A 288,358-nucleotide genomic window follows, 5' to 3' on the forward strand; every position below is an offset into this window, starting at 1 on the left:
GTAATTTGTCTGTATTTTCAGGCCAGGTCATAAAGCCTGGAAGAGCATTATTAGAATATAACTGATATTTTTAACATGTGAACATACACAGAAGAAATGTGGTTCTGTTCCACTATCCTGGGGGCTAGTTGGAACAGAAATGTTCCTCTGGATTCAGTGATTCAGTGTTGTCACACTTGTTCTGTTGGTAATTTAGAATTTTTGCTGACATTCAGTCACTTTCCATCAGAAACACTTTGAATTAGGAACCTGTAAGGTCATACTTGTCCCATTTGTCTCTCAAGACGTGTGTTTCTTCACATACTTTAGATATGCTGAGCAAGCAGTGCTGACAATGCATTTTTGTTTTTGCATGAGTAAAAGAAATCAGATTTAGAAATTGTAAAAATCATCAAGCAGTGTCCTGTTCTTTGCAATTTTTGTATTTTGCAAGTCCTACATGTAAATGTAAGCATCCCACAAATGAGTCATCTGTATACCATTCATCACCTTAAAGCACTGATGTTTTACCTGAATATTTTGGGGAAAATTCAGACCATTGCAGCAGGTCAAATGATGATTCATTTATTTGCAGTACAGTACAACATCAGATACAGTGTTCTTCAGAGATGTGCCCTCAGGTCACATAACTTGAAACTGAGTCAGACTCAGGTCACAAATGTGATGATTTTAGACTGCAGTGAAAATAGTGCTCTTCAAAAATTACAATCAGTGATGGAGAAGCTTCTTACTTTATTTGACAGTTGAGGTTGCACATGACAAATTGAACAGTCCATTACGAGTTTTTCAGTACCGTAAAATCAAAGTTGACTTGACTTGGATTTGCGGATACTTAGTTGAGCGCAGAGCGCATCTGTAGCTCCTTCAGAGTGGCTCGCAACTCAGGGTCTCTGGTCAGACACATATACACCAAGATCTTGACCTCTGGGAAACGAGAAAAAATGGGATGAAAGGTTTTAGTGGAAAGTGATCCAGTGAAAAAAGATGAAAGATCTGGTGTTGTCCGTGTGTTTCTCACCATTGGACAGTGCTCTGTCGAACTGAACGTGGTTGGTCATGAAGCTCATGGTGGTAAAGGTCCTATGTCCACACAGCAATGTATAAAATAGCGCTCCAAGCTGCCAGACAGTGGTGGGACAGGCCCTGTATTTCTCACAGTCAAACCACTCGGGAGGGAAGTATGCACGGGTACCTAGTACACACATCAGCAGAGCAATGGAGGGAAAAGACAGGAAGGGATGATGAGAATCTTTGTTTAAACATGAAAATCATTATTTCAGAGATTGGCAAATGACTGAAGAGCACAAGCCAGATATCATACCACAAAAAGTAGTGAAAGGCGTCTCAGTGGAGAAGCTGCCACAGCCGAAGTCGATGATACGCACTTTGGGTTCTCCACCGTTCAACTGCACCAGGACGTTCTGTAACTTTATGTCCCGGTGAAAGACACCCTTTGAGTGCATGTCGATGGCTGCGTCCACCAGCTGTCTCAGGATCATCTGAGAGAGACAGAATGAGAAGAGAAGGTCAGGAAAAATGTATCTCTTGAACAACACAATGAAAAATATGGCAGCAATGTAAGTTCTGTATTAGTTGTCTTTACGAACTTTGATCTTCTTGTAAAGACCCAGTTAAACAAACATTTAATAAATAAATGGATAAAATTCTCATTAAGAAAATCATTTCATTTGAATGGAATCACTGAAATCAGTGGATTGCTGCTCTTGTAGTGTTTAAACCAAATCAAACGAGCTGATGGCAGGTGTGCAGAAAAAAATGTTTAGTGGACACTCATGACGTTTTATCAAGTCTGGAGTTTGGCAGCACACACACACACACACACACACCCATACAGAAATATTCTCCGCCCAGCGTCCATACCTTTGCCTCATGTTCATCCAGGTAACCTCCGCGAGATTTTAGGTAGCTAAGGAGGTCCATGCAGTTCTCCGGTCTTTCCATGATCAGTATTATCTCGTGGCCCAGATCATACCAGTCCAGAAGAGACACAGCAGTGGATTGTCCAATGGATCCTGGTAGACCTGTGGCTTTCAGCATGAGCGCCACCTCCAGAACGATGTTGAACACCTTCCCATTGCATTTCTAAAGAAAAAAAAATGCTTACATGCCAATGACTTGTAATAAATTCCAACACCGAATGTTTCAGACACAGAGATAAAACATGTGCAGCTCATTCACAGTATAGCAAAGACACATTTAACGTTCACATTTTGTTTTAAATACGTCAGCTGGTGTTCATCATCTGATCAAATTACTTACAACTTTTTCTAATCTCACAGCCCTGATGGGAATGTGCTTGATGGCAACCTGCAAGACAGAAATTCAAATGGTTTAGTTTGTGTGTAAACCCACCATGACATCACACATTGGTTTGCAGAGCGCAATCTTGGTTAGCCAAAGAGAAGTGACCAATTACACATGTAGGTGTACAGGTCCTCCCCGCCACACACACACACACACACACACACACACACACACACACACACTCTGCTATATTATCATCTGGCATAAAAAAGTGATGCACAGAGAAACAAAGCTCAGTGTGGGAACACCTGCTCCTCAGAGTCAAATGTAAATTAAGTTTAGTCACGTCATTAAAAGTTACTGCGACTGAACAAATTTAAAAACTGTTTAAGCAGGAGGAGGAGGATGAGCTAAAACTCAAGCTAGCTTGGGCTGAAAGCAGGCAAGCTAACCACAGAGTGTGACCCTTTTTGCAGAGGTACCACAGAGATACAACTCAGTGTAAAAGTAAGTGTGATTATGCGAGACGAGTGTGTTCCTCACTCAGAGTCTGTCTGGCACACGGCAGAAGAAGCACAGAGAAGCTGACTAGTGCGGCTCCCCGAAGCTCATTGAGTCAATGGAGAGCCAGAATCAAAGAAAGAAAGCATCTCCTGCATTTCATGTCATTTTGTATTTTCCCCAGAAATGAATTAGTTTTAATTAGCAGTTAGTGGATGTCTGGCTAGTGAAAGCAGATTTAACCAAAACCCAGACATTAAGGGACAAAACTACACTTTATCGTCTATTTCAGGTAAATGGGACTACAGCTTACATACTGAGCATGTTGTATTGATAAGACCTGGACCTTGCAATTGAGACCATGAAGCCATGAAGTAATACAGTAATTCATCAAGTAAGCAGCATGGTCCTTTTCTCTTAAGATTACATACAGATGGACTTTTGTCATCAAGTGGAGTGTGCCCATTTTTTAGACTGGGAAACTCAGCTCAGCACGTACAGTACACTGTCTATAGCTGATACATCCTGAGGATCAGTGAATGTTGCAGTGTGTGTGAGCGTGTGTTTGTAAGACTTACTGGTTGATGGTCTGCTTTACGGAAGCCAGCGCGCACTGAGCCGAAGCCTCCCTTGCCGATCGGATCCAACTCGCAGTACTTGTTCACGAAATCAGCTGAAAACACACAGACAGACATTTTCTTCTGAATTCTTTACTTATTTTCTTTACTTACTTTTCACATGAATACTTTCACTCCTATTGTTGTTCTGTCATTTTGTTCCCCACTGTCTGCTTACCTCTGCTTGCGTTTAGTGAGGAGGCCAACTCAAAGATTCTCTCCTCCTCGGATGAGGCGTTGCTGGTGTTGTAGGTGATGTCTCCTTCTGCTGATGAAGAGGAGGATTCAGTATCACTGAGCAGAGGGAACCAGGACACCCCGCTGTCACTACGACTGGTTTTCTTCTCAGGTGCCTCATCATCGTCGCTGGCCTTTCTCTTGTTTGTTTCTGTTTTGGGCTCCACCACAGCTATTACACTGGGGTCAGAGTTGGAGCTGTTTCTGATGCTACACCTTCTCTTCTTTTCAGGTGGCCTTACTGACACATCACTGTGTTCAGAAGGGTTGGTGAGGTTACTGCACCTCATCCTTTTGTCGGGCATCCTGCCATCATCACTAGCCCTCCTCTTTCTCACGCTGACATCCTCGTGAACATTGCTACAGTTGTCACCTGTCCTGGGTGACCCCGCAACAACACTCATCTCACGATCTGCCTGCATGTTGTTCTCTAAAATGAGAAATAATCTGTTTTGACTGCAGTACGTTTTAAAAATAAAGCAGCGACTTAAACATGAACTGCGATGGTCATGTACTCAGACTGACTCAACATAAGGATCATAGAATAAACTTCATTTGTGATGGATGTGACAGATTACGTCAGTATTGGCCAGAAAGGAAATAAGCATATTATGGATTTAATTCAAACCCCATTCACCTACTTGGACAGATAGATGAATTTAAAGATCTCATGTCTGAAAAGGTTTGTACTTTGAACAAAACCAAAAGAAACTCTCTGCTACAAAAACAGACCTTATATTGAAACTTATCTGAGAAGTAAGCCTACAAGGTTTTGCCTAAAATGACGCTGGTGTCACACTGGACTACAAAGACCAACTAAAGATTAAAGATTAAAGTGACATATTTTGTCATTGGAGGGAACTCACTCCAACGAAATTTGTTCTCTGCATTTATCCCACCCAAGTGACATGCACACACACACAGCAAACCCGGGGCAGTGGGCGACCACGTGCAGCGCCCGGGGAGCAGTGGGGATTAGGTACCTTGCTCAAGGGTACCTCAGCCATGGACACCGGGACGGGGAATCGAACCAGCGATCCACTGGTTACGGGTCCGACACCCTAACCGCTGATCCACGATTGCCCGAAGACTACAGACTATGAGCTGTAACTGGAAACACTTTGCACCTACCTGAATCTGTTCTGGAGGTCAGATTCATCAAAATGTTGGGTGAACTCAGGAGAAATCGTCGAATTAATGGAAGTTTCAGACGAGTTGTACTGTAAACACGTGCAGATAACCTGGAGAGTGTGTACTGATACCGAGTGAATCTCAGATCTGTTGGAGAGCACACTGTTCTGTTCAGAATGTGATGACACATCAAAGTCAGATGAAAGGTAAAGAACCAAGAGTGTGCAAACTAGCATTCTGAAGTTCCATCACACAAGATTTTTTTTTTTAAACTATTTAACTATTTGACTTTATATATATATATAATATTATATTCATAGATATTTTTCAGAGGTCAGGTGATTAATTCAGTCCCACACAGACTGTGCCATCTTTCTCCCCCCACCACAGTAATGATTAACCTCAGTTACCTGCTGTTATCCACCACACTCACTGGTCCTCTCATGATGACAGACATTTCATATTTAAAGTGTACAGTGGTGTTAGTCACGACAAAGCAGTAAATCAGATAAATGAAATATTATTTTCTGATTATTTCATGTATTTGTGTTCTACAGCACAAATAAACCACATTGCTGTGTTTTAAGTGAATTCACACACCAATCAGACACACAGACCTGCAGCTCTTTATACAGCCATGAGACAGATAGGGCCTATAGCCTACAGTCTGACCTCACACCCTGCACACTGTTACTGGCTGGGGGCTACTGGCTGATGTCTATGCCTAATCATATTTTGACATAATTCTAATACTGTTGGAAATATATCCAGACATATGATGCTGGCATTGTGGATTTGCATATTATAGTAGCAGTACTGGACTAGCCATCGGAGCACAGGGAGAGTTCTCAGTGGCTGAATGCAACATGTTTTCAATAGAAATCAAGCTATAGTTTACAGACACGCACACACACACACACACACAAACACATCTGATGTTTTCATCTCTTCAGACGAACAGAAGACTGCTGATTTATGCTAAGTCGAAGTCCGCGTCTAAGTTACCACTGCACTACACTGTCCTATTTAGTTAAGATCCATTTGCCAAGACAAACAAATAAAATAAAACTAAAACTAAAAACTGCGGACATGAATGTGCTATAGACTCCCATTATTCCATGTTGAACAATAACCAGGATACAAATGCAAGAGAAAATTCACATAGGAATTCAGAGTTGGTAAGCAGGCATCCAGAAAGCCAACTCAATCACAATTTCCCAGAGTGGAAGGGGAAGTCTTCAGATTGATTGTTTCTTTCCTGGTCAACAATCCAGAGCCTGAAGATATATAATATCTATAATCATATAAGGGGCGGCACGGTGGTGCAGTGGTTAGCACTGTCGCCTCATAGCAAGAGGGTTCCAGGTTCGAATCCCGGTCTGGGCCCTTCTATGTGGAGTTTGCATGTTCTCCCTGTGCCTGCGTGGGTTTTCTCCGGGTACTCCGGCTTCCTCCCACAATACCAAAAACATGCACATTAGGTTAACTGGCTACTCTAACTTGCCCCTAGGTGTGAGTGTGAGAGTGTGTGGTTGTCTGTCTTTGTGTGTGTTGGCCCTGCGATTGACTGGCGACCAGTCCAGGGTGAACCCCGCCTCTCGCCCGTAGTCAGCTGGGATAGGCTCCAGCTCCCCCGCGACCCTGATGGATAAGCGGTATAGAAAATGGATGGATTGATAATCATATAAGGGAGAAGACTCAAATCCACACACAAACATAAAACACAAGAGTGAGGACGATTCAGGCCTCGTTTGGACCTGCCTGTCCTGCTCAAGAGAGCAGCGGTGGTCAAGTGAGCTATACAGCAAATGAAGAAAGGGAGGAACATGAACGACAGAGAAATAAAGTTATCCTCTGATTGTTTCACAACAGTTACATTTTAAAGAAGAAGCAAACACACTTTACTTGATTTGTATGCACACACAGACGTGCAGCTCTGTATACATGAAAGGGAGGGTTACAAACAACACAGCACAGCAGTTGTGTGAAAGATGGTGAGCAGACTAGGACAGTCATACTAGATCAAGATGTTAAGGACAGTCAAGAACTAAGAACTCTAAGTTGAAGAAGACGTCAGAAGATCTGTCATGCCTGGTGGTTTTCTGTCATGCCTGGTGTTTTTGTTATGCTTTGTCTTTTGATTTCTGTCCATGTGTCATGTTCCATGTTGTCTTGTGCTTCCATGTATTATGTTAAAGGTTTTTGTCATGTCCTGTTTTATTTTGAAAAGCGTCACTTCCCCTGTGTGTCCTGTTTTCTTGTAGCTTTGCTTTAGTTTTCTTGATTGCTTTCTCCCTCCTGATGTGTGTCACCTGTGTCTCGTTACCATGTCTATTTAGTCCTTGTCTTCCCAGTCACCTTTGTCCAAGCGTTGAATGTCTTTTGTATCATGCCAGGAGCTTTTTTGCCTTGTTCTTCCATGCCATGCCAGGAGTTTTTGTCCCACAGTTAGTTTCCGAGTCATAGTAAGTGTGAGCTTGTTTAAGTTAGGTTTTGTTTTCTAAATAAAGACTATTGTTTTTTGGACCTCCACTACGCCTGCCTGCTCCTTTAGACTCTGCATCGGGGTTCAGTATTTTTCTGCGTCAGCAACGCCGACACTTCTTGACAAGATCATGTCAGGCTACAAGAGAATTAGCCTCTTTGTCTGGATGAAGTGAAGTGCACTGGTTTGTTTAACCTGTATTTTGATTGTGATGCTGCTTGCAAACTGCCTGAGCTACAAGTGAACTGAATTTAGTCAGCAGTAGTCAAAAGAATAAATGCATTCATGTTATAATCTACATGCAATATGTCATAGTTGTGCACACAGAACTGTACTAACATTGGTCTGGTTTAATACTGAAGGGTTTGCAAATAGATAAACTTGTGGTGAGTGGGGTGTGAGGATTAATATCTGTGCTTCTGTGATGTGAGGAAAGAGAAAAGAATTACAAGACAAGAGTTTTCATCTCTCGGCCCCATTCCGGGCAAGGCGCAGTTTCAAGCTGTCAAGAAATGAACCTGGAATATTCCTTTTGAACGGCTCTCTTCTCATGTATCTGCGATGTGGCCTAACTTAAACACACTGCACAGCTTCCCTGGAGAGATGAGGGGATGGAAGGAGGAAACAGAAGAGGGGCTGATGGGAGCAGAGGACAGGCAGTGACGCAGTCTGTGTATGAGACAGCTTCTCCTCACTCTTCCTCTCCATGAACCTGATGAAGATGACGGATTAACAGCCACGCCCCCTGGTTTGAGTCACTGAGAGCTGCTGCATCCATCCATCCATTATCTATCAGTGCTTATCCTTTGCAGCATATCCCAGCTGACACTGGGCGAGAGGCGGGGTACCGACTCCACGCAGAAAGCTTCCAACCCGAGACCTCCTTGCTGTGAGGTGATAGCATGGTGCTGCCTGAGCTGATGCAGACGTTAAGAAAAACAGATCATAAGCAGCTCATTGCAACTGCAATTATAACAGGCCTTGGTTCATTTTCAGTTAATCAGTCCAGGGGGCTGATTTGAATTTGTATTGAGCCTTTATTTGATCTGTTTTGCTGTGAACTGTTATGAATTAGTGTGTATGGTGTGTGTTGTCCCATATGCCGGTGACAAAGATCTTTATATTGTATGTAAATCTTATGGAGAAAGAAGTAATCTGAATCTGAAAGCCACCTGACGTTTCTTAGAACTTTCACATCCTTAGACATCTTTTAAACATAAATTAAAGTCGAATCAAACACTTTGCAAACCCTTTTCAGCCTTTACACACAAAGATATTAAATGTTCAAAACAATAAACCAATATTTTTTTTCCAGACTTTTATTTATTTATTTTCTTGTACGTGCACATTCATTCTGAATTTGACGTGTACAACATCTTTATAAAGTTGGGACACGTTACCCTTTTCAACAACACTCTGTAAATGGAACTGAAGACACTAATTGCTGAGGTTTGGAAAGTCAAATTACTTCCCAGTTTTCCCTGATATATTGTCCATTGTGATATTTTGCTCTTCATAATGTGCCACACATTTTCAGTGGGAGACAGGTTCACAATGAAGGCAGGCCTGTCTTAAAGCTATGCAGTAGAATGTGTCTCTGCACTGTCCTGCTGGAATAAGCAGGGACATCTCTGAGGAAGAAATTATCTGGGTGGTAGCATATGTTTCTCTGAAACTTGTATGTTCCTTTCAGCATTAAAGCGATGTTATATGGAAATGATTATTTTGTGAAATTTTGCACAGCCAAAGTTTTGTTGTAAATACAGATTCCTGGTTTCCGTAATAAAACTGTCAGATTAGGCTTGTTTTCAAATGACACAGATGAAACATCTAGCAAATGCTGTAACACAAGGCCTGACTTAGCAAGCCGATTAATATTACTTATGAATCAATCAATCAGTCATCAGCAATCAATCCATCGCAGCATCTGCTTTGCTGCCTTTTATTTTGCAGAACTCTCAGCAATAACTAAAAGTCAATCTGAGATTTACTCTTATTTTTCCACTGTCGCTCTGTCTTTCTCTCTTCTTAGCTTTTCAGTGTCCTCCTGGACTTCTTCACCTCTGTCACAATGGCCTGAATGCATTCTTTGTGATGTTTCTTTTTCTCTGCTGTTTCCCTCAGGTCTGTCTTGCAGAAGAGATCTTGATCTCAGTGAGAGTACCTGATGCAAAGTAAGCGTCCTGCTCTGTGCTTACCTGCTTGTTGGGACATTTGCCTGACTTGGATTTTCTTTGCTTGCCTGCCTTTTCCACTTATTTTGTTTGCCTCTTTTTTGCTCTCAGACACTGTAAATATGTTTTAACTCAACCTGCCTGCTTGGGAGTTGTGCTCTTGTGCTCTTGAGTGTGTACCACTGCGATGTACAGATTCATAAAGAGAAGAGACATCAATAGGTGCTGAAAAAATCCTGGCCAAGAGGATCAAGAGTGTTAAGGTGAACGCTGAAATGAGCACTGATCAAATAAGTTTGCAGTTTTATGGTAAAGAAAGAATTTAGGTCTACAATCAGCTGCCGCTAGGATAAGATGAATGTTCTGTAAATGTGAACAGATAGACATTTGCCATTGGAAGCATGCCTTTGTTGTTGTCTGTTTGTGTGTGTGTGTGTGTGTGTGTACTGTAGACAGTATGTGATATTTGAGAGATTACAAACAAACCCACCAAATCAAATGGGAGCCATAATCCCAGATAATCCTATAGAAACCTCTGCCTCTCCAACAGTCAGTCAGTCATCTGGCTAGCTAGCTTCACCAGCCTGCAGCTCAGACAGCCATGCAGCAAGTCAACTCTCCAGCCACACTGTCCTCATGTCCAACACCAAGCTACTGTTATTGTCACAACAGCCAAAAGAAAACAAGGCAGGTAAACTAAAGGGGCAAAAAGGTAATGCATGGCGCTTATGGAACTTCAGTTGTAGCAGTGTTTCTAACTTGTGTCTTGTGCTATGCGGTATGCATTTTAACACTGAGTTTTATGTATTTTAAAGGTACCCTTAGCAACAGGCTTTCTAAATTAGCTTAGCTATGTATTCTGTGGTGTGTGGCATTTGTTCATGCTGTGTGCAAATTAACAATAAACGCAGAGTGTTTAGTTTAATACCTCTTGGAACGCGACATCAGACTGATGATATTCCAACAATTTTAAGGGAAATTCTTTCTGTAAATCACCACTAACTTTTGATTTTTGTTTGTTGTGGTTTGGGTTTGAGCATGTCTGTAATCCCGTGGGGCTGGCATGGTGGGATCCAAGTTCAGGTTCAGGTCTGGCCCCTTCTGTGTGGAGTTTGCATGTTCTCCCTGTGCCTGTGAGAGTTTACTCCAGATACTCCGGCTTTCTCCCACAGTCTCAATAACATGCACATTGGGTTAACTGGCTACTCTACTTTGCCCCTAGAGTGAGTTTGTGTGATTGTTTTTAGGTGAAGCATGAGAAGATCCAGATCCAGATCCATTTTCTGCTCTAAACATAATCACAAAAGCGTTTCTTATACTTCCAACAGAGTGTACTATCCTGACAACAACACCTCCTTTTGCACTGCTTTTACATTACCACAGCTGCTACTTAGGGTTCAGTTGTCTATTGTATTTGCACTTCAGGTTAGTGGTGTGTTACCTCTGTTATTTGCATATATTGTACATTCACCAATTAGCCACAACATTAACACCACTGACAGGTGAGGCTAATAATATTAATTATCTATTTACAATGCAATGTAATGAATTAATTAATAATTAATTTTGTGATAGCTTGTGCTGAGGTGATTTTTTTTAATTTCCATATTAAATGCTTTGGACGAGACCCTCCAAAGGCTAAGTGATTATAGATGATGGATGGATGATTTGGTCGGTATTGGTCTTTTAACCTTTTAATCTTGGGCCCATGGATGTACTTATTTTCATTTGTAGCATTTACTCATTTGATTGAAAGCAATGTGCTTTACAAATCCAGCAATAAACCAAGTTTTATGTTTACGGCAGCACGTGAAGGCAACAGCAGCCCTGACGCCTGCAAGATTCAGGGAAAAAGGGCTCTTTTTTTTTTGCTTCCGGTTCCTGATTGGTTGAGCCGACTGAGGAGGGGGCGTGCCTTGTGCCTGAGTCCTGGCACCAGTCTGCTCTGCAAGCAGTGAAAGGTGGAGAGATTTTCACCATCACAGACTGACTGTCACACTCACGTAAACACGTACACACTCAGCGGAAGAAACGGGACACATCGAAACGGTGAGTAGAATAACCTATTTCACAGTTTATATCTGACTTATGATGTGTCATCGTGTGGTTGTCGTTGTTTACTGTGTCCTCGCGCTGCGCCCTACTCTCGCGCCTTACTAAATGAATGATGAAATTCATGTCATATTTATAGCGTTATTTAGGTCTCACGCTGCAGTGGCATGGATATGGGCCTATATTTAGCTATCATATGGCGGACTTGCAATTTGACATTGATGTGCACGGTGTTTCCCATCACAATGGCAGAGGAGAGTGGGCGTGTGAGGGGATCTCTGTCTCCTGTAGAGGTCCGTGGATTCGTGTCTCTTTGTTATGGTGGTGCCGCAGTCGGGATGGTACACCCCTCCTGCTGAAAAACCACTAGGCTCTAGTACTCCGAAAATCATTTTCCAGCACGGGCTCACAGTGCTCATCACTCATCAGTGATGGGGGTATAGTGGACTCATTGCATCCCATAGCGTTTCAGACTATACCCTTTTAACCTTAACATTCCCATGTGGGATTACAGCAACCTAGAAACTATGAATTTTAGAGTTATTTTCCCACTTATCTGAAATATCTACAAGAGGAGCATCTTTTTTGTCCAAGGCAGGCGGGTGCAGCTCCAGAGCGGTCAAGGCCTTGTTATATAAAGGTTTTTTTTTTTACTGAGGTTACTGAGCCTATACAGTTTAGGAAGACTCTGTCATGTTCTATAGGGAGTAAGCTTGTTGTTATACAATAATACCCCCCCCCACCCAACCCAACCCAACCCCCCACACACAGCTATGTTACACACACGCTGCATCCTATGTGTCTATGTGGATTAGTACACATTGTTCCATCTATGCTCATGTTTTTCTGTTTCTTGCTGTTTCTGGTTTCAGTCTGTTTCACCTGTCAAACTGCTGTGTTTGAACACAGCAAACGCATTGTAAACTCATGAACGAATGGGACGGAGTGGGAACATCTTCTTTCTCGCCTCACATTTCCCTTTAAGCAGAAGTGCTTCTAAAGTTTTAAGTCAGCATCACTGTGTGTGTTCTGTATCTGCTTGTTGCAGCACATGATATTTAAACCCAACAGACAGGGCTGCACCTCTACATTATTATTCTGGCTTCTCGTGCATCCTCTTAGACAGAAATGGAGCCTGACGCGTTTGGTGTCTTCGGAAAGTTTGTGGTCAAGACAAGAATTAGAAGGAATTTTGTGTTTGTCAGGGCACGATGCTTGGTGTCGATTGGCCTGCTGGTGCCTCCTGCGGGGTTGAAGAGTTCACGTCGTTTTTCTGGCTCTCTTTGTTTGTGCAGGCTTTCTGCCTACCTGTCGCCTTGTTGCAGTCTGTCCTCGTGTCTGTCACTCATCTGTCACACTGTGTTTGATCAAAAGATCCTCTCGAGTTTTAATTATTTATTTTTTGACATAACTTGCAGGCATAGAGTAGGCGTAATCTCTAACAGACATTTGGAAATCAAAATGGCACATCTGGTCATGTATGAAAAACAATATTCTATGCATTTTTATGTTAAAATGCAATAATGCAATTCATTCTTTATCTAACATTTATATCCTCTTATTTTTGGGGAGATGGTAAGAGGTAGTAGAACTGGTTGGCAACTGATGGGTGTGATGCTGGTTCAAATCCCTTGCTACTCTGAAACTCATTTCCAAGTGTCTTCAAGACTGTACTCACTGCTATTGTCCACAAGTTATGTGTACAGGGAGAATCGTCTCTTTGCACCACAGAAGAGCTGTGACGAATTAGTATTTTCATTGTTGATTCATTCGCTGATTATCTTCTCAGTTATCATAAATGATAAACATCTGAAAATGGAGAAATTGCTTAAAATTTAATACTTTAAGAGCCATGAACATTCAACCTACTGCAAGCGGCAAATCCTCGCGTCTGAGAAGCGAACCAGAGAACGTTTGGTACGTTTTCTTCTAAAATGTGATGCATATAATGCTGATGCTTATGAAGTTGTTGCATAAATAAGATTTCCTTTGAGTGGAGAAAACACGTCCCTGCAAGATTCAAAGTCTTTCAACTTTGGTGAAAATTTTGTGCTTATCCTGAGGTTTTATGAATCCACTTTATGGGGATAACACCGAAAAAATATCCAACAAAAGGAAAAAAACATCAAACTTGTACCTGTAGCAGAAGCACCTGGTTGAGTACGAGGTGAATGAAACACGTCACAGTTTCGAAACCAGAAGTATTTTTTCAATATTTTGTCATATCATCAAGAATATCATTATTGCAGAAATACCCTGAAATATTGTTGAATATTGAATTATTATTTTAGGGCCATATTGTCCACCCCTACTCCACACACACATACACACACACACACACACACACTTGATTAATGTACGATTTCAAAATAAAAGTCAGCTCTTTAAGATGACCATGTACAGCTGAGGCAAAGTTTAAAGTGATGTGGTGAATATATGAATATGAAGTGACCAGTGCACTGGATAGTGGGAGCAGCTTCACTGGAACATCCGTAACATAACATGGCATTTTCCATTCCTCGCAGAGGCTGTCATGACTGATTAACTAATGGCTTTGGGAAACTGAATGCACTTTCGGCAGTTCTGTTTGCAGAGACGTACAAATTCTGACAGAGAGAGTAAGAATATAAGCACTCATATAACACTCATATCTTGAGTGTGTTACTACGTATGATGAAATCAGCAAAAAAGACAGGCTGATGATGCCTAAGACCAGGTGTGTTGCACCTACAGGGGCTAGTGGTGTTCTTCACAGAAGCATGGCTGAAGAAGCCTCTTTGAATGTGGGATTCATCCCTCAAGCTCGTTTCGCAGGGAGGAAATCCCGCAGCATGTACTCGGTTTGCGCCAGGGCCAAGGCTGTACCCTCTGTGACCAGTAGTGGTCACAGATGTTTGCTAAAGCCTCCAGCCCGTAGTTCTTCAATGTGCTGTCAGCAGCTGGAAAGCAAAACACGCTGAGCATGGCGTCAAGGTCAGCAATAATGCTCCCGAGAGATTTACGTTGATGATGTGCACTACTCCGTGCGCAAAACTGAAAAGGTCTGCGATGCCACTGAACTTGCTGTCTTGTAAAGCCTCACTGAATTTGCAGTGCTCACATGGCGCTCTTAGAACCCCCCCCCCCCTTGCACTTTCAAAATCACTGTTCCACCTGTGCCTATGACTGTAAGCAGGAAGCTATGTGGATTATAAGAGATGTTCTAATGCATGGTCGTTGTGATGATGATGCCATAATTTCTGCTTTAGGGATTGGTGGGATTACAAGCAATCCCTCCCAGATTACCAGCCAGGCAAACAAGAAGTCAGGCAAACGGTCATCAGACCAGGTATACCAACATCTTCAGTCAATTTTCCAGCCTTTCAGAGAGACGTAGGTTTGAGTCAGTCTTGACAGTCAAGCAGTCACCCAGCTGGCCAAGTAATTGCAATGTCAGGTATAATCAGCTGCTTTTACAGGAAATGGGCAGGCTCTCCCCTCATTCACTAAGTCAACAAGTCGGCCAGGCAGACACAGTACAGTCGATATACACTGCAGTAGTGGTTTAGCTTGCTATGTTCCCCCAGTTGGCTAAAATGTCAATGAATTCAGCTTTTAAGCTTCAGTCAGAAAATTGCTGTTAACAAGGAAAGCATCAATGCCAGATAACGAATTCGCAGTGGGACAACTTTTCATTGACACAATATTGTTCTTTTTCCCTCTGAGTCTGTGAACATTGTGAAGTTGGCCTCTCGCTGGGCTGATCTGTTGCATCGGTTACTCTTGAGAATCTCCCGAAAGACCTGCAGCAGACTTAATGTACAGTAGGAATTTTTATTCATTATTGATGACTGTAGAGAATTATGTAAGCTGTCTGTTTGAAGCCAATTTTTATTGCCACAGTGGGATTCGCAGGCCTGAAATCCCTGCAAACATTTATTATGACTGAACAAAACATGAAAGCAACGTTCTACCGCTCTGTGGAGGCATCATCGTGCAGACCGTCGGGCTACCAGCTAAAGTCTGTCTATTGTAGTGTGTTGTTTTCATTGCTTCTAAAATCTGTATGCAGTGTTTCCGTTGATTCAAGAGAGCTAACTGGTGAGGAGGTGGGCATGTTATTTATACTACTCGAGCTTGAACCGTTTTCGGTTGAGGTTACCACGGTGATCTTGCCTGGTTAACAGTGAATCACCTTTGTGTCAATGAAAGGCCCGTGTTAAACTCACTCAATAACACACTAATGTTGCTTTGTGAGCCAAACCCTGGCATTAACGGGAACCTGCTCACCGACTGAAGCCAAAAGACAAAGCAGTGTTTCAATGAGGGGTCCAGGCTTTAACGGCACTGCTTTAAAAAGGCACATTACTCAGGAATACACCTTCGACTTGAGCTTTTGTTGTTAGATGCGTCAGATCCTTACTGTAAGTAAACAGAAATGGATATGCACCACCATGACTGTCTGAGAGGAGGTTAGGAATTGGTTTTGAATATGTTTTTTTTTGTTTTTGAAATATGTGCTTCATTTCATTTGTACACTTTTTTTGTATTATATGAAGATAATCACAAAGTATGGACAAGGAGAGCTTGCATACTGTCTCACAGAAGCTGATCCACAAACTACTGTAACTGAATGAAATGCCTTCAGAATGCCTTTTGTCTGTATTGTTGGACTCATTAGATCAGAGGATTGCAACATTTTTGGACCCCTTAAAACAAGGACATACTTCCTTGAGACACCTTGTTGCATATGTCCCAAGGGTAGAGCTGGAATGATTAGCTATCAATCAGTTAGCTAATTGAAAGAAAATTGTGTCAGTTATTTTGATAATCAAAAAAAAAAGTCAAACATTTAGTGTTTCCTGCTTCTTAAATGTAAAGATTTGCTGCTTTTTGACATCTCTGATAGCAAAGGAAGGGGGTAATGGACTGTTGGTTGGGCAAATCAAACAATTAGAAGACATCTCTTAGGGCTCTGAGAAATTGGGATGAGCTTTTTTTGGCATTTGGTAGACTGAATTGTTAGTTGATTAATCATGAAAATAATCTGCAGAATAATTGAGAATGAACAGAATTGTTAGTTGCAGCCTTCCTTAACAGATAATTAAATAAAGTGTGAGTTGACCCCGTTGTCATCTGTTTAACCAATGAGTGATTTTGAATATGGATCACAGTGAATAAATTAGAGACTTGAAGAGCTTAAGTGACTGAGTAATTCAGAAAAAGATTAGAAGAAAATCAGTCATTATGCAGAGTGGACCGTTTCACAATCATACAAATAATATTTATGTAGTGGATAATTGATAATAATTGATGAATCAATTTGTTCATTAGTTTAGTGTTTCTCATTTTAATGACCTTATTCAGTATAATCTACAATAATCATTTATCATTTATTTTATTTTGTACTGATAATCTGAAACATCAAAGTAACATGTAACCTAAGTGAAGTAAAAGTATAAATTATAGATAGTATAATATAAGTACTTGAGTAAATGTACTTAGGTATTTTCCACAACTGTCAGATATCCACCATCGTTTTTCTTCAAATGTCACATTTCCAACTTTTCAGCTCAAAGCTCAGCTGTCTAAAAAATGTCTTCACTGATAATGTTAAAGTCTGAACTGGACATGGCCGCTCCACTTTCCTCTTCTGCTTTGCTGGTGACGTTTAACCCCCAAAAGCCTTCTGGGAAATCATGTTTGTCCAAGGCCACTAAAAGTATGAAAATAGTACATTAAAGAATAATAGTGTTGAGTATAGCTCTACTGAGAGAGGATTTGTTTAGGCCAATACCAACATAGAAATTCAGAAAACCTGATAAAGTAGAAATCAACACAGTACAATCTGCCCTTATAAATGCCTGTTTGTTTTGTTTTTCTTTTCATCCTGGCCAAAATACACAACAAGCAAGACATTTTATGGTATAAAGGTAAGCATACAATGTAACTTCACATTTCTTGTTACTTACAGGGCAGGATTTATCTTGAGTAAGTTAATATCAGCAGATAAATGTCGACTGACCAATGTATCACTTTATCTTGCTAATTTAAATCTGATTTTGCATGAGGTTTTCTCACCTGTGGAGCTGAAGGTTCTGGTTTCATTTTTTCTACACTTTAGCGTTATATACTTTTTACATAATGCATTATTGGAGGGACAAACAAACAGTGAATGCCCAACACAGTGCAGTACCATAATGACATCAGAAGTGACCCCCTGACTGACCTGAGTGTATGTTGGAGATGCAGCGAGCAGATCAAACAGAGGGTTCAGAGGAAACAACAAAGGTCATTCTCTCCTGCTGAGGGAAGAGGCAGAGATTCAGATCCGACCTGACATCATACGGTACAGTAGAGCCAGGCAGGACGCGACGAGCGTGCGCTTCTCTCATTTTCATCATCCTCTTCCAGCAAACTTCCATCGCCGTGTGTTCGTGATTTGAAACAAGCAAAGGTCTCTTCTGTCCTGCTGGTCACAGAGGCTGACATTCACATTAGACCTGACATCAGGAAGTACCATAGAGTGAGGGACAAAATGTACAAAGTACCCCCCCCCCCTTCCACTGACTGCTTCCAATGCACTGGGACCCTGACCCTAATGTGAATGCTCTTTCTAACATTTACATTTTGATATTTCTAAAGAAAATAACTCATTATGAAATTAGTCGTGTAGTGCTATCCAAATTGATTGTCTCATAAAAAAAGGGAATGTAAATGTATGTACCCATTAGTACACAACGTTAATCACATCCTCATCACAGACCTCATTCTTCATGATAAAGACTGCATGTGCCACTGAAACGATCACTCTGCTTTCCTGCCATATCTTATGTTTACGCTCTGATGATGGCTTCTTGTATATTTTGAGGAGAGTGTTAAAATAAACGAATTCAATAGCTGTGTGCTTTTTCGTGCAAAACATGCAGAGGAATTTGCGTTATTTGTTCATTCCAGAGTTGTGCCCTCAGTCCCCTTCTCTGTCCGACTCTGAGTGAGTGTGGCTGTACCCAGTGTGCAGCCTGAAGGTGTGAATCACCCACTGCTTGCTCTGGACCACATAATAATGTAAGGCGACTCAGATAGGCATGTCAACATTGTCACCTCCTCTTTTTTTAGTGAGTAACTGAAATTGTAAAAGCCTCTGAGTTGTCATTATGTTTAGGTTTACAGTACAAATTTACATACATACATTACAGCACAACTGAGGCGCCAACAGCAACAATTATTGTATTGCAGAGATATCTACTGAAGTTAGCATGCTAACGAGCTAGCCCTGGCGTGTGCTCAGTACCTAAATATATCACGTAAATTTAATAAATTAAAAGTCAAATATTTTCCTCTGAAGTGCATATATAGTATAAAGTAACAAAACATGGAAATCCTGAACATGTTCATGCACGTGAACACATCTGATTAGTCTGAATTATTGTTCAGTCTATACACTATGTAGACAAAAATATTGGGACAGACCTCTTTATTTTTGAATTCAGATGTGGTATTGGACTGTTTTTCAGGGGTTGGACTCGGCCCCTGACTTCCAGTGAAGGGAAACCTTAATGCTTCAGCATACCAAGACATTTTGGACAATGCTATGCTTCCAACTTTGTGGCAGCAGTTCGGGGAAGGACCTTTTCTATTCCAGCATGACTGTGCCCCAGTGCACAAAGCAAAGTCCATAAAGACATGGTTGGATGAGGTTGGTGTGGAAGAACTTGACTGGCCCACACAGAGCCCTGACCACAGTCGCATCCAACACCTTTGGGTTGAACTGGAACAAAGACTGCAAGCCAGGCCTTTTGGTCCACCATCAGTGTCTGACCTCACAAATGCTCTCCTGCATGAATGGGAAATGACATTGACAGTCCATTATCAAAAAAGTTGCTGATTAAATTTCTGTCAGACTATTTGATTAATTGACTGCCTGTAATCCTTTTTAACTCTAGAACACATTGAACACTAAAGCAGTCATCCTCAGGTGGCAGTACAATGAAGTTAGCTTAAAATAAACACTGGATAAGGTATCAACTGTAGTCTTCCTGTTACTCAGTGTCTCAATGGGATCACATCAAGTGAAACTACACTGTTGACAGAACTATTCATGATCATCTACCTTTACCCAGAACAGACTTGAGATGCTTTTCCAAAAATACATTTTTTGTGAAAAACTGCATGGACGAAATACATACTTACAAGTAAACTGATTTGTGAACAGGGTCTGCAGTGTAGTGTAGTGTGACACATCGGACACATCTTCTTCTTTTTCAGCTCATCAGTCATCTGATTTAAGTATTTGCTACCTAAGAACTTATTTGGATGATGTTTCCATCTTCTGTCAAGCACATTATTATTATTGAGAAAGTTTTTTTCAATTCTTCTATTTCTGTTAACCTTTTTTAATGTGATAGTACATTACTAAAATAAATACATTAATGGAGACATGCTAGCGAGGTGGAGAGGTTTTACATTTGTGACGTTTTAGATTGAATACTGGATCATTCTGAACAAAGACAGAGTCAGATCACTGATACATCCCTGATAAGTCTAGACAATGGTCACATGACTACATATAGAATCAGACATCAGAGGAACAACTAAAATGAATGCATCATCAGTGTGCGAAATAAAAATGTATTGTCTTGCACCCACACTTTAACAAAAACACAAGATGACACTTGGATTGTTGGAGCTATCATTCACTGTACTGTAGTGTTCTCAGTTCAGCTCCCTGGTTTTGTCTCCATCACTGGCTCTTAAGAGTATTCTCCATCTCATCTCATCTGCGCACTTGAATTTCATGATCACTTCTCGCTTTGGAAACACAACACACACAAACGGAGCAGAGCCACATGTGACAGATTTGCTGTTAGTCATCAGGACGGTTGAATAAGCTGACTGTCTGCACCTTTCTTTCATATACTGATGCTGTGTGTATGTGTGTGCATGGATGTGTGTGTTTGTATGTGTACATGCATGTCTGATCTGTGTGTGTGTGTGTGTGTGTGTGCGTGTGTGTATATAGATTGACCCAGTGTGTTGTCAGCAGTAATCTAAACTGCTGCTCATCAGAGGCACACTGTGCAAGTCTGTGTGTGTGTGTGTGTGTGTGTTTGTGTGTGTGTGTGTGTGTGTCGGAGCTTGTGCCCGTCAAGAAGGAGACAGCGAGGAGCTGCTGAGTCACCATGGCGACTGGCTGGGCAGCCATGACAGGATTTTATTAACACATTAGACTCCATGAGTCTGAAAAATGAGAAACATGTCTGAGTTACAGCCTCAGTGATGCATTCACTTGTATTTTCCTTCTCGTCTTTCATGTTTAATCACTGGGAAATATTCTTTCTTATGTGATCGTCTATTTGTTGCAGCTGGTTTTATTAACAACACAAAAAAAGCCCAGAGGGAACTCCTCCACTTGCCTGTAGCCATGATTTAAACTGCTTTTACTGACATAACCATAAGTTTGACACTTGTCATTTCTGAACTTGCTAATGGACTCCCAGACACATTTCAGCTGTCTGGATTGTTAGCACCTAACTGAATTAGGCTACTCATTCATCCTCTGAGTCTGCCGGGCCCTGTCATCTTAGACGTCGACTAACACATTGAAAGGACCAGTCCGTCATTTTAGGATGTACTCTTGTTTGCAATCCACACAGATGAAATTGATATCGATCTTCACATCAAGTGAAGTACAGGTAAGACAGCAAACACACAGGGTCTAAAATCTTGGACTGGTCCCTTAAAGCTGCATGAGACAAGTTTGCATGCAGGCTAATTATAAGGTCTTCATAACTTCACGTAATCACGTAAGTTGAAGCTGTTAAGCTACGTTTGATCTAAATGTACATTTTAACATGTTAGAAATTGTTTCTTTACACGCCCAGCAGATGCAGAGTGACATTCCCATTCATTTGGAGGCATGTTTCTGGCCACGTGACAAAAATAAGGGCCGGATTGTGCTTATTCGAAACTTCAAGTTCTCCATCAGGCTGGTTAGAAATTTCATTATATGTTGCGGTGACATTTCTGAGATTTCTGTTTTTGAATGGCTGGGGAGCCTTTATTTCATTTTCAGTGACCAACAAGCCCATGAATGCAGGAAGAAGTGGTTCCCCAGGGCCACAGACCCCCCATTCACTGTTGTTACATCATTAGCAGATATTGCGCTCTGACTCACCACTGAGCTGGACTGTCCTGCGGCTCCGCTGTAAAGCTAACTTGTATGATTCTGTGGCGCAGAAACGGCTGTGTTCTGCTGAGTGGTGGGATGGCTTGTGCCGTGTTTGTTTTTTTTTTGTGTGTTACTCTCTTGAGAAATTCAATCATTTATTTTCGGACAGATCAGACGCTGTTTAATGATGAGCTGAGGTCTATTATCTTGCTCAATGGCACCTTGACAGTAATTAATAATGGTGTGTACCACCCTCTGGCCACAAGCCCCTTCCCCCAGGCTGTGAGCATCCACTTAATTATTCATAATCCAGGGGTGAGCAGACAGTTACCACCTCATCAAATTTTGCTTCATCCTGGAAGCGTTCACATGAACAGATTGATTCTTACGTGACATGTGAAAGTGATTTCAGAGAATTTGTGACATTCTTACCAATCTGCTAGTACTTAGAATTTTTCTTTTCAGTACAATCTAAACTCACAGGTTGTCCAGACCTGCCATACCAGGCAGGAACGAATAGTACTGCTTATCTGGCGTAAGCATCGTAATGCCTTCAATGTTCAGTATGTAGTCTCGACCACTAGGGCTCTCCTTGGGGCAGCAGCAGCATCAAAGTAGTCTGATGATGTAGTGAAGTGTTGAAGATGCTGGAAATTGTTAAACAAATATGATTTATCTGATGTGACTTAGACAGAAATGTTAATAGACAAGGATTTCTTGACGTTACATTTCATCACCCTCTCCTGGAAGGTGTAGTGACAGATGACCAAATGAAACACACTTAGCTTGAATAAATTTACAGATTTTTCTAGGTTGCATCGTAGGAAATATTTGTGATAATATAAGTCAACCCAATTCAACAAAATATGTAACAAAAGTTTAGTTGTTTGTAGAGATGTTGATGAAATGTTAAATATTACATCTTTAAGCATTAAGCATTGTTTTTTTTAGTGTGAGCATTGGTGGTTCAGTGGTAGAATTCTCGCCTGCCACGCGGGAGGCCCGGGTTCGATTCCCGGCCAATGCATGTATTTATTGCCCTGTACAAGAATGGCCAAAGTCGCCTTCACTTTCTGAGGAGACCGATATCCTTTGGAGTCTGCAGGTCCCTCCTAAGGACTTTTTATGACAAGTTTATGAAAAGTTCTTTCATGAGGCCAATTGCTCTCCACCTGTAACTTCTTCTTGAAACTGACCTAATCCTGTATATTTTAACAACCCACCTGCTGAAAAGCCAGTTATACTTGTCGCCATCCTGTGGATCAACGTTTGAGCAATGTTTGCCACATGAAATGCGCTTTTGTGCTCATGACAATGCAAAGACTCTTTTTCCTGTTGCTGTTTTCCTGACTGTGCTGTTGGGGATAACCAGTGCGACTGATCGATGCATTCGAGGATATTTAAGCCTGTTACAAGTTCAGCTGTTAACACAGAACTGCAACAAGCAACAACTTGTGACAACACAGAAGAGCTGATAGCCGGTTATTTCCTGGTGTTTTATTCAATATGTTATTATTGATGTTATTGATGTGTCAGCTGCCCATCCGTCTGTCTGTCTCTCTTGTCTGCTCATCAGTGTTGTTCTGGAATATTTGAATTGAAGGAATGTGATTCCTGCCTGCTAATTGTTTTCAGTTGTTGCTGATAATGTTTGCTCCGCTTTAACAGCTGCACTGTTGGCCGCTAACAGACAAACAACTTTGCATTTGCATTTGTGTGAAAACCAGCTCTTTGTCAGTGTGCTGAGTGAGGGCACCAGCTCAGTTTTTCAGCATAATCACACTTTGTTCAATATGTGATGTTTGTATCAGTCACCACAGTTGTGTTGTGTGATGAAAAGCTATTTTTAGCCAACACTCTGAAACCACCTGACGGATCCAGTTCAGGACAAAATTTCCTCCAGTCTATGCTGACATTTACCGACAGAACCAACATAGCAGCCAGTGCTCAGGATATTACATTTTTAGAATTAAGTTTAATTTTCTGCTTCATGTGTTTCCTGTGAAATTAAGAATTACTATTTCTGTTAGAGTTTGCCTGGCGTATTGCTGTCTGCACTGGTTGTACTGGAACTCATTACATGTTATCTGTAGTGTTCTTTTTCCCTGTAATTACTGTTCTACACAAAGTTCAGTTTTCTTCTTTTTTTTCCAATTCACTCAGATTTGTCCAAAAATCCTGCCATTGATTTATGTTGTACAGTGAGGAGATGGGAGGGTGATGGATATTCATTTTGGTGATGATGTGATTTTCAAACACACACACTCTCTCTCTCTTTCACACACACACACACATGCCTGCGTGAGAGATGTTAGTGTTCCACAGGATGAGATGATTATGTAGCAGACGGTTGGGTTCAGAGAGGGAGAGGTGGTGGATGCTGGAGCAGGGGATTGTGGGTACAGAGATAGTTTTTAATCCCTCAGAGTGCAACAGCTGTCTCACCCAACAAACCCATCATCATCATCAAAATCATCATCTCTCTCTCTCTGTCTTTCTTTCGCACACTCACAGAAACACACAGCTTTTTACTTACCACCAGTTACATCATAATGCTTCTGTATAACACTGACATTGTACACTTATCAAGTACACACCTTCATGGAAATGCTATTCCCTGATGACAGTGGCCTCTTTCAGCAGGATAATGCTCCCTGCCACACCACCAAAACGGTTCAAGAATGGTTTGAGGAACACAACAAGGAGTTCAAGGTGGTGTTTTGGCCTCCAGATTGTCCTGATCTCAATCCAATTGAGCATCTGTGAAATGTTTTGGAAAAACAAGTCCAATCTACTGAGGGCCCACCTCACAACTTCCAGCACTTAAAGGATCTGCTACAGATGGCTTGGTGTCAGATACCACAGTATACCTTCAGAAGTCTGGTGGAGTCCAAGCCTCAAGGAGTCTAGGCTGTTTTGGTGGCAAGAGAGATCTTTGTAAATACAGAGAGAAAATCAAGTGATTGTGCTGGACGGACCTTGTGGCAGTCGTACTAGAATTTACATCATTAGTGACTGTAATGACAGCAGAAACATATGGCAGAGAGGATGAGCGGAGGAAGAGAATGAGGCTGAAAAAAACTAAATAACTAAATAATTTCAATTAGTTTTGATGGTAAATAAAGATTTATTTTGGCCTGTGATTTTATCCAGCGAAGGCTTTGCTAACTTGAATAGACTTGCAGAGTTCTTTATTTGTTTCCTGTAGACCGGAGGTAATCAAGCTGTCTGCAAGGACTGAAACAATCCTATAAAATATCTCATTCATTCAAATTCAAGGTCATACAAAGTTTTCAACACTAGTAAAAACAGCTCATTTTTATATTACACTCAACTTTGCTAGGGTGAGTAAAAATATGCATTAATAATTAAAACAAAAACGTCCGCTATGGTGAGTAATGAGGGACAGAGAGGGTGAGAGAAAACAAAGAACACCAGCTCCAGGCCACCGAATATTCTGGCTTATGAAACCTCTCCAATGGAGCGATAAATATGGCACAATAATACGCTAAGAGGGTAATAGAGGTTGTGAAGCCTCTACTTGGGATCGGTTCATTTTTGTATTGAAGTGACAGAATTATTGAGTGCATCATGAGTGTGTGTGTGTGTGTGTGTATATGTATTCCAATAGTTGTCAGAACAAAAATCTGTTTACACAGTCACACTGTGAGGACCTGCCTTACTTCTGGAGACAAAATGCAAATCCCCGTAACATAAATCATTAAATATCAGGGTGTAGATTTGTTTTAAGGTTAGGCTGAGGTTAGGGTTAGGTTAAGGGTTAGGATTAGGCAAGTAATGTTTATTGTTATGGTTAGGTGGTGGTTAGGGCTCCAGGAAATGCATGGAAGTCTATGTAATGTAATGGAAACACAACTGTGTGTGTGTGTGCTTTTGTGTGGGTCTGAGATGTCTTAGAGAGAAGGTGCTGTGTGGTAAAATTATGTGTGGTAAAGCAGAATTTGTTGGGAAAAGTGTGTATTAAAGAGAAACATGAGACAGCAACAGGAAAAGATATTCATTCATATAGCTGCTGGGAGAAGCCCAAAGTGAAAGAGTGTGTGTGTGTGTGTGTGTGTGTGTGTGTGTTCCTGAGGTATCCACTGTACTGTGTCCTTCCTCTGAAACAATGGCCTACAGTTCCACTCAATCCCTGCTTACACTTTACTGTATGTCCTCCTACTGGCTACTGGCCACAATATGTGTGTGTGTGTGTGTGTTTGTGTTTGTGTGTGTGTGTGTGTGTGTGTAGTACAGTTGTAAGACAATGACAGCTTGTTTGCTGGAAGGCTGGATGGAGGGATAGACAGAAACAGAGGACAGAAAGAAAGAAGAATTTGTTCGGTGGTCATGCTGTCACCATTTATGCTTTATGTTTGTGCCATTTAGCAGGTGCAGTAAAGAGTGCATCCAACCCAAAGCTCAATCTCAAGACTATTTTCAGTGTTTACTGTAGTTTTCCCGCCAAAGAACCACTTTTGTCAACTTAAAGTATTGCTATATGACACCTCTAATGGTTCTATATTACTCCATTTCAAGAAGGTGTTATGTAGCAGCAGAAGAGGCTTCCCTGTGATTATGAGCCAAAGAACCACTTCTGGTGCTGGTTAGCACCGTTTTTGTTTTATACTGCACAGTGAACCTGCTCTGAAGCAGGGTTCTGTGGCCCGCGTGCCACATCCGGCCCGGCGTATAATTATATCCGACCCGCGAGCTCATTTCATATAGATCCATTATTATTGTTACTAATGTCCCGTCAATATGAAGCGCTGATAACACACAAACTACACATCCCATAATGCAGCGCAACTGCCGCCTTGTCTTACTATTGGCTACCTGGGAACATTCCCGCGTCAATCAAGTCGAGGTCTGTTGCCGTATACAACCGAGGATGTTGATTTTGTTAGCCTAGCTTGCTCTTTTATTATTATTTTCAGCACAATGACAACGTCTCTACTTGCGCAATTAGCGCACTGCTCCCGCCTGTCGGAAAACGGTCACGACACGCCCATCTGTGCCGGCTCGGGCTCGAAACGGTGATGTAACGGAGTGGGGAAACCGCAATGCATTGTGGGCTTTGCGGGCTACTGAGATGTGTGTTTACGCCGGCTGCATGCGTGACGCCGCTCTTGTGTTCTGTTGTTTTGTTTCAACAAGTTAAAACATGGTGCTAACGTGCTGTGTCGTTAACTGCCACAATCGTTCACATGATCGCTTCGGTAAAACAAACGATCGGGTGAGTTTTTTTCTCATTTCCTACGTGCACGCAAACCCAAGGACCTCGGCTCTGTGAGCTAACGAGGAGACACCGAATGGCCTGGCTAGCAGCCGTGAGACGACCAAACATCACTTTCAGCACAATCACCCGGCACATGTTGGTGTGTTCACAGCATTTTCAGACTGGTGTTGGTGGTGTTTTTCTGAAAATAAAATGAATGGCTGCTAATCTTCCTCTGCTTATTTCTGTTTATCCTTAACATGTCATTGATACGTCAGGCACAGGAAAATCTCCTCACCTGCTACTTGCTCATATGGTGACAAACACCAGGCCTGCGCTTTACAAAGAAAGTTAATAAAACTATGACTGATGGTCATAAGAAATAATGTAGTTCACTGGCAATATATGAAACTATATTCCAACTACTTTAAAAAAGTATATATACAACAGTAAACATTACACTGTTTACTGTTGTATGTATACTTTTTTATATTGCCTTGTATATATATTTTATATATGCCACTTTTTATTTTGCTATGTTGTATGTATGTAGCTTGTTGTGTGTATTGCTGCTGCTGCACTGCAATTTCCCAGCCTGGGATCAATAAAGTATATCTATCTATCTATCTATATTCCAACTGTTTTAATTGAGCCATAAGTCCTCTGTGAGATCATGTGCCATTTACTCAAGTAATAATGTCTGAACACTTCTTGTTTTCAAGTCTTTTCAATTTTTTACAAACATCTTTGTGAGAAAAGCCCTTTTCTTCAAGGTTTTTGCAGCATGTTCGTATTTCTAACTTGTTTTGACAGGAAATTTTATTATACACATATATATATTTATTAATTTATTTTGGAATGATATTCATGATATTCTAGAAAGATGGTGGTTTACCATGGTAACAGCCCAAGAAATAGAGCCTCAGAATAGTAATTCTCATTTCATAGTCACATGTCCCATGCACCCTTTGGTCGTGACCTCTCTCGCTACAGGATGTCCATACAAGCGTTTGATCCTCCTTCAATCTGCATCAACAGTATCTGTATGGAAAGGTGTGAAGTGGTCAGTCGCATTCAAGTGTGAGTTTTATTTTTTGCACACAGGTAACATGACTGTCAGACAGTCTGTAAAATGGAGTGGATAAAAGAGGAAACAAAAATCAAAAAACAAAGAATAATAAAGCAATCTTTTTCTTTCCAGCAACAGGACTATGGACCTGAGCCTGCGAGATGCTCTGGGTGGGGGTGGAGGTGGGGTCCCGGGTGGGGCCCCTGCTGAGGCCCTGCTGAAGAGAGACTTTGTCGCCTCGCTGGAGAAAGAGAGCTATGATGACAAGGTGGGAGAGACGGTCTCCAAGAGCGACTACCGACCCCTGCTGGATGGAAAGGACACCAAAAGCGGTAAGTCGCCGTGAGTGTTTATGCAAAGACGTGATTAGGCAGTGATGTTTTTCCCTAATGTGATGTTGATCCCTGTAGGGAAGTTCTCTTTTCTAGAGGCACTGACAAAAATCAGTCATTTGGATAATTTGCATGATCGCTGGGCTTGAATTAAAGTCATTTAGGTGAATTAAAGTGGCTGAAACTAACAATTTCACTGCAGTGTTTGCGTGTGTGTGGGAGGACCATACCAATGGCTGTACAAGTTTAAGGAAGATAGATACTCTTTGCCTTCCACCGCTGCTAAAGTTCCCAAAGTATTCGGCCATATTTTAGCTTTTGTAAGATTTAGCTAAATTGCTAGTCAGATCTTCGCCTGCAAAAATGTGTCTGTCTTTATACGTGAAGTCTGAAGTCAGGAAAATGAATTTCATAGACTATTCAATACAACTGTTAGATTTCTAACAGATGTTCAGGACAATCATGTCTGACGATTATATGTATTCCTGTTGGGTTTTTAAACATCACGGTGTGTGAATGCAATGCTGTGCAGCTGAGTGGGGAACCTCTGATTTCAGATCTTCACTTTGCTTTGTGAATGCACCACCAGGAAAGAGTCATAGGTGCCAACATTAAAAAAAAAAATAAAAAATTAAATGACTTTCACACCAACCATGTTTCGTTATGATACATTAGCTATGTTAGAAAGTTTGGACATGTAGGCTGAAGGGACACAGGATTTGTGGACCGGTACAAAACTATTGGTTCTTTAATGGAATACCATATTTACGCATTCCTGTTTGTGTTCATGTGTCAACTATGTTCCACCACCTTCAGTTCTCTGTGGGAGTACACAGAATGCGTTACTATATTACACAGTAAATTAAAACTAAGTTAGAGTATGACAAAGTGACTAGGTATAAACAAAGATCCAAATACAATGCTGATGGCATACATTGATGTGGGAAATTACATCTGAGTGTAAAGCCGCTACATGTGTTCTGTAGTGCTTTAAGTCCCAAAAGGGATATTATAATATATATTGCTCAAGGGGGAATGTTGGGTTCTCTGTATTACAATTTAATTAAAGAGTTTGGTCTTGACCTGCTCTAATTGGAAAGTGTCATGAGATAACTTTTGTTGTGAATTGATGCTATATAAATAAATTGAATTGAAGTGAAATTATACACTTTTAATGATTCAGTATTTCTGGTAGCATTTGCCACCTGCTTACATGCTTTATTGGTTTTACTGTGTAACGTAACACACCTCCAGCGGCTTATCAAAGAATTAATCAATAATATATGTCACATTTCAGGTAGTTTAGTAGTGTTGCATTTCTATAAATGTGGCAGACTTGTGAGAGACATTTTTTTGGATTTTTAAATGTAACTTCTACTCCCTGGAATAGATCAAGCTTAAAACAACCATGGAGACTTCTTAACATAATGCAACCTGATAGCATCTTTCATTACACTCTTCCTGCCTAGTAAAAATGAATCCACATCTTTTAACATCACCCCTCACATTTTTACCACAGGCTTTCCTTTAAACATTTGCTGCCTCCAAAGCCAAGCTGTGATAACCCTGATGACGTCACAATATCAACGTCAGGGTTTTTTCTCAGACTCAAGAAAGTCCAGTAAGTTCTTCCTTGAAACAAAGCAGATGTTTTCAAAAGTTGTTTGGAAAAATGCCTTAAAACTTCATCATTTTAATTATTTCATAGACCTTTAAACCTCTTCTACAATGACACTACAGGGACACAGGATAAGCTCTGTGTAAACATGGTTATACTAATACAACCTAACACAAATGAAGCGAACAATAGATGGATGACAGACAGAGGGAATAGGTACAGCAGGGAGATGAAGTAATAGAGATAAGAGCAAACTGGAGGGTTTGAGGAAGAGGAGAGCGAGGGATGGAGGATAAAGAAGTTGTCCAGGCTGGAGAGTTAAATAGAGCAGACACAAAAGCCCTGTAGACACACAGAGAGATGGGTTATTATATAGAGAGAGTTGTTCAATCTTCAAGAGGAGGGGGGTGTGATTTGCGTGAACAAGGGAATGCAGTAGTTTCTACTCTGTTGAGAGAATGTCCATGTGTAATTGTTTTATTCCTGTGTGGGCCTGTGCCATCAAGTAAAATCCCCTTTACATCAGTGTGTTCATGGTAATTTAGGTATCGGTGGTAGTTTAAAGCTTCTGCATGTAACATGTGAAAACATCACACATTGTCTTCAAAGTAACTTCGAAAATTACAGCATCAACTTCAGGTCTGTATTGGTGATGTACTCTGTTTTAAACAAGATAAAATTGTACCAAGCACAATTAGAGATGTAATTATGCTTTTATCTAATAATGTCATGCTGTTGCTGAAGTTCTGATTTGTGACTGTATGTGTAGCTGCTTTGGCTAACATTAGCTTCTCAGACAACACGGTGAGCTATTTCACATCCTTGCAGATCCCAGTTCAGAGATTCTAAGGGAATTCTCATCCCATAAAGTTCCTATGGAAACAATGTTAACTTCTCCTGTAAATAGCATGAATGCTAGATACGACAGGCTGTATTTCTTATCTGCTCCGCTCTGGCTCAGCCTTTAGCCAGAAAGCTAATTTTATGCTAGCGAGATTCAAAGTCAGTAGCAATACGTGTATGACTGGCAAACAGTAAATATAATGTAGCAGTGGGTTTAACAACAAGACTTTCCAGCTCCCCGGCCGTGTTACTGTCTCCAAATCAATCTCAGGATTTTCATCAACAAATGATAACCAGTTTGTTAACAATAACTACAATGCTGTGATAATTTATTGATGCTTTAATAAGGCTTTTCCTCAGGTTGTTACAGAGACATAATGTGTTAATAATTAATGTAGTGGAGAGCACAGCATACTGTTTTGCATTGATGTCGGGCCTTTGGCCAAATTCAAATTGTTGCACTTAAGAGATTATATGATTTCAATATTCGTTTCAACAGCAGTCCAATAATGCTGATACACCATAAACCCCTGAGAGTCTACTCTGTTTCAAGGCCTTCAGGGATCCTCTTAGGAGTGTGTGTGAGTGTGTGTGTGTGCATTCAGTGCAATTGCTTTGACTCTTTAGCCCAGCCTGTCTAGACTTAAATTAGCCGTAGGACTGTCTTTCTTTGTCTTCATCACAGACTTGTTCTCTCACCATTCTCATTCATTTGTTCTGTGTTCTTCCCTGTCGCCATCTTTTCTTTTTTGCTTTCTCTCTCTCTCTTTCCTTTCTGTTCCAGCTCTCGGTCTTTCTGTCTTCCTGTCATTGTTACACTGTGTCAGACTGGAGACGTTGCTGTATTAGCATCATTACCATCACTGTACTGGATCCTGTCTGGATCCTACATGTCCCACAACGCAACTCTATAACATTATAGATGTTTAGACATCATGATACTGTCAGGATTTTTCTTTTTCTTTCTTTCTTTCTTTATTTTTCTATATAATATACAACTCTTTTAGAGTCTGAGTCGTGAGCTGGCTTGGCTTTACTCATTTTGGAACGAATTTCGTTCTGTAGAGGGCTTCATCTTGTATCTCCATCATCTACCTGTTTCATTGTGTGTCTTAACTGATGATTTATGATTGAACTCATAAGCAATGAAAGTCACTGTTGCTCTGTTCAGTGCCTATACAGCCTTACTTTGTCTGGAATGACTGGTCGTTTATGGTGACTAATATTAGCTGTAAATGTAAATATTGCTGGTTGACTCACTCTACTCCTCCTGAGGTACTGTTACATTAGTTTGACTTTGATTGCATGGAGCTTTGTGATCTAACTGCATATGTGTGAATAGGACTGTACTATATAGTAAAACAAATCATATTGCAATTATTTTTGACAAATCTTACAGCTGCGATGTGGTTCATGAGGGCAAATGATCATTTTCGCATCACAGTCGCATAAAGGTTCTGAATGGATAACACATAGTGACATAGATGCAGAGATAGATCAGATTGTGTTTATTAGTTTAATGTTTTTGATGCTAAACACAGGTGGCACATCTATCATAGTCTGCATGTATGTTTTCTGTAATCCTTTATGATAAACCGTCAGCCTGTCACATCGTCTCACATAGTATTTGACATGCCCATGCACAGCTGGTGTGATAATAATGACTAAAATCAGACACCCGTCCTCTGGCTGTGTGTGACTGTGTGTGTGTGTTACACTTGCTGACACTGACTATATAGGCCTGTGGGCTGCGTTATGTATGGTCCATATGGGTGTTCCTGTATAATACTGTGGAAGAAAGAGACGAGATGAAATGTGTTGACACCAGATGTTTTACCTCAGGGTTTCTCAAATGTTTTCATATCATAGAACCACAGTCAAATACACGTTTCACCAAAGTCTCATTGTGTAAAAAGATTTTAACCCAGGGATCAATATGAGATCCCTCAAGGATCAGTTCTGGGCCAGCTATTTTATTCTGTGTATGCTGCTTTATTTTATTTTTGATTTATTTGAACTAAATTTAATAACAACTGTGACAAATGTATAGATTTTTTTTTACTGTGTAACAGAAATCTCAAAGGTCCAGGTAGTAAGTTTTTAGGCCCTTTGGCCTCATCCCACGGTCTTTAGTGAATGCAGTCATGTATCGTCATGTGGGTTAAGTATAGAAGTATATGGAACTAAGTATATTGTAGGGGGATATGGTAACCCCTGTCTCTGTATAAAGATGGCTTCTTAGATCCTTGACCTTGCTCCTGCAGTCTCTGGATTCCTGGTTCATGAAGCTGATGCCTCCCGGTTGGATGCTGTCTAGTGTGGTGTCCACAGACAGTTGTTTCTGGTGCTTGTTCAGTGAATGGTTTGTGCGGAGTCCCCGTGTGTCCCATTGGGAAACTTCTGGTGGTTCCTACTGAGTTATCCGTGTCTATCCTGGTCTTAAAGTCTTAAAATAATGTTACTTAAGTGACTGCGTGTTGGGGCTGAAGACTGCCTGTTAAAATTGTGACAGTGGGTCATAAATATTTAGAGTCATCTATTTCAACTGCTTGTGATGTTGTGGAGCTAAATTTTGGGTCTCTTTTTATAAACAAGAGCAGAGCTTTATCCCACTCAGAATTCAAATTGGAAAACTCAAAGATGTGTCAAGCTGAAGTGAGTAAGATTAAGGATTCGGTATGAACTTTGATATGTGTGTGTGTATATTCTGATATATTCTGAACACAGGTGAGAAAATGTGCTTAATATAGTATATAGTATGTAGAATAAGTATAGTATAAGTATTTCTGACATAGCGGCTTCCCAGACTGACAGATTGTCATGTCTGGTTGGGTGGTGAGGGTACATGTCAGTACCAGTCAATAAGATTTGTAGTCTCGACCAGTCCCCATCTCTCTGTCTCCCTACTACATCTCTGTTTTTACTTCATATCTGCACCTGATTCTCTTTTATTGTGTTCATCCTCTGTCTCTTCCTTTTGTATTTGCTGTCTTATGCTCATCCCTTCTCTCTCCCTTTGTCTGTTTATTTATTTATTTATTTTATTTCATTTTGTCTCTTAAATTTCTGTGGTGGGAAGCACTGTGCTTTTCCTTTCATTCTGGTGTTAATCACGTGGGAGCCGTGGAGTCATTTGAGGCCTCAGCTTTGATGAAGGGCTGTAATAAACTTGACTTCTGCTGTGTGAACTGAAAGCTCATCTGTCCTCAATGTCAGTAAGGGCAAACCTTTAGTTCTGCTTCATTTCTCTTCCTCGGGCTCATTTTTCACAGCACCTACAGGATTGCGCTTCAAAAAACATGACGCTGTTTTAAACTAGTTAAATGTTGAATATACAGCATTCATTGCCACAATATATTGTCTCTTTCTTCAGCTGTTTGACTCTTCCACTATAATGTAACAACATCAAATGAGAGGGGAATAAGTTAAAGGGACAGTTCACCCCCAAATTAAGCTACATATTTTTCCTATTTTTCCTAACCTGCGGTTCTTATTCATCTAGATTTTTTTTGGTGTGAGTTGTAGAGTCTTAGAGATGTCAGCTGTAGAGATGTCTGCTTTCTCTGGAATATAAATAAACTAGATGGCACTTCACTTGTAGTGCTCAGCGAAAAAAAAAAAAAAAAACACCTTTCAGAAACTTAACAGTAATGTCTCTCTCTCCAGAAATCATGACCCACTTTACTCAAGATAATCCACAAACCTTGTTTTGTTGTGTGCAGTTTCATGGCGGAACTATTTTCTTTCTACCAAACCACACTGTATCACAGCACAGAAGGAAAGGTGCATCTACTCATGGACGAGAGGGTTGTGTTCTTGAGAGGGCCAGATGTAAACATTCATACCCAAACTACTGTTCACCTATAATAAGACTAAGTGTCTTACCACTCGATTTAAAACTTGGGTAGGACAGAGCTCCTGCTCATGAGACCAAAGAACAGAGAGGCAGTGCGATGTAACTCTTTACTTTTCTTTACCTTTACATCGCAAATAGTTGTTTACTGCTGTAGCAGTGTTCAAAGTCCCGATCTTTAAGTGCAATTCTGATATAAGATGAGAGTGGGGCCTTACATGTGACCCAGAAAACAGACAGATGCAGTCAGATTTGTGCCCGCAGAGACAAAAAGTGGCTAAGTATAAATGAAAGTTTATTTAATGGTATCTGGATTTTGCCCGGATATGATACACTTGACAAGTGTACCGTGAATGCGCCCTCAGTTACAGTAACATGACCACAACGCCACTGTCACTGGTGCAAACTTACTTACTTACTACTTACAAGTTTGTATGTAGTTAACGTTTAAAGGAGTACATTTAGCACAGCTATCAATATGTCCTTTTTATTAAAATTTTATTTTATTACTCTCTCTCAATTACGTTCATGTTTATTTGAAATGAGATATTTAGTCATTAGCACAGGCTTCCCACAGAATAACTGCAGGGTTGATAGAGTGGTCGCTGTTAGAATGACTCATTACTTGACTGAATACTGCGTTTTCAAACCAGGTTGTGACTGCAAGCTTAGAAAGTATCTGCCAGTACATTTCAACTTTGTTTGTTACATGCTTGCTTGTTACGTTTTCAACTTGTTTCCAGTGCATATCATTTTTCGGTTATTGTTAAAAATGTTTTCCATTTAAATTCTAGGTTTAAATTAAGCAAGAGTAAAATTTAGTCGACTGTGGGCCTGTGTAGCAGCGTAATAAAGGTAAAGTTACACTAGCGTCTGTTAGTGTTCCTACCAAGCTGGGAAGGAGCTGTGTTTGCTGAGGCATGATAACACATCCCTGCAGTGTGTGTATTTTCATTGTATGTGTGTGTGGTCGAGGCACTGTGTGTGTGTGTGTGTATGTGTTACAGTATAAGAGAAGACACTGCAGTCACATGTGATTGCAGCACCGTGGAGGATCAACACTAGCAGCTTTACACACATGCAGTTCTGGTGGGGTCATCACCACGCACACACCTTTGCTGTCACTGCCAATAATTATAACGTGTGGGTCAGGATGCTGAGTTCAGCAGATACTGCGTGCTGAAATGACTATGATGTAAGTGAAGTTCTTACAGCCCTTCTGGAGTGCTGACTGACTGAAGGACAGAAAGACAGACAGATTGACAGACAGACAGATAGACAGAGGATCTGTGCTGTGCAGAGTTCAAGCTTCACTGACTTTACCTTTTGACTTAGGGCAACAGTTATTACCATAAGTCATAAGTTACTAATATTTATATATATGAATAATTATTATTTCTCAGATATACAAGCAGCCATACAGATTGTTGCTGAGCCAGATTATCTAAATCATTTTATTTGGAGGCAAAATGAAAAGTGTACACATCTGAAATGTATAGGAAAAAGTATTTAGTGATGTGCACAAGCAGTATAACAGGAAGCTGTCTGTAAACTGTGATGGTTGTTTCCGACAAGCCAAATAATATTGTCATTCAGTCAATTTCTGTCTCTAGTGAATTAAACCTGTCTAAGTGACTGATATCTTGCGTTTCTTGCCTTCTTTTTAGTTATCGTGCCAACTTCTCAGATCACAGCAATGAGTCAAATTCTCTCACTCAAATCATGATAGAATAAAAATTTAAGAGGCAAGTTACTGTCTATGAACAGCACAAAAAGTCTGTATAAAATTTAGGCCAACAAAATCGGTACAGTACAGCCATCCTGAAAATAAGAGCCTGTGAACATAGGGTGGGATATGTCTCCTTCAAGCAATAGCCGTTTATCGGTTTGTTTGGCATGAAGTGTGAGATTAGTGAAAAATTTCCAACCACCGGGCACAAGTCACACCAAAACGAGACACAGAACACAAACATAAACCACAACATAACAACAAATAAGATATTGTAGTCGTTCATGACACAGCTTAAAAGTGAGTTTTAATTGCCTATTTTGGCCTACTTGGTACTTTGGAAGTGCTTTGTTGAAGGTCAGTACATTATAATGCACTTGAGGCCATGTGGTTAGGTGAAAACACGGTACTGATTTGGTGCCTTGGAAGAGAAGCAGTGCCCTCAGAGGTAAACCAGTTCTACAGTCTGTCAGTCACAGGTCTTGCATCACGTATTTAATGGTCATGGGATTGCACCATTATTTCGGAGCATCTGGGGTACGTTGTTCTGATGTTAATGGTTATCATTACCACGGCAACATCTACACCCAAAGGACAGATTAATTTACCTGAACATGTCCCAGTTTCTTTCCTCTGTCTCACTCTGTTTTTGTTTGTTTCTTTTTTCCTCCTTCATTTGCTCATGCTCTGATGTTCGTTTCTCTCTTACATCCTCACACTCTGTTTGATTATTAGTTTGCTCTGCGTCGTTTATTTTATTTCTAGTAAATCGCACTTACTTTCTATGTATCCCCCCCGTCCATCATCTAAACAATAATAAATTAAAGGTCTCTTCTGTCATCCTGTGCTCCCAGTCCCTTGTCTCTTTCTACCTCACATCATCCCTTACCCCCTTCTGTCTTACACCAGTGATTTATTTTTGTTGTCATAGTATTCGCATGATAGGCAGTAGGACATTGTATTGCAACAGTGGCTGGGGAGACATCAGAACTTACTGATGTCTCTTCTGTCTTGTGTGACTTTTTGTAGCCAGGTTTGTTTCAGAAATGTTAGTATGAACATTTAGCTTTGATTAAGCTCATTAAAGGATAAAGGCCTGGTCCCACCAGAAAGTAACAGTGTATCACCCATTATCTGTTTCCTTGCAAAATAGCCGGTGCTCAAAACGTGGCGACGTAATGACAGGCAAGTTGGTGAACTGCTGTAGCTTGCAAGCTAATGGCAAACACACTAGCTAAGCGAAAATGTTTGGGTTAGTCAGTCAAATCAGCTGTTAACTTGCAGCAGTTAATTTTGTTGTGCAAAGTAGCCAAGCATGACCAAACTTGAATACAGTCAGTATTCTATAAGACTAATACCAACACTGGAATGAGTCTTGCTAAAAAAAATTTGAAAAGCAAATCAGGGTTCTTTCTTTAAAAGAGGCTTAAGGTTGTGTTGTCAAAACATCTATTAACATCAACCTAACAACAAGTAGCCTGTTGTCTGTGGATCAAAGCCTTATATACACTATATGAACAAAAGTATTGGGATACCTGAGCACTACATTAACAGGGACTTTAATGGCATTGCATTCTTAAGCCTTCTGGGAAGACTTTCCACAGGTTTTGGAGTGTCTCTGTTGGAATTTTTGCCCAATCATGCTGTACAGCATTTGTGAGATCAGGCACTGATGTTGGACGAAAAGCCCTGGCTTGCAGTCTTTGTTCCAGTTCTTCCCAAAGGTGTTGGATGGGGTTGAGGTCAGGGCTCTGTGTGGACCATTAAAGTTCTTCGGCACAAAACTCATACAACCACGTCTTTATGGACTCTGCTTTGTGCACTTGGGTACAGTCACACTGGAATAGAAAAGAGTCTTCCCCAAACTGTTGCCACAAAGTTGGAAGTACAGTATTGTCCAAAATGTCTTGGTGTGCTGAAGCATTAAGATTTCCCTTCAGTGGAAGTCAGGGGCCAAGCACAACCTCTGAAGATCAGCCCCATCCCAATACTTTTGTCTATATGGTGTATCGTATTGCTCCAAAAATGATTAAAAAACAACATCAGTGAGCCACAAACACATGCACCTTTCCTTCACTTCCATCAACACACACATTAGTTTACTTTGACTCAATGAACTGCTGAAAATAGTTCTCATCAAATGCACTATTTTTTCCTGTCTGAGTAGAGTAACATCTGCTAAAACGACAGTGACCAGATTATTAGGACAATTACTTACCCTTTTGTTTGATTTACATCTTCAGTAGGAGCCACTGAGTATGAGACTGTGTACCACAAACAGTACATAAGTCAGAAAGTGTTGACACAGAACTTTTGGTTAGCACCAAGAGTACAATTGAATGTTTGTAGACAATTTTGAGCCCACGAATAACTCAGTGCTTCTGTTACCTGTCATTCTTCTCTACCTGGTTTTCTCAGCTTTCTCAATCTATTATCTATCTATTGATTTCCTTGTGTGTCTGTTACTTTTTACTCTCCTCTCCTCTCCTCTACTCCTGCACTCTCTGTCTCTTTCCGGGGATAGTGACAGCTGTGACTGAGGATGGGTTGCTGTAGTTTGACACTAACCTCCCCCGTCCTTGGCTTGGAGAGAAGAGAAAGACTTTACCATTAGCAACTTAAGCATGCCAGTTTTAGCTGCACGAAATGTGGACTAGGGGACAGCGACAGGTCAAGGACAATTGTTAAATGTATTTTGGGGAAATTGAGGGAGAAGAGGTAAAATATGTGTGTATCTATCTAATATAGATATAGATATAATATACATATTTGGTGTTCAGTTTTGTCTAGAATTCACTGAGATAGGTACCTGTCAACACAGTCTTCTATAAAGGGATTAGAAAATGATCACAAAACTTAAGCATTACATTTAAATAGACCTGTTTCGTGACGCTGTTGCCCAACTGACCCATGAGATGACCCACAGAGGCAGCAGGTTTATCCACAGGCTGACTCCCATCATGTGGAAGCTGTACTCTCAGTGTGTGTTGAAGTACGACTGGGTTCGGTCTTGCCACCCCTTCAGTCTATACTCCATCATCTCTGAGAGCACTTCAGAGGCCCTGCACAGCAGACAGTCCTGCACTCCAACCTCTAAGATGAAATGAATGAGGTGAAGGCTATACAAGCACTCTTAAAGGTGCACTGAAACAGTTTATTACTTCCCTAAATTTGGAGCACTTGTGGAAGACAGATTTGGAAAAAAAAAGTGATAAGTTGATATCCTGACATAGTATAATTATATAATAATTATAACAATAGTTATTATTATATAACATAATTAAAAAAAAAACAAAAACACTTGAGCCCACATTTGCCACAATGCTAGACAGGATGTTTTTCATTACATGTGCCCAGTCTGTTAAATTTCCACTTTTAAATTCCAAACCACCAGTGTGTAATGCAGGTTTTCTATATTATATCTGTAGAGTCAAAGCCCAGACTAGGATAACCCATGATGACACAACTGTTTTCACAGGTTCCTTAAACTTCTCAACTTACTAGATTGAAATATTTTTTTTATTATAAATTCCCCTTATAGTTTCACTTTTAAAGTGTCAGTAAATTTCTGAAACAGCATTCTCCTCTATATACTTCAGGATGATCTGACAAATTGAGCTAAAACAGTCAAAAGTCAGCTTTGCACCTTACCAAACACTGCAGTATAATAAGTGCCGAGCAGTGATGTGAAAGTACAGCCAGTCCTGGTCTTGTTCAATGATGGGCCCATCAAACTGTATTTCTTCAGTCTACACAATGAAAGCTATTTTTGTGGTGGTTCCCCACTTGTGTATTTTTTTTTACTTATTTCTCCTGGCAGTGTGTTTCAAAGAGCTTCCAGTCCAGTGATGCAGAAATGCCATAAAAATCATGTTGAAAAAAAGAAGGTGTTTGACCTTGAGGCTTTACATTGGCTGCTGTCCTCAGAGGACTGTCTGGACTCTGACTGTTCCTCCATACTGTATGTCTGTGAAAGAGAAAGAGAACAAGAGCAAAAAGTGAGGGGGAAAACGTTTATATTTAAAGCACGTCAAACATCCGGAGTCTGGCTTATTCATTCATTCATTTACTTTGAGACTATGCCTCCATTACCATACGTATAGTCAGCTTCCATGAAACATTAGTGCTAGTATTTTGCTAGTGTCTCTGAAGTTTAAGTCTACATTCAGGGCTAAATGATTTGAGGAAACTATCACATGGTGAATATCAGCTTGTGATTATTTTCTGGAATCTCAAGACCTTTGTTGGTCGTCGAGAAGTTTGTACTAAGCATAATAAAACTTATTTCTACATAAAAAATAAAAAAAGCAAACAGGTTGAATGTTTGAATGAATGCATCAGCCAACTTATTGAATTAACATTAAAACCAGACTATGTAGGTTTTGGAAGAGGACCACAAGGTTTTGCTTTATAAATTAAATGTCAAACTCAATCAATAGATCAATCAATCGCTCCCTTGCTAAATCCAGCACATTGTTTTATTGTGTTTTTTACATTTATAGCTTTGGTGCTCTGAGCAGCTAATGGTGACTAATGTTAGCTAGTGTTAGCAAACAAAAAGGCAGACATCATTGTGTGACTGAAGTTATTGTTTCTGTGCGCTTCAGTCTTCTCTACTTGTGCATCTGGCCACATTGTCGCATTAATTAGCTACAGCAAATGACATTAGTTACAGATATCTTTGTAGCAGGCAAAGTCATCGATTTGCTGTTAAACCATAAAAAAGCAAACCTTAATTAATAAAAAGTAAGATCACAGCTCTTGGGATTTGAGAATCACACAATGAAGAATTGTGATTTTAAATTGACACTTCAAAACAATCAGGTTTTCAGTTTCAGCTTCAACCTCTAGCCACCCACCCAGGTACAGGAAGAGCATGCAAACTCCGCACAGAAGGGCCCACACTGGGATTCGAAACTGGAGCCCTCTTGCTGTGATGCAACAGTGCTAACCACTGCACCGCCGTGCCGCCCACACTTTGTTAATTATTCATAATATCCACCTTTACTCTGAAATTGGACCTGTGCTGAAAATATGAGTCCTCATTTCCCTCGAATTGGGTTGATAGAAAGCAGGTTTCCAGCCTGAGTGCAAACCACTTTATCTCTTTATGACTGTGACATCTTTTCAGGTAAACAACGAACAGCCTTGTTGCATGTGTCTCAATAGGAGGTACATGATTTGTTTGTGCAAAAGCGGTCCAATTTTTTCCTGTACGTATTTCAGGACCATGGACAGACACACACCTTATACTTGCTGTGTAGCAGCACCAGCAGGCTAATGCATGACCAAGAAAAAAGATCACACTGTGCTTGAACCAACTGTACTTCATCGAAGTGGATTATACATATAAATGTAGTATTCATTTGTAAGCATTACAACAGGAAAGGTCTAATCATTATCAGTAAATATTCCGAGCTGATGGGAAGGGAAGGGTAGTTCTTGAAATTAGGTGTATTCACTCAAATACTGTACTTGAGGGCAGTTTGTTTATTTTAAGAAAAAACAGACTGTATATTAATGCATTGACAATGGTAATAAACCTTTATCAGCTACAAAGAAATAGCATTTACACAAACCATTTTTCTCCCTAAGGACTATTTAAGTTTTATTTTTGAAGCACACTTTTTTTGAAGCAGCTCTACTTTTAATTATGCGAGCTTTTGAAATCAGAACTTTTACTTGTAAAGGTGTATTTGACATGCTGTGGCAGTGCCAATCTTCCCTTTAATCGAGTCGGTGGATATTAGATTGTCCTTTTTATTCTTTTTAATTATACAGCAGCACTTAAGAAGTGAAAGGACTCCACTCCTACCACTAATAGTATTATTGAACTTGCATTTTATTTATAATCGGATTTCTAGTGTGTGTGTGTGTGTGTGCGCATGTGTGTGTGTTATGTGTGCCTCAGCTGCTGGTGCACATGGATTGATCCTTTAAGACACATCCACAAACAGCAAGCGTTGCCTTGGGAACCACAGATGCTGTCATCCTGTCCTTGCATAACCATGGTGATAGTCCCTTCAGCGACGTGTTGTGTCCGCTTGCCTCACTGTCAAAAGATATGTGCAACACACACGCAGACAGAGACGCACACTCGCAGGTTGGATAGTGTGGTTTTGGGAAGCAGGACCTGTTTGGTGGTTAAACAGCTGACAGAGCAGAGTGACAGATTCAGGTGCGGTTTGTAGTCTGGTTCACTATGTGGAGAGTTTTAAAAGGAAGCCAGCAGGATACTGCATGTGTTTGTCAGAAACATGTAGCACATTCAGACTAGGTCCGGATATCAGCCTTTAATTTGTATCGGAGATGTTTTGGAGTAAGCAGTCCTTGCAATGAAAAGCTTGCAGCACAACATACAACCTGGAAGAAAGGTTAGTATACTGCAGAACACTGTCTATGGTTGATTTGATCTGAAGTTCCAAAAATATGAAGACGAATCTATTGTTGTGCCATGCAGGAGAATTAATTGATACTGGGTAGCAAGTCAGTGATGTTTCTATTTGTTGATTGGTGATGATGTAATAATGATCTTTATCTCCTTTAGGTCCAGGGATGATGTCGTCAATGATGTCATCAGCGGGACGCCAAGACCCACCAGGACAGCCTGCCTTCAGCTCTGACTACCTGTCTGGTGAGGGTGGAGGGGGTGCAAGTCAGTCTGTCACATAGTTTCCCACTTATCGAACACGTTTGCACATAAGCATGAGGAGGCCCAGGAAGGCTGCGGTGCCCCCTGTTGTTCAAAATAAGACTTACCACTCATGACACTTTTGGGCTTTCTGTGTTTTTAATGTATATTCTCAAGTAAAAACTTAAAATGTTTTTTTTGTTCAAGAACGCACAGCCTTGTGAGACTATTGAAGTGGTCTCCTTTTACATTTGAGCACCACACAACGTAAGGACATCACATTCTTCGTGTGGTCATTGTGAATACCATAACAAGCCATCATTTCTTACATAACCCACATATATATGTCACCTTAAAATCTGTTTCCATCCACTTTTACTCCATTTTCTCTTTTTTGCTGTACAAATATTTTTACATAAGACTTGTTTTCTTTTGACTTGTCATAGTAGGAAAACACAGGTGTTATGGCCTCGTTATGTTCAAGATAGAAGACATCGAGCCACTACACACAATTGCATGACCCTGAAATGAATCATCTAAATGGTATTCAGTCTTAATTCATTTTCTTATTTATACCTGTGCTTTTCCTGCTGTGACATCTCAAAATATTCACAAAGGTGTTATACTGTATTATGTTTTTGGTATTACCATTTAACTTAACATAGTGTATGTTTAAAATGCAACGAAAACATGCGATCGGTTTATTAAGATCCATCTGAATAGTTCCAAGGCTAACATTTGCTTTGCTCATTTCCTTTCCACCGGTTCATTTCATTCTGCTCGTGATCATTCACCTCTTTTTCCTCCTCCTCACACTTACTTGGACTCTCTGTTGCTCTCTCTGGCTCTCTGCCTCCACTTTCCACTCTTATTCTCCAATTTTGCTCCCTTGGTCATCTTTCATTGTCTGTTTGTCTGTCTCTCAGGTCCTATGATGGGTGGGATGACAGATCAGTGGCGCCTGATTAAGACAAAGGACAGCTCATTTCTAGGTCCACTTCATGTTTTCACCTCCCATGTCCTTTTAACCTCTGGCGATACACTGTGTAGAAAGTTATATTATTATTATATTATATGGTTTTTAGCTGTAGGTATTTTGTTGTCACCTTCATGTGCTTGTAAAACAGCTCATGACCTAGTGACATAAACGTCATGCTGGTATTTTGTGCAAAAATCAACCTGGGAGGTAAACAATGAAAGCATAAACTTTGATGCATGCTGCTACTTTGTAGATGTTCAGCATGGTTATATATATGTGTATATAAACATATATGTGTATATAAGCATCTTGCACTGATGTTGTCCAACCAACTTTGGAATACATTTGTTTTATGTCTACTTTGAGTTTTTATTTTGCTCCATGTCTTCTCTGCGAACATAAACAGGGAGAGACCTATTCTGGAACCTACCACCAGATGGCGATGAAGATGTTTTATCTTCACTTATCTCTCACGTCGTGCATTTTTATATGCAGTCAGTGCTTTGACAGGCTCTTTGATTAGTGCCACGGAGATGCTGCAGTTTTATGTGAATTTAGCTTTAGTGTGCGACTTTCTGATGGTTATGTCATGCTGCCGTCATATTAGTTTTTGCTCTCGTGTGAACCATCTTGCGTACACCTAGCTTCTGACATATTTTGAAAAAGCAGCAGTTTCCACATGTGATATTTTTTTATACATGCTGACATTGACAATATAATTGACAGGAAAAGGATGATCCGAACTTGCATTCCATGCAGTATAGCGTAATTTTTCAGCGAACATTATCTGTGTGAGGGTCGCTTCAGAGGCTTCTGTGCTTTTATGGCGCTTGTTGATGGTTCCATTCTCACTGCCTGTTAAACTAACTTAGTGTGCAGTCTCGGTTGGCAGTATCATTGCTACTATCTGCTGTTTCTCACAGGAATTCAATGTGTCATGTTAACTAGCAAGAGCTGACTGGCTAACGCAAGCATGTGGTCAAACGTTCTAAGTACCACATACAAAGGTACCATTAAAAGTATTCTGCCCAGTTTCCAGCAAAATGCTTTATTTAAGAATGCAGAAAAAGGCTATCATTGTGGCGTCATGTTGTCTGACACTGCTTGTGCATTCTCAGTTCTTTACAAAAGGATACTGTATGGCAAAAGAAATGTATAATCCTTATACAACAATTAGTTAAAGCAGTTATGTGTAGAACTTTATCAAATGTATATAGCTTTGGTTATGGTTGGTACTACATTTAGACAATTACGGTAAGAACTGTCCCACAGTTTATTGGCTGCGAACCCAGGGGGACACTCATTGGAAATCTTCTAATTCTACATAGAGGACATATGATATTATTAGGTAATGTTTACATTTATCAATAACTACTAGTTAATTATTAATCATTTGTGATGTATCTCTATGTTCTGTTTCTCCATCAGGCTTCGCTCAGTCTGGAATGGGAGGGACCATGGGGTCCGGCCTGCCACCGTTCCAGACCAGTATGAGCACCACTCTCGGCCAGACTGGGGTGGGGTCAGCTATGGATACTCAGAAGACTTCAGGCTTGTTTGGTATGGAAAGCAAAACTACCAGCAATACCAGTGGAAGCAGCCCATTTAAGAACAACAGTGATCAGATTTCTTCTGGTGGTCCGGGAACCCACTCTGTGGATCATTCTACAGGTATTAGAAACAGGGGTGGTTGCATGTGTTACTATATGCTTGGGTCAGCAAGGGATGGTGGAGTCAGGACAATGAGGAGAGGGTGACGTTATATGTAGTGTGGTTTTGTGATTCCTAATCTTTTCTAGAGAAAATCTCAGTTGAACAAATTTTCCTGAAACTTGGAACACTAAAATACTGAGAGGGGCTGGTTGGATTTGTCACATAGTTATGAAGACAGCTGTAGCCAGAGAACTGGTCCAAACTGAACAACCCAAATCACACTTATATCTGACATTTAAGTTAATAAAACCTCATATTTTAGGCTAATCTTGTTTATTGCCTTCTAGAAAGTTGGCATTGGTTTCTGTAGCAGGGTAGCAGGGGCGGGTGGTGACAGAGGTGCAACAGGCTGATCCCACAGCACATGCTTTCAGCAGCAGAGGGCAGCCTTTTCTAGTTGTTTTCACTGTCATTAGAACTGCTCGCTGGTTGCCCCATGGCATTGTACTCTGTGCACTCTGATATTCTCTTTATTTATAAACTGGATCAACAGACAAATGGGACTTATGCACTAATCCTTTTAAATAACACACATAGTATTGCCTGTAGTTTTATGTCCTCATTAGCTACTGCAGTCTCATGAGGAAGAAGCATTCTAAATGTAACTTCCTGCTCCCTATGAAATGTCTAGTTGCTATTCATTATTAATTGTTAATGTTTATAAGAATCAATAGCTCCTTGGGTCAATAACAGCTGAACATGGGCTAAATCTGTGGTTGCTGAGCAACAAGAACACAGAAGACAGAGCAGCACATCGTGCCTTTTGTAGTCTTCTTTTGTAATTATGCCCAAAAGCTACAATTCACATTCTGTAATAAAGGAATGTATGAAGTGCTGCAAAAAATATTGAATCTTGTGATTAGAATTTTGCATTTACACATCCTGACTTAAAAGCTGTACATGAACGAAGTGGACAACAAATACAGATGTAAAAAAACAGGAGCTCAGAGCCCTCAACTGAACTCTTAAAATGACTCAGCATGTGAGTTTGAATGGCGCAGGACTTATTAAACATTTAGCAGCTTTTATTCAAGGTTCTGTTTTTTATTTCGCTTCCCTTCTGTTTTGTTGCTGAGCTAAAGATAGCCCCACTAGCTTAAAGCCAGCTTGAGGTATGAGCTGGTTATTATGCAACACTTACTATTCTAGTTCAGTCACTATTGAAGCAGATATGATGCTTCGGTGACATGAATAACATTACACCACAAGAACATTTCAACAGAAACCATGGGTGAACTGAGGAAAGATAGTCAGTCACCCAAAATGATTTGCTACTCAGTAGCAGCCATCTATGGCTGCTGTAATGGCTGCCACAAATTTCTCCTGGTCTTCACAATGAAAGCTGTTGTGTGTTTGGCAATAAAAATAACCTCCCTACTACTCATGAATTTTTTAAGGAAGAGATTGTAGTGATGGAACCTCATGCTGCTATTTTAAAATTCTGTTTTTAGCTAACCGTTCTGCCACACAAAATACCTGCAGACATTCGGTACATGTGCCAATCCTGTTACATAATTTGGGTGACATGAAGAATAAAATGTAAGATTTGGATAAGCAAACTTTCCTTCCTTCTTGCAAGCATGTACAGTACCAGATTTCTGTTAAAGCTGCCACACACACACACATCTTTTACACATATTAATGGCAAAGTAACACCATTGATATTAAAATCCTTTTTTATTATGACTTTCTCTTCATTGTTCTTGTTGGGGTAATTTTCTAAGTGTAGTTGTCATTGGCAGGCAGAAAAAAAAAACATTTGGCCAGTATTATATATTATTTACATATTTCTGCTGTCTCACATCACTGGGTATCTAATGAAGAGAAACAATCATGAAGCCTTTCCTAAAAGACATCTTGCTTCACAAAGAGAGTTTGTCTGGCATCCAGTTGGATCAGTTGATGCCCCGTTGGGCCTCATGATATCACAGAGTCCATAACAATTCCTGCTGTTACTGTAACTGTAAATCATTAAGATAAGCCATATTGTCGCCTCCATAAATCACCAGTTTTGTGACCCTGGTGCGTTTTGAATTGAGTGTAAGACTTATACAGTGTAGTAAATATAGTTTGTTTTTCTGGAGTTCTTGCAGGAAACTGACAATACATTACACAGTACAAAGCCTTCAGCTCTAACTGTGTTGCCTCTTCTCAAAGTCCTCTTCAGTCCCATTCTTCTGTCTGTGCAGGTGCCACTGGGTTTCTGTGAGATGAAACATCCTGGCACTAAATTCCAGGTTAACTCTCACTCACTGCACTTTTGCATAGGCAGTGTTTTTGAAGCAGCCAGTCATTGCTCCAACACTAATGTTTCTCTTGGCAGTTTACCAAACAGATTAAGATGCACTCCCATTAAATTCCTTATCACATTAAATATAGATGATAATGTCCTGCCCTCTTCGCTTCTTCAAGCTGTTTATAGCTGGGGAAGCATCGGCGGCCAAAGTGAAAATAGCAACTGTACTCGATTTAGAAATACAAGGAAAGGTGCAGGATTGAGAGGGGCAATGTACCTTTTGATGGGCTCAAATTAATATCCAGCGATGTAAGACAGAGGTGGAAAAAAGGAGATAAAAATTGAGATAGAGTAATAATTTAGACAGGAAGGGGACATGATGAGACAACTGAGAGGGGTGTATCGGTCAGAGTTTTATTTTGACGGTCTATCCCTTTATCTGTCTGTTTCTGATTATCTTCCTGTCTCTCGTTCTCTCTGAGCTTGTCAGAAACAATTAAGATATGTGGCGTCAGAGGAAAAAGCCTTGCCCACCTATGATGACTTAACCCCCAAACAGGAGTGGAAACAGACAAATGAAGGGATCATTTTGATGCAAGCTGAATTTCTTTAGTTCTTTGTCAAAGCTTGCATGTGCACAATTTGTCATTATTTTGTGATTCTGCAACACATTCCGCATCCACATTGTGTAAGGTGGCGTTTTGGATCATTTTAGACGGTCCGCATGTGACAATCATCCATTTGTCATGATTTTTCAGACATACATGCATTTACATTTAATCATGCATGTTAGACCCTGTGTAAAATGTGCTTGATTTTTTTGCCTTGTTTACTTGCTTCAGGATTTAGTTGCTCCCAGTGTGTTTGTTTTACTTTGTTGTGTGTGCCTGCTCCTTACACAAGACCAGCTCTGTCCCCCTGGGTAATGATGATGATGATCATGATTAAAAGTGAGGATCTTAAAACAGTGTTAGGCCTCTTCTAAAGATTTAAAATACACACATAAAATAGACGTCCAGTCCCGTTCAGCCAATGTTCTCATAACAATTTGGCAAATTTGCATAAAAACACTGTTTTATATTAAATGTCAGTTAAATTTAAACAGTTTCAACTTGGCAGAGTTGAGATACAGTCATGTCAGAAGTGTGACACTAAGCAGAAAAATGAGAGTTTATTGGCCGATGGCCTGTACTGAACCGCTATGTTGCTTTAATATAGCACCTAAATATCTGTCTTAATACGAATTGATTATGCGCTTTCAATCCAATGTAAACTTTGCAGAACCATAGAAAATCTGTATCAGGTGAGTACAGTACAGGTTGAATCTATTTATAAAAGCGGGCACTATCACATACTTGTATTTTACCAGAAACACAAAAGGTTGTGTCAAATGAGCCTAAAAGCAGTCAGACTATGGTTACTATGGAAAAAAAACTTTAACTTTATGACTTTTCTTGCATATTTTCCACACGAGCAGCATATGCAGCAATGCAAAGGTCAGGGAAAGAGCCATTGTTTATTTGTTAAATGTGCCATCCAAGTCTAGTACTAACACATGGTGCATCATCATGTAATATACATTAAATGTAAATATTGCTAAATGTGGGACTTCAGTACTCAAGTCTCATTATGTCAGTACAATGAAAGTAACAGAAATGCCACTCCTCCTCTTAAGTTCCACACTGGCACTAGCAGTATTGTCTTTCTCCATCTTATTTAACAATGCATGCACACCGTAACATTCCATTTAGTCTTTTGGTGGTATTTGAGGCAATAGGCAAATAGGCAAATAGAAAAACAACTGAAATGGATTTTAACATCCCTGGGTCACGACCTTCACAACAGCAGCTTTTCTTCATCCTTGAAGACAATTGATATACTGTAATATTTTCTGTCAAGGCTTTCCGTAGTCGGGTAATGAGCATACGTTATGTATGTTATATGTACAGAGATTATGTTTGCAATTATGTGCACATCATTTGAGACATACAAACTTATAGAAGCCATTTATCTCTGCAAGAACAAAACAACTTTTAGTTAGGGGGTTTAGCCTTTTTTTTAATTGGGACCAAATTAGTTTCTCGTAGTATTCCACCAATTTAGCATTGTGCTCCTGTAACTTTGCCAAACTTAGAATGGATACATTTTTTTTCCTTGTCAAAACCTGGCCTCTACACTACCCACAATGCAAGTTGACCCTTTACAGCTCAGATGGAGATTTCACCTGTGTTCACCCGTGAACAGACATAATAAACAAACATTTGTTATCAAAAGATATAGGTTTTATGATCTATACAATTAATAAGAATTACATGAGAATATAGCATATAGTATACAAAAGCCAATAATATCCCCAAATTATAAGCAATGAACCTAAACAAGTTCATTTAAACCATCAATCAAACCAAACGTTTTCTAATTATGTAAAAAAGATAGATAAAATGAAGAAACAAAAATAGGTCTGTTTAATATTTGTGAAGGAAAGCTCAGCCGTCCAACTACTTCATATTTATATGTGTAAAGAGTCCGTGCATTAAAAACAATTGTGACCATGAGTTTGTCTTACTTGTGACCATGAGTTTGTTTTGCTAACTTAAGAACAACTAATTCTGTGCTAGCCTATCCCTTCAAATCCTGAGCATCACAAACCCATGATCCTACAAATATTGGTAATTCTACAAACCTAGAAACATTCAGAAGATCACTTCAACTGGTGTGGACCTTACACTTTTGAAGAGACCAGTGATTACATTCACATACAGCCATGCAACAATAAACAATTTAGACATGAAGTAGTTAAAACCACCTATGGTAACCACAATCTAATGGCTTTTTGGCAGGTGATTCTCTGACACAGTATGTGATTGGTTCCTCCTCTTATAAAACCCTCCCCCCCCTCAGCAGCTCCCATCCTATCTCCCAGTGGTTCAGTGGATGACAGCAGTCCCACTTCCTCCAACTCAGAACCCCTCAGCCCTGAGAGAGTGGGGCTGGGAGGCGAAGCTGGCAAGCAACAGCAGAGACGGAAGAAGAAGAAGAGGAAGAGCCATGACGAGGTCTACGACTTCTTGAATAGCCAAGAGAATAACATCGGCCAATCAGACAAGTATGGACTGCTGGATAAGAGCAGACGAGAGGTGGAGGAGGACGAGGACGAAGATGAGAACTGGGAGTGGGAGATCAGAGAGAGTGGAGGAGGGGGTAGAGTGAAAGGCAAGAAGACTAAGACCCGTGCAAGACTTCCTGAGGAGTGGGGAGCACCCCAACAGCCTATCTCACCTACGGCGGGAACAGTCGCACCTGCCGGGGAAGATACTGCCAAATCTGGTCCTTCCGACTCCAGAGGTCCAAACTTAAGCCCTGGCCCTGTTTTGCCCTCTGTCCCTGCACAAATATCCACAAATTTCACAAATCGTTCCCTTGTAACAGATTCATCTTCACGCTCCTACGAGCCAATGTGTGTAGATTATTTCCCTACGCCTGATAAAGTTTGTCAGAAAGAAAATGAAGAGAAAGTTTCAACCAGCAAACCTGAACTTAGCAGTTGTGCACCAACCAGCAAGAGTAATGTAGCTGGAGGTGTGAGCAATAGTCTATCATTGATGACAGGAGACAATCTGAGCCCAGTGTCCCAGACCTTCTCTTTCCTGGATTCAGTCCTGCAGACCCCTCCAGGCTCCACTCCGGATTCACAGACCACCACCCCTATCACCAATACCCCCTCCCTTGTTACTGCTGCCCTGACAAAGTCCAGCCCAACAGAAACCACTTTTCCTGTTTCACAAGTTAGTTCTGTTTTGAATCCCACCAAGAACACTCCAGACCTTTTTCCTGCTTTGTCCACCAACCCATCTCCCTTAACAATCACTCACCCTCCAACAGTTGGATCAGCCCTCAGCATCGATGCCAAGCCTTTAGTCCCCTCAACTACACTTCTGTCCTCCACAAATACACCTAGTACAATCGCAGCCACTCCTGCTGTTAGTACAGTAGCAGCAGCCTCCACAGGAACCGCTGTTGTGCCCACTACCACCTCAACTATGGTCCTCAGCTCCTCAGCTTCTTCCTGTAAGAATGAAGCCACTCCTGTATCACCACGAGACACTCCTTCCCAAAATATAGCCACACCCATTAGCCTAGCACCAGCCACTCCCCCCACCTCCATCACTCCCACAGTCCAACCCTCTCTTCCTGCACACTCTGAGCACCAGGAGTCCTCGTCGTCAAAGCTCCCCCCACTGGAAGGTTGGTGAACTACAGGGAAGATTATGAATAACATGGAGCTAATTTGAACAAAATTATTATAGGTTAAGAATGCAGGAAGTAGCCACTATTTGTCTTCCTGTATGCATGGCTCTTTGTCTGTTGATTGAGTACCAGGCCTGCTTGGTGCTTGATCCTTTCCTCCATGTCTTTGTAATAACCAGGGCCCGACAGATTAATATAGAACAGATTATGTTTGAATCAATTTTTAAGATATTTTACAATAGATCTGCGCTCAAATCTGCTCGTTATTACAATAAAAAACCTTAAGAAATATGGTTTTGTCTTAGAAATTTACCAGAGAAAAATTTGTATGCAGATATGTCACTCTTCCCACGTGTTGGCATGAGTATGTGGGACAAATGTACTATGCTGGTCGGGCCCTATATTAACTTAACTAAAATTGCAAGGGTAGAGTAATAAGTTGTCTGATTGACTTCCCCCTGCCTGCCTCTGTGTATCTGTCACCATGATCATAACATTTTTATTACTTGACTTGCTGCTGATTTTTCCACTATCTTTGCTTGCTCTACTGTCTACTGTTTCATCCGATTGTCAGCTGCCTGTGTAACCTCCCACTATCTTCTCTCTGTCTATAGGAACGCAAACATATCCTGGGTCCTTGCATCGCAAAGCTAGTTTGCTAATGACTTTTAGCTTTATTAAGTTAGTAACGTTAAATCATGGAGCCACAGCGTAGTAGTGGACTTAACAGTAGACATGACTGTGACTAAGCAAAGATGCTGAGAATTAGCTTGCCAATAATGTAAAAAATGGTTGCACAACCTGCAATTATCCAGTTTTTCTTGATGCCTCTTGGGTTTATTGTCTCTGTATTTTGTGTCCATTGTAACTTTATTTATGTCTCAAAGATTTTGAAAACGATTTATAAGACACTGTAGGACATTCAGATTTAGGCAGCAAATGCTACCCATTGAAGACAAAATTGAAGGCAAAACTTCACAAAAAATTATTAGATTGCACATTTTGTTCAGAGATCGTACAGGTCATGTGATGACAACTGAACTATCTCCATGAGCACACTATATACAGTGGCCTGAAAAGAGGACTATGAGTTAAGATGTTTTTCATCTGCTGCACTCAGCAGTCACTTTATTAGGCACACTTGTACTGTCTTTTTTAGCTTAATACATCAGCTATGCCATCAAGTGTCTTTCATGTATCTGAGTATAATGCGATACAGGTGCACTGGATAATAGCCCATGAGTGAATGTTCAAAATTAAGAATGAAGCCTAGCATCTACATTGAGATTAACTGATTGTGACCTCATGCAATGCAAAGATCCAGTGCAGTTTACAGTTTTATAAAATCCATTTTTGTTCCTGTTCAAATCCTAGTCAAGGTTAAAACTGCTTGTCTGGTATGTTATCAGAAATGGTACATGAAATCGCCTTAAATATAAATATGAGGGTCTTCCCCAGGTACCATGTGCATGTCTGTCAAAGCTATGTCTATAGCATAACTTTGACGGACTCAACTGACCACTCCCATGAGTGTAACAACGGCATAGTACCAACGCCAGCTGCACTTTTGGCCTGGCTGACCTCTTGCACACTGGGGAAAACCCTATGACCCCAGTTTAATGTCTCTTCCTCCTGATAATGCTGGACTTCAATCCTGAGTACTTTGTCTCTGGCTACATCCCCACAGGCTGCTGAATGAAGCTTTATTTTCTTATTTTCTAGTGATTCTCTCCATGCTTCTCCTCAGCCCTTTCTCTCTACTAAAATCTGGCCCAGTGCTTGACATTATTTGTGAAATGTGTGTTAACTGCTCTTCATCAGTTAATTGAATTGAAGTTAATTGACTCTGTAGCTCAAGCTTCCAAATTCTGATACCGTATACATACTTTTCTTCCGACATAGTACCTTTCTTTAATACTGTTTTTGTCCTCGCTGGCCTTGTTGCTGTAATAGTGACAAATCTCTAAAATGTGCTGTGACCTCTAGAAATTCTAACTGGAGTTCTGAGGCACATTCATGATTTACATTTTGTAACAGAAGCCGTAACGCTGAGACATTGCTAGGGTTGATGTTGGAAAACTGTGTTTAATGCCATGAAGCTGATTCTGAACTGACGGAACATCTTTCTTCTCTCTCCCACCCCTTTTTTCTGTTTCATAATGCTACAATCATTGGACCATGAACAACAGGTAAGACAAGTTTCTCTTTTTCAAGTTTGCGTGTTTCATTCTCATTAGGAACTTCACTGCACTGGACACCCATGACCGTGCAGTGTTATTACCGTGATTGTGTGGTGAATAGTTATTTCATTTCTATACATTTCTGTTGTGCGTTTGGCAAATATGAGTGGTTTGTATAAAAAGCAATAAACAGGAGAAACATAAACAGAATAAACGTAACTCAACCAGGCACAAACAGAGCACCTGTAATGCACCTGTCTGACATACCTGATGCTGTTTTTCTCCAAGTTTTCCTCCTGAACTGTGTAATTATTGTCATATCATAGTAAGCATGTCACTTCAAGATTTGGCCCATCTGTTGTCCAGTGAGACTGGTAGTCAGTAAATGCACTCTAATATACAATATTGATGACTCAGCCCATTTCACCCTTACATAAGGCAAAAAACACCCTCACCTTTTGCCGTGTGTGTGTGTATGTGAGGCCTGTAAGTTGAGAAAAAATGGGCTGTCCTCTTGGTGTGTGTGTCTGTATATAGCCTTGGCCAGATGGTACTCAACCACATGTAGGCAAAGTAGAACAGTTAGCGCCTTTTGTCAGTGAATGAAATTCACAGTCTAAATACAAACACACATGATGAAACAGTCTGTTTTGTCCTCGAGAGTCATCCAGTGAGATTGAATTAAAGTGAATACCATAACTTGAGATAATCACTGGAGACCCGCGTGTGCTGTGCTTGGCAGTCTAACATTGCCTACTGATAAACATGTTGCAGTGTGTTGTAAAGCACTGAGGGGTTGTTGAGCTTCAGCCCTGCATGTTGGCTCCATCAGGTGTCTGCTGGGAGGAGTGCAGTTTGGATCAGACTGATGCAGCTGGAGCTCAGTTCCAGCCTCAGCTGTAAAGAAGAGTGTGTGGCTGAGCCCACATGGGCATTAATGGCATAGTTAGCTCAGTTAGTTTTCTTACTGAGCCATGATGGAGGAGAATGTGATTGCTGTTGTGTCTAAACAACTGTTGTTATACGCTATTGGCCATTAAAATTATAAACTGCCACACAAGAGAAATGTTCAATGACTGGCAGTGGGTCAGTGGACTGAACAAAACAACCACAAACACACAAGCAGGCTACAAACCAGCTAACTGATTTCTGTGTGCGTCACATCCTGCACTGCCCACATTCAGCACAACAGTTGCCTTGGCAGAGAGATGTTCCCAAATCTGAAACCAGTAGATGGCATGGCACACATAAATATCGTATATAGTGTTATATATATTATCAAACATTATATATATTATGATGTAATATTATAGATATTTGTATTTCTTTTTGAATTTGGCTGACTAATGCATTTGATTTGTTGACTAAAACAAACCTAAATGACAACAACTGTGATCATCAGGTGAGGTCATTGGTATAATAAACTACATTTTCTAGTTCCAGCTGCTCAAATACAAGGATTTATTTTTCTGAATATATTTGGCTTTGGGACTAAACAGCAACATGAAGATTTCAATTGTTACAGGCATTTTTTTTTATAATTTTCTAGCATGTCCTAATTGGTAATCAAACAAAAAGTTATCATTAATCAGTAAAAATGAGCAGTAGTTTAAATCCTACTGCTCAGTATTGTACAAAGCATACTATATTGCAGTATACTTTACAGCTAACTCAGTCAGGACAATATATTGGCTGATATTAGCTTATTGCAAATATATTTGTATCAGTATATGTTGACCAACAAGTGAAAGGATACATTAGTACAGACATACCTAACTAGCTTTAAGATAATTCAGAAATAGTTCCACATATTTTTTTGCTTAATGTTACATGTTTTTTAAAAAAAGAAGAGGAAGCACCATCAGCAGATATATTACTACCTGACCAATATCAGCATCAGCTTAAGAAATCCAATATCTGTTGAGCTATAGACTATATGGTAGATAATAGTAAATATATAGTAGATAATGATAACTCGGTCAATGCTCTTACTCGAGATAAGATTAGACTTGTGAATCTGAATCATTTCCTTCTAAGCAGGAATTGGTTTCAGGTATTTTCATTCAAAGTACCTTATCATCATGTTGTAATGCTGAAAACCTTTGATACAGTATGGTGTGCTCCTGTGCTGTGAGGTCTTTGGGAATATGAGATATGAGTGACAACAGGAGAACAGCACTGGGTTCTCTAGTTATAATGTCAGAAAATCACACAGTCACAGTTTTTGTTGGTGGTCTGCTTGAATTGAAAGTTTTAACTGATGCAGTCTGAATAAGTAGTGTTTATTTTTGGGTGATTTTTTCTACTTCAGTCATGACAGCATGGACGTGGACTTGGACAGGGACATCCAGCAGTGCTGTGGCATGCTGGATGTTTTACAGGCGCTCTCTTATGAGTGAACACTGCAAAAAGGATCTCGTTTAAGACAACTTAATGATGTGTTTACAGGCTGACTGTATGCGTCCTCTTTGCTATCTTTATTTTGGCAGAGGAAAGCTTTTCTTTCTTCCTTCCTGCCAAATCTGATTAATTGACACCAAATATAAATTGCAATGCAGAAGCTGCCAGAGAAGTTTTCTCTTTTTGTTTGAGGTAATTATGCAGGGTTTATTTATTTATTTTTTATCATTATTTTGGCAAAATTAAATCAACTCTCTTTCTCTGATCACCTATTAACTCAGATTTCTGTAATTAAATATTTTTGGGTCTTTTAAACCAATTCCACACCACCAAGACCAGATTAAACTGACAAAAGTAAAAAGTGAGCCAGTTTTTGGAAGTGATTTTTCTTCTTCTTGTCCTTCTTTCCATTCTCTGCTTCAGCTCCTCTGTCGGGTTTACTTCATTTAATCGCCCTTTGCCCCTCCACATCCTCTCTGTTTTTTCCCCTTTCCTCCCTTCCTGCATCATTATTACCTTCATCTGTTGCCCTTCATCATCTCATCCGTTTCCATTCCCAGATTCTTTTCTCCCTGCCCTCTGTCTTCCTCAGCCCCCCGTCTCGCTGCTTCTACCTCTTTTTCTTTGCTCTTTCTTTTTCCCCCCACCCATTTTCCTTTCCCTCCAACCTCCATCTCTTTGCCCTTTCTGTCTCCTCCATCCACGTCATGTCTTCCCCCTCTGCCCAGACTCCCTGTGTCGCTGCGGCAGCACCGTAATAATCACTGCAATGGCGATTGGGGGGGGGGAGTTGGGAAGGGGAGGTGTTGTCAGGGAGACATGGGAGGCGGTTGCCGTGGAAACAAAGAGACTCTGCAAGTGAGGGATGGAGGGATAGTGAAGGGGTGGACTGGGTGTGACAGTCAGTGAGGTCGAAGAGTAAAAATAGAAACGCTCTGACAAGATTCTCCTCCCTCCTTCTTTTCCTCCTCCTCCTCCTCCACCTATCCCCCCTCATCCTTCTCTCTCTCTCTGCCCAGCACCATGGGCAACCAGCTGTAGCGTCCTCTCTCTGTTTTTTCCATCTCCAGATGATGTTCAACAGTCTGTGACCTTCAAAAAGGAGGGCTTACAGTGACTTCTGTGATTTTTTTTTTTGCCTGTGCAGAAAGCTGCAAGAAAATCAGATTTAATTTGAGTCCTCATCAGCTTCTTCTAAATATGTGACTTGTTATTTTGTTCTCTTGCTTTTGAACTTCATTTGTCTTCCTAGAATCCCACAGTCTCTCTGTGGTCTAGCTTGTTATTTGCCAAGTTGCCAAAGTTTTAGTTTTTGAGATTTTTACAGTTTTATTTTGGGAGCCATATTTACCATCAAATTTCTAATCATTAAAAGTTTTTGAGATTTTTACAGTTTTATTTTGGGAAGTTACAGTTGGCCTTCCATGGTCAAAATACAGATATCATTTGCATATTAATGGAAGGAAGTAATGCCAGCTTGAACAAGGGAATCAACTATATGCTGTGTGGCAGCAACAAAATAGCTTGAATATAAACAAGTAAGTTTGTAAGTAAAATACAAAGAGATCAAAACAAGTCAAATTGTATTACCGCAGAAACATGAACTCATTAAAGCAAGTGACAGAACTCAGAGTCAGAGGAGGAGAACAGCGTCCAGAGTGTGTCGGGAGAGAACCAGAAAGAAACATGTTAAATAAACAGTAAGAAATAGTAAGCCTGGTGTTACTCTTGAATTTTCTTATTATCAACAGATCACAATTCCATTATTTCCTAAAAATAGTGGGCATATGTAGTTTTTCAGGAGGAAACAATGTGTTGCTATTTTCATCTGTGGATTGATCAAGGTTTGGTGCTCTAGTGAGTATTTCCAGCCAGCCTTATCTCACTTGTGCTGTAATGATAAGTTAAGTTAGGCAGAATCATAAAATTGAGTCATAATGAGAAAGAGAGCCAGTGACCAGGAAGAACTGGGGATATCATATATCTGCGCTGGAGACAGAAAATCAGTTACAGAAAAATGGCCACGAGCAGTAATGAGAGTGACACAGTTGTATAGGCTGTTCCAAGTCAGGGGGGTTCAAACAGCGAGACGTGCCTAGAAAGACAGGTGGAGAAACATGAGACAAAGACAATGCATGAAGTGAAACAGTCAAGCACATCCCAGCGTTCTAAAAACAGGAAGGGAATTATTGTACTTTGGTCAATGATTTGCACACTCAGCAGCCGCCATAGTGATGCACGGCTCGCGGTACCTTAAACTAACAAATGATGGATTTTATGTAAAGTTTATACATAAGATATGCAGTATGTTTGATGTTTTTGCCTTTGGCTTTTCGAGTACTGTTTTTTTTCTATGTCTTTCCATCACAAGTTAAGTAAACTGGTCTACACTGGACATGGTTTTGTGGGACATCATGATGAAGAATGGAAACCTCTCCTAGCTGAGCTAAAATGAAATGACATCTCTCAATGCAGCTGCAGTAAAAAAAATGACATCAGCCACATAGGTAGAGGTCACTGCCACAGGCTTTCAGACATGCAGTTCAACAGAGTCCTAATGAATATACATAACATCTGATTTGATACATTCTCACCTGAAAGTAAAAACAGTCTGTGAAGGTGAAAAATGAATACGGGGGGGCGGGGTAAGTCCTTTGCCTTTCGACTTTCAGACTTGCTCTTGTCTGGTCTCAAAATGCCAGAACTTCTGCTGTCAAACTTACAAGTTTTTCTGCTTTAACCAGAAGACCCGCTTCAGTGTTAGCACATCACCTCTGAGGCTGACCCAGAGTTTAACAGAAGCATTGCCTGCATCTCTTGCATAACGGCCACCCTTTCCGACTGTGTGGAAACTGAACAATGCTCTAATGTCTTCCTATTCCTCTCTCTGGCTGCCTCTTTCTCTGTGGTTACAGTCGACAAATTGTTTGTGGAGGATTATGTAATAATGCTCTATTCATTTTCAGCCATGCTTGACGAGTTGCTCCTGTTATTTTGGCACAAGCTTCGGATGTGTCGGGGATGAAGTGGGGTTGGTGGCTGAAAGTCAGCTGCTATGTGCAGTGAAAAAAAACTCATCAGACATTTGGTTGAAATACTGTCAGCTGATTCCCAAACATATTTACTACTGTCTACATGTGAACTAGCTGTCAACACTTTCTACTTTTGTTTGGCTCCTTTTGTCTTCTGCGAGGACCAAACATTTTTGTTGTAAACAGCATTAAGATTGAGATTAACATGCAGGCGTGTAATGAAGGCTGAATACACGTAAACACTGTTTAATCACCTGTTGTATGGTTTACGTATCACCTTGGTCATGCAGCGTTACAGCTCAGGTTTGTGATGCAAGTACTGCATATTGTGAGAGCAGTAGCCCTTTTTGAACGTGACCTTGGTCTCTGGGAAAGGTTGCTCAGTGTTTTAAACTGCTAGAAGAATTATCAGTTCCAGCTGAGATTCAAGACCGAATACTGAATTCCAGATGGTTTCACTCCTTGACGTCAGTTTATGCTTTCTGCTTCACGCATGGAGCTGATGATAGCTGAGTGCTGCACATCGTGTCATTATGTCTGTCTGGAAAGCAGCATCAGTTTCATCATGTTGTAGTTTCTTGTTACAGTTTAGGTAGATGTAATGTAATATCGACAGTTAGCCCCTGCACACAATTTCTCAGTAAGTCCAGAAAGTCAGTGCTTGGCAGAAACGTGGAGATGAAAGAGGCAGAGTGCGGATGAGATCCTGTGCCGTCAGAACAGTTTTAATCCTCCTTGCAAGGATGTTGTATAAATGCTGAGTTGGGTGTTGTGGGATATTGCACCACTCTTGAAGCTGAAAAGGCTCCAGTACCATGCACACAGTTAGTTGAAGGCATCGATGAATACTGGAAAGGGGACAGGTTGGCTTCACTCACAACACATTACTTTATTTCATAACTAATGGCTCCAGCTTACACTGGGTCATTCCTCTGCCCCAGCTCTTGGCACAAATGGTTTACAAAGGCAAGCTGTGCCATAATAGTTAGTTTTGAAAAGCTCATGATCTAAAGCTACACGTTTAATTCTGTGTTGAATTTTAAAATCGGTACTTCATTGGAATAAACATCTCAACATCAGGCCTTTTTAATACCAGTAAATACACAGGTATAACTGATAACACACAGGCGACCCAGGTAAGCGCTCCACAAACTATGCTTCTCAGGAAACACCACAATACCAGAACCCTAGAAATTGCGCTCAATACTGCAGTGCAGCCATAATTAATGTTACAAGTGACACCTGTGCATTTCCTGCATGTAAAAATGTCTACTTTGAAGAAGGTACTTTCTCTTCCTTCAAGCTTCAAATTGTGCCAGGGGTTCTGTGCAGTCTGTCTTCTTTTGGTATATTTGTAAAAAATTTTAAAGCATCTCTAATCATGTCAGATGACCAAAAAGCAGTTAAAAGAGAGTGACACTTGGACTTAATTTTATAAGGAGGTCAGAATCATGACTATAAATGTTGAAATGTCTAAAACAGGTCTAAAACACCTAGACCTTTCTCTGTTTAATTATTTGTGCGTTTACATTATTCCAAACATCTCAAACAAGTTCAAACCTAGAGATATTAGTCATTGTCAAGGTAATGGTGCTTTTCATTTGGTCGCCTGTCACTACAGGGAAGAAAGGTAGTCTTTCTCCCAAAGTCACATCAAATCAATTTTCATCAGCAATTATGGTTGTTTAACAATGGAGATTATAATTCCCACTACTTGCGTCTTTTGTTTTGTTTTCATTTAGAGACTTCCTGTTGGCAGAATCTACATACATGATGATTGAGAGGTGATTATGAGAGAGATCTCACTAAGTGGCAGAAAATCTCTAAAACAAGCTAATAAAGCCTTGAAAGTCATCAAGTTGTTCTGGGTTTCATAATAAGAAACAAGTGCCTACCCTGTATCACCATCTCTTCGCAGCTTTCTTGGCCTCCTGATGAGTTGACTGTGAAGCTAGTGTTCACTGGGATGTTATACACCGTTTGGTCAGTGCTGAGAAAAGAAGTCTTTGACTTTTTGGCCATCTTATGCTTATCATATAATGTAAAGTTAGCTTGCACTAGCTAATTTGTGCTGTGTTAAGTTAGCCAGTAGGCTCGCACTTCATAGCTGCTTTCACTGTTCAGTCTGAAGAAATTTCTTCAGTCCACAGTACCAAACCAACGAGCTTGAAAAAAATGATAATCTGATCCAGGCTATAGCTGAAGGCCTTTCACGTTGAGACCTCAGCTTTAACATGTAACATAGCCTGTTTTTCTAACTGATGTTGGCTGTCTGCTTTGTGTTGCATTGAAAACCCACATATCAAACTTCTAATTGTAAGAACTGACATACTGTTACTGCTACTAATTAGACTAACATGATTCACCTTTGGGAGTTAGTAACTGTTCTGTTGTGACTTTTGTGCCTTTGGTCAAGATTTGGTTTTGAAAAGTATCATATTATATTTAACACTGAATGGATGAATTCTATTTTTCAATTATTTCTGATTAATGCCTTTACTGAAAACCCCTGTGGCTTTAAAGCAGGCTAAGCTTCATCCTGTCTTAATTTTTTCCCCAAAAAGACTTGCGGGTACAGGATACTTACCATTGTTCAAGAACTGTCAGCAATAAAGAACTAGCCTCTAGCCTTTTATGTAGTATGTTGTCCAGAAGAGTTGTCTGCCTATGAAAACAAAAGAAACTTTGAAAATATTACACTTCAAAGTCAGTCAAGCCAAGAATACAGCCCAAAATAATATATTTGCCCCTACTCCTGAACTGGATGTGCTTGCAGTGAAATCTAATGAATATGATCAAGTGAATCAATGTGATCAGCTAAATCAAGTTGATTATTGAGTTAATTATGGTAAACATGTGAAAACAGGAACTTTGCAAGTGAATACGAACTACAGAAAATAATTTTAGTGAACGCACAAATTAATCAACACAGGTGCATGTTTTTCCATGACATCAGTGTGGTAAATTATAGATTCAAAAAATATGTTTTTTCTTTTTTTCTTTCTTACGTGTGCAGTAATAGCTGATATTAGAAGGAGACAAAGACCAATCAGAGTCTAGTCTGGATGATTACAGTCTTCAAAGATGTGTCACTAATCTCTCCTTATGTCTCTCGCTTTGTATTAACATGTGAACAGTGGCTGTCATATGGCAACTGTGACATTCACTGAGCTGTTTGTGTGCATGTATGTTTGCCACCCTACATGTGTTTGTGCTATCTTGTGTCTTCATGTGTGTATGCCCGTGCACACTTGTCGCTAGGGGCTAGATGCTGAAATTTTGCTCCAGCGAATGAGGGAATATTCCGGGCTATCATGTGACTTTGTGATGTCAGAGAGAGGGGGAGAGTGAGAGAGAGAAAGAAGAGAGACAGAGAGAAAGCAAGGTGCAATTTAGCCCCACAGCTGATCTGTGCAGTGCTCAGAGAGAAACCGAGACAACCAGACACACACAGCCACTCTCACTCTCACACGCACCCCTTTCGCCTCGCCTGTAAACACACAGATCTATTTTGCATACACACATGCACTTCACGTGCATCAGCTCAGTTAACACACACAACTCTGGGGCATTACTTTAAAAAAAAAAAAAAAGAAGAAAGGATGCATTGCTTTCTCTACTTTTCAAGCTCATAACTCTTTGGATACTAAGGAAATTTTTGCCCCCTGGACAAGAGTAAAACGGCACTTCCTGGAGACAGAAAAGAGCAGGAGACAGGAGGAAAAACTGAAGACAGATATAAGGAAGAACAAAAACTACAAAAAAGGACAAAGAAATAAATAAGACAGAAAAGAAGAGACTGACAAGAGACCAAGCAAGAAAACAACAGACCCGGAGAATGTCCTTCCTTTCTGGCTCACCCTGGCAGCAGCCAAACATTATCAGTGGGAGCAGCGGGTACGGACAACCTTCCAGTGGACATCAACAACAGCAGCAGCAGCACAAACCTTCCAGTACCCTCTCTGATACCAGCATCCCTGCGGTGTTGGCCTCCTCTTCGCTATCACCCCCCAACCCAGCCTCTGAACAACACAGTGACTGGCACTGCCAAGGCCAGATGGCACTAGGAGGGCAGGTTGCTGCTGCCACACAGGGGGGGTCCAAAATAACTTTGATGGAAGACGAAATGAAATTTGAGCGATGCAGGACCGAGGGGACATTGTCAGGGATAGAGACCAAGGTACCAGGAGCTCCGAGCTTTAACATGCCAGTACTGGAGATAGAGGACGAGGGCTCTAGAGGAGTGAGGCCAAAGGAGGATGGACACAGGGTGGGAGGGGCAGGTGGGCCATTAGGCAGTGCAGGACAAAGTCCTAGCAGCCCCGTGTCTTCCCGCTCTTCCCCTTCCTCTTCATTACCTTCCCCATCCATCTCACCTGGGCGATCCTTTACGAATTCTGTGACAGACCATAAGTCCACTTCAAACCCTAACTTTGGACAAAATAATCTGCAACAAAACTGTAGAGGAAGCAAAGATGGATTTTATATCCAGGGATCTCAAGTGCCTGCACAAGTTGAGCAGCCTGGTGAGAGGAACACATTGAGCCCTTGCTTCATTGGAAGTACAAGATCAAATCCAGGACATAAAGAGGATGAGAAGAAATCTGTTCCATCTTCTTCCTCTGGAAACTTACTTGGAAATCTAAAAGAAAATTCAGTTGCACATCTAACTGGAAATCAAGCTGTCAAGCCATCTTTAGGAAAGCAAAGTGTTACACAGCCCACTGATACTGCTCCTCCTGCTGCTGATCTACCAAGCAGTAAAGCTGGTGCGACTGAAGGGCCTAGAGCAGGCCTACCTCCTAGTGTTGGGGTGCATGAAGTAGGGAAGGGAAAAGTGGAAAGAGAAAACTTTAGCCATTCTGAAAAGGGAAGGACAGGGTCATGTACTCCTAGTGGAGGTGGAACAGGTGGAGCAATGCATGGCTTGTCACAGGATTCAAGTCGTGTTGAAGATGAGAACGTGGGATCACATGCTCCATTAAACAGAGCGATAAAAACAGGCCAAAGCAGTGAAATGCCACAGCGGACTGCAGTGCGACGCGCATTGTCTGATTGTTCACATTTGTCTGTTCCCACGATAATGGCCGGAACATACCCCACTTCTATGGGAGGCTCGCCAACGATGATACCAAACATGCCAAACTTTGCCCTGGCAGGAACAGTATGCCCGCCCAGGGCACCTTACCCGCACGTGGCTGTCCGACGCTCACTCACAGTCACAGACAGCACAGAAGCCGCAGCTGCAATGATGACAGTGATGTCATCCCCGTTAATGACATCACCTGTAATGCCATCCTCTCCACCTCCAAAAAGGCATCATGGGAGTTGTGAAAGCAATTTTTTACTCACTGTACCACCCCCTACAGGAACAGCTATTAACAGCATGCAAGATGATAAACTAAACACGGGTAAGAGTTTCTTCTTCTGTTGTGATGTCTATGAAAAAACATAAACAACAGATTATCACATTTACAGGGTAAAGTTTTCTTAGCTTGGTTCCAGACCCCCGAATCAATGTTAAGATATCTAATTTGTTCAGCAGTTTATAAAGGTTTGGTTTTGTGTCCATAGTCGTTTATTTTAGCCTTTTGAAGAAACTGTTAACCATCAGTCGCTCGTTGTTCTACCTAGCTACATTCATGAAAAATTGTGACATGCGTGGACAAGATTTATGCAGCTGTGCAAAGTGCTACCATGCAACATAGGTATGCCCTTCCCACCCTCCACAAGCTTTCCCTTGGATTTACCGAATAGAAGGCTACCATGCATGTATCAGTCATGCGAAACAGAACATTTGCAGTGGAAATGGCTTGCTAGAGTGGTGCCAAAAAGGGTGAATACTTTTACTTCAGCTTTTTGATTTCATTGTTTGTGTTCTCTTTAAGTCAAATCTTTATAGCCAGTGTAGCATCCATGTGTATTTCTGAGGACATTTATATTTTCCACAGCACTGGCACACCGTGAATGTAGGCCACAGTGTTACCCCTTAACTTGTAACTGTAACTTTAAATTCCAGCCACTTGCTTGTAACCTGATCTAATGAAAGAATTTAGTACCAGCATTGATTTGTATTATCTTAATTCATACAGAGCTGTGATTATACAGAAATGTAACATCTCCAACAGACTGGAGCAAGAGGACTGCTTTTGTGTTACTCTGCCTTCATCTTCGTACGTGGTTGTGCAGTATTTGAATATCATCGTCACAGAGCTAGACCATGAGTATCTGCAGTTCTTTCTTCTGCGGTTTCACTTCACGTCAGCACACGCTGCAGTTCGTGGCGTTACAGCTCAGTGGCATTTGGCTAGATATAGGATGTTTGCCTTCTTTTCCAACATCAGCTGTGTCTGAAAAGGGGAGTATTTTAGAACATCAGTCAGAGGCTGCCACAGTGCTGGTTGCCAATTTGATAGGAAGCACATGCGCTAAGCTTCTGACATTCTGTGACTGGGCATGAGTATGCATTTGGTGTATCCTGATGCTGCTTCCATTGCTGCTCACCATCATTATCCTCCTGTGCATATTAGTTCAGATTCTTTGTGTTTTTCTTTGGCAGAGTTGTGTTTATTCTCCCTGCTCTCAGTTACACTTTAAATTTCACTTACAGGGAGGTCATATGGAACAGAGCCTTTCTAACAACATCCTGTTAACGATATATACATCTTGTATTTGGTTGGTTGACATGTCATGTTTATTTAAGACGGGGGTAATCACGTTAATGAGCTGAGTTGAAAGGAAGGTATGGGTTTTGCATGTGTCAGTACATTGAGTTGGTCAGAGTAATTAAGCTATATGAGGTCCATCCTTGAGGTCACAGCCACCATCTGCAGGACACAGCTGATAGCAGCTCATGCTGGGTATAAATAGACACAAGCTTTGATGCAATACTTGAGTTCAGGATACAGTTTTATACTTTTTGTGCAAATTGTAGAACACACACTGAATGTACAAATTATTTGGATTGTCTTCCTGGTTTTAAGTATTAACAAGTTAGTAGCATTAAGTATGAATTATTTCATTATTAACACATTAGTAAATATGGATGAGGTTTCTCCTAATGAGCCTCCCTTATCAACTGCTGCCATGATAACCAAGGACAATAGGTTTTGTCCCTTCTGTTGACCGTTGGACTAAGCACACTTTGCTGTATCGGAGATGAGAGTTCAGATGGGACTGTCACACTTTTGTTGGGATGTCGTGAGTGCTGTCTGCTTGCCTTATTTGGAGAAAGTATATGAAATTAGTTTAGGAAACAAGTCTTCATTTCCATTATCTCAAAGGTTAATGCACTTTTAAAAGTAAATCAATAACGGGAAATGGGCTTTGCCAGATTACACATCATCGCCGTGTTTTATTTCACTTTATTAATGTCACATAGATATTATCGCATCTTCCTATTATGTGACGTTCTTTGAAATTACTGTTCGATGAATTCTAGGACTAATTCAGAGGACATTCTGACAGGTGAGAGATGTAACAGATACAGAAAGAGGGAAAAGTGTGTGAAGGGAGCTGGCAGAGGGTTATGGAAGGACGAGCCCAGGGCTGAGAACTTAGAATGAACACTGATTTGGATTATTGACATCTTTCATTTGGAACAAGGAACAAGGTTAATGAAAGAGGAAACATCCATAAATTTGTCCTTCCCCATGTACATTGCAACATTTTCTATCCGTTTCTATTTAGTATATAGTGTATGTTTCTCAGCATATGTTATCTATCTATCTAGCCATGTTTTTCAGACTGCAGCCGACAGAGAAAAGCTGGGACATTGATTAGACATTGACTCTGACTGTACTCATTCAAATATAGAGCAGCTATTTCTAGCATCGTGTATGTGTGCTTGTGTGCGTGTGTGTGTGTGTGTGTGAGGAGAGCTTCCACTGACGTGAATCTTACAGATTTTAAAGGCACACGCCCCCACAGACACACAGACAGCAAGACTGAAACTTAAAGTGTTTTTTTCTTTCTTTTTTTTTTTTTTTAATTTAACACAGAAAAAGATCACAGCTGCACAACAATACACACACATGCACAAAGAAGTACGTGACCGTAAGGGGAGGGGGAGTGTGAGTCTTGAAGCTTGAGCTGAAAGGAAAGTCAAACAGCGATAATACACAAGCAGTTCATTAAACAGATGGGCTCAGTTACCTGTAGTCATCTTTTAAAACGCTTCTTTATGTTGGAGCCACTTAGACCTCTGCCCTTCCTGTAATGCTGTCTCTATGATCTCTATGATCTTGCTATATGGAGGGGAATCTGGAATCTGTCGAACGCAAAACAACAGAACTGAATTGATAACATTAACTGGGGTTTGTAGGCGATTACAGGAGGGGGAAGGGAAACAGGTGCACCAGGTGTATGTGGGCAGCCAGGACGTTTAACCAGGTGTGTGTGAGGCTCACGGGGTCATGCTTTCAAACGTCTGTCTGCACTCCAGGGATTCGAGACACAAATCATGGTGTACCGCTGTATAAGAAATATTTTCAAAAAGCAACAGTAGTAAATTGCGAACATATAATGTTGCGATGCACCGATAAAAACGTTACATCAAAAGGCTTTGCAAACATTAAACGTGGTTTGTCTCTCACATACTGCAGCAATGTCATTGAATTCAGTTTATGCAAAGTCATGTGTCTGTCTATGTAGTTTGATAGCTATCATGCTAACAAGTAGGAGCTATAGCGGTCAATACTCAAACTGGGCTTATGTGTGCCTGTTAGACAGCAAAGGAGAAACTCTGTGTGTGTGTGTGTGTGTGTGTGTGTGTGTGTGTGTGTGTGTGTGTGTGTGTGTGTGTGTGTTGAAAAGGCTGCCTGCAGTAAAATATCTTTGCACCAGCTCCATGTCTGTGTATGTTAGTCATGCCCTGATTACTTGGCAGTCAACTCTCTCTGTCACAAACACACACACACACACACACACACACACACACACACACACACACACACACACACACACACAGCTGGTTGCCAGCAGCTGTGTATTGTAGCGTGGTATTAGATGGATCCTCTGTGTTCTCAGCCAGCAGTTTCATGTTGGATGAGTCATATAGCTGGGGTTGCAGAGTGGTTACAGTGATATAAACTACTGTAGCATGAGCAGTAAAGCCACAGGTTTGTGTGGAAGCTATGCTCATAGAGTCGTATAATGTTTAAGACCCTACTTTATGTGTGGATGCTTTATGGGTGTGGTGTCTTTCATTATACAGACAGCAAATGTTTTTGTAGAAATACAACCAAAAGTTGGTGCAGACCACATGTTGCTTTTAGCTCCTCACTCTTGTTTGCCCTTCTGAAATGTGTTTTGTTGTTGTTGTTGTTGTTGAACGTTATTGTCCAGTCATTTCTCAGTGCTTTGACTGAGTTTGATTTCCTGAAACACAGAAATATAAAATCTTTCCTAGTCTAATCAGATTCATGCAGACTATGTAAACCCATTTTGTTTGGGGTGAAGTAATGGCTTAAATCTTGCTAATAATACCTCAAAGTTTAAGGAGGAAGTCTGTACGTTTACATTTTACTGTCGATCTCCAAATAAATGACGTAATCTAATCTAACCTAATTTAACGGTAACAATCTTAAAGTCCATTTTCAAGCTTTATCATCAGATTTGCTGATGAAGACAATGAGACAACTTAATAAAAAAAACGAAACCAAAGCTGTCAGCCTTGAGTGATAGGATTCTGTGATAAATCAGTAGGGAGCTCTTTTAATGTCTGGATTTTTCATTGTCTGTGGCAGTCAGGAAAAATAAAGCTGAACTTACCACACCAACAAAAGTAGACTAAAACACCGAAATTACAAAAAGATAGATCAGGATGACAAATTTACAGCTAGAGGACAGAAAAAGGAGAAAAGTTTTCTTTAGCAGTATAGACTATAGAACTTTTTTTTAGTTCTTAAATGGATTATATTGACTCGTGTTTTCTGCGTCACACATCGGAGTCAGACAGGAACAAAGCTCTGCAAGGAATCTCACAATCATGGACATTAAAATTCATGAAACAAGTAGATGTCACCGAGAGGCTTTGTAAAGCAGCTGCAGCAAGTGATGAGCTTGTATCGGCTTAACATGGCGAGGCAGGAACTGACTTCATTACAGCCTGATAAAGCACAGCAAAACAATAGCGTTGTAATAATAGTGAAAACGGGAATGCAGGAATCTGTCACCTGCATGACCACATATGAGTGACACGTGAGAATCTTCCATGTCCGACTCCAAGCTGAGCTAGTTTACAGCTGTCTTGTCTGATGGCAGCTGTACTTCTCGAGGATTGTGCTTCATGTTGTCGGTTTGATTGCTAGAGAAAATAAATTTGCATGATTTCCGAGGTTTTCAGAGTTAACAAAGAGGGGGGAGATACGATGACATAGTCAGGGCACAGCACAGTCAGACCTGTCCAGTATCACCGTTATGTAAGAGATTTCTTAGTGGCCCCTGCACGCCCCTCCATCTGCTCACCTTTCCCTGACTGACGTCCCACTTGCTTTCACTTTATTCTCTCCTTCTTTCTTAAACTGTGCTCATCCTGTGAATCAGCTTTTTGGCAACATTGGCAATGCAACCCAGTTTGACCCTGTGCTTCCTCTGTGGAGGCTGGATGTCCCTTAATATTATTCTCATAATCCTGGCGCACAGATTAGATAACACTAATATCATGCATACCTTTCAAATTTTGATTTGAAAAGAAAAAAAATACAGATAATGTTTTTTGCAATCATACTCTTACTCGCACGCAGAAGTTAAATACAAGCTGTATTCTCAAAATTACATACATCACATTCTAACAAGACTATCTAACTATAACTATCACTAACTATAAATATGTTTATAAGGGAAACAAAATCACTGTTCAGAGATAATGTTTATTTGACTGAATGGAACACTACATTTATGTGCCACACGGGAGGCGACTGGGGTGGGCTGCACAAAGCCTGATAGCCCAGACCCCAGTTTGTGATTAAGTTTGACAAGAGAAGAGCTTTGGTCAAGTGATTGGTCAAATCTGGAAAACAAATGAAATATGTTGTCAGTGAATATTTTATTGATATGTTCTGTATCAACATTTTAGTGACTTGCCACTTATGTTAATCAGTAACGTCCTCAATATGTTATTAGAAAGCTTAATTGGTCTGCAATAAATACTATTTATTAATATGTTTACTGTTACAAAGTAGTTGTAAATAAATATATGTATATAAATGTAATTTTTAGGAGGCACAGCTGTAAATAGTGTATGACTAAAAATAACTACAATGGGAGCTTACAATATATATCCACACATGTAAAAATAGTCTCTAAGTGAAGACAGCATGTTTCTCTCTGGACATTATTCCCTGGAGTCATACATGTCGATACAGTGATAACTTCCATTTCAGCAAAAATGCTTTTAATGCTTTTTATTAAAGTCCTTCAAAGTATTACACTACATATATTATACAAATGTGGATGTAAACTGCAACTTGACTGCTTGTTAGGGTACACCATCTTTGCTGTGCTGCAGCTAGAAAAGGAGAACAAATTCCCATGAAAACATCAGCAAGAAAGGGAAATACTAGATTTTTCTAACTTTTCAATTATTGTAGTAGACTGAAAATGATATCAGGAGATGGTATCCACTGGTACCCCAGGGGATGAGGTGGTGTGGATTTGTAGCGAGAACCAGTTGGTTAGAGCTAAATATCTACGTCTTCAGGACATGATACCTAACGTGAAGACAAAGACTATGTGAAGCAAGATTTCACATCAGTCTGATTAACAGACTGAACATTTATTACGTTTACTACATCATATATGCATAGTCACAATCATACATGCAATAATGTGCGAAAAGATATTCTGCAACACATCTAAGGACAAAGGGCGTCGTGTGGTGAACCAAGTCTGGACCACATTATGGAGAATATGCAAGGCGAATGTATTTGTCTGACACAAGACGTAAAAGGTATTAAGTTAACCCAACTATATGTCAGCTTGTAGTTCAGCATCTGAAATGTTCACCTTCTCTATCAGGGCTGGATTTGACCTTTCTGACATGTATTTTCAAAGACACAGCATCATCAGTGGACACTTGCATAATTTAGTGCAAAAGAATCACTGGGCCTGACCCGTTTACCAGCCAGACCCAGAATCATCTGCTGCTGCGACCTACATTAAATAACCTACATGCACATTCATGCTTAGAAGTAATTGAAGTCCAGTTGCAATTAGGAAATTATTTAATTTGATAATTTTTGCTGGTTAAAACATTCGTACACATTAGAATGTCACAGTGTCCTCAGAGGTGTCTAACAGTGTGCAATTTTTCCAGTTATTGACCTGATTGCAGTGCTGAACTTTTAACATTTAACAGCATGTACAGTTGGACGTTGAGGCATTTGAACAGTTTGTTCAAATGCCTGAAATGTTATGTTTACCTTACAAGAATGTCTTGCGGCCATGCAAATAAGGACATTTTCTCTCCAAAGAAAGTGGAGGTAGGGTTTTTACAAATAAATTATTACTGATGTGTCCTCAGTGCTGGTTTATTTGAGCCATGACCACATCTCTCCTGAATCTTGTGCATATGGTGCTTGTTCCTAAAACCTTAAATAAAATGCCATTCAGCTGAAGAAAGTTAAATAGGACATTGCTGATAATGACATTGTTTCTCTTGCAGTGAAATCTGACAACAAGGAAAAGCAGGAGAAGACAGACATCATGTCCAGCAAGACAGACAAGATAGAAACCTTTGACAAGAAAGGGAAGGAAGAACAGCAGAAGCAGGACAATGGCCCAGACAAGAACCAGAAGTCTGAGAAGATTGTCAAAGATGAAGAAAAGATGAAGAAGATGAACGCAGAGAAAAACAACAAGGCCAGTGAGAAAGCAGAGAAGATGGACAAGCCAGAGAAGACCAACAAAGATGAGAAGAAGGAAGAGGAGAAGAAACCAGCTGAGAAGAAGGAGGAGAAGGGAGGGAAAGGGATAGCCAAGTCTCCAACAGGCAACGGCAGCAAGACTTTGCCAAGTCCTGACAGCAAGAGCAAGGTGGGTCACACACACACACACACACACACACACACACACTATTGCGCTATCATGCTATCCTTACTCCTGCATACACACACGAAGTGGCAGAGTGTCCAATGGTTCCAGAAACAGCCCCGTCACCCAGAGGTCACAGGACATTGCCACAGCTGGTGTGTCCAGCAACAGCCTGCTAAAGCGTCCTGAAGGAGGACACGTAAATCTTTGCATGTTCACACACACAAACACACATACTGGTGCTAAGGTTGATTGCAGAAAAAACAGAGACATACTCCTTGTCAGTCATTGGTTCTGCTACCTCCCAGAATGGGGGTGGGGGGGGGGGGAGGGCTGTCTCTCTGCCTGACTGTCTGTCTGTGTCTGGTGTGTGTCTGCCGTTACTGTCAAATCAGTGGATTTGCTCGCAGGGGCTAATTCAATCTGTGTAAATCTTTTGTGTCAGGTTCAATTTCGATTAACTTTGACATTAAAGTTTGCATTTTTGCCAATAGTAAACTGTCCTGAGGTAATGGAAAGCCAGAGAGACCAAAATCAAGGAAATTATCATAACTTATTGAGTGTGTGGCACCATCCACCATCCAGCAGTGAAAACTGTCCATTACAGTTTCCTAAAGCACATGGTGAGGTCATCAGGTCACCAACTTTGCTAAATGACAGTTAGATTTGGTAGATTTACAGTTAGCAAGTAAGCTATTTGGAAGAGATACTTTCAGTCTTCAATAATTCTTTGTTGAATGAAATGATGTGCAATCCTCAGGACAAAATGCCAGATGGAGTAAACAGACAGTATTAAGAAAACAGACAGAAGTTCAGGGAGCCATTGTGAATGACTGGTGCTAGCATTTTCCAACTGGCTAGCAACAGCAGAGTGGGTGAAGCTTCAAAAACCTTAGGTTTTAAAAATGTCTTCAGAATTACTTGAACTTGAACTTGAGCTTTGTGTAATATTCCCTCAGTCTCTCTGGCTGAGCTGCCAAATCAGTGGAGCAAAAGTTCTATTACTGGGCATCTGTCACCAACCATACATCACCCCTAACGTGGTCATGGGGAGTTGTTGTCTTGGTGTCGTGTGTGTGTGTCGTCCTTCAGTCATGTCACCTTGGTGACCTAGCTTGGTAGCTAGCTTACTAGCTTATGGACTACAGCGAGAGCAGGTTTTTCACTGGGGAGGGGGTAAAACCTCAGCCGGCCATGCACACAAAGTCTTTCCGCAGCATCAGCATCAGCCAGTGAACTGCAGATAAGTGAAGGAGTGAAAGAGAAAATCAAGGAATTAAAGGTGGGAGAGAAGAAGAAATTAGATGTGAAAGCTTTCTGAGAAAACAGGTGAAGAAGAAAGGAGTGAAGAACAGGAGGAAAGAAGAACAGAGCTGCCAAAAGCAGATTTCAGAGGATAAGATATGCACTTAATCCTTTTGTATTTTAAAATAAGGGTGGAGCTGATAGTGAGAAGTGTTAAGAAACAGGGAGCAAAGGAGAACAGAGTAACCAGGAGAGGATTTAATAAAATATTAATAATATATACCCATGTTGTTTGTCCTACTATGCTGTTCTGTTTTTTTAGCAGTCAATTTAGTAGTCTTGCTGCATGCAACCTTTTCTCAAAGCCAAACAAAGCCTGTTGCGATAAACAGCCACATAGTGAGAACATTGATGTTCTCTATTGTGCGTGTGTTAAGCGAGTGTGAGAGGGCAAGCAGCAGAAAAGTGACTGTAAATGTTGTTGATCTGGCAGTAAATGAACGCTATAGTGTGTCAGTTATTTAATACACTCAAGACTGAGAGTTTTGTCTGCTGTTTCCTAATTGTTGGAAATGCTGAGGAGATTAACCCCACCAATATTTTGAGTGTGTGTGTGTGTATATGTATATACAGTATATATCTATATGTATATATAGATATATACACACAGACACACACACATATATATAGATCTGGTAGATCTGGCTCTGCCCCTGCTAGCTAGTGTGTTAGCAGTTAGCTTGCCCATTAGAGTAGTTCACCAGCTAGGCTCGAGTGCCAGCTCAACAATTACAGTGAAGTTTCTTAGGCTCCGACAACACTCGGATGAGATAGGGATGCAAAAGTACGAAAGTAAAATTTAATTAGCGTCAAATAGCATCTAAACTATGTCACCAAGTTTCCAGCATCACTTGTTTAGTGAAGGTGCACAGATGTGCGTTATGCTTTCTGGACCTGTAGTATGTGTGTAGAAGCTAAATGGGATGCCATGACCGAGTCTCTGTGGATGTGTATTGTGCTTGCTGATTCTCAGTTTTTATCTATTAATGTATCCAGTCCCTGAAACCCAGCTTCCATATCATGTGCTTCTTTTTGACTGCTTCTCATTTCATCATATTTGAGGTTAATTTTGTTTTACTATTCACAAGCTCTCTGAAAAGCTGTAAATTGCGAATTTAATTTTATAATTTCTAATGATTGTCATATCGTTGCTGCCTGTGCTGCCATATCATGCTATCATTGCAATCAGTGATTTCTTTCTATTTCTCTGTATGTCGTCCTTTTCTTTGCGTTTTCCTTTACTTGTTTTCCGTTCTGTTTTTTTGTTTGTTTTTTACTGTTATTATGCCTTTTTTAATTCCATTGTCACCAGCCTGACGTGGGTTCAACAAAACCAAACTCAGCTAAATCCCGCCCGTCTACCCTCTCCACCAATGTTGAGGCCACCTCAGCCAAACGCCCATCCCCCACCACAGCCTCAGCCAATAAAAAAAGCCCTGTTCCCAAGGTGACCACACCTACTGCTGCCAAGCGGCCACCAACGGCAACTGGCTCCCCCAATGTTGCCAAGGTGAGTATGAACACATGGGGAGAAACTATTTCTTCTGAGCAAACTGGGTGAATGTGCAGTATCTGTTTTAGTGAAGATGAAGTACAGCTGAGTTCAAGAACCCTGACCCACACTCCACCTGTCTAACTCAGGACACTTTGGGAGTGTGACTTTTGGTGGACCTTTGATAGATATGTATCCTATCATACATTTCTGGTTTCAAAGCAATGCTGTAGGATAAAAGTTATTCCATCAACTGTTATTTTGTAACCAAAAAATGTTTTGGTATTTTGATTTCAAGTATGTTGTCATCTTTTTAAAATAATGCCCACATGGAAATTTGTTCAGGTGTTTTCAAAGATGTGAGGAGCATACAACTTGGCTAGCGCAACATCCCCAGTGAAGAAAATCTTGTTTGAACAGAACCTTGATAATTTGTTGGTGTCACTGATGTCTGCATTTTATGCATAAGATTTAATAACCTTTCTGAGAAACAGAACAGAAACAGATCACAGAGTCTAAATCTAAAAATACTTCGTGCTAGATTAATTGCCTGATGTTAGTAGTTATTTTTTTTATTTAACCATTAAAGTTATCCAATAATAAAAGTATCTCTTGATTGCATCTTACATTCTACCTGGCACAGCACCTTACTGTGGCCCACAAAAAGAATATGGGTTTTCTGTGCTGCTGTACTGCGTGCATAAACTACATGTCCCAGAATGCATTTTGATTTTGTTATCTGAAGAGTACACTGAAGACATCTATCATCTATTATCTACATGTCTGTATACCCAGACAGAAGATCGGTATCATACATCTGTTTCCAGGCTCTCGAGCTGAGTGGTCGTTGCTAGTAACATTAAAAGTAGCAGCCAAGCAAAATGTCCAATAATAACAAAGTTGACACAGAGGGAAGACAGTTTAATGAGAAATAGGAAAGTGAGTATGTGTTGTGCTTAATGGAGGCAAGCATGTATGTGTTCTACCAAAGCAGCAGCAGTGCCACAGGAATACAAGTTACAGCCTGACTTTGACACCAAACAAGAAAGGCATTAGGAAGTGGAAGAATCAAAAGGCTCAACAGATTATGTTCACAAAAGTTACAGCAGAAAATGATGCAGCAGTGAAAGCCAGATTTGTTGTGGCTGAACAATCATCAAAATGTTTTTCAGAAGGTGTAGCTTTGCAGCATTGTCTGCTGAAGGTGTGTGGCTGGTTATACACTTGTATGTTTGCTTGCCATTTTATTTTGGTAGACCTCTGCTTTCAGAGCTACTTATTAATTATTAAGTTCTGACTAAACCCACAAATAATCAAATCCATCCATCCATTTTCTATACTGCTTATCCGTCAGGGTTGCAGGGGGCTGGAGCCTATCCCAACTGACTATGGGTGAGACAGGGTTCATCCTGGACTGGTCAGCAGGACAGCCACACACGCACACACTCCCACCTGCGGGCAATGTAGAATAGCCAGTTAACCTAATGCATATGTTTTTGGGATTGTGGGAGGAAGCCGGAGTACCCGGAGAAAACCCATGCAGGCACAGGGAGAACATGCAAACTCCACACAGAAGGGCCCAGACCGAGTTTTGAACCTGGAGGAGACAGTGCTAACTACTGTACCACGTGCCGCCCCAAATAATCAAATGTAGAGGCAGTTTTGACAACAAGTATACCCCTGGTCTGTGCAGTTGAAATCTCTGAAAAAGCTAATTAAGCAACTGTATGAGCTGAGATTACTCTAGTTAAGGGGCAGTTGCAAAAAGCTGCAGCCTTACCAGTTTGCATGGGAAGTCATAGAAATATTTACATCCTCTAATCTAATCCTGATTCAATTAAATTTTATCAGACCAGTCTATCCACCTTGTACTCAGGAATAATTATTGCTTTAATGGTGTTCTTGTGTGACATATTAGCTTATTAAATGCTATATAAGCTACCTGTCATCATTATGACAGAGCTTATGGTTTAAACTCTATCTCTCAATAATTTTATCTGAAACTTGCCTTACTAAATGGACTAGAATTGTCATGTGAGGCAACAAGTTTGCTGTCAGTTTGCTGCTGTATAACTACAACTATAACTAGCTGCCCAGACTGTATTTCTTGGCCTGGCCCTCTCAAACCTCAGAAAAACAGGACAAAGCAGAAAAATAGGACAATATTATACATTACTGATCTGTCGGATCTTCTGACCGTCAGACCTTAACATCTGTTCATATGTTATTTTAAGAATCCCACATCCCACTTACCAAAAGTTTTGAGTTGATACTTCAACGAATGAAATAAATAATATCTATATTGTAGAACAGAACTGTCATAGACTGTGTGCAGTCTATGAGAACTGAATGTATTCAAACTATCTGATAAAAGTATGAATTAAACTCACAACACAACAATTCTGTAACAAAACAAAACCTCATGATGCAAAATCAGACTGGCAAAATCAAAATCTTTCCAATTAGACAAAAATAAAAAGAAAGGTTTGTATCAAACATCATGTTGTTGAACCAACATCTAAACCAATCAGCCAATCAACTCTTTGATCAGGGGAGAGCCAGACATTTCCCATGATTCCCTGAAGTCTTGCAGTCAATGGAGCAGCTGTCTTGATCATGTCAGGTTGTCGTTGCCTTCCTGAAAAGCTAGCAGAGCAAATTGGGATAAAGTTGGACCAAAATCTAACTGTCATGCATTGTGCGTTTTTGTCTCTAGTGTTTAATTTCGTGAAGGCCTGGCTGATCTTGAGCAGGTCTGTTGTTTTTAGTTAGTACCGTATTTTCCGCACTATAAGGCGCACCGGATTATAAGGCACACCTTCAATGAATGGCCTATTTTAAAACTGTTTTCATATATAAGGCGCACCGCATTATAAGGCGCATAGGATAGAAGCTACAGCAGTGGCTCGGGTTGTGTTTTGCGTCCACTAGATGGAGCTGCGCTAAAGGGAATGTCAACAAAACAGTCAGATAAGTCAGTCAAACTTTATTAATAGAATACAAACCAGCGTTCTGACAACTCCGTTCACTCCCAAAATGAATAAACAGCTGTGTTATTATTTTTCCCGAGGTAATGTCAGCGACGTAGTATTTTCGCGACACAATTTATCTTTTAACAACAGCAATTTATAACAGGTAGTGCAACATTTTTATCACGTAGTGGAGGGGAACTTTTCCACGATTCAGTAAACACGTAAAAGAGTCTGATACCGTTACGGTAACTCAAACGTAAGTGCAATAACAATAGAGTAACTCTCGAAATAGTGCAAAGCAATAACCATTTAACAATAACTCAACGTTGCTCAAACGTTAATGTCCATATTCACAATATGACCAACCTTGTTCAGTTGTGAACACACAAAAGAAACACGTAAAGCTCACTTTATCAGTTCATTCCTCATTCACGAATCCCTCGAATTCTTCTTCTTCAGTGTCCGAATTGAACAGTTGGGCGAATACGACATCCAACATGCTCCATCTCGTCAACGTCATCATTATCCGAGTCAGTGTCGCTGCTGTTGTCTGGCAGTTCAGTGACAATCCCTGCCTTCCTGAAAGCTCGGACCACAGTTGAGACTGATATGTCAGCCCAGGCATTTACGATCCACTGGCAGATAGTGGCGTATGTCGTTCGGCGCTGTCTCCCTGTCTTAGTGAACGTGTGTTCGCCTTCCGTCATCCACTGCTCCCATGCAGTTCGCAGTCTAGCTTTGAATGCCCTGTTGACACCAATATCTAGCATATCGGGGTCTTCACACACACAAACGGTGTTGTACTGGAATTCCTCTTCACCGTACCGGCGCTTAAATCTGTTACTTCGGCCACGCCCCCTGACTACAGTAGCCACGATTGACCAATATTGATCCATAGATAAGGCGCATCGGATTATAAGGCGCACTGTCGGCTTTTGAGAAAATTGAAGGCTTTTAGGTGCGCCTTATAGTGTGGAAAATACGGTAATAGTGTTGTTACATGACAGAAATATTGCAAGTAAATGCACAAAGTATTCTTCTCAAAAACTACTTAGGGTGTTATCTACTTTTTAAGGCTCGGTGTTTAATGCATCATATAGCAGGCAACTAAAGAGGAGATCAGTATTGAAATTATCTACTTTCAACAAAGCACTTTTCTCCAATAAATGAAAAATAGTAGTAATCTTTTTTTCTAAAGAAATGCACAGATGCAGCAGCATGTTTTTGTAGAATAGAGTCTGTGCATGGCATAATACAAGTAAGGCAATTGTGTAGCATGTAATTAGTATAAACTAATCAAACAGCCAGACAAGGGCCGGCAAACAAGCAAACAAACAGCCAGGCAAGGGCCTAAAGGTGGTGTCAAAACTCTTGAACTCTCTAGCATACTGTGCACAGCGTACTTTCCGAACCTTTTGTTTCGTTTTAGCTGGAGCTGATTTTCCAAGTTAACAGAGTCTGTCTAGCTTTGTTTGGATATGAAAAGGAGACCAGCACAGCTGATGGTGATTCATGCTGGATGATTGAATCTTTCACTAGCGGCCTCATGGTGGTACAATACTCCCTGAGGAATGCAACTTCAACAGGACTCAACCTGTAACATACATGTATATGACATACAATAACTAAAACTATCATGGCTGTTGTAGGAATAGATTGCATACATGAGAGTCATTTAATTTTACTCACATTTTCACCATGAAGTCCTCACCCAACCTTCTGATGGCATCTTCCCCCTTGTCATCAGTGATGCATATTATCCTTCCAGTGACAATGTATGTTGAATAGAACACAACATAATAGAATGCTTTTATTGTCATTGCACAGCTGTACAATGAAAATTAAATGCAGCTCCTTGTAGTAAGGGGAATAAGGTGCATATAAGGGTGCAAGATAAAAGACATGATAAAAACAACACACAACAAACAACTGAACTAACATAAATAAGCAGCAAGGATGGAATAAATTGTAGCAAGTGTAAAAATGTATAAAATGAAATGCATTGCACAGTCCCAAATATTGATGATGAGTTCAATTCTTTTATGAATTCCAACATGCTGTAATGGGTCAAATTATTTGGAGTTCACACTTCACTAGCCAAGTGAGATTGTTCATTTTTGTGCTAGATGTCCTGGCATTTTGCAAATGTTGCATGCTAGAGTTTCTTGTAGGTGTCATTCCTGCCCTCTGCCAGGGCAACATCTGTTGTTGCCACAAGATTTAGCAGGTGACATGCACATTGTTGTTGGGGGTGGGGGTTAATCTTTTGCAAGCTGGTGCCACGGATCTTCTTTCCAGCGACTCTTCTTCGATCCAATGACATGTGACACCAAGGTAAATGTTCTCATGAGCAGACCAACAGTCTGTGCTAGTAGCAACAAATTTGACTTCATGCAGTTCTGCAATGAAACTTTTCTTCATGTGATTAGCAGCTTCACTATCCTAGTACAGACAGTCGGTCTGGAGATGATTTTGGCTTAAAGTTGCAATGTGGTAACAAAGTCATTGAAAAATGGCTGCTCTGCTACTGCAAATGGCTATGAACTATCACCAACTTTCATCGTGAAAGTGATGACAAGCTTGTCAACAGTTGCTTGTGAGTCTTGCTTGCTTACTGCAACTGGCATCATGTCTGGTAACCTGGCCTGTTTACATGTTGAGAGCTTGTTAGGTGTGGATTGACTCTTCTGTAAACATAAGTAGTATATCATCACGTCACTGCTATTGTACAACAATGGAAAACTAAATAAAGGCATTCAGCCAGAGATGTAATTGCATGGAATGATGTGAAATTGTGGTGAATTTGGTGGAAAGACTACTGAATTAACATTGGTAAAATTTTAAGAAGTATAATTTAATTAACAATAGCCAAACATGCATGCGCACGTTAGCTCTGTTCTACAAAGGCTAATTGATTATAGAGTACATTGCTTTAGGTTTGCCGAGCTAATTGCCCAAATCATATATGGTTAAAGCAATAAATTATAAGTAACTGTAAATCTTACCTGAGTGTGTTTTTTGAGATTAGAGGCTGAATTTCTGTAGGCATATCGACGCAGGTGGCAAGCAAAGTTTGCATTGCATTTACACACTGTCTGCCTTTCTCCCTGTGTACAAAAAAGACCTCCCAGGTGCAGCCGTGGGCTCTCGTTCTACATGTTTTCTTCATTATTTTTGGGGTTTTCAGTGTCACTGGGCTCTGTCTGCATTTAATTTCTGTTTCTCTTCAGAAATTATTCCTAACTCAGTAGGCTAATGACCTCCCCACATGCCTGCCTGACTTTTTTTTTTGTTTGTCGTTTGCTTGTTTCTTTACGAACTATTTCTTGGTTTTCATTGGCCTGTTTGCAATCTGTTGATAGCCTGTTGGCTATAAAACCACGGGTGAATGGTTCAGTATATTCAGATTGTACTGTATTGTAGCCTATTTCTTCTTCAGCATTTGCAATTTAATGTCGTGTTTGATGCCAGGCTGACTTGTTTGCCTTCTCAGTAGCGAGTTATGATTTTAAAAGTAGCAAAGTAGGTTACATAGTATTAAACATACTTGAGTGAGGGTAGAATTACAGTCTTGAATATATGCTCATAAAAGTACAACTGTCCCAAAAAACATCTTAATTACAACAGCGTGAGTGGTGGTAATTTATTACTTCCATCCCTGCAGTTCCGCTAAGGTTTAATCACCAGAGCCTGATTGAGCTGGTGATGTTAGTGTCCTCCTGTTGAACCTGTACTAGCTCCTGAGGACTTGTGCTGGTATGTGGGAAACTATTCCCCACAGATTTACACTTTTGTCTTTTAAGAAGTTTATATTTTTACATAAACGTCTGCCTCCTGTGGTTTTAGAATTATTTATACGTGAATGGTTCTTATCTCTGACATTGTGACCATGAGACAGTCCCACGTCTTTCCTGCGATGACTGTCTTAATTTATTTTTTGATTTTTAGATCTGACCATAAGACCTCAGTGTTCTTTCCCTCCCCCGCTCCTGTTTGTCATAAGTCTGTCTTCCCCTTCTTTTCTGTCTTTGATTTTATTCTATGCTTATGTCATGAATGCATGATTGGCTTCTCATAACACTTTAAGCACACTGCAGCAACACTTCACACAATGTACCATTATGTGCATATAAACTCTCATTCTTACAAACTGTCAAACCACACACACCCACAGCTTCTCTCTCCTCTGCTGTGATTTCCAGACTCCAGAAAATGCTACAGCTGAGAAACGCCCACCTGTGCCAAAGGCCACGCCCACACCCCGTACAGCTGCCAGTAAGAATGGCTCCTCTGCTGCTGCTGCAAGTAAACCTGCTGGTACGTGCACACTCACATACACTGTCATCAGGGTTAGGGTTAGTGATAGGTGTCAGAGACAGTACCTCCATTCTGTTTTGACTAGTTCATAGTGTTGCCATTGCAACATGACCTCTACAACAGGACCTGAACTCGCTACAGCAGCTGGAAAAATGACTCACTGGCTCCACTCCAGGCAACAGGCTAACTGAATTGTTACCATATGTTACACTTAATCGGATTCAAGAGCTGGCTTCTGAAGACACCAGACTGGTATTTTTATCTGCACATCATAAACAGTATCTCACCTCTCTAAGCGAGGGAACTGTGACTCAGTCTGGGCCATGTTAGTCAAACAGGCTTTCTGCTCTTTGAGCACTTCAGCTCAGCACCCTCAGAGAATATGATTCATTCATCCGGTTCACAGTGATGGGTGTTATGTCCTGCAAGGTGCATATTTCATTTTAGTTGCATGAGTGAGCTCCATTACTTTTGTGACTGTTGCACCAATGGCAGTAGTTTAGTTAGATTCCATAATGCTTGCGCCACACTATGGCAGCATTATATACAACACAGCTTCATCAGAATGATAGACACGCAGTCACACCTCCACAAACAGTGAAATGACTCACTATACTGATACTAATATCCCTTAAATCTCCTGTACAGTTGGTGAATTACGAACGCTTGCAGCCAAGAGGATTCTGGTAGACAGCAAATTTGCAACATGGCAAGACTTTGGATTGTCAGCCATTGATGATCAATCACCATCTTCTTTCCCCTCGTTATGGAAAAAGAGAAATAGCTGACCGGCTTACCAGTGAACACATACACTAATTGGTCAAGTGGGGGGCACAAAAACTCTGCACAAGCTGACAGCTGTATTGTTGCTTCATAAAGTTGTTATAGCTTATGTTAATTGTCTGTCACTGTTTCTGCTCTACATCAACTCCTGAGAAATCATATTTGACTCTTTAGTTGGTAAATGTTTGTTTCGTCACCAGCTAGTTGCTAATGTTGTCTGACGATTTAGCGGAGCAGGTAGTATAGAGTCAGGGATTACTGTAAAAGTAACCACTGCTGCTTCAAACCAGGTTGATGAGAGTATGTATCTAATAAATTGAGTGCATTTACAACCCTAACTGCTCTACCTCCTGAGCCATGGCCACCACTAGTGTTTTTATGTATGTTTTCTATTGTCTCCTTCTTTCAGCGAACAAGAATGACAAGACTGAGAACAAGACAGGAGAGCCCAAGAAAGCCAAACCTACAGGTGATAAACTACAAAAAGATGGACAGTTAAGAAAAGAAAGTTCAGTTTTTAATAAAAACAAAGAACCCCAGATTAATTTTGTCAACTTCAATGAAGACTGTATCCTTAACAAAAAATGAGGAAAAACAGCATTACTTTGGACAATTGCACTTTCAACGGAAAGTAAGCAGAAAAAAAAATATGTCTGCTGTCCGGTGTCTCAAAAATGAAGACAATATAATCTCCCTGTTCTGCATTAAGTTCAGTTTTATATTTTAACACAGTGTCAAACAAGACAACAGGTCTTACCTCAATGTGTATAATACTGCTCCAGTAAGATTAAAACAGGCCTAATACAGTGTAAAACATATCTTTTGGGAGCAACCACTGAACTATTTAAACCTCAGACATCTGACCACAGTGACAATGCAGAAATCCATGAGATCATCTGACAGTAAGATTAAGTGTTCAGGAAATTAATCCAGTGTTGTGACGTCCCATAAACCGTACGCCAGACAACAACAGATCTGGTATAACTTTGCCCCAATTCCAAAATTAGTCATGGTCTATCAGTTTGTAGTTATGGTTTAATCCATACAGTGCCTACCTGCCTGGCTTTAGTGGACTATAAATGTGGTATTATTCTCAAGGCCCTGTGATACAAGATAACCATGTCGTGTCCGATGTATTACGTTAAAGCGTGATAGGTTGATCAATACCAGTAACTCAGAGATGAATACTACGGCCACAAGCTCCTTTTCTTTTCCCTTTGCTGGACATAGCTAGTCTACTTATGACCAATGAGAGCCATTGTGTCATTGTGTCTATATGTCATTAGTTTATTGTTGTTGTTGTTTTTTTTTTTTTACTTTTCATCTTTCAGATGTCTGTTACAGTGCTATATTTTTCTTTGTCTGTAGCCCGTCGCCCGGCCTCCACCACTACTCCTGCTACTCCAGCTGCCTCCACTAATGGTGAAGCCACCTCTACTCATCGCCGCCGGGTCATCACCAAACCCCCCGTGCCCAAGCAGACCCCTGTGGAGAAAAAGCCACCGGTACCCCGTGCTCCGCGAACCCCTCGACCCATCAATGCTCCGACACCTGACCTTAAAAACGTTCGCTCTAAGATTGGATCCATTGATAATATCAAGTACCAGCCTGGTGGAGGAAAGGTAGGACACACCAGACAGTAGAGAAAGGTGAATGAATGAATAATGATGATGTACCAGTCAAGATCCCTGAAATGCTGCAAATTTTCTAGTATCAGCAAATGGTTTGACAGTGGTTGGCAGTGTTAGTAATTCAAATATCTGCTATATGTGGTACATCATAACATGTTTTATTTTTCACTGGCTGACTATCAGATTCATTTGTTATTTAACAAGTAAGTTAACACTGTGTGAGTCTCAAGTGAGGCCACTGGTTGTTCATTTTTGTGCTACTGCACTGCAGTGTTAATCAGATCACCATTATTTGCAATTATCTGGCAAAATAATCATAAAATCAGGTTGATGACATCAGCTGTATCGCATGATTAGCTGTAATGACATAGAAATGAGTTATCACAGAAAGGGGGAGCGAAGTCACAAACCTGAGCAGGCTTTCTCTTGTTGGAACATACAGAGCACTTACTCAAAAATATAAGAAGAACACACAAAAGAAAAAGAAAAGCATGCTCATATTATGACATACAAAGTTGAACAAAGTAAAGGCCCAAGACTCATCTCATTTTGATGGGTTACAAAGAAAGAAAAAGACACAAAATAATAAACTATTTTGTACTAGTAGAGCATATTTTCACAGACTTTGTTACAATGGTATTGTTGGTAATATATTGTAATCAAAACAAATGCCTCCATTTGTACAAAATGAGTGAGCATGAATGCTACATGCCAAACTGGAAAAACTGCTGCAAATAAGTTTTCCTGGAACAACCTTTCAAGTTCATAAATTGCACATTTGCTGTAAACAAGCTGGCAATAACTCTCATCACTACTCACAGTACTACCGTAACACTTGAATTAATTTGTTGTTATTTTAAATGGTAAATGCGAGTAAGGAGATCAACATCTGATTGGAAAGAGTCACTATTATAGCAGAGATCCGAACATAGTTTTATTGAGTGCAGATGATCAATTTCTAATGTTACGTTTGAAATTTCAGACAGGTGCCATCACCATAACTTAACTGCACTGAAAGCAGCCCAGAGCTTGCTCATCTTAACAAGCTACTTTGGCAATGCCCATGATTCTCTCTTCTTGTACATAAAATCGGACTAGACAATATTGGCGCTTTGTTAAGCTCCCTTTTTACGTTTTGACACTAGCGATGGACATAGATGGGCAGACAGTCAATCACTCCTTGGGAGGGAAAGTTCATCTGGCACTCCAGAGCCCTCTGGTCCCTCTGGGAGGCCGATAAACCTCAAGTTCGTCACTGACTGTTTCTTTCAAGATCAAAATGTTAGACCTTTAGCCCTTTCATCTCTTTCATTTTCAATTTGTCAAAGTGCTCCAGCTGTCGAATGCATTGAAGTGTCTGTGTACTCTGTCAGCTTGTTCAGCTTTCATCGGGGCATGGTCCTGGCGAAATCTGTTTATTTCCTCTCCCATTTCATGGCACAGGCCTTGAAAGCTTTATGTATCTAAGTGTATATTTGTTGGATCGCCTCCATGCAGAGGGTGGAAATTTCTGCCTGAAATTCAAATCTTAATTTGCATGTTAAATGCTCCATATCTCACTTTCAAAAAGCTGCGTTTCAACCACAGTGCGAGGCCCACATTTCAAATCTGGAGAATTTTCAAAAAAGCCAAAATGAAGAGAAAAGGATACATTTTCAGATATAGCAACCCAAGTTTAGATGTTATCTTGATCTGTCACCAGACAGTCCTGCTAGTCGTCAGTCTGTCAAGATCTGCAAGCAGCAGATGCTTTCTTGAACGAACAGGCAGATTCTGCATTTCTGAGACAGTTACAATGGGTTGTCTGAATTGGATGCCAAAATAGTCAAATGGCTTTTTCGCAAACATTTATGTAAGAACTTCAACTCCAAATGAATCTAATAGCATGGAAATTAAAATAAATTGAAATTTTACTGTTTTATCTTTAGGTCTGACAATATATTGTGTCCTGGCAGATCCTCTAGGATAAGTGGCTTTCATTTCTGCCGGAAATCATTGTTGACCTTGATGCAGTGCTGAGTGACGTGCAACTAGATTACATGAAAGCATTGTGAATGTGGTCCCCAGATGTCCGTAAATCTATAACAACAACATCTTTTTGTCTGGGGCTGATAACTAAAACCAATAGAAGGTTACGTTAAGGTTAGTTCAGTACTGAGCACACTGGATTCAACCACATTTGCAACACTCTCGTGCTCACCTCTGTGCTAGGTAAGGCAGCGCAATGTGTCACAGCTGTGGTAACACATGTCATAAGGGTGAGACTGGGATACATGGAAAGGAGAGGACATACCATTAAAAAAATGGTCAAGTGGGAGAGGTAGTGGAGTTCAAGTGGGAGAGGTAATGTGACACCACCTTACCAATGTTAAAGTGGTTAACTCGCACCCCATTTGATGAATGCAATGTAATCCCATATCACAAATGACTCATATATGCCTCACCTCTGCACACAGAGACAGACATTTTGTTTTTTAGAGGTCATTACCATTGTGTATGCTAATTGAGGTGACTGTCTGTCTTTCTATTTGACTTTCAGTTTCCAGTTATGGCTCCCTTCTACCATCTACTCTTTCTTCCACTTCTATCCATCTCCCTCCTTTTGTAGATTCGGTGCCATGTGAACTTTGTTTCTCACACTCTCAGGTACATCTGTCTTACAGCAACCCAGTTCCCTGGCACCTGCTGTAACACACGCAGTGACACCTGCAAAACTCTGACAATGATCTTTCTATCTTTATTCTACTGTCTTAAAGGTGCATAGCATGTCAAGGACTGACATGGCTCAGGCACCTGGTTGTGTTTGTGTCCCCCTAAAATTTGTGGCATTTTAGGAAAGGTTTGAATCATACACAAGACAAGATAAGACAAGACAACTTTATTTGTATAGCCCATTTTTACAAGCAGTTTGTCTCAAAGGGCTTTATGTAACATCATAGCAACATCCTCTGCCCTTCAACCCTCACATCGACTAAGGAAAAGCTCCCAGAAAAACCTTTCACAAGGAAAAATGGGAGAAACCTCAGGTTGAGCAACAGAGGAGGGATCACTCATCCAGGACGGGCAGACGTGCAATGGATGTTGTGCAGGCAGGAAAGCAGTTAACAACATGAGATATGGAATAGATGGGGAATATTCATTCAGGGGATAGCTGATGTGTGCAGCTCCTGGTGGGCAGGCCAGGCCGTGAACAGCGAAAGCAGGAGCAGCAAGTTGGTTGATAAGCAGGGACGGCAGAGAGGGTAGAAGCACAGGGAAGGAGGTGATGCAAGGTTGGTGATGGAGGTTGGTGGTGGATGGAGCTCTGGAGAAATCTGTAAAGACACAGAGAGAGTGCAAGACACCAAGGCCAGACTATACAGTATAACAGATAAAGATGGAACAGCAAATGTGTAGAAGGAGAGGAGACGAGATGGCTCCTTGTATCCTGATGAGACCCCCAGCAGTCTGTGCCTATGGCTGCATAGCTATAAAATGTTTCAGTTACCTGAGCCAGCCCTAACTAAAAGCTCTATCGTAGAGGAATGTTTTTAGCCTGGACCTAAAAGTGGAGAGAGTGTCTACCTCTCTGACCCATGGAGAGCGCTGGTTCCACAGTAGTGGAGCACGGTAGTTGAAAGCTCTACCTCCCAGTCTGTTTTTAGAGATACTGGGAACCACTAGCATACCTGCATTCTGGGAGCGAAGTGTTCTACTGAGGCAATAAGGAACAATGCGGTCCTTGAGATAGGACGGAGCTTTGTTATTCAGAGCCTTGTAAGTCCATAAAAGGATTTTGAAGTCTATCCTATATCCTACAGGAAGCCAATGGAATGAGGCTAAAACAGGTGCGATATGCGCTCTCTGATTAACTCCTGTCAGTACCCTCGCTGCAGTATTCTGGACCAGCTGGAGACTCTTAAGAGAGTTATTAGAACATCCTGCCAAAAGAGAAGTAGTAGTACAGTAGTCCAGCCTAGAAGTGATGAATGCATGGACCAACTTCCCAGCATCACTCTGAGAAAAAATGTTCCTTATTTTAACTATGCTACGAAGGTGAAAAAAGGCAGTCCTGGTGATATGTTATATGGGAATTGAAGGACAGGTCCTGGTCGAAAATAACTCCAAGGTTCCTCACAGCCATAATAGAGTTAAATGTGATGCCATCCAGTGTGGCGGCCCAGCTAGGTCCAAGTAATAACAAGTTGGAGGACATCCAGGACTTAATGTCTTTCAGACAGTTTTCCAAATTGGTAAGGTGGCTTCTGTCACCTGGTTTTATAGGTAAGTATAGCTGAGTATCATCAGCATAACAGTGAAAATTGATGGAGTGCTTCCGGACAATATTCCCTAATGGAAGCATATAGAGAGTGAAAAGTATCGTCCCTAATACTGAACCCTGCCAATCCTCTGATGTTCACCATCTTATCAGTGAAAAAAGTTAAGAAATCATCACTGCTGAGAGTTGGGGGGATGCATGGCTCAACAGCCCTATGGTTTTTAGTTAGCCTGGCTACAGTATTAAAGAGGAATCTAGGATTGTTCTTGTTCCTTTCTATTAATGAGGAGTAATATGCCCTTCTGGTGCTACGAAGTTCTTTTTTATACATTAATAAACTATTTTGGGGGAAAACTGTAAGGTGGTCAGCCTCAGTGCCATAGGTTAGCACCAGGTCTAGGATATGACACACTGTCTGCTTTCTGTCTGCCCTGTCATTTGAATGTATTGTGTCAGTCCATTTCATCCCAATTATACCTGCTGTATTTTAACCTTAAATTATCTCCCATAAAGACCACAAATTTATTCATTTAAAAGTGGTAGATTTATTTGATGAATCTTGGAGTGCGTCAAGATAGCTTTTTGCCAGTAAATTGTCTAGGGGTTCTAGCTTCATATTTAGTGTACAAGTGATCTTCTAATCTAAAAGTCATACCAAGACGAATACAAAAAAACAACACAAAAGATTTTTAATAACATGCAATGTCTGTGCACTTCAGATGTGCTGATATATTTGAGCTAGATGTTTTCCTGTGTTTCCAGTCTTAATGATAACTTTATGGTGCAGTATTCTCTCTTGCCGTACCTTGTATTTTCATGTTTGCCTGTGGATATATTCAAAGTTAATTTGTATTCTTTGGATCTGTCATTTTTGCCCATAAGTCTAGAACTGTCTGATTTCAATTTTTATTCTTGTTTAAAATGTTGATGCTTACATTTGCTAGTGGTGCAGATTTGAGATAAGAACACATTTCTGTGCTCTAAAATAGGTGCATTTTCATGTCCGTCAATATATTTCTGTGATATTCCATTAGTATTTTTCTGCCTACAGAGCAGGCTAACATATAGCTGAAGCTGTCAGAGTAAACAGGGTTTGCAAACCATTTAAGATGTGTCATACCCAGTACAGATGCCATCTCTCCCTTGGCCTATTTATTCAGGGAAACAGCATGTTTGCTCCTTTTTTAGCAACACCCTGTTTCATATTCACAGCTATTCTTCACTTCTTCAACCTGTATCACTTAGACATGATCACATGGGCAATTAGAGTTAGATTAGTGTAGAGGAGATGGAGCCGTAGTTTTTTCACCAAATGCTTCTGTAAAACCTAACCTCGTATTCCCTATACACAAGAAAGAGCAGCTGATGGGGAAGTGTCTCTGGTTGTGAGGCTGCTTTTTACTTTTTCAGACAGATGCACTATTTTTTGCAGTAGCTGGTCTGTGGCCTCCGTGTTGTCTCTCTTCCCTTTCAAAGACATGGCCCTACTACCTTTGTCAGTCGTCTGAGTGAAGCCACTTTACACACACAAACACATCACAATAAGTGGCACTGACTCACTCAGTCTCCAGTGATACGAATATTGCTTTGCCTTATATGTATTTTAATATTTTTCATTCAGCAGGAGCTTATTGGTCTAACAACCTTTCCATCCCTAGTATTCAGGAATTGGGCAGCCATGCATACTCCAGCAATGTGACATCTGATATGTTGTTTTCTGGTTGATGTTATTGTAATTGTTCTTACACTCTTCTTTTTGATGATATTTGATTGGCTGTTGCCACTAACGCAGGAAAAACTGTATTTTATTAGTACTAATCTATTGTAATTCATTGTCATGTTTTGAAAAGTGCTTCATCTGCTCCAGCTTACTGCCATATGAGTGGCTGCCATTTTCCATCTGATATAATACATCTGATGGACCATTCTATAAACATATGTACACGCATCTATTTATTATCCTCCCATCTGATTGGCCCAAAATTTGTTCTTTAATCATTTAACTGATGTTACAGTCATTAGCTATTTAAAATTATTCATATACCACACGTTTGTCCAGTGAAGTTTGTTCAGTTTGCCTCTTTTTGACCCATATTGTTATTTTCCATTAAACCCTGTACTTCCATTTTGATTGGCTGCAGTGACTTCTACATTCATCTAACTGGTCCAGCCGCTAACTCACACATTCAGCCCCCCTTTCACCATTTTATCAGTTACCAAGTCCTCACCCCTCCACCTCCACCTGTTCCTCCACTCTGTCGTGTTGTGGCGTGTGGTTGGTTGGAGGCTGTATTGACCAGGGGGTGCTTGTCTCCCCAGGTCTCCTCCACCCAGAACAACAAGGCATCAGACCCCTCCACCCCTGCCGCCAAGGCCAGAGTGAGTCCCTACCATCTACATCCTCACACACACAAGTACATCCTTCCACCTTCTCTCACCACATACAGCGCCCATTCTACATCCATCCACCGAGGACCCACACCCTTGCTGTTTAACAGTACATGAAGTAAATCTCAGTTTCAACCCTTTCTACTTCATTTCGTTATGGCTATAATTACCAAACATCAGTTTTCTCGAACGCAGACCAAAAGAAACATTTTGAATATCACTGCTTTTATATGGCCAAATAAAATAACAACATTTTTGTGGGTAACATTTGTTGAACTATGACATGGACATATGAACACTATGGTCAAAAGTAGTAAATACAAGATATCTTCATTTTGAATTATTATTTCCCAAGATTCCTTAGAGTCGTCATCATTAGATAGCCTGACTGTTCGGCAAGTCAGATCACGTTCATTCACCTGCTTTCAGTTATCTGTGACTGTGCTAATAAGGTAGTTCTCCCACTGGACTATTGTAGTACTGCAACAAAAAAGCATTTTAGCCATCATAGTCAACTATCATAAAAGTGATGCCTGTAAAACTGACAACAGGACATCTCAAACTGTGAACATCTTAAATTAATACTCTCTGTATTCTAAATTTCCAAAACGACACTAATTTTCAGTAGACGACACAAGGAGGAATCAAACTAAAAAGACAGAAACATTTTTTGGCATATGTAGGCAGTAAGTAATTTTTGTAGAAATGAATGGACGCCGTCTTGTGTAAAGTGAGCATTCATGAAGAAAACGCAAATGTGTCTGCTAGCAAGGAAGTGTGTGTTCACTCTGATTTTTAACCCATTAAACCCATTAAAAGCTACTGTAGGCCTACAAGGTGCATCAGTCAGTGTCTGTCTTGAACATTGAAACATATCACCTTAAATACAGCAACTCCTACATGCCAAATATTAAGAATCAGCTGACAAGAAAGCAGCTCTCTGGTGCATGGTTCTGTGGGTCCCTAACACTGCTCAGCTTTTACTACACCATGTGGTACCCAGAGAAAACACCCACTGAACTCAGTTTAACCCACTTTCATCTTGCCAAGCCATCCTCTCATACACAATGAAATGTCTTTGCAGGTAGGAAGCCAATGGGGATCATTAATCACTACTGGCTACCTTTGCCATTAGGTCACCCAAACTAGGACCAAAAAAACGGGTTTTGCCACAATGGGATGTAGTGTCATGTGGCTTTGTGGCTTGGTGGTCTTGTGCTTCCATGAAGCCAAGCACATTCTTTTAACTGCTTCTGAACAACAGCAGTGTTTAAAAAAGTTGGCATGTTGTAAGACTTAAAAGCAAGCACAAGAAACAAATACATAAATGCCATTGCTGCAGGTGTTAACAAACAATCAAACAACTAAAGAGCAACTTTTCTTGTTCACTGGGGTGACAGTGCTGAAGTATGCAGTCAGTGTGCAGTGTCCTTGGCTGGAAACTTTTTTGTCTCCATGAAATATGGTCAGCTGTTGCTGATGTTCCTTTTCTGTAATGTGGGGAAGCATTAAGTTTTAATTATCAAATATATTCAGCATCCTGCAGTGTCCCTTTAGCTTGCAAGCATTAGAGGCATTTCTGACAGAAAGTAAGGTGACATGATTAATCACCAGCTTGCAGCTAGTACAGGAATCAGAATGTTTACAATGAGACAATATAGGCTACTGCTCTGTCTGTGTGTGTGTGTGTGTGTGTGTGTGTGTGTGTGTGTGTGTGTGTGTGTTTGTGTGCTCACGTGTCAAGCGTATTTGTTCTAAATGCACAGTGACTCATCCTTTGCTGGTACCACCTGCGTCATCATGCCATTTTCCCATTTTCATGCTGGAGAAAGAGACTGAGACAGAAACAGAGCGGATAAAGGAAGGAGTCTTTCGTCTGCTGCAGGGCTTTTTGCAATAAAACCACAGAGGCAAAGAAACTGATATCACAACACAATGGGAAGGAGTTACGTCATCTATGAGGAAGGGAGGTCGTTTCATTCCTCAGTGATGGAACAACAGCATAACTGACCAGTACATCACACATGTGAGCTTGCTAGATTAAAGCAGTACATCAAGTTCTTTTTCTAAGGAACATTAAGCGAGAATTTTATGTATATATGCTGAGTGGCTAAGCAAGTAACTGATTAAAATGAGCATACAGAGAATAAGAAAATGAAGGTGTTTTTTCATTTTCTTATAGGAAGTAAAACTGACTGATGGGACTCAGTAGTGCTGTCAGTCTAGAGTAGCTCGTTATCATTCAATATCGATATCTTGTTGTTGGCAAGGACAAAGAAGTTGACAGCTTCTGTCTTCTGTTAGTCTGCCTAATGCTCAGATTCCCCATTACAAGTGACCAACTTGCACCTACTAACATTATGACTTCAGAAACACTTTCTTCTTGTGACATGAGGTGGACCAGGATCTGGATACAGACATCAAACTTTGTGGTTCAAGCTTCAGGTCTCCTATGTAAACCATTGGTTTTATACGGAGATGGTCAACATGTGAGCTCCCCAGAAGCGAAGCCACAATATCTCTATCACACCATGGTGTCAAGCTTCAGTATAAGTCTTAAACCCCACCCCCTCGCTACTTGAAGTTGGGTCAGGCTCAGAATGACCTCATCAGCACAATATGGCAGAACGTTTACTGGGATATTTTGGCTTCACTTTGTACAGTGAGAGGAAGTGGACATGCACTGTCCATCTTTGTATATGTCAATGGTGTAAACCAGCAGACACACCGCTACATGTCTAGTGCAATGGCGCTAATGAGCTGCAAGTCATTTTAATCCTCCTGCTCACTTAATTAGTCATCTGTGTATTAATGTGGTATTAATTGGGGCCCATTTAAACATTAGATCATTTAATTTATTTATTCCTTTTTACTCATTTATTTATGTTGTGTTGTATTAATGTGATATGACCCTTGCTGGTTTTTTTTGTTTGTTTGATTTTTTGTTTTTGTTTTTACCTCAAAATGACAAAGAGATGGCATTCAACACATGAATGATTTTGGCCAAGCATCAAACTCTCCAAGTCTTTATTGTTTAAAGAATATCCAGACATCTTGACCAACCCAACTATGCAGCATGTAGATTTTGTGCTTTGGTCATTTTGCTCACGACTATGGGACTAACTGCAGGGCAGAACAACAGGCTGATAAAAACACAAACCCTAAAAGGAAAGTGTTCTGTCTTCTATGGTCCTGTATCAGTCTGTTGCAATCGCTTCTTTGCTTAGAACAGCATGCCTTAACACAAACTCACTGACTGTCCTGTGTAATATTGTGTTGCATGTGCTTTGTCTCCTCTTACAGTGTTTGTCCTGTGCTTGATTAGTTTTGGTTAATGTTATTTATGGAAGTGCCCTATTGTTATTCTCTCAGCATCCTCATCTTTTGGTACTTTACTAACTTTTGCTTTAAAAATCTGTCTGATTAGCTGCACCTTCATTTTGAGCCACGATATTGTTGCGTAATTTCCCAAAACCATTTTTACAGTGCCATGTTCTGACTGAATTATCCTATAATGCAGCAGACAATAACTGAACTCATGAACAAGAGGAATCATTTGATCTGAATGACAAATTATCTTCCATACTTACAGAGCAAGGCTACTCTGTTTCCTGTTAACTTAAGCTGCCAGCTGATATGCTCTTCTCTGCTGCTCTTGTCTGTCTGCCTGTCATACCTTTCCTTTTTTTTCCATCTTTCTTTTCCCTCTCTATCTATTCACTCCCTTGCTTGTCTGTGTGTCTGCCTGCCTGTCTTTAGGTTCAGATAGTGCACAAAAAGCTGGACTTCAGCCATGTCACGTCTCGCTGTGGCTCCAAGGACAATATCAAACATGTCCCTGGAGGTGGCAATGTAAGTACTGCTGGGGCTGGAGGCAGGCTCTGGTTAGGGTGGATGCATATCATTGTTATGCTAATTTAGCCTCATTCTGGCTGTCTTGCTCAAAATCGTGATCAATTGGGAATCTCTTTTTTTTATCCCAGCCAAAAAGAGGTCTGATTTGTCACAAAGGGATAAGAGAAGAATTTAGATACACATTCTATCTTTTATGCCAGACTGGGCTGTATGTAAACAGAATTCTTAAGCCTTTATCACGTTGATACAGTATGATCTTTACTTGACTGTTCCAACATGCTAAATCAAACATCCACACTACACACAAAAGCCCCTTTTAGGCAATTTCATGAAGATACTTATTGGAAAGAAATCCAATCAATCTGACTTTCCATACTTAAATAAATATAAATCTTTTGATTAAAGCTCTGCACACATCAAATTTGAGTGTTTTCTGTGGTGAGAATCCATCATGGCTAGAAGCAATAGGAGATCACTTACAACAATACAGAAAGCTTTTAAGATTTAATTATCAAACATTCACATGAAAGGATCATCATTTTTAAGCTAATTATGTATGAATGCACTGTGATTAGCACATTTGTCTTCCCTCTGTTTTCATTTTGAATTGACCGAACTTAAAGCGAACTGACCACAGGTTCTTCTGTCCACCCTTCCAGATGTTGTCCCCATCTGCTCCAAACACCTGCTGCACTATCCTATTCTGTCTCTGGGCTGCTCTCACAATCACCACTTTGCCGTCTCAGACTAATTAAACAAAATGAAAAAGGTATCATGGGAATACCTACTGTCCAAGTAGTGGCATCAGCTAAAGCTATAGCGTAAACACACTGTCAGCAACTGTTTGAGGGCCCTTAAATATGCCCTCCTCTTCATCGGTTTAAACAGTGTTAAGCTTACAGAACTCTTAATCACTGTCAGAAATGTATAACACTAAAATGGAATTAGGAAGTTGGAATATTAGTTGGAGAAATCAATAATTTCCATATCTCAAAAAATACATACAGATATTGCTTGATCCTATCAAAGACGTTCCTCTGCAAATGTAACTTCATCATGTATTTATATTTTAATTTAAAGTCACATGATTGGCCCCACTAATACCTAAACTGTTTTAATGTGCTATTATTGTTTTTTTTAGATTTATTTCAATCCTCACTTTGTCTTGTTTGTTTTTGCCTGCCTTAGTTGCATTAGGTGTACTTTTTATTTATTGCTGTTTTACATGTAAATGTAAAAAAGGGGAAAAAAAAGAAGGAAACATGCAAAATTATGTTCCAAAACATATCAAGTAAGCAAACAGCAAATACAAACCAACAGAACCCCCTGTGGATTACAGTACAGGGGTACTGTGCAAATCTGTACTGTAGTTGACCTGACACATTATGAAGTTGGACTAATATAAAAAGTGATCTGTAGTCACTGGTGTGTTTCCTTGGTCTAGATACATAATGAATAACATAACATGAATATTTAAATTAGCTGTGTTTATATTCTAAACACAAAATCAGGTCATTAATATATTGGGCACTATTTCCACATTGCGTTTTTTCTAGCAGAAAAGCATTGACGGGTAGTTGAAGTGGATGTGGTCATATAGAAAAATGATACCTGTTGCTTTTACTTAGCATTGGCTAGCTGGACATGGGCCCTTAACCTCTCTCATAATGAACTCTTGTGTCAATCACACAATCAGCACTAATCATGGTTTGTTTGCTCCTAACAGTTTAACAGAGCTGGGGGTCACAGTCCACTGGCTGCTAGTCCTTCTATCTGTCATCAAATATGTTAGTGCAGTTGATCTTACCACACACTGTCAGGCGGGTCACCTGGTCTTAAAATCCATCAGTGCCAGCTGCCATCAGATTAATCAGGATTACGCCTTGCAGTCCTGAGCACACACGCTCATGATGTGATAACGATCTAATACCTGCCTTCTTCCATCCTCCAATTATAGCCTGTCCTCTTTATCTGCATAAATATAGCATCACTTACCAGCCTAACAAAACAAGGGCTCACCCTCAGTGATAATAAAACAGGGCAGAGTAGCCAGTGAAACAGGAGAAGGGAATCCAGCATTTGCTGTCATGTGTTCATTTCCCGAATGTCATCTTCTATGTAAATGCATCAGGTGATGCATGATAATAGATGGCAGTTTCCTGAAGTGGTTAGAGTCGACGCTGGAGTAAAAATACCTTGTACAGGATGCAGCGTCTTTATGAGTTAGTATAAACAAGCTACGTTATGATCTCTCCTCTTTCCCAGGTGCAGATTCTCAATAAGAAGGTTGATGTAAGCAAAGTGACATCCAAATGTGGCTCCAAGGACAACATCAAACACAAGCCAGGTCGGCCCTAAAACTTCTATTTCTCCCTATATTCTCCCTTTTTATTTTGTTTGATTCAATGCTGGTCGCGTCCTGATCGTCTCTTTTACCTCAGGTGGAGGTGATGTGAAGATTGAGTCCCATAAGCTAAACATTAAAGCTAAGTCTAAGGTTGGATCTATGGACAACGTGGGACCAGGCAATGGACAGACCAATGGACACAAGGTCAAACTTTAGCACTGTCATTAATATCAACAGTTAATAGATAGATAGATAGATAGATAGAGAGAGAGAGAGAGATTTTATTGATCCCAGCCTGGGAAATTAGAGTTTAACTTCTCTGGTTCTGCTGAGTCATTGTGCTTTTGCTGACTGACACCACTAGATGGTGTGGTAGCATGAGGTAGTACCCTGTGAAAGAAAACACAGTGTCCTTTGTGTGTGTGTGCGTGTGCGTGTGTGTGTCTGCACTTGTGTCTCTGTTTGGCTACAGGAGGAGAAAACAGAGGAGAAGACATCTTCACCTCCAACAACAGGACCAGCAGCCGCTAAGGCGACAGCACCAGGAGGTGTTGCCAAGGAAAATGGGGTGAAGGAGCCCACACCTTCTCCTTTTGGAGGAGACGGACTGAGGGAGCCCCTTAGCATAGACAAACGCATTGCTGAGACAAGTGGGTAAATGCAGACACAGAGTAATCACTTTCAAAAGCACTGAGGTGCTCGTCTGTGATTATAGTCAACTGACCACGAGCTAAGCCCCACCCCCTTTACTTATGAGTGTAGTTCAGAATGATAACCACTGTTCGTTCGCAATCGGTTTTTAGCAATGGGTCCTTGATTGACAAAAGAAAGCTTCTCATTTATATTAGCTGCATCTAGTTAGATCTAAGACTTCATGACCTGGTTGAAAACTCTGCCTCCAAGTTGACTTTTTAATGTTTCCAGGTAATGTTTAATGTATCATGCTAATGAACTAAGGCTACAGCTACGTATCCAAGACTCAGCATCTTCACAAGCTGATAAGCCATTTAAAGGACATGCAAATTAATGAGCACCATTGTTCTGTGTACTGTCCATTGTACTGTGTTATAGATTATAGATAAGATAAGATGAACTTTATTGATCCCACAGTGGGGAAATTCTCTTGTCATGGCAGCTCACAAGAACAGAATAGAGTGCAAAAAGTGTGCAAAAGAGTTTCAAAAATAGAAAGAGTTGTAAATTAACAGTTTTAAAATAAACACTGTACAGTATACCGCTATTCTGGCTATATGCGAATCAGATCATATGAAATGTGATTGAAATGTTAATTGTTGCCTCAGGCAACACAAAGATTACACGTAGATATGTTTCATTGCTTTTGATGAAGAATAATCTTTGGAGTTTGGTTTCAATTAAACATATCTCCATGTAATACAAGCTTTGGCTGGAGTTGCTGTAATGCACTTAAGACTCGGAGAGAGCCACTATGTTTCTATGTAACCTGCATACTCATATAATGATATAGGAGGTTAATTTGTAAAGAACACTTCAGCTTGTGTTAGAGCAGATAAAGCCACTGTTTCATCCATTCCTTATTCTTTTGCATGTGTGTTTTTGGTTTTGAAAATGTGAGAAAAAAATACAACAACCTCCAGACTCAAAAATCTTGCCACATTAACACCATTTCAGCATATAGAACATGCCTGGTTACAGTTGCTACCGTTACTGTTCATAGGTTTTGTAAATGGTCGATTACAGATACAATTTACAATAAATGAGCAGAGACTGTATGCATGCATGTGTGTGCCTGCTCTCTGCTACGTGTCTGATGGAGTGGAGAGGTAAAAACAGCAGACACTTTGTTACAAAATGAAATTATGAAGGGACCTACAGAGTAAAGATTGGCCAGTCTTAATGGATAAATTCATCTCTGGCACTGCAGCTGGCCTCCACACTCTGAGTTCAGAGGGACAACGGACTTCTGCCACCTGATGTGGTTGCCAGACTTGGTCTAATTGATGGATGGCTGTAGTGTTAATAAAATAAAAACAGGCATATTTTATAATTTGACCCATAATTAATATGAACCAGCCCCAGATAGCCCTAGACTCTATTAGCGAGAGACCATCTGGTAAATTAAAGCTAAATTGTCCACCCTTGTCCCAGCATCATCTTTCTGTCATTTTTTCAACTTCTTTTTTGTTTTGTCTGTTGGTTACCTCCTGTTTTCTTAATCCAGTTTATTCCCCTTCACAGACTGAGTCCCAGTGACCGGTAGATTTTGGTGGGACATTCATGGCGTTCGCCAACTCACCAATCAACCAACCAACCAACCTACCACGGCGCAGTCACTTCCCTCTGGCCCCGTCCTTCATCTTGCCCACCGCAGCACCGAACTGACCGATCGCCTCTCAGTGTTTCTCTGGGGTCCGCCTGCCAGCTTCCTGCTATCAACCCTGACCTTTGACCTCTCAATGCCCTCGAGTTGACCTACCGCAGAGAGGAGCACTTGTTGTTTGTCTGTGTTTCTCCATGTGGGGTTCCATCCGCTTCTCAACTGATAAATTTCCCTTTTAAGCACCGATTTAGAGGACTTCAACCTCAAACCCCAAATGCAACAACCCCACTGCGATAAATCCACTATAGTAGTCAGTGCTGTTTGGAAATATACTGAGCATAGATTCCTTCTTGGAAAATTTACACTGTCCTTGGATAGCACACACCCCTGCCTGAGATCTCTACCACCTTGGGCTAATCTGTGGTTCCTCTTGCAGACCTTCACAATTTAAATCCACTTTGATCCTCCACCTTCTTTAGCACACCCGTGCTGGGACTGCTATTTTCTCCACCTCCATCCCCAGTTCGTGTTCACCTAGCTCCAGATCACAGCCTGCTACTGGCCAGCAGTCAAATCTGCTTTAAGTCAACGCATTCCAGATTTCCAACCTCTCAGCATTTATTTCAAAATCTACAGTCTCTACAGCACTGCACATTGTCTCATTATCGATAATTCTACAGCTCACTCATCAAACAGTATCTCCCATTACGTCTCTTAGTATCAATGCACCAGTTTGTCTCCCCTAACTATATTACCATAAGGCTTCTTTATCTCTGGACTATTAATGTTGTGATACTTGCAATTAGCAGTGACCGGTGCAGAGGACATGGGATTATGTACAGTAAAGGGGAAACTGTTGGAGAAGATAGGAAATAGATCTGAAGATATCGAATAAGTTCGAAATAAGTGCAGGAAGTCAGTGCAGAAGCTTTTATGATGTCAGACAATTCCTGTGCTGTGTTTAAAGAAAAGATGCAGTCGTTGAAACTAGGAAATTTAGAAGCCACAATAAAGCAGGCAACTCTTACTACACTTAGAAACACTTAATGATGTTAGTGCATGATAATCAAGAGAGGTGGGTAAGCTGACGATGGAGCTCTGTCGCCTTTCTGAGTAGATTTAACTCAAAAAGGATTTAGAACTGAACACAGATTTTTAATCTTGAAGCCAGATATTTTTTTAAGTTAAGATCACAGTATTTAAGTCTGAAGTAGTCAAAACAAATTCAAGGTGAAGGAGTTATTTTAAATAGGAGTATTTAACCCTCAATTGTAATACCTTAAACTGCTTGCTGTTGCACTTCTTAGTCAAGCATTATAAAAGCATTAATGCACAGTATATTGTATGTAGCACAAACATTGTATGTTTTTTTTTTTTTTGCCGTGGACAGTACCAACCACAGTGTCACAAACTGCTGTGCAAAGTCTCAATTAAAATGGCAAGATGTCATGGCAAACGATTTATTACAATGAAATCGTAATGATCAGTTGTTTCAGTCATGCAGGCAAAGCAAAACTGTGCCAGTCTTTTGCATCAAGTTCAACTTAGTGAATTATGACACACTAATTTGCATAGTCAACTAATCTTACTTACCCACCTCTGTTGGCGTATAAGCTGCTGCACAGAAGAGGAGTGGTTTGCAGACAGTTAGGAGTTCATTGTACAAATACATGTCTGAATAAACTGTGTGAGCATATTCTCCAGTGAATAACTGTACTAACAAGCTCGCTAACTATTAATGAGCAGGCTTGCTAGATTTCTTCAATACCTGTTTTCAGTAAGTGAAAGAAAATGATGTACAGTCCTGAGAACAAATTGCTAGGGGTAGTGAACAGCACAGTTCAGAGAGAAAGTATAAAAACCTGAGAGAGCTGGTTAGGGTCTTAGCAGCTTGCCACAGTAATTTGCTAACTAGCCTTGCAAGTAGTAAGTCACCAAGCTTTAGTATAACCACATATTCCTAAGGAAGGTGCGCAAACAAATTTTACCAAGCCACTTTCTGGTGTGACTAGGCCTTAATTCACTACACTATTCTTTATTCTTTATTCGTTTAGTCTTCATGCAGATTCCCGTTAGCTTCCCTAGTAGTCTTCCTGGGATACAATAGCTTGAATATTATGTCATATTTGTTTTACACAGGTCAGGTCTGCAGAATTTATGACACACCTCTTGAGACATCGAGCATGGTAGCGCTTCTTAATGTTACTTAACATTTCATTCTGCTCATGAAACTGATCCTCTTTCATTTAGATTAGTTCTGGTCACATGATTTTTAGCACAAGTGCACAGACTACCGTGGACGTTTCAGCGCTGCAGTGTCGTTCAGTTTGGGTTGATGATAGTAAAAGAAAAAAGGAAAAAAAAAACCAAAAAGCACCTTAAACAACTGACTTTCAGTGTAAGACATATATAAGCCCTTAAGCATTTATTCTGAATAAGCTCACACTCATATGTCAGTCCCCTTGTATGGCATAACAATGGCACTAAACCCTTTACTCTTACTCTTACTCTTAATCTTTTCAATGAGACTGTCTCTGTCACGGCACAATGTAACCCTCTTCCCCTGCACCATAACTCTTTGGTTCCCACACTCCATTGTATCCCACAGTGCCACTTACACACCAAAAGACTTTCCTGTGAGGGACCCCAGCTGTCACCCTGAGCTGTGTCTAGCATTTACAGTTCATATGTGGCTATTAGAGACAGACAGACAGACAAGCACAAGTGGCGCTTCCTGGGCATGTGGTTCACCCCAGTGTAGAGGGGGTGGGGCTAGAAGAAGTCATCCCAATAGCCAGTGCGTCTTAGAATCCTCTCTGTGAAACCTGCTAACTTTCTTCACACACAAACACACTTTCACATGAGCACAGATTTACATCTACAGGAAAGCACACACACACACACTTGTTGGTGTGCATGCACACATATTCACACTCAGAAATCCCCATATATACACACATACAGTATGATACAAACACAAATCAGCACCCTAATATAAAAACGGTATGCTATTCATAGAAGCATTTCTTTGTTCTAGAATGAAACCAACTCTTTATTGTATTTTGGTGGTCTATGCTGATATTGTTAAAACAATGATGAGCTGTGTTGGTGTGTTGTTCCTATCATACCCATTGTCACACATTTTCATCATAGACTCGCTTTATCCTGCCTATTTTTCGTCCTTTTCCTCTACCTAACTGTCTGACAGCAGTACAGTGATCTTAGTTAGGAACGCCTCTTGTTACCTACATGTACGCGTGACATACAAACAGAGAGGGATGGACACGGACAGAGAACAACTACTGAAGTTAATAGGTAGTTAAGCGAGGAACTGGTTCACTTGCAGGAAGACCTGTCAGTTGAAGGGAATAGTGTTACATTCGTGGCAAGACTGAAATTGGCCATTTCTTTGCAATGTTGTAGTGATGTACGGATTTATTTATTAGAGACTGTTCAGCAGGTTAAACTCTAGGCTACTATCAAGCCACTTGAAGTGATAACTAGGTGAGCATTTCTAGTAGTAAATATGTTACTACACTGGACAGCAGTTTACCAGCTCCAAAATGCCATGAATGCAGCAGTATTTAGTAAAGCAGAAGCAAGAACAGCCTGCATATACTGTGGTTTGGACCATCTAGTGAACAAATCTGTACTTGTAAAATACAGACTCAATTTCAAGCAATGAAAACATTGAAATGGTTGTAGTAAACTCACAATTGTTGATGAGAAATAGGCATAAAGTTGTAAAGGACATTATTTTTGCTCAGTTTTGACAATTGTTAGATGTCTTAAATGATCTAGTGTGGAGGGAAAAAAAGCAACATTTTTTTCAACTTTTTGTATTATTTTAAGAAATCACCTAAATTCAGGTTTGACATTTTAGATTTCATTAAAACAACACTGTGATGTGACTTTGATTTATAGACCAAAAGCATTGTTATGTGTCACAACAGTAAGATGAGTAGAAACAGCCATCTTGATGGAGAAGGCCTTGTATACTCACTGTTATACTATGCATTGTGCATTAAAGGCTGGGTCGGTCTCCGCTGAAACTATGAAGGATTAGTGACGTGTTTGTGGTGTGTTGCCGTAGTTGTCAGATGTGTGAAGTGTTACTACTGCATCCATCCTGTAGAGAGCGCTGCTTAGCCTCTGGAACACTGATAGTCTGGCTCCATGACTTAACAAAGGCTGAGTGAGAAACCTTACATCACCAGAAGCTTCGGTAAAATTACATACTGTTTTCATTTAAATAAGCCTTGACGGCCAAACTATATTGTTGTGTCTAGAATACTTAATACTATCTAAATCATATTAGTTATGTACAGTTCCCCTTAAAGCTCAAAGGCATTGTGCACTTTGAACACAGTATTGTTCATTTATTGATGCACTGAAGTGAAAAAAAAGTTGCTTTACTGTATATTGGTAAAACTTTGTCAACTGTGTACTGTACATGTGTGCTTTTGGGAGCAAAACAGTCTTGGTAGTTAGGTACTTAAGATAATCAATGAGCAAGTGATCAAATAGTCGACAATAACTAAAACTAAAAGTAACATACAAGCATATTTAATATTGTACTGTTCCTTCCAAATCATTCCCATGAGTTGCCTAAATGCAAACATGATACATGACTGATGTGTGGGTCAGATATGAAAATGATAATGTGAATCTTTCTTCGGGAATAGAAGAACAAAGGGATGAAAGCACTTTGATAGGTGTTGACCATGGTTTGTGTGTTGGAGCAAGTTGTAGTCTTAATGTGTGTTGGAAGCTCAGTGTAAGCGTATGTTGGCTTATGGTGGGATGACCTGATGTTGCGTAAAGTGGACAACACACTGGTGCCCTTTATCTTGGTTAGCTTAGAGGATTTTATTGGAACTTTGGTCATCGCTGTTGTACTTTTGGCTATGATGGTTTAACTTTCAACTCTCCGGTTTGCTCTCATGTTGTTCCTGTCAACATTCACTGATTAGTACTGTCTGTCCAAGCTACAAAGTCACATTTTCTAAATGGGCAAAGTTTTTAGTCAGTTAAAGGACCATGCTGTTCTCTGAGGAGACTTATTTGATATGTTTTGGGAGGACTGGCATCAAAATTACGTTGTACAGAATGTTTTGTCATGAATGAATTTCACCCTTTAGCATACAATATGTTAAGAGATTGTAAGGGATTTTCATTGTCCTAAAACAGTGACAGCAAGTAACTTGTAGCCAATGCTGCACTGGTAATTATTCTTAATTAGAAGCATCCAAGCCTGTGAGGTTTATTCTGTGACCTGTAAGACAGACTTTAGGCAGACATAAGATCTGGGCCCTTATGTGGAGTTTGCATGTTCTCCCTGTGCCTGTGTGGGTTCTCTCCAGGTACTCCGACTTCCTCCCACAATCCCAAAAACATGCACATTAATTGCCTACTCTACAGTGTCTCTAAGCGTGAGTGTGTTCATGTGTGGTTATCTGTTTTTGTGCATCAGCCCTGTGATTGACTGGCTTCCAGTCCAGGGTAAACCCCACCTCTCGCCCATAGTCAGCTGGGATAGGCTCCAACCCCCCCCACCCCCCTGAAGCAGTTGCACATGGAGCTATCCAATAGAGATGATGGTTCCGATCTTCCCTTGAGATATCAGGTTAGAGGACCAATGGGTCACCTTAAGATTTAACACAGAGTTTTTTCACTGAATAGTAACCAAAATGGTTATTTGTAGAATATATTGATGTTGCATCTTTGCAGCTTGGACAAAAGGTAATAACCAGATGTACTCTGACATCCTTTCAGAACTGTGTGATTCCCTAGTTATTGTGCTTGAATACCACCCTTCCACTTTTTTCTCACACTGTCCCTTGTATATAGTTTACACCATGTTTTTATCACTCCTGAAGTAACTCAAATAAGTAAATAAAAAAAAAATCTTAACAGGATGTTGTGGATGTTGACAGATGAGCTTTCAAATTCATAAACCTGTTACTGTTAAGGTTAACATTATTATGAGACTGAAAGCATAAGAAAGGAAAAGTGTACTTTTTCCTGTTTCAGAGTCTGCCTTTTTTCCTCCAAGAAAAGGGCTGCTGAAGTTTCAAGAATGTTTTTAAAATGTATTAAAGATGCTAGATTACGAATACATGTATGAGGTTTGTCTCTGTTCTGTTTTGGAAAATAGATCACATATGGAAACACTATTTACCAGATTCAAATTGACAGGAAGGAAGGGAGACCGTGTGTGTCGCATTTGGTATGGTCTGGTATGTGGACTTAACACTAAATATTACAGAAAGAAAACCTGGAATCACAGAAAACAATATAACACACTTCAGAATTGCTTGTCAAACTGTAATAAAGCAGAAAGAAACAATCTGATTGGTTTCCACTTTAGTTTGAAAGGCACTCCTGTACATATAACACCTGACACACACTGGTCAACCCTTTCTCCCGCCTTCCACCCCCTCTGTTAGACTAACCAGACTTAGTCTTTTGGCATGTGGTAGAAAGTGATATTCTGTATTAGACAGCTCCTTTATAGACACATTGACATACCTACCAACACAGGGCTGAATTAAGGGAAGACTAAGGGAAGAAGATTATCTTTTCGAAGTCAACAAGCAAGTCTGAGAATAATGGGGAAAAAACATAAGATAAATCGATGAATGCTGAGCTCAAACAGTACGTTTGAACTTGAATTGTCCTTTTAAGAGAGAGACAGCTGTTTCTCTGAGCTGTAACTGGAAAAAGGGTAAATCCAGAGTAAAGGAGAGTGTTGGTAGTTATGCACCTGGAGCCCTTAGCTGTGTCCCCCACCTACAGAGGTTTATCAGCATCACAGTACTGAAAAGTAATTTTCTCTCCTTGTGTCTTTTACAAGATGCTAGTCCAGGAAAACCAATAATCCAAATGTTTATTTGTGAAGGACAGCATAAAATTGGGGATCTGTGCTGCTTTGTAAGAAAAAATATTGATTTCATTGCTTTGGTATGCTTTATTTAGAGTGTTCCAGATTTTTTAGTCACATGTGCAATTCTGCCATTACAAACTGAAAGGAAATTAGGCAAAAGAATTTACTTTTCAGCACTGTGGAGTGGATCCACTGTAGTGTGTGCTGTATTATTCTGTAGGGCACAACACTATAGGAAGAGCATGCAGAAGACTACAAACAAACTGCTGGTTGTTAGAGGCATCTGTCCTATTAGATAGAGCTCATCTCCCCCTTCAGTTCTGAATATTTGGTATGAAAGAGATGTTCATTGTGATTAATTGTTAACCAGTGATGTGAATATTAATCATGAAATAAAAAGATGAGCAAAATACCACTTACAGTGTCACAGTTATGCGTTTTCTTCTACATTAATTCACATTTTACATATTCACCAGTGTGGTGTAGTGTACTTACTTGTTGACACTTTTAACCAGTAGTAGGTCACACTCAGCCATTGACTCATACACTCTTTTGTGTAAACAATTTTGAAGATCATTTGGCATGAAATATATGGAATAATGTTTTGATAAGCAATAGTGATGGACTGATGAAGTGTTTTAATAGTGTGGTATTTATGCCCAATAGGTTGCATACCATCATTTTTCTAAAATGAATTTGCTAAATGTATTTTGCGACTGCTGTGATGATGATGATGGTGATGCAGGCATTTGTATGGAACTGCAGATCTTAAACTGCTCTTGGATGTTAGTGCCTGAGCCTGACTTTGGACGCGTTGCGGAAATGGAATAATGACAATCATATGCATGTATACCTTGGTTACTAATTATGTCTCGCTCACCAAACCATCTAGGTGTGTGTTTAATGGACAAGTCATCAATTAAAATAGCTGTGAAAGTAGCATTACACCACTATATGTTTAAAAAGGGTTTGTAGAGTTTCAGAAGGGGGTTATACCCTTGCTGCTACCCTTGTCCTCGTCTTCTGCCATCGGGTTGTATCCTTGAGCACAAAGATAACCTGCGAAATTCCTGCCAGCTGCTTTCACAGCAGTGATGAATTAGTGGACAGCTTATGACGCACAGCGGAAGAGTGTATCATTGAAGTGTTTTTACATGGAGAGGCGCAGCAACAGGTGTACCACTATCTGATAAAGAGAACAGGAACTATGTGAAGAAGTACTTTTACCTCCAAACTGTATCACAGTTTACATTTATTTACAGTGAACATTTTGTGTTCTGACTTTAAGTTGCAGTTCACTGTCTCTGACCTGCTGTTACACCAAACATTTGAAGAAAGGTGAAAACCTTTGGAGATAGGCAAAAGTCATGATGAAGACAAATGTATTTGGACACACCCCTTTATTACTGAATTCAGGTGTGGTATGAGGCTGTTTCTCAGGAGTTGGGTTAAGCTCTTAAAATCCAGTGAAGAAATCTTAGTGTTTCCACAAGGTCATTAAAGACGTGGTTGCTTGAGTTTGGTGTGGAAGAACTTGACTGGCCCACACCGTGGAGATGAGCTGGAACAGAGATTTTGAGCCAGGCCTTTTTGTCCAACATTAGTGCCTGACCTCGCAAATGCTCTACTGCATGAATGCAAAAATTCCCATAGAAATACTCTCTAATCTTGTGGAAAGCCTTCTTAGAAAAGTGGAAAGTGGTGGTTCCTTGGTGTAATGGTCCAATGCTTTTGTCTACTAGATAGATAGATAGATAGATGTTCTGAAGGACACTAAGCAGGCCTTGATACTTATCAGCAAACCTTGTTTAGCCTAGGTAACAACAAGATGTCTTTAGTTTGTCCTCCACATAGTGGACCTACATAATGTTGACAATGTGTTTGCCTCCATACCAGATTTCTGAACTCCTTTACTTAGCTCTAATCTATTCCAAGCGTTAGTGTAGCAGTCAGCCCACCATCAAAGGTCCCATTCCCAGCTGTCCACAGTTCTTGTGTCTCTGACTTCTGAAATCACATGCACACGCAAGGGAAGGTGTGAGGCACCTTGTCTCTCTTAAGTTGGAAATCTGATCCAGCTACAGTTTCAGATGAGGTTGCTATTGTTAGAATGCTTGTTATTTACTGAAGGTCACTTGAGGAGGTGTTGAGTATTGGACCCTGCCTCCATGTGTCCTCCTCTTGTCTTGCCCTTTCTTCTGGTCTCCATTCAGATAGTTAAGTTAGTAGATGGCACATTTGTGGTCAGAACTGGAAGACACTCATAACGTAGAAGGTTTTTCTGTTGATAAGGACTGAACAGTTACTCATAACAGCGCAAAAAGGTAGGGTTTGAATTACGCTATAATATAAGGCAAAATAATGTATTGTTCAGGTTATGAAATGTTATATGTGACATATGCACAATTGGCAATTTGTATACCTTGAGTTTTTTTTATGTGTAATTGGAGGAATATTGTGTATAATGTTATGCAAGCTGCGTTAGTTCTGAAAAATGAAGTGATGATAGTTAAAAAGTATAGAGAGAGATTTACAGTGAACTTTTTGGCTCTGTCATGGCCACTGTTTTTTGAGAGAAAATTTGAAAAAGCTTCCCTTTTGATTATTATTCTTGTTATACATATTAGATATTGTAGTATATCTTACTTATTATCTTACTCTTACTTATAACTTATTACTTATGACATAAAATATTCTGAAAGGCTCATTGTCATACATTAAAATATTTGCAGGTATATGCAAATTTCACTTAATATGTAATAGTGTGGCATATATTTTTAACAATTCACAATTTTCTATTCTTTTCCAAAAAAAAAAAAAAAAAATCACAGGCTTTGAACAACAACACAGATTGTTTGAGACATCTTCCACAAGAGTATCTTGAAATGACAGGTGAGTCTTTGAGAGAACTGCTGATTCTAATTGCAAAAATCATGTGTTATTAATGGCACTGCAACATGTTCATAATAGTTCAATAATTGATTATCTATGACAGATTTATGTATATAAAGAGGCCAGTGGGAATTATGTTATGGATGTATACAAGAATTACTGTCAATTTCAGTCAGATCACATAGATTTTAAGATTCTGTGTAATACTCCTTTTTTTTTATAACATAATTTAAATCTCTGTGTAACCCTTCCCAAGACCAGGTTGTTTTGTGTACATAAAACTATTTTGGTGGAAAGGCCCAGCTACTACCCAGCATTCAGTACAATCATGCTTTGGAAAGACTACTCCAATATGACTTTAAACACTAATTATTGTTACATAGGCAAAGTTAATGCCCTTGGTTGATCCTCCAGTTACATCACCAAGGTGCAAGCTTATAAACTCATAAGCATCTGGTCTGCGTTATAATAGAGTAATTCAAGGCCTGGGCCTTTCTGTCAGTCAGTCCCAAAAACAAGCTTGTTAGGTTAACTGGCTACTCTAAAGACAGAGAGAGATAAATAGATAGAGAGAGATAGTATGGATGTTAACAATTTGCGCAGAAAAGAGCGGTTCAGTGACCTCCTCGTTACTGGTTAGTGATTTATTGATTCTGCTGGCATTATGGATGCTTCTCCACAAGCAGACCACAGCACAAGAAGAAGAAGAAGAAGAAGAATCAGCTTTATTGGCAGTATATATATTTTTACATACACACACTGAATTCGTCTTCTGCATTTGACCCATCCTTAGTTGAACACACACATGCAACACCCGGCAAATTACATGCAGTGAAACACACACAGGAGCAGTGGGCTGCATCAAGCACCAAGGGAGCATATTGGGGGGGGTTAAGTGCCTTGCTCAAGGGCACATCAGCTGGCTAATGGGAGGTGGGGGAGCATTTATCGCATTAATCACTCCACCACACCCAAATTTTTCCTGCCCGTCCGGTGGGGGAATCGAAACGGTGATCCTCGGATCACAAGCCGCTTCTCCAACCTCTAGGCCACGGCTGCCCCCAAAAAATGAGGAACGCTTCACGAATTTGCGTGTCAGCACAATAGATTATATTTGCCATCACAAACTAGTAGAAAACCTTTAGTATTTTGTTGTATATGTAGGGCAGTCTCCTGTTTCGGTTAATAAATGGTGCTGTTATATTTCTCCCCTCAGGGGGTTTAGAGGATGGGGCCATTTGTCCTTACAGGCCACCGTATTTTAAGGCACGAGCGCCAATTTGCTTTGATGGTTTTTTTGATATGTGAATATTAGGACTATTAACAGTTGTAAAGTTATTCTGTATAAACTCTATGTGTGTTGAAATGAACATGAAGGGCCTGAAGAAGTTTGGGAATGTATAACTTCAGTTAACTATATGTTTTTATGCTTATGTCGGCCGTGGCTAGTTTTGAGTCGCACATGTGCTAGCTTCCCAGTTTCGGTCATTTGTGAATTGGTGGAAATACAGCGCTTCATTGTAGATGTCATAGAGTTGCTTTATACAACATACTGAGGTGTAAAAAATGTTTTTTTTTGATATGTGAAAGGAGCAAAGCCGCCAGCTGAGATTGTGAAAATGAACGGTGCACTCAACGCCATGATCAATTGCCACCGTGTGTCCGGCTTGTCCTTCTGCGTTACACTCGCACAACAACCCAAACAAAAACACAACGCAGAGTCTCCGGGTGCAGAGAGACACCAGAGGCAGTGCATGGGCTAGGTTACATATACACTGAAAGATCTGAACCTCCTCAGATAAAACAGATGTTCAACCTCTGTTGCAGCAACCGTGTCCTGACATGCTTGTTGCCTTGCTTACAGGACTTGTTGAAGCTGTGTGCAGTGATATGCATAGCTTCAGTGTTTTACCTGCAAGTTATAATGGTGACATAAATTCTACAATTTTAAATGCAAATTAGCTTTAATAATATAATGCTAATGGCTATAACCTAGTTAATGTGTCCTAGATTTTGTTCTTTTATACAACAATTGTGATATATAGATAAATTATAATACAAAAAAACAAAACAGAACAAAAAACAAGCCAAGGCATGGTTTCAGACGCAGATTAATTTTATTCTACTGAACAACTGACATGCTTAGGGAGACACTAATCAGACATAGGTGCCTCAGAAGGAAGAATTTCATTCCAGCTTCACTCCTCATCGTGTCCTTTCTGAAATAAAAAAGTAAGTCAACAATGAAACACAATTCATTGTTATTTAAAAGTTCATCGTGACATGTAATCAACAGCATTAGATTTATAGATTCACTGCTCTATCTATTCATTTGGTAGTGTTGTGCAACCCATACACTGTTAGTATTTTAGTATTTTATCTGTATGTCCAGTCTTCTGACAGGACAGAAAGAATATACTCTAATTTATATTCATTCAATACTGATTCAATATATTGTAATATATTATCCAATTTGCAGCAGCAGCATTACTGCTGTTTTTACTGTAAGAATATTTGCAGTGTGCCCAACACAAACAAAGGAAACAGAACAAATTGCTGACCTTCGACCCCACATCACGGCTCTTGGCACGTAGCTTGTTGACCTGAGACTCAGCGATGTCAGCTCTCTCTTCAGCCTCATCAAGTTCATGCTGAAGCTTACGGAACTTGGCAAGGTTAGTGTTGGCCTGTTCCTCCTGTAGAACATAAAACAATATCCTTGTCAATGCCTGACCTCATTTTTCATATTTCAAAAATGATGATTCACTAATCAGATATTTTGACGGGGCATTGCAAATCAAATGCTATTATAAATATAAATATTGGGAGTACTCACTGCCTCCTCTGCAGCTTTCTTGTAAGACTTGACCTTTAGTTGCATCTTGTCTGCCAGATCTTGCAGACGGGCGAGATTTTTACGATCTTCTTCTGTCTGAAAGCACATGCAAAAAAAAGGAAAGAAGTCCAATTTTGAATGGGAAATCATATTCTTAGCATTCCACAATTTCCTAAATGACATCAAACTTGCCTGATAGGTCAACTCTTTAATTCGTCTTTCATATTTTCGTATCCCCTTGACAGATTCGCTGGACCTTCTTTGTTCAGCCTCTACTTCACTTTCCAGTTCCCTGATCTGTTGAGAGAATGATGTGAACCTTTTTTACAATAAATATTTTTGTATTGGCTTGTGAAGAATCTTTATACTTCTAACATCTTCTGCAGTGATTTCATTTGATTTTTCATTTGATATTTCAGAAATTATAGACACTCACCCTGGCCTCGAGCTTCTGCACCTGCTTCTTGCCTCCCTTCATGGCGATCTGTTCAGCTTCATCCAGACGGTGCTGAAGGTCTTTGATGGTTTGCTCCATGTTCTTCTTCATACGCTCCAGGTGAGCGCTGGTGTCCTGTTCTTTCTTCAGCTCCTCTGCCATCATGGCAGCATCAGTAATGGCCTTCTTGGCCTTTTCCTCTGCATTTCTGCACTCCTGCACTGCTTCCTCCACTTCAGTCTGTAGCTGGGATGCATCACCTTCCAGCTTCTTCTTCTGATTTATCAGGCTGGTGTTCTAGTTTTACATAAATAGAGCAGAATTTGTAATGTGAGAACAGTGAATGTAAAACAAACTTGTTAGAATGTAATAATATGTACTATATCTTACCTGTGAGTGCAGTAACTGCACCCTCTCACTAACATCCAACAACTCTTGCTCAGCAAGTTTGCGACTTCTCTCAGTTTGGTCTAAAGCAGACCTGAGCTCCTCCACTTCAGCCTGAAGCAGGTTGTTGCGCCTCTCAACAATGGCAATGTTCTCTTTCAAATCATCATTGGCTCGCATAGAGTCATCAAGCTGGAGCTGGGCATCCTGGAAGAGTGTTACATTTAATGTAAATCAAGTCAAATTTAATAATAACATAATGTGTGCAATGTTCTTTTGAAAGAAAATGCATACTTTAAAATGAGCATGAACAGCCTTAAGTTGTTTCTGGGCCTCAGCTGCCTGCCTGTTGGCCTGGCTTAGTTGGATCTCCATCTCATTAAGGTCTCCCTCCATCTTCTTCTTCAAACGGAGGGCCTCATTCCTGCTGCGAGTCTCAGCCTCAAGAGAGCTCTGAAGGGTATCTACAGTTCGCTGTTGGTTTCTTTTTGCTTGCTCCATCTCTTCATCTTTCTCAGCCAGCTTGCGCTCAATATCAGCTTTAACCTGGTTGAACTCAAGCTGGACTCTGAGAATCTTCCCTTCCTCATGCTCCAGTGAGGCCTACCATGAAATATAGATTTAAAATCAATATATGACTATTACCAATTGCCAAAAAATGTTCAATGTCATTCAGCATCAAAACAGTCAACAAACCTCTGCTTCCTCCAGGGCTGTTTGTATCTCAGACTTCTCTTGCTCCAACTGTTTTCGAATCTTCTCAAGTTCATGGATACTCTTTCCACCCTCACCAATTTGCTCAGTGAGGTCAGATATTTCCTCTGAGAAACAAGGTGTAAAATGATCACTTGCTTAGTCATAGAACAGATACTGCCATGGTGTAGACTGGTGTTATTTTTACCCTGCAGATTCTTATTCTCTCTCTTCATGGTCTCCAGATGTTCCAGAGATTCTTCATAGGAATTCTTCAGTTTGAAGAGCTCAGTGCTCAGAGATCTGGCTTCCTTCTGGGAGCTCTCAAGTTCTGTTTGGGACTCTTCATACTTCTGTTTCCATTCTGCCAAAATCTGAGAAACAGTTCACATTTTCAATAAAGAATCTGAAATATGCCCGATTACAGTCATTGCATTTCACTTCTTCATCTAAAAAGCTTAAGTATTTAAAAGTATTATAAGCTCAACCTTGTCAAAGTTCCTTTGCTTCTTGTCCAGAGCAGCAGCAGCAGCATTAGACCTCTCCACATCCACCATGAGATCTTCAATCTCATTCTGCAGTCTGTGTTTGGTCTTCTCCAGCGAGGAACATTTAGCATTCACTGCTTCAACAGCCTCCTCAGCTTCCTGCAGACGCTGAGCCAGCTTCTTTCTGGATTACAATTAAATCCAGTATAATTTCATTGTTTTCTAATTATACATCACATTGAGTTTATTGGGGGTTCATTGCTTTTAGACTGTGCAGAATTTGTTTGATTGAAAGTATATTTTACTCACTTGGCCTCCTCCAGTTCCTCAGTTCTCTGGATGGCATCAGTTTCGTACTTAGTTCTCCACTGAGCCACCTCAGAGTTGGCCTTGGACATGCCACGCTGCAGTTCAGCCTTGGCCTCCTGCTCCTCCTCATACTGCTCTCTGAGCAGGTCACAGTCATGACGAGCAGACTGCACTGCATGGGCTAATGCATTCTTGGCCTGAAATGAAAACACATCTCAATGCACCTCATGTATCAACATTTAATCTGTGCTGAATGAGTCTCAGTGCGTCTGTTTACTACCTTAACTTCCTCCTCCAGTTGTCTTTTTAGGTCTTCAATTTGTTGAGTGTAGGACTGTTTTCCTCTGGTGAGTTGAGACACCAGGGAGTCCTTTTCCTCAAGTTGCCTTGCAAGTTCACCTAATTTTGACAAAAGAATAACATCAGTGCTTTATTATGTCCCACAGCAAACACAGTGTTCAAGTGCATACCATTCTCAGTTTGAAGCTTTGCTTTCTGCATGGTGAAGTCATTGATGGTGCGTTGTCCCTCTTCTGACTTGGTTTTATATTCATTCATCTGGTCTTCCAGAGATCTGCACATTTTCTCCAAATTATTCTGAAAACAAAAAAGCATTACCAATGACACATGAACTACTTGGAAAAGACTGAAATGTCTTAGATTTACAAACAAAAAAATACAGGATTTCCTTAAATAGTGACCACTTGGAATTAGGATCTACCTCACAGTCAATGTCAAAGATTTTTCTTCTTTCTTTCCTCCCAAATTTTCCACTGCATGCCCATATTTCAAAACCCTAACTTTGAAATCGAATTTCCATTTGAGTGGCATGCTGCTCAAGTTTGATCTATGTTGTACTGTGCTAAATTAAGTTTCTTTCCCCGAATCAGCCCTCCATGGTTACTTCATATGTAACTTGTTCACTCTCTAGGCATTTGTACTTTACTACAAACTACAATTTGCTGATACATTAACACACATAGTCATGTAGTGACTGAATTAAGATGATGATGATAATGATTTAGATTAGATTAGAGAAGAGTAGTCTAATAGTGTGACTGTATTGCTGAATTTATTAAAGCATAACTTACATCCCGTAAGTTATGCTTAACTGACATGCATAGCTATCAAGAGTTTATCCACCCTTGTATTTTTCAGTCTGTATTTGGGGGCTGGCCATAATTTGTTCCTGTTGACCTCACTACCGGTCAGTATCAGCAGCCAGGTTTATTAGAGAAAATACATAAAGACCTAAATACATACTTTCTAAAAGTATTTTACCTTTGCCTTCACAATTTGTTCCATGTTGGAGACCACATCATCCAGCTCCAGTCTGAGCTCACTCTTCTCCTTCTCCAGTTTCTGCTTGACTCTCTGTAGGTTGTCAATCTGCTCTCCCAGGTCAGCAACACTGTCAGCTTGTTTCTTCCTGAGTGTGGCAGCAGTGGCCTCATGCTGCAGAGTGGCCTCTTCGAGGTCCCTGCGAAGCTTTTGGAATTCAGCCTCCCTCTTCTTGTTCATCTCAATCTGGGCAGCTGTTGCTCCACCAGCCTCCTCCAGCCTCTCACTGATCTCCTCCAGCTCTCTGGCCAAGTCTGCTCTCTGCTTCTCCACCTTGGCTCGAGCAGCTCGCTCGGCTTCAAGCTCTTCCTCCAGCTCCTCAATGCGGGCCTAGACCAAAATAGTTAACTTTCAATTTTAATGGCTGTCAATTGTAGTCTTCGCAAATGTCACCTCCCTGCACAAGCATATGTAATTTCTTTATACTAATATTACCTGCAACTCCTTCAGTTTTTTCTGGAGCTGGGCGCTCATCGCTTGTTCATCTTCTATTTTGCCATTGAGTTGGTTGATTTCAAAGTCTTTCCTGTGGATAAAAGAGATGTAAAACTGTACCAACTGATACAAAGTTTAAAATAAATCAATGCTTTTACAAGTGCAAATTTAATCTTACTTTTTCAGCCTCTCTTCGAGTTGCTGCTTGTCATTTTCCAGGTCCATGATGCTCTCTTGGGACAACTTCAGGTCTCCCTCAAGCTTCCGCTTTGCTCTCTCAAGGTCCATACGCACTTTCTTCTCTTGCTCAAGGGATCCCTCAAGCTGTGGACCATAATGTTAGAAATTTTTCTTTCTCACTTTTTATTTTCTACATACAAATCCAAGTGATATTGTAAATTCTTACATCATCCACTTGCTGCTCCAGCTTAGTCTTGGCTTTGGTCAGAGTGTTGACTTTGTCTTCTTCACTCTGAAGATCATCCAGTGTTTGCTGATGAGCTTCCTGTAAGGCTTTCTTTTCCTTGGTCAACTTGGCAATGATTTCATCAAGAGCAGCCATCTCCTCAGTCAGGTTCTTCACCTGTGAACCATGAAAATATGAATTATTGGATGTATCATTAAGTTACTGGTCTTTGTTCATCCAGATACTTCAGTTAGATGTCATACCTTGTTCTCAGTGGCATGCTTCTCTTTCTCCACTTTAGCCAGAGTTAACTCTAAGTCGTCGATGTCTTTCTTCAGCTCAGAACATTCATCCTCCAGCTTTCTCTTTTTAGCTGTTAGTTCAGCATTCATCTCCTCCTCATCCTCCAGTCTTTCTGTCAGCTCTTTGATTTTTGCCTCCAACTGAATCTTGCTCTTGATCAGCCCTTCACATCTCTCTTCAGCATCACCAAGATTATCTTGTTCCTGTAGTTATTGAAAAGGCACAGTATTACACAGTGGTAGACAATGTTTGATTTTAATATTATTTATAATGCTGACTGGTTTGAAACATACAGCCTGGACTTGGAGCTGTAGGTCATTCTTCTCTTGAAGAAGAGTGACCATTTTCTCCTCTAGTTCCTTTCTACGAGCTTCAGATTTTGCGTAAGCCTCTTTCAGCTTCAGGAATTCTTCCTTCATGTTGGCCATTTCCTTCTCAGTTTCTGCTGACTTTAGCAGAGGTTTGATTTTGAAGAACATCTTCATCCAGGGCCAATTCTTGACCCCCATGAAGGCACGGATGTTCCACTGGATTACAAGTAGTGCATCCCTGCAAACAACAAATTAATGTTATCTATAAAGCCTTCTCTGGCAGGGGAACTACAACATTGGCCATGACTGGAAAAATGTTCCTCCTACAGTTCCTACCTTCATAATGATATCTGTTTAATGATTATTGCAATGTCACTGTTTGCTGTGAGGCAAAGCACATATGCAATTTATGTACTACTTTTGTCAAAGCATTTTGTTTCATCCATTTTACTTTTTTCCATATCAAGGTCCTTTGATAAAAGGACATTGTACACTGTGCCATTTGTAAAGCCCCTCTAGACAAATCAGATTTCTGGATTGTGATTTTTAGCTATGATATATGATTTAAACTGACTTGACTAGTGCAATTTGGTCATACTGGGAACAGGTACCTGCGTTCAACTATCTTCTGGAATTCAATTCTTGCCAGAAGGCCTCGTGACCTGGCTTGGATGCCAGTGATAATTAATGCTAGTCGGTCATCTCGCATTTCCTCTAGCTGACCCAGAAGTCCAGCTTTGAAGAATACCTTTATAGAGGAAGATTGGATAGTCAGCAATACCATATCCGTCATGTAAAATGAATTTTCTCTTCATCAGCACTGGAAATACAAACCTTGGTGTGACCCAGTTTGTACTGGTTATGATCAATATCCAGAGAACCCAACAGTTTCTCGGCAGCCTTCTTGTTGTCAATGAACTGTCCCTCAGGAATGGCATTAGGGTTCAAAATACGATACCTTTCGTGCAAATGTAAAATAGAAAATGTTATACATTATACGCATACATAAATTATGTGACCGAACATTTAACAGTTAATACCTCTGTTTGAAATCTCCATAGAGGATCCTGTTGGGGAAGCCCTTTCTGCAGATCCTAATACCTTCCAGCACACCGTTACAGCGTAGCTGGTGCATCACCAGAGGATTCTCCATGGCCCCAGGAGTCTTGGTCTCATTGGGGATGATGCAGCGTACAAAGTGAGGGTGAGTGGACCTCAAGTTGGTCATCAGCTTGTTCAGGTTCTCCTGTGAGTTCACCACAGAGGACAAAAGTGAATGGCCATTACCACTGCCATGTGCCATTGTGAATATAAACAACTTAGTGCTATATGGTGAGAGACTCTGAGAACACTGTCTGCAAAGAACCTCTAAATTTATTGATGTAATACAAACTGTATAAGATTTTGATCTTACCCTGTGTAAGGCTGATACAGTTTGAAAAGATGAACCTTTCTTCTTGCTACCACCTTTGCCCTTTCCACCAGACTCTTGAGCTTCAAAAGAAAGAAATATCGTGAAGATCTGTATTTAGGCTATTTTTAAAAGTTTCACAGTAAAATGAATAAAAACAGGAATGCACAGTATGTGCTTTTTACACACAGGTCAGTTATCAAGATTATAATTTATCTGTCCAGTAAATATTGTACAAATGAAGGGTTTGCATATTAAATTATACATTGTATTTAAAATGTTATTCTACATTTCTAGCTTTGTACAAGTCTTCCACATAAAACACTGGTAATCCTTTTTGAACTAAGATTCTAGATTTTTTTTAAATACAAACCTGAATCAGCTCCAGCATAATTTGCAAAGAGCAAAGCCAACAGCTTGAGATTAGACTTCTGGTACAGTGTAACAACAGTCTCATTCAGAGGATCCTTGTTCTTCACTAGCCAGTTGTTGATATTATAATCAACAGTTCCAGCATAATGAACCAGGGAGAAATGGGCCTCTGGTTTCCCTTTGACAATCCTGGGCTTCTGAAAGTTGGCAGATTTCCCCAGATGGTTGTCATAGAGCTTAGCTTTAAAGGTGGAATCAGAGGCTTTGGGAAACATACACTCCTCTTCAAGGATGGACATGATGCCCATGGGCTGAGGAAAACATAATGAAGAAAATAAAATTATATTTTCTCATTTTTGGTAAAATTTAGGTTTCAGAAAAAAGACATACTTGAGAAACTCTGGGTCCTGTAACATCACACATTTAACTAATTTGCTTAAATACAATCAAAAACTCACCTTTTCAATCAGGTCAATACAGGCCTGCAAGTCCATACCAAAGTCAATGAATTCCCATTCAATACCCTCTTTCTTATACTCTTCCTGTTCCAGCACAAACATGTGGTGGTTGAAAAACTGTTGCAGTTTTTCATTGGTGAAGTTGATGCACAGCTGCTCAAAGGTATTGAACTGTAATGTAAAGTGACAAAAGTAAAAGTTATTATCAACCTCATATCTTTCTTATTGACACTATGCTGAGTTGAAGTCATGAATTTGCTTGGAAAATATTGATTATATAAACATATATATGAGAAGCTCACATCAAAGATCTCAAATCCAGCGATGTCCAATACACCTATGAAGTACTGACGTGGCTGCTTGGTGTCCAGTGACTGATTGATCCTCACAACCATCCACAGAAACATCTTCTCATACACTGACTTAGACAGTGCACCAATAGCATAGTACACCTTGGGAAGAAAATAATTAGCCGTATATTGAAAATTGAATTCTTCACTGAATGAAACTATTCTTGAAAAACTCTTTACCTGAGCAACATTCTGTCCCTTGGTGACCCACTCATTTCCTACTTTGACTCTGGGGTGACAGAGACCTTTGATGAGGTCAGCAGAGTTCAGGCCCATCAGATACGCTACTTTGTCAGCATCTGAGAAAGTGAAGATATAGATAGATAGATATAAGTCTCACACACACACACACATATATGTGTGTATATATATATATATATATATATATATATATATATATATATATACACACATATACACACATATACCAAGTATAACAAGTAACTCACAAGTGACTCACTTAAAGTATGAATTGGTGAAGAACATGGCAGCTATAGCTGTCCATAACTTTCTGAAATTATAGTAGATCTTTTTGGGAGATGGACAGTTATTTTGAGTTATTTTGAGCACTTTTTGTGATTAATTCAACATTGAATATTGTGAGTAGGTGCTTTTCTTTCACACAGTCACAAAAGGATTAGGTTTTACATTCCAACTTTGAAGCTGCTTGGATTAGCAGTGAAATGTCTTCAAGCTAATCTTCACAATTCCAGACGCCTTGCTTCAACCCTTTGATTGAATATGACCTGAATGACTGAGAATCTTCACAGACATGTTGCTTTACATTCCAACTTTGTTTTGTGCAGCTTTCGTGCAATTTCAGTTCAAGTGAATGTATTGTCTCAACTGTGTTTGTCATGTGGAACAAAAGGAGTCAGGATGACACAGACTCAGCTTCCTTCATGGTGTCATTCTCTAGATTCTACCCTTATGATAGTTATAATGTTCAGTTTTTGATGAAGTTGATGGACTGTATTGCATTATACTGGAATGTGTTTATATTATGTTGTCTATACCATTTTGTGTATGTGCTGCATGACTAAAAATAATAATATGCATGTACATATAAGAGCGTCTTACCTTCGGTACCGTCAGCTTCTGCCTGCTCCTCTCGCTGCTTCTGCTTAAACTTCATGTTGCCATAGTGCATGATGGCACCAGTCAGCTTGTAAATGCTGTTCTTCTCTTCTTGAGTGAAGCCCAGAACATCGAAGGCATCCTAAATGAAATCAAAGGATTTAATTCTGCTATTTACTTATTCTGTTAGAAACTGATATTTGATTCAGCTCACATCAGTGGCCATCAGCTCTTCAGAATCATTGATAGAGGCCACTGTTGTCTCTCCTTGAGAGATGAAGGCGTAGTCATAGGGGTTGTTGGTGATGAGCAACATTTCTAAGGAGATAGTTACAAAATCGAAAATATAGTTATTTTATGATGCAGTGCATGTAACAGTACAGTAATAATGATACTATATACCACATGTGTGTTGGACACTTACCCAGGAGTTCAGGCTTTGCCTGAGATAAGATCTGGTAGAAAATGTGGTAGTCCCTCTCAGCCTTGAGCTGATACGTCACACGAGACTTTTCCAAAAGGTCTGTAAATGGTATATGTTACATATAAAATATAATTAGCTGCAGGTACAGGTTTAGCTATTGCTGACACACTATCATTTAGGGTCATAACAGGATTATGCATGATTAACATATTTTCTAAAACAAAATGGTCAGAGCAGCCACAGTTTAATCAAACATTATTTTTTCCTTAATCTTTTTTATTTCTTGGGTTGCTCCAGCACCACCAAGAGTTAGATACCATAGAAAATGGAAGTATGAATGGATTTAGTTTTACTTACACGTCTCAATGTCAGCAGAGGCCAGCTTTCCTCTGTTGTCAAAATGAATTCTGATGAATTTACCCTGAATGGATAAGTATTGGTTATTTACACGTATGAAAATACTGCATGTAAAACAGTTTCCTTATATTTTTCTATACATAAACATCACAAAAATGGAACAGTAGAGGTAAAGATAAAGAAAGAAGTGATCATATTATACTTACATCCAAGATTTAATAAACAAGTGAATAATATATGCAAAAACATTCAATCAAATCTCAACTGCTTTAGACACATCAGAAAGTATCTTCCATTTAGTACAACTCAGTTCTACATGAGTGCCATTCTCTCTCCTCTGATGCTGCACTACTTCCCTGTCACAAATCTCATAATCAGATATAAATATATCACAATATAACAATAATATCTCCTTTTGGTCACACTACTTTATAAAAAAAACTTTCTGTGGACAGGAATTGTAAATTAGCACCTGACTAGGTAGAGTACAACTGGTGCTTGAGCACATAGTGCATGTTGTGTTTCAGCACCAATTTACTATGTCCACAGCATATAAATAACTAAAATGGGAAGAAAAATAAAAATGTCACCTTTAGTCACTTCATAATCAAGTAGGCTCACTGCAGTCAAACAGATACTCACAAATCTGGAAGAGTTGTCATTCCTGATGGTCTTCGCATTCCCAAAGGCCTCCAGAGCAGGGTTAGCCTGAATGATTTGATCCTCCAGGGTACCCTGATTTTGATTTTTTTTTTTAAAAAAAGAAGACATTAACAAATACTTCAAGAAAACAATAAACAACAAAATAAATTATGCAGACCTTCTTCTCAACAGATGGATCTTTCTTCCCACTTGGGACAGCAGCAATGCTTGCAAAGTACTGAATGACACGCTTGGTGTTGACAGTCTTTCCAGCACCAGATTCTCCACTGAGTGAAATAGACAGAAAGTTTTAGTCCAAGATGTATGACCCATAACTGTTGAAGAGGTTTTTGTCAGCTGAGTTACTTACGTGATAAGGATTGACTGGTTTTCTCTGTCTGTCAACAAGAAGTTTTCAAATTGTCAACAAAAAATGAATTTTGTCAGAAATGAATATTTCAACAAGATGAAGGCTAAATAGTTTATTTACCTGCCAACATGTACTGGTAGGCATTGTCAGAGATGGAGAAGATGTGAGGAGGAGCTTCACTCCTCTTCTTTCCTCTGTAAGCAACAACCACTTCCTGGTTGTAGACTGGCAGCCACTTGTAGGGGTTGACAGTCACACAGAACAGCCCAGAGTAGGTCTGCCATAGTAAGAGAAGGGTTCCATATAATAAGAGGATAATATCATGTGTTACTTAAACCTAAGTATGTTACTTTTTAACCAATGCTTTATCAGTGGTTAAGGTAAGATTTTAAGGTTTTTTTTATTATTTTGTCTTACATAAATCATCCATGCTGCGTAACGCTCTTTGAGGTTAAACAGCACAGCAGGCTCATGGAGGAAGGTGAACATCGCCATGTCTTCAATTTTATCAAACTTTGGCGGGTTTTGAGGGTGTACATCACACTCCTTCACTGTGACAGTCTGCAGAAAACAACAGCACATTTCCAAATAAGTGTCAAGACTTGTATTAGCATACATTTGAACGGAACTGAATTGATATGATGGACATACCTTTCCAAACTCAGTTTCAGCTGTGACTTTGTCACCATCACGACTGGTAATGGAAGCTTTGACATACTCAACCTCCGGGTCCGGAACAAAGCATTCCTTTTTCATGTCGAAGGGACGGGTTTGGGCTTCTAGTCGCTCTTTGTCTGACTTTCTCAGATAGGGAGCAGCAGGCCCAAACTCTGCCATAGCGGCGTCACCCATTTTTTAACCTTTGAAGATTGAAACAGTTTTTAATCACCTGTAATTGAGCCCTTGCACACATGCATATGATTCACCAAATTAAAAGCATACCAGCCAAAGGTTTAGAAGCAGACAAAGTTAAATGATTTATTAGTCATACTGAACCTAGAATATAGTACAAACACACAAGTTTTCTATATTGCAAGATGGACCCCAAAATGGGAGAATCTGAAAAGACATTCATTGGCTGCTATGAGTCTGTATATGCCTTAAATAAAGCTGTGAATTTTACCTGAGATGTTTCACTCCACAGAAATCTTGGGCTATTTATGTGTAGTGGGCAAAAGCAAACCAAATGTCACATTACATGTTATTTACTGAAGACAACTGTTTGACAGCTAGAATACAGACATTAAAAATACAGTCTAAAGTATTTTTAACATGTTAAATAAATATTCTTCAGCATCGTCACTCATATACGACATAACACTTTCTCACTTGAGTGGATGTTTTTCTTACCTTTGACCGTCAACCTTTGTCAAGTGAAATGATGGATCCAGTGGCTGACACCAGGCTGCCTCTCCATTAATAAGGGTTGTTCGTCACCCAAATATGGGAATGAATATCAGAGATATGGCATGCAGGTTTCCTATCACAAAAAGCATTCTCCATATTGGGTAGAGCCTAGTGCTGCTATTTGTTGCTCTCACCTTGTGAACAACAGAGTAATACGCCAGATGGGACATGACAAAGAAAGGGGAAGGCAGGAGGTGGGGGAGCAGGGACAGGCTACTGTCTATCATGTAATTCCCTTTTGTTCCACTTATATGAAGTCGTTTTGAAATAATTGTGAACAATCAGAGTGGCAGTGGCAGTGTAAGTTAAGCTGAAGCTGGAAATGTAATTATTTAAAGTTTGTTGAATACACTATAAAAATAAATGACTGACAAAACTTGTTGGGGCATGATTGTAGTAAAGAGAGTAGAAAAATCCTTTCCCGATGCAACACTTGGTTTGACAATTAAATCAGTCCTATTACTGGTCTGTAATAACAGATGACAGGACCTTACATGCTGTATGCTGCATGTTAGGTCTTGTATTCTTTCATCTTTTGGGACTGAAAATTTCACGAGGAAATGCATTAATCCAAATACTATTTGTTGCTTAGAAGATAGATCCACTGTGCTTTGTAATGATGTATTATCAGTGGAGGACATGTTTTAGCAGCCCCTATACTCAAACTAAATAAAGTAGGCTCGTAGGCAAGCAGAGTTTGCACATATCTTGTGATCTAAAGTTCAACAATAGTCTTGTCAAGTGATAGGGTGTGAAATAACATTTCAAGAGGGAGAATAAAGAGCCGCAGCTGTTGTCTACAGAGATGCAAGACAAGACCAAGGTCACAGCTGTGAGATCCCTTTATTATCACTCACCACTGTTCACAGATATATGCCCTTAGTGTAACCCTACTCACTTGCCATTGTTTCCTTTCTTTACCAACAGCAGACACTTTCAGAGACAATGCAGTACAACTCATGTTCATATTCCATTAAATTTACTTGAGCTCGTTTTTGGGACACTCTTCCGTGGCTTTGAAATGAACAAAAACTTTCTCCGTCGGGGTAATAAACAGTTTGGAATTTTTTCTTTGATTTGGGTGTCAAAAGCGTCTGTGTTTCATACACAGTAAAGATTGGTAGAAACAATTGAGATAGTTAAGGACCATTAATCTCTAGGAACTTTGAAAGACAGTGTGCTCTCTTAGGATGCCAGTACAGATGCCACTGGCAAGACCCTCCAATACTTTCAGCTCATGCACTAACCTAACCTATGTAACAAGGGATAGAGTACACATACTCTCTCCTATTGGTCTTTTATAGGGTATATCCAGCATTGCACTCAATGATTTATATTATATATAATTAGAAAATAGTGCATAAACAATAAAAGAATTTCCCAAATACCTTTGAAAAAGCTGGGGTGAAACTTGACTTACAAGTTCTGAGCAGTGGCAAAAAACAGGAATTTCAGCACATTTAATTTGTATAATCTGGCTGCCCATCTTGAGCCAGGGCCTCCCCCGAGGTTTCTGCCTTCTAAAAGGCAGTTTTTTCCTCGCCACTGTCGCCAAGCGCTTGCTCATAGGGGGATATTGGGTTCTTTGTATTACAAAATTTAAGAGAGATTTAAGAGAATGATCTAGACCTGCTCTGATTGAACATGTCATGAAATAACTTTGGTTGTGAATTGGTGCTATATGAGTAAAATAAATTCAATTGAAAACGGAATTGTATAAGTTATTAGCTTTTATCTCTTTATTGCAAAGGTGTTGTCGCACCTGTACATTTATTTGCCCATGTTTTAATATGATTCTTTTCTTACGTTGAGTTGGCCTTCACTCACTCAGCCACCTATGCATGTGTGTTTTTGTCTTGGGTTGGTGGTGTCCTTGTATGGATACATACAGTAATAGATACAGCAATCTATAACTATATTGCCAACAGTTTAACAGTTTAGCATTTTGTTTCAATGCTATCACTGTGATGGCTTATTAGTGACCATTAGGATGAAAAAATAACAGGACACCACAAAGTCCAGAACAGGAAATGTTACAGATACACAATTTGTGTGTGTGTGTGTGTGTGTGTGTGTGTGTGTGTACTCATATTCCTGTAGTTGTGGGGACAAAAATCATTTACACAGTCACATTGTGAGGACCTGCCTTACTTATGGGGACAAAATGCACATCCCCACAATGTAAAATTAAATATTAGGGTGAAGTCTTGCTTTAAGGTTAGGTTGAGGTTAGGATTTGGTTAAGGTAAGGGTTAGAATTATGTCTGTGGAGATTCTCAGTCATCCAGGTCATATTCACTCAAAGAGTTAAAGCAAGGCAAATACATATACCTCAGGTATAGAGGTATATATATTTGTTCCCCACCAAACAGTTTTCAGAACTGATGATGCTGCTTGGATTAGCAGTGAAACGTCTTCAAGTCAATCTTCACAAGTCCAGACGCCTTGCTTTAACTCTTTGAAGGGTTAGGACTAGGCACTCTATTGTTATGGTTAGATGGGGGTTAAGTCTCCAGGAAATTGATGTCAGTCTGTGTAATGTCCCCAGAAGTGTGTGCGTGTGTGTGAAAAAGAGTGATTTCATCATTGCATGAAGGTTTTCTTGTGAATCAGAGTCACTAAAATGTGCATTTTTGTTTGTCAGGAGTTAAGTAATTCAAGGATTTTGTTTTAATGAGGTCATCATTGTAAGAGACAATATTTTTTGCTGTAAATTAAGGAATTAGCAACATTAAATAGCTGTCCAGATAAGGTTGACAAGCTGCAGATGATGTTTTTAATTATGATAAGAGCAATTTTTTTTCACAATGAATTAATTTTCATAGTTTTAGAGTGTTTAAACATTCTCATAAAATACATAATTTTATTGCTTTTGTTTTTCACCGCCTACAAAAACCTACACACACAACATATGATTGTTATAGCCTATACTTGGCCCCTATCCAAAATTTGCCTGATACGAGTGCCCTTGGCCTGCTTCTGTTGACATGGCATTGTTTTCTTCTCTTTATCCTTGAGCACAAAGATAACTTGTGAAATTCCTGCTGGCTGCCTTTGGGGGCTTGGTGGTTCAGAGGACAGCTTGGGGACAGCTTGTGACGACAGTCAGGACAGGTTTTTATTTTTTCTTTGACCAGCAGCAACAGGTGATAAGCCAACGAGAAACCAATTAAGTACTGTATGTACCATATGTACTGTAATTTTAGATAATACATCATTTATATACAAAAATATGATAAATGGATCTGTATTCAGATTTTAAAACAAATTTTACTTTTTTAAAAAAAAACTGGTGCATCATGTAAATCAACCTTAAACTACCATGAATGACGACAAGCTTTCTGAAACATATAATTTTCTTTGCCTGTCACACAATTTGGACCCAGCTATAGTAAAAGTGTGTGGCAAATGCAATCTTACAAAGTATGCTAGCCAGTATTTCAACTGGAACCTCAGCAGTCTTCCTTTCTATCAAATCACATCTTAGCATGTCTTCTACCTGGTTGGCTCCATACTAGATTTACATCTCCTTTACTTATCCTTCAGTCTATTCCAGGCTCTAGCAGAGCACTCAGCCATCCATTAAAGGTCTCATTCCCAGCTGTCTACAGTCCTTGTGTCTCTGACTTTTACAATCACATGAACACACAAGGGATGGTGTGAGGCACCTTGCCTCACTTAAGTTTGAAACTAGAGCCAGCAAAGCTATTATCAGTATTTGTTTTTTGTTGTTGGCAAAGGTCACTTCTTAGGGGGTGTTGATTTCTGGTGGAGACGAGGAGTTGAATGTTCCCTTGCATTGTCTTCTCCCAGCTTCTCTCCATTCAGACTGTGGACCTCAGTGTGGACTCTCCTCCTGAGTACTACTTGTCTTCTGATGAGGCTATGACCAGGACATGGTGAAATAATGGAAAGGTACTGCACCTCGTTTAAAATTTAGATTACCTATTATTTTGGATGCACAACTTCACTTTGACATCTATTGGAAAATCTAATTTTTAAGCTAATTGTGCAAACAAAGGCTTAATTAAGCCATAATATATCTGCTTTATCAACATTCTGTTTTGGTTAATTAATTGTTTCTTGAATCGTAGCTCGGTCTTGGAGGACCTTGCCCCTGAATACACCCAGTACACCTTTTCTGCTGTCAGTCAGACGTCTTTGCCAAGTCTGCCTCTTTTCTGTGCTCCTGGTGGCCCTCCCTCATTTGGCTTTGAAAAGAAGGTGCTTGTTGCCAGAGAAAGACTGACCTCCTCTGCTGATATGAAGGTTAGTACTTTCAACTTTACTGGTTCAGATCTTTATACATTTTGTTCTGTAGTCTTATTGAAAGTTACATTTATGTAAACAGCAATAGTTGGGTCATCACTTGATGTTGTACAAATACCTGTGTCCAAAATTGATAATGAAAAGAATTTTCAAATGGATAGATAATTTTCCATTGCTTCCTTGCATAACTGTAATGCAACAATAAAACATTTCATATGACACCAGCAATTCCAACAGTGTTATCCTCACAGTTTGAAAGAGATAATTGATTAGATTCTTATTTGTGTTATATATCCTTTGTAATTATTCAGTTCTATCGCTGTGGTGTTTCTGTACAAACTTCTCATAATTATTCTTCTCATACGCAAACAGTTTGCACTACTGTTCCGTAGGAATCCATATTGCTCATGCTACCTACTGAGATCCTAATTGAATAATGCCAGATGTTGATGTCTGATGCAAACTCAAAATTCACAGCAGTGAAGAATTCACTCAGAAAAGCTTTTATGAACAGGTATTATGTAGTTAACTGGGTACAAGTATATTCTATCAAAATACTTAACCATTTTGTTAGCTTGTGGACATGTGCTTAATACTTATTGCTGAATTGTTTTCAAAGTTGTTCTAGCACGAAGACTCTGCTGTACTAGTCTGCCTTTAGTCATCTTTTTCAGTGAGGGATTGAAGCAGTCTGCTCTCCTTATCACACGGTCTTTTTGTGACACTTCTTATTTCTCTTGTGATGTCTTACAGTCCGATGCAAATCCAGAAACCTTGGACTGCATTTAATGGAATGCATTTCAAGGTTTCCAGAAATGCATGTAATTGAATTGCCACCGAAATGTATGAAGTTCACCACAATTAATCTTGTGCTTTGTGTTTGTTTTGAATTGCCATGTTGCAAGAAAAAATATGTCATAATACTTGATTTGCAAATAATACTAAAGCCTTAATTATTTTACTAATTACTTACCAGCTGTGTGCATGTATATTCTTAACCACACTGAAATAGAATGTATGTGCGCATTCAGCTGAACATGATACTAAGTGACCTTTGCAACACATGAATAAAATTGGAAAAATCCTGCATATTCACTTGATTAATGATAACAGGTGTAGTAGATAAAAAATACAGTGGTTTATGGTCAGCAGTCCCAAAGCTTTATGAAAGCTTATGTAGAAAGGATCTCTGAAAGACTCATGTAATGAAAGCAGCCTAAGCGAACATGACATTGCACTGTCTTCAGGTAGACGAGTGCATGTTTTCAGGATCAGGATGATTTTTCCTCCACTTTATTAGTTTAATTGAACTGAATTTTCCTGAAGGCACAGGTCAATTTCATATTTCAATAAAATCTTTACAGATTTCACAATTTTTGTTTTGGTGTTTGGTTTGGTTTCTGGTGTCCCGTAAAATCACAGCAGGTGACTTTTTTCTATGTTTTATACATAATATTGAGTCAGCCTATAGGAATATGGCATATTCACATTTTGCATATTGCAAAAATGTTTCACGCTGCTGAAGGAAATATGCTTCTTTAAAAGACCAATTTTTATACTTTTTTTTCTTTGTGTGCTTTTCATTCATTTATTCTTTGTTTCACTGAAGAAGTAAGTCAGACTTAGTTTTTCTCTTGGTTTTTATGAAATCCCAGAGCCTTTGTCAAGGAAAAGTCAACAGACAGGTTTCAGATGCTCATAGATTTATTCTACTGAACAAAAAAACTTGTTTAGGGAGACACCATTACACGGGCAACAGGTGCCTCAGAATCAGATTATTTTGAGGGGACATCACTCTTCATCAAGTCCTTTCTGGAGAAAAGAAAGAGAAAATACAAGACACAGTAAATAATGTGTTATAAAGTTGTCAGAAGTATTCGTGATACTTCAATATATCCACATGTGATCATATCAAAAGTGATCTCCAGTCAGATTTTCAACCCGAGCCTACACAGATAACATTATTACAATATGTAGGAAAGAAAAAATTGCATACCTACCTTTTTTTAGGGGGTTATATTGTATTGCATTATTTCAACCCTTGTGTCATAACAAATTGAAGCAGTATTCCCATATAATGCTCCCTTGAGGCTCCCTCAGAGGAGTATTCTAAATGTAGTAGTAATAGCCAATGCAATGCTAGAACATCACAGCCAAATCAGTGTCTGTCAAGTCTTGCACCTCTTTGTACAAGTATATGAACAAAATGATTGTCACTGCAAGGTAGCATTTTCTTCTTTGTGTGGAAGGAACAAAGTATCAGCTGATTTCCCATTTTTGGAAGTGTGTGTATACTGACCTTTGACCCCACATCACGGCTCTTGGCACGTAGCTTGTTGACCTGAGACTCAGCGATGTCAGCTCTCTCTTCAGCCTCATCAAGCTCATGTTGAAGCTTACGGAACTTTGTAAGATTGCTGTTGGCCTGTTCTTCCTGTTGAACAGACACCAAACGCATTACATGTTGTAAGTGCTCAGATAATTCTCTGCCAATTTGGCATTTAAATTTCATAGTACTTACAGCCTCCTCAGCAGCCTTCTTATACGATTTGACCTTAAGCTGCAGTTTGTCCACTAAATCTTGAAGGCGGGCCAAGTTTTTACGGTCTTCTTCTGTCTAAATCATGCAAAAACAAAATAAAAATGCATATATATTTTGCTTCTAAATGTAATTCACTGACCTTCGACTCTTGTCAAAGGTAATCTGGCTAAATCTTTTAGCTTGATTTCATCAAGCTTGAGCTGAGCATCCTTAAAGAGCGTCACATTTATTGTAAAGCTGGCTGATCTGGTTAGAATTGTTACCTGATAAGTAAGCTCCTTGATACGTCTTTCATACTTTCTTACTCCTTTTACAGCATCACTGGACTTTCTTTGTTCACTTTCCACCTCATTTTCAAGTTCCTTGACCTGCAGGATGAAGGATACAGGCACAACAAAAGTCAGCAGATACGTCTGTACTTATTATCGACCAGCTATTTATTTTACATACCGTATTTATATCATTGACAAGATTCAACCCATTTTACACCATCAGAATAACTAATTAAAATGAAACTCAGCAGAAAAATAACACTTGAAAAATATGTCAGCATCATAAGAACTGCATAAAATGATTCCATCCATGAAACCATCTTTGGGTAAATATGTTTGTACTATTTTTTAGTTTGGCCAATGTACCATCTCCTAACATCAAGAGGCAACATTTATGATTCCATACTGCAGTCCACTAGCAGGGGGCGACTGAAATGTGAAACTTTTGGGAAACTTGTTATGCATTGTTATTTTACAGTTACTGGTTTATACTCACCCTGGCCTCGAGCTTCTGCACCTGCTTCTTGCCTCCCTTCATGGCGATCTGTTCAGCTTCATCCAGACGGTGCTGAAGGTCTTTGATGGTTTGCTCCATGTTCTTCTTCATACGCTCCAGGTGAGCGCTGGTGTCCTGTTCTTTCTTCAGCTCCTCTGCCATCATGGCAGCATCAGTAATGGCCTTCTTGGCCTTTTCCTCTGCATTTCTGCACTCCTGCACTGCTTCCTCCACTTCAATTTGAAGCTGGGATGCATCAGCTTCCAGCTTCTTCTTCTGATTTATTAGGCTGGTGTTCTAGTTTTACATAAATAGAGCAGAATTTGTAATGTGAGAACAGTGAATGTAAAACAAACTTGTTAGAATGTAATAATATGTACTATATCTTACCTGTGAGTGCAGTAACTGCACCCTCTCACTAACATCCAACAACTCTTGCTCAGCAAGTTTGCGACTTCTCTCAGTTTGGTCTAAAGCAGACCTGAGCTCCTCCACTTCAGCCTGAAGCAGGTTGTTGCGCCTCTCAACAATGGCAATGTTTTCTTTCAAATCATCATTGGCTCGCATAGAGTCATCAAGCTGGAGCTGGGCATCCTGGAAGAGTGTTACATTTAATGCAAATCAAGTCAAATTTAATAATAACATAATGTGTGCAATGTTCTTTTGAAAGAAAATGCATACTTTAAAATGAGCATGAACAGCCTTAAGTTGTTTCTGGGCCTCAGCTGCCTGCCTGTTGGCCTGGCTTAGTTGGATCTCCATCTCATTAAGGTCTCCCTCCATCTTCTTCTTCAAACGGAGGGCCTCATTCCTGCTGCGAGTCTCAGCCTCAAGAGAGCTCTGAAGGGTATCTACAGTTCGCTGTTGGTTTCTTTTTGCTTGCTCCATCTCTTCATCTTTCTCAGCCAGCTTGCGCTCAATATCAGCTTTAATCTGGTTGAACTCAAGCTGGACTCTGAGAATCTTCCCTTCCTCATGCTCCAGTGAGGCCTATCATAAAATAAAGATTGAAAATCAAATACATGACGAACTATTACCAGTTACCAAAAAATGTTCAATGTCATTCAGCATCAAAACATTCAACAAACCTCTGCTTCCTCCAGGGCTGTTTGTATCTCAGACTTCTCTTGCTCCAACTGTTTTCGAATCTTCTCAAGTTCATGGATACTCTTTCCACCCTCACCAATTTGCTCAGTGAGGTCAGATATTTCCTCTGAGAAACAAGGTGTAAAATGGTCACTTGCTTAGTCATAGAACAGATACTGCCATGGTGTAGACTGGTGTTATTCTTACCCTGCAGATTCTTATTCTCTCTCTTCATGGTCTCCAGATGTTCCAGAGATTCTTCATAGGAATTCTTCAGTTTGAAGAGCTCAGTGCTCAGAGATCTGGCTTCCTTCTGGGAGCTCTCAAGTTCTGTTTGGGACTCTTCATACTTCTGTTTCCATTCTGCCAAAATCTGAGAAACAGTTCACATTTTCGATAAAGAATCTGAAATATGCCCGATTACAGTCATTGCATTTCAGTTCTTCATCTAAAAAGCTTAAGTATTTAAAAGTATTATAAGCTCAACCTTGTCAAAGTTCCTTTGCTTCTTGTCCAGAGCAGCAGCAGCAGCATTAGACCTCTCCACGTCCACCATGAGATCTTCAATCTCATTCTGCAGTCTGTGTTTGGTCTTCTCCAGCGAGGAACATTTAGCATTCACTGCTTCAACAGCCTCCTCAGCATCCTGCAGACGCTGAGCCAGCTTCTTTCTGGATTACAATATAATCCAGTATAATTTCATTGTTTTCTAATTATACATCACATTGAGTTTATTGGGGGTTCATTGCTTTTAGACTGTGCAGAATTTGTTTGATTGAAAGTATATTTTACTCACTTGGCCTCCTCCAGTTCCTCGGTTCTCTGGATGGCATCAGTTTCGTACTTAGTTCTCCACTGAGCCACCTCAGAGTTGGCCTTGGACATGCCACGCTGCAGTTCAGCCTTGGCCTCCTGCTCCTCCTCATACTGCTCTCTGAGCAGGTCACAGTCATGACGAGCAGACTGCACTGCATGGGCTAATGCATTCTTGGCCTGAAATGAAAACACATCTCAATGCACCTCATGTATCAACATTTAATCTGTGCTGAATGAGTCTCAGTGCGTCTGTTTACTACCTTAACTTCCTCCTCCAGTTGTCTTTTTAGGTCTTCAATTTGTTGAGTGTAGGACTGTTTTCCTCTGGTGAGTTGAGACACCAGGGAGTCCTTTTCCTCAAGTTGCCTTGAAAGTTCACCTAATTTTGACAAAAGAATGACATCAGTGCTTTATTATGTCCCACAGCAAACACAGTGTTCAACTGCATACCATTCTCAGTTTGAAGCTTTGCTTTCTGCATTGCAAAGTCATTGATGGTGCGTTGTCCCTCTTCTGACTTGGTTTTATATTCATTCATCTGGTCTTCCAGAGACCTGCACATTTTTTCTGAATTATTCTGAAATCAAAAAAGATTACTAATGACACACAACTATGTGAATAAATATATGTCTCACAATATTTTCTGCTAATGAGAAGAAAATAAATAATACATAAAAGTATTTTACCTTTGCCTTCACAATTTGTTCCATGTTGGAGACCACATCATCCAGCTCCAGTCTGAGCTCACTCTTCTCCTTCTCCAGTTTCTGCTTGACTCTCTGTAGGTTGTCAATCTGCTCTCCCAGGTCAGCAACACTGTCAGCTTGTTTCTTCCTGAGTGTGGCAGCAGTGGCCTCATGCTGCAGAGTGGCCTCTTCGAGGTCCCTGCGAAGTTTATGGAATTCAGCCTCCCTCTTCTTGTTCATCTCAATCTGGGCAGCTGTTGCTCCACCAGCCTCCTCCAGCCTCTCACTGATCTCCTCCAGCTCTCTGGCCAAGTCTGCTCTCTGCTTCTCCACCTTGGCTCGAGCAGCTCGCTCTGCTTCAAGCTCTTCCTCCAGCTCCTCAATGCGGGCCTAGACCAAAATAGTTAACTTTCAAATTTAATGGCTGTCAATTGTAGTCTTCGCAAATGTCACCTCCCTGCACAAGCATATGTAATTTCTTCATATTAATATTACCTGCAACTCCTTCAGTTTTTTCTGGAGCTGGGCACTCATCGCTTGTTCATCTTCTATTTTGCCGCTCAGTTGACTGATTTCAAAGTCTTTCCTGTGGATAAAAGAGATGTAAAATTGTACCAACTGATACAAAGTTTAAAATAAATCAATGCTTTTACAAGTGCAAATTTAATCTTACTTTTTCAGCCTCTCTTCGAGTTGCTGCTTGTCATTTTCCAGGTCCATGATGCTCTCTTGGGACAACTTCAGGTCTCCCTCAAGCTTCCGCTTTGCTCTCTCAAGGTCCATACGCACTTTCTTCTCTTGCTCAAGGGATCCTTCAAGCTGTGGACCATAATGTTAGAAATTTTTCTTTCTCACTTTTTATTTTCTACATACAAATCCAAGTGATATTGTAAATTCTTACATCATCCACTTGCTGCTCCAGCTTAGCCTTGGCTTTAGTCAGAGTGTTGACTTTGTCTTCTTCACTCTGAAGATCATCCAGTGTTTGCTGATGAGCTTCCTGTAAGGCTTTCTTTTCCTTCGTCAACTTGGCGATGATTTCATCCAAACCAGCCATCTCCTCAGTCAGGTTCTTCACCTGTGAACCATGAAAATATGAATTACTGGATGTATCATTAAGTTGCTGGTCTTTGTTCATCCAGATACTTCAGTTAGATGTCATACCTTGTTCTCAGTGGCATGCTTCTCTTTCTCCACTTTAGCCAGAGTTAACTCTAAGTCGTCGATGTCTTTCTTCAGCTCGGAACACTCATCCTCCAGCTTTCTCTTTTTAGCTGTTAGTTCAGCATTCATCTCCTCCTCATCCTCCAGTCTTTCTGTCAGCTCTTTGATTTTTGCCTCCAACTGAATCTTGCTCTTGATCAGCCCTTCACATCTCTCTTCAGCATCACAAAGATTATCTTGTTCCTGTAGTTATTGAAAAGGCACAGTATTATACAGTGGTAGACAATGTTTGATTTTAATATTATTTATAGTGCTGACTGCTTTGAAACATACAGCCTGGACTTGGAGCTGCAGGTCATTCTTCTCTTGGAGAAGAGTGACCATTTTCTCCTCTAGTTCCTTTCTACGAGCTTCAGATTTTGCGTAAGCCTCTTTCAGCTTCAGGAATTCTTCCTTCATGTTGGCCATTTCCTTTTCTGCCTCCGCAGATCTCAACAGAGGTTTGATCTTGAAGTACAGCTTCATCCAGGGCCAATTCTTGACCCCCATGAAGGCACGGATGTTCCACTGGATTACAAGTAGTGCATCCCTGTGGATATTGATTTATTGATTGATTGATTGATTCATTCATTCAAGACACTGAGCAGAGCAGCACATGTAATTATTTTCACAGTTCAGTATAATGAATTCAGTATAATGAGTTTGTATTTTCTGCATAGTATTTAATTAATGCTTGTACCTGCGTTCCACAATCTTCTGAAATTCGATTCTTGCCAGAACACCTCGTGATCGTGCCTGGATCCTGGTGATAATTAGAGCTAAACGGTCATCTCGCATCTCCTCCAGCAGGCCAAGAAGTCCAGCTTTGAAGAATACCTGATTTTGCAAACAGATTGAGGTCTGTGTATGTATGTTGAGGAGGATCCCTGACACCCAGTTCATCATAACCACATTTTTTTGTATTATCACATAAGTAATATTATGAGTGGAAGCTGGAGTAGACAAACAATATTCAACATTTGTTTGCACACAAAGAATTGCCGTCAACAGAACCATAACCAAAAAACAGTTTCACCTTGCAGAGGTAGAAATATATATATGTATATAAAGGTTTTATGCTATACATGTCAAAATTTATTTGAACCAATACTTACTTTGGTGTGCCCCAGTTTGTACTGGTTATGGTCTATATCCAGGGAGCCCAAAAGCTTCTCTGAAGCTTTTTTGTTATCGATGAATTGTCCCTCAGGAATAGCACTTGGGTTCAAAATGCGGTATCTTTGTAATGAAGATAAAGGATCATTTTAGTTTTATCGCTATATATAAATAATAAATCATTAATAACTTTATCTAAAATATCAAACAACCAAAATATGGGAAATTAATAAAGTGTCACTAAACCTATATGTATCACTAGGTGATGTATGAAAAGAAAAAAAAAATTAAAAAAGGTTGGATGAGCATCAAAATTATATGAAGCATTTGCTTTGACATTTGCAGTCACAGGATCTCAGTTCAGTCAAATGCCTACTGGAGATTTTTGAGCAACATGTTAGCTGTGCTTCACCACTTCAAGACACCAAAGATAGTATATGTATTATGGTAAAATGCTGTCCATCCCTTCAAAACTGGAAGATCTATGACAAACAGCCTTGAAGCTGCTGTGGCCACTCTTGGTTATCCACCTTCTGAGAGACTTGATCTTGTTTTTTCCTCTAACTTGTCACTCATCTGTATATCTGACACATACCTCTGTTTGAAATCTCCATAGAGGATCCTGTTGGGGAAGCCCTTTCTGCAGATCCTAATACCTTCCAGCACACCGTTACAGCGTAGCTGGTGCATCACCAGAGGATTCTCCATGGCCCCAGGAGTCTTGGTCTCATTGGGGATGATGCAGCGTACAAAGTGAGGGTGAGTGGACCTCAAGTTGGTCATCAGCTTGTTCAGGTTCTCCTGTGAGTTCACCACAGAAAAATTGATTGCTAATTACTATTAAGATTACCATAATGAATATAAACAACATGATGCTTTGTGGTTAAATATTGAGAACACAGTCTTTGGTCAGAGAGCACCTCTCAGTTACTTAATGTTATGTTGATCTTACCCTGTGTAAGGCTGATACAGTTTGAAAGGATGAACCTTTCTTCTTGCTACCACCTTTGCCCTTTCCACCAGACTCTTGAACTAAACAAAATAGACGACAAAGGGGGATGTAGGTAAAGCTTTGCATTTATATTAAAAAATACAATTCTACCTATATACAACTCTTTCTCATGAAACACTGGTAATTTTTTTTCTCAACTAAGATGCTTGTAACTTTTTAAATACAAACCTGAATCAGCTCCAGCATAATTTGCAAAGAGGAAAGCCAACAGCTTGAGATTAGACTTCTGGTACAGTGCAACAACAGTCTCATTCAGAGGATCCTTGTTCTTCACCAGCCAGTTGATGATATTATAGTCGACAGTTCCAGCATAATGAACCAGGGCAAAATGGGCCTCTGGTTTCCCTTTGACAATCCTGGGCTTCTGAAAGTTGGCAGATTTTCCCAGATGGTTGTCATAGAGCTTAGCTTTAAAGGTGGAATCAGAGGCTTTGGGAAACATGCACTCCTCTTCAAGGATGGACATGATGCCCATGGGCTGTGAAAATCAATACAGTATGAAGACAGTTGCCATTTTCTTAAAGTGTAACGAGCAAGTAACCTACTTAAAAAATAATGTTCTAATACAGTAGTTTGTAGTTATTATTTAGTACTTCATTACTAACCTTTTCAATCAGGTCAATACAGGCCTGCAAGTCCATACCAAAGTCAATGAATTCCCATTCAATACCCTCTTTCTTATACTCTTCCTGTTCCAGCACAAACATGTGGTGGTTGAAAAACTGTTGCAGTTTTTCATTGGTGAAGTTGATGCACAGCTGCTCAAAGGTATTGAACTGTAATGAAATGGTCCACAGTGTGACTGAGCTCGATAATTTCTTCTTTAAACAAGGACTACATACATGTATTCATTCATGTATTCTTCCCAAACTCACATCAAAAATCTCAAATCCAGCAATGTCCAGTACACCAATGAAGTACTGCCGGGGCTGCTTGGTGTCCAGGGATTGGTTGATTCTCATTACCATCCACAGGAACATCTTCTCATACACTGACTTAGACAGTGCACCAATAGCATAGTTCACCTAACCAGGGAATACATATAAAAAAAAATTAGTGAAACATGTGTGACTTAATTTTGAACTTGGAAAAAAAAATATTCATATTCTTTCACCTGAGCAACATTCTGTCCCTTGGTGACCCACTCATTTCCTACTTTGACTCTGGGGTGACAGAGACCTTTGATGAGGTCAGCAGAGTTCAGGCCCATCAGATACGCTACTTTGTCAGCATCTGTTGAAAAACTGTTGTCTTAATTCATCAAGGTCACCACTGCCTTTCAGCATCTTTATCATTCTTTATCCTGATTCCTTTATTTACAGTTAGCTATAGTTTGTTTCAAAAACCCTTTATTACCTTCAGTGCCGTCAGCTTCTGCCTGCTCCTCTCGCTGCTTCTGCTTAAACTTCATGTTGCCATAGTGCATGATGGCACCAGTCAGCTTGTAAATGCTGTTCTTCTCCTCTTGAGTGAAGCCCAGAACATCAAAGGCTTCCTGGAAAAGATAATATGTGATCAATCATGTATTTCTGGCATTATCAAGGTTGATTCATTGGATCCTTTTTGACTTGGATTTGAAGATTCAGCTCACATCAGTGGCCATCAGCTCTTCAGAATCATTGATAGAGGCCACTGTTGTCTCTCCTTGAGAGATGAAGGCGTAGTCATAGGGGTTGTTGGTGATGAGCAACATTTCTAAAAAGGAATAAATGTGTCATGAAATATCTTGCTGTATTCATATACAGTAGTACTTCTCACTTTTGATGGCTCTTGAGATTTACAGCTGTTAGGTAAGATATATACCCAAAATTTCAGGCTTTGCCTGGGACAAGATCTGGTAGAAAATGTGGTAGTCCCTCTCAGCCTTGAGCTGGAAGGTCACACGAGACTTTTCCAAAAGATCTATTGGAGAAATAAGTTGTTATTGTGGTACACTGATAAGTTGACAGGTGATAACTTCTTATTGCCACATAAACTACGTGACTTACAAGTTTCAATATCAGCAGAAGCCAGCTTTCCTCGGTTATCAAAATGAATGCGGATGAATTTACCCTAAAGGGAAAAGAGCCACTCATTTTAGTTCAGCTGATTTACTTCAGTTTAGAGAACACCATTTGTAGTCAAACAGACACTCACAAATCTGGAAGAATTGTCATTTCTGATGGTCTTGGCGTTGCCAAAGGCCTCCAGAGCAGGGTTAGCCTGAATGATTTGATCCTCCAGGGTACCCTGATTGTGATATTAACAAAGAATTAAAGAAAACAATTCAACTTAAATCGGCATTTGATTGTGCCATTTTACAAAATACATAGATTACACAGACCTTCTTCTCAACAGATGGATCTTTCTTCCCACCTGGGGCAGCAGCAATGCTTGCAAAGTACTGAATGACACGCTTGGTGTTGACAGTCTTTCCAGCACCAGATTCTCCACTGAAGACATATTACGTTTTAGTCCAAGATGTATGACCCATAACTGTCAAAGAAGTTTTTGTCAGCTGAGTTACTTACGTGATAAGGATTGACTGGTTTTCTCTGTCTGTCAACAAGAGAGTTGTCAATTGTCAACAAAAAATGAATTTTGTCAGAAATGAATATTTCAACAAGATGAAGGCTAAGTAGTTTATTTACCTGACAACATGTACTGGTAGGCATTGTCAGAGATGGAGAAGATGTGAGGAGGAGCTTCACTCCTCTTCTTTCCTCTGTAAGCAACAACCACTTCCTGGTTGTAGACTGGCAGCCACTTGTAGGGGTTGACAGTCACACAGAACAGCCCAGAGTAGGTCTGCCATAGTAAGAGAAGGGTTCCATATAATAAGAGGATAATATCATGTGTTACTTAAACCTAAGTATGTTACTTTTTAACCAGTGCTTTATCAGTGGTTAAGGTAAGATTTTATGTTAAGGTTTTTTTGTCTTACATAAATCATCCATGCTGCATAACGCTCTTTGAGGTTAAACAGCACAGCAGGCTCATGGAGGAAGGTGAACATCGCCATGTCTTCAATTTTATCAAACTTTGGCGGGTTTTGAGGGTGGATATCACAGTCCTTCACTGTGACAGTCTATGAAACAAGATAATACATTTTATACAAATTGCACAATTTTCAAAAATGCTCAAATTTGCTTGTAAATACGTACATCAGCATTCTCTTGCAGAACCTAAACTTTACCTACCTTTCCAAACTCAGTTTCAGCTGTGACTTTGTCACCATCACGACTGGTAATGGAAGCTTTGACATACTCCATCTCTGGGTCCGGAACAAAGCACTCCTTCTTCATGTCGAAGGGACGGGTTTGGGCTTCTAGGCGCTCTTTATCTGACTTTCTCAGATAAGGAGCAGCAGCCCCAAACTCTTTCATGGCAGCATCACCCATTTTTAAGTGGTTCAACTGTTAAAGATTTATGAATTTTGAGCCATTACTGGTGATAGTATCATCTCCAACAACAACAGCAGCAACAACAACAACAACAACAACAACAACAAAAACAATGGCGACATAATGCATTCAGGATTATAATGGAATAAGCAGTACTCACAAATTATCACTTCACTTCTCACTTTTCATGTTTTACATTAGTCATCAAGATACCACATGTGTGATCATGGCAAGGTAGAATGTATTTTTATGTTGTTATTTGTATGGGTCAACTTTAGGGTATGCAAATGATCTTGATCTCTTCATCATATACATAAAACGGTACATAACAAAAGCTCTGCACAAAAAAGCAAAAAAAAAAAAAAAAAAAAAAAAAAAAAAAATTCAACTGAAGTTGAGGGTGTTGTGTTATGAAGAAAAAATCAATAGTGGCTTTTACCTAGGGTGACTCTGGAGTCCAACAGAGACCAGGCTGAGAGATGGTCTTTCTATTCAAACCGGATAGCAAAGTAAAAAAGATTATTTCATTGCGGAGAACATCATATACTTGTGATGTATACTATCAAAACATGTTAAAGCTTAAGGCAGCCAGTGTCAAGACATCTGTTACATTTCTGTTCCATATTACAGACATGAATGTCTTGCTTACCTTTGACTCTCAACCTTTAATTCAGTGGAGTGATGAGCTCCGTAGCTCACAGCAGCCCTACCTCCATTAATAAAGGCTATTTATGCACCAAATATGGGATGAATTTTTCGAGAAAGGTTGCACATTAAAAAAAGCAGTCTCCAAATTGGTCAGAATGTACTGCTGCTATTTGTTGCTTTCACCTTGTGACAAACAAGGCGAGGACAATACATGGTGCAAAGAAAGGGGAGGGCTAGAGGTGGGGATCATGGACAGGCTTGATATCAAGTGACTTATTTTATTCATATAAATCAACACAGGTCATTTTATGTAATTTCTTACTAAGTTACTGATTGGATTCTATTAGACCTGTTGAATGGGATTTCAGAATTTAAATATTTTATGGCTTGTTTTGTTAGGCTTAATTTAGTAAAACTTACATTAAGTACCTTTTTAACCCTTGTCATATGTGTCGTTAATGATAACCTATTGTGGTCATTTTGATTTTGGTAAAATGATCCTCAATGTATAATCTATAGTTATTGTGCAGTTAATTTTGATTTTGATTGAATTTTGATGAATTTCGACAATCAGAACTGTCAGAACTGTCACATTTTTATGTGAAAACAAAGTTAAAGCTAAGCTGAGAAACAATATAATCCATTTTTTTTTCCCTTGCTTCTTAATTTTCTCCCAACAGCACCAGCCATTTCAGTGTCTCTATTCTAAGTCCTAAACAGAGGGGTGATAGCCAAGCAAGATTAATGATTTAATGAGACTAATTTGTTCTTCAAACATTATGCTTTGAGGACAGGTTTGGACTTGTTAAGATTCTTAATCAAAAAGATAAAGTTCAGCAAAGGTCAGTCATGCGAAGGGTGGTGAAGTGCATTCTACAGCCTCTGCTGAGACAATAAAGATTTGCAGCTGTTGTTGAGTGAGAACTAAGGTCAGGGACTTTAAATTATCACTCACCACTGTTCTGCCCGGCAAGGTCTACACCCTTTGTCTCATGGTGTCGTTATGGCATTGTTCCCTTTCCTTTGGCCTTGAGGACAAAGATAACCCTGTGAAATTCTTGCCTGGATTTTTTTCTCTCTGATTGAGAAGGGCAGCAATATGGCTGAACTGCAGCATCTGATGTCATGATGGATGAGATGTAACAGGTGCCATGGTAAAATCACCCAGACACATCCCTTTATTCTAGAGCAGTTTTATCATTTTTTAAAATTCATGTAATAAATTGATGTTGATGGTTTGAATCCATGTAAGAATTTACAAATTGATTTTCTTCTGAAAAGGCAATGGTATGGAGTTCATAGCTATCAGTCAAAAACACTTAAGGGAACACTGCTTTGAGGAGAAAAATAAAGAAAATAGATTTCATTGTCTTTTCGTGGAATAGCCAGCTATCCTCTTCACCCCTCTTGCCATGTGCAAGCCATATGCAAATCGAGAATGGTGAGTTCTCTGCAACGTTCCAGTTAGTGGACGTAGCAAGACCTGATCAGAATTTGCTTTCACATTGTTGAACTCATTCTCATTCTCAGCTGTCTAAATCCCTGCGGAGGTCTTCATTTGTTTAGTGTTCCCTTCCTGGCTTTCAACCTCTTCTTGCTCTTTGGTCACAGAGTTGCAACCAGACCCCTCTAAGATAGGCCAATCGGCGGCTAAAATCTTTGATGGAAAGAACAAATGGTGTCACCTTGACAGTGTATTGTTGGTTGGTATTTCTAAACATCACAACAACATGTTAAGCAGTTGACACAGAGGAGACTATAGCACGAAGGTAATGATGTTAAAAGGTTGTTAAGTCCTAAAGGGTCACCAGGAAGATGAACAAAGCTTATGTGGTTTTTGTTAGAGTTAGAATTTGGATCACAAAGAATAACATTATGCAATTAATGTATTATCTTATAATCTCTCTTTAAATATCTAAAACCCTTGAAGGACGGGCCATGTGAGATCAAGGTCAGCATGCAGTGCTAGACAAGAGTCAAGCTGATGTCCACCCCTCACTTGGCTCTGTCTGCCGGTGTAGCATCAGTTCATCCTACTACTGCTGAAGACTGAGGTACGGTGCCGCTTAAATTTTGTTTATTCTCTTTAGATACCACATTTTAATTTCTGCTTTTTGTTCCTTTATTTGTATTTCATTTAATATTTAATGTACTAATTCTGTTTCAGTATATAAAATTGTTTAGATTGCAATAGTTGCATGTGCTTGCCTAAGCAATAGTCAAAACTCAGTTCTGTTGTTTTACTGTATGTTGCATATTACAGCTGGGTGACAGGATTTAAAATTATTTTAACATTATTACAGTTTAGATTTTCTACAATATTGATTTATATGGGAAGAATGTGGCAAAAGTTCATTGAATTGATCAAATCACAATCATTGTTACAATGTTATGCTTTAGGGACAGACATGTTATACAAGTTTTTTTTGTTGTCGCTGAATTCCTGATAAAATAATTTTAAAATAATATTTGTTTTTTTATTTTTTAATTAAAATGCTGGTGCCTCAAAATTTTACTTTGGTACTTAAGTAAATTGTGAGTAAAATAGATATCAGTCTCCTTGATTGCTAATAAAACATGCACTATATAGACAAAAGTATTGGGACATATTACCATTACAACAATGGGGACTTTGGTGACATTGCATTCTAAGTGTATAGACATTGGTCTGGACTTAGTCCCGTCCTTGCAGCTGTTGCAGCTTCCACTCTTCTGGTAAGGTTGTCTGCGTGATTTTGGAGTGATTCTGTGCGTTTTTTTTGTCCATTCATGCAGTGGAGCATTTGTGGGGTTGGGCACTGGTGCTGGACAGAGGATCCTGGCTCACAATCTCCATTCTGGTTTGTCCCAGGGGTATTCAATGGGGTTTAGTCAGTTGTGTTTGTCCCCACCGGTCACATCAGGCCATGTCTTTGTGGATCTTGATTTGTGTGAGTGAGTTGTGAGTTGTACTAAAGTGATTGGGCTGTTGCTGCGAAGGTTAAAGCATAGAACTGCCCAAAATGTCTTGGTATGGTGAAGTCTTAGTATGTCCCTTTAGTGGAAATAAGGGTCCTAGGCCAACACCCGAAAAACAGCCCTATACGATGCCTGAATACAGTAATGAAGAGGCCAATACTTTTGTCTATATAGGGTATCATAATGCTAGATTCAGTTTTAGAAGGTTTACAAAAAAATAAAGCTAAGATTTTTTATTCCCTGAACATATGATTGAAATCCCTACTTTAAATCTAGACATAACTGTCTCTGCAGAGGCAGAACTGGAAAAAAACATACAACATAGTGCAATAATAATACAAATACTACAGTCTGACAAACAAGTAATAACATTATTAGGATTCAGGGGTGCATTGACAGTAAAAACAAAAAAATAAAGAAAGAAAGAAAGAAAGAAAGAAAATATGTGTGTAAGATGGTTGCAAACACTCCTGCAACATTAAAAAATCTAAGACCAGTTCAGAATGTCAGCACAAGGTGGCAGAAGTGACATAAACATCAATAGCACTCCATTTGTGACCCTCTTCAGGAAGTGAACAAATGAGCTTTATGTCGCACACATACTGTTACTATGGCAACTTTTTGTCCTCAGACAAATGTGTGTCTGCATGTGTGCGTGTTTTCCGTTCCTTCTGTGTTTTCTAATGCTTTAACTTTAATCCATTTATCAACCGGGTGCTATTTTTCACTGATGATAAAGTACAAGCTGATGAGTTTAACATGACAAATCTCCTCTTTGCCTGAAATAAATGAGGATTCTACACATGTATTTGAATGCACTTTGCTTTATTTGTTTTGCTTTATAGTTACAGTACTTTGAAGACAAATGGGGCTACAGCACGAGAGATCCCAAAGGTCTTAGGTGGCCGTCTGTGAGTTTCACTCCTCATCTAGCCCTTTCTGTGTTGAAGAATAAGAGAGTAAATGAAGAGATATGGATTAGTGACAGAGGACCAACAAGACTCAACAAGTGGTACACAAAGTAGTACACCAAAACTTCTGAACTGTGGCAAATTATTCATTTGTTACAAATCACTAACTTGTCACATTCAAGATGTGACAAGTTATTTATGAATAATGTTTGTTTTACTCTCAGCATTCCTTTACTGTATGTGTATTATTGGCTTGAACACAAATCATTTGAAATGTTTCAGAATTCAGGTTGATTGCAGGTTGTAGGATTCTTCGAATCTAAACAACAGCTAAGATGTTTTAAAAATCATGTAAAAGCTAAAAATTAAGTCTCAAGCCATTTTTTAATACCATGAAAATTGTGATTCCAAGCTTGAGTTCAGTGGAAATCATTACATTTTTAATTCATTTTAAAACCTTTAAACCATTTAAGAAAAATGTGGGCTAACACAGTCAACATTAGCATGATCCACTTACTGCTTACAGGCTGACTGACAGTAGAGACTGTCCACACACTGTGACATACAGTACCCAAATTAAGTTCTCCTCTAAGATCATCAAAGAAAAGCAATTGTTTTTTGTCTTTGTTTGGAATAATATTTATTATTTATTCTGTACATTTTGCTGATTCAGTGGCAGCCTGGTTGCCTGGAGGTTAAGGTGTTAACCATTAGCAAGTCTGTCCATGGAGGGAACTTCTGTTGCATGTTGTTCCCCAACTATTTCACCCTACATTTTCTGTCATATTCTTATTGCCTTCTCACTAATAACAGCATGAAATCCCCCGCAAAATAAAAAATATATTAAATAAGAATTTACAACTTTTTGTAGCTGGCAATTGAATTGTCAGTGTGCCTTCTGTGTGACAAAAATTATATTACTACTAACATATTAACTTACAGTAATACAACTTACTAAATCCATAACAATAAAACACAATAAAATTCATCTTACAAACACTGGTTTGGTTTATTTCATCCACAGAAAATAATGAGTAGTTCTATAATTCCTATTTCTGTATTACATATAAAATACAGCTTTAAAAGGATAACACTGAAATGATATGAGGACGATGGTGATTTTTAAAAATAGTGTGCAGTATTGTGACAGTATATGAAGTGTTGACATCTAGACTAGCCTCAAGGGCTTACCTTTGACCCCACATCACGGCTCTTGGCACGCATCTTGTTGACCTGAGACTCGGCGATGTCAGCTCGCTCCTCAGCCTCATCCAGCTCGTGCTGCAGTTTACGGAACTTGCTCAGATGAGTATTGGCCTGCTCCTCCTGCGGGATTCAACAAGCCACAAAATGACACTATTACAAGTGACAATGAACCTGGGAGACTTCAGACCACATGGACTTCAGCTGAGAGGCTAAAGAGAGCTGTAACCACATCATGTTTGGGTTTTGAAAATTCTGCATTGGGTTGTAATTTACCAACTAGGTTAAACACAACTTTAAGTGGAGATGTTTCCCAGCTCATATTCAAAACTGCTAGTGTTTCAGTATTGTTTACTAGAACATGTGTATAAATTAAACATTCTATGAACTTTAATTATGCATTATGGAAACTTAAAAAGTACTTTAAAGTGCCAAATGACAATTTGGAAAAGGAAGTGAATTTGAATGAATGTTGAGCACACATCAAAATAAGAAGCTTTTTTTAGCCCACACTTACAGCCTCTTCAGCAGCTCTCTTGTAGGCTTTGACTTTTAGCTGCAGCTTGTCAACCAGATCCTGCAAACGCACAGTATTCTTGCGGTCTTCTTCAGTCTGAATAAATCAAAGCAAAATGAAAGAGACTCACAAATTTAACATGGAGAAAACACCTGTTACTGGTATGTCTTGTATAGATGATGCTTGTTGCTGTTGAAACACAAATTACCTGATACGTGAGCTCCTTAATGCGTCTCTCATATTTACGGATTCCCTTCACTGCTTCGCTACTCTTCTTCTGCTCCAACTCCACCTCATTCTCCAGCTCCCTCACCTGAAAACATCAGAAAATCATTGATTGGAAATTCACTGTTCCACAAGGAGTTCAAAGTTGCATAAATATTTTAATACATTTATTGAAATAACTGTAAGATGTTAAAGGTGGAAGTCCAGGAGAATTATCAGCCACCTGTACAATTCTCCTTTAGTTTTTACATCCGTCGTTAACAATGTTGGCATACTGTTTAAAATGTGTTAGAATGAAATAATTAGCAGAGAAACTGTGTTCATCAGTGGCAACTTTACAAAGTCAAAGTGTCCCCAAGACCTTCTAATAATATCCTTTATGCTGTGTTGCTCTGTATACCTGTTCAAATGCAATTTGCATTTTCAAAGTCAGACAGTCCAGTTACATTATAAAAACTGACCGATAAATAGACATACTTTTGAACAGTCTGAACTGCCTACTAATACCATCAAAATGAAAATTGATTCCTGGATCAGGCTGCACCCTACACTGGCCAGCCACGCTGTGAAGACTTGATGCCATTGACCACTATGTACTTTAGAACTGCAGTGATTAGTCTATTAATCAGAGAATCAACAGAAAGAAAATTAGTCAACAATTATTTTGTTAAATGATAATTTAAGTCTCTTTTAAAGCAAGGTGTTTTCAGCTTCTTAAATGTATGGATTTGCAGCTGTTGTCTTGTATTATAGTACAAGAAGAGTCTTGAATTTTGCACTGTTGCTTGGACCAAAGAAGCAATTTGAAGTTTGGTCTCTTGGAAATTGGGATGAAAATTTTTCACTTTTTGTGATATTTTATGGTCTAAACAACCAATTAATCATGAACACAATCTACAGATTAACTGTTAATAAAATGAATCGTTAGTTGCAGTCTTAATGTACTTAGTTAAATGTGGATTCTCAGTTCTGACAAGCAGAAAAATAAAATAAAGGCACAGACTGTGTGAAGAAAACAATTTAAGATTCAGTCTTTCTCAAATTCCTCTGAAGCAAACCCATCTCACTGAGTATGTGAGTATTTCAAGTACATTTTGTATATCGAGTGCATACACTATTTATGTGTACATGAGACTGTTAACAGATTGGAAAACACTGCTTTATACAATGTGCCTCAAAAAGTGCTTGTCATACCCAATCATGATACTATCACCTGTTAGCCATGAACCTGTTTACCTGTGGAATGTTCAAGACAGGTGTTTTTAAAGCAGTACACAGCTTTCTCAGTGTGTTGTTGTCCCTGTCCCAACTTGTTTGAAATGTGTCGCTGACTTCAAATTTAGAATAAACATATATTTACACAAATGTATTATATATTGTATATTGTGATAATGCAATTTTAAAAATACAAAACTAATGTTGGTCCCACCAGTGTACATATGATATCTGTATATTTTGCAAGTGCTCTTACCCTGGCCTCGAGCTTCTGCACCTGCTTCTTGCCTCCCTTCATGGCGATCTGTTCAGCTTCATCCAGACGGTGCTGAAGGTCTTTGATGGTTTGCTCCATGTTCTTCTTCATACGCTCCAGGTGAGCGCTGGTGTCCTGTTCTTTCTTCAGCTCCTCTGCCATCATGGCAGCATCAGTAATGGCCTTCTTGGCCTTTTCCTCTGCATTTCTGCACTCCTGCACTGCTTCCTCCACTTCAGTTTGAAGCTGGGATGCATCAATCTCCAGCTTCTTCTTGTGATTTATCAGGCTGGTGTTCTATATAGATTGTGAAATTGAGAAAATGTCGTCTGTTACTGTTAGTGTGCTTAGAAATAGTTTCTTTTCAAGTTCTTCATTATGTACAATAAAACCAGGATATCATCTGTGGAGGTCTCAATAAATATTTACGTCTTACCTGTGAGTGCAGTAACTGCACCCTCTCACTAACATCCAACAACTCTTGCTCAGCAAGTTTACGACCTCTCTCTGTTTGTTCCAGAGCAGACCGCAATTCCTCCAGTTCAGCCTGAAGCAGGTTGTTGCGTCTCTCAACAATGGCAATGTTCTCTTTAAGATCATCATTTGCCCGAACAGACTCATCCAGTTGAATTTGGCAATCCTTAATGGGATGACATTGACCACATAAATGTTTACAATCACTCTGAATTTGAAACACCTTAACAAAGTGAGCCTTTCCTTTTCTAGTTTACCTTCAAATGAGCATGAACAGATTTAAGTTGTTTCTGGGCCTCAGCTGCCTGCCTGTTGGCTTGGCTTAGCTGGATCTCCATCTCATTAAGGTCTCCCTCCATCTTCTTCTTCAAACGGAGGGCCTCATTCCTGCTGCGACACTCAGCTTCAAGAGAACTCTGCAGGGTGTCAACTGTCCTCTGCAGGTTCCTCTTGCTCTGCTCCATCTCCTCATCTTTCTCAGCTAGTTTGCGTTCAATATCAGCTTTTACTTGATTGAACTCAAGCTGGGCTCTTAGAATCTTACCCTCTTCATGCTCCAGTGAGGCCTGATGGACAGAAGAGGACAGAGTTATGCATAACAGCAGTTACTCAGAAAATGTTTATTTCATCAACCACAGCCTGTACCTCAGCTTCCTCAAGAGCAGACTGGATCTCAGTCTTCTCCTGTTCCAGTTGTTTCCGTATTTTTTCCAGTTCATGGATGCTCTTTCCACCCTCACCAAGTTGCTCAGTGAGGTCAGAAATCTCCTCTGTGGAATGCCAAGCAGTTTGATTAAGATGGCTTTGCAGTTTAATTTGTAAAGTTTGTCTGCAAAAACCCCAACTTCTTACCCTGTAAATTCTTATTCTCTCTCTTCATGGTCTCCAGATGATCCAGAGATTCCTCATAGGAGTTCTTCAGTTTGAACAGTTCAGTGCTCAGAGCCCTGGCCTCTTTCTGGGAGCTCTCCAGCTCACACTGAGACTCTTCGTACTTCTGCTTCCACTCAGACAGGACCTACAGTGGATAAAACAGCCAGCAATAACTGTACATGTGCCAAAGGAATAGAGAATGGAAAATAGGCATGGGAAGGTCTACTTGTAGAACAGCCCTCCAGGGTGCAGAACATATAAAGTTTACATTAACCTGAAACACATTTCCTCAGTAGTTGTTAAATTGGACAAATGGATAGTGTGTAAACGTGAAGCTGGGCACTACTAGAAGATTAAGCAAGATAACTAAGCAACAAAATGAATTCTTGATATTTATGTCCAAAGGTTCAGAGCACACATCGCCAATTGATACTTTTGGTCCTCACAAATACTCTACAGTACTTCACCTTGTCAAAGTTCCTTTGCTTCTTGTCCAGAGCAGCAGCAGCAGCATTAGACCTCTCCACATCCACCATGAGATCTTCAATCTCATTCTGCAGTCTGTGTTTGGTCTTCTCCAGCGAGGAACATTTAGCATTCACTGCTTCAACAGCCTCCTCAGCTTCCTGCAGACGCTGAGCCAGCTTTTTCCTTAAGAAAGCAATCAGACAAATAATTCAATGCTGCAGCAGTTGTGCTTGTATCAATTCTCATAAGTCTAACTAATATGACTGGCTGCTTGCTCATCTAACAGACAAACTTTTTGTTCGTCTTACATTTTAGTAGGAACATAACACAAACAAAAAGCTGACCTGCTAGACGAAGTATCTTTAAGAATTACTTATCACATCATTAATCTGAATCTCAAACTGTCTTACTTGGCCTCCTCCAGTTCCTCAGTTCTCTGGATGGCATCAGTTTCGTACTTAGTTCTCCACTGAGCCACCTCAGAGTTGGCCTTGGACATGCCACGCTGCAGTTCAGCCTTGGCCTCCTGCTCCTCCTCATACTGCTCTCTGAGCAGGTCACAGTCATGACGAGCAGACTGCACTGCATGGGCCAGTGCACTCTTTGCCTGTCAAAAAAAAAAAAAAAATTATATGAATACGTAACACTGTGTCATACCTCAGTTAGAAATTTATTGTGCACTGAAACTTAATTTCACCTTGGTCTCCTCTTCCAATTGTCGTTTCAAGTCTTCAATCTGTTGAGTGTAGGACATTTTTCCTCTTGTCAGTTGAGACACAAGAGAATCCTTCTCTTCCAACTGCCTTGAGAGTTCACCTAGTATTTTTGTAAAATGCAGAATTTTATTGTCTGTGTTCCAACAAATCATGTACCATGAAACATGTTTAGACAATGAAATTTCATATACAATAAAGAAAATATGTTTGTATTATTAAATAATAACATACCATTTTCCGTTTGAAGTTTTGCCTTTTGCATATTGAAATCATTGATGCAGCGTTGAGCCTCTTCAAACTTGGTCTTGTATTCATTCATCTGATCTTCTATAGTCCTACACGTTTTCTCAAGATTTGTCTAGATTTGAAATAAATAGATAAAAATATATCCATTATACCACCATTTCTGTGCAGTACCATCATCATTAGCAAGAAATAATTTAGCCAACCTTTGTCTTCACAATGTGTTCCATGTTGGAGACCACATCATCCAGCTCCAGTCTGAGCTCACTCTTCTCCTTCTCCAGTTTCTGCTTGACTCTCTGTAGGTTGTCAATCTGCTCTCCCAGGTCAGCAACACTGTCAGCTTGTTTCTTCCTGAGTGTGGCAGCAGTGGCCTCATGCTGCAGAGTGGCCTCTTCGAGGTCCCTGCGAAGTTTCAGGAACTCAGCCTCCCTCTTCTTGTTCATCTCAATCTGAGCAGCTGTTGCTCCACCAGCCTCCTCCAGCCTCTCACTGATCTCCTCCAGCTCTCTGGCTAAGTCAGATCTTTGCTTCTCCACCTTGGCTCGAGCAGCTCGCTCTGCTTCAAGCTCTTCCTCCAGCTCCTCAATGCGGGCCTTTAAAGGCAGAATTATTTCGTCTATTATTTAGTACACCTGCTAGTATACTAATGAGTGTTTCACCAGTTAGTTTTGAATTTTACAATACAAATAATCAGCCATTACCTGGAACTCTTTCAGTTTCTTTTGAAGCTGAATGGTTACGGCTAGCTCATCTTCTATTTTATTGTTGAGTTGATTGAGTTCAAAATCTTTCCTGCAGTAAAAAGAGTAGTTACAAATAGAACAACTGGTCTTCCATTCTGCTTGAATCTATATACCATTTGTGTTGCATATGAGAGAAACTGCAACTACAACAACAAAAACAACAATAACAATAATAACAATCATAATAATAATAATTTCTTTACTTTTTTAGATGCTCTTCAAGTTGTTGCTTGTCATTCTCCAAGTCCATTACGCTCTCATGGGTTAATTTTAAGTCTCCTTCCAGCTTCCTCTTAGCTCTTTCAAGATCCATCCGAACTTTCTTCTCTTGTTCCAGTGAACCTTCAAGCTGGGAAATATCATTACAGAAAGTCAAACTGTTTTCCTGTTTATGAAATGAGCATGTGATCTTACTAACATTTAACAACAACATTTAACCTACGAGAAGACAGCATGCAGTAGAATTCTTACATCATCCACTTGCTGCTCCAGCTTAGCCTTGGCTTTGGTCAGAGTGTTGACTTTGTCTTCTTCACTCTGAAGATCATCCAGTGTTTGCTGATGAGCTTCCTGTAAGGCTTTCTTTTCCTTGGTCAACTTGGCAATGATTTCATCAAGAGCAGCCATCTCCTCGACCAGGTTCTTCACCTGTGAAATGAGTTGTAAGAATTGAAAATTAACACGCTACTCATACATACACTTAATATTGAGAGAAACAGAAATAGAAGAGTCATTGTCGTACCTTGTTCTCAGTGGCATGCTTCTCTTTCTCCACTTTAGCCAGAGTTAACTCTAAGTCGTCGATGTCCTTTTTTAGCTCAGAACACTCATCCTCCAGCTTCCTCTTCTTAGCTGTAAGTTCAGCATTCATCTCCTCCTCATCCTCCAGTCTCTCAGTTAGCTCTTTGGCTTTTGCTTCCATCTGAATTTTGTGTTTGATAAGCCCCTCACATCTTTCTTCAGCATCTGCAAGATTATCTTGCTCCTACATTGAAATGGCCATTAATTTGACAACATGCAGTATGTCAAGTTGCAGTATACATTTTGAATGTGTAAATTCTTTGCTCATATTCATATGGTACATACTGCACGGTTACATGTTAACAAGAATGCTGTCATTAGACTTACAGCTTGGACTTGGAGCTGTAGGTCATTCTTCTCTTGAAGAAGAGAAACCATTTTCTCCTCTAGTTCCTTTCTACGAGCTTCAGATTTTGCGTAAGCCTCTTTCAGCTTCAGGAATTCTTCCTTCATATTCGCCATTTCCTTTTCAGCCTCCGCAGATCTCAACAGAGGTTTGATCTTGAAGTACAGCTTCATCCAGGGCCAATTCTTGACTCCCATGAAGGCACGGATGTTCCACTGGATCACCAATAATGCATCTCTGTCAAACATCAACCGACATTTTTACAACCACTCAAAACAATATGATTATCAAGGATCATTATCATTGGATTGGTTGTAGCTTATTTTAAATTTTTGATTCCTCTGACCTCCTTTCAACAATCTTCTGGAATTCCACTCTTGCCAGCAGACCTCTTGATCTAGCCTGGATTCCAGTGATAATGAGGGACAAACGGTCATCCCTCATCTCCTCCAGTTGCCCAAGAAGTCCAGCCTTGAAGAACACCTTTAGGAGTATGACAGAGACAAATGGATTGCAGTTGTTGCTACAGCGCTATTTAGACTGGTGTAGTCGAGGTCATGTCTCTGTATGGACCAGTCAAGTTCTTCCACACCAAACTCAAATCAAACCATGTCTTTATAAATCTTGCTTCATGCCCTGGGGCACAGTTATTCTGGACTAGACAAAGACTTTCCCCAAACTGTTGCCACAAAGTTGGAAGTATAACATTGTCCAAAATGTCTTGTTGTGCTGAAATATTAAGATTTCCGTTCACTGGAAGTAAGGGGCTTAGCCCAACCTCTGCAAAAACAGCCCAGTCCCTATACTTTTGTCTATATAGTGTGGATTTGAAACGTGTAACACATGTGCTTTGCAGTTGTCTCTTTATTTCTTCTCTATTATTTACCTTGGTGTGTCCAAACTTGTACTGGTTGTGGTCAATATCCAGCGAACCAAGAAGCTTCTCAGCTCCCTTCCTGCTATCAATGAACTGACCCTCAGGGATGGCGGCAGGATTCAGGATACGATATCTGGAAATGAAAAAAAAAATAGTGTACTGGAGAATGATATTTACATCTGCTTTAGTAAGTTGTCCTTATAAATTATGTGACCAAACATTTAACAGTTAATACCTCTGTTTGAAATCTCCATAGAGGATCCTGTTGGGGAAGCCCTTTCTGCAGATCCTAATACCTTCCAGCACACCGTTACAGCGTAGCTGGTGCATCACCAGAGGATTCTCCATGGCCCCAGGAGTCTTGGTCTCATTGGGGATGATGCAGCGTACAAAGTGAGGGTGAGTGGACCTCAAGTTGGTCATCAGCTTGTTCAGGTTCTCCTGTGTGTTCACCACAGAGGACAAAATTGATTGCCAACTACTATTAACATAATATAATAACATAATAAATAACATAATGCTTTGTGGTTGAATACTATGACAACACTGTCTTAAGTCAGAGAGCAAATCTCCATTATTTAATGTTTGGCAACCAGCAAATGATATTGATCTAACCCTGTGTAAGGCTGACACAGTTTGGAAGGATGAACCTTTCTTCTTGCTACCACCTTTGCCCTTTCCAGCAGAATCTTGAAATAAACAAAATATTTATCATTAGACTTTCAAAAGGAATTGTACAGGTGACATGCAGAAAAACAAATGAAAGGAAAAGTAAAGTAAAAAATAAAATTTAGAATTTATACTAAAAGTTTCATGCTACATTTCAAGCTTTGAACAAGTCTTCAGCATAAACCACTGGTAATACTAAGAACTAAGATGCTTGTCCCTTTTTAATTACAAACCTGAATCAGCTCCAGCATAATTTGCAAAGAGGAAAGCCAACAGCTTGAGATTAGACTTCTGGTACAGTGTAACAACAGTCTCATTCAGAGGATCCTTGTTCTTCACCAGCCAGTTGTTGATATTATAGTCGACAGTTCCAGCGTAGTGAATCAGGGCAAAATGGGCCTCTGGTTTCCCTTTGACAATCCTGGGCTTCTGAAAGTTGTTTGATTTCCCCAGATGGTTGTCATAGAGCTTAGCTTTAAAGGTGGCATCAGAGGCTTTGGGAAACATGCACTCCTCTTCAAGGATGGACATGATGCCCATGGGCTGGGTAGACAAAAATATGATTGGTTTGGAGAAAAAAAAAAATCACATTTCAATCATTTTCAGTTTTCTCTCAGTGTTTATGTATGGCTGAACATATTATAGTCTCTCACCTTTTCAATCAGGTCAATACAGGCCTGCAAGTCCATACCAAAGTCAATGAAAGTCCATTCAATGCCTTCTTTTTTGTACTCTTCCTGTTCCAGCACAAACATGTGGTGGTTGAAAAACTGTTGCAGTTTTTCATTGGTGAAGTTGATGCACAGCTGCTCAAAGGTGTTGAACTGTAATGTAAAGTGACAAAAGTAAAAGTTATTATCAACCTCATATCTTTCTTATTGACACTATACTGAGTTGAAGTCATGAATTTGCTTGGAAAATATTGATTATATAAACATATATATGAGAAGCTCACATCAAAGATCTCAAATCCAGCGATGTCCAATACACCTATGAAGTACTGACGTGGCTGCTTGGTGTCCAGTGACTGATTGATCCTCACCACCATCCACAGAAACATCTTCTCATACACTGACTTAGACAGTGCACCAATAGCATAGTACACCTAAAATATAACCCAAACTTTGAGCAATACAGCATTTAGTCACTGTTGTGCTTTCAGAGTTGCATCCTTCATTTATTTCACTTTAAATGACCCTTTGCTAAAAGTTTTATTCTTACCTGCTGGACATTCTGTCCCTTGGTGACCCACTCATTTCCTACTTTGACTCTGGGGTGACAGAGACCTTTGATGAGGTCAGCAGAGTTCAGGCCCATCAGGTATGCAACTTTGTCTGCATCTGAGAAAAAAAAAAACATGTAAAATCTCTCAGTAAGAGCAATCTCTCAATAAATGTATCACATCCTGATTTATATCATGTCCCAAGGATTCAAAGAACCTTTCTTACCTTCAGTGCCATCAGCTTCTGCCTGCTCCTCTCGCTGCTTCTGCTTAAACTTCATGTTGCCATGATGCATGATGGCACCAGTCAGCTTGTAAATGCCGTTCTTCTCCTCTTGAGTGAAGCCCAGAACATCAAAGGCATCCTAAATGAGCAGAGGGGTATTGTGTCATTGACATTTGGCTTTTTATCAGGCTAAGCTGTGGAGTGACTGGAAAGATCTATGGAATAAGATATGCCATATTACGTGTTCTCTGAGGTACCAGGATATCACATTAAACTAGAGCTCACATGTGACATCAGAGATCAAATTCAGTCCATTCAAATGATTTTTACCCTCATCTAGTGCCACACTAATACTGGGTTACAAGTGACATCAGGTTTTGTAATCCTGTACCAACACTGATAAGAAATAATGTGGCAAACCAGAACAAGACAATATTTTCAGAATTTTTCAGGAAACCCTGCAATGTCTAAATATGGCAATATCTATAAATAAGATTACTAGCACGTATTAACAACTTTTACTTGACTTTTCCATGTGAGTGATTACTGAAATAAAAGACATTATGGCACTCCTGCTCACATCAGTGGCCATCAGCTCTTCAGCATCATTGATAGAGGCCACCGTTGTCTCTCCTTGGGAGATGTAGGCGTAGTCATAGGGGTTGTTGGTGATGAGCAACATCTCTGAAAGTCAAAACATAAATGCTGGATTGTGTACGCTTGGAATATAGCAATTTCACAACTATGAGTTGTTAGTGGTCCAAAGATGAGCTGTTTTTCTTTACCAAGCAGCTCAGGTTTCTTCTGAGACAGAATCTGATAGAAGATGTGGTAGTCTCTCTCAGCCTTCAGCTGAAAGGTGACACGGGATTTTTCCAGCAGATCTGCAAAGAAATTTCCTTTATATAGGACCATTGTGAACTCCCATTGTGAAAATATAGAGAAGTGATTGCTTACATGTCTCAATATCAGCTGAGGCTAGCTTTCCACTGGCTGCAAAGTGAATTCGGATGAATTTGCCCTGAAAGGTATGAAAAAGAAACATTAACATATAATAGACAATATGGGTTATTTTGGTACAGACAGTAACTTACAAATCTGGAGGAGTTGTCATTTCTGATGGTCTTGGCATTACCAAAGGCCTCTAAAGCTGGGTTAGCCTGAATGATCTGATCCTCCAGGGTACCCTAAAAATATACAGGAGTGCAACATTCATTCAAAGAGGTAAACACAAGAGAAAATAAACAAAATGCTAATAAAGATCCTGTTTTTTGTGTGTTAATTTTGGCATTATAACCTTTTTCTCAGAGCCTCCCTCTTTCTTCCCGCCTCCAGCTGCAATACTGGCAAAGTACTGGATGACTCTCTTGGTGTTGACAGTTTTCCCAGCACCAGATTCTCCACTGAAGACACAAATTGGATTATGTTTGATAAATTAACACAAGGCCAACTTGCAGTACATCATACACACCTAGTATGGTTTTAAATTCATCAACAAAAATAGTTTTTAATTTAATCTACAAATACAAGTTGCATAGCTACCTTAGTGGCTGCTATTTCTATCACAATCACTATAATAACCTTTCTTTTTTAACATTCATTGTTCTGCATGGGGCCTACTGCAGCTAACAGAGCAGTAGTAAATTATTGTAATAATGACAGCATCAATGACTTGTTCGTAACTGAATCACAATACATTACACATAACTGTTGTTAGAACTGTGTTATTTAGTTTCATTCCACTTAAAATAATGACTTACATTATATATTTGATTAACTGGAGCATATCAACAAAAACTCACAAAACAAACAGTATTTCATGGAAAGCTTCTGAGTGCTGCTTAAAATTCTCACATGATATAATTTCCAGTATAACAAGGAGTATGAAAGAAAAAATAACTTACGTGATGAGAATTGATTGATTTTCTCTGTCTATAAAAGAGAAAAAAGTTAGTATTCTAGGATTCCTTAGTGAATTTCTGCTTCACTTTCCTATGAACATTTGATAACTGAATTTAAGTTACCAGTTAGCATGTACTGGTAGGCATTGTCAGAGATGGAGAAGATGTGAGGAGGAGCTTCACTCCTCTTCTTTCCTCTGTAAGCAACAACCACTTCTTGGTTGTAGACTGGCAGCCACTTGTAGGGGTTGACAGTCACACAGAACAGCCCAGAGTAGGTCTATGAGAATGAGAAAGAATAAGTAAACTGTTAGCAGATTACATTATATTATGTAGTATGTAGCTGTATAGTCAAGGGTTACAAATTTGGCCTCATAAGGTTTTCCAAAACTTTCAACTCACATAAATCATCCATGCTGCGTAACGCTCTTTGAGGTTAAACAGCACAGCAGGCTCATGGAGGAAGGTGAACATCGCCATGTCTTCAATTTTATCAAACTTTGGCGGGTTTTGAGGGTGTACATCACACTCCTTCACCGTGACAGTCTGTAAACGGAGATAGTTACCATCAATACATTGTTATTAATGCCACAGTCTCAGCTTCTTTCAAAGATTACAAGTGCTTTTTGTGTGAATAAACTGCTGGAGAGGATCATTGTGACTCTATGCATTGGATGCTTCTGTATGATTTTGTATGTATGCCTGAATGACAAATGAACCACGTAGAATCATGTCTGGTATTAGCACTGTCTTGGTTCAGAAACCAGTTGCATCCAGGTCTGTAGTGCATGTCGGCTCACTGACCTTCCCTTTCTCAGTCTGAGCAGTGACTTTGTCCCCTTCACGACTGATGATGGAAGCCTTGACGTACTCCTCTTCAGTGTCAGGAACAAAGCACTCCTTCTTCATGTCAAAGGGACGGGTCTGAGCCTCGAGACGCTCTCTGTCTGACTTCCTCAGGAACGGGGCTGCTGCCCCAAATTCTTTCATGGCAGCATCACCCATTTTTCACTTTGACTACAGAAAAAAGACCACTGAAATCAGTTGAAGTTATATTCAACTAAAACCAACTGCAGAATAACAGACCACATATACAAATTTAATTTAGCTTTGTTTGTTATTTTTTTGTTAACTTATATTGGTGATATATATTTTCATTCTCCAAGTCATTAAAAATGTTGTGATTTTCATTTTACAGATGCTCTTACCTTACCGATCCCTTCTGATGAGACTGAGGGGTAGTGGTCCTAGGAAAAGAAAGAATGGAAGCTGAGTCTGCAGTCCACACAGGTAGTGCTTTAGTATTCAAGTGTCCAACCAATGTCTCTGCCTCTTACCTTGAGATAGAATGGTGACCTATTGGGGGTTCCACCTCGAGTCCTCTTTATAAACAAAGCCTCTCAGCCAAATATGGAGGAGGCCTTTCAGGGTTTGAGAATGTTATTGTGTCTGAGTAGGGTTGGGGGTATATGAAGGGAGGGGGTTAATGAGTGGCAGAGAGCAATAAAGAAATCAGCGGGTCAGAGTCTTATCAGTGATGGGGTCTCCTGACGAGGCCATATTAGGAGCTTCATGCAGTGTAGTGATTAATCATAGGTATCCTCAAGCAGCCAGGGGACCACAACTCAACTTTAAATAGACACAGAGAGGAATTCCTTTCTCATCATCCCTTACAGTAAGTGTACTTCTGTTACAGAAATAGTGGACAGTATGCTGTAGTGATACCCTGTGATGCTTCACAATGTCAAAATATTTCTTTTTTTATGTGGTAGTCAGTTAAATATGATTTAAAAAAAATATATCTAATAGAAAATGACATTGTGGGAAAAAGGCGGTTAGTTATCGAAGGGCAATTACCAATATTGCCAAAAAAAACATACTTTATATAATTATGTATAATTCCACCATTTCATTACCCACTGGATTGCACATTACTGTTTACAGTGATGTTCAAACAAATCCTACAAAAGACAAAGTTAAAAAATAATGATTAAGTAAAAAAAAGTAAGCAAAAACTTAAAATGCATATGCATTACGTTAAATGTTTGTTTTGCATAATTGCAAAAACAATTAGAAATAATCACATTATATTCTCTAACTTTCTAATTCAACACAATTTTGCCTTTGCAAAAGATGCAACTATTAATTGAGTTGGAGATTGTGAAAGCACTGAGTAGGTATTGTCAGGATATCTTGGAACAGCAACAAAAAACACAACCAAAAAAATCAAAAGGACAGCTCACATACTTTGCGTGATTTACAACACTACAGAGGATGGTGTGAATGTAAACTGCTGGTATTGTTGTATAAACACAAAGGAAGACACAGAAGATATTTGGGGCGACATTTTAGAGAAGCATGTCATGTATGGGTCTCAATTACCCAGAGGGCTTAAGTGGAGTCGCAGGGAGGCATTGGTAACATATTGTGTTTAGTTATCATAGAATGGCCTTTGCGGTAACATAAACAGCCGTCAGATTCTGAGTGGGTTGGTCTAAAAAAAGAACATTAGTCTGTGCGATTAACCAGGCGACAAGTGCAAGGCACACAGACAGAGATCTGCCACAGGTGACAGGCCTGAGATTTACAGAAAGGCAGCAATGACGACACACAATAGAGGGTTATGCCAGAATGACATGCACCAGTGTGATGCCAAGGTCACTGCAGAAGCCCTCTCCCATTATCAGACAGCAGCTAGTGAAACCCAGCCCTGTTGACATGGCATTGTGTCTTTGAGGACAAAGATAACTGTGTGAAATTCCTGCTGAGAAGCTCTGCACTGATTGAGGAGAACAGCCACAGAGGCTTTCAGGAGCCTGCTTCTGCCTTCATCTGTAGCAGATGAATGGCCTCACACTGGACTCTGTCACTCATAAATATGCTGAGAGTGACATGCACCTCAGGCAGCCCATTGCATTTTAATGTTCCATTTAAATTTTGTTTGTGTGTGGAGACTTGAGGTGAGCTGCTTCGGTTCCATAGCAGGTTTTACACTTCTGATGCCTTTGATATCTGCTCCATCAACAGATGGCAGCGTTTTAGAAATCTGTTTCTCCAAAAGCACACATACATTCATCAGCTGCTCACCCTCAGTGCTGCTCGTCAAGCTTCTGGATTTATATTCCAAAACAAATTATTTAAATATTACTTACCTAACCCACAACTTAATATCACTTAATAATTTATGACTTATAAAACATAACTTATAAAACATGCGTTATATGTATACAGTATGTATAGCAACTATAACGCAGAGTCTGTCACTAGCACCAGTAATCACAGCCCCTTCAGAGGTTAAGAGATAAAAGGAGGGTCAACAACTGTTGACAAGTGCTGAGATTATTTCCATTCTGATAACTTCCCAAGCACTGTTACTGACAGCTGGCGTCAGAGTGTCAAAGGGAAGTGAGAGATTCCATGCCCCTGCTAAAGACAAAGTGAAGATAACACTGACCTTATGGCTCCCACTAATATTCATTAAAGGGAATATTATTTAAATGCTGTTCATGTCGCAACAAATAAACATTTGAATAAATAAAAACTTGGGGGGGGGGGGTTCAGATGAAGCAAAAGACATCCACTCAGTATGTCAGCGACTTGGTGTATTATCTTAGGAGTAAGAAGTCACAATGTACTGTTTAGCAGCACTTATGTCTTATTTGTGTCTCATTAAATCAGTCATACACACAGTACTGTCCAACTTTTATCTGTGGACATCGTGCTACAGTGTTTTTATGGGCTAAATGCCACCTAATGTTTTCAACTGTCTGCCCAGCACAATCCATCCCGGTTATCTGACTTGTTCTGGAACACGGTCAGGTTTGGGACTGAGTCATTCCCAGCTTTGACTTCAAACTTAAACAGAAAGGTAAACAAAACACAGTATAAGAAACTAATCTAGCTTTCTTCTAATTTTACTAATTACTTCACAGCAGTTCATGGTTTTGTTTCTTCAGCTTTACTCTGAGTTTTACTCTAAAGCACATACAAGAGCGCTAATTAAATAAAGCATATTGTATTAGCCATTAAGTTGTCAAAACAGTATGTTAGTTTTCATTTCATTTCAACTTCATATGTATATCAAATCAATACAACTGGTAGTTCCAATTTTTTATGGTTCTTTTGTTCATTTATACAGTTAAGGATGCACTTTAAAAACATGTATATATTTTATTCCAATTAAATTTGTAGTGCTGGAATAGCAAATGACTGTCTGTGTAGCAGAGAAATTTCCAGTATACAGACCTAAGTATGTCAGAACTGCATGTGTAGAACATTTTCTACAGTGACTATGAACTAGGCGTGTGAATGTGTTAGACTGTTCGGTGATTTTTTGCATCAAAATTACATGACACTATCAAATATAATTGCTTTTAACTGCCGAGATAAAACAATAAGCATCATATGCTGCGATAAAGGTGGTCTAATTATAGAGGCAGTGAATTGTTCCATCTTTGGTCAGTCCTCTTGCTCATTCAAGCATCGACTCAGATATCGTGTTAATCATGCTGATAATCCTCAACACATATTGTGTTCTATGCGGTGCAGAGGTGTGACCAGAGGGATGAATGTGCTTTCATTAGCTAATAGATACCTGCTTGTCTACTCAGGGAGTAAAGGAGGACATGACATGTAATAAGAGACGAGACAGGACTCCCTGAATTTCACACAAAGGGAGTCTGGGGCCTCCCTCCCCGCCCTCCTTCTACCCTAAATCATTATTTAGTCTCTAGCAGCAGTAACAATGACTTAGACCTGAGTCCATCACCAAGACAGAGCTCTAGACAGGCAGGTAAGGATACACGCTTAGTTCAGTTCAGAAATGAGCTTGTTGTGATTTGCAGTGCTGATAATTGTGATACTGTTAGAATACACAAAGGGGTTTCATAAATAATCAACTCATCTTAATATGCCTAATTATATGTAAATGCAGGACAAACATCCTAATCATCATAACCGGTTGATTTTCTGTTCATTTATTTCAGTATGAACTAGATACTTGATTAATGATTCTTTGGAGGAACAGTCAGACTTGAACAGGGATTTACTGAGCAGCTGCAAGAGATTATGTATGGTATTATGGTAGGGCTGGGTATGAACATTGGTTTATTGTTGACCATGAGACCCAGGCTCTTGGGCTTTCTTTAAGTCTATTTTAAGAACTAGAGATTTGTTTTATCTCCATGTATTTTAGGAGTCACTTCACCTAAACTTTCCAGTTTTAGACCCTCTGTTGCCACACTTTATTGGTCCACAGAGTTGTACTGCTTAGGTCTAACTGTGCTCTTCCTGATTCCTCTTCCCTACACCGATGCCTGGCTGTCATTTTAATGCACCTCAAAACAAGTCTCACTCCACTCATCCTAATGGAAAAGGGAGATAACATTGACAGCCACTTACTTAGTTTAGATACCCAAGATTTAATATTATGTATGTATACATATGTGTATTTATGTATTTCACAACATATTGTAATATCTATAAGTCAGAATATAAGTACTATAACTTCTTTGTTTCTCCTGACCAGTACATATAATATTCTAAAACTACATTAAATATCATATTTTCTGTGCAATGTTACATGAATCCACTCATTTCTAAACAAAGAAAAATAACAGAGGAATACAAAATTGTGCAATAGCTCAATCAGATTTTATTAAGCACTACAGGTTGTGAATAGTGATAGTTGAGGGGATCTAGGGTACACGGCAGGCAAAAGGATTTCTGCAGGTTCCAAAGCTTCACTCCTCATCAAACCCTTTCTGTTGCAGCCAGGGAAGTTGGAAAGAAAGAAAAAGAGAAACAGCTTTAAGTCCTCAGATTAGTATGGCTTTAGTGCCAAAAGCAATGCATTTATTAGCAAACTAATATAAACTGAAGTACTGCTTGACCGTACCCATACCTAACTAAAATGGAATGAATTTCTCTCTCTCGCTCTCTCTCTCTCTCTCTCTCTGCCTGTCCTTCCATTTTCATCACAGCCATTCAGCCAATCAACTTTACACTTGGTTAGCGTACCACTGAGGACCCAAGGAATCCTGTGTCCATTGTGGAATAATTTGGATGAGACAGCTGGAAAACATCACCCTGCACAGTGGGACAGACCCCACAGTTCTAGATGTATATGTGCATCAGTTCAAACAACAGCCAGTGACTTCAATATATCCAGAGGTATTAGCCAAATTGAGTTTCAATTTTAATGTTGAATGGCTATTTTAATTTTGATATTTAATGTGACAATTCTACACAGTGGTTAACTTATGTTATTATTATTATGTTATTATATTATTATTAAGCTAACATTAGCTAGTTAGCTTCAGGGTAGCTGGCTGGTTTCAGCATGAATTCACGAATTTTCTCATATTAATGACATAGCAGACAAGGGTTCATTCATTCACTGCTATGTCTGGATGAAAAACAGTTACATTTCATTTTCCTCCACCATCTCTTGCAATAACCAATGTTTTTAATCACATATTTTGTCAATTTTAATACAAAAAATACTTTTTATATATAAAATTTATATATAATATAATAATACTTTTCAAGTGTGTAGTGTGTCTTTAGCAGTTCAATCAATTAAATGTTATTTAACAAAGAAGCATAACTAACAATAATGATTATTACTAATAATTTAGATGTGTCTCATGTTTTGAGAACACCTTATTAACTGTCTAAAATAAATAAATCTGGTGATTTATTGTTTATTACTGTGCTGTTAATAAAGTTTCTAAAAGGAAAAAAAAAATAACTGCTGGCACACGATTGGTCTGGAACTGCTGCAAACTAGAACTGCAGGGGCTCTCTGAAGGCAGGTTGATGATATTGAGAAAACTGCAAGCAGCAATACTAGAGGCCAAGCGATCAACCAAACAGACATGTTTTGAATCTGCACTGTGCTGCTTTATGATATTACTTGAAGAGCAGAGCAGCATACAGGTTAAATGCAGACAACAGAGGCCAGCATGTGTTAAGTCAGATGCTGTGCACCTACTACAGGGTGCATGCTTCACACCTTGGGGCCAGCGTCACGGCTCTTGATGCGCAGCTTGTTGACCTGACTTTCGGCAATATCAGCTCGTTCTTCAGCCTCATCCAGCTCATGCTGCAGCTTGCGGAACTTGCCGAGATGAACATTAGCCTGCTCCTCCTGTTTAGGTCAAATAAAAAGAAATTAAGTGAAATGGTGACAGGGGAAGAAGGTGGGAAGACCTCACTTTGTACATTACCACACTTACAGCTTCTTCAGCAGCTCTCTTGTAGGCTTTCACTTTCAGCTGCAGCTTATCTACCAGATCTTGAAGTCGGGCAATATTTTTGCGGTCCTCCTCAGTCTGTTGAAATGCGAGACAAGGTTACAAACTTAATTTCCTTAAAAAGAACTTTTACCCTACATGCAGATTAATGGAGCTAGCCACATTCCACAAACCTGATAGGTAAGTTCCTTGATTCGGCGCTCATATTTACGCACACCTTTCACAGCTTCACTGCTTTTCTTTTGCTCCATTTCCACTTCATTTTCCAGCTCCCTCACCTGGTCAGGAACAGTCATTTTTTGAGAATTTTCCAAATAACTTACTCAACATTTTTGCTGACCAAAATTAGCAAAAATCACAAATGAAAAAGAAACACTCACCCTGGCCTCGAGCTTCTGCACCTGCTTCTTGCCTCCCTTCATGGCGATCTGTTCAGCTTCATCCAGACGGTGCTGAAGGTCTTTGATGGTTTGCTCCATGTTCTTCTTCATACGCTCCAGGTGAGCGCTGGTGTCCTGTTCTTTCTTCAGCTCCTCTGCCATCATGGCAGCATCAGTAATGGCCTTCTTGGCCTTTTCCTCTGCATTTCTGCACTCCTGCACTGCTTCCTCCACTTCAGTCTGAAGCTGGGCTGTATCAGCTTCCAGCTTCTTCTTGTGATTTATCAGGCTGGTGTTCTTTTATTAAACAAGTAAGGCAATTACATTACACGATATACCATAGAGCAACATTTTAAAAATTAAAACAAATTCTAAATCTAGTATCTGCCATACCTGTGAGTGCAGTAGCTGCACCCTCTCACTAACATCCAACAACTCTTGCTCAGCAAGTTTGCGACTTCTCTCAGTTTGGTCTAAAGCAGACCTGAGCTCCTCCACTTCAGCCTGAAGCAGGTTGTTGCGCCTCTCAACAATGGCAATGTTTTCTTTCAAATCATCATTGGCTCGCATAGAGTCATCAAGCTGGAGCTGGGCATCCTGGAAAATTTGAAACACATCCGGTTACAAAGATACCAGAGTAATGACACTTGCAAAAATACAAGATTAGTCTCAGTTTTTACCTTCAAATGAGCATGAACAGATTTAAGTTGTTTCTGGGCCTCAGCTGCCTGCCTGTTGGCCTGGCTTAGCTGGATCTCCATCTCATTAAGGTCTCCCTCCATCTTCTTCTTCAAACGAAGGGCCTCATTCCTGCTGCGAGTCTCAGCCTCAAGAGAGCTCTGCAGGGTGTCAACTGTCCTCTGCAAGTTTCTCTTGCTCTGCTCCATCTCCTCATCTTTCTCAGCTAGTTTACGCTCCATTTCTGCCTTAACCTGGGTGAACTCAAGCTGGGCTCTCAGAATCTTGCCCTCCTCATGCTCAAGGGAACCCTAAGATAGACACCAAGAGTTTGTCAAATCATATATAGCACTGTGCAAAAGTTCTAGGCAGGCATGAAAACGATGCTATAAACTAAGAAAGCTTTCAAAAATTGAAATGTTAATAGTTTATTTTCATTAATTAACAAAATGCATTGAATGAACAGAAGAGAAATCTAAAACCAAATCAATATTTGGTGTGACCACCCGTTGCCTTCAAAATATCTTCTTCTTCTAGGTACATTTGCACTAAGTCAGGGATTTTGTAGGATTACAGTCAGGTGTATGATTTCTTTTGTTCATTCACTTTGCATTTTGTAAATTGAAAAAAAGAAACAATTATTTTTGACAGCATTCTTAGTTTATAGATTTTTTTCACACCTGCCTACAACTTTTACACAGTATATTTCCATTTATTTTCCAAATCATAGCTTAACATTTGAAACTGATGTGAGAAAATGAGGATTTAAAGTTTTTGGTTTACCTCTGCTTCCTCAAGGGCAGATTGAATTTCACTCTTTTCCTGCTCCAGCTGCTTACGGACTTTCTCCAACTCATGAACGGTTTTTCCTCCCTCGCCAAGTTGCTCAGTGAGGTCAGAAATCTCCTCTGTGTATGAAAGTAGTTGTGTTTAATAGGCTTTTTGACACCTGTAATTTGTTTCTATTGTCTGCTAAGACACTGATATAATACCCTGAAGGTTCTTGTTTTCTCGCTTTAGGGTCTCCAAATGATCGAGCGATTCTTCATAGGAGTTCTTCAGTTTGAAGAGCTCAGTACTCAAAGACCTGGCTTCCTTCTGAGAGCTCTCCAACTCACACTGGGACTCCTCATATTTCTGTTTCCACTCAGACAGGACCTAGACATTGACATATAGAATGATTTAGATTTTAAATCACTACATCATTTGCAGAGACTGTATTTGCCCTCTGAAAACACTTTGAAATCCCAGTTTGTCCATAAAAATGCACATCAAATTATATACTATTTTTAGCCACATGATGCCAAGTAGGTAGATATGAATCAATTGGATTTGATTACGTTTTAAGCATTTAGGGTTTTGATGATTAGAAAATACTGATATACTTTGTCAAAGTTCCTTTGCTTCTTGTCCAGAGCAGCAGCAGCAGCATTAGACCTCTCCACATCCACCATGAGATCTTCAATCTCATTCTGCAGTCTGTGTTTGGTCTTCTCCAAAGAGGAACATTTAGCATTCACTGCTTCAACAGCCTCCTCAGCTTCCTGCAGACGCTGAGCCAGCTTCTTTCTGTATATGCAAAACAAGTCTTATCCAGTGGTACTTAAGTGTTGTTATTATTATTTGGGCATTTCATGCTTTTATCCAAGTACAGGAAATTAAAGTCATAGAGATGAGAAATAATATGTACTGTATATAAAACAACATATATCATGGCAAGTTGCCTAAAGCTTTTTCAGATAAATATTAGAAATATTTCTATAAATCAGATCAAATTCCTAGCTCCCTGGAACTGCCAGTGTGGCTAACTGCAAAGGGATTTACATTCAGATCAACTTGGCAGCTGCCATCCCTGCATAAGGCTAACTTGCTGTGGTTATAATAATATAATAATAATAAAATGAAGGGGGAAAGACATAGATGGAGGCAGAGACAGAAAAGCATCAGGACCAACTTAGAAAACAATGTACATCAGGAAACTGGTAGCACTCTTGCGATAGCTCCTCTATTTGTTACAGAAGCTGCCTCTTGTTGTTATTTAGTTCAGTCTGTCCCTCCCTTTCCTTTCCATAAAAGTCTTCTATACCTGCAGCCTGCTTTTAACCTGGTTGCCTTGTAGATCCCGATGCAGTTAATCCAAATGGCCAAGTGTTTTCTTGAAGTCTTTATCATATTTTAAATTCATGTTCTTGTATGTACTGAACTCACTTGGCCTCCTCCAGTTCCTCGGTTCTCTGGATGGCATCAGTTTCGTACTTAGTTCTCCACTGAGCCACCTCAGAGTTGGCCTTGGACATGCCACGCTGCAGTTCAGCCTTGGCCTCCTGCTCCTCCTCATACTGCTCTCTGAGCAGGTCACAGTCATGACGAGCAGACTGCACTGCATGGGCTAATGCATTCTTGGCCTGAATTATTATTGATAATATAGGTATTACTCTTGGACATGCAATTATTTTTGAGGTGTCAAGATAAATTAATACATGTTGTCAAACCTTTATTTCCTCCTCTAGTTGTCTTTTTAGATCTTCAAGTTGTTGATTGTAGGAATTCTTTCCTCTGGTCAGCTGAGAAATAAGTGACTCTTTCTCCTCTGCCTGTCTTGAAAGCTCATCTACAGAGAAAATATAAGGTTATGTTTAAGAATTGCATTGTTCTACATTGAAGAAGATTATTATTTCAAGTGAAAGTAGTATAATGCTGACCATTCTCAGCTTGAAGCTTAGCTTTCTGGGTGGTGAAGTCATGGAGGGATCTTTGAAATTCATCGCATTTGTTCCTGTATTCATTCATTTGATCCTCCAAAGTTCTGCAGGTCTTCTCCAAGTTGGTCTTCAAAAAATATACCATAGATCACAGGCATAATTTACTGTTCTAATATTTTGGGTAATATTCAAATATTTAAAGCAAATGGACCAAGCACAGTATGTCCCTCCCTCTCTAGACATTTAGTTAGTTTGTCTCACAAACCAAACCAAATAATAATAAGTTTAAGTTTCTGCATGCATGCATACCTTGGTCTTCACTACTTGTTCCATACTGGAGACCACATCATCCAGCTCCAGTCTGAGCTCACTCTTCTCCTTCTCCAGTTTCTGCTTGACTCTCTGTAGGTTGTCAATCTGCTCTCCCAGGTCAGCAACACTGTCAGCTTGTTTCTTCCTGAGTGTGGCAGCAGTGGCCTCATGCTGCAGAGTGGCCTCTTCGAGGTCCCTGCGAAGTTTCAGGAACTCAGCCTCCCTCTTCTTGTTCATCTCAATCTGGGCAGCTGTTGCTCCACCAGCCTCCTCCAGCCTCTCACTGATCTCCTCCAGCTCTCTGGCCAAGTCACATCTCTGCTTCTCCACCTTGGCTCGAGCAGCTCGCTCTGCTTCAAGCTCTTCCTCCAGCTCTTCTACACGAGCCTAGTTTTTGGAACATGTTTAAATGCGTTAATACTTTGGGAAAATGTGTACTTTACAATGTTAACAATTAAGACTAGTGACTAGTGAAAATTTTTACCTGCAATTCCTTCAGCTTCTTCTGGAGTTGAACAATTATGGCCTGTTCATCTTCAATTTTGCCGTTCAGCTGGCTGATCTCAAAGTCTTTCCTGCAGCATTTTTGTTTAATCAGTATTGCTTAATTAAAATGGTTTATGTATTAAATGACCATACTGAATGAACAATATCATCATGTACTTTTTCAGACGTTCCTCCAGCTGTTGCTTGTCATTTTCTAAATCCATTACAGTCTCCTGGGTCAACTTTAAGTCTCCCTCCAGTTTTCTCTTTGCTCTCTCAAGATCCATTCGAACCTTCTTCTCTTGCTCCAGAGATCCTTCAAGCTTAATGCAAATACATATGGTTACCAAATAGGTGAAATGTTTACTTATAATATCATCTAAGTAATGTAATTTTGATATGGATTCTTACATCATCCACTTGCTGCTCCAGCTTAGCCTTGGCTTTGGTCAGAGTGTTGACTTTGTCTTCTTCACTCTGAAGATCATCCAGTGTTTGCTGATGAGCTTCCTGTAAGGCTTTCTTTTCCTTCGTCAACTTGGCGATGATTTCATCAAGAGCAGCCATCTCCTCAGTCAGGTTCTTCACCTATGAACCATGAAAATATGAATTACTGGATGTATCATTAAGTTGCCGGTCTTTGTTCATCCAGATACTTCAGTTAGATGTCATACCTTGTTCTCAGTGGCATGCTTCTCTTTCTCCACTTTAGCCAGAGTTAATTCTAAGTCATCAATGTCTTTCTTCAGCTCAGAACACTCATCCTCCAGCTTCCTCTTTTTAGCTGTTAGTTCAGCATTCATCTCCTCCTCGTCCTCCAGCCTTTCTGTGAGCTCTTTGGCTTTTGCTTCCAATTGGATTTTGCTCTTGATTAGCCCCTCACATCTTTCCTCTGCATCACAGAGATTATCTTGTTCCTGCCAAACATTTAATGTCATTAGCACAAATCAAGACATACTGTACTTGTAGGAAAGTATAGTGCCATTCTCACCGCTTGAACTTGGAGCTGCAGGTCATTCTTCTCTTGGAGAAGAGTGACCATTTTCTCCTCTAGCTCTTTTCTACGAGCTTCAGATTTTGCGTAAGCCTCTTTCAGCTTCAGGAATTCTTCCTTCATGTTTGCCATCTCTTTTTCTGCCTCAGCAGACCTCAACAGAGGTTTGATCTTGAAGAACAGCTTCATCCAGGGCCAATTCTTGACTCCCATGAATGAACGGACATTCCATTGGATCACTAATAGCGCATCTCTAAAATGATTTTGATATGAAATTGGTTTTCTTAAATATACAAATCACAAACCAATGATCTTTAGTGATCAGTATCCGCTGGACACCAAAAATACCTGCGTTCCACCATCTTCTGATACTCAATACGAGACAAAAGACCACGGGATCTGGCTTGAATAGCAGTGATGATTTTGGAGAGACGCTCATCTCTCATCTCTTCAAGTAGACCCAGCAATCCAGCCTTGAAGAACACCTAGCAACATCAATGTGCATTTTACATTTTTGCCATCTTTTTCATCTCCTAGTATGTTTGATTTCTCCCAAAATCAGAACAGACTTCAGATGATACCTTGGTGTGTCCAAACTTGTACTGGTTGTGGTCAATATCCAGAGACCCAAGAAGCTTCTCAGCTCCCTTCCTGCTGTCGATGAACTGACCCTCAGGGATGGCGGCAGGATTCAGGATACGATATCTGGAAATGAAAAAAAGAAATAATGTCTCAAAGAATGATATTTAATTCCTATCTTGAAATATGTCGTTTGAAATCAAATAATACCTCTGTTTGAAATCTCCATAGAGGATCCTGTTGGGGAAGCCCTTTCTGCAGATCCTAATACCTTCCAGCACACCGTTACAGCGCAGCTGATGCATCACCAGAGGATTCTCCATGGCCCCAGGAGTCTTGGTCTCATTGGGGATGATGCAGCGTACAAAGTGAGGGTGAGTGGACCTCAAGTTGGTCATCAGCTTGTTCAGGTTCTCCTGTTAATATGGTGAAATGTACTGTTATGACCCTGACCCTGTAACTATACATTTCTAAATACTGGCTGTTCAGTATCACGTGAAATACCAAATTTAAGAATAAGATGCAAAAATATATAATACCCTATGAAGAGCAGAAACAGTCTGAAATGATGATCCCTTCTTCTTCTTCTCTTTTTTGCCTTCGGTACCTTCGGCCATAGCTGTTTAGAAAAAATATGTAACCTTAGAGTTTGACAAAAAAACAAAACTGTAATCTAAAACCAAAAAGATATTGATGCCATGGTACCCGAATCAGCTCCAGCATAATTTGCAAAGAGGAAAGCCAACAGTTTGAGAGTAGACTTCTGGTACAGTGCAACAACAGTCTCATTCAGAGGATCCTTGTTCTTCACCAGCCAGTTGTTGATATTATAGTCGACAGTTCCAGCATAGTGAACCAGGGCAAAATGGGCCTCTGGTTTCCCTTTGACAATCCTGGGTTTCTGGAAATTGGCAGATTTTCCCAGATGGTTGTCATAGAGCTTAGCTTTAAAGGTAGAATCAGAGGCTTTGGGAAACATGCACTCCTCTTCAAGGATGGACATGATGCCCATGGGCTGGGTAGACAAAAATATGATTGGTTTGGAGAAAAAAAAAATCACATTTCAATCATTTTCAGTTTTCTCTCAGTGTTTATGTATGGCTGAACATATTATAGTCTCTCACCTTTTCGATCAGATCAATACAGGCCTGCAAGTCCATACCAAAGTCAATGAAAGTCCATTCAATGCCTTCCTTCTTATACTCCTCCTGTTCCAGCACAAACATGTGGTGGTTGAAAAACTGTTGCAGTTTTTCATTGGTGAAGTTGATGCACAGCTGCTCAAAGGTGTTGAACTGCAAAGAGAAAAAATGTCAAATTATCCATCATTTTCATGTTCAAAGAGCTTGTTTATGGTCTGCTAATAAGATCGCTTACATCAAAGATCTCAAATCCAGCAATGTCCAGTACACCAATGAAATACTGGCGAGGTTGCCTAGTCTCCAGTGACTGGTTGATTCTCATTACCATCCACAGGAACATCTTTTCATAAACAGCCTTGGATAGAGCTCCAACAGCATAATTCACCTGCGGAACAGGCATTATACTTTATACCAAGCATAATAAAAAATGAACTTTTGGTGCGTTTGTTCATGCAATCTGTCAGCAGAAAACATAATGGGTTCACATGTTGGCTATAGAACCTTTGTGTAGATATATAAGTTGCCATTTTTTGTTTCTCACCTGAGCAACATTCTGTCCCTTGGTGACCCACTCATTTCCTACTTTGACTCTGGGGTGACAGAGACCTTTGATGAGGTCAGCAGAGTTCAGGCCCATCAGATACGCTGCTTTGTCAGCATCTAAAGAAGGAAAATGAATGCTGTGAACCTGCCGACTTTAGTCAGTTTCTCTCCTTATTGGCTCTGAACCAACTTGATAAACAGAGCTTCTCTTACCTTCAGTGCCATCAGCCTCTGCCTGCTCCTCTCGCTGCTTCTGCTTAAATTTCATGTTGCCATAGTGCATGATGGCACCAGTCAGCTTGTACACAGAGTTCTTTTCCTCTTGAGTAAAGCCCAACACATCAAAGGCGCTCTGTGGAGGAGCACATGATAACTTTATGGACATTCAGACATCAAGGGTTAGAAGAAAAGCAATATTTATCAGTCTTGGCAGTTTATGCAATAATATATGCAATATACCATTGCTGTATTCAGTAACAATGGTGCCTAATGCAATGGAGTATGTAGTGTTGTATATTGTTGTATTCAACAATACATACTAGAAAAAAGTCTTTTGTAATTGAAATTGAACAATTTCCTCATGTGTAGTTCAGCTGCAACATTGGAATATAACAGTAGAGCAGAATATATATAGTTTTCATGCTCAATGCAACACACATAGAATTTTATGAGAGCAACTTGTATCTGCATGAGTACACGTATGGCTGCTTTCTGACACAGCAATCTCAATAGTTTGAATAGAGTCGTTGGCATAGCGGGGGTGCCAACTGCAGATGGCTCCAGCAAAACTACACAAGGCCATTGCTAATTTTTACTGCAAATGCATGCAAGCAAACATTTCCGGGTAGATTACTCCGTAACCCAAATGCCGTAATTCTACTGTTTACCTTGCTATCATTATAACCACAGAGGAATAGTTACTGCTGTGATAACATTCCAGAATTTTAAAATCCTGTATTATAAACTGATTTTCATTGATTTGTCAACAAAACTCTTTAATTTGTTACTCCAACTGGACTTCCTGGACGGTATTTTATCATCTCACTGGTACCATAAACAACAAAGCCCCATCAGCACTTTCAACACAGGTGTTTTCAGTCTGAATCCTGTAAAACCTATTTAGTCATTATGATTAGAGTTTAATGTACAATTGTCAAAAAAACAAAAAAAAAAGTGAGCGAGTTAGAGCCTGACATCTGTTGCCATCAGTTCATCTGCATCATCAATGGAGGCCACTTGGGTTTCCCCCTGAGAGATGAAGGCGTAGTCATAGGGGTTATTTGTGATCAGCAGCATCTCTGGAGGACACAGAGACAGGTTGAGACAAGGTAAAGGTGAGACAGATGGACACAAAACTGCAGTTTTTTTGTTTTATGTGAGGGCCAACCACACAGAAAGAGTCGGGCCACAGTCATGTACTAACCCAGGATTTCAGGCTTCTTGTTGGACAGAATTTGGTAGAAAATGTGATAATCTCTCTCAGCCTTGAGCTGGAAGATCACACGAGACTTCTCCAGAAGGTCTGACAAGTGACAAAGACAACAGTGAAATTGCACCTATGTGTAAAATCAACTATATTACTACATTAAAAAATATTTACATTTACATTATTAGTGGATTTGCTCTTACATGTTTCAATATCAGCAGAGGCTAACTTTCCCCTGGTATCAAAATGAATTCGGATGAATTTACCCTGAAAGGATAAAGTTTGCATTCATGAAGAAACCTTAATATCTGCTACTGCTACTAATTGTGTTTTCATGGAAACTGATGACGTTGTTTATAATTCAGTCACTCAAAACTTAGACACTCACGAATCTGGAAGAGTTGTCATTCCTGATGGTCTTCGCATTACCAAAAGCCTCCAGAGCAGGGTTAGCCTGAATGATTTGATCCTCCAGGGTACCCTAGCAAAGAGGAGTGTAATGTGTGTGCTCAGTTTTTAATTAATGCTTAAAGCTACACAAAGAGCCTTTAGCAGCCTCTGGTAGCATCCATTGATATTTCTTTTAAATTTTAAAGAACTTTGTCAATACAAAAAATGTAATACAGTAGCTGTTTAAAGTGGAAATCATTAAAGCAGTTAAGCCACTTTGGTTAATCTGATATTTTTAAGTGTGAGTCGTGACAATGTCTTGGCACTGTCAGGTTACACCAGGGAATTAACTGGGTAAGTTAAAGTGGGTCAGAGATGTTGGTTTAAACCTTTCCAAAATTCCTCCAGCAACTCATATATTTGGCACAGTTTATTACTTGCCTTGTCTTTGGCATTGGGGTCCTTCTTTATGCCTCCAGCTGCAATACTTGCAAAGTACTGGATGACTCGCTTTGTGTTTACAGTCTTTCCTGCGCCAGATTCTCCACTGCGGTTGCACAATTTATGATCAGTATTTACAATGTCATAATGTAGAGTAATATTTTATTTCAGAGCCTGTATTGTCATGCTTTTCAAGCGTAAGGTGTTACATACGTGATCAGAATTGACTGGTTTTCACGGTCTACAAGTACAAGTTTGCGGACAGTTTTGTCAGTATCAAGATTCAGCATTATTACACTTAATACATGTTAAAAACAGTTACACCCAAAAAATATCTGTCTTATTGGCTTTTACCTGCCAACATGTACTGGTAACCATTGTCAGAGATGGAGAAGATGTGAGGAGGAGCTTCACTCCTCTTCTTTCCTCTGTAAGCAACAACCACTTCCTGGTTGTAGACTGGCAGCCACTTGTAGGGGTTGACAGTCACACAGAACAGCCCAGAGTAGGTCTGCCATAGTAAGAGAAGGGTTCCATATAATAAGAGGATAATATCATGTGTTACTTAAATCTAAGTATGTTACTTTTTAACCAGTGCTTTATCAGTGGTTAAGGTAAGATTTTATGTTAAGGTTTTTTTTATTATTTTGTCTTACATAAATCATCCATGCTGCATAACGCTCTTTGAGGTTAAACAGCACAGCAGGCTCATGGAGGAAGGTCAACATGGCCATGTCCTCAATCTTGTCAAACTTTGGAGGGTTCTGTTGCAGAATCTGGGAATCTTTGACAGTCACAGTCTGTGGAAGATGGATGGAGTTTTGGTTAATATGAAATGGTCACATAAATTGCACTAGGAAATGTTATTTTTAAGAGTGAGGAAAAACATTCAGACAATTTCTGTTGGTGTTCATGTGCTACCCTATTATCATCAACACTGCTTGTGTAACACTACAAAGCATGCCACCCATTGTTATTGCCAGATGGCAGCAATGCCTCGTTTCATCACTCAGCTGCTCAGTGTAGTGACTGGAAGCACTTTAACTGCAGTAGTAGTCGGGCTCCAATTTGTACTTGCATTTACACCCACTCAAGGATAGATGTTTCAAATCCCACATACGTACATTTACGCTCAGATTAGCACTTGCTCCCAAGGACTCCCACATAGATTCATACTCACATCTAATGTACTTCCTGTGTTGCTTTAACTGGCCCAGTCAGTCAAAAGGACTAAATGGATTCAGTTATTTCTCTGGGATGCATTTTTTTCAAGTGCACTGAAGAATGTTTTGACATGCCAGGTAGATTAAGGCAAAACGTTTTCTGAGAGTGACACAATTTCTTTCACTGAGTTTATAAATTCTGTCCACAAACAGTTGACATGTGAAGCTAAGGTTTTAGGATCATAGTAATTCTATGATTCAAGCACACTATGTGTGTTGTTAATAGTATAAACTAGATGTCTGATAGTGAAATGTAACTACAGACCTTCCCACGTTCCGTGTCTACAGTGACCTTGTCTCCATCTCGACTGGTGATGGTTGCCTTCACAAACTCTTCCGCTTGATCTGGGACAAAGCATTCCTTCTTTATGTCGAAGGGACGCGTGGATGCCTCCATACGCTCCTTGTCCGACTTCCTCAGGAACGGGGCAGCCGCCCCAAACACAGCCATCTCTGCATCCCCCATGTCTGCACTAATGCATATACAGATAATGGTGATGGACATTATTTGTGTTGTGATAGTTTTCAACTGTTACTTTCAAGGAAATTTTATTGTTGTTTGATTTTTACTATGTACAAATCCAACTTTGTCTTCTACTTATTAAATTAATCTTTAATTCTATGGTATGAATTGGGATAATTAGAAAAGGAGAATTTACCAGTGGGTTCAACTCAGATGACAGGTGAGCTCAGACTTCAGAGTATAACTCAGTAATCCACTTGTAGTATGCAGAGAAAACTATAAAAGCATACTTTCAGGTTATTGTTAAAAGTCTGATATACAGTAGCTTATTCACATCAACATTTGTGGAAATAACAGGTGTCTAGTTTTTCTTGCTAGTATTTTGAATAATTTGTTTCACACAGTTAGTTCAAATGTTCCATTCTCTCTGACAAAGATACTTTAATTTGTTATCGCACACACCTTGACAAGTATGTACAGGATGTCCCCCTTGTGTTAGTTATTTTTCAAATGTTTAAAAACAAATGTGATCGTTAGTTTAGGCAATGGAAATATACAATATGAAAAACAGCAAGAATAGGATCAGTTGTGCAGACTTACAGAGTCCAGGTGAAGAGGAAGCAGCTGCTAGACCTGCAGGGAAGGCAGGGATCAAATATATAACCCCAGATAACCCTGCCTTACAAGGCCAAGGGCACCACCCTGACCTGCTAACTAAAACACACACACACACACACACACAACAGGTACACTACTCACACACACACACACACACATACCACATTATCCTCCCTCTCACGCGCACACACACACACAAACACACACACATTTTGGTAACCGCCATCACTTATGACAGGGCTCTCGATGACTCTCATGATGTCTGGCTGCCCTCTCTGCTCACATCCAAATGATGTGATTTTTCGGGAGCAGGGCCAGGAACTTTCTCCAGCATAACTCATGTGTGACTCACCCAAGCATAGCCTCTCTATCTCTAATTCTACCGCACTTTTTAAATTCTTTTTTCCTAGTGAAGACTGGTTGTGGATAGAAACCAGATTCTATTTATTGCCCGTGAGGAGGAGCAAAGAGGGGCAGAGTGTAACAAGAAAGGTATGAATTGCTACCTAGGTCAAAAATAAAATTACCTGACCCTTAGTTTATATCAATTCTGCGTGTCATTTTCAGTGTACCCATTGATTTGACAGCTGCACACTAATACCACATTATGTGGCTTGTGCGCTACTTTGACCAGTGGAGTCTGGGTAAGACAACCTATCTTGCTTGGAAAAAAAGACTTACAAAAAAAAAACCAAACATTTTCTACAGTATAATATAGTCGGCATATCTTCACAAAAGAGTAAACTAATTTGACTGTCCATAAAGTACAATAACAAATGCAACAATCTAGGATTTGTGCAAAACCCCTTTTTTAATATTTCAACTTTTTGGGAGCTTTGCGCTTTCAGCTCGTCCTGAGTCACTCCATCAGTTGTGTGTGGAACCTTCATAGCTATGCACAGACAACATCTTTACCAAATATGCAGCCTTTCTCAAAGCAGAGATTCAACACCACAATTCTTGCTAAGACCACAAAGCTCATGACCCTGCCACCCTTTGGAGAAACCTCACTGAGGCCCTGGAACCCAGAGTGAGTCCAGAAACCTTGCTGAAAGGCGACAGTACTGCCCAACCTGTTCTTCAGCTTAAACCTGCCCATGCAGTGGCCACACTGACTGAAAAGAATGAGATCTCAAAATTATCCTCCTTTTCTTGGTGGGAAATGCCAGGTAGCTAGAAGAAATAGTTATACATGTCATGGGTTCATGGGTGTCAAAGTGAATCCAGACTGACAGAATTAGAGGAGCGTACTCTTATACTAATGTATTAATTGATTTATACTTGATGTATATGTAGGCTGAGTTTGGTAAGTCAAACTGTGTTGCTTAAATATTTCTATTTACTATAATGGTAAAATTAATAACATAAATAATTCATGACAAATATCTGCACAACACTGTAAGATGCTGTCCTTGGTGAAATAACTACATCTGTTGCGTCTCATTGCACAGTTTTTTTTTTTTTTTTTTCTATTTAAAGGCCTTGCCAGCTGCATTCACTCTGTGTATGCTGTTACCGCGAAAGTCTCCCCACCCTAACCTTCAGCTGCTTCAGTCATGGTCTGTTTGGAAGCACCCTGGCACTGGGGGCTTATTTACAAAGTCTTTACATTGCTGTGCATTCCATGATACTATTACATATAGGCAACACCATACTTGCTTTCTTGTGCTAATTGACTTTCAGGTCGTTCTCCCTGAATAATAGCAGTGATAAGTGGTTGGGTGATACCTGTAAATTAACACTTGTCTCATTACAACATGCTTGGCACGGCCAGGCTTTAGGTCAAATGTATATACTAAAGGCTACAGGTGGTTGGCGTAGAGTCAGCAACCACAAATGACCACCTGTATGTAACCCTAAGGGTCAATGAAATACAGCATTCATATGTGGACAAAGAAATTAATAAGTGATACAAATTTTAAATCTTCTACAACCAGTCACAATTACATCAACTGCTGAACAACAGTTATTTCAAACATTAACAGTGTTAACTACTTTTAAGTTGGCTACAGCATGTATCACCATTATGGTTATACTGCAAAATGCTACTGTATCTGCTAACATCAGTTTTGGTACTGATGATAGTATGATATTAAAAATCAAATACTGATTTTAACAATACACATATGATAATGTTGTGTTTATCTTATTTATTTATTTGTTTGGATCAGTTTATGTGATTTCTCAAGTTTAATTCTTTTTGCACAGTTCTGGTAACAGAGTCTGTTGGAGGGGGGAGTCATCTCCCAAATTCATATTCGAGTGAAATTTTTAGCCAAAAAGAGACAAACAATTAACAAAGTTAAAGGTTAATTTAACTCGTCACATTATTAATTTTTTTTTACAATGCCAGTGCATCCAACTGCTGCAGTGTAGGTTGAACGTGGAAAACCTCCGAGCAAACTGTTGGTATGTATGTTGGCATTAGCTCAGAAAGTGACGTGCAAGCAGAGGTAATACCTCAGGGGATTTGCTTTGTGGTGGAGGAGGACATGATGCCTATAATACATGGTGGATAGTGAGGGATTTCTATCAACTATCAACCTACATAACTAACAGAGAGATGTGACCTCAGTTCAATACAACAATACAAAGCGTGTATCATTTATTTATATTTATTTTTATGTTTATTTTATATCTAGATTATATTTTTATATTGAGCATGGTTCTTGAGTCAATAAAGAATCTTATCTTATTTTATGTTATCTTATCTCATCTTACAATATCTAAAAGGTGCTGAAACAAAAATGGACGCATACTATCCAAGGCAGCAATATAAAAAGATGCACCAAGAAAGTATGCACACTGTGTTGTCTACCACACCTTAAATTTCCTGTCCTAAGTCCAGGATTATCCTTCCAAACACACGATTACACAGCTATGGGCATCACAGACATGCAGTTGTGTTTACTCTACTTTCTGGAGTCCACATACAGTAAATTATCGTCTACGTGAGACATATTTCTTACTGTCACACAATGAATCAAGTCAGAATGGTGGTAACATTACAAGAAGAATGGCTACTAAAAGATAACATCCAGAGCATACTAAAGGATACATCCAAAGAATACTAAAAGACAACATCCATCCCAGACACAGCCTGTCTTCCAACAGATACAGGAGTATCTGCTGCTTTACCTGCAGACAGAGCAACTTCTCTCCTCAGGCTGTGACACTCCTGAACTCATCCTCCACAGTCTACCTTTAAAAAGTTTAAAAACTTTTAAAAGTTTTTTGTGATATGTTTACTTATTAACTTATGTAAACTTTGTTTCTTGTGAGTATCATAGGGGATAACAGCATTAAGTTAGTTATGCAGTCTTGTGTTGTATTAGCGCAATTAAACTGAATCATGTATCTAAATGCAATCATCTTTGGTGTATTTTTTCTTTCCACTCGGTATTAACAAATGCAGCCTTTTGCAGCCCCCACACTTACCATTTGGTCAATTAGTTCAAAGAAGATCTGCTATTGTGAAAATGAAGATCTGATTTACAGAATACTTTTTAATAACAACATTTAAATCTTTGAGCTTCAGAAGGGTATCATTTAAGTCTAATACTAAAACTCTGTAATAGACACCAAGGATTTTTTTTTTTTTTTTGTCCTAACTATAAACAACAAATTAACAAAAAGAGTGCTCTTCGGTGTGGAAATCCAACAATAGCAAGAATGGGGGCAAGTAGAGTGTATACAATACTAACTACATCTAAAGTGCCACTGATCTTTCCTACATCTGTCAAGAACAAAATATACAAAAATAGTGGGGGAATATATCACACCAACTTTTACCACATATGTTAGGAGTAAAACCAAAAGTTAAGTTCCAGTCCAATCCTAGACAGTCAGTGCTCTATCCATAGAGTGCTGCACTCACCATTGTTCTCTCATCATTTTGGTATTAAGCATGTGTGCAGTTTATTAATACTCTGAGTGTGATGGATATTAATAAACCCTTTGTTTGATACCTTACCTGACCCCTCTGCCTTCCGCTGCATTGACAGACCACACAAACTGTGAGCTTGTTTACTGGTCACACCATCAGTGGCATTTTCAGCCTGATAGCAACTGGGGAGATAAGAGTTCACTTTAACTAGAACTGAAGTGAACCATGTGCAGAAGACACAGTCATGGGGAAAAAATAACCCCTGGGAGCTTGAACTGATATATATAAGTGTTATTCCTGTTTAATCTTTCAGCCATAATTTGTCTGGTATAGTCCAGATACTTTGATTGTTTGATACTGTTCCAACATATGTAAACATTGATGAATATTGCTTGAACCATGAATCAGTTTTTCTTAAGAGTCAACTGCTTTGTAAACTGCTTTATCGCTGTTATGTATGTGAGTGCCCCCATAGAAGTGCAGTAAGTACTACTTGTCTATATGCTGTCATTTGAACTGATTACAATCAGCAAAAAAACATATTTTTGTCTTTTGGTAGTAATGAACACAAGGCCTGTAGCATGTCCACCCACGTCCTTACTTTCTGGCTTTCTTTTCTGGAACATTTTCAGCAGCAGGACAGGGCAGAGCAGATCAGGCAGGCAGCTGTTTGTGCTTTCAGTCAGTGTTTTATGGAGGATTAGAGGTGAGATCGCACAGCTGACAGTCCCTCTGGCTGCCTGGATGCCACACAGATACCAGGCCCTTTCATGGATCTGCACTGGGAGGAGCAGCACAGTAAGGGGTGAGTATGTGGTACATCCTACCTCATTCAATTGATATCACAAATAAAATTAAGACTGCTGAAGCAGAGACAATAGCTGAAAGGCATTGACATAGATGGAATTTACATAGTGGAACTATAATATTAGCATGTTGATGATGCAAAAACTAGAATTATTATGTGGATGCTTCACATACATCTTCAACCCAGCAACACAGAAGATTGTGATTGTGTGTAATACAGTCACAATCTGCTCTTCTGTTCCTGAGTTATACTGTTGAATAATGGACACAAAACATGCTGATGTCAAGGTGACCTTTGGCCTTTCGGATATAAAATGTCATCATATTTTGTGAGTTCATTGTGACCAAATTCTGATCAGTTTATCCCTGAGTGCAAGTGGACATTTGAATTTGAAGTTGAAATTTGAACAAGTTTCCAATGGGTATTCCTGGGATATTTGCTTGCATAATGATTATAGTGCCAGTTAGGTCCCCCAAGACACATGTATGATATAGATTGTTATTGTTCTCTTCTAATGTTGTTGCTGTTAGTGGCATCTAGCAATTGCAACCATTTGAACATACCTTGACTCAAGCGCCCTTTCCAAGCATGTAGGAGAACCTACAGTGCCCTCTGAAAAAGCAAAAGGTCCTCTATAGTTAGTGTTTGTCCACTCTGTAGAAATGTCTTTTGGACCCTGTGGAGGAGGACCTTCATTGAAATCACAGCTATTCTTAGTTTCAGGTTATTATATACTAATAAAAATATGAAACTTATGGCCATTAGTGCCAGTAGATCCCGTTAAATATTCTTAAAATTACATCTACTTCCTGCCTCTCACTGAAGCATTCAGAATCTGTTTTTAAACCTTGGAGACAAGATATCCATTATTTACTGGTCAAATGGTTAAACTATTAAGGGTTTAAAAATAAAAAAATGCAAAGGTTGTACGAGATCCTTTGTAGGAGAACTTCGTCTTGAATAACCTAAAGGTATGAGGTTGCCTTCACTTCTAGCTCTTCAGCTACCATGACCCAGATGACTGAGAACCTACATTGGCAAAGAGAACACTTAGCGCAATTCATTAGCAACCAACTGCTGCACTCTGGATAGTTTCCCTGATATCTACAATAAATGTATTGAATATGGTATCTGACATCACCTGAATCCACATTAGTATTTTTCATCCACCTGACACCCACATAAATTAATTATTTTCTCTGGTTAATAGGGGCTGTTCTGTAGGAATTCAGCTATGGTGGTTATTACTTTTAAATAAATTGCCGGTCTGTATTTAGGCTGGCAAGGGATAGTCACTCCAGCCACCTCCAGTGAATCATGCTTGGCTCATGGCTATGTTGGTGAGAGGCATTAAAGCCAGCAAATTTTATTACAAAAATATTTTCCTAAAACAATATGGCTGACCAACAGAGATAAAAGCAGCACAGATTTCCATGACATACTAATGTGGCATGCACCATGTGACCTGAATACAAAGCTGTTTGGACAACAATACTCATACTCAAGTTAGATATTGAAATGTTTGAGAGAGAATTTATGCTCTACCGTGACCTAAAGCTTTCAGGAATTTACTGCATGATGAATCACTATTGTTATTTAGATCAGAACTAGTGCATACTGATCAGCACACTTTCAGAGGACCATTGTCTGGATGCACAATAATATCAGCTTGGCATCACTGTTGGCCAATGCTTTAAAATGAAATACTGACATTAGCACAAAATTAACATTTCTGCAGTTATGACAGGCTGATAAGATTATGTTTTAGTGAACTGTTGACTAAGTAGTTTATTTTGTCCATTTTAAAAAGCAATTATTATAATTATAATTAAGTGGAGAAAAATATATGAATTTATTGGTATCAACAAGCGACCAAAAATGAAATGAAAAACCCTCCTCATCCAAACATATAGGAGTCCTCTCTGGGCTACCGTAGAAACATGGTGATGCAACATGTGGGGCTCCGTTGAAAAGGACCTGCTCCCTCTGTAGATATAAAAGGGTCATTCTAAACACAATGGTTCTTAGTTTCAGGTGATTAGGCACTAATGAAAACATAACTATGACCTTTAACTTGTGTAAACATTTCAAACCAGTATTCATCACAGAGGATTTTTACAGAGAAGTATAAATGTATAAATATATACTAAATATAAATGTATAATATACACCATTACTGACCACATGAAACTGAAAACTCTGTGTAAATAGTAGAGACAGAGGTGAGCCACACAGTGGCAGTATTCTTTCATGATTACATAAAAAGCATTTAGAAGGGAGAACTAGTCTAAGAGTTTTAATTCATTGTTTAAACTGTGTGGGGGGCCCTGCGATTGACTGGCGACCAGTCCAGGGTGAACCCCGCCTCTCACTCGTAGTCAGCTGGGATAGGCTCCAGCTCCCCCACGACCCTGACAGATAAGCGGTATAGAAAATGGATGGATGGATGGAAACTGCGTGGGGCTGGATGTAATAAACTAGTGATTACATTATGTCTGACTGTGATCTAAAGTCAGACAGTGAATTGACTCGCTGACTGACTTGCTTCTGATGCACATAAAATATGTCAGGTAATGCTACTGATGAAGTATTTCTCCATCACAAGCCTGAAGCTTGTCAGGGCTTAGTGAAAGTGTTATGTATTATGTATTTACGATGCAAAGCAAATACAGACTGTAGTGTCCAGTGTCCAACATGGTGACATTTTACATTTGGTTGGTGGTAGTGGTCTGCTTTCCAGCCAACGTATGGAGAACTTCTTTCAGCGTCCTGTAGATGTCAGCAACACAAATGTAACCGTGGTAAGCAGTGCCACTGAATATGAGTTCAGACTTTTTTCTTGCTCTTGAAGGTGCTGCTGCATTAAAGGTCCCTAAATATTAGAACCAATTTATATTATCTGTGTTTAGTCCTCGAAATCAGCTTGATGACTTTAATTTTGTGTGGCAGCAAACTTAATAGTTGACCAAACTATTGATTCGAACCATAGCACTCACAGCACTCTTTTACCGTAGTACTCTTGATACCATGTAGGTTACAGTGATATTGTATTTGGCTCAGTAATTTGCTTCGATCAGGAGGATTGTTTTAAGGATTGTCTAAAGGAGGAGGTATGAACCTTGACTGAAAGATAGTGTGCAGCTGACCAGTGCCACACTCACTGGTTACATGGTGAAAATATTCTAGAAACAGGTCTGGAGAGAGGGTCTGAGGTATGTGAGTGTGAGACCCATTTCTGTTTGGCCACTTCACTAGGGTAAGTAGACATGTTGTGTTGCAACACTCATCCTCTTAATGATTCATCTTTCAAAAACTGAGCCCATGCAGGGCTCCTATTAATCATTTGTCCTTCAGCATTAACAATGCTCTGGAAACTTCTCTCCTGGTTTCATATACACTACATCAGTGATTTCCAGCTGTGTTAGTCTGATGCACCCCCACAGCAGTGTCTAAAACACTAACGTACTCCTTTAGCAACACCACCCATCAGGTTCCATGTGTTTATTTGAACCAATTTCACGCTGCATGGTATGTAAAATATTGTTGATTACGTAACAGTGGATATTACAATGATTACTTTGTTAAGCTTGTATTTACACACTATGACTTGGAATGTTAGGAAGTCTATTTCAGCCATTTATTTATTACTTTTTGCAAGGTTAAGCGTTGTCCCCTGATTGCTGATTGCTCATCATCTATGCTTTACTTTTAATTATATATTTCAACCAAGTATTATATATGTTTATTCATAAATATGTCTAATTATTTTAAATGTTTCACTGATTACTCTGACTGATTGTTCAGATTTGTGTGCTCACTTTCTAACTTTTCCTGCATTCTCAAACTCATGTTCAGGTGTTAAAACTGACTCGGTGTGACATATTTTGTTTATTAAAATACATACAAGTAGGCTAGTTGAGCTTCTCTACCATCCATGTACACCATGACAACTGCAAAGGTACCCTGTGCATGCTTTGAAATCAGTGCATTAAATGACAATAAAAAAAAGATGATCTTGTACAGTACAGTCCAATAGAACAGTTCTGTGATTATCCAACCTTTATTCACAACAAATTCATTAAACTGTGTGGTGATCTTCCATCTCTGAGATTATACTGAGAGGTGTTTCAAATGCCAAAAAAAGCAAAGAACTGAACATGATTAGCTTCACAAAGTAGAAACTGTTGCAGGGCCACTTTATTAGGCTACATTAGCCTACTTTATAGAAGTGTTTTTATTTTCTTGGTTTACAGTGTATACTTTGCTGTTGTTTCTAACTTTTTTATGTGAGTTCTCGTCTGCAGAGTGAGTGAGGCTGTACAGCTGGTTAGCTGATGCTTTTATTTAAAACGACTTACAATAAGTGCATTGAACCATGGGGATCCACCAGAAAAAATAAAATCCAAGAATCGTGCAAGTACACTGACTTCATCAAATAGGTGAGCAGCTTCAAGTTTCATTCAGGTTTGGAAGGTGTGAGTTTCTGCTGACCTGATATCAGCGTGTGAGAAGTGTAGTTTTCTATCTGATGATCACCACTGGAACAGCCTATAAAAGTATAACCATTTGATCTGGAATTCATCATGTTGCACTGATTGATGTTAATTACAGACTGTCCAAAAAACTAACCTCAAATACTTCCCATGTCCTCAAACATTTGAAGTGCTTCCTCAGTTTTTCTGGCATTTCCATTACTCTGAGGTGATGTAACAAATGTAGTGGTTAGTGGATCAAATGGTGCCTGTAACTTAACTCAGCTGCTCAGTCTTTCAGCTGGTAAGAGAGACGGGAGACATGTAGCACCAGGTCAACCTTTATTTCTGGACAGACGGGCAGGTTCAAAAAGGGTGCTGAAGGATGAACAGATGAGTTCTGCTCAGACAGAAACACAAAGTAGACCAAGGGCCTGAACAAGGTTGTGGTATGTCAAAGACAAATAAAGAGATGGTGCACCAAATGAGAGAAATCTGCCTAATGTGGAATTACATATCTTTTAATCTGTTTTAGTTTTCACAAGATTAATTTTATCATTATTGTCTTTTCTTTTCTGGAAAAAAAACTGCATTAACTGCTTTCAATGCTTTAACAGATATAAAGGTCCAACTATGTAGAAAATGAATGGGAAAAGGAAAAGCAATAACCCCACAGCAACAAAGATATTGCAACAACCAAACAAAATAGATACAGCTGGGTTAATTCCTATTTTCAATGCAGAAATGAAGGTTGGACCACAGCTTTCAAATGCTATCTTCTGACCAGCAGGTTTGATAATAATGCTGGAGAAAACAGAACCTGTCAGCAGGTGCTAGCGTGCACAGTAAATTGGTGGTAAATATGTAGTTCCATTTCTAAAGATGGATGTTTATACATCCACCATTTCTTACAGTAGCCTATTTAGTTGTTGACTGTCTTAAAGGAATGGTTAGACATTTTTAGAAAAAAAGCAGATTCACTTTGTTGCTGAGATGCTCAGATTGGCACCACTCTCATGTCTGTGTAATATGAGAGGGTTAGGGTATGCATGGATTGAAAGGTCATTCTGTAAAACTCGCTTGCAGGAGGAACTTTGTGGATTTAAGGCGACTGTGTGGTTAGATGAAGGAACTGCTTTGGTCAAGGTTGGTCCAAATCACTAAATTAAACTTGGTGATATCTGACTGAGGGAAAAAAGAGAAAAAAGTGGAGGGAATGAACACTAGATATGTGTGTATGTGTGTGTGTGTGTGTGTGTTACCATTTGTTGATTGACAAAGACAGAGCGCTTCAACAGCTGAGTCTCAACCCAGATACAGTACAAAGGTTACTGCTATTAATACACATGAACACACACACAGACACACACACTGCAAGACATTGCATCCAATCTTACATTTCACACCATTGCTGACACACAAAGTCATGATTTTTCTGTGGCACTGGTTCTGCTGGTGCTGCTCAGCTCACTCACAGCCTCTGACTCTACTGGCAATTAAGGTTAAATTAGTCAGCACCCTGTGAAACACATGTTAACACCAAGGAATCAGTGTCACTGGTTCAACCTTTCAGTCATCTCAGTAGGAGCAATGTGACACCTTCAAGGCCCAGGAGGCATATGACAGGGCGAGAACATTTATGTGTGTCGGAGAGGGTGTGCCTCAGAGAAGAGCAGAGGATCTGCAGGTACCGTGGAGAACAGCAGAGGTATTCTGAAGCTTCAACTCTTGGACTTCTCTCGGGGACACAGGAGTGAACACAGTTGACTGGGATACGTTGGCGGCCATCACATTTCTGCAGAACTGACAATCACTGCACAGCAAGAGGAATACGGGAAGAAGACACATGGGAAACATACTGTACAAGGTCAGTGAGGACTGAAGCTCAACTTATCTTCCTGCAACTGCAAGAAAAACCAGCCAAGCAACAGTTACGTGGTTTGGTTGCATTTTTGAAGCCTTCAATGCTAAGAGTGAAAAAAGGAAAACACTGCGGTGTTTCGCTGGTGGATTTCACATCGTGCACATATTTTCAGTCTGTGGAATGCTTGAGGTCAGCTGTTGTTTCATTCATGTTACAGAGTACATTCTGCAGCACACACGGATGCCGAACATTGGACTTAAGCTACTTTGACGTACATAACCACCATCTTTAGATCTGGATCTGGATTTATCTTCCATCCCTGCACCAATGATCCAACTTCAAGCCTTGAAAGACATTGTTTCATTTGTACTGATTTGCTGACTACAGTAACTGCATCAATGCTGAATTTTTCCCATATGCAACAGAGGTAGTTCACATCATCAGCTAGCATCTTAACGTGCGTACACAGGATTACAGAATTATCACATGAAACAGTGCAAGCTGTTTAGTCTAAAGTCGATAATCTACACAAACCTGCTGCATTCAGAACTAGCAGCAGTCCATTAGCACTTAGAAATATTAAGTTGAGAGCAGGTCAGAGGTTCGGTTCTGGGTCCAGATGTTCCTCAACAAGGTGCTGGTGGTCCTAACAGACCTGGCTGCCGGATTCCTGGGTAACACCGTGTTCCGGCAGCACTTCCACCTTCTGCTGTCAGCAGTGGTGATGTTCGGCCCTGCGCTGAGCCTCTGGGTCTCCCAGCACAGCGTCTTTGCCAAGAGAAGTCACTTCCTCTACAGGTGAGGCTGCTTCCTGTTTACATTCTGTTCACACTGAACAATTTAAATTTTACAATTAAAAAAGATCTGATTTGAGAATATGGTATTTACATCCTTTTAAGCAGTTACTGAAGTTGTTCTATGTAAGGTTATACCTATACTCATAGAATCTGCGGTTATCATCTCATCTAGAGGCGCATGCATGCATGTTTGAGCTTGTGTGCCCACTTCATATGGGGTGCACGCTAATAGTGTGGTGGCTAACACACAACCTGTTTTTTTTAATGTTTTAAAAGAAGTCCCCAGCTTCTTTGGTTGCTAAGGATGTTTTAAGAAACTTTACCTTACCTTCCATGGAATTGGTAGTGAGCATATAATGCCTGAATTTTCATTGTTAATAGATATTTTTTGTTTGGCCACTTGGGGGCAGCAGAGTAAGCTGTAAACACGACATTGATGCATTTTGAAGTTCTTCCACTATTACCTCTTTCACTTTGGAAAGAACTTTATCCACCATCCCTCCTTACCTCAACTGTATATATGTATATATCACCTACACAAATTGAATATACTTTTTAACAACTTGTATTTTTGATAATTATATATATATATATATATATATATATATATATTAATTAGATTTTATAATATTTATAATATACATATTAGATTTTAAGAATTTCTTATTCTTTTGCATTGTCTCGTCCTGTTAAATGTTGGCTGATATAATGATTAAATTTCCCCAAGAGGGATCAATAAAATCTTACCTTATCTTAATGTGGTAGTTATGTTCTGATGTTTAACTGCTACACCACCATGACAAAATCGAATTGATATATATATATAATATCCTCCCATCACTTCCTCTCCCCTGCAGTCTTTCATTTTACTTCTAAAACTGTTCACACATCTCTTTCCCTTCTTCCAGGATGTTCTTGCGCTCTGGTTGGGGCTGGACCTGCATCTTTGTAGGCTCCTTCGTCTTCCTCCTTTCCTTCTCCATCCGTCGCTCCCTGTCTCTCTCCATACGTCACCTCTCCCGACTCGGGATGGCTGGCGGATTGTGGCTCGGTTTCTGTAAACTCCTGGACCTTCTGGAGAATGCCACAGGAAGCTGCTATGAGCCTTTACTCACTGGACCAGAGGTCACCAATGGGCAGCCTCTGTTGGTGTTACGAGAAGGGGAGAGTAAGTCTATGTGCCTCAAAGCTGGGCTGGTGTGGAGGGGGTATGAAGTTTCAGAGGATGTTTTCCTCCTCTGTCTATGCTGTCTGCTGTTAGCTGAAGAAACAGCAGTGTTTGGCCCTTATTTGAGTCTGGGCGGGATCTCAGATGCCCCTCTCAGAATCCTCTTCCTGTTCTGTGTTCTCCTGCTTGGACTCTGGATCTTTCTGCTGCTCTGTCTCTTAGCTTACTTCCCTCAGTTCCCCACACAGCTGTTGGGGGGCGCTTTGGGCTGTCTGAGCTGGAGAGGACTGTACCAGGGCTGGTACCGCCTGGGGCCCAGTTGGTGCTGCCCTGGGAGGCCTGGACTGGGACTACTCAACACCAAAACCAGGTGTACTGAAGCAGAGGATGCTAACCTGAGTCACAATCACTGCAATTAAATAAATACATCTGAATTTTAACACTGACTGATGCTTTAGTGAAACCATTAGCTGGTGGTTGTTGCAGTGGATGACTGAAGATTCTGTTACAAACATGAAACCTGTGCAGTAAGACAAGAAATCCTGCTGGAACTTTGAACAAACAAATGGACAGTGTGCTTTCAAAAATGTATCTGTACACCAAACACGTTATCGTAATGTATGTCAATGCAACTAACACGTGCTGTAGTTTCAAAAAAAGCAAGGAGTCACAGTGGACAACAGGAGAGATTCCATGAGACACAAATTCAAGACAACAGCCAGAGAATGTCAGACTTTATCAAGTCTAAAGGTTTGATTTTGTTTATAATGCAGAGAAAAAAGGAGCAACTCAAGTAATTTGATGTGGATTTGACATGCCAATAACTAACTAAAACCAACCCAACATTTCAAAAACAGAAAACTTGTGTAAGGAAAGCCTCCAATTCAGCCCACTAACAAGATGAAAATCTAAAAATGGCTGTCAGATGCTGTGAAACATCCATACAGTATGCTTCTCTATCAGCTGGTCATATCAGCTGGGATCTGTATGAGAAAGATCACTGTCTGAAAGCATCTTAGGGTTAGTTTGCCATGTTCTAAGACTGCAAATAGTGATTAAAACTTACAATTCACTTACCTTTCACTTGGTCCTTGTTCTTTTAACACAGGTATTCTCAAGGTGTTCTTTCTCGTTCACTGTGCGAGGATGTTCAGAGGTACACAAGCCTCTACAGCCCCGCTAACAGTTGTGTGAGGCTGACACAGCAGAGCTTGAGCTAAATGCTAACATCATCCTCACAATCCTAATGCTAACACACGTTGATGTTTAATTACCGTTCACCATCTTAGTTTAGGTTCGAACAAATGCAACTTACTCAAAATACAGAGGATGACGTGGTCATTAGCTTTGCAGGTCAGAATTTTAATTTCTACACTTCTTTTAGTGCTAATTAGCGTATGTTAGCAATGAAAATAAGCTACATATAATGAGGCAGTGAGCATGCTAAACATAGTGGTATAAGGTAAATATGTTGTAGAGAGTGTCCAGTAGCACTGCTGTTTCAAAGTACTACCTCACAAAGCCGATAGCCTGGCTGTAATCTTAGTCTCATTAGACAGCATAGAAAACACATTGCACATCCAAAGGCCATGTTTTCCAGCCCATAGCTTTGTAGATTAATAATATTACGACATGCAAACTGTGCCTTTTGTTTCTAACGTTGCAGCTGAAAAAACAGTTCATGGCACAATGACACCTATGAAGTTGAAACTAATGCGGGCTTCCTCAGAACTACTACATATCTTAATAAAATTAAAACAAAGAAACAGCAACTATTTTCAAAGGCAGTATCAAAGGCTAAAACACCTGTCACCTCCAAGTGAAAAGAAAAACAGAAAACTGCTTTCCTCCTAGATTTGTTTTATTCATAAAACGTCTCAAGAAAGAAATATACAAAACATTGTCCATCAGACAGCAGAGGATAAACGGTGCCTTGACATCTGATAACAGCAAATCAACTGCCAACCTCACAAAATAATTACATGCAGTTTCACAGCGCTCAAAAGTGTCGGGAGGTTGTACCATTTGTCTACTATATAGAAAGACACAAAGAAAGACACTGTGTGGAAAACAGTGATAAATTACCTTTGTAGTTGATTACTGGATAAACTCGATATTATCTTCCCATACTTGAACTTCTGCTCAGATAATGTTCATTAAATCTGTCAGAAAAATTTAAAAAATCCTTCATTAAAAAAATGGACAAGACAAGAAAGACCAATATTCTGTATATACAAAGTAATTCTAACAATAATCATCCTAGACTGAAAAGAAGTACATGGCCAATGATAGTTAAGGCATAGTTGCAACTTTTGTTCTCAGAAGAGAAACTCTGATTCAACAGGGCCATATTCAATGAGCAAAGTTAGCTTTTGCTGGTGTCAACAAAAGTAAATGACAGTAGAATTTGTTCCTCAGTGACATTGTCAAATATGAAAATATTCACAACATTCAGTTTGCTACAGCTACTGTGAGCCAGTCAGCAGCAGAGAAGGCTGCATCTCATCCCAAACTTATGCAAGAGTTCACTGTATACACTACTCAGTAACTTCACCGTTGAACTACTTTTTGAATATTACCAACATGGTAAACATTAAAATCAAGTGAATATTTGTGTACATGTGAATGTACTCTGAGCTTTAAATAAGATGCTGAGACAGTGAAGTTGCCCTTTTGAAAGTGTCAATGTGGTGTCATATTGTGACAGACTTGTGGGTAGTACAAAATCAGAAAAAACTGAATTATTTAAGGTTTACAGAGCCATCAGAAGGATGAGAATTATCAGGAGAGGGAAGGGATGGGGGAATTAACGGAGTCCAGAGGTTCCCAGTGACAGTTCATCATGGCGTCGTAGAGTTCCTCGCTGCGCTGCATAAAATCCTTGTTCCACTGCTCCACGTCACACTCAGGAATGGGCTCTGTAAAATACAACCAAGTAATGATTTGTACACATCTGCAATGTCTGGCATCCTGTACATTTGTGCACACAAACAGGGGACAAAGGCTAAGGCTAATGACGCTGCAGATACAGTAAAATGTCATTAGCTACCCAGATAAATAACAGCCAGGACCCTTTTGTGGCACCAGAACACCCTGAACATGTGGATTTGTCACGTCATTATCTGTGAGGTGCTCCACTTCTGTCAGGTCTTTCACATTTATTATCATTAGATATGTAATACTCATAACTAGGTGAATTTGGAATTTTTTTCATTAAAAAGTCAGAGACTTCAAGGTGGAAACAGACAACATAAGAATGTGTCTACTGTCAAGCTAACAACATTTCCTGTGTGATAACAGGAGAAAAACACAAGAACATTTTCAAGGTTTTTAAAAAACACAAACAAAAACAAAAAATACCTTCCATGTTGTCTTCCTCAATGGCCCCGCTCTCCTCCTGGCCCTGCTAAAGAAGGACAGTAAACACAGAGTCATTTCTCAAAGACTGAAGAAAACCACATGTAAAACGTGAGTCACATGAATGAAAAATCCAGAAGGAACCCTGGTATTACTTTAAGCACCACTCAAAGTATATCCCTTACCTCTACAGCTCCAGACATGTCAGTGGACATGGGTGGCATCCCCATGGGAGGTGGTGGCATCATGTGGCCTGGTGGGGGGTATCCATAGGCCCCATAGTTGTAGTTGTAGCCACTGTTGTAGCCAGTGTTATAGCTGCTGTTATAGCCACTGTTGTAGCCACTGTATTGGTCATAGCCACCCCACTGAGAGTAGTAACCCCCCTGAGCTCCGCTATTATTGCTGCCGTAGTAATTGGACTGTGACTGGTTGTAGCTGCTGTGGTAATTCTGACCCTGGCCCCCATGGTAGCTGCTCATCTTCTGGCTGCATCACAAGACACACAACAAAGTTTCATCAACATTTGAGTTGGCAATTTGGTGAACACTATGACACTTTGAATAATTCTGCTCAATTATGAAATAAAAGAGAGTGTGTGTAAGTATGTACACTTCTAGTGTCGTCAAAATTAGTCAGTTGTGATTTTAAAACCTTTAAAGGTGTAAGTTTATGACCCTCAATGGAATCTGATTTAAAAGGTGTAGAATGGATATGAACTCAGAAAACTTAAGCATAGAAAAAGTGTGACAATAAAACTAGAACGACACTCAGAGCCCCGACAGTCCAGCCTTCTAATTTGCAAACCCAACCACTTTATGTCTGGATTTATTTCTGAAGCGGTCAAATTGCTGTGCTGAGCTGAAGTCTCATCATCTCATCTTATTGTGTACAATTAAAAGAGGAAATATTTCACTGGCCATGCATCTGACAAACCAGTTAACACTTTCTTATCCTGTACATGTGTGCAAATATCAAATGCTCGAATTAAAACAACATCATGAGCATAGCAGCTTGTTAACAAAAACAGCTGCTAACATTCTTTACTTCAACTATTACTAACAAAGCCCACTCAAAGATGCAAGCATGCTTTAACCTGTCTAAGTGCTTTTCAAATTCTCTAAATTCTCTGTTGCCCTCAACTGCAAGCTCATTTGTTCTTACTCAAGATGTAAATGTGCTCAGTAACTTCCTCAGACAGCTGCTCTCTGAGGTTTAGGAGGAAATGTCGAATTTGTTGGGGACTATTTTCTGCACAGTAAGACACACTTCAGTTAGCATTTGGGGCAGCCCAGACTGATCAGTCTGCTCCATATTTTCAAGAGATTAACATAGGAAATGAGCGAACCCTCCGAATTCCCCGTCCTGAGACACACCTAATTCAGCATGTGTGTACATGGACAACGTCTCTGTGTGCACACCTACAGAGATGTCTCAAGGGTACTGTAGAACAAGTGGTGCAGCAGGGACAAATCAAATGTTCATCAAGCCAGCCACCAAGTCACAATGATTTTCTCAGCCCCCCCGGCCAAATCTACACCTTTACACCTCCTCCGAGCACATGCATGTAATAACATGATACACTACACAAAACGGTGTAGTGTTAAAGATGTTATACGATTCCATATGTGCACTGCGTGCCATAACAAGAGCAGGAATAAGATACATCAAGACCACCAAGATACCTGAACAACAGACACAGTCATAACACTGGATATTCTAACATGTTTCTTTGTCAGGTCTTACCTTTTTGCCACAGCGATACTGAGCCTGAGCGGCTTCCCACCCAGCATCGTACCCTGGCACTCTTCGATCGCCTTCTTTTGTTCGCTTTCCTCTCCAAACTTGACAAAACCGTAACCTCTGCAAGTCAAACGGCAGTTACATCTCCCCTCCGAACCACCACACACTCCATACTTGGCAGTTAATAGCCACTTATAATGAGAAACAGAATATATAATGGGTATTATTATGGTAGAACTGAAACTTGTTGTTTTACTTTTAACATGAGGTAGCATCACTTGAATTGTGAGTTGCTCTTGCTTAGCCTATATGGGGAAAACAATAGTTTTAGCATAAGACGGTAAGAAAACATTTGTTCAGCCTTTTTCGAAAATAGATGAAGATGTATTGGTGGTCAACGTCTACAGCACTGCTAGCTAAATAAACATCACACCACTGAAACCAGCACATATTTTTATATATTTCTTACAATTGTATTCAAACTAGAAAATTAAACGAATACGCAGTTCAAGAAATCATCTGACTGGATCATTTTAACATTCCTGAAGCCACATCAGTCGATCTCTATGAGCTGACATACCTGGAGTATCCGTACTGGTCGGTGACCACTTTGGCTCCCTTGCAGGAAAGGTACTTCTTGAAAACTTGGTGCAGTTGGAAGTCGTCCACCTCAGAGGCCAAGTCGCCCACAAACACTGAGAACTCCGGCCTGAAAGCAATAAAAGCTTTGATCAGGATATTCACACCTCTCCCTCTGGAGATCCAAACTGCTTTACACAACCTTTTTCACATTGCAGCAGTTTGTGGTGTACAGATGGAAAAATTATATGTATTTTCCCCTCAAATTTACTATGCTGCAATATGTCTGAAGAAAATCTTATTTGTACTGTGTTAATGATTTCAGACAGGCCCAGTCTTAGCCTCCATGACAGACAGGATGGGACCTTCTACTTTCATAAACATACTGTGAACTAACCTCACCACATCTTCAACATTTTACCATTTTAAAGAATCTGAAACATTGTTAGAAAAAGGAGCATTTCACTGAAGGATAAATTACTTCGTCCAAATGCATTTGTAGATTAAAGACAAAAGGTTTAGCCCGACTTAGAAAAAAGTGGAGCGTTTTTTTTTTAACATAAAGCAGTACAAGTAACATGCACAAGCTGAATGAGAATCATATCTTACCCCGCTTCTGGCCGTTTGCCATAGGTGGCATAGTTTAGCTTAAACTTCCGGGGCTGGACAAGGGGAGAGAAAACACACACACTAAGCCAATCTCAAACACCAAAGACGTGTAGTATAGCACTGATATTGCTGGAAATAAAGAGTGGAGTTATTATGTTCGTTATTTAGGTTTACATACCTCCACCACCCAGAACAGCCTTTAGCCCATTCCTCAGTTAGTTCCTACCAGAGACTCTATTCACCAGCTTCAAACAAAGTACATTCATGTACAAGCAGCCTCTCAGCCACCTTCAGCAGCAGGTACAGGCTGGTGGACAGGGGAGCCCAGTAGCTTGGCCAGCTCACATTTCAAATTCACTAGCAAGCAGCAAAAGCTCACAACTTCACATACCACTTGAGACTTAGACAAGTTTCAAGCTGGCATTTTTGTGTTCTAGATCAGAGCCTTAAAGAGACCATATTATGCTTTTTGGATTTTCCCTTTGCGTGATTAAGAACTTTGTGTGTGTATGAGAAATGTCTGCAATGTTTTATGAGAGAAAATATTGTTTTCTCCAAGATGCATGTCAAGTTCTCTGTTGTTGGCTACAACAACCAACATAGTTTTTATCTCCTGGGATCTGAGGATTTAATTTCCCAGTTAATTAATTTTATATTGGTGGGAATATGACAACACAACGAAACAGTGAGGGTTAAAGCACCTAGACTTATCCTAAATGTCCCCTTAAGGTATGAATCTGACAAAATTCGTACAATATGGCCTCTTTGAGTTGACCTGCTGTCACTGCGGCCTAAACAAAATATAGTTTCATGTCACGGTATCTGCAAATGATGTTTACAGTTGTTTCTGTTTTGGTTAAATTCCCTGGGATTGCACAATAGTGGGAGCGAGATTAACAACTGGCACATTTAGCCAATGAATAAACAAGATGATGAAGTGTTTACAAAAAATGAAAACCTCATATATAATGGCTTACAAACATTCAACACTACTGAGTTACTGCTGTAACAAAGGAAGACCAATGCTAGTTGAGCTCCACCATCCACAGTCAAAAACAACAATTAAATACTGTTTGACAACATAACTAGTACTGGGGGAAAAAAGGAAGGCACTATTAAATTGTCAATAGTATTTATTTATATACTGATGGAGAAACATTTTTATATTGCAGTAAAGATTTTACAGATATTTGAGTAAGTATTTTGCAATTACACCATAGAACTGACCGGGTTTGATCCAGGAACCAGTTTTCCGTTGAGTCTTTGGACACAGCGGTCAACACTTGCTTCATCTGCCAGTTCCACAAAGCAGTATCCCGCTGAACCACTGCACAAGAGGACAAACATGTTATGGACACGCAGACAGAAAGTATCTTCTGTACATGCAATAGCAACAACAATTACATGAACAGTCCAAAAGACACACAAGTCGTTTTGCCCTCAAACCTGCTGTCACATTTTAGTTAAAGATCAAACAACACCTGGTGTACCTGTTTAATCTCTGATTCCTCCAAGCAGTCCGGTTCAGCTCAGTTTGTTTTCACAACGATAAACCCTAAATCTGTTTTGCATTTCCACCATATATGAATATATATTTTATTAAAACACAGTTATTGCAACATCTTTCCTTTCATTTTGCTCATTAACAAGCATCACTAAACACCTCCTAGCCATCCCATGAACACCACAGACAAGACTTTTCTTGAGAAGCTGCAGCATTTAATAACTGGCACAATGTAACCTGTACGGTTCAGGTACTGCCAGATCGACAACTTCCTGCCAAACATCCTGTAGTAGTTTATAGTGGAGGTAAGTCAATATGTAACACTTACAGTCAAGGTTTCCTTCTCTACTAAACATTGCTATGTGGAAAAACCTATCTGCTATCTGGTCTAATATTCTACTGGCTGTCTTCACAGCTTTAGCACAGACACCGCTGTATATCTCACCCTGTTATCCTGTGAGTGATGATCTTGACTCCAAACGGCGATTCTCCCATAGCACTGAAGGCCTGTTTGATGAAGTTCTCATCCATGTATGGGTCCAACTAAAGAAATGTGAAAAGAAATTTTTACAGCAACACATTCAATTCAAATCAGAAACCAAAGTCCAAGTTCAAAATAATGACCAACAAGACTGGTTAGCAGTCTTTTCCAACACTGGTTGATGCAACACAAGCAGCTCTACAGCATGGAAGAAGCGATTTTTATTCAGACATTTTAAATTGTCATAAAGGTATAACTACTAAAACTCATAGCCGGTGTCAGGGTTGACTTACTGGTGTTTGTCCCGCTCACATACATAGGTGACAACTCTTATCAAGAGCTATTAAGACTCTATATGAGACACGCACTGTGGGAAGGCTGAGGTAGGCGAATGTATTAGTCTACTGACGTTACCAGTATTGCTAAGTAGTTACCTTCAGAGACATACTTGTAAGGTTGTATTCACAATCTCTCCATAGCTACAATGTCAGTCCAAAATAGGCATGCATAATGACTGTCAGATGTTAGTTTCAAGTTCTATAAGCAGAGCTGACTAACAGTTTTGTAACGCGTTATGTCAATTAAGTCCCCATGCGCCGCCAGGCCCTAGAAACGCTACAGTTGTTTTTCTGACTGGAGATTCTTCATCCAGCTCAACTCAAATCTTTGTCTAATTCAAGTTGGGTGACGTCTGTAAATCGCTCAGGTAGCCTCTCATTTAATGTGTGATGTTAATTAATAAGTCACGGAACAATTTTATATAACAGTGTTCGAATCTATGTTTAACGATAAGCTAGTACCAAGAAACGGCTAACGGCTGCTATATACGGTTAGCTTAGCGGGACACGACAATATGGAACTTCTTTGGTAGGGAGTGTTTGGTGAATTATCTGACCACCAATGTTGGCTAGTAATTCTATCACTGAATGTGTTAGGCCCAGTTGTACAAATGTAATACCTTAAAACAGAGGTTAGCCTGACATTTTATGGCTGAGGGTCACATGTCGGGGCTAACGTAACGTTAAAGGAGCCAGCAACAAGCACGCGTAGCTAAGCTAACGTTCACTGAAAGAAACAGAGGCTTAAAACATACATCACCCATCCACAGGCTGGTCTGTCTGTTAAACATCTTTCAGTCTGGAACGGAGATGAAACTGTAGAAGGCTTCGTTGGTGGTGATGAGGGTGGAAAATCGAAATTTTACAACGTTGAAAGTTCACCACGCGTTCAAGCTAAACACTTCGACTCTCGGTCCCTCTTCCGTCTCAAACTAAAGTGGGGGTTACTTCCGGTGTCATTCAAAAGATCTCTGGAGGGGCGTGTCGTATACTAAAGTGGGTGTGTCATGAAGTCTGTGAGACTGCAGCTGATCCCTGGCGGCATGTCAAAACTCGGCATAGCAAAGACATGCATGCTCGCTGACCTTCAGAAGAATTTAAAAAGTTGAATTCCATCGAAATGCAACAGCCTAACACATCTCATGCACCTAGAAAACAAAAAAATTAAACATTACAGTAATAATAATGATGACAACAACTTTATTTATATAGCACCTTTAATTCAAAACAGGTTCCCAAAGTGCTTAAAAACAAAACCCATAAACTGTAAACAAATAGAAGGCAATAAACAAAATAGTGAAAAAACAAGGTTGAAGATTTAAGATGAAAAGTTAAAGAACATCAAATGAAATTTAAAAAAGGATTAACAATAAATATAAGAAATGCACAATTTAAAACAAAAAAAAAATCCCCAACAAAACACAATTTAAAACCAATAAGGTAAAGGGGACAGTAAAAAGACAACAACACATAAAAGCCAGACTCTAAAAATGGGTTTTGAGAAGTGATTTAAAAGAAGCCACTTACCTTGCAAGCCTTATCTCCTCAGGCAGGTCGTTCCGAAGCCAAGGGGCTCTGACAGCAAAAGCCTGGTCACCATTAGTCTTTAACCTCGACTTTGGAACAACCAGAAGGGCTCCACCCGAGGATCTCAGGCTTCAGACTGGCTCATAGAGGGTCAACAACTCTGTTATATAACTTGGTGCTTTAAAAGTGATCAGTAAAAACTTAAAATGAATATCAATTTTTTGCACCTCATCAGAAATTATTTACAGACCAACCTAACCATTTATGTTAAGTGATTCAGTTGCTTACAAAAAGCATCTTGAGTGATGATATTTGATTAGCCGGCTGTCCAGGTATTATTCAGATATTGATGTTTAAAAGCTAGGTCCCACCGAGATTTGAACTCGGATCGCTGGATTCAGAGTCCAGAGTGCTAACCATTACACCATGGAACCACGAAAGAGCTGGTTTCACACTGCATTCAACTGGTGTGGGTGGGATGACCACACCAAGGTTTTGAAAGACAAACTGAGTGAAAAAGTTTGTAAGGACATTATTGTTTGGATCTAAAGTACTCACCAGTCCCCTTTTTTTCTTCTTCTCCTTTCTTTTCTGGTATCACAGAAAGCAAATTCACTCTAACAATAGTAGTTCATTTAGATCAGAAAAGTTTAAACGTTCACTCTTTTAACCCTCTTATAGGGGCTCTGCATTATTGTGTAAAAGTTTTTACTAAAGGAGATCAGGAACATCATTGTCTTGAACAGTTGCTTTGCAAATGATCACATTCCTTTCTTGTTTATGTTTTACAGCATTCCAATTTTTGGTATCATGGCGATGCTTAATAGTCAGGTGTCCAGGTATTATTCAGATATGGATGTTTTAAAAGCAGGTCCCACCGAGATTTGAACTCGGATCGCTGGATTCAGAGTCCAGAGTGCTAACCATTACACCATGGAACCAGGATATGCGCCGCTCCACGCTGCATTCACTGACACGTGGTGTGGATGGGACATGCCAAACCACACCTAAGGTTTTGAAACTGAAACTAAACTACTTGCACAGATGGTCGGCTTAATATAAATGGCATTTTAAATTGTGCTTTTTGTATCTTCCCACTTTACTCTCTACATTTCTATAATTGTCATCTTCATATCCGTTGTTGGATGTATGAAATTCTTACTGTTGTTGAGTTTCTGAGTCAAAATGGACAAAAGCTGTAGAAGTTTCAAGGTTCTCAAAGGCAGTTAAGACCCTACAGGTGAGCTGTTTTGCAGTTTTATGTTGAAAATTGATACCTAATCTAAAGATAAGATAAGATAAGATAAGGCATGATAAGATAAGAATTAACTGATCTCTAAGGGGAAATTCTGTCGTTACAGCAGCCGTCATTAAGTAGGACAAGAAAAAAACGTCTAATAAATATAAACGACTGTAAAAAAAAAAAAAAACCCAAACAAACAAAGTAAAAACTGCACACTGCAAAGAACCTCGGTCTCCTCAGCAGGTGTAGGCGACTTTGTCCCTTCTTGTACAGGAAACTAGTGTTGTCCAACTAGTCCAGTTTGTTGTTAATGCGAACACTCAGGTGCCGGTACGCACCCGATGACACCCAACCCCACCCTTCCCTAGATCTACATACAACAGTATTGTCAAGTCATCTGAGTTGTAGGTATTAGTGCGTATGCACTGAAAAAACTTTTCCGACTAGGTTAATGTAGGTTAAAGATTACAGTTACAATTACTGTGTACGAGCGACATTTTATCAGAGGATTTTCTCATCGAGCATAGTGACTGATTTTCGTAATTGATAATATGTAATTAGTCAGCTCTTGAGGTCTTATTCAGATGTTGATATCTTAAAATCAGGTCCCACCGAGATTTGAACTCGGATCGCTGGATTCAGAGTCCAGAGTGCTAACCATTACACCATGGAACCACTGCAAGCGCAGACGCAAGCCTTCACTGACAGCTGGCATGCGTGGGAAATGCCAAACTCATATTGTTTTGAAATATGGTATTGAAACTTTATTCAGGAACACGTTCTGTGAAAACAAACATGGGTAATGTGGATTAAAAAAATGTTTAACATGCCTTATTCTGTTTTATGCTATATGTTTTATGCTATATTATTAATGGTATAATTAATAATGTTATAATCATGTAGAACTAGTTGTTTGTCTCAGGACTGCACACTCTGAGGGAGACAGAGGTATCATGCATATTAGGAGAAGGACACCATATCTCAAGTCACTCTGACCGACAGGAGAAGACACTGATACACCACCCCTCCCCTCTCGCTTTCATGTAAAGGTGTTGAGACTAGCAACCGGTGTTATCTTAAGGTATATATAATGATGTACTTCCTTGAGTGCTTTAGATCCCACTTGGCGTTTGGCTGAAGCAGACTTGTGTTCTGAGGTGGGATCTCCAAAGATCTTTGTTTCTAAAATAAATAACTCTGTTTTAAGGCTATTTCAACGACTCTGTTTTAACTCTCTCACATCAACCTACTCGGGGAAGCAAGTGGGCTTCAACAATTTTGGGGGCTCGTCCGGGATGTGAGGAGTTTTTTGATCTGACCTAAAACCAAACTGCACACCGAGGACACAGCGCTGTGGTCGACCTAAAACAAAAGTAAAGCAGAAACCTGTTGTAACGAATTCTGCATATTGAATACTCTTAAATAAGAAGGCAATCTGTGTCTGCAAGTGTGAAGTTTCCAAATTCAGAGTCTGTTGAAAATTCAGAGGATAAAAAAAAAAATAAAAAAAATAAAGTGTGAATGAGTGAAAAACAAAGTAAGGAACTGGAACAAAAAAAAAAGAAAAGAAAAAAGAGGTTAAAAGATCAATTGTAGATCTTGTCCTTGGTCGTGGCGGACCCCACCGTCCTCTGACGAGGGGACGGAGCCAAGGAGGCAGCTGGGTTAGAGTCCCGGGGAGGTGAGGACCCCCGAATTCTGAGTTAGAAGAGCGGTGTCTCTTCAAATATTGGGTTAGAGTCCCTAGGAGCGGCGTCTCCTTAAAAGCTGAAAGGATAAAAGTTCCAGAGTTGGTGAGTATTGAATAAATGTGATATTGTGTGTATGTGTGACATGTCTGGGTAATTGGGGATAAAATAGATAAATAATAGAATTCAGCGGTGTCTTAAGTGCAGAGCATTACAACAGTGTCGTGACAAAACTGTTCAAAACAGACAGCGGAAACCTCACGGTGTCAACGAAAGCTGGCTGAGCCGCGGAAACCTCACGGTGCCAACGGAAGTGGCCGGTTTTTGTCACAAGGGTCAGTTGCTCGGGTGAACTCCATACAAACTGACTGGCTGTTTTGCTCTGCTCACTGAATAAGACTTGTGGTTTGGGTGGACCTCATACACACCGGCTGACAGCTGAATTTAGATTTTAATAAACTATTGGTTAATTAATTACTTAATTAATTAATAGATTGGTATAACATTTTTTCAGGATGGAGGGTGAGTTTAATAAGGAGTTACATGACGGAGGTTGTGGACCTGAGGGTCAGTGGAAACCTCTGTCAGCACAACTAGAAAATATAATACTGGCAGGGACAGGGGTTACTGAAGAGAAAGAAAAGGAGAAGAAAATGGAGGGGGTAAAAAAAGAAAGTAGAAAAATGAATAAAGGAGACAGGGAAAGAGTTAAAGGACAGAGTGTCCTTGGGAGGGATGTTATGGGAAAAGGTAGCAGAGTCGAAGGCTAAAAAATAGAAGCCAGGAGGCAGGAAGAAGCAGCAAGTTTATTGAAAAAAAAGGAAAATGGAGGAAGGAAGGGAAAGCATATGAGGAGGAGAGGAGAGAATGGTCCGAGTTGGCGGTCTGGTGGCAGGGTGCCGATCATCAAAGAGAAGAAAGAAGAGCGGAAAAGCGAGAAGAAGGAGGCCAACACACCGGTCCGACCCCCACCCTACGCTCCTCCACTGCACCGAGTGAGTCGCCTCAAGGAATGTACCCAACAGAGAAAATAGAGAAAGGACAACTTTTCGTAAGTATACCATACCCAACACCCACCGCCTCTGCAGCCAAATGAGTGTTAGATAAAGCGTCAGTCTCAACACAGTCACTAGAACAGACAGATAACGAATCAGCAGTGTCAGAATATTGCGCACTGCCAAGACAAGGCCATCGATAGAATAGTACACACCGTACACACACTCCTACCAGGCGAGGATGAAGCTCCCATGAGCAGCATAAACACCCTATGACCTTGAAATAACACACACACTCAACTACGATAATTTTCCCCTTAATCACCACCAGCTAGGGAGTCAAATACAAATCATTTGGACTAGGTGATGTGCAAGCAATAGTTGATAAAATGCCCCAGTGGCAGAAGGCAGAGGATTGTAGTTAAACAACTTAGATAGTCTTACTGCAGGACAGACTCTGGCGCTTGGAGACTTTAGAGCGGTGGCAGCTGGATGCATGACCTGAGGGAGATTTAGGAGGAGGCTAATACGAGACGCGCTCCTGATAACACACAATTCACTAGGGTAAGCACTGACATAGGCAAAGCAATGACAGAGAAGTATCCATTGCCCAACGTTGCAATGGTTCCAAAATTACAGTGGGCGCCTGAGCAGCACCCATGCGAGTTCCTAGATAAATGTAAGGACACGTGGCTCAAACACACAGGTGTCCACCCAGGGCCAAAAGGGGTACAAAGGGAATGGTACAGACAGGCGGTGTTAGAGGGTGTTCCAGAGGAAGTTAGAGAAAAAAACATTTAGTGTATCACCTCACTTGAGCACAAGATGAACAGCAAAAGGAGCAGGACACTATTAAAGAGCTTCAGGGTCAATTACTGAAGCTACAACTGAACGAGGCCAGACAAAGAAGGTAAATGACAAAAAGAGAATAGAAAAAAGTGAAGCTGTGAAGGTAATGGTCACTGCTGAGAATAATGATACTCCTGATTTGTTTCCTGTTCCCTCTTGAATAGAAAAAAAGCTGCCCGAGATACCCACCATACGGCAGAGGAGGAGGCTCCGGGGGCTGGCCACAGTGGGGAGGAGAATGGACGAGAGGACGTGGGGGAAGGGGCGGACCGCCAAAGGGACAGCCGGGAGGAAACGTGTGCTACTACTGCAACAAACCAAGACACTGGGTGAAAGACTGTTCCAGTATACCGCAAAGGGCCGAGGTCGAGGTGATCCACCACGCCCAGGCCTGACGCAGGCACTCAATCACCAAGCAGCACCTACAGTATCCAGTATCCCATGGTGAACTGGGATGACTGGGAAGAGTGGGGAACACACCACAGAGAGACCACGACAGCAGACCCAGTGCTGTCTATAAAGTCAATCTATTGGGGAGAGATCTCCTCATCAAACTGGGGGCGTCCACACTGTGTAGCCTGGACAGACTCATAGTGACATTGCCAGCTGAGAACCACAGGGCAATACCTCCTCCAGTCTGTGGAAGAGCAGTATGCGGACATCTACTGGGCTCTGTTGCAACCTGAAACGCCTGAGCACAACGGCATCCTCTCGGCCTACCTGCAGTGGAAACCCTGGCTCTCACTGCTCGAGCCCTACATCTCTCCTCCTGACCCAGCCCACGTGACCCTCTTCTATGACAGACTGCAAACTGAGTGGTATCAAGACGGGTTCCAAGAACAGCTACAAGGTAAAAGTTGGCGAATACACTCCACCAACATATATGTGGCTCCAGAGGGAGTTGCAGCAGCGGTCACACGCGCAGCAGATCAACTAGATTGTCAGAAGAGGCGGTTCCTCACGTCTCACTAGCATTACATCCTAAACATCATGGCAAAAGAACTGGGAGGTGTGGTTAAACACACTCTGGCTCAGACTGATTGGACACTCACACAAATCCCTCATCTTCACTACTAAGCTAAGACATATCACATTGATTGACATGCGACATGGCTAACCCTCACACTCTGCATGGAACACCCCTATCCTGCCAGTAGAAAAGAAAGGGACAGGTAAATACAGAATGGCGCATGACCTCAAAACCATTAATAACATCCTTTCTACTACTACGGTGCCCGTGCCTGATCCATATGTGGCTCTGACTAATCTGGATTCATCTCATTCATGGTTTACATGCATTGATCTGGCTAATGCATTCTTTTGTCTCCCATTAGCAGAAGAGTGCTGTGACATTTTTTTCATTTACCTACAAGGGTCGACAGCTGGGGTACACCAGGCTACCACAAGGGTTCACACTGTCACCATGGCTGTTCAATCAGGTCCTCATATAGGCTTTAAGTGACTGCATTCTGCCAGACAACACCACACTCATTCAGTATGTACATGGTCTCTTCCTGGCGGCGCCCACAGCTACTGTCTGTCTTACAGCAACCAGCTCTGTCCTGCAACACTTAGCCAGAAAAGGGTTTAAGGTAAGTAAAGCCAAATTACAGATATCTAGGAAACAGGTTTTATTCCTAGGCAGAGCGATCTTCCAGAAAGGAGCAGGGATGTCTCCAAAAATTGGCTACTGCCACTGAATTGGCCTTACCAGACTACACGTTGCCATTCTGCCTTGATGTTTCTGAAACAGAAGCAGTTGTTAATGGCATTCTGTTCCAGAAAAAAGGGGGAGAAAAAACAGCGCTAATGTACATAACTGCAATAAACAAATCCATCAAACACGAGGCAGAAATGAGGGAACAATGCAGCAGATCATGCAGCAAAGATGGCGGTTGGGTATCAGGTTAAACGAGAACTAATGTGTTCAGAAGAAGAGATGGAACTGAACCAGAACTAATTGACATTATAAGATTGCAAAAGGGGGTCTCACCACAGGAGAAAACGCTCTGGAAAGCCCGAGGAGCTACGGAGGTGGGAGGACTGTGGAGGAGTCCGGATGGACGTCTTATTCTACCCCAGGCATGAGAAAAACAGCGCTAGAGGAGGCGCATGGAGTAGGACAAGTGGGAGCGGCACAGATGCTGAGAAACCTGGAGAACTAGTGGCATCCTCACTTGAAAGATATGGTAAAACACTGGGTAAGAACATGTGAACTTTGCACCAAGTACAATGCCAGACCGACCATCAAACTCGAACAGGGTAAGTATCCTCTCGAAGTATGACCAGGGAAAGAAATTATCATAGATTACACAGATATGATAACCGCTGTAAGAGGGTACAGATATGTTGATGTGTGTGGATGTGTATACAGAGTGGCCGGAGGCGTGGCCAACAAAAAGGGAGGATAACAAGTCAGTGATTAAGTTTCTGATTAATCACTACATTCCTCGACATGGGTTCCCAGAGAAAATTCGATCAGACAATGGGACTCACTTCAAAAATCAAGACCTCCAGCAGGTGGAGGCAATGCTAGGGCTGAAACATTCATTTGGCACTGTTTACCACCCGCAATCACAGGGCAAGGTTGAAAGAATGAATCAAACAGTTAAGCACAAATTGGCAAAAATATGTGCACTACCCCTGGTACTCATGTCCATTCAAAGCTCCATTAACCGGAGCACAGGGTTCTCTCCTCATGAGCTACAAACAGGGAGAGCTTTTCCAGGTCCCATGACAAAATTGATTGGGATTGGTGAACACAAACAAAACCTGACCACAAGAGCATATTTTAAAGAACTGCAGGCTTTCGGTTCAGCTTTTGCCAAACAGGTCACGGACCGACACGAGGGGGCGCACGAGGCTTCGTCACCAGAGGTGAATTGGGTCCTGTTGCGGGTAATCAAACGCAAGTGGTCGGAACCAAGGTGGACTGGACCGTTTCAGGTGGTGGAGAGAACTTCGCATGCAGTCCGACTGAAGGGTAAAGGAGACACCTGGTACCACTGGAGCCAGTGTGCAGCAGCGGAAGAACCGCAGCGGTCCCTCTTCGAGGTCCACCAGGACCTCCAGGCAGCAAACACCGACCCGGCTGGGTCGGCCGTGAGTCACACACACAAAGGGGCAGAATAATCCCCGTGTGCTGACTAGGTGACAGGGCAGTCTACCCCTGGCACTGAAGAACAGAAGAGAAGACGTCACGGGAGGAGGTGAAATAGCGCTCCTCTCCTGCATGTGGCGTGCCAAGCCACCAACCTCCAAAACAGACACCTCTGAAACCTATGAATATAATAATCAGAGAACAAAACAAATTGACCAAGCAGGTGGTATCACTCATACAGAGAACAGAGTTGATTAAAATCTTCTCATTCAGGTATATTACCAACACTTGTGGGTGGCAGATAAACTTTCCAATTGGGCTTTTCTATATTACATATACGTTGGACGAAATCCGATGGTGAAACGGTATGATTTGAGAATTCAAGAAGTTTAGATAGCATGTAAAGATGTCCGACTGTCAGTTATCTTTCTTTATTGTTTGTTGGTTTATTGTATGTGTGGCTTTCGCTCTTGCTCTAATAAAACTCTCGCTGTGCGGTCATACCAGACTATAAACGGGATAAGTTGTGCAGCCTCGTGGCTGCTAGAATTGAGTCATAATTCATTTAATGTTGTATCTTTGCTATTTTAAGTGTAAACTGTTGCATAATCAACTTCAAACCATTGACAGGGTAAAGAAAAGAGAAGTGTGATGTATGGTAATGCTAAATGGCTAGCAGGACTCAGCCTGCTGGCCGTGCTGATTGTAACTTTAATATTACTCTTGTGTGAATCCACTGACAACACCACATTTGCTTTAGAGCCACAAACCCACACCTACCCCTGACATCTCATCCAATGACATTGTAGCTATTGATTATACCACACTAAAACCCCTAGACATAATACAAATCTCCACAGGATACAAAGATAGTAACCTCTGGAGGAGTGGATGACAAATATGTTTGGTCAGTGGTTTAATTTTGTCACTTATGGTCTCTATTGCTACTTTTGTGGGAATTTTAGTTGCTTGAGGATGTTGTTGTGTACCCTGTATTCGAGCTCTCACTGTTAGATTCATCACAGCCACAGTAGAGAAGGGTAGCGCCCCTGTTCCAAGGCACATGATGCCGTTGTTGCAAAAGATGGACTCTGATGGGGAGGACGAACAGGATAGGGTCATCAGAGAGTTTGAAATTGACATTCGTAAGTGATCTCTTAATAGAGATCAAAAGGGGGAATTGTGGATTAAAAAAATGTTTAACATGCCTTATTCTGTTTTATGCTATATGTTTTATGCTATATTATTAATGGTATAATTAATAATGTTATAATCATGTAGAACTAGTTGTTTGTCTCAGGACTGCACACTCTGAGGGAGACAGAGGTATCATGCATATTAGGAGAAGGACACCATATCTCAAGTCACTCTGACCGACAGGAGAAGACACTGATACACCACCCCTCCCCTCTCGCTTTCATGTAAAGGTGTTGAGACTAGCAACCGGTGTTATCTTAAGGTATATATAATGATGTACTTCCTTGAGTGCTTTAGATCCCACTTGGCGTTTGGCTGAAGCAGACTTGTGTTCTGAGGTGGGATCTCCAAAGATCTTTGTTTCTAAAATAAATAACTCTGTTTTAAGGCTATTTCAACGACTCTGTTTTAACTCTCTCACATCAACCTACTCGGGGAAGCAAGTGGGCTTCAACAGTAAACACATTGCAATGAATGAGACTGAAAACTATGATAGAATTTTTAAAGAATGAAATTTAGCAAAGATGGCATGGCTTAATGTATTGTCTAAGTGAATGCATTGGTGTCTACGTGAATTGGTAAACCCAAAATAGACAAGATAGCTCTTAAAGCTGTTGGGGTCAGTGTTATCAGGCTATACAGATGTCATTTTAGGATTAAATATAAACTGATTAAATTGTCCTAGTTGTAAAAAAAAAGCTTCTCTGTTGAATGTATAGGAAGTTTTATTTGAATTCCTAATGCAGACAAAGACGTTGCCATGTGTGAAGGCTAAAAATATTTTTATTTTAAAAATATCCTTTTATACCTATGGGTATAGTGGTTGGTCTTTCGCCAAAAGAAACATGAAGCAGGTCTTTACCTGTAACTAAAGTTCTGTTTAAAGTTCAGGGAGGGCTAAGGCACTGAAAAAAGAGTAAGACTGTGACATTTTAGCTTTCACGTTTTAATGACCTCTGTTGTTTACAGTAAATGACGTTGTCACCATGGCAACAACGTACTCCAGCCTGGACAGTTAGTGCGTGTAAAATGGCATCGATACAGAAGGAAATCTTCAATTGTGTGCTTTCTGGGGATTTGGAAACACTTAAGAAGCATTTTGAGGGTGTCACAGAGGAGCCACAGGACAAGGATTTGTTCGGACTGAAGGACGAGTGTGGGAGAAATGCCCTGTTAGCCGCCTGTGTGTTGGGGAGGAGCGCTATCGTCCGAGAACTGGTCAGAAACGGAGCCCGGGTGGACGAGCCGACTGTCAGGGGTGAGCGGAAAACAGTTGGCTTTTCAGCTGTGCGGGCACAAATCAACTAATACGTTGTTAACTATACGTAACTAATACTAAACTACGTGAAGTAGCAGAACATCTAAAGAGGAAGAAAGTGCTCAAACCTGTAAATTAGTTTGACAACATAACTACTAAATAATTGCAAAACCATTAGTTTAATGTACTTGAACAAAAACAGTTAAATGAAAATATTTATAGTATAGCTACTGTAGTACTAATACACCACAATACAAAAATACTTACTGGTTATTCATCTCTACAATACTTAAACGTCACATGCTAACTTTCAGCCCTTGAGGTGTGCATGTTTACCTGTAGGGGAGAACAGGGTTGGTCGTTAGTTTCTTTACTGTCATTTGAGTCCCTTATAATTGGCCCCTTAACAGATTCTCCTTTGAGAGCAATGAATAGTCAAATAATAGTTTGTGTGCTGGCCACCCTCACTTAAAGTGGGACGTATTTCTTCAACTGCTATATGCCCAGTTGAAATGCTTATTCTGTAACTGGCCTCAGTTTGATTTGATCTGAGTGTTCGTTCTGCAGGTTATTCTGCGTTGCATCTTGCTGCTTGTTGGGGGCACCTGGAGACAGTGAGGACTCTGCTTGAACTGGGAGCTGACACAAAGAGCAGGACCTTCAGAGAAGACAGGCCTGTGGACCTGGCCAGGAGATATTCCAGGATCGACTGTGCTGACAGTCTCATGCTGGCAGGTGTGACAGGTGCTATTATCTCCAGCAAGCTTTTATCCTAAAATGTGTATACAACTCTTAAGCCATAATTGTGTTTATCTCTGTGCAGATGCTAAACAGGACTTGATATCATATGTTGCTTTCGTTAAAGACCTTACCTCTGACCCAGAGGGGAAGCTCACAAAGGAGGAAACGGTAACGCATTTCTTAACAAGCAGGTTCAACATGTTACTGACACCTAAGCTAAAAATGATGTATTAATATAGCCATTTTAACTAAATGATTGTTGCCACATCACATGGACAAAGAAAATTATTACAATATGTTTGACCAAATACCTCGATGTTGCAATATTGCAGCAATACTGTAGCGACAACTACTTGCACTTTCACACAATATTAACACAATCAGATTGTAAAATATATCTATCTATATCTATATATCTCATCATTTTACTGTAATGCAGTGATAAATGGCATCCAGAATTGAGGATAATATCTACTTTCATGTCTTGATATTCATATATCAATATATTATTGCCCAGCCCTATTCAACAATGCTAACAAATGTCTTTTCTGCTGTCTGTCACTGTTGCCCGTCCTTCTCTCTGCACAGAACATCTGTACGTGTGCCTGCTCTGCCAAGTCAGACTGGATTAACAGTGTCAAAGACTCGACAGCCTCAGACTTCATAGCCCAAAGGAAAGACCTTGAGGACACTCTTCAGCCTATTCTCAGCAAGCTGCCAGCCTGTAAGTACTAATATTACTGTACAGCAGTGAGATTTGAATTGAACAAATCTCGTCCCATCAAACCACCTGAAATTAAACTGGTGTGGACTGAGTTTATGGTTGCAAATGCCTTAGTTGTTTGTCAGTGTTTGTCAGATTGAGAACCTACATCAACATATTGTCAGTTGTGGTTTCTGGTGAAAGGAGACTGCTGTGAACATGACTGTAATAGGCTGTCCCTGGTTATATTCCCAAAACATGACATCAAATGTCACAAAACTGCATTTCAGATCCTATTCTTAATTTCTTTTACTATCTCAGAATGGTGTATTAAGAGTGTGATTATATGCATTCATGTTTGTGTTTTGTTACTTATAGATCATGTTATTACAGCAGCTGAGGTGCCTGTCAAACCAGCAGGAATGGACTGAAGTAGAGGAGGTCTGTGCAGTGCCATTGCTCCAGCAGATGACCATATTTAGAAGTGGAACATCATTTGGACATTTGTTTCTAAAGTATTGCAAAACTGTTTGTTTCAAGTGGTTCTGCTTTCATGCTTTCATGGAGTTCCTATGTAACTAATAGTATTTTACTATTTTAATGCTTCACCCACCGGTCAACTTCTTGCTACAATAAGACCAAAGGAGACATAGCTTGTACCACCATGCACACTGATGTTTTATTGGAAATTCACAGCAAAAAGGAGGATGAAAGAGACTCAGAGCAGCTGTACAACAACCTGGCTATCAGACCAACTGACACGCAAAGAAAACCTCACTCCACACAGAACAGCCATACAACAGCATGGTACATGGCAAGATAACCTTGTAGTATAGCCTTAGTTCTCATGTCATTGTCTACCATCTCTCTATTTAACATGAGTATCTGTCAGGACACAGGCAAACGAACTGGTCTGCGCTGGTCTGGTTAGGTTCTTACTTGAGGTCTCCTGCTATTTCACTACCAAACTGAATGCAATTCAGGAAGTCCTCACTGCCTTTGCATACTGCTGCCATATGTCAGTGGTTAGAGGCAGATAGAGTAACCGTTTTTTATCTCTGCCATTCTAGCCATAACAGTGCACACATAAGAGACACCAATGGAAGACAAAGTTGACATATTATGAACTCGTTTACACCTCGGTTGACCTGAAGTACTGCAATTAATTTTCATTTTGTCACATCTTACCCCAATCGGACGGGGATGCAACAAGGTTTCTCAATGAGTAATATCTTTTTTTTTTAGTAAGTCCCAAGTACCATGAACATGCAGAAAATATAACAAAATGAAAAAACTTTAAATGTTTGGAAAAAAAATCACCTTCAGGTATTACAAATTCCAACAGCATACCAGCTTGGTGGACGCTGGTTGACATGTTGCAGTTGAACGCTGTCCTGGAACAAGTCAAAGCTGAAACTGAGGAATCTGGTCAACATGATTTCCAACAACTCTCACAGCTGCTAGAATTATTTTAGGCAAGATTCTGTCAAGTCACACCAGTTGACACTCTCATTGAGGTAATAAAAACAATTTCTGGTGTGAACAGAACTCACTGGTTATGAAGCTACAGATAGAGATGTCAGATATCATTGTTTTTAAACTTTCATTTAATTCTTGGTGATGTAACAGTATTGAAACACACAATTTCCTTCTGTAATGCCCATTTGACAGACTGGCAAGGTTTAAAGTCATGAATGAGGCTGTACACAATGGATGGGACTTTGGTCTGATTCCACAGGACCTGTTAGCTTAGCCTCTGCTCCCAACAGTCCAACCAACATGGTTTGTACAGGAGAGACGATGATGGTGAAATGTACTGCAAAGGTGCTTAGTGACTTTAATTCAGCCCAACTCTTTTTATTTATTTACATGTGTTGAAGAAGATAAAGACCAAAAATGACAATCTGTGCATCCTGACCTGCTCGTCAGGATTAAAGTTCATTAAACACTTTCCCATGATTCTCCTTTCCTGTCCTTACACTCAGTGCCTATCATGCAGCAAACCTTCAACCTTGCTGCATCTGTTCATATCAGATGTTTCGTTAGACACTTTGCAGTTATCATATTGTGCTGTTTGTGTATAACCTCATATATTTATATGTATATATCCACACCCGTTTCTGACAACAGATAATCAGGCAAAAATCTGTCTCAGAAAAGATATAATCAGAAAGTAGAAAAGTTTACCCTTTTCTTGACCTCAACTTCATTATGATGAAACAGTTTTTTCATCTTATTTGGCTGCAAAGCATCATTAATCAGATCCCTTCTGGGATGTAATGATGAGGTGATGACCCTCAAAAAAGACTTAAAAATGTATAATGTATTTGTTTTTATTTCACTGTAATGACCTTCCGGTGAAGCTGACACTCTATGGTGAAAATATTTATTGTCAACCCAAACCCCTCAAATGCTCCATTCTCTGCGCTCACCTCTGCTGACAGCCTTGAAGCAGCGGATCACTTTAAGACAATGTGAAGTGAATTGTTGTGGTATAATGGCGCTGGTCGATGAAATCCAATCCAGTGGCCTCCAGGCTCAACATTACACTGATTGTTTTGAGGCAGTCTCAGATAATGATAGGTGGCTGTTTCATTGATGTTGACTAAAATGGTACGGTGCCTGTTTGGAAAACAAGGTGTTCCTTATTCTTAGTATTTTCACTGGAATATCAAGTGATGAATGATGAAAAGACATTTATGACACGTATGGTTGTCATATTGTGCTCCTCAGTTAAACATTTCACATTACAGTCATCCGGTTGTCCTCTGAAGGTGAAGATCAGCTGTTGTCCAGTGTTCACTGTGAACATGTATATGCATGTATATGCATGATGTACCGATTCTCCTTGCTGCAAGTATGTATGCATGTCCGGGAGTGTGTGTTCAGAGCCATTGCGTCAGCCATGTTGGTTCCTGCTCGGTGACCCTTGCCAGAGACAATCCATCTGACTGGCAGATGTTTGGTATCCCACAATGCTGAAATCATGCAGGCCTGATTAAGTTTGTAACCCACTCTTAGATATCAGAAAGGACCACCACATGTTGCCCTTAATACAACCTGAACAAACTATCAATGGCTCTGTGTTAGTGTCTCTCAGTGCTTTTCAGGGTCCCAGTTTGGTAGTCTCTCCAGGACAGCCTTATGGTCCACACCAACACTGGCTACCAGCCCTCCTTTGTTGACTGGAGTTCCACTGTAGTCAATGTCTTCTCCCTTCAGGGTTGTCATTTGGCCTCCTACAATCATTGTGGTCACATGTCATTGGTACAGTGTGCTACATGCTACGTTAACAAGAGGTCAGAGATGATAATGACACATTCATCATGTATTTCATCTGTTTTGAAGTATAACTGACATTCTCCACATGTGGATGATGGAAGGTACAAGATATCTTAATTTTCAAGGAAACATAACTACTTCACATGTATTTATCTGATGACAGTCTAAATCTAAATCTAAATCAGATCAAACCAAACCTACAGAGTCCTGATGATGCTGATTAGAGTTTCGGAACGCGTAACGCTCAATTAAGAATACCTGGGACTGTTTGAATTTTATGTTATGACTTTTGCTTATTTAGTCATGAATTTCTGATGTTATAGACAAGTAATTTCAGGAGCTACAAAGGCCTGAATGTACAGACATGTAGTCCAATAAACAAAGTGTGGCACCAAAAAGTTTTGTTAGTTATTTCATCAACAGGTAAATCTGAATAGAAATTGAAACTGAAAAGGAAATCAAACCATGAAATATAATAGTTTTTACATTACCAAGAGCATTCAGTATTGCTGCACCAGCGCAGATGTCCCACTTCTTAATAAAGGTGATGTGGACGTAAACATCTGCCTGGTCTATAGAACCAGCTGCACTCGGAGGCGTCTCCAAAAGCGATAGTACTTTATACCCTGAGGGAAAGAGGGAGGGAGAGAGAGAGAGAGAATGATGCCAGTGAAAAAAAGAAAAGGAAAAAAGTAAACTGGAGGGCTCAGTGGGCATTGATCCCAGAGAAAGATTACAATAAAAGCCCAAATCTGGTGGCTTCTGGCTGATGCAAAGGCTGTTATTCCATCATATACACTGATCTTAAATTAAGCACATTATAATGACTAATAACACCGTTTACCTACATGAGAAAAACATTGATCATACTACTGCAGGAAGTTTCATTACATCATGATTTTCAAAATATAATTTGGGGCAGCTGACATCAGTTTGCAAAAAAAAAAATAACGTAATATACTGACATCAGAATTTTACTCACCTGCTCCACCTGCTTCTATGATTGTTGTGCTGTTTCCAAAAGCACCCTGAATGTAACTTTTCACTTTTCCTGAGTGGGACCGTGATACAATCACCTTCGGAGGGCTGATACTGTAGGACGACCGGGGACGCATATTTGACCCCTGACCTACAAACGCCCAGGCTGGCGAGACACGACGGGGAGACAGAGAGACGAATAGCTTTGAAGTTCAATACACATTTTGGCGACCAAAATCTCAAATATTTCAGCTCTAGAAAACACATTTCATTTATTTTCCTCCTCTACATGACAATGTGGCAAATTAGTTAATTATACACAAGACAGATTCTATTTATCAAAACTAAAATGTCACATCATTATTCAAACAGGCATATTTTGTAAGACACAACCCAGAGTCTGGATGCCTCTTGTTTGACACACACACTTACCAGTGAACCCAGTGAATGGCTGATGTATCACCCCAATGACTGGTTTACCATCTACAGCCACACATACCATTGTGGTCACATAATTGACCAGATTCTCTGTAGAAGGAGACAGGTTAGCAGATAGATAGAGAGAGAGAGAGAGAGAGAGAGAGAGAGAGAGAGAGAGAGGTCAGAGTTAGGAGGATAGGTGGAAAAAGATGGGAGAGACAGCCAGAAGATAAAGAGAGAAGGACATGAATAAGAGCTTACAGGATATGGGTGGGGACAGGGGAAATGAAAGATGAATAGAGGAGACCAGTGGAGAGAACACAAGATACCACCATAAGTAAATACTGTGCAAGTGTGTGAAAGAACACATTTAATTCCTGATCCAACTGGATATTAAATATGTGCATTGAGGTAGGTATAGGTACATAAACTGAGAAACTCTCCCACGCCTTTGAACAACTAACAGTTTTCCAAGACCCAACCAATATCAAGGTTACTGAACGTGTGCCACTTTGCCAGGACAACACCATAAGTTTAGATAACAGTATATTAATTACACAGCTTTATAGACTCGCATGGATTATGTGTGCTGCAATTACCTTGGACTGCAGTAGGTCAAACGAGACAGTCTCAAGCATGTTATTGTTAATGTAGTCAACACTCGCAACAGCACACAGGCACTGGCAAGTAATACATGGCAGTGGGTCCCAACATGTGTCTCTGATGGACCCCACAGTCCTGTCAAAAGAACTTAAGTACATACATAAGGTTCTAAATGTATAATTAACAATTAGATCACCATGTTCTACCTACATAGAGTTGTGTATCTTTATAAAATGTTCATTTCAATCCACATTGATAATTATTGATCATTTTTAAATTAGCTATTTTAAATAAAGAAGCACTTTTTTTTCCCTTTTAGCATTTCATTGAAAGCAAGAGCGTAAATAATATTTATCTTCATAAAATATTACGACTGCTACTAATGCAACTTAAGAAACCGGATGAAACTACAAACGACACACGCTACTGCCTCATCAGCTGAATGTATGCAGTGGCCAAAATGTTACAGCTGCTTCATTTTTAAAATACTTTTAAAATGATTTTTGCAAAGACTTCTGCCCAGTGAAGTAAAATACCTGAACAAAAAAAAATGCTATACCAACAAAATTACCCATCAGGCTAACATCTGGTAAGAACTGCGGCAAACAGACCAGCTGACCAAAACATTGTTTTATAATCACAAGGTCACATCTGACAAAATCTACATTAAAAACAAATTAATGACAACAGCTGTGTTAGAGCCTGTGTCGACGATGAAAGACAACAGAAAGTTATCTTAACTTTACTACAGACACAGCTGACTCTGTTGATTGTTAGTCAGTACAGCCAAACTGGTCAGTCAAGTTTAAATACCACAAGCTAATGCAGATTAGCAATTCACACTCAATGCATGGAGGAGCTAAGCAGTTAACAGAGCAGGCCCCCCAGAGGAATAAAAGCGGCTATCTCCATGGAAAAGTCCAACACTTGGTGGTCAGGATTTTGGCAAAACTCCCAGCAATTATAAGCAAGAGCTTGGCAGCCTCTTAAGGACAGAATGTAGCACCAACCAATAGGACAGAAGGCTTCTGGCAAATGCAGCAATGCACTGATGGTAGCTAATGCACATTAACATAAACAATCTGCTTTAGACGAGACGACGAAGGGAAGGCCGAAGGGGCTGCCACGGTCTCGCAAACTTTTGCGATGTTTAAACGTATATTTTGGCATCTCTCTTGGCTGAGAGAGTAAACAGGAGCTCTGCTTGGCAGCTCCCAGCAATGTGAGATTAACTGGACGAATATTAAGAGGGCGTCACTGTAAATGACCACGCAAACATACCTTAGATTAACGAGGGTGGCCACGAAACCTCATGTGCACACTTAAACTTCTTTTAAACCCGACTTAACTTTTTACAATGCACACAGCACTGCTAGCGAATCCCACAAGCTTCATCTGTGATGACACATCAAAGCCCGGGTTTTCACATCAGCTCTTCACTGCTCATTAAAGCAGACATCACTGTTCGACATGTTGTGTAAAATGACCACTTCAGAAACATGCACACCTGTATATTCCTGTGTTGCGTCTAGAGGATCGATCCACACAGTGATGCCCTCAGCAGGAACAACCTTGCCCCCGTCTATTTTATCCAGTATGTCGGCTGGAATGTCCCGGTTCCACGCCACCTTGTCCGCCACGTCGTCATGTTCCTCGCTGTTCACCTGAAAACAAACACATGCAAACAGAATCATGAGCCCTGAGCTTAGCCTTTATTCAAGCTTCAAAACGGTATGTGAACCCACCTTACAAATCGGCATACTGGTCTTTCAAGTGTAACTGCAACCAGCACAGGAATGAAACACGTCCACTAGAAAAGGAGCTGGTATAACAGCTACTGTGGCTGTGCTCACCTTGACTTCAGGGAAGGTGTTCTTTATAAGGTTAAACATCTTTCTGTGAGACTGCAGGTCACCCATAGTCAGAGGCTCACTGGCTCCCTCCCTGGTCTTGCCCTTTGACTTCTCCTTCAGGCCATTTTCCTCACGTACCGTTTTCACCTAGAGAGAGAGAGAAAAAAACAACTCTCATCATATGCTGCAGTTTAAGGACATGTACCCATACACCTGTGGTTTCTTTAGAGACTACAAATTGTACTGATAAAAGATGTGGCCTCTGTCATGTAATTTAGCATCTCCAAAGCAGAATCCTGATCAAACAAGGCAAAAAAAAAAACCAGCACAGGCTTATCAAGGTATTAACCTGTCAATTACTTGATAATAGTTCTTAATTAGACATCTTTACTACAAAGAATATTTTTACCTCTCTGCCACCGAGCACTGCAGCTTCCACTGAGACAGCCAGCAGGTCCCTCAGATCCACGTTTCTCTTCTGTCTGCAGAGACCAAGGGACAGAACAACAGTCTGTTAGCCTCAACAACAGCACTGGCCACCTTTCTTCACAGCAAAAATCTGCGGAAACTGTATCAGCGTTTGGGGGAAGTGAATGAGAAAGCAGGTTTTGGACACTGTCCTTTGAATTTCTGAAGGGAAGCTGATATTTTATGCTCACATTCATTATCTCACAAGCAAAGCATTTTTATGTCAGCGTTTCCCTGAAGAACACTTAGAGCCGACTAAATGTAAACTAAGCACTGAGCTTACTTGGGTGACTCACTACAAATGTTCAACAAATAACAGAATAAATTTAGGCTTTGATCAGGCACAAAGCTCAGTCATGATGACAGCAAACAATAAGGCCATAGTCAGGGTGATGTACGTGTAAGTATATGTATTCAACGCTACACTGTCTACATGGAGTTACAGCACACAGACTTGAGACCTGATATTTGCAGAAAGGTAGCATAAATAATGTCTGGTTTCTCTCAGGGAGTCAATGTTATTGTTTTCTTCACGCTCCAACAAGCTTGATAAACATCGAGACAAGCAGCTGATGGTGGATTGCTGTTACTACTATGTAAGGTTACAAGTCCTGCTCCTGCAGATGCTTTAACTGTACAGACAGTAAGAGATAATGTCACGTATGGTAATGAGAAACGAGTCTCACCTGAAAGCAGCAAAGCGGCTGGAGAGGACCCCTGCATAGAGGTGGTAGATGACACCGACCCCAAGGAGGCAGAACACCGCCACACCGAGCGGCGACAGCCTGATACCCATCGGAGCCATTTTAGCAAAAAAAACCAAAACAAAATAGCCTCTAAGTCTTCGCTAGATAATAAGAACACAAAGGTGTTCGCACTGTAACAGCCTACAGAGATGTGGGCTAGCGTTAGCTGACGTGGCTGTCACCGCCACCGAAAGGTCCCAATAAAGCGGCTAACTGGCTGCTTCACGCCTGGCGTTTAGTTGTCGGATAAATACGACGGCTGTCATGTAACAAACAGCTCAAAAGCGGAACATCTGAAGCTGTCAACGAATCAGCACAGTGTAAAATTTCAATTAGTTCGAGATACGTTTAGCATCGTCCGTCGTCCGTCTGATAAAATTTACCGAATAACCGAATGCCGCTTCTGTTCGTAACGACATGTCGTTTGCTGGACAGCTTGACTACAGTTCTTATGCTCGCTGTGAACTCGCTGAAGCAAACCGAGTGTTCGCCGGCGTCGAAGGCAAAACGGAACAATCACATCTCTGTTCACTCATTTTTCCTCCCTAACGTTACGTACACAGCAGAGAGGTCACAGGCAGGCTGGTCATTTCTCTTCCGGGTTATCACTTCTGTCGTCATCAGTTTGGGCTCGTTGTCTTTTTTATTATTTCATTTATTTTATTTTTTTTATACCCGTTTCTATTAATGAGAGAAAACCGAATAATAAACAAGACTAGAAGATGCTTTAGATTTTTTTTCTTTTCACAGACATTATTTCAGTTAATTTTTTTAATAACAGATGTGAAATATTTAGGCAGCAAAAACAAGATCAGAGCACCAAATTGACATATAATCAACCTTTGAAGTTGATATGGCAAACTACCAACTACCAAAATTAAATTCCACCGACCCTCTGAGCCCTGTCTGTTCATTGTTTGTGTTGTTTGGTGCTGTCTTCTCAGGTACTGGAAGTGGGCGGGGTCACAGCAGAGCAGACACACCTGAGTTCATGAGCAACACGGGCACACCTGGACCCTGGGGAGCAGTGTTACCTTCAGGGGTTCGGTCTCTGGGTCTTCCTCCTCTGTGAAAACATCTCGGCTTTGCTTGTCATTTGATTTGTGTTGTTGCACCCACACATTTTTTCACTCATGCGCTCGCTTACACTACTGATTTCAGTGATTACACATGGCACTTTTCAGTTCTTTTGTAGGTTAATTTCTGTTTATTTTAAACAATAAATTATTGAACTGGCTTTGCTGTACTCATCTCTCACCTTTTGTTGTGGCCATAAGGCCCGCTTTGTGACATATTCAAGCATGGTTCATTTATCTCAAAGTTATGATAAGAGGTTAAATTACAGCGAGAGCAATGTGGTGGAAAAATGAAGAAATGAAGAGACAATGAAAAAAGAAGAAATTGTCTCAGTACCTCTCGCTCAAGAGGACCAAAACCCAAGAAAGTGACAATAAGCATTCTTGAAGGAGTCGGTGAGGAGTGCATCCTCATCAGTGTTTTTATATGCATAAGACAAAGAAACCACGGTTATACACAATGAACAAGCAATTAGATGACCCATCGTCATTAGAATCGTCTGCTTGGATCTTTGGGTAATTCCCCTGACAGATGATATACTGGTCAGGCACTGCATTAACAAAGGCAGCTCATGTACAGTTCAGAAGTTTGCTGAAAGTAGACTAGTCAAGTCTTTCAACAGTGTCAAACTAACAGTCAGAATAGGAGATAGTTGGCACCATAACTTTTCCTCTGTAAGCAACTGCTATAATAATTCCTTCTGTCCATTCTAGCCACTGAGAGTTTCCTACTTAAAGCGAGTAGGAAAGTAAGTGAAGCGGACAAAGTTCACAGTCCCAGTTTTTGTGTAAAATGCATTTTAAAGTTCAGCTAAAGCTGCTATGAGACTTCAGCAGTGTGACCTTGTCAAATCTAATCAAATGAGTAGCAGAGGAATACAGAGACCATTTCACCTTTCATGCTAGATGGGCATGTGAGTGTTGTTTTAAGACAAGATAAGAGGAGAAGCACAAGGAATGCTAATATTTCCACACAGGACACAGGGGCTCACTGAATGCTTTGACAACAAAGCTGAACTTCTTCTTGAGTCACTTTATGCTGTTTTTTAATTTGTCAGTAGAATTTGCCAGTCTGTATCTGCATGACTATACTGCTACAGTGTTTAAATACGTTTTTTTTTTCTTGCCTTTTTTTTTGGGAGAGCCTACCATTCAGAAAGATATTAGTGTTTTCCCAAAAATGATCAGAGATCATGTTGAAAAGGACATTAAGAGCAGCTCCCGGCGGCTCTATGTGTGACAGTACCAGCCTCCAATGTGCTCACGCTTGTTATGCATCCCAACAAAATACAGGTTTGAAGTGTTTCTTCAGAGTTTTATTCTTATCCAGTATGAAATTCTACAAGTCAGTGAAAAATTACTCATTTTAAATTAAGGAATAATTGTTAATCATTAATTGGAAATGTTATTTAAAAAAAACAGGATTATGTCATTATTCTGGGAGGGACCAACATCATAACAGAGGGTACGCATCAGTAAAAGTGTCGTTCAGCAACATTTGGTAGGTTTTTCTTCTTTGTTGAACCAGTCGGTGCTTCAGATTTCCACACTGAGGGCTCTGGCTTTCCGCATTCCTTTTTCTGTTCAGTTTCAAAGTAAGGATACCGAGATGCAGCCACAACATCACCTCCTCCTCATTTTCTCTCTTCCCCCTCATATCTGTCAGCCAGCTGGCAGACATCTTCATAGGCTTCAGCCTCTGCACCGCCTGCTGATTGTCTGCTCATCCTCACACTCTTTCCACTGTTGTGTGGGTTTCAGAGCTTTGGGAAGGCACTGAGCCCTCCTCTGATGTCTTTGTATCTTTTCTTCTTTTACCCCCTCACTTCCCCTCTCCTCCTCCTCTTCGGTCTGCGGGCCATTTGACAGAGATGTGATAAGACTTCAGCTCCTCCTCGGATACTAAGTCAGGGGCTGAGCTCATGAGGTCATGACCCCGGAATGACTTGGGGAAGGCAATGACGTCACGGATGCTGGGAGCTCCGACCATGATAGAGACCAGCCTGTCTAAACCTAGAAAAGCAGCAATAGAGTAGTCAAACAACCTAATTTATTGCAATTTTCACCTTTTAGGTCATGGAGTCTGCATTTATAGTAGTATTACATATCACATACATCTCCTATTATATGTATGCTCTGCTGATGGTACCACTGCCACTTTAATGCTGAGACCAAATTTGTGATTTGCAAGTTGGAGTACACACATTTGGGATGTCATGTCTCTTAAGTTACCAAACTCAGCATCTGCTCCCCTATTTGACTGTTCAACATGCTAATCAGAGTAAAAATAATATTGAGAATGTTCTTGCTATTAAAAACTCTGAAGATCAAAAAGGCTTCTCAAGCCAACCAGAGCCACAAAGCACTGCTTAGAACGGCACTTCACTTTGACAGTGAGAAATTATCCAAACTCACAAGCTGATCTAGCTAGTAAGTCTGCTAGGCAGATAGCATGGACAACCTTGCTAGGCTACGCCAAAAAGCTAAACACCTTTAGTAACCGTGTTCACGTACTGTGGTCTTTTTCAGCCTTACCAGGTAGATTCATAACATATTCAGCACTGCTGTTGCTCTAGCTAACAGGAGCTAACTGGCTAAATGTGGTTGCTAGACAAAGAGAGCATGAGGCTGGCTGAAAGCTGAAATAAAAACACAGCTGTCATGAAAAGTAACATTACTAACTAAAACTTGAGCATCAGGCATTTGAAATGGTTTGGTTTAGGCAGTAAAAACTAGGAAAAATTGTGGTGGAGTGATTAATGCGAAAACTGCTCCCCCTCCTCCATTAGCTGGCTGATGTTCCCTTGAGCAAGGCACTTAACCCCCCAATATGCTCCCCGGTTGCTTGATGCTACCAAACACTGCATGTAATTTGCCGGGTGTTGCATGTGTGTGTTCAACTAAGGATGGGTCAAATGCAGAAGACGAATTCAGTGTGTGTATGTAAAAATATATATACTGTCAATTAAGTGATTCTTCTTCTTCTTCTTAATATGGATCGAGAAACGCTGCCTGCGCAGAAGACTTGCGCAGCCTTTTCTTTCTGTTTTGGTACCACTGGTCAAGTGCAAAGTTAACCTTACCCAGAGCAATGCCTCCATGTGGTGGTGCTCCTGAATCCAAAGCCTCCAGCAGGTGAGAGAGAAGACTGGGGTCCTCCTGTAGCACGCAAACACACACACACACTTGTGACTGGTAACTGATTCAACCCACTTCCAAAGGTAGTGTGAGCATTTGAAATATATACAGTGGCTGACCTTGAGGATATTCTTCAGGACGTGAAGCTGCTCTGAGGCCTTGTGGATACGGATGGAGCCTCCTCCGATCTCACAGCCATTCAGCACCAGGTCATAATGCTGACCACGTACCTGGCAATAACAGAACATGCCTATAAGGCTTGATGTGCGCTTACTTAGAAATATCAAAAAATATATAAAAAGGGACAAAATAAAACTGACTTTGAGTGAAGCTATCTACACACTACCTTGTGTGGCTCTGAGTAGAGTAACTGTGCATCCTCTGGCACTGGAGCAGTAAATGGATGATGGGCTGATTCCAGCTGCTCTGGTTCCTCTTCTTTGGGCAAGAAGAGAGGAAAGTCCACAATCCACAGGAAGTGGAAGGCTGAAGGGTCACGGACCGAAACTCCATTAGACTGCAGGATCTCCGCACACTGCAGGCGAAGATTACCCAGCAACGGGCGCTGAGAGCGACAGCAGCGGTGTGGTAAGAGACAGAGAGGGTAGGATGGAGAGACAGAGGACACATTATATTGCCTTTTATCTTTCCTGGCTGATTTGCTGATCACCTCCCTTTCATCAGTCTACCATAATCTAAGTTTGAGGAGAGTGCAGTGAGTCTCTTACCACTGTGTGGAGGGAACCAGCTGCCATCAGCAGCAGGTCTCCAGGTTTGGCCCCTGTCCTCTGCAGCAGCTCATCTGTGGCTGACACAGACAGCAGTTTCTTTAGGTGAGACTTCAATGTCCCATCAGTTTTGACCAGCAGCACACTAAGGTCCTTGAGACAAAAAAAAAAAGACAAAGTGAGAAAAAACTTGGACACAATATTACTGCATCTGTAAAACTCACTCTTGCAGTAAACCTTAGTGCTTAGGCTACGTTTTTGTATCAGTTTCTGGTGATCCCCTGTCTTTTCATGTAGTGCCGTGACCACATCAAAAGCTTACCCTGTACTGTGGTGTACGACCAAATACCTGCCAAACATTCTCATGAGTACTTTTAGTGCAATTGTTAGCATGCTAATACACTAAATGATGGTTAACAATGTACCATATTTACGTTTTGTGAGAGTGATAACTAAAGTGTGTATTTAGTCATGAATATTCAGCATTATAGAGAAATACTGAAAAATCTGAAGCAAAGTTTTCAGAAGCTTTAACTTTGTAAGCTTCACAAGGTCTTCTTGTGGAGGGATACTACAGTGGATTGCAATAGTATGCTATACTCATACACACAAATAAACATTTAGTAAAAATTACACACCATACACATGCTACATTTTTTTAACCATTCGTTCAAAACAACAAGAAATTGACCAAAATCAAAATGATCACTTCAAGCAAATTCGCAACACAATTTTAAGACAACAAGAGGAAAGACAAACGTACCTGTCCAAACTGAGTCTCCGCTGTTTGTTTCAGTTGTGCCAAATCTTTCCCAGTGAACAGTTTCTGTTGTCAAACACAGAGACACAGAATCTCATTTGAGACAAACAGCTGTGAAGAGGACAGCAAGGACAAACAGCGGTTTGTTTTCATTATTATGAAGTTGTACTTGACAGTGAAAGCACAGTATGCGCCGTTTGGTTTCTTTTCACAAGAAATGGTTCGGTTCTTACTGCTCCACTGGGGACACAGATGGCCTGAACAGAGCCTTCTGGTTGGCTGAGAGCTGATCTGAGGAATTCAATTTCAGTGGATAAGAAAACCTCACTGAGATCCATGAGCTGGACAGACACACAGACAGATAAGAAGAAAGAGACGTGTGGTTAAACACCTCTGGGCCCACAGACATATCCACACAGAACAGCATCTTATGCTCAATGATTTCTTTTTTTTTAGATTTAAGTTAACAACCAAAACCTGACAGGGTATTTAGATGAACACATCTCCCACCAACTGTGGTCTGGTATGGGCATAAGAATTAAAAATGAGGGTGGGACAATGTGACCTAAGAACAATTTGAGCACAGTAGATGTTACTTCCTGTATCTTGGTGCCTTTTAACAGGTGCTTTGATGCTTTTATCTGGCTATACTGGCATGAGGAAAATTCTTGGGACATTTTGTAATTCAATCCAGAGGAAACGTGAGGAACTCTTCATGCTTGCATGCAATTACAGTTTCTGTTATGTTGATGTTAATGGTATGCAAAATCAGTTGGCTTCTAAAGTTTTAAAAATAGAAAATTTGTGTCATTACCAACCCATGAAATCAGCGGCCTATAACACAAACTGATATCATTGAATTAGCCAACTATCTTTGGACTTCACCGAAGTTTTCTGGTATCATGAAGTTGGCTCACATTTAACTGGGGTAGACTGTCATGTTAACCTACCTATGCTGCATAGCCAACCTGTTCCAAGTAGGTCAAAAGTTTGCTGTCAAGTTTAGAACTATAGTAGGATGGCGCATGAGCATGTGCGTACACATTCCTGCCCGTGGTACTATGCTCTTTCACTGATCCACATGTGGTAGTATGACGCCGAATTACGCTCCAATGCGCTAGCAAAGGCAGGGAAGAAGAAGACTGCGAGATCCTGAACACTGATGTAAACAACGCAGGATTTAAATTAAATTATTAAAGTCAGCTTTGCAAGGACGTAAATGCATCCCAGACATTTGCTAGAGCTCAACGATACACTCAGTGGGTTCTGATGACTAACACTGAATGCAAACTTTTGTTTGTGCACAAGAAAATTCCACACGGGATCTTTAACTTCAGGTCAAAACCTGCGAGCAGTCTGACTGACCTCTGACCTGTCAGCTCACTGGAAAAACTGAGTCACGGTTCCTACAGGATCCTGACAGGATCAGAAGAACTGCCTCTATGATAATGTGACTGGCGACAAAGAGCAATGGTGATTTGTACTGGTCAGCAGAATCACCGTTCTGTTCCAGGCTTTGCTCTGAAAATCCACAATCACCCACCTTCATACTGAATCTGGTATCAGGCTTGTCCACACCATAGTCCCTCATGGCCTCTTCATATGTCATGGTTTGGAAAGGAACATTAATAGAACCTTTCTCTGTAGGCCAGGAGTACTGTAACAAACCCTCCACCAAGGACATGATTCCTGTCCGGTCCACAAAAGACATTTCTATGTCCACCTGGGAGAGATAATGAGAGCACAACCATTCAGAGAACACAGAACAGGACTGTAAACTGACCAGTAAAGTCTAAGTCAACACCAGGAGCAAGTACGAAGAGTACATCAAGATCAGCACCAAGACCAAAGTAACATGAAATGATGAAATGAAAAAATTTCAACAACCGCTTGAGACTGAATTCACTCTTTAATATGCTCCCATATGGCCCAGCGGTTAGGATTCCTTGTTTTCAGCCAGGCGGCCTGGGTTCAACTCGCGGAATGGGAATTCGAACTCTTCCAAAAAAAACTGTTCCTGATTCCTGATTCGGCCCTAACACTGACAAAACCATGCTACAAAACAAAGTATGAAAGTATCTACAGTAACAGCTAACAAGTTCGTTGCCAACAGAGCACAGTGACAACATGAAACCCGTACGGTGAATTAAAAAAACCTCTATCTTACCTGGGTGAACTCGGGCTGCCGGTCGGGTTTGGAGCCTTCATCTCTGTAACACCGGGCCATCTGGAAGTACCTGCAACAACAAAGGACAGAGGCTGTTGAACATTACATACTCACTATACAACTGTAAAGCTGAGGGCAGCTGCAGATTCAGGTGATAATCTGTTCGCTGTCACAATTCCTAACTCTTTTGAATCTACAGCAAAGACACATCTTTATTTATGTGTAATGAGTGATGTGCATGCACAGATCATCATATCTGCCAACACCCACAGAACTGGAAAATCGTGTCGTCTTCTACTCAAACCCACCTGTCTATACCAGCCACCATGAGGAGCTGTTTGAACTGCTGCGGACTCTGGGGCAGAGAGTAAAACCGGCCAGGCTCTCTGGAAGGAACCACAAACTCTTTGGCTCCCTGAAACCCAAAACAATAAGCAAAGCCTTGATATCATGCATGTTTAAAAAAAAATAGTCATTTCTAACTGCTACATTATAATTTGGCATGCATAGCATTAAATATCACAAGATGTGCTTTGGGGAGACATCTTGATCTGAAAAAAGTGACAGCCACTCTTACAGACTGCTCTTCAGTAAAATACAAACTGCATTTAGTTTTGATCTGGAAACTTCACTAAGGGTTTGACAACATGAGCTAGGTCCAGTCTTACAGTGTAATGCGTCCACATGTTGGAGAAATCACCTTTTCTCTGATTGTTAATACAGCACCATGGAAATATATTCTGCCATTCTTTGAGTGTTTCCTTGGCAAAGAACCTTTACAGTGATTTTGAGTCTGCAAAGCTGAAATGATCATAAAAATGAAACACTTTCTTACCCCTGGCGTTCTTTTAAACAAGGTAGGAGTTTCCACATCGACAAAACCTACAAATGAGAAAATGAAGCCACCGTTCAAGTTCAGTTCCATGTGGTCATGTTTTAACACAAAGAACCTGGACTCTACTGTTGGTTTCAGTACTGCTTTGTCGGCGTGTCCTCCAATTCCCCTAAAGTCCAATTACAGGTGGTTGGCATTACATGGAGACTGAATGGAGGCAGTATGTTTGGAAGTCTGAATGTGGGCAAAATGAATGTCGCCCTCCATACCATGCACGTTACAGAGGTATTCTCTCATGTTCATCACCAGTTGAGATCTCAGTCTGAGGTTCTTCTGCATCTGAGACGACCTCAGGTCCAGGTAGCGATACTGCATCCGCAAGGATTCCGATTTCTGCGCAACCCAACAACAAAAACACAATCATTCACAGTTATTAACAATAATATTACCTGCTTGAGCAAAATGGTGCACAAGCATGATAAACATGAGCTCTTACTTTGACAAAGTCTTTAATTTCAAAAGGTAACTTCTGGCACACATTGAAAACCTCCACACCCTCAGCCAAGACTTCTATTTCTCCTGTTGGCATGGCCTGTTGGTATGGACACAGCAGAACAAGAGCAGTTTAAATAATAAATTACTACTTCAAAATACCCTGAAAGGTCTGATTTACATTGCTGCAAAAGGCAATCTAAAACTTTCAAATTCTGATGGCTGGATCCTTCATCTGATTAGAGATGTTTCCTGTCATATTCCCATATGGTCTGGCAGTCAGGATTCCTGTATGGAAACTGCACTGGTTCATCTTGGGAGTCTACAGTATCTTCAAAATTGCCTCTCATCTATAGGAAGGTTCTAAAGTGAGAATCATATTACAGGCTCAGTCCACTCAGGGCATCTGAGCTTGAAAGCCTCCACTTTCCAGAGGTTCAATCCATGTGAAAATGTAACCCAGCATTGTGCGCAGCTTTACAGTCAATAACAACTGAGCTGTCAGTTCATAAAAAATGTCCTGTTAATTGGTTTGTCAAAGCTGTGCAACAGCCTGTAAAGCTTTCTGGATGTTCAATACATTCTCCTTGTTTCCACAGACAAATAAATAAATGTTGGATGTGCTCATGTAAATAAGAGGACCTGCTGATGGCAGCCAGTCATGATCTAATATTACACACAGACCTTGTTCTCCTGTCCCGCCGGCCGTCGTCTCACTGTTCCTGTGACCTGGACGACAGACTCGGCCGTCAGACCACACAGCACTGCTTTTAAATTACTGGCAGACTTAAAACATAGGAAAAAAAAATTGTTATTGTTGGTATTATTCATATATTTATTATTAGTTGTAATAATGACGTCAGACATTGCATTGTGGTATTTGAAATGTTTCCATCCTTACTTCTTCCTGAGGAATTAGAACTTGTGTCAAGCCACTGAAATCTCGCAGGATGACGAACAGGTCCTGCCTGTGGGGGAGGCAAAAACAGTTTTGTGTGAGAGTCCAATGGAGAAAAACGATCAACTGTGGTAGTGTCTAAGCCCTGTTCCCCCCAAAAACAACTAGCAGGGCATAATATAAATGTAACTGCATGTTTTCTCTTCCAATACACATCAAAGTGTAGAGTGTGAGGGGAATCAAAGATCTAACAGGAAGTCAAGCATTATAATGTGACAGTGACATGCACTGTGTGCCCTAAACAGCAGTGAGCGTACGCGAGCGTACACGGACTGACCAAAATTGGAATTGGAATCATTTTCATATGAGGCGTCACTGACAGGCTATGTTGACAAAATGAAAATGCTGCAATTAAGTGACGTCACAGTACCATTGAGCAGTTCACATTTTAGCCATGCCAGGCTCTGGGGACAGCAGTGTGTCAGCTGCACCTCCACTTTGATCTGTATCCTCTGACTTTTCCTCTCAAGCCAAAGGTCAAGCCAAGTTGAAATTTATGTCTTAACATCATGTGTCTTAGCATCTCTAGAGCTTCAAAAACTTTAGTTTAAAACCAAATACTGGCAAACTAGTGACTTTCCCATCAGCCAATACTGCACTTAGCATGCAATGTTCATTAGCATATGTTAGCTCGCTAACATGCTAAACACAGCAAGCATCAGAGTACACGTGAATCTACAGTATGTGCAGCTTCACAGAGCAGCTAGCATAGCTGTAAACTCTTAGTCACTTTAAAATGTTAGCTCTCACTGCTCATAGGAGGCACCAGCATTTAAAGTCATAGTCTAGCAAGCTTTAAATACCATCTTTGATGTCTCACATGTAACTGTTATTTCCGTCTCAATGTGTACACAGCAGTGACAGAAGAATACCTGAGGTATTGGACCCAGCCACAGAGGGTGACTTTCTCTCCCACATGATCTGATCTCAGTTCACCACAGGTGTGACTCCTGAATGACAGACTGCTGGGACCTGCGAAACAGTCTGAATTAAGATCAGGGCTGCATTTAATAACATTAATAACAGCCACATTCTACGTGGGGGTAAAGGCTGAACACTTCAGCCTTCTTGTGACTTCTGTTAAAGTACCTGTGGCGGGAGTCGCAGACGTGTAGAGTGTGTGTGAGCAGCTCAGAAACCTGCACTGAGGTTTCCACAGCGGGAGTCCTTGACTTGAGGTCCGTGTTGAGCTGTGATAGCAGACAGCGTGAGCTCTGAGGACACTGGACACTCTCTGCAGCACATACCTGCTCCTTGTTGCCATTTTCTATGAACACAAAGTGAGGCACAGGGCTTACTTAACGTCACCTGAGGCTGAGAGTCGTCCAGCTGCCCAGTCAGTGAGTCTTGCTGTTTGAGTGAAGCACATGAAACACTGTTAGCAAGTCTGTCTTTATGGAATGACACCGTTACTCAGCGTGACAGAGCTAACACCGAGGACAGGACTTCACGGACGAAGTCAGACGCCTCTGGTCCTGGTTCCGCATCGTGTTTCCTGCTCATGTGGATGGGTTTCTTTGCAGCGTTATACCTCAGTCCATGCTAATCCATACATGTAGGAGTCGACGATACGTAAACGGATGTGACGTCATGTTGTCTTGAGGCCACAGTAGTCGATGCGCAGCATAATCGGCAATCAACTGGCAGTAGATTTTAAGACATATTTTCCATCGAGCTGTCGTCAGGTTATGTTTCGAGATGTGTTTAGATATTTATAATACACAGTAATACAGCTTTCATTATCGTGGGTTGGAAAGAAGAATGTTGCCCTCTTTATTAAAGCAAAAAAATTGCACCAATTAAAGGCCTTTAAAGTGTGGGGATGTTTTTAAATAACAACGCCAACGTAAAACAGGAAACTATATGACTGTACGAATAAATAAGAATAAATGAGTAATGAATAACTTTTATAAAATTATTAAAATAATGAAACATGTAAGACAAAAACGATCATGTCACATCATATGTAACTGCATCCAAAAATTGTGGATGATTTGGATGCTTTTCGTCAAAGACATAGGTTTAAAGAAATGTTAAATGTTTATTAAAAACTGCCATTTTGTTCATCAAACCTGGCTGAGTATGGAACCGCTTAGATGTGCCAACAACCTTAGAAGTTTGATGCTCCATCTATTAAAGAGCTTCCAGTACTACATACTAAAACAAGAAGCAGTACAGATTATACAAACTGATATACATGGATCAGCCACAACACCACTGACAGGTGAAGTGAACAAAATTAATATCATATCTTTACAATGCAATGTTCTACGGGGAAACATTGGGTTCTGGCAATCATATGGGTGTTCTTTGACACACACCACCCACCGAAACACTGCAGACCAAATATACCCCATCACCACCCATGGCAGCAGCAGCCTCCCCCCAGCTGGACAGTGTACCCCGTCACATTTTGAAAACAGCTCAGGAATGTCTCAAGAACCACAACAATGGCCTGCAGACTCTCCAGGTCCCAGACTATCTGAGAACCTGTGAGTTGTACCGAAATAAGCTGAATCCAACCTCCCACCAGATGGGGCCTCCAACCTGGACACACAGGAGGCAATAAGGGATCCGACCATCCCATAAAATACCCCCGGAGGTGGAGGCCTCACCTGACCTGTCAGAGGAAGGGACACGGGACCTCAGGGGTTATTTTATGATCACATTGGAAAGTTGGACCCTTTGAGTCCTGTGCATGGGAAGGTGGATTTGGCTAATTATGATGAATCCCACAGTTTCTCCATCATGTTGGGATCAGGGGAGTCAGAGTCTTGTTTTGATTCACTTCACCTGTCAGTGGTTTTAATGTGATTGGTGCACATAGGTAATGTTGATAAACATTCTGCGTTTTTGTAAACCATTTCGAGCTGCAGGCCTCTTAAAGACATGCTAGGACAAACTGATATATGGGTCTGACATAACATTTTAATAAGTCAGAATCCGATCTAACACGATTCACTTCCTGTACAGCCTGAGACCTGCTGGAAACTTCTGTAGTTTGATTTGATCGCAGCTTTTTGTCTCCGCGCACTGCTGCTGCTGCCTGTCCCCGTCCGCTTTCCGGGTGAGGAGCGAATCAACACGAACGAGTCCAGTGTGTGTGTGTGTGTGTGTGTGTGTGTTGGAGACATGTCGAGCAGCAAGCTGATGAGAGCCATCAAAGTGAGTGAGTTTGGAGCTCCGTCGGTTCTGAAACTCTGCTCAGACGTGACTGTCCCTCAGCCTGGACACAGACAGGTGAGACGGACTGAAGTCTTGATGGACACAGTTCACAGGTAGAGGTTTAGCCACAGTACAAACAACTAGCTGCCTGTCGCTATCAAGTCCCAGCGCCAACATCTGCTCCTTGCCTTTACGGCTAACGTTCGTAACGTAACGGTCACGGCCTCACATTCAGCATGGGGAGTTCAGCCATGTGCGCTCAGCAGAATAAGAGAAACGCAACACATGTTTCACGAGTTGAATTAAAACAGCCAAGACTGTTTTCTGTCCGCGCCAACGCTTTGTTTACCCACAATTTTTAGCACAAATTTCTTGTTAGCAAGCACTTCCGGTTTGTCAAAAGAGAAGCCCTCCTCCTCCTCCTCCTCCTCCTCGCGGGGGTGGCATATCACAGTCAAACAGCTACACCTGAGCTAGCTGTTTGATCAGCTTATCAAGAGCCTGGTTGAACGATTAATGCAGTTCTACCTTCTGCTGGTCACACACAAAAAAAAAAAATAAATAAAACAAACAATAAAACACTCCTGCCTTTGATAAAACAGCAAAGGAGACGTTTTCACCAACAGATATGTGCTCAAACTTTGGGAGAACTAAACCTACTGTGTACACAGAACAAGTCAAAAGTGTTGTCTTAATGTTTTTGAGTTTGTTTGTGTATGAATACATTTTATATGGTATTAATACAGTGAGTAATGTAGATTTCTTAGGATACGTTTGCCCATACAATGACAATAAAGCCAAAATGAGCATATGAAAAAGCGATCAATCCAAGCTATGACCAACTAGTGCATATGTGTCTGTAATTTCCTACACATGATGATTTTCAGATGTCTCTCTGTTGTAGGTGTTGATTCGTGTCCATGCCTGTGGGGTGAACCCTGTGGAAACTTACATCCGGTCTGGGACATACGCCCGTAAGCCCACCCTGCCATACGTACCGGGCACAGATGTAGCTGGAGTGGTGGAAACCACTGGAGAAGGTGTCACTGCAGTAAAGGTCTGATTAACAAACACTGCTCAACAGTAAATCACATATTCAATTTATTTTTGTCTCTGTCTTGGTTAATTGTCATTTTAATTTGTTTACTCTTAATGCTGTCAGTGAAGTCAGTGTTTCTGTATGCTGTAGAGCTGACCTCTAGGTGTGAATGCAGGTTGTTTGCCATCACTTTAGACTTCAAAGCAACCTTAGAGGAGGAAGTTCGTATATCCACAATGATGAGACATATGTTACAAAGTACAAACAGTTCGCCAAATGTTACAGGCTTATGTGAGATTAATGCTGATGTTTCCTTTAAAGTATACAGCTTTGACCAGTCTGGGAGGGACTGTCAGTATTGTTCAGGGGCTTCTTAGTTATGCCAGGAGTGAAGTTCTAGCAGAAAAACATTTCTTTGCAAACCTGCCTTTGCATGTTTACTCAGAGTATTTTGGCTTCCTCCCACAGTTAAACAAAACACATGCAGGTTAATTGGTGACTCTTAATTCCCTGCAGGTGTAAAATGTGACCATGAATGGTTGTCTGCCTGTTGTTTGTCTCTGCGTGTCAGCCCTGAGATTGACTGGACACATGTACAGGGTGTACCCCACCTCTCGCCCAGTGACATTTGGGATTGGCTCCTGGCAGCCCACAACCATTCACAGGATAAGAGGGCATAGTTAAGGGATAGATGGGTAACAGGTCAACATCAATATCAATCAGAGATGTCAGCAGTGATTCAGAGGGGTGGAACAGACTTAGAAATCCTAAGTTCTCATCCAGTTGCTGTGAGGCAGCACTTTGAGGCAGTTTGCACGTTGGACAGCAGGAGAGCAGCACAACATGTGCTTTATCTTTGAGTTTTTTCATTTGCCATGCACTACATAGTCAGAAATACTGAGACACTTGACCATTACACCAACAGAGACCTGGTGCATTTATAACAGCTTCCACTCTTCTGTGAAGGCTTTCCCCAAGATTTTGCAGTGTTGATGGGGTTGAGGTCAGGACTCTGTGTGGACCAGTCCAGTTCTTCCACACCAAACTCATCCAACCATGTCTTTATGGCTTTGTGCACTGCATTCATGCTGGAATAGGAGAGAGTCTTCCCCAAACTGTTGCCACAAAGTTTGAAGCACAGCATTGTCCAAAATGTGTTGGTGTGCTGAAGCATTAAGATTTCCCTTCACTGGGAGTCAGGCACCCCGCCTAACCCCTGAAAAACAGCCCCATAAGGATGCGTGTCTGGATATTTTTGTCTATATAGTGTATTATCTTACAGGTTACTATAGGCTACACAGTACAGATTTGCAGTGCAAAATTAGTACGTTAAAAGTTATTATTATTGATTTCAGTTAATTCTGGATTGGATTGATGAATCATTATTCTATGCCTTACTTAGTTATGCTGTGTCTTACCACTTTAACTTTAGCCAATATTTGCTCATATTTTGGTAAATCAGCAGCTTTTTGTCTGTTGGATTAACTGTTAGCAGACCTGTTTTTAATGTATTCCATGGATGTTCAGACAACAATCAGTGGATTGCACTGACGCTGAAGTAAACCTAAAGATGTGATGATACTTAGTTCTGGTTTTATAATCCATAATCTAAGTGGATTTATGGACATTTGTTTGCGATGGACATCCAAGAAAGTGATGTCCTTGGAAAATGTATATCACCCTTTTATTAGAGATGGGCGATCTGCAGTATTATCACAATCTATTTAATCGTGATCATGAGTCAGAATCTAAATTGAAATCCATTGTCTCCGTTTTGAAATGTCTGCAAATCATTGGATCTGCTGGTCAGTGAGATTATGCGAGGACTGTGAACAGAAGTAAGAGGACATTAAATATCCCGATCCCGCACACCTTGCAGTCAGGAAACCGCTGAACTAGGGCTGCAACTAACAGTTATTTTCATTCACATCTGATTATTATACTCATTAATTGATCCAGTCCAAATCCCACAGACTCATTATTTTCTGTCATAAATGTCAAAGAAAAGCAGCAAATCCTTACATCTGAGAAGCTTAAACCAGCAAATGTTTGACATTTTTGCTGTAAAGTGACTGAAATCGTTAATCACTTATCAAAATAGACAACAAATTTGCCAACAAATTTTTTGCAGCTGACTGATCCATTAATCACTGCAGTTCTACCCTTAACTATAAACGGGCTTACTAGTACATGTACTGAAGTACAGCTAAGTTTGTGAAGTCCAGTTAAAACACAGACTGTATACTTTAACTTTGCATGTGTGTTTCCCAGGCAGGAGACCATGTGTTCACCACAGCGACAGTTAGTGGAGGTTATGCAGAGTACACCGTAGCAGCTGACGACTGTGTCCACAAACTGCCCGCTTCTTTAGACTTCGCCCAGGGTGCTGCCATTGGGATCCCTTACTTCACCGCCTACAGAGCTCTGGTTCACAAGTAAGACTTCATTCCAAGGACCAAAGGCAGTCCCCCACACACATCTGCCATTTTTAGTTTAGTCACACCACATGTGTTACTCTTGTCGTCAGACATTCCGGCCAAAGTGCTCTGAAGGTTACACTGTTAGAAATGAACTTTAAACCCAACACAAGCAGCCTCAGCACCTTCTTAAAGCCCCAGTCCACAGTGTTACTAAGGAGGGCTCTGGACGAGCTGTTCTGATGAGAATGACGGAGATCACAGAACTGTTTTTTGGTAGCTTAGCTAGCTAGCCTGATTGTACTGTAAAAAGACAAAGCGATAGCAAAAAGCGGAGTCGGCAGGGAGGCAGAGATACTTAATAACAACAAAGTGGGAATTTGCTGCTAAAAAGACTGTAACGCTGGAGGAGCCTCACTTGATTTTTCTAACTCAGACTACTGAGGTGTCACTATCTTCAGCTTAAGTTAGAATGAATTTCTGCACAGGGTGAGGACTGTGGATTTTGTCCCTGTGGGGAAAGATGTTACAGAAAGAATAACCTTTTAATCAAAACCATAACAAAAGTCATCATTTGACGACTTGGTGAAGTAGCCTGATGGTTTGAATAATAATTTTAAATAGTTTAATGAGAACAGTTTTATGAACCAAGATGTCTCAGAAAGCAGTAAGTGACAGACCACCATGTTGTTGTCTTCAGTGTTTATGGGATTTGTTGTTGACAATAAGGAAAATACAAAGCACATACCAGAAGTCCCCTGAATGCCATCAGATGTTAGGACTAAAATGTATTTTAACTGATGTGTTGTAGAGCCCGGGCCAAGGCTGGAGAGACTGTCCTCATCCATGGAGCCAGTGGAGGGGTGTGTTTTTAATTCTTTTCTATTTTTTTTTTTCTTCACATTTCCAAAAAATCAGCAGTGTCCACATCTGCACTGCATGTGTTTGTGTGTGTTTAGGTTGGTGTGGCGGCGTGCCAGTTGGCCCGTGCTCTGGGTGTCAAAGTGCTGGGGACAGCAGGCACACCAGAGGGAATGAAGCTGGTTCTCAACAACGGAGCTCACCTGGCCTTTAATCACAGAGAAGAGGGCTACACAGATAAAATGATGGTATTCGTACACACACACACACACACACACACACACACACACACACACACACACACTGCAGGTGCACCAGAGGGGAAGAAACAAAGTCCTGAATAAAGATCACCAAGGATTCAAACATTTGATTTTTATGGACATGGACTATGTTAACTGTGTGTGTGTGTGTGTGTGTGTGTGTGTGTGTGTGTGTGTGTGTGTGTGTGTGTGTGTGTTCCAGGAAGCCACAGAGGGCAGAGGCATAGATGTGGTACTGGAGATGCTATCAAATGTTAACCTCAGCAAAGACCTCCAGATGTTGGCCTACGGAGGACGCGTTGTGGTCAGTAGGACTACAATCCAGGGCTCGCATTCACAAAGGATCGTAGCTTACCCTCTGAGGTCCTAAGAAATGGCAGTCAAAGTTTAATGCAAGAGTTTCCTGATAAGAGCTGCTCACAGGCCTGCCGAGAGACACTTTTGCTATGGAACCGAATAATGAGGAGGAGTGACGTTCACCACTGTTACTGTGAATGCCATTGTGTCTCATTTTCCTTCACTTTTAGCACTAAAATGATTTGTGAATCAGTTTTTCTCCTTTGTCTTACTTAGCTATTTAGCAGCTAGCTATGTAGTGTAGTCTGCTCTTATGCTAGGCTGTACAACCTAACTAACAGGATAGCACTTTGTCTCTTACATTCCGTTCATAGTTCTGTACGTTAGTTGTATCCAAGTGTAGCTCATTACTGCACATTACTCCTTCATCTGTCTCTTCTCAGGTCGTTGGCTCCAGAGGCTCCATAGAGATCAACCCCCGTGACACCATGGTTAAAGAGAGCAGCATCTTGGGAGTGGCCCTTTTCTTTGCTACGCCGGTACAAAGCCGTGACATCACATAAGCCATGTTTTATACACGCCAAGGTGGATGAATGTGTTGAATGTCTGTTGAAGTTAAAACATCGGCAGAATGGTCACATCGTGAACAACAAAGATGAACAGCTAAAAGCTTTTGAGTTGGAGCTGAGGAAAACAAATTGTGTTCCAAAGTTCTTGTTAGTTCAGATAAATCGCTGTTCATCTCTCTCTCAGGAGGAGACGAGGGAGTGTGCAGCGCTGCTCTACGCAGGGATGGAAGCTGGTTGGCTGCGTCCAGTCGTCGGCTCCCAGTATCCGCTTGACAAGGCCTCTCAGGCCCACCATGACATCATTGAGTCTCCCGGGGCTGGTGGGAAGATAGTCTTGACCATGTGATGATATGACGATATCGCGGGTGAAGAGGGTTCTGGCTGTTCCTAAAGGGGAGGCTCTCGAAGAGCTAACAGAGAAAGCAGAAATCAAAGAAAACAGTGGTTAACATGATAAATCACAAAATCATGAAGTAATTACCGAGAATTATCTTAAATCTCCTTTGCTGTAGTGAGCGAATGCACAAGAGTAACAAAATCATCAAATTCCTGTGATCTTTAATGCTGCATTGAAGTGATTATTTTGGCCACTTGGGGGCAGCAGAACACAGCACTGACACCTTATAATGGGGGTGGGGGTGTTAAAATATTTATATTTACTCTCTTTATAGTTCTGTTTTGGTCTTCACCAACTCCTGAGAACAAGTCTGGCCGACTCAAGTAACCAATAAAAGTAGTAATTTGGTTCATTTTAAGATAAACTTTTGATTTGTGCCGCTTTAAGTAAATGTTTAAGACGAGTCACTGTAATCAGGAAATAACACTCTTTTCTATTGTGCATTGGGTCTAATTTAATCAAGAAGGTGCCTGATTTTTTTTCATCCTAACTGATGACGACAAATGCAAGAACTTGAGGGTTTAATTAATTCAATTAATTATCTTCTTGAATTATAAAACTGCATTACTGTGTTACACACAGTTAATGTTATAGAAGATTAGCCACAGAAATTCTGATTACTAAAGATACTTAAATTTCCAAATGTGATCTGTGCTCAAGAATCCTAGGAAAGCAAAAGAGGTGTTTTTATTACCTGTAAATTGTGAATGAAAATAACATGGATTAATAAAAAAGATATTTTGTGAATATTTTTATCGCAGTCCTGTGGAACATTTTTGATGTTTAGGAGGAGATGTTAGAGGAGTTAAGGTGAAAGAGTTAAAGGCTCATTTCTGACTCGGGAAGCCGAGTCCGACACAACATCTGCGCCTCTCAGGTGACAGCCGGCTCTTCTGAGCATGCTCCACAGAGGGCCAGGTAACTTAAGCTACACACAAACGGTTACACAGTATCTGCTACAACACGGTGGCAACCAGTAAATGATGGAGCTCCGACCCCCCAACTGAAGACAGTCCTGCAGAGCTACAGATCATTCTTATGGACTAATATGTGAGTGGAGTGTACCATGTCCTCTGCAGGGGTGTTCAAGGGGTAAGCAGTTTGTGTGCCTTCTGAAATGAATTTGAACTCTTAACGGAATGTGTTTGGAATGGGATGAAGTTTATGGGTGTTTAGAAACTAAAGACAGGCAATGAATCTATGAAACAGCGGAAAAATGTTCCTCACAAGTTCAGTGCCTTGTATCGCTGAGAGCAATACAAGACAGTTGTTGGTGAGCTAACAGTTCATTTGCAGTAGTTCATGAACTGACACAGCAAAGATTTCTCAGGTCAGAAATCAAACCAAGGCTGGGTCAGTTACTTAAATTCACTTTGTTGAAATTTGATTAATTACAAATGCGTTTTGGTGTTATGACCTACTAAAGCATAATTAAATATTGAAACTGTATCTAGTGTAACATGCATTTTTCCCAGACTTGGTGCTGTTTTTCTAAAAAAACAAAACAAAACACCTTTGTTGTTTCAGTTGATACAATTTATGCAAGCCTTTAAACAAATGTTGAGGAATGAATGAAACTTGTGGGACAGTGAGCAAATTCAGGTGTTGCCAAACAGGTATTACCTGAGCCTCACGACCTTTGGTTGACTGTGGAGACCTGGAAGAGGACAGCCTACTCTGCCAATGTTCAAGCACCCCATTCACACAGGGTGCACAATGGCTTTATCACAGCTTTTTTTGTTAGAAACCACTGAATACAATTTTATATTGAGGGTGGATGATAATTTTATATTCAATCATACAGTCCTGAATGTATTGCTGACAGGCCTAGTGGGCACGAGCCCAGCAGTTCCCTGTCCCTTTGTACTGCTGGGCTCGCAAAATGTCATTGAAAGACAAACAAAGTGATAAAGAGATATTATTAATATTGTTGAAAAAGAATTTAAATAATGAATCTCTTAAAACTACAGAACTGCTGTTCACTTACTGACTGTCTGTGAGGATGTGACTCAGAGGATGAATCTGTGCTGGTTTGTGGATAACAACATAATCCATCCTTTGGATCAATTGCTCAAAGTCTGTTATCATATAGCAAGATCGTAGTCTGTTTCTGTTTCTCTGTTCTCTGCTCGGTCATGCTCACATTGTGTTGATCCAGTCCAGCTTATGGATTACATGGAGGCATGAAATACTTCAGTACTTCATTTGTTCATCTTAAAGACGGCAGCTCACCAGAGGAAGGTCCATTAGGAAAAGAGCTTTAGCAGAAACATGATAGGCCCCATCCTGCTACAATGTCTGGCTGTCATCCATCAATCAACATCCTCCAGGGATAACCTCTATCTCCCCTGATGATCACACACACACACACACACACACACACACACACACAGAGCTCATTGTCAGTACATTTATCACTGTTTGTTTGCCTAGCAACTGTGAATGGTGATCAAACATTACCACTGGTGAATCATCACAGATGCTCACAAACTTTCATCCAAGGGCAAACAGAAATCACACATTGCATATATTTTTTTTAGCTTTTGTGCACCTTATGAACACAAGGTCCTGAGGGTGCTAGAGTCTACGTTCACCTGTGGGACCTGAGGAGAGGAGACAGAAGATCGTGTGTGATTTTAAAGATTTAATTCTATGTTGTTATGGGCCAAACAGATGAAGAACACCACAGTGACGCAGCTGTATCAGGTTACAGCCCTATGGAAGAGATGCTACCTCATCACCATGTTGCCTCTGCTGTAACACAACATGACCAGTAAGTACGTGATATTTACACAATATATACAAAGAAGACTATCCTTAAAATTGTATGCTATAGGTGCTTACAGTTATTGGAGGTTGAAACAAGAGAGTCCAGTCCATCGACTTCAGGCATTAAGAGGGATTTTTCCAATCTGTTCCACGCAGTCTTTTTATAGCAGAAAATGTAAATTTGCCTACAGGTATTTTGCTTATGTTGGTGCTGTCAGTCATCAGAGCCCAGCGTGTGTTCCCTGTCCCCTCATGTCCTGCTTCCTGTGTGGTTTGTTCTGAAGATGCTGTCATTTGTAACAGACTGGCTCACATTATTGGTAACACACACAGACACAAATTCAAAGTTAGACATTTTTTTTGTTGGATCTTAGCACATGTAAATGATAAACACTGCAGCAATATGACAAATCTTGCAGTTTATTACCCAGTAGGCCTCGTGTGCTTATACAACTGTACTGTGTGTGTGTGTGTGTGTGTGTGTGTGTGTGTGAGACCAGATGCTCCAGACACAACCCAGGCTCTACTGCTAACAGAGGGCTCCATCTCCACGGTCCAGCCTGCCGCACTGTCTGATCTCGGGAACATTACAGTCATAGGTCATTATGTGTGTTCGTGTATTTGTGTGTATTTGTACGTACATCCGCAGTCATTGAGTGTTAGAATGTCAGAATAGCTACACGGTAGCTGCTTGCCACATCACCTTTTTTGATGTATGAACGAAGGGGTGTAAATTCTACACACAGGACATGTCTCCATCCCACTTTCAGGTCTGAGTCATAACCGTATCTCAGTGCTGGATGAACAGTCCTTCAGAACCCTGCCTTCCCTCCACACCTTACTGCTGGACCACAACCTTCTGACCAGCCAGTCTCTACAGGGTGGAGCTCTGACTAATTTAACCCAGCTAGAGGTCCTTGCTCTGGGCCACAACCTAATCAGCATGGTGGGTCCTTTCTCAAGGGAAAGATGTATTTGGGAAAATTTCCAAAATAAACAAGAATTTGGGTGATCCAGTAGGCAAGAGATTGTTATTTTAACACTGTCATAATGAGTGACAACGACACAGCAGATGATAAGTCAAAATTTTCACAAAAGTCTTCTCATATTGAGAAACAACTACCTGACCTTTGATATGCTAGCATTCTAAGTACTCTAAATTGAATAAAGCCTGTACTTTTTCTCCTGACTTGATGTGCAGATCCAAGGTGGCTGGTTTAAAGGTAGCAAGGCCCTAAGGAGCCTGAAACTGGAGGGAAACCTGCTCACCGGATTGGACTCTGGTTCCTTACCTCTGAACGACCTAAAACGTCTGGAGAGTCTGGATTTGTCAGATAACCTGATAGATCACCTGGATAAAAATAGGTTAGCACATGTTTTAAAGAGTTCTGTACTGTCTCTTATCTTATACTTTGTTTTTCATACTTTATTGCAATAGTGCAATAATTTAAAGTATTTTTGCATTTTCAGTTTTTCAGTTTTGTTTTGTTTTTGTTTGTTTGTTTGTTTGTTTTTTAAGAAATGAGCTTCAGCAACATCAGTGTAATGTATACAGTATGATGGTGTCTTGTGGTCTTAGCTTCAGTGGGTTGGTGAGTCTGCAGACTCTGGATCTGTCCAGAAACCGTTTAAGCTCTGCTCCTGCTGAAGCATTTTCCTACCTCAGCTGGCTGACAAACCTCAACCTGGACCTGAACTCATGGAACTGCTCCTGTCAGCTGCTTGAGCTGGCTGCCTTCCTGTCCACCTTCATACAACAACCCGACAAGGTGCAGGAGTTCTTCTTCAGCCGGTGCACATTTCCACTCCAGCTTAACTTGCATTCTGTTTGATGATGCAGGTGTGATGTGTATTATAAGTAATTTGAGGAGATTATACTCAATAGTTAGGATTTTGAATAAAGTGATAAATTCCTTAAATCAGTTTACTGATCCTGCTTATTTCAAGATTCTATCATTTGTTTAGTAGAAAATCCCAAACTTGGTGAAACTGCATTGGAAACAATTGAAACTAGACTTGCATGCAGCTTAAGGAGAAAATGACCAGTACAAGTACTTAACCTAAACCTGAAGTCTTTCCCTCTGTTACTCTCAGACCCTCTATAACGGCCGTAGGATGGTATGTGTGAGTGCTGACAACCCGGCTGTAACCACAATGCTGGAGCTGACTGAGGCCAACTGTGTCCCGTCCAATCAGAACATCACAGTGCAGATAGAGACGAGGGGCAGCGTGACGCCTCAAATGTATGCTCGAGACCTGGCCATCGCATCAGTGATCTGCTTTATTGGTGAGAATGAAAGAAAATGGTTTGATTTGCTCAATGCAGCTGTGCCATGATGTTACTAATTCACTTTTAAAAAGTTTAAAGAGAATGAGATTTATAAAACAGAAAAACGTGTTGTTTGATGTGTGAAAACCAGCCAAACACAAAACAGTGCACTGAACAAAAGATTAATAAGAATTACTCATATTTTATTTTTGATAGCTGCACAGCTCTGCACCACAGGGGAGTCTCCTTTAATTACAAGGGTCGGGCTAAATTACCTATCACACTATCAATTGATACCAAAGATGCTGGATTGTGGCTCTAAAGATTTACTGCTTAATGCTTATGGATGTCATCTAGCTGCCTGATTGTTAGTATATGAAAAGACTGGTGAAAGACTGATATAGCTCCTTCATGGAAACGGTCAGAAGCAGAACCTGCATCCTTTGCTTAGACCACCTGCTAACCCCCTGCAGGCAAATTCAATACATACATCTTTTTTATGTACATCTTTTTTCCACAACTGAGTGGCATTGGTAGGGTAAAATGTATTTTCAGTGCTAGAGAAGACAACTGTCTCCTGCTAAGGTCCACTAAACATACTTACTCTCCTGCGAAGGGTTCCATCTGGAACACCACTCTGCCGTCTGAGTGTTTGGTCGTGGTTCCTGTGAGGTTTGTCAGGATAGCATGTACCCAAACCCCACTGCAGATGTCACAGACACAGGAGTGGCCAGGGCAACACGGAGGTGGTCTCCACTAGCTCGTGTTCTCCCTCCTTGGTGAGGATGAACTGTTTTAGCAGGCTATAGCCTAGTTCACCTAGACACATGCTGTAGTGTCTTGATCACGGTTTTGTTCAAATTAGGCCTGGTTATGATCTATATGAGTTTATCTGTAAGGTAAACAGCACTTATATGTGGAATTAAGGTAAAGATGGATGTTAAAGACATTAAAGGCATCACAAATTCTGCCTGTCCTGTTGTGTTCCAGGTGGTGTTGGCTTGACTCTGCTGGTAGTCCTGGTCTACTATCAAGTGTGTCTGAGGAAGAAACTGAGAGAAATTAGAGAACAGAAATTGGAAGAAGAGAGTAGCAGCACAATGACAAATCACCTAGATGAAAAGAGCAGGACCCTCTCCTTGCAAGCAAATAACAGCCAGCCATGGGACAGGGAAGCCATGATGTTGGATGCAAGGACAGATAGCAATGGTTGCCAGTTTCTGTCCTCAATTGATGGAAATGGCAGCCATTTTTGGTGCCCGGACTGTAGCCCCCAAGGACAAAAAGGGATGGGACCGAACCCTTTGAGATGGAACAACAGGATAAATGCGGGGATGGAAGCAGAGGGGGAAACAGAGAAGAGGATGGTGAGGATAATGACAGAGGAAGAAAGAAGGAAACTCGGGTCTGAGCAGGTCATCTCGAGCAGGGACTTTGCAAACAAGCCTTGGGGCAGCACCAGCTCTTTCTCTTATCCATGGAAAGAAACCTTCAGCCAGAGACCAGAAACCCTGGCTGGTTACAGAGAGATAGGAGGGAGTCAGAGGACTGACCTAGAAGGTAAGAGTAAAGGACAAGAGACATTGCACTGCAAGAGCTGTCATAGGACATACAGACCACCAGAGCAGAACGTAAGACAAGGGAGGATTCACACCAACACGAGAGACTCCGCTCTGTTTGATGGCTTCCCTTCTCAGTACAGACAGATTAACAGGAGTGCGATTGTTAACCACAACCAGTTTGACATGTTGAAGAACACAGAGCTGAGAAGAGAAACAAGAAATGTAACATTTGATCTGGAGAGGCCAAGAACCGTAGAACCAAGAAAGAGTCGAGGCAAGGACAAGAGGGAGGAGGAAGTAAGGACCTCTAGAGACAAGGAGAGAGCAAGAGTGAAAACACAAAAAGCTAAAGTCCAGTCAAGCCGGTTAGTGAAGGTTAAGCTAAACTTGAACCCGCTACGTAAAAGCAAAGTCCATCCTAAAAGGAAAACCGAACAGGGCCACTCAGACAAAAGCAGCTCAAAGAAAAGTAAAGATAAAAGGCAGGATGGAAAAGAAAAAGGAGAGGGGGAAGGGAAAGGAAAATCAGGAAAGAAAACAAAGGGGAGCAGTGATAAAATGAAGAAATCCACAAACGCTAAAGGATCGACTGAGGATGGTGAGGAAGAGAAGGAAGAAGACAGAGGAGATAATGGACAGAAAAGCAAAAAGGTGTCAAAAAGGGGACAAAGCAGGCAGCAGAGCACAGAAGGTGATCAGGGTGAGAATAAACACAGGGAGAACTCTGAACGTGGTGATGATACAAATATGGTTAACCAATCAGCCTCTGCTGTTGGACAGGGACAAAGCGTGCAGAGTGGACAGATTCACTACCAGGGAGCTGGACTGGTTTTGGGGAGCGCTCAACTTTCTTCACAATATCCCTTATCCCTGTCCGCCACTGACAGGAATCACACTACCAACCTGTCACTGCTTGGCTCAGGGGGCTCACAACTGACTGGTCACAGCCTCTCTCTTCAAGGAGGAAATTTTTTGCTCAACACCATGGCTCCAGGATCCAATGCTCTGTCCCCCAGCTATCCAGCTAATTCTGTTGCTCCTAGCATAGCAATCGGTGGGCCCAGTGTGGCTCCAAATGGTGTCTCAGACAGTTTCAGCAGGATACCTGTGACCTCTCTTCTAGCTAACACTGCACAGGCTAACCCTCTGCAGCCTAATTTAATACATACATCTCCTCTTCATACTTTCCAGTCTACAGGACTAGCCTCAAATTTAACAGCAAATCCTGCTGTTAGTTCTTCACATGGGGGGGAGCCCCTCTTGCAGAACCAGCTGCCTCCTGACAGTTCTCCTCTTATAGCAAGACTGAAGTCTGATCCAGCCCAGGGACCTGGTCCTCAGACTGACAAAGGAGTACCTCGGCTGCCCACTGAATCTCAAGCACTCCAGACCAAAGAGAGCCTCACTCTTGCAACTCAGGCATCTGCAGTTGCACATGGTTTTTCTGGGGTGACCCCTCAGGCTCCTGGACCGGTGTCCATAACGGACAATCTGTCAAACAATAACAGTCAGAAAGAAACTGGTTGCATACCTGCTGGATCGACAGTCAGTATGTCAGCTGGGGTTGTGGCTCTAACTGAAGGACAGTTAGAGACGGCAGCTGTGTCAGGAGACAGCACACAGGCAGCAGATGTGTCTGTATCAGGTGTCTCTGCAACCAGTATCCCACAAACTGTGTCCTCCACAAGTGATGCAGTTGCAACTGCTGCCCTGCTGCAGCAGGAGTACCTTTCAGAAGAAGGAGGATCCTCCCCCAGGAGGAAGCTGAGGCTGGTGCTACCCGAAAAGACGTCCAGCCGACCACCCACCTCACTGGAAAGGAAAATACGCTAGCTGCTTGTTGAAATTTTATCAATTGGTAGTCTTTAAAAAAAAAACAGTAAGTACTTCATCAATCAAATTGTTGCAAAGTCACCACACATATAAAAGCAAGTTCTCTATCAGATACAGAAAATATAAAAGTTGAGACTGACAGACTCATAGAAAACTTTTTGGGATATTTTACAGATGTTTGGGGACAATGAGTAAAAACTCTTGCTGAGTTTATTTTTATTTATTTATTTTAGTTTTGAGTTTCAAAGGTCCCCGTAGACCTTTGACATGCTATCTTTTGTAAGAGCCACTGGTTGGATTCTCAGCAGCTGTGCTGCAGCTTATCAACCATACCATGTAATCTACTTTATTTTACATTGTACTTTAAGGACTTGCCCATGTTGACTTACTTATGGAAACTTCAGTTGAATAGGAATCCTTGCTGTTATTTTTGAGTTTCAAATTACACTCTTGATCTTAGAAATGGCTGTTGACAAAACGATGTTACCCTGAGGTCCATTAACTATCTGCTCTGTGGCTTAAATGCTGCTGAGAAGCTCATCCATGCTTTTGTTACCTCCAGGCTGGATTACTGTAACTCTCTTTTGTCAGGATGCTCTAAAAAGTCTCTCAGGACTCTGCAGCTCATTCAGAACTCTGCAGCTCATGTTCTGATTAAGATTAATAGGCGTGACCACATTTCACCTGTGCTGGCCTCTCTACATTGGCTTCCAGTAAAGTTTAGAGTAGAATTTAAGATCCTCCTCCTGACCTACAAAGCCGTGCATGGTCTGGCACCATCATATGTCACTGATCTCATTGAACCATATCACCCTTCTAGGGTGCTGCCTTCCTTTGATTTGGACTAACTGGTAATACCACAAATCTCCAAGTGTAGATATGGAGCCAGGACCTTCAGTTATCAAGCTAATCTGCTGTGGAATCAATTATCAGCCTCAGTTCAGACGGCAGATACACTTTCTATGTTTAAAAGTAGACTTTAAACCCTCCTTTTTGACAAAGCCTACAGTTAGGACTGGTTCAGGCTCTGTCTGGACCAATTTCTTGTTATGCTGCATTAGGTTTAGAATGCAGAGGGAGATCCTTGGACACAGAGCTTTCAGAGCAGGGGTTCTGCTCGAGGTTTCGGCCTGTTTAAAGGAAGTTTTTTTCTCGCCACTGTCGCCAAATGCTTACTCAGTGTGGGGCTTTGCGCTGTGACCTGTTTCTCTCTGATTCTCTTTCCTTGAATGTGTTGTTTACGCACCTGTAAAGTGTCTTGAGATAACTTTGTTATGAATAGGCACTTTAAATAAAATTGAACTGAATTGAATTGAATTGAATCATATCACAGGATCTTCATCAATAGATGGATCTTGCTTAGTAAAACAGATGAAGTCGCTCAGTAAAGTTCTATATTTTCAGTTTCATGATCTTCACTTACTGTGATCACCACTAGCTTCTTTACAAAGCAAACTCCATTTGCTGATGAAGATAATGTAATAAGGTCAAAAGCAGGAAAACAGCTACTAAATGGACCTTGATGTGAATGTGTTGTCATTTGATGTTACTTGGTATGGGTGTGTAATGTACACTGAGATATACTGGACTAAAATGGAATGATATTTTAAATATATTTTGCATATTTCTATTTTATGTATACACTTTAAACTATTAATTTTATTACTAATTACTAAAATTATTATAGAGAACTTGTTCTTCAGTTCAATGATGGAGGCATCAAATCAGCCTGAACAGGAAACAAGCTGAAACAGAAGTGCCTTTGACCTCTGTGCTGACTGTAACAGGTTGCCAAAGCTTTAATGTGTTGCTGTTGGATTGGGTTTCGGTTTTGGCACCAGGACACCTGTTGGCAGTGTGTTGAGTTTCACTGGTCACACTGCTAACCTCTGAATGCTGCCTACGGGCGGTTTGGTTAGCACTTAACAAACCTTTACTGTCTGAGCAGCTACGATTGAACAGCTCAACCCTCTGCTGTGGAGGACCACGAGTCACTGTGATCTGTTACACTGACCAGCCCTTTATTGTTTGAATGTGCACTGTGTGGTATTTTATACATCACTGCAGGCTATTCCTTGTCAAATCAGTTTGGTTTGGTTTGTCAGTGCTGAAAGCTCATTTCTCAGAAGCCTTGCTGTTTCTTTTTGCAAAGCATGCTAACACAAATGCAAACCAGTGGAAAAAAAAGCCTCCTCTTCCTGTTTTGTGACATAAATAATGCAGCAGGTGTGCTGGCTCATACTACACAAATTAATCAAAAGCCAATAAATGAGTGATTTATTGATGATTAAATTCTGCCGGCAGAAGCTTTTAATTCTCCATCAGTCCTGTGAAACTGTAAACACAACACTGTCATTATCATTTTGCAAAGTTGATATGTTGAACATGTTAGCAACTGGCTGCTTCATTATACATCCAGCAGACACAGGGCAGCATCATCGTTCATTTGGAGTCGTGTTTCGGGTATACTGATGAATGTCCGATATTGACTCTTTTAGCTCTGTGCTTTTTCTCTGCCAATCCCCGAGAAAGATTTGTGTGTCTTTAGCTGCTAAATGCTCCACTATTGCCACGTCTCCACTTCATGCTGTTGCTCAGCTCAGCTCAGTTCAGCGTGTTTCTGGTTCTGGCTGCTTTTCTCGATTCCCTTTTCCACTGCAGCTGGTAGCTTTTCAACGCATGCAGGATTCTTAGGGGTTTGTCCTACGACCGGTGACACCAGCATCATCTTCAGCGCAACACAAACACACAGGAACATTGGAGACATTTCCTTTTGAGATATAAACAGAGGGACATCAGTACTTCGTCCTGACTTTATCTTGTACTTGTACCATATGGATTTACTGGATGCCATTACACATGTTCATTTCTCTCTCATTATTAATATACAAAAAGACTGATAAGTGCATCTTCAAAAGTGCACCATCCAGTGTCTCAGGCTGCCAAATCTCAGGTATGTTTATTATCTTTTTGTCTGTATTTTGACTTTGCATCTCATTGCTGATGGTGATGTAAAGCACTGCCAGATCCCAGTTTGGAGCTGACTTAAAACTCGACTGTGAAACAAGTGTCTTTTGTTTCCATCGGGGGGCAGTGTGTATCTGCTGTTAGACAGAAACACAGCTTTGACTTATGACGATTAGAAATGAGTTGGTATTGATTTGGAGACAAAATGTAATTAAGGCAGAGAGGTAGCTAATCTCTACAAACTGTGTACAACCTAGAGAAATTATTTTACATCAAAAAAAGACTGACAGAATTAAAACATTTTTTAACATTTGGTGTCATCTTTTAAAATATCAAAATGTTAAAGTGTACAGCTGTAACTCAGAAAAATACAGAAAGCTCTCATATTTTGTGTAGCTTGAGGTTTTTGTGAACGTTTCAGAATTAAGATTTAAATACTGACAGTGGTAATCATCAACACAAGATTGTTCTGTTCAGAAAAGATACACCTTAAGGGAATCTTGTCAGAGAGAAGAAAAACATGTAGCAATGAAGGGTTAGGGAACTGGACTAAGTGACACACATTACTCAACACCAGCCTGCATCCATCACCTGGACTACACCAACACCTTCTATTGTTAGCAATAATCTGACTGTTTCCTCAGGCATGTGTGTGTGAAATGCAAATGTTGAATGCAAGAGAAGAAATGCCTGGTGGGCTCTGACTCGCCCCCGCACCGACTGTAGGCTTGTTTCTGCTGAAAGATGTATAGGAATGACTTGTAATTTATACACATGTAAAAACTATTAGTGTCTCCCCCCTCCTCTAGCTCACTCACTAATCTACATTAGTGCAGCAGATACAGTCAAATTGATTATCAATCCTCATGCCTGCTGGTATCAATCGGACCAATAACCATCAAGATGAGGAATCCCTCAGGAAAGGATCTTCTATTGTTTAAACCATAAACACAACAACAGTGCACCACATTGGCTCTTTTCTTAATCGTATGTGCCAGCTGTTTTCCAACAGAAAGACCAGATTTTGCTCCAGTTTTCTCTCTTGTGTATCGGCACTACATTCAAAATATTGAGAAGGTGGATTATATACACCAACCAACCACAAAAAACCACCAAATTAATATTTTGTCTGTCCCCCTTTGTGCTGCCAAACCAGCTCTGATCCGTCAGGGGAAGGGACACAGGACCTCTGGGGGTGTTTTGTGCTCACCAGCATCACAGTGTTTAGTGGGATGGGGTGTGTAAAAGAACATCCACATGACTGTCAGAACCCAAGGTTTCCCCGCAGAACATTACATTGTAAACAGATAATTAATGTTCTTCACTTCACCTGTCAGTGGTGTTAAACTTGTGGCCGATCGATGTATATTTGTCCATAATAAAACAGCTTTCTTCAGTTTTTTTTTTTTTTTTTTGACCACTTTAAGAATTTCACCACAAGCTGAATGTCACACACAAAACTGACAGATTATTCCACTTGTGTATTTTTTATAGCTAACTTGTATTACTATTTGTCATTATTGTGTTTCTGTCACAGATGTACATTAAGTCCAGTATTTGCTCTTCTGTTTATGGTCAGTCAGTTCAGCAGTGGTTCAGTCTTGATATTTACATCTCTCGCACGCACAGTCACATGGCTAAAACATGTTGAGAATCTCTGTAATGAATTTTCTGTTGAAACTATTTTTAGATGATCCATGACTCCAAAGACATTAGCTTTGCAATTAGCTGCTTTGGATACATGCAAAGGCCACGATACAAACACAAAGTGTGCTGTGGTGCAGCGCACAGCGAGTGGTAAAGGTTTACATTATTACGCTGGTGTGCAGTTAATTAAAGCAACTGTCACAAACTGTTCAAAAATAAGCAGCATAAAAGAGGCAGGTTTTGGAGTAATGACTGCACATCAATGCAGCACTGACTTTATTCTCAAACACATTATTAGAATCTAAAAATAAGAAAATCTTCATGGTTGTTGTTGCCCAGAGTCCTTTCATCTGCCAAAAAAAAAACCACATTAATACAAAGAGAAACAGAGCGACAGATATGTGTCTCTCATCATCATCATCATCATCAACACTAAAACAAAACTCGATTTGATTAAAAAACATTAAAACACAGCCAACCCAGCAACAGTTATAGTTTCTTAAATAGCCTCTGTGCACAGAGAAATAGAGATGACAAAAGAGACCATGCAATCCAATCAAACACTCTGCCTTCTCATTAACGTTTCACACACTCACACACACGCACAGTTTGGATCCAAATCAATATTATCAACAGACATATGCCAGGAGGAGGGGCTGTCATCGTACAAAGGAGTATTTTTTTGTTTCATTTTTTTTCCCAACAAAGAATTGTTTGATATTTCATTATTCTGAGAACTAAAATACATTTTCTACCCTGCAGATCTGAGCGTCGCTGCCACAGAACAATGAAAGTTCTTTAATTGTACACAATTATTCACAGTCGGTGCCTGGTTAAAATGGCAACACTGCTTCACCTCCTTCTCTTATTGTCTTTAGCTGAATAAAGCAGTGTGAATTCAGCCATTATCACTGAGCTCAACACGGCTTCTGTTCAGAACCACAATATGTTTTCTGTCTCTGCAGACAGTGTGTGGGACTTCAGTCCACACTGCATCAAACTGAGGGCTTAAATTCTTATAATTAAAGAACCAAGTGGGGAACACAATTTGTTTACTATCAACCCTTTGTTTGTGTCACTTTGGCTGTAGGACACAGCAACTACAAGGTCAAAAAAAAGAAATAAAATAAAATCGTTTGCTTTAATTTGACAGCGCAAACAATTATGTTACAGCTATGTACACTTGCTCTTCAGAGCCTTTTGGACCTGACGGTAAATATCCTCTTTACGAAATGAGGAAGGAGATTTGAACTTTTTAGGGCAGACAGGAAACTAGACAGAATATTCCTTTGTGAGGGAGGTTGGGGTATGTACACCTATCACAATGTTTCACAGCATAGGACCTGTCCAACTCCCCTCACTGCTATAAACATTTCCAATTCAAATCATTGCATCTGTAAATGATCAGGACCGACAAATACAGCCAACCGCAGATGTCTTTCCAGCCAAGGGACATGCAGGAGCTGGACGAAGGTGTTTCCTCTTCTCGTTCTTTACATTGTCCTGTTGTGCCTTAGAAGAGGCATTTTAGCAATGGACAAATATGTCCCATTTTTCTACTGCTTGCGCTTTTGTCTGAAGTGCTGAACTCAAGTGAAGTTCAAAAGTAGGCTGATCTGTCGGTTGAGTCCTCAAAGGGGTGAGATTGGAGTAGGCTGGCCTGGGTGCATGTCAAATGAGGTTCCGGGATGTGGCAGCAGAAGTGTGGCGTCACTTTGTCCTGAGATTAGCTCAGATAGAGATGCTTGTCTCGCTGAAGACCTCTGTAGGAGGAGAGGAGACCCACAAAGTGAGGCTACAGTATCCTGTACAATGGTGATGAGGAGGAGCACCACCAAGCTTTTCACAACCAGTCTACTAACATCCACACTACCTACCCGTTGCCATGGTAATCAGTGCTCCAGTCCAGAGAGGGGTGGTGGTTCGGCGTGTGTCGACCCAGCTGGTGGTAGTCCATTGATGATGACATCACTGCTCCACCATTAAGCATACCTCCTCCTATTGGCTGGTAGTCAGGCTGGAGGGAAGGGGGATAACCCTGGAATTAGAGAAGAAAATCTCTATTATATTTACAAGTCAGAAGACGCCGTCAGCCACGCACAGATGTGTACCCTGCTAATAGTAATATTCCAGCTGCTGTTACACAGCTTACTGCAGTAGAAAGATGCATTTATGTGTCCTTGCAATACAAATGACAGCGGGAGGAAACGAAAACACAGAGTCAGTCAGTAGTTTTTTGACCCTTGTTTACTAACAAGGTCAACAGCACGAGCTTGTAGAGGCAAATTCTGCAGTTTGCATCGGGATCACACTCCAGAGTCATAACTCACTACGATCTTTTACAATTTTGCAGGGCATCATAATATCTCAATATGTCCCTCACAAATTAACACCCATAGATCCACTAACACCAAAACAGCTAATTCAGCAGACTCTTAAATTGCCAACGTGTCAAAACAGAGTCGGGCTTTGAAAACCACTTTTTAAATTATAACCTTTGCTTCGGCTGAATCCTGTTATTCTGTTTTCAACGTCTAACAGTTCATCTTGTATGGAAAAAATGATTAAAAAGTCAATCCCTTTCCATTCATCACAGTGTTATTGTGCAGGTGTGAATGTCAGAGACCATTACAGTAATGGTGGCTTGTTCGCGATCTCTTTCACCATGAAGGAGACCAAAGACTAAGCTATAGTACATGTTCTTCTAGCAAGCCAACCTATAGCACCTCTCTGTAAAATGGTTTGTGATTAACTGGGACATGAATGAATGGAGACACAGATCAGTCACAGGTTCATCATCAGTAATTACACAGTTTTAAGTGGCAGGAGGGAGGAGCAAGCGAGGACGAGTGAAGACGGGATAAAAAGGTAGTAGGCGAGGAAGAGGAAGCAGGGGAAGAGGAGGAGGAGGAGAAGGAAAAGGAGCATGTGTCTGAGCACAGGATACTTGAGGGAGGGGAGAGAGAGAGAGAGAGAGAGAGAGAGAGAGAGAGAGAGAGATGGAAAAAGGGAAAAATCATCGAGTGCAAGGACAAGGTGCAGGAGTGTGTGTGTGTGTGTGTGTGAGTGAGAGAGAGAGAGAGAAGCTGAAAGGGAAGTTAATCTGAGTGTTGTGAGTGAAAGAGGAGAAAGAGGAGGACAGCAGGTGGTTGGGTTCGCCCCCTCTCCTCCCCCTCTCCTCCTCTACCTCACCTATTCATCCATTGTTGAGCAAATTCTTCTCCTTCACTCCTTCACAAAGACCCCATCTGCCTCTTTTGTCTCTCTCTCTTTCTCCCTTCCCCCATCATTTCTCACTCTTCTCACTCAGAGGGAAAAAAAAAGTTTGGAGCTTTGTCACTGTGTCCTCTCTTTTTTTCCGTCACTCTTTTTTGTTTGCTCTTTCTGCCTCTCTTTTTTTTTTGCTAAAAATATGCAAAATATGGGAGAGAGAAAGGGGGATTATGGCAGTGTGGAATTTAAAAGTGCACTATAAAAAGGAGGATAAAATGGGAAGTCAGTCTCAGTGGTAATCCCCCCCACCCCCCAGCCCCATTTCTGAACTATTTAGAAGAAGCACTTGCATCATCATCTCACATGGTCTTAACACAAATTCAAATCACAGCCACTCTACTAGAACTAACAAAAATAAGAGAGGCCACATCAAACCACATCAGTTTTTAGTTCAATACTGTTCTAGTCTGTTCACTACTGAGGTACTCCTGCTATGACACCCATCTCACTGTGTGTGTCCATCTCCATCCACTTCTGCAGATAAAGAAGAACTTCATAACCTGTGGTTCATGTACACGTGAGGGTAAGGAAAAAGAAATGTAGCAAGCAAGTATGGATGATTTAATATTTTATAGCACTAAAAATATAAGTTGCGTTAAAACGCAGACTTTTTTCCTCCTCTCTGAGCCCTTGCAGAAGATGTACTGCAATTTACAATCATGTTGTGTTTTGGGGTCCACACAAAGTGGATCTACCAAATGCAGCAGTCTGCCTTCGTGGACACAACAGCTTGCTGAACTTCCTCTTCTTTATACAATACTTTTTATTGGCACTGTATATGTCAGAAGTGACACCATTCAGCTGCATTATTCAATATGTTATAACATATTTAGCACTATCCAGTAATGGCTTTATATTTGATTTGCTGTCTCTTAGGATGGGAGTGATGCTTTCACATTTAGAAAAGATGGTGACTGAAGACATTTAGGTAAACACTTGTATCCACAAGCTTCCCGATCCACAGCAGCCACACTGACAAGACTGCCTGACTCAGTAAACAAAATCAGAAAAATTCATGGTGTTACTTCTTCATCAGACCTTGCTTAAAGATAATTATTGTGCACAAAATAATTGTGGAAAAAAAATGATAACATGATCAGGTCACATAATCACAGTTTATTAGTGCTAAAAGTCAATAAATAGGTAATAGTGAATTATTGCCCTTCAAAGAAACATCTGTTACTTAAACACATGTTCTGGAGGTGTTTGCGTCTCCTTTAGGAATGAGTAAATGATTTGAAAAGACTTTAAAGAAGTGTTAAGTTTCAGATGGAGTAAACACTTTAAGGTGCTCTTAAAGATGAGAAAACTAATTTTTTTTTGTGACCTGCATCATTGCAATCTGGGTTTTGAATCATTAGTTTGCCTGACTTAACAGAAACATTTAATATTGTCATTCTCTCCGCTCCTTTCACTATTTGACTTCAAATGTCAGGGGAACAGAGAGACGAAGTGTTGTTCAAAAACTATTAAAAACAAATCAGTGAGCCACACTGTTGCAGTAGTCATGCCCTTATTAACATGAACACATACACTGTAGTTTATTTTGACTCAATCCCACATATACTGTCCTTCTGCTGGAAATACTCATTCTAAATGTGGATTAATCAACCACAGAAAATAGTCTCCATAAATGCACTGTTGTCTCCTGTTAGATTAATGTTTGCTAAAAACAATAGTAGCCAGATGTAAAACTATACAGACCAAAATATCCAAACACACCTCAAGGGGCTGTTTTCAGGGTTTGGGCTCGGTCCTTTCCAGTGAAGGGAAATCTTGATGCTTCAGTATACCAAGACATTTTGGACAAAGCAAAGTCCATAAAGACATGGGTGGATGAGTTTGGTGTGGAAGAACTTGACTGGCACACACAGAGCCCTGACCTCAAACCCATCAAACACATTTGGGGTGAACTGGTACGGAGACTGAGAACCAGGCCTTTTGGTCCAACATCAGTGGCCTCATTACTGCTCTATTCCATGAATGGGCAAAAATAACCACAGACACAATGTACCAATATAAATTTAGCTGCAAAGCTGTCTGTGTATTTCGAATGTGATGTCATTAAAGTCCCTGTTGGTGTCAGGAACAGTCAGGAGGCCCGATACTTTTGTCTATATAGTGTGTATACGTGAGTTAGGAGTGCTATGAACAGGGTCGGAAAGTGCGAAAAATGCCCCTCGTCAGATGGAGACCAATGCATAATCCCAGTCAACTTGATGTGCATTCAGTGTGTGACTGACCTGTGTGATGGCAGGTGAGTGTGTCATTCCCAGTGAGTGTCCACTGAGCTGCTGGTGCTGATGGTGTGGACTGTGCAGCCCTCCCAGGTGTGCCTGGCTGTGGAGGGGAGGGCTGACTTGGAGAGGAGGGGTGGATGCTGCTGTCATGCTGCCGAGGGACAGAGGCCCCTGGTGGGGGACACTGGGCCGCGGCACCGTCCCCCTGGAGGACAGAGCCTGGAGCTGGGGGTGGATCTGGGTGTGAGGAGGGGGCAGGTGGGGGCCAAGGCCAGGGCTTGAGGTGTGGGAAGGGTGTGACGGGTGAGGATATGCCATGTACATGCCTGGATGCTGAGGGGGAGGGAGAGAGTGAGGGTGGGAGGGGTGCTGGCCTGTGTGACCGGAGTAGACTGGAGGTTTGGGTGTAAACATTGAGGTAGAGGAAGAGGAAGACGAGGAGGAAGAGTGGGGCGGCTTCATTTCAGATGGATCGTTGTAGCTCTGGAGAATAAGAAAAAGTAGAACAGAAAATTAGTTTGCAGCTTTCAGATTGACACTTTTACCCCTTTAAGGCATCTGGTAAATGCCAATAACTTGAATTATCACTCTGTGTGTGTGTGTGTGTGTGTGTGTGTGTGAATGTGTGTGTTTGCAGCACCTGTGAGACCAGACTGGCCCTGTAGGCAGCCAGCTGTTTCAGATATTCCTTCTTAGCTGTCTCTGTCCTCTTCTTGTACACCTGTAACACAAACATTTTACTTCTCTACCAGCTACTGGACAATCAATCTTCATCACAGTTTATAAAGCCATTTCTACTGATCAATTTAATGAGCAGTTTTTAATCAGGTGATAAATCTCCAGTGAACTGCAGCTGGGAGCATTCAACAATGTCCTGTGTAGTCAGTCAGAATTTTGGCTGCATCAAGTCATCATCATAACATCACACAAACTCAGGTACAATCATTACGGGCAGCTATCACAAACTCTGATATTTGTTTCAGTCAAGATCAAAGTTCTGGACCAACATTTCCATCTTTGGAGCTGTGACACTAGCTTGGCCAAAGACTGGCAACATCATTTTCTAATATTTGCGTTTCTATGTGTCACCTTGCTCAATTGGCGATTCTTTTGCTAAATCAAAGATGGAATATCTACCTGCTTCTGTTCCTCTCCCAGGCCATCCCACATGGAGGCTACTATCTTTGACACCTCCCCAAAGGTAGCGTTGGGGTTCTGGGCCTTGATGTTGGCTTGGGTGTCCCTGAAGAATAAGGCGTAGGCGGACACTGGCTTCACTGGCTCATTAGGGTCCTTTCGCTTCTTCTTCTTTGGCGTTTTAGGTTTCTTGGAGATGTCCACTGTTGCTGGCCTCTTCTCTCCTCCACTGCCCAGCTAAGAGGACAAGAGGCATGAAGGAAGTTGAGTGGACACAGGCAGGTTTGAACAAAGTGTGGATAGATGAATATATGGATGGACAGAGGAACAGCAAGAATCTATATATGAAAAAATAAAGCAGTGGTATGGTAGTGCAAAGGCTGTGTAGTACATTGACTTTTATTTTCTATTATCATTTTAACAATTCACACCTCTAGTCATATCTTTGATGACTGACATGTGACCTCAGCTGTTCTTGTCTGATGTCAAGCTATGAGCCTAATATGAGATCAAATATGGGGAGACTCCCCATATGAAGGAGTCATGAAGCCTCTCACATGAGAGGGTAAAAATCAACAAAGCTACACACCAACAGTGTCAACAACAGCTATGTAGCAAAAACAACATGCCGGCAGCACCTCCATCACTGCCTACATTAGATTTTATTCCTTCAAGTAAGCTTCTAATAATTTTACAGAAAGTTTTCCCAAACTAACCGTGTAATCTGTCTCTAATTACCAATGAAACAGAGACAGTGTTCAATTGGTGCACCTAATTATTGATTAACGAATTTCAAGTTAAATGCCAGTTAGCGGTTCAGCTCACCAAGCAGAAATGCATATGACTGAATAAACATAAAGAATGATAAAGTTAAATAATAAATGATTACTATATTCTGTCTTTTAAACTTAACACAAAAAATGGTGTCAACATTTCCTCTGTTTTCAAATTTCATACTTCTTCACAGGAAACTTTTGAGATGTTAATGGAGCAAGAGCTACCAACATTTGTATTTATTAAAATTGAAAATTAAAATACTTTGTTCAAGAAATTATGGTAAAACTATGTGTGTGCTGATATTCATGTGCTGGATGACAGATCTGATCTTTAGTTTCATGTATCAGTGATACGGAGAATGTGTTTATCATGTATTGTCCACACCAGCTACAGCAGCTTAGTTTAGGTGCATCACTGACTCACGTTTTGTGGCTATGAAATATATGTTGATCGAAAGAATGCAAAATTTACAGGACGAACAATACCTCAGTGTAAATCAGCGACAAATAGAGAACTTGCCTATAACTAAGAAAGGCTAGTGGCTTGTAAAACTGAGCTATGTAAGTGAGTACTGCTAATACTACATGATGCGCAAATCATCATGTAGTATTCACAAAAGCAGCCATTTCAATGTGTAGGAGTATCCTGCAAAGGTACAAGCAATATCTGTTTTGTTTGCGTTTCCCTGTCCTTCCTGAAGCAAGCATTTCCTGAATACCTGCTTATAATGCTGCCCATCCGTGATTCATTCTTAAGTTGGTAAGTATTATTTGGCTGCACTGTAATGGTTTAATTTCCCCACAATATGAACAGTCACTTTGGTGTAGAGCGCTTGTTTCAGTGTGAGAAACTGCTGATTTCCATCTAGCTGAAATGCAGGTGTGTGTGTGTGTGTTGTTGCTGTTGTTGGGTTGTTTTTTTACCCTGAGTCCGTCATCATTCTCGTCCTCATGTGCTGAACTGGAGGGAGATGGTGTGGCAGATTTACTTCCAGGAGGTGAGGGAGAATTGTGGGTAACAGAGTTCCCACTCTGCCCCAGCTGGGATTGGTTGACGGTGGTCAACTGACTTTGCTGGCTCATGCCTGATTGGTTCCTGGGTCCAAGCGCTGCTTCCATTGGCTGCTGGCTACTGGTAAACCGAGAGTCAGAGTTGACCATCTGCTGCATCTGTGCAAAGGTAACAACAAATAATGACTGTTGGTGAATAAAGTAAGTATCAGGTTTCATTTGGAGTTTGATAACTTGATGGGTCTATTTTTGCAGAGTGCAGATGTTTGGTGCAGAGAGCTTGTTTCAGTGTGAGAAGCTGCTGAAATACTTCACATCAGTAACAAATTCCCCACTATAATTGATGCCACTTGTACCACCAGCCTAACTAGTCAGAAGAGCTTTCCATTACTCCACCCAGGGTTTCATAACTCTCAGAAAATTTGGTGTCCTCATGTAACACGACTAGAATTACCAACAAGTCAGGTTTACAATCACGTCTGTCTCTATATAAGTAGCGACAGATAGAGAACACTGTCACAATCACCTGAAGCTTAATATCAGCAAAACCAATTTTTTGTGAGATCATGGTGACTTTTGAACCCCAAATTCTAAGTCTGTTCATTCCAATCCAAGGGAAGACCAAATATGAAGAAATTAAGAAGGATAACCTGAAAACAATGGAATTAAAAACAAAAAACAAACAAACAAAAATTTGTAATGTTATTCTAGTTCAGAATAGGATGAGATGCAAAGTTATTTAAGAAATATCAGCACAACGTAAGCAGCCATAAATGGGTTACAATTATTATAATTGCTGACGTTCTCTTCCATAAAAGAAAACAGAGGTTAACTTCTTTCATCTCGCGTCCTTCTTGGACACATTAAAAAGCTACAACATGCACCTTTATGAACTGTGGAAGAAAAAGTATAATTAGTCCTACTCCTTGGTGCATCAAGTTCTGAGCTGAACCTGTCATTCATCTTAAGGTGTGCCATGTTGAAACAGCATCTAGCTTTTAGCATTTTGAGCTTCAATGCTCTTTTCTATATTCAGCAGTTGTTGTTATTCGTATTCATTGGCTATTGTGCTTTGATCTTTGATGATCTTCTATTGATCTTAGCTGAGCTACCTTAGCCAGGCTTATAAATATCAAAGTGGAACGAGAGATGTAGGAACAGTTTGGTGAATATAACTGCAAAATTTGTTCAATGTTGGTATTGAGGATGAAAAGGTTTCCTCAAGTCAGACCAATGCGTACTGCGCAAGATACAAGCATTAGCTACACTAATGGATATTTTCTTGTATTACAGATGGATCAAATGACCACAAAGTCATGCAGGAATTTTACTGTTGGACAGAGACAGATCTTTTTTTCTCAGGTGTTGATCGAGACAAAAAACAGCTAAAAGCAGAATGAAAATGAAAACTTGAGTCTTGTAGTATGTTGCTTTGTGTCTGTTGGATGTGTAAACAGGAAATTGTCACCTCCAGCAACTTTAGAATGCAACTGACTATGGTAGTTAATATGTTCAAATATTTAGCAGCTAAAGAGCGAGATATTTCTCTTGGTGGAGAAGAGAAAACAATAAAATGAGAGTTCAGACCGGACTTTAATTCATCAAGCTGTCAGACACACAACTAACAAACAACAAACAAACAAATAACAAATTAATGTGTTACAGCAACTGTTTGCCAACATTTTCATACTCCATGACACCCTTATAAAATGGTAATATGTCTTTGTGAAATTCACAGCTTGTTCCACTGTCACCAAATGAAAAACAAAGCTAATGAATGCTGCTTTAAGTGTCACTCGCACAGCTCAAACTGTGCCTTCAAACCTGTACCTTGGACTCCATGACGCACTGAACAGAAAGTGTGCCACAACAACATCTGAGCTACATGACGGATTCATATGAGACCTAGTCAGTCTCTGAAACATTGTCTGCTTTTGCTGAACAGAGTTTGTGCAGTGTGCAGCAGTCCAAGATTTACTAATAATGAAATCAGATAGTAACCGTGGCAACAGGTAATACAGGTCAGAGAGAAGATGGGATCACACCAATGTGCAAACACATCAGCAGGGATTCTAAACTCTATTTGCTACACTCTGGAGAAGTTGTTACATAACTTTATCCGGAGGAGATGTGATGGTGTCCACAGGTGCAGACTGGAGCACATATAACGCTTGTTCTTTCCCTTGGGCATCCAGTTCTTCAGTAATATGTCAGAAAGCTGATGTACTGCAGGATATTAAGTAAACAGACGACCCCATCCACAGTTTTACCATCACACCTGTGTCACGAATGCATCATGTTTCCATGTATTTCAAAATAAATGTCTTTGAACAGACAATGAGTGAGTGGACTCTTGAATAAATCATATCATATAAATCATAAATCAAGTGTCACCCTGCCTGAATCAATCCAGATACAGCCAAATAAAGTGAAGGGCAAACTATTTACTCATCCGAACTCATGTTCATATATAGTAAACTATAGCTTCTCTGCCATGAAAAAGAATCAACAAAGCACCTCTTGTGTTTTTAGTTTAAAGCAGTTTTGGACAAGTGTTATGAGTTTGATGTGTGATCCGTCCTTTTCATGAGTGTCAGGTACTTCAGTCTCAACTGTCAAAATGTGAGCAGTCTCATAGTGAGTCAGTCATCAGTGATAGTCTGTCCATTTCTCAGGAAAGCAAAAGTTACCCTTGCCAGCATGCTCAGCAAAGGAACTCTGACACATATCGTCACAAATATGAAGATAGGACTCGGGTTGATGATGTGTGTGAGTTTCCTCTTAGTAAGCATTCAATAATTGCGGATGTGGTCTGGTGCACTGCACCCCTTTTGGGAGAACATTACCTGAACCGGATTACCGGCAGCAGCCGTTGACTACAGCTGTGGTATTTAGATGGAACACTGAGTGACAATTCACTGACACGGGAAGAGGTTTTGAGATTGACATACGTGCTGGTGGAAATGCTGAATAATAATAGCTGTGGTTTGGCATTAGTTGGGTTGGGACTTCAGTAAATGTCATATTAGTAAAAATGGTCCCAATATGATACTGTCAAAATGCGGGACTTTTCATCAAATGTATTTGACAGTCTGCCATATGTACATACAACTGTTCAAATAGGAATTATTTATTTACATTAATTATTATGTATTGATATTTATATTATGTATATGATATTTATTTGATATTTATTATTTATTTTATTATTATATAAGACCTGCTGATGACACCTGGTTAAATTAAATAAGTACATAGATTTAAATGAACAAATCAAAACTCTATTCATTTTAATGGAGCTTTTGCATATTTTGTATATCAAATTTGATAACTGAAAATTCTAATATGCTCACATTTTAAGTTGTACAATTGCTATGAAAGCAATGCATGCTTTCATAGCAATTGTAATATGTGGTAAACTGTTTTCTTGTCTTTTTTTTTTTTTAGGGTTGATACCAATTATTAGTATTCATGGAGACCAATAACCAATATTTTTGAACTGACATACTTTTGCAGTAAAAATACAAATAGAAATTTAAAATAATCAGTGATGTAATCTAACTCACTGAAGTACTATACTTAAAACAATTCTGAGGTGCTTGTACTTGAGTGTTTCAATTTGCTACTACTTTATACTTTTCACTCCACTACAAAAATTGAACTTTTTACTTCACCTCATTTATTTCATATCTTAAGTTACTAGTTAATTTGAAGATTCAGATCATTAATACATTCAGTACTAATAATAATTCTTATCAACTTACTATTATGAACAAATATATTTAAATTAATTAATTATAGCATCAATCAGACAAAAGAAAAAAAAATAAAAACATCCTACTGGAAAAATGCTGAATATCTAAAAATCACTTCACCGATAACTGGTGTATTCCTACTTTGAATATAAAAAATATTTACTTGGCAAATTTGAAATGCGCCAAAGGTGAATGCAGATCTTAACAGAGAAGCTGTATTTTTCAAAGGTTTCGGTGGTGACACCATCAGTGTTTGCTGGAGGTCACACAAGTTCACATACACAAGAACTAAAACCATTACCAATGGGAAAAATATAAATTGTATTTTCCTTTTTGGGAGGGATGACAGGAAAGCATGTCGGTTGACAGGGGCAACCCCTGATGAAAGCAGGGTGAGTAATGACTGACTCATGTCATGAAAAGGGGAAAAGCTCCTGCAATGTACAGCACGCTCACATAGGTGTGGTTAATGACGGGATTTCGACATGAAAAGTGCAGCGATATAATTCTGAATCTGTTATCGCTAATAACAAGTCTCGAGAAAAATATCAGAGAAGAACAAAAACTATAACGGCCACTGATAAACATGTAAGACAGATGAGAAATCACACTGTATCCAGATCTGTAATGCAGTATGATGCAATTTTCTATCATGACACTGACACACATCACCATACAGCACAATTTCTGGAAACTGAATTGAATAACTAAAATGCATATGTCTGCTTTTGGCTAACCCATTAACCTGTAATATCACATTCATCACATTGACACAAAAGTGCAATAAAGCCAATATTTCTATAAAGCAGCTCATTGACTTGCATGATTGCCAACAGCAGCCTAATTAAACTAGGGCTATGAAAGGATTGTAAACTTGGCATAATATGCCTCGTAAAGTTGTGATAAATGGTCATATTGCCTAACTGCACTGCGATGTATTTGCTGTTTTACGTTGGTACTCATTTCTTTGTTCATCCATTCCACTGCTCATGCAAACTCCTCAATTCTTTTGTTTCAAACAAAGGGCTGCTGGTAAGTTAAACAAAATGGTGGGTTAATACCAGACAATGTATTGTGAAATAACTGCAGGTTGAATCACTTTTTTGTCCCCTCAGTACATCACAAACAAAAGAAAAAACCGCCTTTTACTATAGTTAAGTATAAACATCATGGATATTGACTTTGAAGCTATTAGAACAAAATTGCCAGCAGAAAGAGTACAAAATGAAGTTCTAAAAAGCAAATAATTTCAGACATTAACCTTCAATCAAAGGACATCCAAAACTAAAAAAGAGCAGTTAAGATCTCAGTATTAACTGCAACTGAATAGTCTTGCCTCCTCCAAGAATAACACACACTGACTTGAATCTTTCTCACCCCCCCCCCCCCAACCCATCTCGATTAGGCTGAGCCAGGCGTGGTTGCCAGGCAACCATCATTCTTGGACTGGCAGTAAATGAATGTTAGTATGAGAATATAAAAGCAATGTAGAAAAAGAGAGAGAAAAAAGGCAGGACCAAGACAGACTGAGATGGAAAATAAGACCCTTCGGGCCAGTGAAATAATTCTCTCCACTGATACACAATAAGTCACAAAGAAAACAGAGAAGAAAAAAATTTAAAAATTAGAGAAGAAGTAAAAAATAAAAGTTATTAACACACAGTGAAGCCTGAGAGCTTAGTGTGAGGTTTGAAACTGACACTTAATATTACAGAGGTAAATTTCATGCGGAGATGGAGACAACAGACAGAATGCAGAAAGATCAAGAGTGGGAGGTGAGAAGGTTTCATTCTTAACACAATGAGAGAAATCTTTATTACAGATCCTGACACATATATACCATATGTGTCAGGCCTCAGTCACACCACTGAATACTTTCTGTGACAGTTGAGTAAATCAGTCTGAGATGATGCTTTCATTTCTTCACTGTATGACAGTCACATCTGAACATCAGAGCTAAAAGCAAGATTTTCTATTTACTGTGAAACGAAGATTTAAAATATGAGGAAAATGTCACATCGACCAGCCGCCATGATTCAAATAACACTGCCCCAGGCAATATCCTATTTCACTCAGTTAAACTGAATAAAATATGAAAGTGTATAGTTAATATATATCAGCTGGCTGTCAGTTCAAATCTCACTCAGTCACTCAGTTTTCTTCCAATACGTAAAGTCAAAGTGTCTTTGAGCAGGACACAAAGTAAGAGTCCACTCTTGAATATGTCTTTTGTTTCTCACGCACAATCCCAGGTGACTGTTCTAATTGACCTCCTGTTGGAGAAGCAATTCATGTCGGTTTCACTGATATCACTGGTGAATGTTTTTACAGTGATAAAAGTATCTTAAAGCTTTATAGAAATGTCTAGCATCACTGTTACAACATCACCATGGACTTCTCTGCTATCCCTTCCGATACACAAAATACTTCCAAATACTTCTTAACACACTGCCTCGAGCAGAAATTTACAACCACGAGGAGGGCGATGACACAACATAAGTGGATTATACAGCAGCACTGGTGGAGCATCATCCTTGATATGATCTTTGACAACAGATGGCAGAGCTGTTGTACTGAGCAACTCCCAGTTAAAGTGTAAACTAGGGTATCACTGGAAAACAAGAATTTCTTGTCAAGTTTTTAATGGTAAATACATAAAACATGAGAACCATACGCAATTGGAAAATCCATGAATGAGTGCCTTCTTTGGAATGACACTGGCTAAATAACCTTCACTCCCTCCTTTCCCCTAATTCATTTCTCTGCCATTTCTATTTCTATTCTTAAATGTAATGGCTCTCTAACTGCACCAAAACTGCATGACTTGTTTGTTACTTTTGTGTGATTGTATCTTGTGTTCCTCTTCATAGTATTTTTTAATGTTGTTATGGTGTTTTTATTTATCTTACCTGCCTCTGTATTTGTAAGGTAACATACAAATTAACTTGCATTGCCCACTGACTTACTTAAAGTGTTCCTGCTCAGCAAATGATGAATTTTAAGTTCAGCGAACATTAACTCAGGGATCATTCACCTGTTTGCAAGCATTTTCATCAGCTGTCTCTATTCTCAGTAAGGATTTAAACATTTGGTGACAGTGAGTTTTGAATAAATGTAAAGTAGTTTACATTGAGTGCAATTGAGTTTTGGATAAATTATAAAAAAAACCCAAATTAATAAAAGACAAATGTACAGAATAGGTCAAGAGGAGTGCAAAACTTAGTTTTGTGCTTTTAAATACACTATATAGACAAAAATATTGGGACATACCTCTTTATTTTTGAATTCAGGGGTGGTATTGGGCTGTTTTTCAGAGGTTGGGCTCTGCTCCTGACTTCCAGTGAAGGGAAATCTTAATGCTTCAGCACACCAAGACATTTTGGACAATGCTGTGCTTCAAACTTTGTGGCAACAGTTTGGGGAAGACCCTTTTCTAATCCAACATGACTACTCCACTTTCTGCAGGATTTGAAGTGTCTGTTGGGGTTATTGCACATTTGTGCAGTGAAGCATTTATGTTATTGGGCACTGGTGTTAGAGCCTGGAGCCCTAGAATCAGAGCCTGGATCACGGTCTCCGTTCTGGTTCGTCCCAGAGGTGTTCCATGGGCTTGAGCTAAGAGCTCATCCAGTCATGCCTTTGTGAACCTTGACTTGTGCGCATGGGCGCAATCGTGCTGGGGTGGAAGGGGGACCTTCCCTGGGCTGTTGACACAGAGCTGGGCTCATAGTATTGTCCAAAATGTCTTGGAATGCTGAAGCATTAAGATTTCCATTCACTGGAAATAAGGGGGCAAGCCCAACCCCTGAACAACAGCATCAAACCTGAATTCAATAATAAACAGGTATGTTCGTATACTTTGGTCTATATTTTTATCTATATAGTGTATAACTTCCTTGTGACATCACAACTATATGAGCCAACTGTTGTTCAAGTATGAAGCTAACGCAGGTGAAAGCCACAGTGCACATACCCAGAGAGTGGACAGTGAAGCTGGAGACAGCAGCTGAAGTGGCAGTAAACAACATGTGTATATTCACTGAGTCTGGATGTTTCAGTGAAGGTGGAAAGAAAGAATTTTGTAAAAGGAAGTTGAGTTTTATTGCAGAAAAAACATATCTGACACAAGTTACCGTGACTGGAAAGGATCTTTAAGTCACAGAGTCTTTTATTTCTGCCTTCTGTAAACACACGTGTGGATTTCACAGACCAAAGCTCATGTATTCTAATGTTATGCATATAAATCTAACTTTCAAATTATATACCTCCTCACTGATCTATTTCTGACCACTTACCACAGACAGAGTACTGGTCATCGGGCCGCCATTCGGGCTGAACGTGCTGCCATCTTGGTTCAACATAGCAGCTCCATCTTGGCTACCAGGCATGCCTGGCAGATCCATGCCCTGCAGCTGGTAGGGGTGATGTGGACCTGAGCTGGAGGAAGGGTCCAGGGGGTGGTACGGTCCAGAGGATGAATCATGGGGGAGATGGGGGGGCAGCATGTGGTCTGGCAGGGTGGGGGGGGTGATGGGTGGGATGTTGAAGTCCTCATCACCCAAACCCCCCATGGAGAATGACTAGATAGAGACAGAAAAAAAGGCAAGGTTAGAGATAATACAATTAAAAACCACTTTGAATACAATCAAATACCATACCATATTATTAATCTTCTTTCTGACTCTTCACTGATGTGGGACAATGTTTGGGGAAGCTGACATATAATAGAGTGTGTGTACAGGGGCAATTTTGCCTTTAGCAGACTGACAACTTGGGGAAAATCAATAGGAATTACATAGGGGACTATAAGAGACCAAAGTGTCATGAAACATTACCGTCAGACATAATAGATGGAAGAGATGTAAAAAGTGCCCATCACCACTACCCCAGAACACTCAATCCAGTCTGAACTGCAGTTCTGTGTTGTGTCATGTAGTCATTCTTCCTCAGCTTCTATCACTAATTATCACTGATGAGATTCCCAGCCTTGAACAAAAAGCCTTGTGAGCAAACACTCACTCATTCAGCAACACAACAACACAGTAATTTATATGTACAAGCCCCCGTTGCCTGAGAGAATACACACAGGCGGATTGTTGTGCGTAAAAATATATCAATGCTAATATGACACTCGAAAAGAAAACCATCAGCAGTTGCATGTATGATAATGAATTATTCTGAGAGCAATGACAAATGAGAGGGAGACATGAAGAGGGAAATGGAGTGAGAGAATCATGAGTGAGAGAAACGAGGGTGAAGAGAAAGAGAGAGGCAGTGTTAGAGAAGCTCTCTCATACTAATCTGACAGAGGAGATCTTTTATAGAGACTGACAGCCTTTTCTGCTTGGCTAGCCTCACCAGTCTCTCCCTCTTGTGCTCTTTTGCTCTTCATCTCTCACCATCCTTCTCCTTCCACCCCTCTTTTGCTTTCTCGCTCTTCTAATCTCATTCTCGATGCCTCTTTCATCTCTCTCTCTCTCTCTCTCTCTCTCTCTCTTTCATTCTGTCTCACTTTTTTCCAAACTAACTCAAATCTGCAGTCGAGTGTTGAGTTATGAGTTGCATGACTTGTGAGCAGAGTGGTGAGTGAGTTAGGGGCCGAGTTATTGATGTATGTGCTCGTTATGTGATTAAAAGTCACTGTGGTGAACCACAATTTGAGTCTTCAGTTTCAACACTTTGAAATAAGATGCTGGAAACAGAAAACAATATGGAACGTGATGACCCCGTAACAACAAAGCCCTCTCATTATCACACTTTGAAGTGTTAATTCACAAGATTCTCAAGATTTCAATTTAATTGCTTAAAAGTAGATAATGTACAGACACCTGAAATGGGCAAAATGGAACTTTTTCCCTCTATGAATCATAACCATAGAGGGCTCTGGAATATATTAAAGGGATAGTTCAGCATTTCCAAAGGGAGGGAGACCTACTCACTATTGGGCAGGTGGTAATAATGCTATGGCTGATTGGTGTATATATATATATATATATATATCATATATCATTATATATATCAGCTAACCAAAATCTTGTTTTGCAAATAAAAAAATCTAGTAATTCCATCATTCTGTCCACACTATGTTTATCAAGTCTGAACAAACCAACAAGTCCAAAAGTCAGTTGCACGATCTCACTCTTAGACACAGTGTCCTGTTGGAGCTCAGAGCTCTGCATAAATTACGTTGCTTGTCTGTTGTCTGTCTGCCACTCTCTCTCCCTGCCTCGTCTACTCTCTCTATCATTTCTTCAAGTTCTGCATAAATTACTCCTCTCTCTCTCTCTCTGCTCTTGTATTCATGTCAGTACAATAGCCTGTTCCTGGTGCACTGGGAGCTTCTAGAAAGACTAATGTAGTCAGGATTAAGTCCTTCACAACTCCATGTTCATGACCGTTTCATATAATATGAAAAAGCATATACTTCTGTTGGACATGTGAGACAACACAGATGTCTCTAGGATGGGTACAGAACTATATTTTTTCATGGATTTTTTTTTTATTCTAGCTAGAGGAGGTGCAGACTCCTGGTCTAGAGAAACTGAGGAAGGTTCAACTTAATGGCAGTTTCCTCTGAAGAGCAGAAGATACAAGACAACCAATCATGTTTGCTTTGATGTGGTCGTGAAGCAGAAAAAATAGGAATATACAGATGAATGCTGTTTGGCCCCTATCCTCATCTCTCAAAATACTGAGCCAATAATTAAAACTACTTTATAATTGATTAAATGTGTATCTGACACACTGAAATAGCAGCTGTAGCCTTTCTAAATTTAGGTTATCTTATTTATCACAAGCAACTTGATCAGAACACTGAAGGCTCTGGTCTACAGCTATCAAACTGCCAAGCACTAATTACTGATCTGATATTCAGGAATGTTATGATATTAAGGAAGAGGAGAACGTGATTTCTGAAACTGATGAGGTGCTAGAGAGAATGTGTATCACTCTGTTGGGAAAAAAAATACTACAGCAGTCTTCTCTTTTCTTTTTCTTATCTCTTAACAAGGTTACCACAATGCGATACAATTACATCAAAAACTCAATGCTCGATATCTCCTTTGATAGAAGAAGAGAAAACAGACTCTTGAATCTTACCAGCTAAGCACCTGTGCAACCATATTCAGCATGTAACTGGAATTTCAGATGTTAGCTACCATTAATAAGCATATATTAAACACCCGCAGTAACACTAGTTGTTTATATCTGCTGCTAAACTGCTGGTACCTACACTCCTTCCCTATATGGCAGGTGGTGCAGGTCAGACTACGTCTGCAATGGGATGGTACTGGCTGGGGTGTGATGGAGTTATTCAGTGTCCTGCTTTACATAAACCACAATGTTTATGTGAAAGCTTCAAAGTTATGTAGTTTCACCTTGAAAATGTTTTGTGTGTGTGTTTGTGCGCATGCATGTGTGTGTGCATTTACCCAGGGCAGACGGTGTGTGTCGGTCACGTGTGCGTCCCTCCTCCAATGCTGTGAGGGTGGGTTAGGCGGCGTCACCTTGCTCACAGGGTGAGGGGGCTGTGGGACACGAAACTATGGAAAGATTTAGAAAGACAAGCAAAGGTTCAAACGGATGCAGAGGTCAGGAGAAGGTCAGAGGTCAAAAGAAAAGTCTGGAAGAGGAGCAAAGACAAAGCAATACGGGGGAGAGAGACAGAGAGAGATTCTACATCACATTTTATCTTCATTTGTACTCTTACATCAACTAACCTCTCCAACTGAGTGGACAGGAAGAAGGAGAGAAATAAAGCAAGATTCAAAGGGCTGCTCTATAACACTGGGCAGACACTATAATGTATATTAAAAGAATCTGAATTTGAATTGAACATTTGGACAGAGATTTTGTTAATTTTCATGGTTCCCAGAAGATGAATCCCAAAGGCTTTTGGCTAGCATCATGATGAGAGGGTTGACATCCTGTGGTGCTGGGTGAAATATATTAACTTCTAGATGGACTGTAATCAAACAGATATTGATGTTCAATTCAAGGTGAATTACAGGAACTTTAGTGATCCTATAACTTTTCATCAAGCACCATCATCATGTTGAAATTTACTTTTGTCCAACACTTTGGTTAATGATCAAAAACCTGCAAAACTAATGACATTCCTTTCAGCCTGAGCAGCACTTTGTTTAGTGCTAATTAGCCAGTGTAAGCTTAGCATGATAACCCAGAAGAGTGACCACGGTAAATATTAAACCCGCGAAAGATTAGCATGTTAGCACTGTCAAGTAGACTCTTACTCTTGTTTTATCTTGCTGTCTACTCAAAGTGTGACTGCACAGAGTAACACTGCCTTTCACTTTCATGTCAGCATTTTCAAGACCATAAACACCTTATTAGAATAAAATTGTATTGAAAGATATTAATATTATTATAAATGCGTTGCTGTGTTTTTGGTCTGTTTATATTAGTATTGTACTGAAGTGAAAAATTCTGGCACTGTGACAACCTAAGCACAGAATGCGGCAGTGTGTGTGTAGAGTGAGTTAAGGTACGTACAAGATGAATAAACTCGTACAATGTTTGCACAGCTTAAAGAGCAGTTGGGAGCTCAGGACCTTGCTCAAGTGCAAATGAATGAGGAAGGGCATCTTATCCACTTCTCTCAGCCAAATGTCAAGTTTTAAAGAGACAGATTTTCACTCTCACCTTTGTCAAAGTGTGTTGAAGGTAATATTTAATGTCCTAAAAGGAGAGCCACACTGTCTCTCCATAACGGAGAAAATATTTGTCACATTGTATGATGTGGCTGAATGTGTGAAACCATGTGTTCAGGATTCTAAACAGCAAAATCTATCCAAATGTACACTCACAGGAGGGATATTGTTGAATTTTCCCTTTCTAAGTAGAGCACTTTCTGTATCTGTGTCCCTGTTTCAGTTTTAACACAGGAACATTACACTCTGACTCCATTAACAATTCAAAAAATGACAAGGTTAAGGTCAGACTGGACTCAAATTGGTCACATTCATCACAACAACCTCTGACTTTGCAATGGTAGTTCAATAATAAAGCCATAAATTCTTATTCCACACACCGCTCCCCATCTTCTATGGCACAACACTATGAATAAAACATCAAATCACAGATTCCTATACCACACAATATTCTCTATAGTGTACTCTATGAATAATGTATATCTAGTGGAGTTTCCTATTAATATGGGCTTTGCTTGGCTGTGAGGTAATTCTGCACTAACAAACACACATCTTGGTCTCTAGAGGATCACTAGGCCTCTGGAGGCTGCGCAGTGAATGCAGTTACACCGACAGCCACATAAAAAACAGTGTTTGCTGCATAGTGCTGTTCTAGGGCTGTTGCTTAGTAATCTAAATACAGCTGATCTTTTTGGTCATCGCACCCAGGTGACATAACAGGGCAGCTGAACATACACCATCAACTACCCTTGCAACCAAGGTCTGATTTTATGCAATGGACACAGTGTACTCTGGTGGAAATTTCCATCCATTCTCTCCACTTCTTATCCAGTTCAGTGTCTCAGGAAGCTGGAGCCTCAATCAGCACTGATTTGGGACACTCTGGGTGAGGAAACTTCTGTCATAAAATTGAATCATCGTACATTTTTCATTCAGGTTAAAGGCAATCTGGGGCTGCAAATGCTGTTTTGTTTTTGTTAATAACAGATTAAAAGTATTTTCCTCACAGCTGATGCAAATTGCTTGTTTTGTCGAACCAACAGGCCAAATCTCAAAGATTTTCACTTAAAACAAAACAGAAAAAACAGCAAATTCCCACCTTTTAGAGGCTGTAACCACATGTAGCATTTTTATTCAAAAATGACTCAGATGATCAATTATCAAAATACACTATATAGATCCAAGTATTGGATCAGACACCTGAGCATTACACCAACATGGACTTTAACTACACTGCACTCTAAATACACAGACAGCTTTGCAGCTATAGCTAAAAGTTAAAGCTTCCATCCTTCTGGGAAGGCTTTCCACAGGACTTTAGAGTCTTTCTGTGGAAATTTTAGCCCATTCATGCAGGAGAGCATTTGTGAGGTCAGACACTGATGTTGGACCAAAAGGCCTGGCTTGTAGTTTCTGTTGCAGTTCATCCCAAAGGTGTTTGATGGGGTTGAGGTCAGGACTCTGTGTGTACCAGTCAAGTTCTTCCACACCAAACTCATCCAACCATGTCTTTATGGACTTTGCTTTGTGCACTGGGGCACAGTGATACTGGAACAGAAAAGAGCCTTCACTGGAGCTAAGGGATCTCGTCCATTCCCTGAGGAACAGCCCCATAATGAGGTATGTTTGGATACCTCTGTCTATATGTACTTGCCAATTACGAAACAGAAAATTAATTGGAAACTATTCTGATACTTGAGTAAATGATTAAAGTCTTGAACATGTCCACTGACAGGTGACAGAACATGGTTTGTCTCACTGTGTCCTGCAGTAACTAATAGCCCAATGCCAACATACCATTCCCTCTTAATGGTGCAATGCAATATCTGTTGTTGATGGTGTATATTTGTTTATTAACAGATTGTTACACATTTACACATTAGTGATTACACTTCTGAAGAGTGTTTTGTCAAGATGAAAAACAGCCAATTTAATTCAGCTGGGAGATGTAAAAAACATAAGTACTAAACAACTTACCTACTTGGTTCAATTTAGAAAATAACTGAATGCAATTAGAAACTGAAATATCAGAGCAACAACTTCATATGGCATTAACTCACTTTCTCTCTCTCTCTCTCTCTCACACACACACACACACACACATACACAGACACACACAGCCACGCACTGAGATTCACATTAACACTAACCTGATTGGTTGAGGCAAAGTCAAGGCCTGTGTCTGGCATACCCAGGAACATGGTGTCCCCTTCCAGCTGGAGAGAACAAAAAGCAAGAGCAACAATGTCAACAAACTATAATTAAGCACAGCAAACAAAGAGCAGCCAGCCAAAAGACAAAGAGTGGAGATGGAGGTAACAGATTACTGGCTCGCAGCCAGTGAACAGTTACTCCACTATCTGTATGCCATCTCCTTCAGACATTGGCAATTCTGCTAGTGACCCAAGTGAACACTGATGAAGGTCTGGGACCTGTTTTCCAATAACAATCAGTCTTGTGAGCAGACTTAATTTGTCTTATTGTCCATATCCATCACACAGAGATGGAGATGCTCCACCAACCTTTACTCCCTTCTCATCTCTAAAACTCTTTTCTCTTAATTTTTTTGGACTGTTGCACCATATTCTTACTTCTTACTACTGTCAACTGCCTATATACTGCCTATATGTGGTGCATTAAGGGAATGTGACACATTTAAACTCTTCTTCTAAATTTTTACATCAAAATAATACATAAAATAAGACTTCAACCTAAAACAAAGTGACCAAACATTTTTGCATATTTTCCCCAACATGTTTCCAATAGCCAATAGTTATTATACTGAAATGCTGGCTGAATATGAAACGGATACAGATAGCGTTGACTTGTATTAACAACATTCAAACAAAGCAGATCAAAATGAGGCTTTACACTTGTAGCATGTGACATAATGTCAGACAGCATAACCAGCACCAACTCATTACTGAGAACAGTTATCTCTTGTGAACATGCAGCTTAGCAGCACTGTGTGCACAACCCTCAACTCCACATCACAACAAAACACAGGAAAGCACCGCCCTGAGCTAATGTGCTGAGCTAATCCACTATTCTCGGGCTCCTGCTAACTGGCTGCATACAGCTGACTATTTCCACCTGCATATGACAACAGGCAGTTCAGTTGATGATTTAAGTTAGCACAGTGACCCACACTGGCAAAACCAGATACCCATCCAACAATATTTCTATCTGTGAGGTTACAGTGACTTTTGTGATTTGACGAACCCTGAGTCCAAGCGCACATTTGTGCCCAATCTGAGGAAACGCACTCAAGGTGCTACTGAGATATCCCACTCATGTGAATGGGATGAACAGACAGACCATTGGGGAAATGTAATGCCCCTGGCCACTGTTATTACTGGCAAAATACTGATTTCTTGTATACTACCAGCACAAGACATATACAATAGTACATCAATATATAAATAGTACACATTAAATCCTATTAGTATGCAGTGTGGACATTTGCTTCCTCATTTCCTTCTCTTATCTGCTTGCACTTCCTCCTGTTGGACCCCGCTCCTCCTCCTCCTTCAGTTATTTTCTAATTGTCCCACATTACAGAGAGCAGCGAAGCACCAAGGCTTGAAAGTCACCGTGCATATCGTAGGTAGCCACTAGTCAGATGCTCATATCACCTCATCGCATAGTCACTTCAAGTGACTAGACGTAGCTACATTTTGTCCACTGTCACGTTACAACATTACTGTGTATGTTGTGTGGTACGGTCAGGAAACACATTTTCCTATCATATTTTCAATCATTCATGTCCATTTAAACTAATATCTATGTAAGTTAAAGAGGTGTATGTATTTGGGAACTCAAGCCCGTGACTCCATCACACGATCACTACTGTGCAATCGTGGGCTCATGACGTGGGCAAATGATCTCAGCAGAACAAGACAACAGTGTTTTTATCTGGATATTTTGGGTTCATATTTGTAATGTTGGAGGAAGTGGAGATGCATTGTCTGTTTTTATACACAAGATACAGACAAAAATATCCAAACAAACTTTTTTGTGGGGTTGTTTTGCAAGGGCTGGGCTCTGCCCCTTACTTCAAGTGAAGGGAAATCTTAATGCTTTAGCATACTAAGACATTTTGGACTACGCTCTAATTTTGTGGCAACAGTTTGGGGAAGACCCTTTTCTATTCCAGCCTAACTGTGTCCCACTACACAAAGTAAGGTCCATAAAGACATGGTTGGATGAGTTTGGTGTGGAAGAACTCGACTGGCCCACACAGAGTCCTGACCTCAACCCCATCCAACACCTTTGGGATGAATTAGAACGGAGACTGCGAGCCAAGCCCTTTCATCTAAGATCATTGCCTGACCTCACAAATATATGCATGAATGGGAAAAAATTCCCACAGAAACACTCCAAGATCTTTTGGAAAGCCTTTCCAGAAGGAAGGAAGCTGTTGCAGCTGCAAAGCTGCCTATATATTTAGAATGTGATAAAGTCTCTGCTCGGGTAGCTTTATACGTTTGTTTATGTAGTGTATGTCACTGATATGCACTATAACTAATGAGTTCTTTGCATCCAAATACAGACACATGATATGTTTAAGGCAATTACATTCATAATAGATTGTAGTGCAAATGAAATTAAACATATAAAATTCCTTGTTTTATTCAACAACAGTTCAAAAACACAAAAACATGCAGTCATATATGTCATATATGATGGACATTAGACCTTCACGTTCAACAGGCTGAAGTTAGTGAATACACAGTATCTCTGCTTGAATCAAAAAGTAAAAGAATTCATTGATTATCAAAATTGTTGCAGATTACTTTTCTGTAGATCATCCAACCGATCATCAAATCACACTTCAGCTGACATTAAGTAGCGCTTAACAGTTAGCATGTAAACTTACTCCTAAGTGTTGTTTCAGGAAACCTGAAAAATTCATGAAACACTCATATTATTGCTTATTTTGTATGGAAAAGGGCCACAAAACAATAAGAGTTCGATTTAAAAAGATAGGGAAAATCCTGTAGCCAGCAAATGTTTGGTATTTTTATTTAAAATAAATATTAATTAATACATTGTTGTAGCAGTAGTGAAATTCAAAGTATTGAATACTGAATACTACTATTGGCTGATAGCTTCTGCCTAAGAACTGCAGTATCAGACTCAATAAAGTCAAACTCTGTGTTCCCCCACCAAAACAAATACATATTTGAATCCATAAACCATATTCAAATAACTCATGGCAACCCGGGTACATTTATTGTCTTGGATGACACACACACACACACACGCACACACACAGGTGGACAGGTGGACAGACAGGTGTAAAAGCCCTATCCGTTTGCCAGCTGTTGGGTATTATGCAAATGAGGTATAGGTTTACACAGTCAACACAAAGATAAAACAGTCCTTTGAGGGACATAACACGCACACACACACACACACACACACACACACACACACACACACACACACACACACACACCAAAAATGTGGCTTGTAGTTTAAAGCTTTGCACCAAACAATTCTATATACTGTTAAAAAACAGTAACAGGTCATATCTGTCTGGCTGATCTTAGTTCTTCCCCTCCCTCTCTGGGAGCAAACAAAGTTTTTTCCAACAGACAAGAGGAAGCAGAACCGACACAATGACCTCACTATCAAATCAGCTTTTTCCATTTACCTTGGACAAGACCTGTTACACCGCACCAGCAATACAATAACTCCATGTCACTGCTGGACAATCAGCTAGTACATTCAAACATCACCACATGTGCAACAAACCTTGACAACAACACAACCTAATGGTTCACAGCGTGAGCACCCGGATCTAAACCCGATAAAGGTTTACGGTCGAACCTCAGGCCAGTGCTGATGTCTAAACACCAAAGGTGACAGGTCAAGTTCCGTTCTGAGATTTTACACCCAGCATCAGTAACTGTGAATCACAAAAAGTTCAACAAACCCAAAGGTTACACACAAACAACAAACTATTTAGACATGGGTCCATGTTGGCAGATACACTGATGTGCCACCTTAAAGTGAATCAAGATTGAAAACAGAGTTATTTGCAGATGGTGGGCTATGTGGTTAATGTTTTCTTGCCATTCACACAATAAAAACAGCTCTCAAGCAACAGTAGGTACTATCAGAAGAGAAGAGATCAGAGGGAGAAACACTGATGATTTCTTTTCAGAAGGCGCTCAGTGTGAGAGGCAGAGTGGAATCATTTACACACTTCATCAACCCTGAGAGGGACAGATAGACAGACAGACAGACAGAAAGAGAGTGTCTCAGTGGCTATCAGTGAGTTTGACTTCATCTGTCCCTGCTCAACACTGATGTATTAAAATCAAACAGAAATTATGCAATTCCAATGTTTAGAGCTTTGGCATCACAAAGGACACACACAAAATTAGATTTTTGTTTTCAGGTTCATACGTGCCAACATTGGTAGGACAAAAGCATTATTATGTTAACATATTCACTGATTTAATATGTTCTATCCTTCTACTTCGTGCAACATCTAAATTACTAATATAATTATACTATCATTATTGTTACTTCTGCTTCCTTGTTAACATGACATTCGACTGATTGCACACATAAAAAGCGAAATGTGCAATTATATTATGACTTAATATGTCAATACACAGTTATAAAATGTGATTGTAGTAGCTATCAGTATTTTTAAAGCCTAGCCTCTCAAATCTAACTCTAATGTTGGTTTAATAACACTGAGTTAATCACTGCATAGGATTCTCAAAACATTTGTCGAGAGACAGGTTTTAGGGATTTAAAACCTTTAAGGCAGTTAAAAACCTTCTTGACTTTAGACGTTTTTTTACAGCATTTCAAAGACAAAAGGATTCATTGAAAAACAGTTGTGAGATTAATCAATAATGAAAATAATCATTAGCTGCAGACTTGGTTCACTGTAAACAGTAATGTAGGTTGTTTGACAGGACAGATTTCTTTTCTCCAGTTTTCACCTGATTTGAAAAACTGAGAAGTTACCATTGACACAGTCAGAAGAAAAAAGCCAGAGCTTTCTGAGTAGTTCTGAATCATCCTAAATCATGGTAGTGTCAGATACAGGACGTCCGTTCTAGGAGAACCTGAAACAGTTTGTGAACAACCATCAGCAATCCTGTCATGTGTAATGTCGACACCTGCCCGTTTCACATCCTTTCATCTTCTTGTGGCTTGTTTGGGCACCAGATGAGGTAAAAGTTTGTAAGAAATGAATTAAAAAAAAAAATAAAAATAAAAATAAAAAAAACTTTGTTTACTACCTTGTAAACACATCACTGTATTTATGTGTTATGGTATGACTATTAGAGCTGCAATCATTAGCTGATTAACCCATTAGTTAGCTGATTAAATTAACCAGGTCAGTCATTTTAAAAGCAAAAAAACTGTGGTTTCAGATCCTCCAATCTGAACATCTGATCATTTTCTTTGTCGTATGGAACAGCAAACTGAATATTTTTGGGTATGACTGTTGGTCAGTCAAAATGAGCAGTAAGACATCACAATGGGCTTGAAAAAAACTGCACACTCAACGATTAATCATAATGACAGAAATTTTTCAGTAATGCCACTTCTCAAATAATACTTTTACAGCTTCTTGTGAGTGTGTGTACTTCAAACCTTACAGTGAGATTATTCAAAAGGATGGCAAGGTTTGTAGTCAAACCGAATTACCCCCCCCCCCCCCCCCCACCATGCCTCCATCTCTCACTCTCTCATCTCTGCTGCTCCTGTGTGTGCATGCTTGAGTGTGTCTGTGTGTGTGTGTGGGTAAAGCAAAGGTTTGAATAACAAGCAGCCGGCTAAGTGGGTCAGGGTCGGAGGAAGGGGGGAGAAAGGGGGAGAGAGACTATTAGGATGACAGACAAGGACAAAGGAAAAGAGAGAAATACAGTGTATCAAGAAAAAAGGGAGCAGAGTGAGGGAGAGAAAGAAGGAGAGGTTGGGGAAATGAAAATGTTTTGTTGATAAGGCAATGGTGAAAGCAGTAAAGAAGGGAGTAAAAGGGAGAGAGGGAGAGAGAGAGATGTGGCTTGAGGTGTGGGGTGGGGGGTGGTGGAGGGTGGGTGAGAAGGCAGAGATGTAAATTGGAAATTTCCTTCAGACCTGAGTTTCACAGGATCTGCTGTTTAAATAAATTGGAAGCATTCATTCAGCCTTTTAAAATAATACAAAATTTGAAGTAAATCACCTTGTGCTCAGTGTGAAAATGCTTTCATTAATCTTCCTGTGAGGTGAGATGCTGAAGAATCGTGAAAAAGAGGAATCCCATCTCACTGTAGGAATTTTCTTGCAGAGGAAATTTTGACTTTAAAGACTGAAATGACAGTTCTTATTAAACTTTAACATAAACAGAAAACAACATACAAGATGTTGATGTCTGACAGTTGAAAATCCAAATGACATGAAGAAGTTCTAGGATCTAATCTGTGCCAGCAAAATGTTTGCATTGTTGGGTTGGACTTCCTCTTCAAATAAAGCCAGAGTCATAGATGGAAACATGATGTCTCCTCGTGTTGTGAGCCTGTCTTTGTGTAAATGTGTCAGCAAGTCACAGTTTAATTGCTGGAGACCATTTTTATCACCCCACGGCTTGGGTGATGTGTTCAACTACTTTGCTGGACTGGACTGAATGGGTTTTGGTCGACTCTAAACAGCATCAGGGGACACATGTCTGTGCAGTGAGAGAAAGATGGAGAAAGAGAGAGGGACTCTAATGACTTTGTCTGTGTGTGTGTGTGTGTGTGTGAGAGAGAGAGAGAGAGAGAGAGAGAGAGAGAGAGAGAAGAGGAAGATTCACACAGCTGTGCTAGTTCAGCTCAGCAATTGTTTATCTGTCTTATCTCTGTCTCCATGACACCAATATAAACCAAGTTTTATTGGCTAAGCTGTACCTTCTCTGACTGTAAGTCTTGATAGTATGTGTTGGAGTATCACTGTGTATTTCTTGCATGTGATACTATATTCGTGGTAAATATTTCCCCGTTATGCTTCCAGTAAAGACAGTGTTTTAATTAAATGTATACTATGCAGGATTTTCCTAAAAAAAAAAAATCATGACATGTTTACAAACAGCAACTAACAAATCTCACACTGCTCAAATTCAATCTAAATGAATCTTGTTTAAAACTCTTTGGAGGTCTACTGATTTACTTCACATTTGTCACTAAAAACCTATTCTTATCCAGCTAGTCAAATGGCAGAATGAAGAAGAAAGTAAAGTCAAATAAAGTCCCACTAGTGCCTCAGAAGACTTAGAGGATGCTTCAGCCATGTATTAACAAAGCTGAGGACTGCAGTTCCATATGAGTCATGTGTGTAGAGTCTAAGTCTTTATTCACAGAAATCTAAGTTTGAATTCACACACAAAGTCTCTCACTACAACAGCTGCCTCAAAGTCCGGGAACATCTTCCATTAGAACAGCTGACAGTGTAAAGTCAAATCCTGTTTGACTGCCTCCCATCTAAGGGCTGGGTTATGCTCAAAAAGATTTGTTCCCACAACGTCTTGTCTATCTTCATCAGAAATCAAAAGTCTTTATAGTAGTGCTGAATGGCCAGGCTTGAATGTGGAGTACAAAGCTGGCTGCCACAGGGAGGGAGGAAATGTGATAATCATTAAATATGGACACAAGAGTGCACATTTTCTTTCAACCTCCTCCAAACAAACAAGCAAAAAAAAGAGCGAGAGAGAGAAGTTTCTCACCTCCACACAACTGGCTTATCACAGGGCGAGAGGGGTTTGAATGATAAATCACTGGTTTACTCTGATGTCTGAATGCAATAGAGTTAAGATAATCACTGGTGAGCTTTTTTTGTGCATCAGTGTCAGGGCACGGAAAATTCCTGGTGTGATTCAAGAAAATGGTTTAAACGTTAGTTTAAGCCACTTCCTCACTCATACGTGGCCATTTAAGTCGGCAGAAAATGTGAAATGGCAGCAAAAACAGCATTACCATAGCAGCACTGGTGCAGAAATTATTTTTACCATGACGGCAGTGAATAAACTCAATTTTAAGTGACTTCCACTGACATGTTGGCATCCTGATAATTTGAATATATCATTCTTGGGTGGGGACCAAAACTAAACAGGACGGTGATGTCTTGACAAAGCACTCCGGGATCTATGTTTGTGTGTTTGTGCATAGCAGTTGGGCTGCTGTGATAAGCCACTTCCAATTCGCAGAGCTTACAGAGCACCACATCACAGATATCGTGGGTAAGGTGTTTTAGCAGCAGCTTGCTCTTGGGGGTAATCCATGCTTTGCCTGGGCACAGCCGTGCTTCACTGCAATGAAACGCTACGCACGTCATGCTGATCGACGTAATTCCATGATCAATGATGTGGATTTCGTCTACGAGTCGCCCCAGCCCTAGTCGGCCATCAGGTAATTTGGTAATGATAATTATGCTAATGGAAAATATCAGAATAACACACCTCGTTGCCAACAGGTAACATTCGTTAAGTTTAGAAAAGCAAATAGGGCATGTTTGTGTAGTTCACAGAGTTAATTGAATCTAATTTGATTACCTTGTATGAGTAAACCTCATGTCAAAAGTAAGATGTCTTTCTTAATAAGACATGAGTGACATGAACAATCTCCACCACTCTGAACAGAAGTGGCAGATAAATCACAGATGAGCAGAAGATGTTGCAGTCAAAGAATCTTATGACACTTAAACAGGGTCAAAACAGACATGAGTTCACACATTTCAAATGTGACTTGTCGTATTGTCGTCTACCCCACAGCAATTAGCACTACACAAACGCAGTTGTCACTGTATGATCGTGAACAGAAGCTGAGCGCTAAAGAAAAGTGGACAGCAAACAACTCAGGAACTGATCCAGTCTCTTACGCCACACATTAATTGATCCAAGTCATTGTCACTAATACAGTATACACACATAGAGAACAATGCGACAATGATTGCAGTATGCGATTTGATTGCAATATGTTTGTTTTGGAAATGAAATCCTGATAATTAGTCTCTTCTGGCAGAGCTCTATCTCTGTCCATCTGTTCCACTTGGCATTTCTCCACCAACCAGGAGTCCCTCATCGCTCCATCCCCGTGATTCAACAAACTGAAAGGCTTTCAGACACACCGACACACAAGCAACACAGCTGAAAGTCACCCAATCAGCAGCAAGCTTAAGGGGAGGGGAGAGTGTATATGTGTGCTGGGTGTGTGTTGGGTGTATGGGGTGGGTGTCTGGCAAGGTGTTCAGTAATGACAGCCAACGTGGACAGACGGACGGACAGACTGACTGGTTGTGTTCTGATAGATAATTAGATGAGATGCCGACACTTTGGCTGGTTGGGGTGGGGAGGGTGGGGGGGTCCTGTCCGAGGCGACAATGGGACTGTGTGACACAGTAGAGTTTTCTGTGATGACGCAGCCGGTGACCAGAGAGAGAAAAGTGACCGACACTTAGAAAGTAAAGGTTTGATAGAATAAAAGTTAACATTTCCTTTATGAAATAGGATGGTGTGTAATGTGTGTGTGTGGCGCGGGTGTGTGGTTCAGCAAGTGACAGAGAGCAGAAATGTGAATGTGGGCAGAGGAGAGGAGAAAGTGAGTAAAAAGCTGTCAATCTGACAGTACATGTACAGGTCAGTGGGATCTGGGGACCCTCAGGGGTCATAAGGAGGTTCCAGGGGGTCCCCAACAAAACAGGGAATAATTTATTTTCACTGTAATTCCATCAGTTGGTATAATATAATGATGTAATGTATGTCTATTATGGTCGTGGGTTTCATACATTTCCCTTTAAAGAAACACGTTTACATATGAAGTTCCGTGTAATTTGTGTCAGTTAGAGGTCCTTGAAGTTTGAGAACTACTGGTTTGGGTTACAAATGCTGCAACTTCTCAAGACACCAAGAAGAGTCCAATCTGTTGTTTCCCAGCTACTGGAAACATCTGATTGGTTAGATCTCTGATTGGTTGAGATGACAGCAGGGTGGCACTTTCTCGCTAATGGATTCCGAGATATTCCAATATAGCTGCATGTCAGAGCTTGTGTGTAGATGAATGTATGACTGTTCAGAATAGTGGTTGTGTGTGTGATGAGGCTGTAGTCAGACATTAGACCATGCCTCAACAGTGTATGAGTGACCTGTTTTAATTTATTCTGAGTGAACAGACCTTACCTGCACCTTTACGAGTGAATTATTATGTAACTAAACATCACTATCGTCTAAGTGTAGGCATTATAAATCATTTACCCAAAGACAGATTAATTCTAATATTCTGAACATCTGACTGATAATTAGTCACTGTGTTAACATATTACTACATGTTAACATGCAAATTGCTGTTAAAACTGCAACAGTCTACACTCCACATATTCAATCCAGTTTGCTGGGGAACAACTTGGAAAAAGCAAACTGAGCACAAATAGCAATGCATGCACACACATATACACACACACACACACACACGCATACGTGCACACAAGCAGTATTAATTGTATGTATTAATTGTATTAATTGCATTGTATGTAATAAATTGTCCTTAACTTCTTTGGTACTTGAACCTACTTCAACCTATTTGTTTTCTTTTAGAAACACATGTGGGAGGAAAAAAATAATATTCTTATTCTTATAAATATTCTTAAATAGCTGAGACTGAATTACCAAAATGTTCCACTAATTGATAATAGACTTTTTTTTTTTTTTTTGCAATCAAGAAGACAAAGGACAAATATTTGGTAGAGTAAAAATGAAAATATTTACTTTGATTTGCATCCGGTGATGCAATGAAACTATCTACAATTTACTTCAGTATTGTACTTAAGTCCCGCGACCCTGACGGATAAGCGGATAAGCAGTATAGAAAATGGATGGATGGATGGTAAAATTTTGAGGTACATGTACTTTACTTGAGTACTTCTATTCTCTGCTACTTTATACTTCCATTGCACTAGATTTTAGAGGCAAATATTGTACTTTTTAAACCACCATTGACTTTAGTTACTCGATGCCTTGCAGATTCAGATTATACAGTGCTGATAGGTTTTTACTAATGACTTGTGACCAATCAGACAGTG

General features: G+C 40.3%; 13 protein-coding genes, 1 long non-coding RNA gene and 4 other non-coding genes across 25 annotated transcripts in view; 6 read left to right on the forward strand and 12 right to left on the reverse strand.

The window, feature by feature from the left end:
* Positions 1-420: 420 nt before the first annotated feature.
* LOC124069049 (serine/threonine-protein kinase pim-2-like) lies at positions 421-4,771 on the reverse strand. The gene is made up of 8 exons (XM_046407760.1): positions 4,752-4,771; positions 3,562-4,050; positions 3,345-3,439; positions 2,281-2,328; positions 1,882-2,103; positions 1,322-1,499; positions 1,019-1,192; positions 421-924 (listed from the first exon to the last, which is right to left on the reverse strand). The coding sequence occupies exons 2-8, from the start codon at positions 4,040-4,042 to the stop codon at positions 833-835; spliced, it is 1,290 nt and encodes a 429-aa protein (XP_046263716.1). The 5' UTR covers positions 4,043-4,050; positions 4,752-4,771; the 3' UTR covers positions 421-832.
* A 17,797-nt stretch (positions 4,772-22,568) lies between these two features.
* trnag-gcc lies at positions 22,569-22,639 on the forward strand. The gene has a single exon. It is a non-coding gene; the product is annotated as a tRNA-Gly (tRNA).
* A 4,865-nt stretch (positions 22,640-27,504) lies between these two features.
* On the forward strand, positions 27,505-107,667 carry map4l (microtubule associated protein 4 like). The gene is made up of 17 exons (XM_046407779.1): positions 27,505-27,910; positions 28,032-28,231; positions 42,822-42,908; positions 43,832-43,897; positions 45,313-45,555; positions 50,738-52,078; positions 72,358-72,728; positions 75,343-75,540; positions 82,697-82,811; positions 84,004-84,063; positions 84,963-85,216; positions 91,803-91,862; positions 95,631-95,723; positions 97,992-98,073; positions 98,168-98,277; positions 98,546-98,727; positions 100,291-107,667. Exons 1-17 carry the CDS (start codon positions 27,783-27,785, stop codon positions 100,310-100,312), a joined length of 3,612 nt encoding a protein of 1,203 aa, XP_046263735.1. The 5' UTR covers positions 27,505-27,782; the 3' UTR covers positions 100,313-107,667.
* Positions 107,668-112,248: 4,581 nt separating this feature from the next.
* On the reverse strand, positions 112,249-125,015 carry LOC124069031 (myosin-7-like). 2 transcript variants are annotated; one of them, XM_046407725.1, is made up of 39 exons: positions 124,907-125,015; positions 124,680-124,710; positions 124,208-124,416; positions 123,974-124,117; positions 123,677-123,833; positions 123,557-123,584; positions 123,365-123,473; positions 123,187-123,279; positions 122,545-122,608; positions 122,188-122,286; positions 121,978-122,081; positions 121,767-121,905; positions 120,867-120,985; positions 120,639-120,788; positions 120,337-120,507; positions 119,880-120,189; positions 119,510-119,589; positions 119,136-119,341; positions 118,930-119,053; positions 118,707-118,843; positions 118,078-118,333; positions 117,745-117,987; positions 117,482-117,658; positions 117,254-117,399; positions 117,076-117,166; positions 116,581-116,970; positions 115,770-115,896; positions 115,580-115,698; positions 115,300-115,496; positions 114,991-115,174; positions 114,711-114,876; positions 114,506-114,630; positions 114,104-114,412; positions 113,813-114,016; positions 113,423-113,719; positions 113,179-113,283; positions 112,987-113,082; positions 112,712-112,846; positions 112,249-112,369 (listed from the first exon to the last, which is right to left on the reverse strand). In XM_046407725.1, exons 3-39 carry the CDS (start codon positions 124,406-124,408, stop codon positions 112,349-112,351), a joined length of 5,823 nt encoding a protein of 1,940 aa, XP_046263681.1. In that variant the 5' UTR covers positions 124,409-124,416; positions 124,680-124,710; positions 124,907-125,015; the 3' UTR covers positions 112,249-112,348. The 2 variants fall into 2 exon arrangements, with proteins under 2 accessions (XP_046263681.1, XP_046263680.1); XM_046407724.1 differs by having other exon boundaries at positions 120,639-120,985.
* On the reverse strand, positions 112,249-141,856 carry LOC124069032 (myosin-7-like). Of its 2 annotated transcripts, none has more exons than XM_046407726.1 (37): positions 141,641-141,856; positions 141,385-141,528; positions 141,092-141,248; positions 140,972-140,999; positions 140,785-140,893; positions 140,598-140,690; positions 140,450-140,513; positions 140,265-140,363; positions 140,053-140,156; positions 139,818-139,956; positions 139,576-139,694; positions 139,337-139,486; positions 139,067-139,237; positions 138,630-138,939; positions 138,402-138,481; positions 138,045-138,250; positions 137,449-137,572; positions 137,034-137,170; positions 136,628-136,883; positions 136,295-136,537; positions 136,032-136,208; positions 135,804-135,949; positions 135,626-135,716; positions 135,131-135,520; positions 134,895-135,021; positions 134,705-134,823; positions 134,425-134,621; positions 134,116-134,299; positions 133,836-134,001; positions 133,631-133,755; positions 133,224-133,532; positions 132,933-133,136; positions 132,543-132,839; positions 132,038-132,142; positions 131,754-131,849; positions 131,532-131,666; positions 112,249-112,369 (listed from the first exon to the last, which is right to left on the reverse strand). In XM_046407726.1, exons 1-37 carry the CDS (start codon positions 141,839-141,841, stop codon positions 112,349-112,351), a joined length of 5,823 nt encoding a protein of 1,940 aa, XP_046263682.1. In that variant the 5' UTR covers positions 141,842-141,856; the 3' UTR covers positions 112,249-112,348. The 2 variants fall into 2 exon arrangements, with proteins under 2 accessions (XP_046263682.1, XP_046263683.1); XM_046407727.1 differs by lacking the exon at positions 112,249-112,369 and adding an exon at positions 130,919-131,044.
* Positions 119,163-147,360, forward strand: LOC124069064. Of its 3 annotated transcripts, none has more exons than XR_006845011.1 (6): positions 119,163-119,299; positions 128,777-128,878; positions 129,058-129,232; positions 138,066-138,208; positions 144,423-144,546; positions 145,268-147,360. It is a non-coding gene; the product is annotated as an uncharacterized LOC124069064 (long non-coding RNA). The 3 variants fall into 3 exon arrangements; XR_006845012.1 differs by having other exon boundaries at positions 146,296-147,360; XR_006845013.1 differs by lacking the exon at positions 119,163-119,299 and adding an exon at positions 127,221-128,109.
* LOC124069034 (myosin-7) lies at positions 146,259-160,781 on the reverse strand. The gene is made up of 39 exons (XM_046407730.1): positions 160,677-160,781; positions 160,548-160,586; positions 160,144-160,356; positions 159,742-159,885; positions 159,463-159,619; positions 159,343-159,370; positions 158,736-158,841; positions 158,533-158,625; positions 158,396-158,459; positions 158,224-158,322; positions 158,019-158,122; positions 157,439-157,577; positions 157,212-157,330; positions 156,946-157,095; positions 156,644-156,814; positions 156,224-156,533; positions 155,937-156,010; positions 155,557-155,762; positions 155,331-155,454; positions 154,791-154,927; positions 154,426-154,681; positions 154,040-154,282; positions 153,769-153,945; positions 153,501-153,646; positions 153,256-153,346; positions 152,758-153,147; positions 152,540-152,666; positions 152,290-152,408; positions 152,003-152,199; positions 151,592-151,775; positions 151,104-151,269; positions 150,897-151,021; positions 150,509-150,817; positions 150,214-150,417; positions 149,778-150,074; positions 148,290-148,394; positions 148,082-148,177; positions 147,553-147,687; positions 146,259-146,389 (listed from the first exon to the last, which is right to left on the reverse strand). Exons 3-39 carry the CDS (start codon positions 160,342-160,344, stop codon positions 146,369-146,371), a joined length of 5,814 nt encoding a protein of 1,937 aa, XP_046263686.1. The 5' UTR covers positions 160,345-160,356; positions 160,548-160,586; positions 160,677-160,781; the 3' UTR covers positions 146,259-146,368.
* A 4,164-nt stretch (positions 160,782-164,945) lies between these two features.
* On the reverse strand, positions 164,946-179,002 carry LOC124069033 (myosin-7-like). Its single transcript, XM_046407729.1, has 39 exons — positions 178,955-179,002; positions 178,551-178,630; positions 178,157-178,364; positions 177,325-177,468; positions 177,023-177,179; positions 176,882-176,909; positions 176,669-176,774; positions 176,226-176,318; positions 176,041-176,104; positions 175,835-175,933; positions 175,606-175,709; positions 174,625-174,763; positions 174,410-174,528; positions 174,104-174,253; positions 173,851-174,021; positions 173,432-173,741; positions 173,266-173,345; positions 172,937-173,142; positions 172,729-172,852; positions 172,496-172,632; positions 172,145-172,400; positions 171,828-172,070; positions 171,565-171,741; positions 171,331-171,476; positions 171,152-171,242; positions 170,665-171,054; positions 170,356-170,482; positions 170,146-170,264; positions 169,862-170,058; positions 169,039-169,222; positions 168,646-168,811; positions 168,437-168,561; positions 167,656-167,964; positions 167,369-167,572; positions 166,976-167,272; positions 166,769-166,873; positions 166,578-166,673; positions 166,355-166,489; positions 164,946-165,101 (listed from the first exon to the last, which is right to left on the reverse strand). The coding sequence occupies exons 3-39, from the start codon at positions 178,355-178,357 to the stop codon at positions 165,081-165,083; spliced, it is 5,820 nt and encodes a 1,939-aa protein (XP_046263685.1). The 5' UTR covers positions 178,358-178,364; positions 178,551-178,630; positions 178,955-179,002; the 3' UTR covers positions 164,946-165,080.
* A 10,819-nt stretch (positions 179,003-189,821) lies between these two features.
* fitm1l (fat storage inducing transmembrane protein 1, like) lies at positions 189,822-192,657 on the forward strand. Its single transcript, XM_046407768.1, has 3 exons — positions 189,822-190,005; positions 190,220-190,800; positions 191,708-192,657. The coding sequence occupies exons 2-3, from the start codon at positions 190,622-190,624 to the stop codon at positions 192,384-192,386; spliced, it is 858 nt and encodes a 285-aa protein (XP_046263724.1). The 5' UTR covers positions 189,822-190,005; positions 190,220-190,621; the 3' UTR covers positions 192,387-192,657.
* Positions 192,658-193,810: 1,153 nt separating this feature from the next.
* trnau1apb (tRNA selenocysteine 1 associated protein 1b) lies at positions 193,811-201,524 on the reverse strand. Of its 2 annotated transcripts, none has more exons than XM_046407763.1 (9): positions 201,334-201,524; positions 200,205-200,302; positions 199,483-199,582; positions 198,256-198,308; positions 197,648-197,776; positions 197,071-197,187; positions 195,510-195,813; positions 195,328-195,370; positions 193,811-194,885 (listed from the first exon to the last, which is right to left on the reverse strand). In XM_046407763.1, exons 1-9 carry the CDS (start codon positions 201,367-201,369, stop codon positions 194,749-194,751), a joined length of 1,017 nt encoding a protein of 338 aa, XP_046263719.1. In that variant the 5' UTR covers positions 201,370-201,524; the 3' UTR covers positions 193,811-194,748. The 2 variants fall into 2 exon arrangements, with proteins under 2 accessions (XP_046263719.1, XP_046263718.1); XM_046407762.1 differs by having other exon boundaries at positions 195,328-195,373.
* A 943-nt stretch (positions 201,525-202,467) lies between these two features.
* Positions 202,468-202,539, reverse strand: trnaq-cug. Its single transcript has one exon. It is a non-coding gene; the product is annotated as a tRNA-Gln (tRNA).
* A 435-nt stretch (positions 202,540-202,974) lies between these two features.
* trnaq-cug lies at positions 202,975-203,046 on the reverse strand. Its single transcript has one exon. It is a non-coding gene; the product is annotated as a tRNA-Gln (tRNA).
* Positions 203,047-203,951: 905 nt separating this feature from the next.
* Positions 203,952-204,023, reverse strand: trnaq-cug. Its single transcript has one exon. It is a non-coding gene; the product is annotated as a tRNA-Gln (tRNA).
* Positions 204,024-212,146: 8,123 nt separating this feature from the next.
* On the forward strand, positions 212,147-214,410 carry ankrd45 (ankyrin repeat domain 45). Its single transcript, XM_046407772.1, has 5 exons — positions 212,147-212,435; positions 213,003-213,170; positions 213,259-213,344; positions 213,765-213,900; positions 214,258-214,410. Exons 1-5 carry the CDS (start codon positions 212,150-212,152, stop codon positions 214,308-214,310), a joined length of 729 nt encoding a protein of 242 aa, XP_046263728.1. The 5' UTR covers positions 212,147-212,149; the 3' UTR covers positions 214,311-214,410.
* A 1,301-nt stretch (positions 214,411-215,711) lies between these two features.
* On the reverse strand, positions 215,712-222,841 carry bpnt2 (3'(2'), 5'-bisphosphate nucleotidase 2). Its single transcript, XM_046407761.1, has 8 exons — positions 222,170-222,841; positions 221,425-221,497; positions 221,016-221,162; positions 220,670-220,826; positions 218,572-218,667; positions 218,144-218,305; positions 217,653-217,787; positions 215,712-217,118 (listed from the first exon to the last, which is right to left on the reverse strand). The coding sequence occupies exons 1-8, from the start codon at positions 222,286-222,288 to the stop codon at positions 216,976-216,978; spliced, it is 1,032 nt and encodes a 343-aa protein (XP_046263717.1). The 5' UTR covers positions 222,289-222,841; the 3' UTR covers positions 215,712-216,975.
* A 1,616-nt stretch (positions 222,842-224,457) lies between these two features.
* Positions 224,458-236,526, reverse strand: dars2 (aspartyl-tRNA synthetase 2, mitochondrial). 2 transcript variants are annotated; one of them, XM_046407746.1, is made up of 18 exons: positions 236,420-236,526; positions 233,473-233,733; positions 233,256-233,355; positions 232,327-232,393; positions 232,110-232,211; positions 231,430-231,525; positions 231,203-231,326; positions 230,934-230,980; positions 230,407-230,513; positions 230,099-230,168; positions 229,475-229,654; positions 228,165-228,272; positions 227,935-227,997; positions 227,172-227,324; positions 226,790-227,008; positions 226,563-226,673; positions 226,389-226,464; positions 224,458-225,318 (listed from the first exon to the last, which is right to left on the reverse strand). In XM_046407746.1, exons 2-18 carry the CDS (start codon positions 233,645-233,647, stop codon positions 225,128-225,130), a joined length of 1,989 nt encoding a protein of 662 aa, XP_046263702.1. In that variant the 5' UTR covers positions 233,648-233,733; positions 236,420-236,526; the 3' UTR covers positions 224,458-225,127. The 2 variants fall into 2 exon arrangements, with proteins under 2 accessions (XP_046263702.1, XP_046263701.1); XM_046407745.1 differs by lacking the exon at positions 236,420-236,526 and adding an exon at positions 233,915-233,996.
* cryz (crystallin, zeta (quinone reductase)) lies at positions 235,431-242,143 on the forward strand. The gene is made up of 8 exons (XM_046407764.1): positions 235,431-235,623; positions 236,453-236,605; positions 238,859-239,022; positions 239,816-239,867; positions 239,964-240,113; positions 240,328-240,429; positions 240,866-240,961; positions 241,176-242,143. The coding sequence occupies exons 1-8, from the start codon at positions 235,516-235,518 to the stop codon at positions 241,335-241,337; spliced, it is 987 nt and encodes a 328-aa protein (XP_046263720.1). The 5' UTR covers positions 235,431-235,515; the 3' UTR covers positions 241,338-242,143.
* A 12,530-nt stretch (positions 242,144-254,673) lies between these two features.
* tox (thymocyte selection-associated high mobility group box) overlaps positions 254,674-288,358 on the reverse strand; it is a 40,700-nt gene continuing 7,015 nt past the window's right edge. For both annotated transcript variants that reach the window (XM_046407748.1, XM_046407747.1), the window contains 9 exons: positions 277,447-277,512; positions 274,058-274,168; positions 270,923-271,207; positions 262,786-263,031; positions 261,086-261,322; positions 260,589-260,669; positions 259,952-260,431; positions 256,313-256,473; positions 254,674-256,198 (listed from right to left, as the gene is read on the reverse strand). In XM_046407748.1, coding sequence (XP_046263704.1) covers positions 256,162-256,198; positions 256,313-256,473; positions 259,952-260,431; positions 260,589-260,669; positions 261,086-261,322; positions 262,786-263,031; positions 270,923-271,207; positions 274,058-274,168; positions 277,447-277,497 — 1,689 coding nt within the window. In that variant the 5' untranslated portion in view covers positions 277,498-277,512 and the 3' untranslated portion in view covers positions 254,674-256,161. The remainder of the gene's footprint in view (positions 256,199-256,312; positions 256,474-259,951; positions 260,432-260,588; positions 260,670-261,085; positions 261,323-262,785; positions 263,032-270,922; positions 271,208-274,057; positions 274,169-277,446; positions 277,513-288,358) is intronic.

This window comes from Scatophagus argus, chromosome 13 (genome assembly GCF_020382885.2).
Source record: "Scatophagus argus isolate fScaArg1 chromosome 13, fScaArg1.pri, whole genome shotgun sequence".
Lineage (NCBI taxonomy): Eukaryota > Metazoa > Chordata > Actinopteri > Scatophagidae > Scatophagus > Scatophagus argus.

Excerpts from the sequence above, each read along its gene's own strand:
- LOC124069049 (XM_046407760.1), bottom strand. The coding sequence starts at position 4,042 with ATGCAGGCAGATCGTGAGATGAGTGTTGTTGCGGGGTCACCCAGGACA. Across the intron at positions 2,329-3,344 it reads GTAAAGCAGACCATCAACCA|GTTGCCATCAAGCACATTCC; the intron begins GTAAGTCTTACA and ends TCTGTCTTGCAG. Across the intron at positions 1,193-1,321 it reads GCCTTTCACTACTTTTTGTG|GTACCCGTGCATACTTCCCT; the intron begins GTATGATATCTG and ends TGTGTGTACTAG.
- map4l (XM_046407779.1), top strand. The coding sequence starts at position 27,783 with ATGTCCCATGCACCCTTTGGTCGTGACCTCTCTCGCTACAGGATGTCC. Across the intron at positions 42,909-43,831 it reads CAGCTCTGACTACCTGTCTG|GTCCTATGATGGGTGGGATG; the intron begins GTGAGGGTGGAG and ends TCTGTCTCTCAG. Across the intron at positions 95,724-97,991 it reads ATGTCCCTGGAGGTGGCAAT|GTGCAGATTCTCAATAAGAA; the intron begins GTAAGTACTGCT and ends CCTCTTTCCCAG.
- LOC124069031 (XM_046407724.1), bottom strand. The coding sequence starts at position 124,408 with ATGGGTGACGCCGCTATGGCAGAGTTTGGGCCTGCTGCTCCCTATCTG. Across the intron at positions 119,590-119,879 it reads TTATGCTGGAGCTGATTCAG|CTCAAGAGTCTGGTGGAAAG; the intron begins GTTTGTATTTAA and ends TTTCTTTTGAAG. Across the intron at positions 114,413-114,505 it reads CAGCCCTGGAGGAAGCAGAG|GCCTCACTGGAGCATGAGGA; the intron begins GTTTGTTGACTG and ends ATTTCATGGTAG.
- LOC124069032 (XM_046407726.1), bottom strand. The coding sequence starts at position 141,841 with ATGGGTGATGCTGCCATGAAAGAGTTTGGGGCTGCTGCTCCTTATCTG. Across the intron at positions 137,171-137,448 it reads ACAAACTGGGGCACACCAAA|GTATTCTTCAAAGCTGGACT; the intron begins GTAAGTATTGGT and ends TTGCAAAATCAG. Across the intron at positions 136,884-137,033 it reads CAGAAGATTGTGGAACGCAG|GGATGCACTACTTGTAATCC; the intron begins GTACAAGCATTA and ends CAATATCCACAG.
- LOC124069034 (XM_046407730.1), bottom strand. The coding sequence starts at position 160,344 with ATGGGTGATGCTGCCATGAAAGAATTTGGGGCAGCAGCCCCGTTCCTG. Across the intron at positions 156,534-156,643 it reads GTATTGACCTGATTGAAAAG|CCCATGGGCATCATGTCCAT; the intron begins GTGAGAGACTAT and ends TTGTCTACCCAG. Across the intron at positions 146,390-147,552 it reads GCCGTGATGTGGGGTCAAAG|AAAGGGCTAGATGAGGAGTG; the intron begins GTAAGCCCTTGA and ends TCTTCAACACAG.
- LOC124069033 (XM_046407729.1), bottom strand. The coding sequence starts at position 178,357 with ATGGGGGATGCAGAGATGGCTGTGTTTGGGGCGGCTGCCCCGTTCCTG. Across the intron at positions 173,143-173,265 it reads CTGTTTCTGCTCTTCATAGG|GAGAACCTGAACAAGCTGAT; the intron begins GTATTATATATT and ends CCATATTAACAG. Across the intron at positions 165,102-166,354 it reads GCCGTGACGCTGGCCCCAAG|AAAGGGTTTGATGAGGAGTG; the intron begins GTGTGAAGCATG and ends TGGCTGCAACAG.
- fitm1l (XM_046407768.1), top strand. The coding sequence starts at position 190,622 with ATGTTCCTCAACAAGGTGCTGGTGGTCCTAACAGACCTGGCTGCCGGA. Across the intron at positions 190,801-191,707 it reads AGAAGTCACTTCCTCTACAG|GATGTTCTTGCGCTCTGGTT; the intron begins GTGAGGCTGCTT and ends CCCTTCTTCCAG.
- trnau1apb (XM_046407762.1), bottom strand. The coding sequence starts at position 201,369 with ATGTTTAACAGACAGACCAGCCTGTGGATGGGTGAT. Across the intron at positions 195,374-195,509 it reads ACATGTCTGGAGCTGTAGAG|CAGGGCCAGGAGGAGAGCGG; the intron begins GTAAGGGATATA and ends GTCCTTCTTTAG. Across the intron at positions 194,886-195,327 it reads TGAGGAAGACAACATGGAAG|AGCCCATTCCTGAGTGTGAC; the intron begins GTATTTTTTGTT and ends TGTATTTTACAG.
- ankrd45 (XM_046407772.1), top strand. The coding sequence starts at position 212,150 with ATGACGTTGTCACCATGGCAACAACGTACTCCAGCCTGGACAGTTAGT. Across the intron at positions 213,171-213,258 it reads TGACAGTCTCATGCTGGCAG|ATGCTAAACAGGACTTGATA; the intron begins GTGTGACAGGTG and ends ATCTCTGTGCAG. Across the intron at positions 213,345-213,764 it reads AGCTCACAAAGGAGGAAACG|AACATCTGTACGTGTGCCTG; the intron begins GTAACGCATTTC and ends CTCTCTGCACAG.
- bpnt2 (XM_046407761.1), bottom strand. The coding sequence starts at position 222,288 with ATGGCTCCGATGGGTATCAGGCTGTCGCCGCTCGGTGTGGCGGTGTTC. Across the intron at positions 221,163-221,424 it reads CAGTGCTCGGTGGCAGAGAG|GTGAAAACGGTACGTGAGGA; the intron begins GTAAAAATATTC and ends CTCTCTCTCTAG. Across the intron at positions 220,827-221,015 it reads ACACCTTCCCTGAAGTCAAG|GTGAACAGCGAGGAACATGA; the intron begins GTGAGCACAGCC and ends GTTTGTTTTCAG.
- dars2 (XM_046407746.1), bottom strand. The coding sequence starts at position 233,647 with ATGGCAACAAGGAGCAGGTATGTGCTGCAGAGAGTGTCCAGTGTCCTC. Across the intron at positions 230,981-231,202 it reads ATACCTCTGTAACGTGCATG|GTTTTGTCGATGTGGAAACT; the intron begins GTATGGAGGGCG and ends TCTCATTTGTAG. Across the intron at positions 228,273-229,474 it reads ATACCAGATTCAGTATGAAG|CTCATGGATCTCAGTGAGGT; the intron begins GTGGGTGATTGT and ends GTGTCTGTCCAG.
- cryz (XM_046407764.1), top strand. The coding sequence starts at position 235,516 with ATGTCGAGCAGCAAGCTGATGAGAGCCATCAAAGTGAGTGAGTTTGGA. Across the intron at positions 235,624-236,452 it reads CTCAGCCTGGACACAGACAG|GTGTTGATTCGTGTCCATGC; the intron begins GTGAGACGGACT and ends TCTCTGTTGTAG. Across the intron at positions 239,868-239,963 it reads TCCATGGAGCCAGTGGAGGG|GTTGGTGTGGCGGCGTGCCA; the intron begins GTGTGTTTTTAA and ends GTGTGTGTTTAG.